At 46.7% G+C, this 253,333-nt stretch overlaps 1 protein-coding gene and 1 long non-coding RNA gene across 3 annotated transcripts; one reads left to right on the top strand and one right to left on the bottom strand.

Moving 5' to 3' along the window:
- The first annotated feature begins 14,225 nt into the window (after nucleotides 1-14,225).
- LOC134935700 (uncharacterized) lies at nucleotides 14,226-39,611 on the top strand. The gene is made up of 2 exons (XR_010180352.1): nucleotides 14,226-14,523; nucleotides 39,442-39,611. It is a non-coding gene; the product is annotated as an uncharacterized LOC134935700 (long non-coding RNA).
- Nucleotides 39,612-58,599: 18,988 nt separating this feature from the next.
- Nucleotides 58,600-214,738, bottom strand: SYNPO (synaptopodin). Of its 2 annotated transcripts, XM_063928656.1 has the most exons (4): nucleotides 214,637-214,738; nucleotides 159,791-160,754; nucleotides 95,744-97,608; nucleotides 58,600-65,915 (listed from the first exon to the last, which is right to left on the bottom strand). In XM_063928656.1, exons 2-4 carry the CDS (start codon nucleotides 160,206-160,208, stop codon nucleotides 65,376-65,378), a joined length of 2,823 nt encoding a protein of 940 aa, XP_063784726.1. In that variant the 5' UTR covers nucleotides 160,209-160,754; nucleotides 214,637-214,738; the 3' UTR covers nucleotides 58,600-65,375. The 2 variants fall into 2 exon arrangements, 1 of the variants encoding a protein (XP_063784726.1); XR_010179705.1 differs by lacking the exons at nucleotides 58,600-65,915; nucleotides 159,791-160,754; nucleotides 214,637-214,738 and adding an exon at nucleotides 141,517-142,073 and having other exon boundaries at nucleotides 97,521-97,608.
- Between the last annotated feature and the right edge of the window lie 38,595 nt (nucleotides 214,739-253,333).

The raw sequence follows: 253,333 nt of genomic DNA, 5'->3' as shown, positions 1-253,333 counted from the left end.
GACAGCCCGTGATAGCATCATTTGGGATCCCAGCGCCGGGATAGTGATGAACGCTGGTATACCGGTGACGGTATTCTGAGTAATGTCGGTATTCCAGCGTCGGTATTGTGGCTGCCAGGATCCCAACCAGATCATATATATTAAAGAAAAAAAAGGCACTGTACTCATATAATAATTGAATGAAGTATGGACATATACACAGAGCGGTACACGCACACACACACACTATAAGCCCTCTCACCTAGGTAATGAGAGAGCTAAGCTCACTCATTACCTTATATCAGCCGGGTACAGGGGCAAACGCAGGATTTACCTTGGGGGGTTCCTATATATATATATATATATATGGGGAGCTGTAGCTGGTTTGGTCTGAGAACCCCAGATGAATCGTGAGATACAAATTGTTATTGCTGGATTGCCAACTATGCTTATATTGCACATTGTCTTTTTAAAGCATTAAATAACTTTTCGGTTAAAGGAGTGCTGGTCTGGTCTACTGCATAAGCCCCTGCTGGAGCCTCACAGTGTGGACGGTTGGATATACTATTGGTTGACCTGGCACCCGACACTTTGGTACTTGGTGAAGTGCGGCTTTATCATCTTTATATCTACACACACACACATACACACACACACATGATTCACAGACACAGACTGCACACACAAACATATATAACACAACACACTGTGGCCCTCATTCCGAGTTGATCGGTCGGTATTTTTCATCGCATCGCAATGAAAATCCGCTTAGTACGCATGCGCAATATTCGCACTGCGACTGCGCCAAGTAATTTAACAATGAAGATAGTATTTTTACTCACGGCTTTTTCATCGCTCCGGCGATCGTAATGTGATTGACAGGAAATGGGTGTTACTGGGCGGAAACACGGCGTTTTATGGGCTTGTGGATGAAAACGCTACCGTTTCCGGAAAAAACGCAGGAGTGGCTGGAGAAACGGGGGAGTGTCTGGGCGAACGCTGGGTGTGTTTGTGACGTCAAACCAGGAACGACAAGCACTGAACTGATCGCACAGGCAGAGTAAGGTTGAAGTTACTCAGAAACCGCAAAGTAGTTTGTAATCGCAATATTGCGAATACATCGGTCGTAATTTTAAGAAGCTAAGATTCACTCCCAGTAGGCGTAGGCTTAGCGTGTGTAACTCTGCTAAATTCGCCTTGCGACCGATCAACTCGGAATGAGGGCCAGTATCTTTAAACAAAAAAATGCAGCGCACTGCACAGTGCACACATACCCGGAGGCTGCAAAGGACACACTGCCAGGGGCAAAAAGTGTAAAGCTGCATGAGGTCACACTGCCAATAGAAGAAACATATGATGTCACAAAGCCATAGAGGAGACACATGATGTCATATAGCCACCTATCTGCCCATTAAAGGCAGAAAACTACAATATAGGAATTAACCAGACTGAGAGGGGCTACTTTTCCTTACTAACACATACCTCCCAACTGTCCCGATTTTCGCGGGACAGTCCCGTTTTTTGGGGACTGTCCCGCTGTCCCACCCGCGGGCCACAGTGTCCCGCGTTGGGGGGGTCAGTTGGGAGGCTCTGTCAATCGCTGCTCTGCTTAGCAGAGCAGCGGTGAATAGACGCTGTGCGCATGCGCACAGCGTCTATTCAGTGGAGTCAGAGGGAGAGGGAGCATGCCAGCGGCTCACAGAGTGCTGGGCATGCCCCCTCAGTGACGAAAACGGGGGCATGGCTCGCGATCGCGGGTCCTCCCGCAAAGTCACGCCCCCTTTTCATAGACCACGCCACCTTTTCCGGAGGTATGCTAACATCATTGTTCAGGTGAAAGTTAAACTATTCAACAGTCATTTGAAACTAGCCACTAAATAATATTGGAAATAGAAAGAGCAGTTACTGCAACACGCCAGCTAAATATACATTAGATTTGAGGAGGGTGATTGAAATTTTTTTGGGGGTGCCTTGCGCCCAACGGAGCAATTCTATTGTTGCTCCGATCGGTCACGCATACCACAGGCATCCATTATTTCTGCTTGCCCCCTCATGAGGGGTCGAGCACAAATGTCTAAAAAGTCCGGATTTTCACACATTTCTTTTGTCTTTCCCAATAATTTAGTTTGGTTTAGCTGCTTTGGTGCTAATGGGTGTGATAAGTGTGAAAAATCCTGAGCACTCAGTGCCGGAACAAGCATCAGTATCAGTGCTGTAACTAGGCATTTTAGTGCTGTGTGTAAGAAACGGCATTGGCGCCATTTTTACACATTACGGCAGACAGCGTCCCCCTTTTTACACATTACGGCAGACAGCGTCCCCCTTTTTACACATTATGGCAGACAGCGTCCCCCTTTTTACACATTACGGCAGACAGCGTCCCCCTTTTTACACATTACGGAAGATAGCGTCCCTTTTTACACATTACGGAAGACAGCGTCCCCCTTTTTACACATTACGGCAGACAGCGTCCCCATTTTTACACATTACGGCAGAGTCCCCTTTTCACACATTACAGCAGCCAGTCCCCCTTTTTACACATTGTGGCAGGAGAGAGAGAGAGAGAGAGAGAGAGAGAGAGAGAGAGAGAGAGAGAGAGAGATACCATCTCTCCCCGCAGCAGGAGCAGACTGGACACTGGGGAGATTCAAATGTTCTATGGGTGCCCGTATTTGCACATACCCCATCACATTAGAAGTGGAGATATGGAAGGAGAGGGGACTGCTGCAGCGGCGCTACTACCAATGACATATCGCTGCTGCGGCTCCAGTCCCCCTCCCTCCTCCTCCTTCCCTGCCTCCGGCGCTGCTCTCTCCTCCAGCGCGGCGCACAGCAAAAAACTGGCAGCTTGTAATGAGTCAATTTGACTCATTACAAGCCGCTGGCCACGTGCCCTCAGGTAGTTACGGTGCTGATCAGTATATCTCCACTTCTAATGTGATGGGGTATGTGCAAATACGGGCACCCATAGAACATTTGAATCTCCCCAGTGTCCGGTCTGCTCCTGATAGGCAGACTTTGGTAATGAAGCTTTATTTATCCTCATAGCTATAAAACACAGATAATTAAGGTGGGAGAACATTTTAGGTGTTAAATCTTTACGTTTTTAAATTGACCTTCAAAGAGATGTAAAACAACATCTTTAAAGTAGTGCCCGAGTGGAGCATAATCTATGTTCCTGACAGCCGCGGAACAGGGAGGAGAACAATACTGTATGCAGGGCCGGATTAAAAATGGGGCGGATGAAGCTGCAGCTCCAGGCCCCCCATTGCAAACAGGCCCACAGGAGACTGACAGCCATGACAGGAAAATAACTTTTTCCTGTCACTGTCAGCGACTGTCCTCTCTCCCATGCCCCGACGCCAGCACTCTCACCAAGAGCCACAGAACGGTGCAGGCAGTGTGGTGGCCGCATCTCTCCCCCAGTCTCTCCTTCTCCGGGGTCCTGACTGATCCTGTCACTCACAAGCTCCGCCCCCTCAGACTACACGAGGAGCCGAGCTGCTGCTGCTGCATGAAGCCTGGTAATTGTAAGTTGTACAATGGCTTCTGGATAAGTAGCATCGACTGCTTTGTGTGTGTAGTGTTTGTGTGCATGTAGTGGTGTGTATGTATGTACATGTGATGGTGTGTACTGTATGTGTGTTTGTGTGTACTGTATGTCTGTGTAGTGTGTACTGTGTGTAGTGTATGTGTGTAGTGTGCACTATGCACTATGTGGTGATGTGTGTGTACTGTCTGTGTGTATATGTGGTGGTGTGTGTGCGTGTACTGTGCATGTGTATATGCAGTGGCGTGTGTGTGTGTGTGTGTGTGTGTGTGTATATATATATATATATATATATATATATATATATATGTGGTGGTGTGTGTACTGTGTGTAGTGATGTGTTTGTGTACTGTATGTGTATGTAGTGTATACTGTGCGTGTGTATATGCAGTGGTGGTGTGTGTACTGTATGTGTGTGTACGGTGTCTATATGTGGTGGTATACGTGTGTGTGTGTGTGTGTGTGTGTGTGTGTGTGTGTGTGTGCGTATATTTGGTTGTGGGTGTGTGCTTTATGTGTGGTGTGTGTACTGTGTGCGTGTGTATATGTCGTGGTGTGTGTACTGTGTCTATATGTGGTGGGGGTGTAGTATGGTAAGCCGGCGGCCGGGCTCCCGGCGACCAGCATACCGGCGACGGGAGCCCGACCGCTGGCATACCGACAGCGTGGTGAGAGCAAATGAGCCCCTTGCGCTGATACCGCTTCTCCCCCATATTGCCAGATCATACATTTACCCAAAAAAGAGCACGGCGCTATGCTCCACCTCCTAGATGTTACACTTATCCCCACAGCAATGATGTAACGGAATAACTTTTACGCTGACAAAAGGAGGTCGCCGGGGCTCTGTATGTAACGTACCAGCGATATGCTCCACCTTTGATGTTTGTAGTTACAGTACAAAGTTACTGTATATCCAAGATGCTATTAACCAACATTAGGAATGGAGAAGGCCAGCAGCTGTTAAAGTACTTTACACACAATGCTGTGGGGATAAGAGTAACATCTAGGAGGTGGAGCATAGCACCGCGCTCTTTTTGAACCGTACAGTCAGACGCCCTCTCTCCAGAGACTGACATTGCTGGAATAAATAAGCACAACTAACTTTAATGGAATACAACTATTGAAACTAAATTTCTATATGACACTTTTTAGGATTGGATACCATCGATTAAGGATTTCTGCCCATAAACCCTTATTGGGTAACCTTAATTATTTGAAGATAAAAGGAGTCTTGTTCAATTGTTCAGTTAATATATTTTTAATGATATATTGCTATTATGTGTGCATAATGTCTATGTAATATTCATTTTTTATAAATTTGTTATTGTGCTCCCTAGGTATTCCTGATACCTTTTTTTGTTAGGGGTTAAAGTGTATGAGAACGGGGCAGAACTGCGTTTCCGTCAGTTGTATGTGGAATAAGCGGCACTGCTACTGTGGGCATTTATTGTGTGTATAAGCGGCACTGATACCTTGTGGGCATTATGGGTATAAGCGGCACTGATACCTTGTGGGCATTATGGGTATAAGCGGCACTGATACCTTGTGGGCATTATGGGTATAAGCGGCATTGATACTGTGGACGTTAACATGTATGTAAGTGGCACTGCTACCACGGACATTTATTATGTGTATAAGAGGCACTGCTGCCACGGGGAATTATTATGTGTATAAGGGGCATTCCTACCGTGGGCATCATTATGTGTATAAGCGGCACTGCTATTTACAGGGGGTTTCCTTTTGTTTGTTGACTTTCACATTACACTGTTGATATAAGTGAAGTGGAGATGGCAATTAAGGTGACTGAAGGAAGGCCACACCCCCACACCACTGATCATTCCCCCAACACCACTAGCCACACCCCATGTGGCGGCGCACAATTAGGCCCTTTGTAAATTTCAGCTCCAGGCCCATGTGGACCTTAATCTGGCACTGACTGTATGGAGATGCTGTGTATGAGCAGCATCTCCCACTCACTCACAGGCGCTGTAGGGAGACTTTGCTGGCAAGAGCTCCCTGCAGGCTGCAGCGGTAGCTGCGATCGCGGTCGCGGCCTTTCTTAGAGACGGAGACACAGCTGCCTCCGTCTCTAAAAAGCAATTTCACTCCATGCGCTACTGAGGTACCTGCTGGTCACATTTCCTCCCCAACTTTTGCTGCCAGTGCTGTGGTAATCTCCTGTCCCTCGCCCGCTGGAATTATGAGCTGTCAAAGGAGAGACTGAGCTCGGTGTCTGCGGCGGTCCAGGGACTCGGGTCTGCGGCTGCGCCCCTCTCCTCCAGTATACGGCCAGGCTTCCTCCGGTAAGCGGGTCCCGGCGTTGCAGTGGCAGGGCGCTCACTATAACAGCGGGTCCGGGCTGCAGAAAATGGCCAGCCTCGGCCATTACGCTCCTAGCGCAGTGCTTCGGTCTCTCTCTTCCTGGATGGTCACATGACACATCCGAGGGGTCTCCAATCACCGCTCAAGCCACTGTGAGGCATGCCTCACTTGGCTCTATTTTAACAGGTGTGATTGGGCTTCTGTGTAACCCCGCCTCACTCTATAGGCAGCGCTGCAGCAGTCCCCATCTATGAGACGTGAGGCAGAGCTTTTGCTGCCTCACGTCTAGTTTCCCACTGCAGTTCCACAGAGATCCTAAAATCTGAAGAGTATTAACTATACAAATGATTACTTTAATACAAAGAAGATGATTATTTGTTATAAATATCTTCTTTGTATTATTTTAATCACTTTATAGTAAAAACTCTGGAGAATGACAGGGGAGGCACTGCCTCCCCTGACTGCACGTCCCTGATATATATATATATATATATATATATATATGTATATAAATGCGAAAGCCCTCACTCACTCACTCATCACTAATTCTCTTACTTCCCAATATGTTAGGAAGCTGAAATTCAACATAGGTATTCTTCAGGTGGGAAATAGGAAAACGACATAAATAGAATTTTAATAAACCTCTCCTAAGGGGATGAAAAGGGAGTTGACATAATGATGTCATTACCGATGCCGTGGCTTGCGCTGCGTGAATGATAATGCCCGAACGCACAATCAGATCAAAATTTTGATTGCACCACCAATGTGTAGAATTGAATAAACTACAAAAATGGTCTTGTCACTTCTTACTGTATCTTCTACAGGTGCTCCTCGGGTAATGCTAAGTACCATTGATTAATATTTACTTACATTAAGACGTCTCAAATTTACATCTCTAGAGATTTACTACATTTTTAACACTCATTTATATGTACAACCGTGAAAATCAGAAACTCCCGAGTGAAGAATGGGGAGAACAGCTAGTTTATACTATTCCTGGTTCTCAATGGCTGCAAATTGTAGGAGTTACTGTATATTAGCTGAAATGGTTTTTAGACTAATTTAAAAGTAGTGGAACTAACCAGGGGCGGATTTACCGCAAGGCGAACTAGGCGCCCGCTTAGGGCCTGGAGGGTCCCAAGGGGCCCCCCTGGCCAGGCCTCAGGAAATCTAGCTCATCCATCCTTTAGACAGAAAAATCTTTCTCTAACGTCCTAGTGGATGCTGGGAACTCCGAAAGGACCATGCGGAATAGCGGCTCCGCAGGAGACTGGGCACAACTAAAAGAAAGCTTTTAGACTACCTGGTGTGCACTGGCTCCTCCCACTATGACCCTCCTCCAAGCCTCAGTTAGATTTCTGTGCCCGGCCGAGCTGGATGCACACTAGGGGCTCTCCTGAGCTCCTAGAAAGAAAGTTTATTTTAGGTTTTTTATTTTACAGTGAGACCTGCTGGCAACAGGCTCACTGCATCGAGGGACTAAGACGGAGAAGAAGCGAACCTACCTGCTTGCAGCTAGCTTGGGCTTCTTAGGCTACTGGACACCATTAGCTCCAGAGGGATCGACCGCATGGACCTGGCCTTGGTGTTCGTTCCCGGAGCCGCGCCGCCGTCCCCCTTACAGAGCCAGAAGCAAGAAGAGGTCCGGAAAATCGGCGGCAGAAGACATCAGTCTTCACCAAGGTAGCGCACAGCACTGCAGCTGTGCGCCATTGCTCCTCATGCACACTTCACACTCCGGTCACTGAGGGTGCAGGGCGCTGGGGGGGGGGGCGCCCTGAGCAGCAATATAAGACACCTTGGCTGGCAAATATATCACAATATATAGCCCCAGAGGCTATATATGTGATAAATACCCCTGCCAGAATCCATAAAAAAGCGGGAGAAAAGTCCGCGAAAAAGGGGCACACTGGCGCCATTTTCTCTTCACAGTGCAGCTGGAAGACAGCTCCCCAGGCTCTCCCCTGTAGTTTGCAGGCTCAAAGGGTTAAAAAGAGAGGGGGGGCACTAAATTTAGGCGCAATATTGTATATACAAGCAGCTATTGGGAAAAATTCACTCAATATAGTGTTAATCCCTAAATTATATAGCGCTCTGGTGTGTGCTGGCATACTCTCTCTCTGTCTCCCCAAAGGGCTGTGTGGGGTCCTGTCCTCAGTCAGAGCATTCCCTGTGTGTGTGCGGTGTGTCGGTACGGCTGTGTCGACACGTTTGATGAGGAGGCTTATGTGATGGCAGAGCAGATGCCGATAAATGTGATGTCGCCCCCTGTGGGGCCGACACCAGAGTGGATGGATAGGTGGAAGGTATAAACCGACAGTGTCAACTCCTTACATAAAAGGCTGGATGACGTAACAGCTATGGGACAGCCGGCTTCTCAGCCCGCGCCTGCCCAGGCGTCTCAAAGGCCATCAGGGGCTCAAAAACGCCCGCTCCCTCAGATGGCAGACACAGATGTCGACACGGAGTCTGACTCCAGTGTCGATGAGGTTGAGACATATACACAATCCACTAGGAACATCCGTTACATGATCCCGGCAATAAAAAATGTGTTACACATTTCTGACATTAACCCAAGTACCACTAAAAAAGGGTTTTATGTTTGGGGAGAAAAAGCAGGCAGTGTTTTGTTCCCCCATCAAATGAGTGAATGAAGTGTGAAAAAGCGTGGGTTCCCCCGATAAGAAACTGGTAATTTCTAAAAAGTTACTGATGGCGTACCCTTTCCCGCCAGAGGATAAGTTACGCTGGGAGATATCCCCTAGGGTGGATAAGGCGCTCACACGTTTGTCAAAAAAGGTGGCACTGCCGTCTTAGGATACGGCCACTTTGAAGGTACCTGCTGATAAAAAGCAGGAGGCTATCCTGAAGTCTGTATTTACACACTCAGGTACTAGACTGAGACCTGCAGATAGTGCTGCTGCAGCGTGGTCTGTAACCCTGTCAAACAGGGATACTATTTTGCGAACATAAGACGTCGTCTTATATATGAGGGATGCACAGAGGGATATTTTGCCGGCTGGCATCCAGAATTAATGCAATGTCCATTCTGTCAGGAGGGTATTAGAGACCCGACACTGGACAGGTGATGCTGACTTTAAAAGGCACATAGAGCCTTATAAGGGTGAGGAATTGTTTGGGGATGGTCTCTGGGACCTCGTATCCACAGCAACAGCTGGGAAGAAATTTTTTTTACCTCAGGTTTCCTCACAGCCTAAGAAAGCACTGTATTATCTGGTACAGTCCTTTCGGCTTCAGAAAAGCAAGCGGGTAAAAGGCGCTTCCTTTCTGCACAGAGACGAGGGAGGAGGAAAAAAGCTGCACCAGTCAGCCAGTTCCCAGAATCAAAATTCTTCCCCCGCTTCCTCTGAGTCCACCGCGTGACGCGGGGGCTCCACAGGCGTAGCCAGGTACGGTGGGGGGCCGCCTCAAAAATTTCAGCGATCAGTGGGCTCGCTCACAGGTGGATCCCTGGATCCTTCAAGTAGTATCTCAGGGGTACAGGCTGGAATTCGAGGCGTCTTCCCCCCCCCCCCCCCCCCCCGCCGTTTCCTCAAATCTGCCTTGCCGACAACTCCCTCAGGCAGGGAGGCTGTACTAGAGGCAATTCACAAGCTGTATTCCCAGCAGGTGATAGTCAAGGTGCCCCTACTTCAACAAGGACGGGGTTACTATTCCACACTGTTTGTGGTACCGAAACCGGACGGTTCGGTGAGACCCATTTTAAATTTGAAATCCTTGAACACATACATAAAAAAATTCAAGTTCAAGATGGAATCGCTCAGGGCGGTTATTGCAAGCCTGGAGGAGGGGGATTACATGGTATCCCTGGACATCAAGGAGGCTTACCTACATGTCCCCATTTACCATCCTCACCAGGAGTACCTCAGATTTGTGGTACAGGATTGCCATTACCAATTCCAAACACTGCCGTTTGGACTGTCCACGGCACCGAGGGTCTTTACCAAGGTAATGGCAGAAATGATGATACTCCTTCGAAAAAGGGAGTTTTAATTATCCCGTACTTGGACGATCTCCTTATAAAGGCGAGGTCCAAGGAGCAGTTGTTGGTCGGAGTAGCACTATCTCGGGAAGTGCTACAACAGCACGGATGGATTCTATACATTCCAAAGTCACAGCTGGTTCCTACCACACGCCTACTGTTCCTGGGGATGGTTCTGGACACAGAACAGAAAAAAGTGTTTCTCCCGCAGGAGAAAGCCAAGGAGCTGTCATCTCTAGTCAGAGACCTCCTGAAACCAAAACAGGTATCTGTGCATCACTGCACACGAGTCCTGGGAAAAATGGTAGCTTCTTACGAAGCAAAATTCCATTCGGCAGGTTCCATGCAAGAACTTTTCAGTGGGACCTCTTGGACAAGTGGTCGGGATCGCATCTTCAGATGCATCGGCTGATAACCCTGTCTCCAAGGACCAGGGTATCTCTACTGTGGTGGCTGCAGAGTGCTCATCTTCAAGAGGGCCGCAGATTCGGCATACAGGACTGGGTCCTGGTAACCACGGATGCCAGCCTTCGAGGCTGGGGGGCAGTCACACAGGGAAGAAATTTCCAAGGACTTTGGTCAAGTCAGGAGTCGTCCCTACACATAAATATTCTGGAACTGAGGGCCATTTACAATGCCCTAAGTCTGGCAAGGCCTCTGCTTCAAAACCAGCCGGTACTGATCCAATCAGACAACATCACGGCAGTCGCCCATGTAAACCGACAGGGCGGCACAAGAAGCAGGATGGCGATGGCAGAAGCCTCAAGGATTCTCCGATGGGCGGAAAATCACGTCTTAGCACTGTCAGCAGTGTTCATTCCGGGAGTGGACAACTGGGAAGCAGACTTCCTCAGCAGACACGACCTACACCCGGGAGAGTGGGGACTTCATCCAGAAGTCTGCCAACTGTTGGTAAACCGTTGGGAAAGGCCACAGGTGGACATGATGGCGTCCCGCCTAAACAAAAACTAGATATTGCGCCAGGTCAAGGGACCCTCAGGCAATAGCTGTGGACGCTCTAGTGACACCGTGGGTGTACCAGTCGGTTTATGTATTCCCTCCTCTGCCTCTCATACCAAAGGTACTGAGAATAATAAGAACGATACTCGTGGTTCCGGATGGGCCAAGAAGAGCTTGGTACCCAGAACTTCAAGAAATGATATCAGAGGACCCATGGCCTCTACCGCTCAGACAGGATCTGCTACAGCAGGGGCCCTGTCTGTTCCAAGACTTACCGCGGCTGCGTTTGACGGCATGGCGGTTGAATTCCGGATCCTAAAGGAAAAGGGCATTCCGGAGGAAGTCATTCCTACGCTGATAAAAGCCAGGAAAGAAGTAACCGCAAACCATTATCACCGTATTTGGCGAAAATATGTTGCGTGGTGTGAGGCCAGGAAGGCCCCAACAGAGGACTTTCAGCTGGGTCGTTTTCTGCACTTCCTACAGTCAGGAGTGACTATGGGCCTAAACTTGGGTTCCATTTAGGTCAGATTTCGGCTCTGTCGATTTTCTTCCAGAAAGAACTGGCTTCACTGCCTGGAGTTCAGACATTTGTAAAGGGAGTGCTACATATTCAGCCCCCTTTTGTGCCTCCTGTGGCACCTTGGGATCTCAACGTGGTGTTGAGTTTCCTAAAATCACATTGGTTTGAGCCACTTGAAACTGTGGATTTGAAATATCTCACGTGGAAAGTGGTCATGTTATTGGCCTTGGGTTCGGCCAGGCGTGTGTCAGAATGGGCGGCTTTGTCATGTAAAAGCCCTTATCTGATTTTCCATATGGATAGGGCAGAATTGAGGACTCGTCCCCAGTTTCTCCCTAAGGTGGTATCAGCTTTTCACTTGAACCAACCTATTGTAGTGCCTGCGGCTACTAGGGACTTGGAAGATTCCAAGTTACTGGACGTAGTCAGGGCCTTAAAAAATTATATTTCCAGGACGGCTGGAGTCAGGAAAACTGACTCGCTTTTTGTCCTGTAGGCACCCAACAAAATAGGTGCTCCTGCTTCTAAGCAGACTATTGCTCGCTGAATTTGTAGCACAATTCAGCTGGAGCATTATGCGGCTGGATTGCCGCATCCTAAATCAGTAAAAGCCCATTCCACGAGGAAAGTGGGCTCATCTTGGGCGGCTGCCCGAGGGGTCTCGGCTTTACAACTTTGCCGAGCTGCAACTTGGTCAGGGGCAAACACGTTTGCTAAATTCTACAAATTTGATACCCTGGCTGAGGAGGACCTTGAGTTCTCTCATTCGGTGCTGCAGAGTCATCCGCACTCTCCCGCTCGTTTGGGAGCTTTGGTATAATCCCCATGGTCCTTTCGGAGTTCCCAGCATCCACTAGGACGTTAGAGAAAATAAGATTTTACTCACCGGTAAATCTATTTCTCGTAGTCCGTAGTGGATGCTGGGCGCCCATCCCAAGTGCGGATTGTCTGCAATACTTGTATATAGTTATTGTTAACTAAAGGGTTATTGTTATGAGCCATCTGTTGAGAGGCTCAGTTATGTTTCATACTGTTAACTGGGTATCATATCACGAGTTATACGGTGTGATTGGTGTGGCTGGTATGAGTCTTACCCGGGATTCAAAATCCTTCCTTATTGTGTACGCTCGTCCGGGCACGGTGTCCTAACTGAGGCTTGGAGGAGGGTCATAGTGGGAGGAGCCAGTGCACACCAGGTAGTCTAAAAGCTTTCTTTTAGTTGTGCCCAGTCTCCTGCGGAGCCGCTATTCCCCATGGTCCTTTCGGAGTTCCCAGCATCCACTACGGACTACGAGAAATAGATTTACTGGTGAGTAAAATCTTATTTTTTCCTGTTATACTAGTCTGCAGCCAGCTGCCGTCCCACTGAAGCCCTGCCCACTACCTCTCCCCTCACTGACCACCCACTCACATTTCAAACAAGGTGGGGTATACTGTCTCACCGTGACATGTGCAGACGCTGCTGCCCACTGGCTGGAGCTCCACCCGCACCCGCTTCAGATAACTCCTGCTTCCTGTGCTCCCTATCTCTCCCACCATCATCCTCCCCTTCATCAGCTCCCTTTTCTTCTTCTGTCTCTTCTCCCCTCAAGGCTCCTATGAGCCCCCCCCCCCATCGCGCCACCCCCCCCCCCCCCCAGGCACCCCCAACATTCATGAAAACCCCTAGCTCCCCCATCACAGCACCCCCGAAAATCATGGTAAGCCACAGGGCATACGCGCACGCACGGGGGGGGGGGGGGGGGGGGTCCCGAGTACTTGGAAACCCCCCTTGTGCTCCGATCTATTGGCGCAGGTGATCGAAGTCATTCTGGAGTAGGTGGAACTAGGGATGGACATCGATTCGCGATGGTTTTGTTCTGATGTTAGTGTTTTTACCATTCGATGGCGGCATTCCGATGTTTGCCGCCATTGAATGGTAAGAATTTGATGGTGTTCCCATGGTTAGCTTATTCAAATACTGGAGGCTGCGCTGCCTCTGCTCCTGTATTGCTGCCGTCCCTGCATCGGGGAAACATCTTGGTGACTTATTGGAGGTTGTCTCTGTGCCTCCAACGTGACGTGCTCGGTGCCTCCCCTCTCCCAGGCTGCTGCTAGGCAACAGAGCAGATTGCTTGCTGTAATTGGCTCTCTGACACTGTGAGAACCAATAAGAGCACAGCTCTTACCACTGCAGCAGCAGCAATGAGGAGCCTGGCTGTAATATCACGCTACTCAATGTTCAGATAACTGGCAGCGGCATCACTTAGGGCTGTAACACACTGGCCGGTTTCTCCCGGATGGCAAAAAGCCGGACAAACTTTGTCCGGCTTTTTGCCATCCGGGAGAAACCGGCAGAGTCTGTCACACAGGACGGCTTTGAGCCGTGTGTGATGCTGTGCGCATGCGCAGCATCAGACACGGCTTCAGAAAAAAACGTTGTGTGTGAAAGCTCCCCTTCACACACATGGTTTACTGGCTGCAAAGACGGCCCGGCGGCCGGACCTTCCAGTGGTGAGACCCGGCTGCAACCCGGCAGCTGGGCCGGGGCCATGCAGTGTGAAGGGACCCTACTCCTCACACTGTTAACTACAATGCCGGCACGGGAAAAAGCCGTCCGGCTTTTTCCCGGCCGGCAAAAGCCGGGTAGTGTGTTTTAGCCCTAATAGGTTACTGTAACGGTGGCTGTGTCCAGTGCTGAAGCCGCTCTGCCTCCTCTTGTAATAGCCTGTCTCTGGTCTGGGCCCCTCCCTCAGTCCCACCTCTAGCTCGCCCCCATTAAGCAACTGTGCGGCCTATTGCGCATGCGCGAACTAAGAAAATTGTGCATGCGCAAACATCGCGATGATTTTACCATCGAATGCTTTTAATGTGATGGTTAACTACCATCACATCGGAACATTCGATGTCAGAAAAACCTCCACCATTCGAAGATGGGCTTCTGATGTCCATCCCTTGGAAGAACTTCAGAGCTGCAGGGAAGGCTGTATCTGTAATGTGCACCTGCAGCACAGCCTAATTATACTTACATGGAGGCTGGGCTGACTGAACATAGAGGGAGCTGCAGAGTCTGTCCTCACCCAGCCAGCTCCTCTCAGGCGGTTCCCATGGGCCTTTGAGAGTTCAGCCAGAGCTGGTCGGGTGAGGAAGTGACTCTGCAGCAGGTTCGTGACTTGCATGCTAGAGGGGGGCTGGCCGGCTGATCGGGTGAGTACTCACTCACTGTCTTCCCTCTCTATGCTGGTTTTTCTTTCTTTCCGTGTCTGGCTCTCTCTCTATGTGTGGCTCTCTCTCTATGTGTTCCTCTTTCTGAGTCCCTTCCCACTCTCTCTCTCTCTCCCTGTGTCTGTCCCTCCCTGTCTCTCTCTCTCTCAGCATCTGTCTCTCTCCCTGTCTCTGTTTCTGTCTCTCTCTCCCTGTGTCATACTTGCCTACCTGACCCAGGGTCAGGTAGGCAAGTATGCCCTGTGTCTGTCTCTCCATGCCTCTCTTCCTCCATATGTCTGTCTCTCTCCATCTCTCTCCCCTCTACCAAAAAATACATGATGACACGGTGCTCAATAGAATAATATAATAACATAATAATCTAAAAGAGATGGTATGGCTAATATATTAAATCACTTTAATATGGCAAATATCCCATGTATATCACAGAAATAGTAAAGTGACAATCGGCTTGCAATTAGCACTAAAATCACATTTGTTTTGGGCCGTAACTAACCATTACGTATTAACGGGTTGGGGCTGGGAGATGGGCGCTGGGGTAGTAACAGCTGCTGTGGAAACGCTGCCCTTGTAGTGCCTTGAATAGGTTAAAGCACAGGTTCTCATACTCGGTTCTCAGTACCCCACACGGTTCAGGTTTTGCAGATTTTTAAAATGTGACAGTGGGTGACACACAGTGCAGCTGCCGGGTGACATGGAAAATGTGAACTGAGGACCGAGTTTGCGAACCATTGGGTTAACATACCGTTAACATACCGTTTTCCTCAGTCTCTCTCTCTCTCCCTGTGTCTATCTTTCCCCATCTCTGTCTCTTTCTCCCCATGTCTGTCTCTCTCTCCATGTCTCCTCCTACCTTCCCATGTCTGTGTGTCTCACTCTCTCCCTGTATCTCTCCCTCCCCATGTCTGTCTCTCTCTCCATGTCTCCTCCTACCTTCCCATGTCTGTGTGTCTCACTCTCTCCCTGTATCTCTCCCTCCCCATGTCTGTCTCTCTCTCCATGTCTCCTCCTACCTTCCCATGTCTGTGTGTCTCACTCTCTCCCTGTATCTCTCCCTCCCCATGTCTGTCTCTCTCTCCATGTCTCCTCCTACCTTCCCATGTCTGTGTGTCTCACTCTCTCCCTGTATCTCTCCCTCCCCATGTCTGTCTCTCTCTCCATGTCTCCTCCTACCTTCCCATGTCTGTGTGTCTCACTCTCTCCCTGTATCTCTCCCTCCCCATGTCTGTCTCTCTCTCCATGTCTGTCTGTCTGTTTCTCTCCATGTCTCTCTTTTCCCTGTGTCTCTCTCTCAGTGTGTGTCTCTATCCCGTCTGTGTCTGTCTCTCCCCATGTCACTCTCTCTTTCCATGTTTGTGTCTCTTTGTCCCTGTCTCTTTCTCCCACCCCATGTTACTTTCCATCCATAACTGTTTCTCTCCGCATGAATGTCTCTCTCTCTCTCTCTCCGCATGTCTGTCTCTCCATCTCTCCTCCATGTCCCCCTCCCTCTCCTTGTCTGTCTCTCCCTCTCCCTCCCCATGTCTCCTTGGCTCTGTGTGTATATATCTCTTACACACACACACACACACTCACTCATATTTGGAACCCCTCCCCCCTCTAAAAATCCTGCGTTTGCCCCTGCAGACCCCCATTGCAGGAACCCCCCACATCACGGCACCCTCCGATCACAGGACCCCCCCCCCCCCAACCCCTTTATTGCAGGAAACTCCCACCCACCCCATCACAGAAAACTCCAACCCCACCCCCCATCACGGGAACAGAGGAAACATCTTCATGTATTTGAATTATGATTAAATTATACAGTGCAGCTGTGTTACGTGGTGCTGGTAATCCATGCACTCTGCCATCTGGTTATAACAGTGCATCATGCAGGCCGGCAATATCTGGTGATTATTGTATTAGGTAGCGCTCAGTCATACTGTGCTGGGGCTAGTATTGCATGCGTAAGTCAGACAATTACATGTCTAGTACGGGATGCAGTCAATTTACCTCCAATCAAAATCGCGCCGGTCGAAATCCTGACAGCAATTGACCGACGGTCAAAATCCCGACATGGACAAAATACCGCCATTTAAAATACAGACAAGGTCAAAATACCGACATGTAAAATGCTGACAGGTCAAAATGCCGACATGAGTTTTTCATGATTTCTCTAACGTCCTAAGTGGATGCTGGGGACTCCGTAAGGACCATGGGGAATAGCGGCTCCGCAGGAGACTGGGCACATCTAAAGAAAGCTTTAGGACTAACTGGTGTGCACTGGCTCCTCCCCCTATGACCCTCCTCCAAGCCTCAGTTAGATTTCTGTGCCCGACGAGAAGGGTGCACACTAGGGGCTCTCCTGAGCTTCTTAGTGAAAGTTTTAGTTTAGGTTTGTTATTTTCAGTGAGACCTGCTGGCAACAGGCTCACTGCATCGAGGGACTAAGGGGAGAAGAAGCGAACTCACCTGCGTGCAGAGTGGATTGGGCTTCTTAGGCTACTGGACATTAGCTCCAGAGGGACGATCACAGGTTCAGCCTGGATGGGTCCCGGAGCCGCGCCGCCGACCCCCTTACAGAGCCAGAAGAGTGAAGAGGTCCGGAAAATCGGCGGCAGAAGACGTTCCTGTCTTCAATAAGGTAGCGCACAGCACTGCAGCTGTGCGCCATTGCTCTCAGCACACTTCACACTCCGGTCACTGAGGGTGCAGGGCGCTGGGGGGGGCGCCCTGAGACGCAATAAAACATGATAAAAATACCTTACATGGCAAAAAATACATCACATATAGCTCCTGGGCTATATGGATGCATTTAACCCCTGCCAGAATATACAGAAAAACGGGAGATAAGGCCGCCGAAAAGGGGGCGGAGCCTATCTCCTCAGCACACTGGCGCCATTTTCCCTCACAGCTCAGTTGGAGGGAAGCTCCCTGGCTCTTCCCTGCAGTCACTACACTACAGAAAGGGTTAAAAAAAAGAGAGGGGGGCACTAATTAGGCGCAGTATTAAAACATACAGCAGCTATAAGGGGAAAAACACTTATATAAGGTTATCCCTGTATATATATATAGCGCTCTGGTGTGTGCTGGCATACTCTCCCTCTGTCTCCCCAAAGGGCTAGTGGGGTCCTGTCCTCTATCAGAGCATTCCCTGTGTGTGTGCTGTGTGTCGGTACGTTTGTGTCGACATGTATGAGGAGAAAAATGATGTGGAGACGGAGCAGAGTGTCTGTAACAGTGATGTCACCACCTAGGGGGTCGACACCTGAGTGGATGTACTGTTGAAAATTACGTGACAGTGTCAGCTCTGTATAAAAAAACAGTGGTTGACATGAGACAGCCGGCTACTCAGCTTGTGCCTGTCCAGACGTCTCATAGGCCGTCAGGGGCTCTAAAGCGCCCGTTACCTCAGATGGCAGATACAGACGCCGACACGGATACTGACTCCTGTGTCGACGGTGAAGAGACAACCGTGATTTCCAGTAGGGCCACACGTTACATGATTGAGACAATGGAAAATGTTTTATACATTTCTGATAATACGAGTACCACCAAAAAGGGGTATTATGTTCGGTGAGGGAAAAACTACCTGTAGTTTTCCTGAATCTGAGAAATAAAATGAGGTGTGTGATGATGCGTGGGTTTCCCCCCGATAACAATTGATAATTTCTTAAAAAGTATTGGCTGTATACCCTTTCCCGCTAGAGGTTAGGGTGCGTTGGGAAACACCCCCTAGGGGGGATAAGGCGCTCACACGCTTGTAAGAACAAGGGCTCTACCCTCTCATGAGATGGCCGCCCTTAAGGATCCTGCTGATAGAAAGCAGGAGGGTATCCAAAAATGTATTCACACACATACTGGTGTTTATACTGCGACCAGCAATCGCCTCAGCCTGGAGGTGCAGTGCTGGGTTGGCATGGTCGGATTCCCTGACTGGAAATATTGATATCCTAGATAAGGATAGTATATTATTGCCTATAGAGCATTTAAAAGATGCATTTCTATATATGCATGATGCACAGCGGAATATTTGCCGACTGGCATCAAGTATAAGTGCGTTGTCCAATTCTACCAGTAAAATGGTCAGGTGATGCGGATTCCAAACGGCATTTGGAAGTATTGCCTTTGAAAAGGGGACATTTGGGGTCGGTCTTTTAGACCTGGTGGCCACGGCAACAACTGGGAAATCCACGTTTGTACCCCAGGTCGCCTCTCAAAATAAGACGCCGTATTATTAGGCGCAGTCCTTTGTTGTCAAGCGGACAAAAGGTTCCTCTTTTCTGCTCGTGACAGAGGGAGAGGAAAAAGGCTGAAGAGATTACCCAGTTCCCAGGAACAGAAATCCTTTCCCGCCTCTGCAAAGCCCTCAGTATGACGCTAGGGCCTTACAAGCTCAGGCACGGTGGGGGCCCGTTCTCAATGAATTTCAGTGCGCAGTGGGCTCACTCGCAAGTAGACCCCTGGATCCTTCAGGTAATATCTCAAGGGTACATATTGAAATTCGAGACGTCTCCCCCTCGCCGTTTCCAAAAGTCGGCTTTACCGACATCTCCCTCTGACAGGGAGGCAGTTTTGGAAGCCATTCACAAGCTGTATTCCCAGCAGGTGATAATCAAGGTACCCCTCCTGCAACAGGGAACGGGGTATTATTCCACACTATTGTGGTACCGAAGCCAGACGGCTCGGTGAGACCGATTCTAAATCTAAAATCTTTGAACACTTACATACAGAGGTTCAAATTCAAGATTGAGTCACTCAGAGCAGTGATTGCGAACCTGGAAGAAGGGGACTACATGATGTCTCGGGACATCAAGGATGCTTACCTTCATGTCAAAATTTACCCTTCTCACCAAGGGTACCTCAGGTTATGGTACAGAACTGTCACTATCAGTTCAGACGCTGCCGTAGGGATGGTCCACGGCACCCCGGGTCTTTACCAAGGTAATGGCCGAAATGATATCCCTTCGAAGGAAGGGAATTTTAGTTATCCCTTACTTGGACGATTCCCTGATAAGGGTAAGATCCAGGGAACAGTTGGAAGTCGGTGTAGCACTATCTCAGGTAGTGTTGCAGCAGCACGATTGGATTCTCAATATTCCAAAATCGCAGCTGGTTCCGACGACTTGTCTTCTGTTTCCTAGGGATGTTCCTGGACACAGTCCAGAAAAAAGGTGTTTCTCCCGGAAGAGAAAGCCAGGGAGTTATCCGAGCTAGTCAGGAACCTCCTAAAACCGAACCAAGTCTCAGTGCATCAATGCACAAGGGTTCTGGGTAAAAATGGTGGCTTCCTACGAAGAAATCCCATTAGTTAGATTCCACGCAAGAACTTTCCAGTGGAACCTACTGGACAAATGGTCCGGGTCGCATTTTCAGATGCATCAGCGGATAACCCTGTCACCAAGGACAAGGGTATCCATCATGTGGTGGTTGCAGAGTGCTCATCTTCTAGAGGGCCGCAGATTCGGCATTCAGGACTGGGTCCTGGTGACCACGGATGCCAGCCTGCGAGGCTGGGGAGCAGTCACACAGGGAAGGAATATCCAGGGCTTAGGGTCAAGCCTGGATACATCACTTCACATAAATATCCTGAAGCTAAGGGCCATTTACAATGCTCTAAGCTTAGCAAGACCTCTGCTTCAAGGTCAGCCGGTGTTGATCCAGTCGGACAACATCATGGCAGTCACCCACGTAAACAGACAGGGTGGCACAAGAAGCAGGAGGGCAATGGCAGAAGCTGCAGGGATTCTTCGCTGGGCGGAAAATCATGTGATAGCACTGTCAACAGTATTCATTCCGGGAGTGGACAACTGGGAAGCAGACTTCCTCAGCACGACCTCCACCCGGGAGAGTGGGGACTTCACCCAGAAGTCGTCCACATGATTAAAAAACTCGACAGGTATTGCGCCAGGTCAAGAGACCCTCAGGCAATAGTTGTAGACGCTCTGGTAACACCGTGGGTGTACCAGTCAGTGTATGTGTTCCCTCCTCTGCCTCTCATACCCAAGGTACTGAGATTGATAAGATGGAGAGGAGAAAGCACTATATTCGTGGCTCCGGATTGGCCAAGAAGGACTTGGTAACCGGAACTTCAAGAGATGCTCACGGAGGATCCGTGGCCTCTACCTCTAAGAAGGGACCTGCTCCAGCAAGGACCCTGTCTGTTCCAAGACTTACCGCGGCTGCGTTTGACGGCATGGCGGTTGAACGCCGGATCCTGAAGGAAAAAAGGCATTCCGGATGAAGTCATCCCTATCCTGATCAAAGCCAGGAAGGATGTAACCGCAAAAACATTATCACCGCAATTGGCGAAAATATGTTGCGTGGTGCGAGGCCAGTAAGGCCCGACGGAGGAAGTTCAACTGGGTCGATTCCTACATTTCCTGCAAACAGGAGTGTCTATGGGCCTGAAATTGGGGTCCATTAAGGTTCAAATTTCGGCCCTGTCAATTTTCTTCCAAAAAGAACTAGCTTCAGTCCCTGAAGTTCAGACGTTTGTAAAAGGGGTACTGCATATACAGCCTCCTTTTGTGCCTCCAGTGGCACTTTGGGATCTCAATGTAGTTTTGGGTTCCAAAAGTCACATTGGTTTGAACCACTTAAATCTGTGGAGTTAAAATATCTCACATGGAAAGTGGTCATGCTGTTGGCCCTGGCCTGGGCCAGGCGCATGTCAGAATTGGCGGCTTTATTCTGAAAAAGCCCTTATCTGATGTTCCATTCGGACAGGGCGGAATTGAGGACTCGTCCTCAGTTTCTCCCCAAGGTGGTTTCAGCGTCTCACCTGAACCAACCTATTGGTGGTGCCTGCGGCTACTAGGGACTTGGAGGCCTCCAAGTTGCTAGACGTTGTCAGTGCCCTGAAAATATATGTTTCCAGGACGGCTGGAGTCAGGAAATCTGACTCGCTGTTTATCCTGTGTGCACCCAACAAGCTGGGTGCTCCTGCTTCTAAGCAGACTATTGCTCGTTGGATTTGTAGTACAATTCAGCTTGCACATTCTGTGGCAGGCCTGCCACAGCCAAAAATCTGTAAATGCCCACTCCACAAGGAAGGTGGGCTCATCTTGGGCGGCTGCCCGAGGGGTCTCGGCTTTACAACTTTGCCGAGCAGCTACTTGGTCAGGAGCAAAGACGTTTGTAAAATTCTACAAAATTGATATCCTGGCTGAGGAGGACCTGGAGTTCTCTCATTTGGTGCTGCAGAGTCATCCGCACTCTCCCGCCCGTTTGGGAGCTTTGGTATAATCCCCATGGTCCTTACGGAGTCCCCAGCATCCACTTAGGACGTTAGAGAAAATAAGAATTTACTTACCGATAATTCTATTTCTCATAGTCCGTAGTGGATGCTGGGCGCCCATCCCAAGTGCGGATTGTCTGCAATACTTGTACATAGTTATTGTTACAAAAATCGGGTTATTATTGTTGTGAGCCATCTTTCAGAGGCTCCTCTGTTATCATGCTGTTAACTGGGTTCAGATCACAGGTTATACGGTGTGATTGGTGTGGCTGGTATGAGTCTTACCCGGGATTCAAAATCCTTCCTTATTGTGTACGCTCGTCCGGGCACAGTATCCTAACTGAGGCTTGGAGGAGGGTCATAGGGGGAGGAGCCAGTGCACACCAGTTAGTCCTAAAGCTTTCTTTAGATGTGCCCAGTCTCCTGCGGAGCCGCTATTCACCATGGTCCTTACGGAGTCCCAAGCATCCACTACGGACTATGAGAAATAGAATTATCGGTAAGTAAATTCTTATTTTTTTTCTCTGAAACCGACTTGTTCATACGTTACCATCCCAGTGGACCTGGAGGGGGAATATATTAGTGTGCCGAGCGCAGGGAGGCACCGTGCCCGAAGCGAGGGGACGCGGCACAATTATATGGTGTCCATGTTGACCTATGTCGACATACACACACAAAAACAATGAAAAATGCATGTCGGTATTTTGACCTGTCGGCATTTTACATGTCGGTATTTTGACCTTGTCTGTATTTTGCAAATGTCGGGATTTTGACCTTGTCAGGATTTTGACCGTCGGTCAGTTGCCCGTCTAGTACTTTATGTACTTTCTAACATATGCACATCAGTGTTCTCACTACACAAAATGATGACCATAAGTAACATTCTCTGTAGTGGAAAGAACCAATATCATACCTAGCCAGTATTGTCCTCTGCCACATTTTGGCATGAGAGAACTCCCAGAGAACCCCAAAGCAGGGCGAAGCTATCATAGCTGCAGGAGTGCAGCTGCTATGGGTTCCAGAGCTGAGAGAAGCCCAGCATCAATGTCAAAAGTCACGTGTTATATAAGATTTTTTAATGTATTTTTTTTACCAATGAGTGGTACAAGGGAGCCCTTACAAACTTTTGCCTTGGGGCCTACAATAGTTTTAGTTTCTCTAATGTCCTAGTGGATACTGGGGAACTGTACTTTAGTGCCATGGGGTATAGATTGGGTCCTCTGGAGCCTGGCATTTTAAAACCTTTAGTGTGTGTATGTGTGTGCTGGCTCCTCTCCTCCATGCCCCTCCTACCAGACTCTGTTTAGAAAAATGTGCCCAAGGAGCCGGGTGCATTTCTCTGGAGCTCCAGAGAGTTTCCTTTCATTTTTGTTTTAGCTATTTATTTTCAGGTAGTACTGGTTGGCAACCAGGCTACCTGCTTCGTGGGACTTAGAGGGGATACCGGACAAACCTCCTAAGGGTTAATGGTTCGTAATCCCAGCTGACAGGACACTGAGCTCCTGAGGTGCTGATCACACATCGTTAGTATGTGTGCCCACGCCAGCAGCTAGCCGCCACCCTCTAACAGATGCCGAAGATCGAGGTGTAGTGAGTGTTACACCGGGGTCCCAGTTAGCGGGTCCCCGGTGCAGTTTGGCAGCATGTCGCGCGGCGGTCACGGGCCTTGATCTGCGGTGCCCGCCACGGACAAAAGTGGCTCGGGGCGCATGCCCCGCAGTGCTCACTGCCCCTTAGGGCTTGTTGGTACTGCTATCTATATGTATTTTACACATGGCCAGTATAATAATGTGAGGGGCCGCGTACCATAGCAAGGTGCGGGGCTTCCAAAGCGGGACTAGAGGCGGGAAGGCGCCATTTCCTGCTGCTGCGGATCATCAAGGATGCATGCATGCTGCTCCTCCACGGAACCACGCTGTTACAGACTCTGTACTGGTACCAGGGGGTCATAGCAGGGGGAGCACACCAGCGGTAGCGCCGCTGCACTTTTCTCAGGTTATACACATTATTTCACACGCTGTGCTGGTCTCTGCTCCTCAGTGTCACTCCAGGGACTCTCTAGGGTCTGTGTGGGGGTGTTTTCCAGTGCGCTATATTACTGTTGTGTCAAGATGTCTGTTGACATGGTTATGTGTGCTGCTTGTAACTCTACCCCTTCATCAGCGGCATATGTGAGCAATGTTCCTTAACTCCTCAGGGACACGGTTCACAGACACCTGACTGACTAGATACCTTTAAAAATAAGAATTTACTCACCGGTAATTCTATTTCTCATAGTCCGTAGTGGATGCTGGGGACTCCGTAAGGACCATGGGATTAGCGGCTCCGCAGGAGACTGGGCACAACTATAAAGAAAGCTTTTAGACTACTGGTGTGCACTGGCTCCTCCCACTAAGACCCTCCTCCAGACCTCAGTTAGGATACTGTGCCCGGAAGAGCTGACACAATTAGGAAGGATTTTGAATCCCGGGTAAGACTCATACCAGCCACACCAATCACACCGTATAACTCGTGATACAATACCCAGTTAACAGCATGATAACAACTGAGCCTCTCAACAGATAGCTCAACAATAACCCTTTAGTTAGGCAATAACTATATACAAGTATTGCAGACAATCCGCACTTGGGATGGGCGCCCAGCATCCACTACGGACTATGAGAAATAGAATTACTGGTGAGTAAATTCTTATTTTCTCTAACGTCCTAAGTGGATGCTGGGGACTCCGTAAGGACCATGGGGATTATACCAAAGCTCCCAAACGGGCGGGAGAGTGCGGATGACTCTGCAGCACCGAATGAGAGAACTCAAGGTCCTCCTCAGCCAGGGTATCAAATTTGTAGAATTTTGCAAACGTGTTTGCCCCTGACCAAGTTGCAGCTCGGCAAAGTTGAAGAGCCGAGACCCCTCGGGCAGCCGCCCAAGAAGAGCCCACTTTCCTCGTGGAATGGGCTTTTACTGATTTAGGATGCGGTAGTCCAGCCGCAGAATGTGCAAGCTGAATCGTACTACAGATCCAGCGAGCAATAGTCTGCTTTGAAGCAGGTGCACCCAACTTGTTGGGCGCATACAGGATAAAGAGCGAGTCAGTCTTTCTGACTCCAGCTGTCCTGGAAACATAAATTTTCAGGGCCCTGACTACATCCAACAACTTGGAAGCCTTCAAGTCATTTGTAGCCGCAGGCACCACGATAGGTTGGTTCAGATGAAAAGCTGATACCACTTTGGGGAGAAACTGGGGACGAGTCCTCAATTCTGCCCTATCCATGTGGAATATCAGATAAGGGCTTTTACATGACAAAGCCGCCAATTCTGAAACACGCCTGGCCAAAGCCAATAACATGACCACTTTCCACCTGAGATATTTCAAATCCACGGTTTTCAGTGGCTCAAACCAATGTGACTTTAGGAAATCCAACACCACGTTGAGATCCCAAGGTGCCACTGGAGGCACAAAAGGGGGCTGAATATGCAGCACTCCCTTAACAAAAGTCTGAACTTCAGGTAGTGAAGCCAATTCTCTCTGGAAGAAAATCGATAGAGCCGAAATCTGGACCTTAATGGAACCCAATTTTAGGCCCATAGTCACCCCTGACTGTAGGAAGTGCAGGAACCGACCCAGCTGAAATTCTTCCGTTGGGGCCTTCCTGGCCTCACACCACGCAACATATTTTCGCCATATGCGGTGATAATGGTTTGCGGTTACTTCTTTCCTAGCTTTAATCAGCGTAGGAATGACTTCCTCCGGAATGCCCTTTTCCTTCAGGAACCGGTGTTCAACCGCCATGCCGTCAAACGCAGCCGTGGTAAGTCTTGGAACAGACAGGGCCCCTGCTGCAGCAGGTCTTGTCTGAACGGTAGAGGCCATGGGTCCTCTGACATCATTTCTTGAAGTTCCGGATACCACGCTCTTCTTGGCCAATCCGGAACAATGAGTATAGTTCTTACTCCTCTTCTCCTTATTATCCTCAGTACCTTTGGTATGAGAGGAAGAGGAGGGAACACATAAACCGATCGGTACACCCACGGTGTTACCAGAGCGTCTACAGCTATCGCCTGCGGGTCTCTCGACCTGGCGCAATATTTTTCTAGCTTTTTGTTTAGGCGGGACGCCATCATGTCCACCTGTGGTTTTTCCCACTGGTTTACAATCATTTGAAAGACTTCTGGATGAATACCTACTCTCCCGGGTGGAGGTCGTGCCTGCTGAGGAAGTCTGCTTCCCAGTTGTCCACTCCCGGAATGAACACTGCTGACAGTGCTAACACGTGATTTTCCGCCCATCGGAGAATCCTTGTGGCTTCTGCCATCGCCGTCCTGCTTCTCGTGCCGCCCTGTCGATTTACATGGGCGACCGCCGTGATGTTGTCTGACTGGATCAGTACCGGCTGGTTTTGAAGCAGGGGTTTTGCCTGACTTAGGGCATTGTAAATGGCCCTTAGTTCCAGAATATTTATGTGCAGGGAAGTCTCCTGACTTGACCATAGTCCTTGGAAGTTTCTTCCCTGTGTGACTGCTCCCCAGCCTCGAAGGCTGGCATCCGTGGTCACCAGGACCCAGTCCTGTATGCCGAATCTGCGGCCCTCTTGAAGATGAGCACTCTGCAGCCACCACAGCAGAGACACCCTTGTCCTTGGAGACAGGGTTATCAGACGATGCATCTGAAGATGCGATCCGGACCACTTGTCCAACAGGTCCCACTGAAAGGTTCTTGCATGAAACCTGCCGAATGGAATCGCTTCGTAGGAAGCTACCATTTTTCCCAGGATCCGCGTGCAGTGATGCACCGACACCTGTTTTGGTTTTAGGAGGCCTCTGACTAGAGATGATAGCTCCTTGGCCTTCTCCTCCGGGAGAAACACTTTTCTCTGTTCTGTGTCCAGAACCATCCCTAGGAACAGCAGGCGTGTCGTAGGGACCAGCTGTGACTTTGGAATGTTTAGAATCCAGCCGTGCTGTTGTAGCACTTCCCGAGATAGTGCTACCCCTACCAACAACTGCTCTCTGGACCTCGCCTTTATCAGGAGATCGTCCAAGTACGGGATAATTAAAACTCCCTTCCTTCGAAGGAGTATCATCATTTCCGCCATTACCTTGGTAAAGACCCTCGGAGCCGTGGAGAGACCGAACGGCAACGTCTGGAATTGGTAATGACAATCTTGTACCACAAACCTGAGGTACTCCTGGTGAGGATGGTAAATGGGGACATGTAGGTAAGCATCCTTGATGTCCAGCGATACCATGTAATCTCCCTCGTCCAGGCTTGCAATAACCGCCCTGAGCGATTCCATCTTGAACTTGAATTTTTTTATATATGTGTTCAAGGATTTCAAATTTAAAATGGGTCTCACCGAACCGTCCGGTTTCGGTACCACAAACATTGTGGAATAGTAACCCCTTCCTTGTTGAAGTAGGGGCACCTTTACTATCACTTGTTGTGAATACAGCTTTTGAATTGCCTGTAACACTGCCTCCCTGCCTGAGGGAGTGGTTGGTAAGGCAGATTTGAGGAAACGGCGGGGGGGGGGGAGACGTCTCGAATTCCAGTTTGTACCCCTGAGATACTACTTGAAGGATCCAGGGATCCACCCGTGAGCGAGCCCACTGATTGCTGAAATTTTTGAGACGGGCCCCCACCGTACCTGGCTCCGCCTGTGGAGCCCCAGCGTCATGCTGTGGACTTAGAGGAAGCGGGGGAGGACTTTTGCTCCTGGGAACTGGCTGTATGCTGCAGCTTTTTCCCCCTACCTCTGCCTCTGGGCAGAAAGGACGCGCCTTTAACCCGCTTGCCCCTATTGGGCCGAAAGGACTGTACCTGATAATACGGTGCTTTCTTTGGTTGTGAGGGAACATGGGGTAAAAATGTAGACTTCCCAGCTGTTGCTGTGGAAACGAGGTCCGAGAGACCATCCCCGAACAATTCCTCACCCTTATAAGGCAGAACTTCCATATGTCGTTTGGAATCTGCATCACCTGTCCACTGCCGAGTCCATAACCCTCTCCTGGCAGAAATGGACATTGCACTAATTTTGGATGCCAGCCGGCAAATATCCCTCTGTGCATCCCTCATGTATAAAAGTGCGTCTTTTATATGCTCTACGTTTAGCAATATAGTGTCCCTGTCTAGGGTATCTATATTATCTGACAGGGAATCTGACCACGCAGCAGCAGCACTGCACATCCAGGCTGAAGCTATAGCCGGTCTCAGTATAACACCTGTGTGTGTATATATAGATTTCAGGATAGCCTCCTGCTTTCTATCAGCAGATTCCTTCAGGGCGGCCGTATCCGGAGACGGTAGTGCCACCTTTTTTGACAAGCGTGTGAGCGCTTTATCCACCCTAGGGGATGTTTCCCAGCGTGACCTATCCTCCGGCGGGAAAGGGTACGCCATTAGTAACCTCTTAGAAATTACCAGCTTTTTATCAGGGGAAGCCCACGCTTCTTCACACACTTCATTTAACTCTTCAGATGGAGGAAAAGCTACTGGTAGTTTTTTCTCTCCAAACATTATACCCTTTTTTGTGGTACCGGGGGTAACGTCAGAAATGTGCAACACATTTTTCATTGCCTCAATCATGTAACGTGTGGCCCTACTGGAAGTTATATTAGTCTCTTCGTCGTCGACACTGGAGTCAGTATCCGTGTCGACATATGTGTCAACCATCTGAGGTAGCGGGCGTTTTAGAGCCCCTGATGGTTTTTGAGACGCCTGGGCAGACACAGGCTGAGAAGCCGGCTGTCCCACATTTGGTATGTCGTCAAACCTTTTATGTAAGGAGTCGACACTATCACGTAATTCCTTCCACAGCACCATCCACTCAGGTGTCGACCCCGCAGGGGGTGACATCACATTTACAGGCATCTGCTCCGCCTCCACATAAGCCTCCTCATCAAACATGTCGACACAGCCGTACCGACACACCGCAAACACACAGGGAATGCTCTGACAGAGGACAGGACCCCACAAAGCCCTTTGGAGAGACAGAGAGAGAGTATGCCAGCACACACCAGAGCGCTATATAACACTGGGATCCCACTATCAATGAGTGTTTTCCCTATAGCTGCTTTTTATATATATATTACATATATATCTTATCTATACTGCGCCTAAATTTAGTCCCCCCCCCCTCTCTTTTTTACCCTTCTGTCGTATTCAGACTGCAGGGGAGAGCCAGGGAGCTTCCTTCCAGCGGAACTGTGAGGGAAAAATGGCGCCAGTGTGCTGAGGGAGAAGCCCCGCCCCCTTTTCGGCGGACTTTCTCACGCTTTTTCTGTAATACTGGCAGGGGTAATTTTACATCTATATAGCCTCTAGGACTATATATGATGTATATTTGCCAGCCAAGGTGTTATTTATTGCCCTCAGGGCGCCCCCCCCCAGCGCCCTGCACCCATCAGTGACCGAAGTGTGAGGTGTACATGAGGAGCAATGGCGCACAGCTGCAGTGCTGTGCGCTACCTTGGTGAAGACCGAAGTCTTCTGCCGCCGATTTTCCGGACCTTCTTCGTGCTTCTGGCTCTGTAAGGGGGACGGCGGCGCAGCTCCGGGAACGAACAGCAAGGTCGGGTCCTGCGGTCGATCCCTCTGGAGCTAATGGTGTCCAGTAGCCTAAGAAGCCCAAACTACCACCTGTTAGGTAGGTTCGCTTCTTCTCCCCTTAGTCCCTCGCTGCAGTGAGTCTGTTGCCAGCAGATCTCACTGAAAATAAAAAAACCTAAATATACTTTCTTTCTAGGTGCTCAGGAGAGCCCCTAGTGTGCATCCAGCGCAGCCGGGCACAAGAATCTAACTGAGGTCTGGAGGAGGGTCTTAGTGGGAGGAGCCAGTGCACACCAGTAGTCTAAAAGCTTTCTTTATAGTTGTGCCCAGTCTCCTGCGGAGCCGCTAATCCCCATGGTCCTTACGGAGTCCCCAGCATCCACTTAGGACGTTAGAGAAAGCATGATTCAGAATGTTAATTCAGAATTAGCTGCATCTAAAAAGGGGAGACAGGTGTTAAAACAGTCTATTGATTGTATGGCAAAAGCAGCAGACACCAGAAAGGCTTCTCAGCCCCCTCTGTTGGTTTCACATAAACGCTCACTGCCACAGGTGCTCCAGTCTGATTCTGACCAGCCTGATGTGGATGATGATATGGATGAGGACAACTCTCTGTCCCCTGGGGTGGAGGCCCCCATTTTTGCTGTAAGAGAGGTTCTTCACATTCCGGATCAGGAGTCAGAACCAGATGAGGAGTTGTACTTTAATGTTAGACCAAAGACTTCAGCAACTTTTACTGTGTCTAAAGAGTTAAACTCCCTTGCCAGGGAAGCATGGTTAAACCCTGATAAGAAATTTACAATTCCTCAGAGGTTTTTTTAGCTACCTTTCCCCTCCCAGCTGAGGACAGAAAGGTATGGGAACCCCCCCATCAGAGGATACGTCTGTGTAAGGACTGTCTAAGAAATTGGTACTGCCGGTGCCAGGGGCTATATTCCTAAAAGAGCCAGCTGACCGTAAAATTGAGACCACTCTCAAGGCAATTTATACGGCAGCGGGCTTAGCACAACGCCCCACAATAGTTTGTGGGTGGATTTCCAGGGCAATGGTCAAGTGGTCCGATAATATTATTAATGGGTTAGACAATCTGCCCCAGGATGAGGTCGTTACTCTACTACAACACATACAGGATGCTGCAAATTTTATGAGCGAGGCTATAAAGGAATTGTGTAAGATAAATGACCGCACTACTGCTATGGCAGTTTTGGCACGCAGAGCTCTGTGGTTGCGTCAGTGGTCAGCGGATGCTGATTCCAAAAAGGGTGTAGAAAACCTTCCCTTTACAGGTGATGCCTTGTTTGGGGACAAATTAAATAAATGGATTTCCCAGGCAACGGCGGGTAAGTCTACCTATCTGCCATCGGCTGCGCCACCTGCTAGATGTTCTTACACAGGACCCTACATGCAGTCCTTTCGTGTGGCAAGGTTCAGAGGCAGGGGTCGGGGAGTCTCCACCACTCCGAGAGGATCTCGTGGTAAGTCCCGTAAACCTGCAAATGCTGCAACCCTGGATCAGACCACCGGATATCATGTCGCTAAGCCTTCCGCGTGACGGTTGGCCCCAGCAGCAAGGCGACTTGCAGGTGGGTGCTCGCCTTCAACACTTCACCCACGTGTGGGCAAAGTCCTGCCGGGATCCTTGGGTGAGGGATACAGGCTGGAATTTCAAGCATGTCCTCCTCACAGATTTTTCAAATCGGGCTTACCAGTTTTGCCCACTGCAAAACTTACCTTGCAAGAGGCAATTCAAAACCTTTTGCGGACAGGGGTGGTGGTTCCAGTACCTCCTCCATTACACAAATGGGGGTTTTACTCCAGTCTTTTTGTCATTCCAAATCCGGACGGTTCGATGCGACCCATCTCAAACCTGAAGTCTCTAAACCCGTATCTGCGGGTGTTCAAATTCAAGATGGAATCCCTGCGGGCAGTGGTGTCCGGTCTGGAGGAGTGGGAATTCTTGGTATCCCTAGATCTCAAGGATGCTTACCTATACATTCCCATGTAGCCCCCTCATCAGGCTTACCTCAGGTTCGCCATCTTGGACGACCATTTCCAGTTTCAGGCCTTGCCCTTTAGCCTGTCCACAGCTCCGAGGGTCTTCACCAAAGTCATGGCGGAGATGATGCTGCAACTGCGCAGGATGGGAGTCAACATAGTCCCCTACTTGGACGATCTTCTGATAAAGGTTACGTCCAGGGAGTGTCTATTGCACAGCATCGATCTGACGACTCACCTGCTTACGCATCATGGGTGGATCCTAAACTTCCAGAAATCTCACCTGGACCTGACCCACCGTCTCCAATTCCTGGGATTGATACTGGATACAGTGTCTCAAAAGGTGTTTCTTCCAATGGACAACGCCTTGGCTATCCAGGCTTTGGTCCGCTCAGTGCTCCGTCCTCGCAAGGTGTCCATACATCTTTGCATACATTTGCTGGGCAAGATGGTTGCTGCTTATGAGGCAATCCAATATGGCAGATTTCATGCCCGGCCATTTCAGTTGGATCTGCTGGACAAATGGTCGGGGTCTCACCTTCACATGCATCAGGAGGTGACCTTGTTTCCAAAAGCCTGGTATTATGGTGGCTAAAAGTTCCTCACCTTGTAGAAGGCAGGATTTTCAATATCCAGTCATGGATTCTACTGACAACGGATGCCAGCCTCCGGGGTTGGGGGGCTGTGACCCAAGGGGCCCAGTTCCAGGGGATATGTAAAGTCAGGAATCTACTCTGCCGATAAACGTCCTGGAACTCAGGGCAATTTACAGTGCCCTTCTGCAAGCTTCCCATCTCCTGAGGAATCTCCATCTGGGGGAATGGGGCCTACATGCCCAGGTGTTTCAACAGTTAATTCACCGGTGGGGCTGTCCGCAGATAGATCTGATGGCTTCTCATCTCAACAAGAAGCTATGTCGTTACTGTTCCGGAACGAGGGATCCGCAGGCTGTAGCAGTGGACTTACCAGTTTTTGTACCTGGTCCCTCCTCTACCGCTAATCCCAAGGCTTCGAAAAAGACTAAGAAGGGAAAGTGTTCAAGTAATTCTAATTGCCATGGATTGGCCTCGACCTGCGTGGTACTCTGACCTCCTATCCATGGCTCTAGAGGATCCCTGGCCTCTACCGCTCCAAAAGGATCTTCTTCAACAAGGTCTGTTCGTCTATCCAAACTTACAGCGGCTACGTTTGTCGGCTTGGAAGTTGAGAGGGAGATTCTAGCAAGAAAGGGTATTCCCTCCCGGGTTATTTCCACCATGGTCCAAGCCAGGAAGATGGTGACATCAAAACATTATCATCGTATCTGGAAAAAGTATGTTTCCTGGTGTGAAAGTAGAAAGGTGTCTCCCGTGGAATTTAGAATTGGTCGTTTTCTACTTTTCTTGCAAGCGGGAGTGGATATGGGCCTACGGTTAGGCTTTATCAAAGTCCAGATTTCGGCGCTCTCTATTTTCTTCCAGAAACAACTTGCCATGTTGCCGGAAGTACAAACTTTCCTAAAAGGAGTTCTTTATATGCAACCGCCCTTCGTACCTCCCACTGCTCCGTGGGATCTCAATGTGGTTCTGTCCTTTCTTCAATCGGATTGGTTTGAACCCTTACATAGGGTGGAGTTAAAATTTCTCACCTGGAAAATGGTGATGTTATTGGCGATGGCGTCTGCAAGACGTGTCTCTGAATTGGGGGCCTTATCCTGTAAGAGCCCTTATTTGGTTTTTCATGAAGACAGGGCAGAACTCAGGACCCGTCCTCAGTTTTTGCCAAAAGTGGTTTCAGCTTTTCATGTCAGTCAACCCATTGTGGTTCCAGTGTTGTCTGTCGCTTCCATTGGGCCAGAGTCCTTGGACGTGGTGAGGGCTCTGGAGATTTATGTCAAGAGGACGACTCGTCATCGGAAATCTGATTAGCTGTTTGTCCTTTATGATGCCACCAAGATTGGTCGTCTGGCTTCTAAGCAATCCATTGCTCGTTTGACCATTCAACAGGCCTATACTTCGGCGGCTCTGCCTTTGCTGACGTCTATTCAGGCCCACTCGAGAAGGTCTGTGGGCTCCTCCTGGGCATCTGCACGGGGTGTCTCGGCTTTGCAGTTGTGCCGAGCTGCTACTTGGTCTTGTTCGAACACTTTTGTGAAATTCTGTCAGTTCGACACCTTGGCCAGGGATGACCTTCAGTTTGGTCAGGCGGTTTTACAGGGGTCTCAGCACTCTCCCACCCGTTTGGGAGCTTTGGGACTTCCCCATGGTACTAAAGTACAGTTCCCCAGTATCCACTAGGACGTTAGAGAAAATAGGAATTTAATACCTACCGGTAATTCCTTTTCTCGTAGTCCGTAGTGGATACTGGGCGCCCGCCTCAGTGCTTCGATTCCTGCTTGAGTAAATATTTGGTTGGTCCCTTTCTGTTGTTGGGATAGCGGTGCTATCCTGGTTGGGTTGGTGTTGCTATCCTCCTGTTCTGGTTAGCGCCCTCCTTTTGGTTATGGTTGTGTGTTGGCTTGTTGTATTATTCCTTCTCTCGTGGTATGTCCGTCTCCTCGGGCACAGTTTTCCTAGACTGAGTCTGGTTGGAGGGGCATAGAGGGGAGGAGCCAGCACACACATACACACACTAAAGGTTTTAAAGTGCCAGGCTCCAGTGGACCCGATCTATACCCCATGGTACTAAAGTACAGTTCCCCAGTATCCACTATGGACTACGAGAAAAGGAATTACCAGTAGGTATTAAATTCCTATTTTTGCCCCTGGACCTGCTCTTTGAAATGTGTGAAATGTCCTGATCACGGGAAACACTTACCCCCCCCCCCCCCCCCACATCCCCCCCTCCTTCCCCCGCAAGCTGAAGCTGAGGGTGCCAGGAAGCACTGCGGGCTGAAGAAGAAGTGGGGTGCCCATACAATGGTGGGGACCTGAGCAGAGATGCAGGAGGCACAGTGATTTCTTTGCCTTCTCTTTCGATAGGTGATGGCTTTTGGGGGAACAAATTGTGTCAGCTTTACAAGTTGTTAAAGTGCCCAACATTGCCGCACTATGGGGGGAATATAATAAAGGGCCTAATTCAGACTTGATCGAAGCTGTGCAAAATTTTGCGCGGCTACGATCAATTACTCAGACATGCGGGGTGACACCCAGCACAGGACTAGTCCGCCCCGCATGTCTGGCTCTGCCCAGCTGCACAAGTACAAAAGCATCGCACAGCGGCAATGCTTTTGTAATTGACAAGTAGCTCCCTACCAGCGCAGCTCCTGCGCTCTGGCAGGGAGCTACTCGTCACCGCCCGGGTCGCAGCGGCTGCGTGTGATGTCACGCAGCCGCCGCGGCCTGCCTCCCGCAGGGTCCGGGCACACCTGCGTTGCCCGGACCGCGCCCCTAAAACAGCGACCAAACGCCGCCAGCCCGCCCCCTCCTGCCCAGAGACCGCCTGTGCCTGTCAATCAATCGCAAGGCTGAGATGGCCGTCGTCTGTCTGGCGTGCGCCGGCACACTACAGCACCGACGCATGCGCAGTTCAGACCTGATCGGCCGCACAGCAGCGATCAGGTCTGAATTAGACCCAATGTGTGAAAATCAGAAAGAGAGATAGAGTGAAAGTTTTCTGGGGGGTTTTTTAAACCAGCAATCATTTACACAGCAAAACCAAGTTGATTTTTTTTTTTTTTTTTTTTTTTTTACTATTTGTGGTTTATTACTTGTTTATGGAGAACTGTGGGCAGTTTGGGGATGGAAGGTGCATACAGTATATACCAAGGACGACGTAAGTATCTGTTTGAGGGAGGGGGGCCCCAAACCGGTATCTTGCCTAGGGCCCCATGAGGTCTAAATCCGCCTCTGGAACTAACCACTAACTCTCCTGGCGCTGATACACGTCAGTTAGTATCATTTAGTTAAATACCAAAATAGTATGTCAAATGTCACTAGCTGCACATGAGGCAGACCTGGCTAGGGTCCAATGCAATAAATGACTAGAAAAAGGAAAATTAATCACTGTGCTTATTGAAACTCAATTAGATGTCATTGAAATGATATAGAAAAAAGTCTATGGGGTATATTTACTAAGGTCCCGATTTTGACCGAGATGCAGTTTTTTCTTCAAAGTGTCATGTCGGGAATTTACTAAGCAAAAATCTCGGCAGTGATGAGGGCATTCGTAATATTTTGGAAGTCCTTTCCCCGAATGCCAGAAACCCCCTCTGACTTATGTCTAAGAGGGTTCCATCAGCCAATCAGGGAGCGCCACATTGTGGCACCCTCCTGATTGGCTGTGTGCTCCTGTACTGTATGACAGGCAGTACCCGACAGTGTTACAATGTAGCGCCTATGCGCTCCATTATAACCAATGGTGGGAACTTTGTGGTCAGCTGTGAGGTTACTTTCGGTCAACCGCTGACCACAAAGTTCCCACCATTGGTTACACAATGTGGCGCTCCCTGATTGGCTGATGGAACCCTCTTAGACATAAGTCAGAGGGGGTTCCTGGCATTCGGGGAAAGGGGTCCCATGTGAAAACATGGGGCCCCTTTCAGTGCGAGGTCGGGTGTCCGTTTTTTTTTTTTTGCCAAGTACCTGGATTACAAATGGATTACAAGAACAGCCTTCTACCCTGGATTTTGTGAGTATAATTTTTTCCACAGGTACACCATGGATTCTACATGGAGAAGAGGACCGACCCTCGTGTGAACATAGGTAAGTATGTGTATATGGAGGTGTGGATGTATGCATTAAAGTTTTACTTTCAAGGTGTGTGTCTTATGTTTTTATTGGGGTATTTTTTTAGTAGTAGTACTACAGGTACCAGCGGGCCCGGTGTTCCTCCGCATGCTGGTACTTGTGGTTCTCCAAGTACCAGCTTGCGGGGGAGGCTTGCTGGGACTTGTAGTACTGCTACTAAAAACAATATTCATTTTTTTACAAAACGGCTATCAGCCTCCCATCCGCAGCCCTTGGATGGGGGGGGACAGCCTCGGGCTTCACCCCTGGCCCTTGGGTGGCTGGAGGGGGGGGGGACCCCTTGATTGAAGGGGTCCCCACTCCTCCAGGGTACCCCGGCCAGTGGTGAATAGTTGGTTATGTAATGCCAGGGCCGCCGGGACCTATATAAAAGTGTCCCCCGGCTGTGGCATTATGTATCTGGCTAGTGGAGCCCGGTGCTGATTTCAGAAATACGGGGGACCCCTACGCTTTTTGTCCCCCGTATTTTTGGAACCAGGACCAGGCGCAGAGCCCGGTGCTGGTTGCTTAAATATGGGGGAACCTCTGACATTTTTTTCCCCATATTTTTGCAACCAGGACCGGCTCAAAGAGCCCGAGGCTGGTTTGGCTTAGGAGGGGGGACCCCACGCAATTTTTTTTGGGATTTTAACACTGATTTTAATTTTTAAAAAGGTGCACAATGAAGCCCAGCACGGATCTCTCAGATCCGGCCGAGATTCATTGTATTAAAGTCGGCAGTGTTTTACAAGTCACTCATGTAAAACACTGCTAAAAAAAAAGAATGACATCGGTAAATCCGAAAATGCAGAATACGGCAGCTTAGTAAATTAGTCGTACTAACTTCAAAAAGTTGCATATTTACACTTTCGATGTCATTCGTGATTGAACTTTGACCTCAAACGGGAAATTACGAATTTTAGTAAATATATCCCTATATGTCTGACTGTGGGGTCTATTTACTAAGCCTTGGATGGAGATAAAGTGGACGGAGATAAAGCACCAGCCAATCAGCTCCTAACTGTCATGTCACAGGCTGGGTTTGAAAAATGACAGTTAGGAGCCGACTGGCTGGTGCTTTATCTGTATCCACTTTATCTCCACCGGAGGCTTAGTAAATAGACCCCACATGTTTGCTAATTATATATCCCTGGCCATGCATATAGCTCTGCAGTTTCCTAAAGCAGAATACGCTATATGCATGGCCAGGAATATATAATTATTAAATATCGCAAGATATTGGGGGTCATTCCAAGTTGATAGCTAGCTGCCGTTGTTTATAGTCCAGTGGGTTCAACATGCGGCCCTCCAACTGCCGTTGAAGCACACATCCCAGCATGCCCTGCCACAGGGCATGCTGGGATGTGCAGGCCCACAACAGCCGGAGAGACGCACGTTGAACATCCCTGTTAGTCTATCAAATCCTCACCTCATGTACCTGAATGCCTGTACCTCACCTCATGTACCTGAATGCCTGTACCTCACCTCATGTACCTGAATGCCTGTACCCCACCTCATATACCTGAATGCCTGTACCTCACCTCATGTACCTGAATGCCTGTACCCCACCTCATATACCTGAATGCCTGTACCCCACCTCATATACCTGAATGCCTGTACCTCACCTCATGTACCTGAATGCCTGTACCCCACCTCATATACCTGAATGCCTGTACCCCACCTCATATACCTGAATGCCTGTACCTCACCTCATGTACCTGAATGCCTGTACCCCACCTCATATACCTGAATGCCTGTACCTCACCTCATGTACCTGAATGCCTGTACCCCACCTCATATACCTGAATGCCTGTACCCCACCTCATATACCTGAATGCCTGTACCTCACCTCATGTACCTGAATGCCTGTACCCCACCTCATATACCTGAATGCCTGTACCTCACCTCATGTACCTGAATGCCTGTACCCCACCTCATATACCTGAATGCCTGTACCCCACTTCATGTACCTGAATGCCTGTACCCCACCTCATGTACCTGAATGCCTGTACCCCACTTCATGTACCTGAATGCCTGTACCCCACCTCATGTACCTGAATGCCTGTACCCCACCTCATGTACCTGAATGCCTGTACCCCACCTCATGTACCTGAATGCCTGTACCTCACCTCATGTACCTGAATGCCTGTACCCCACCTCATATACCTGAATGCCTGTACCCCACTTCATGTACCTGAATGCCTGTACCCCACCTCATGTACCTGAATGCCTGTACCCCACCTCATGTACCTGAATGCCTGTACCCCACTTCATGTACCTGAATGCCTGTACCCCACCTCATGTACCTGAATGCCTGTACCCCACCTCATATACCTGAATGCCTGTACCCCACTTCATATACCTGAATGCCTGTACCCCACCTCATATACCTGAATGCCTGTACCCCACTTCATGTACCTGAATGCCTGTACCCCACCTCATGTACCTGAATGCCTGTACCCCACCTCATGTACCTGAATGCCTGTACCCCACTTCATGTACCTGAATGCCTGTACCCCACCTCATGTACCTGAATGCCTGTACCCCACCTCATATACCTGAAAGCCTGTACCCCACCTCATATACCTGAAAGCCTGTACCCCACCTCATGTATCTGAATGCCTGTACCCCACCTCATATACCTGAATGCCTGTACCCCACCTCATGTACCTGAATGCCTGTACCCCACCTCATATACCTGAATGCCTGTACCCCACCTCATGTATCTGAATGCCTGTACCCCACCTCATATACCTGAATGCCTGTACCCCACCTCATGTACCTGAATGCCTGTACCCCACCTCATATACCTGAATGCCTGTACCCCACCTCATGTACCTGAATGCCTGTACCCCACCTCATGTACCTGAATGCCTGTACCCCACCTCATGTACCTGAATGCCTGTACCCCACCCACCTCATGTACCTGAATGCCTGTACCCCACCTCATGTACCTGAATGCCTGTACCCCACCTCATGTACCTGAATGCCTGTACCCCACCTCATGTACCTGAATGCCTGTACCCCACCTCATATACCTGAATGCCTGTACCCCACCTCATATACCTGAATGCCTGTACCCCACCTCATATACCTGAATGCCTGTACTCCACCTCATATACCTGAATGCCTGTACCCCACCTCATATACCTGAATGCCTGTACCCCACTCCATGTGTATGCTCTTTAATACATTTGGGTGGTATAATCGCATCTTGCAATGCAATTTTGGACCAAACATCGTGACCACATTGCACTGCAAGTGCGTTTGTTGATAAATGGGCCCCTTATACATTGTTATAAGTAGATCATTGATCACTTCTTGTGAGGGCAGCCTCAGGAGATTGTAATGTTGGAAGCCTGACTAGAAGGGATGTTTGCATATAACTGAGCTTAATTATTTACCTAGAATTTCTATTTCATCTTCATTTAATTAAGGAGCGGCTGATGGAGAATGAAGTGCCCCCAACATAGCGGGAGATGCCGATCACCTACCAGACTCAAAGAGGCAGGAGCCCACACCACCCTCAGGGAGGGATGAGCCAAACCTACACCAGGCAAAACAGGTGCCCCCTTCAAGACTAGCACCCCCTGCACCTTGGGCAAGACTAGCACCTCCTGCACCGTGGGAAAGAAAAGTGCCCTCACCTCCTCGGGCAAGACAAGGACCCAAATCTCGACCAAGACAGGTGCCCCCACCACCTCGGGCATGGCAGACCCCTCCTCCACCCCGGGTAAGTCAGGCATCTCCGCCTCCCAGGGCTATCCAGGCACCCCTGCCATAGAGGCATGCGCCAACACCATAACCACCTAAGAGGCATGTCCTCACTACCATCAGAGGAATGCACCCTCACTACCATCAGAGGTATGCGCCCTCACTACCATCAGAGGTATGCATCCTCACCACTATCAGAGAGGCAAGCGCTCCCACCACCATCGGCGAGGCATTTGCCCCCACCTACACCATTGGTGAGACATTTGCCCCCACCACCACCACAATCGGTGAGACATTTGCCCCCCACCACCACCAACGGTGAGGCATTTGCCCCCACCACCACCATCAGAGAGGCATTTGCCCCCACCACCACCACTATCAGAGAGACATTTACCCGCACCACCACCATCGGAGAGGCATTTGCCACTACCACCACCACCATCGGAGAAGCATTTGCCACCACCACTGTCGGAGAGGCATTTGCCCTAACCACCACCTTCGGAGAGACGTGCACCCCCACCACCACCATCGGAGAAGTGTCACCCGAATAAATTGGAAAATGTTTTCATGCACACTTTAGGCTTAAGACATTAAAATGATCAGCGACAGCAAAACTTAAGTTGCTGCCCTGAACAAAAACCATTTCCTATTTTATGGAAAATAAAATAAACAGCCTAAAAACTGCTTTGTGTGTCTCACTTTACATTAAAAGATACAACGTTCTCCAACAGTGGATACACGCTACTCCCCCTTCCCTACCTATGGCTACCTCCAGATTGCTCTTTCTTTTTACCATGGATTGTCTGGAGACCTTTCTTGACAAAGAGACTCTCACCCCTGCACTGATCCACTGCTGGGGTAAATTTATTCATACACTGCCTACATCCACCAAATTAGCTATCCAACAAAGCTTCCACTGCACCACATGGTACTGTCACCAACTTCTAGATCATAGGCCCCCTATCTCTCTTTCATAACTCGGTCCAACTGATGTCCTCTCTATGCTCTCTGCACCATCGCTCTCTTTCTTATTCCCCCCCCCCCCCCCCCCCCCCCCCACACATCTCATTCCATTCCTCTTCCAATCTCTCTTTGAGCTCCGGTATTCGTATCCTTCTCTTCTCCTTGCTCTGATGTTCTCTCCATGGATGGGGAGATGGCCCCTGGCCTTGTTTATGTTTTTGTTGTTTTTATTTTAATTTTTTCTGTTTGTGTTAGATTTCTGTTAGGCGTCTTCCATGTTGTAGGACGCCTTGATATAACTACAGTATTAGTATTGTTTTAGACCTGTTGTGATTTTGTAGAAGTATATATTTACTTCTCTTTACATTGCTTCTTCGTGTTATGTTCTGGTCACCCTTTTAACACGTGTTTTATGTTTGAAAATGGAAAATGTGAGGTACGTTTGGGATTATACAGTTGCCGTTATATGTCTCCCAATTACATGTTCTCAGCTATGTCTCTTAGGCCCTGTACCTACTGTTTGTACTGCTTATTCTGGTTTGTACTTATGCCTCAATAAAATATATTTTGGAAAAAAAAAGAAAAAGATACAACGTGTCATGTTACTGTGATCCAATTCATCCCAAGTAACGCATATGTCAGGATACACACTGGTTATTTAGCACAGTCCTCTGCACATTTTACCCTGGCCGCTGGGGAAAATACCCTGCAGGTGCAAAGTCCGTACTTTCCTGTTTTATATGAGGACCACAGAGTAGAGGATTAATGGGGTAAGGATGGCCTACAGAATGAAAAGAAGATGAAACAAAGGAAATAGATGCTTCTTTATATCTGGAATTCCGGCATTGTCGGCTGTCGGGATTTCAGCGTCGGTATCATGAACATCAGGATCCTGACAGCCGGCAAATTTACTGCATCCCATCTAACATTCTATTGCAGGAAACTGAGGGATCTGAAATTAATTGATCTAAGGGGCCTATTTATCCAACAGTATTTGTGGCTATATGATTTCGGGGGTTAGATACTGTGTATCCCTACAATGTATGAAGGATGGATTGCAGCAGATATCTCCGATACCTGCTGCGATCCCTCCATAGCCGCCCGCAACCGCATCTCCCATGAGTTTCTACAGGGAAATGCAATGCTGCCTGATGTATCAATATTGGGAATGCGACGCATTCCCAATATTGGCCCCCGCAGCTACCGCCATCTCCTGATTGCGGCAGCACATTGTAGCCTATGAGCTACACTTCGCTGCATGAAGTTCCGGCAGCATTCCAGGTTGCCGGAAATGGCCGCTGCGCACGGCGGTGAGCAGACCGTGCATGCGCAGAAGGTCTGGACGCGCACTCTGCACAAGGCAATAATTATCGCAAACTCTGCAGCATAACAAAGTTGGGGGCATATGTACTAAGCAGTAAAAAAAGTGGAGTAGTGAGCCAGTGGAGAAGTTGCTATGGCAACCAATAAGTTTTGAAGTAGCATTTATAATTTGAATACTGTAAAATTATACAGAGCAGCTGGTAGGTTGCCATGGGCAACTTCTCCACTGGCTCAATTCTCCACTCTTATCACTGTTTAGTACATCTCCCCCTTAGTATTAGCTGTATCTATAGAAGGTGCTTGGTTGCATAGGGAGAGGAATCAGTAGCCGGAAAAGAGAAGTAATAATGCCACTGTATAGGTCATTGGTACGGCCTCATCTGGAATACTGTGTCCAGTTCTGGAGACCATATCTCCAGAAGGACATTAGAGACTGTACAAAGAAGGGCAACTGAAATGGTGCGTGGCCTACATCACAAAACTTACCCGGAAAGGCTAAAAGATCTTAACATGTATAGTATGGAGGAGAGAAGGGAAAGGGGACTGGGGAGACATGATAGAAACTTTCAAATATACCAAAGGTTTTAACAAAGTTCAGGAGGGAAACATTCTTCAAAGGAAGAGAAATATTAGAACTCGAGGACATACACTGAGACTGGAGGGGGGGGGGGTTCAGGGGAAATTTAAGGAAAACTTACTTCACAGAAAGGGTAGTGGATAAGTGGAATAGCCTCCCATCAGAGGTGGTAGAGGCTAAGACTAGAGCAATTTAAACATGCTTGGGATAGGCATATTATTATTTATTATCCTTTATTTATATGGCGCCACAAGGGTTCCGCAGCGCCCAATTACAGAGTACATAAACAAATAATCAAACAGGAAAATAGCAACTTACAGTATATGAATAGCCTTACAAAGATTAAGGTTCAAAAAGGGTTGAGATTACCTAAAGGATAAAAAAAAAGGGGCAGACTAGATGGGCCAAGTGGTTCTTATCTGCCGTCAAATTCTATGGTGGTCATTCCGAGTTGTTCACTCGCAAGCTGCTTTTAGCAGCATTGCACACGCTAAGCCGCCGCCTACTGGGAGTGAATCTTAGCTTAGCAAAATTGCGAACGAAAGATTCTCAAAATTGCGAATAGACAGTTCTTAGCAGTTTCTGAGTAGCTCGAGACTTACTCTGCCACTGCGATCAGTTCAGTCAGTTTCGTTCCTGGTTTGACGTCACAAACACACCCAGCGTTCGCCCAGACACTCCCCCGTTTCTTCAGACACTCCCGCGTTTTTCCCAGAAACGGCAGCGTTTTTTTGCACACACCCATAAAACGGACAGTTTCCGCCCAGAAACACCCACTTCCTGTCAATCACACTACGATCACCAGAACGAAGAAAAAACCTCGTAATGTCGTGAGTAAAATACCTAACTTACTAGCAAATTTACTTGGCGCACTCGCACTGCGGACATTGCGCATGCGCATTAGCGACTAATCGCTCCGTTGCGAAAAAAAAATAACGAGCGAACAACTCGGAATGACCACCTATGTTTCTATGTTTAAGGTAACTGCAACATTGCCATCTGCAGGCTAAAAGACTGTATTGCAGCCTATTTAAAATGAGCAAACAATAAATATACTTCAAACAATGCATTCTTTATTTAGTGAAAGCAGATAAAAAGATCAATAATTGACTTTCACACATATTACTACCTATTGGGCCTAATTCTGAGTTGATCGCAGCAGCAATTTTGTTAGCAATTAGGCAAAACCATGTGCACTGCAGGTGTGGCAGATATAACATTTGCAGAGAGAGTTAGATTTGGGTGGGTTATTTTGTTTCTGTGCAGGGTAAATACTGGCTGCTTTATTTTTACACTGCAATTTAGATTTCAGTTTGAATACACCACACCCAAATCTAACTCTCTGCACATGTTACATCTGCCCCCCCTGCAATGCACATGGTTTTGCCCAACTGCTAAAAAATTTCCTGCTGCGATCAACTTGGAATTACCCCCATTGCTCCTTTGTTCAAATACACTACAAGCAGAACTGCTACTGCTAAAAATATTAGATCCGCCCAGCACAATGCAGCTATTGCAGACGATGTCACCCGCCCACCACCGAAAACGGCCATGACACACCTGTGCTTCTCGCACCACTTCCCACCAACGTTGCGTCGCCACCCCCGAACGCCTTCCGGCTGTCAATCACTATGCGAACGCATCATACCGGGATGCAATTGCATTGTGAATGTCTGCGCATGCATCATGCAGCCGCAGATGGCCGACAATTGGCTTCTACATGTCTATCAATGATATCACTTTCTCTGCTGTTCTCTACTAAATGTGCTGATTTCACTGCAACCTGGATTCATTTCAAAACCACTCCTATGTGTCTATCCCCCTAACCCTTCACATGTGCTACTAAGGCTGGTCTAAGTCCTTGACCTTTGTAAATTCACAAGACATCCTACAAAATGGCTTTGATGGAAGCTTGGGGGTCTCATCTTGAATAGAACATTAAGGAAAATATATCTGGAGATGAATACATGGACTTATTATCTTTACAACCACTGTAATGTTTTTATCCAGAAGAATTATAGAATGATTCCCGGGAGGATTGAGAAGTCGCTCAGGTGATTTGGATTCAGTCTAGCAGAACTGGGGAAAAGAGGACATTTAAATACTCGCCTATTTTTGGGTACACCAAATATAATTTACTCCCAGTGCATCCTGAATGCGTTTGCCTGTTGGGTTGCATGCAGTGTTGGACTGGTGCATGAAGGGCCCACCGGGGGAATGCAGCTATAGGGGCCCATACTTAGGGGTGTGGCCAACCTCCACAGAGGCTTGAAATACACAATGGTTTAGTGCAGTGTAATGCAACATATCTACCATGTATAATACAAGTGCACAGTCTGGAACCTGATCCCTAGAGGAAGGAGTGGGCACTCAAGTAGTGGGGCCTACCGGTGGTTTCCCTGGTACCCCTGTGGGCCAGTCCGACCCTGGCTGCATGTATACAGTAAACATGGGCCCATGGCTTTCAGTGTGCGTTCCTGGGAGGTAACATGAGGGTGGTTAGGCAGACATGTCGCAGTAGCACAGATTCTGGACGCAATGTTCAGACAGAGAAATTATGCTGGACTGGCCCATCAGGTCATTGGCCCTTCCAGAAAAGCCAGATTGCCTGTCCAGCCCTGCTGCATACCCTTGTATTTGGGGGGCCCACTGGTGCCTACGTCACAACCAGGTGCACCCGGAGCTGTCACAGAGTGAGGGCTTTGTACTATGCTGGCAGCCCAGTGTTTCACTCAGTACCAGAGGAGTCACATTATACTGAGCTGACTTAGTACCACATACTGAAATAATGTGTCTGAAATAACGGAAACATTAGCAGCCGTGTTACTGAGAAATAACATTAGATTTATTACAGCCATGTCATTATTTTTAGAATTTAGTTACTATTTAATATGGGAAGAGGAAAGGCGATCTGTAGCAGACGGCTCTGTAAATGTGTATGGTGGGGAAGACACACAGCGAAGCTCTCTCCCCAGGCAGCTGCCACAGTCACATTCTCCCCAACTCACTGACGCGTCACTTGTAAAGCCTCACTCCAGCGCTTCCTGGGATTCTGCAGACAGGTAAGATGCGTGCCGGGGGCAAAGTCTCATTTATATTGTTCCACCAGTTATTGATAGTAACTAATAACCATATCAACCAAAAAAAACACATTGCTGCAATAAATTATTTTCTCTTACGTCCTAGAGGATGCTGGGGACTCCGTAAGGACCATGGGGTATAGACTGGCTCCGCAGGAGACATGGGCACTATAAAGAACTTTAGAATGGGTGTGCACTGGCTCCTCCCTCTATGCCCCTCCTCCAGACCTCAGTTAGTTCCTGTGCCCAGAGGAGACTAGGTGCATTACAGGGAGCTCTCCTGAGTTTCTCTGAAAAGAAAAAAAAGACTTTTGTTAGGTTTTTTATTTTCAGGGAGCACTGCTGGCAACAGGCTCCCTGCATCGTGGGACTGAGGAGAGAGAAGCAGACCTGCTTAAGTGATAGGCTCTGCTTCTTAGGCTACTGGACACCATTAGCTCCAGAGGGAGTCGGAACGCAGGTCTCCCCTCGCCGTTCGTCCCAGAGCTGCGCCGCCGTCCTCCTCGCAGAGCCGGAAGATAGAAGCCGGGTGAGTATAGAAAGACAGAAGACTTCAAAGGCGGCAGAAGACTTCAGATCTTCCCTTAGGTAAGCGCGCAGCGAGAAAGCTGCGCGCCATTGCTCCCACACACAACACACACTAGCAGGCACTGATGGGTGCAGGGCGCAGGGGGGGGGCGCCCTGGGCAGCAATATAAACCTCTAGGACTGGCATATAAGTATATATAGGCTGTGGAGGCAGTAGTTCTAAAAATCCCCCGCCAGTATTACAAAATTGAGCGGGACCGAAGCCCGCTGCTGGAGGGGGCGGAGCTTGGTCCCACAGCACTAACCAGCGCCATTTTCTCCACAGAGAACTGCAGAGAAGCTGGCTCCCCGGACTATCCCCTGCTGAACACGGTGACACAGGGCAGAAAAGAGGGGGGGTGGGGGCACTTGTAAGGTGCAGTGAGTGTATTATACAGATAATTATATATAAAAGCGCTATATTATCTGGGAATTTGTTTCCAGTGTCAGTTGGCGCTGGGTGTGTGCTGGCATACTCTCTCTCTGTCTCTCCAAAGGGCCTTATTGGGGAACTGTCTCCATATAAATATATCCCTGTGTGTGTGTGGGGGTGTCGGTACGAGTGTGTCGGCATGTCTGAAGCGGAAGGCTCATCTAAGGAGGAGGTGAAGCAGATGATTGTGGTGTCTCCGTCGGCAACGCCGACACCTGATTGGTTGGACATGTGGAATGTTTTAAATGCAAATGTGACCTTATTACATAAGAGGATGGACAAAGCAGAGTCCAGGGAAAAAGCAGGGAGTCAATCCATGGCTTTGACTGTGTCACAGGGCCCTTCAGGGTCTCAAAAACGTTCTCTATCCCAAATAGCAGACACTGATACCGACACAGATTCTGACTCCAGTGTCGACTACGATGATGCAAGGTTACACCCAAGGGTGGCCAAAAGTATTCATTATACGATTATTGCAATAAAAGATGTTTTGCATATCACTGAGGACCCCTCTGTCCCTGACACGAGGGTGCGCATGTATAAGGAAAAGAAACCTGAGGTAACCTTTCCCCCATCTCATGAGCTGAACGAGTTATTTGAAAAAGCTTGGGAAACTCCCAAGAGGATTCTTATGGTGTATCCTTCCCCTGCACAGGACAGGGTACGGTGGGAATCCTCGCCCAGGGTGGACAAGGCTTTAACGTGCTTGTCCAAGAAGGTGGCGCTACCGTCTCCAGCGGGTGCTTTACTCAGACCGGCAATAGCATCGGCATGGGTATGTAGCGCAGTTCCAGCTTGGACAGATACCTTGTCAGCTGACATTGATACCCTAGATAGGGAAACCATTTTATTGACCTTAGGTCACATTAAAGACGCAGTCTTATATATGAGAGATGCTCAAAGAGACGTTGGGCTGCTAGGTTCGAGAGCCAACGCCATGGCGATTTCTGCTAGGCGAGCGCTGTGGACCCGCAAATGGACGGGTGATGCCGACTCAAAGAGGCATATGGAGGTTTTACCTCACAAAGGTGAAGTTTTATTTGGGGAAGGTCTCGCGGACCTGGTTTCCACAGCTACCGCGGGTAAATCTACTTTTTTGCCTTTTGTTCCCCCACAGCAGAATAAAACTCCACAATATCAGATGCAGTCCTTTCGGTCGCAAAAGTCCAGAAGAGGTCGGGCTCATCCTTCCTCGCCAGAGGTAAGGGTAGAGGGAAAAGAATGCCTGCTTCGGCTAGTTCCCAGGAACAGAAGTCCTCCCCGGCTTCTACTAAATCCACCGCATGACGCTGGGGCTCCACTGAGGGAGTCCGCACCGGTGGGGGCACGTCTTCGACTCTTCAGCCAGGTCTGGGTTCTGTCAGACGTGGATCCTTGAGCGATGGAAATTATATCCCAAGGCTACAAACTGGAATTCGAAGAGGTGCCCCCTCGCTGATTTTTCAAGTCAGCCTTGCCAGCTTCTCCCCCAGAGAGGGAAGTAGTGTTAGCTGCAATTCAAAAGCTGTGTCAACAGCGAGTATCAAGGTTCCCCTAGTCCAACAGGGGAAAGGGTACTATTCAACCCTGTTTGTGGTGCCGAAGCCGGATGGCTCGGTCAGACCAATTTTAAATCTAAAATCCCTAAACTTGTACTTGAAAAAGTTCAAATTCAAGATGGAATCGCTCCGGGCAGTGATCTCCAGTCTGGAAGGGGGGGGGGATTTTATGGTGTCACTAGACATAAAGGATGCCTACCTTCATGTCCCCATATATCCTCCTCATCAGGAGTACCTGAGATTCGCTGTACAGGACTGTCATTACCAGTTTCAGTCATTGCCGTTTGGGCTTTCCACGGCCCCGAGGATTTTCACCAAGGTGATGGCGGAGATGATGGTGCTCCTGCGCAGGCAGGGAGTCACAATTATCCCGTACTTGGACGATCTCCTGATAAAAGCGAGATCGACAGATCAATTGTTTAAAAGCGTGTCGCTCTCCCTGAGAGTGCTACAACAGCACGGTTGGATTCTAAATCTGCCAAAGTCACAATTGATTCCAACGACTCGACTATCATTCCTAGGCATGATTCTGGACACGGAACAGAAGAGGGTTTTTCTCCCAATGGAAAAAGCCCAGGACCTCCAGAACATGGGGGGTGACTCCGAGTTGTTCGCTCGTTAGTTTTTTCCGCTACAGAGCGATTAGTCGCAAACTGCGCATGCGCAATGTTCGCAGTGCGCCTGCGCCAAGTAAATTAGCTCAAAAGTTTGGTATTTTACTCACGGCGTAACAAAGTTTTTTCATCGTTCTGGTGATCGTAGTGTGATTGACAGGAAGTGGGTGTTTCTGGGCGGAAACTGGCCGTTTTATGGGAGTGTGCGGAAAAACGCTTGCGTTTCTGGGAAAAACGCGGGAGTGTCTGAAGAAACGGGGGAGTGTCTGGGCGAACACTGGGTGTGTTTATGACGTCAAACCAGGAACAAAACTGATTGAACTGATCGCAGTGTAGGAGTAAGTCTCGAGCTACCCAGAAACTGCTAAGAAATTTCTATTCGCAATTCTGCTAATCTTTCGTTCGCAATTCTGCTAAGCTAAGATACACTCCCAGAGGGCGGCGGCTTAGCGTGTGCAATGCTGCTAAAAGCAGCTAGCGAGCGAACAACTCGGAATCACCCCCATAGTCAGAGACCTGCTAAAATCAAAAAGAGTGTCTGTTCATCAATGCACTCGAGTTCTGGGGGAAATGGTGGCAGCCTACGAGGCCATCCCCTTCGGCAGGTTTCATGCGAGGACATTTCAGTGGGACCTTCTGGACAAGTGGTCCGGGTCCCATCTACAAATACATCAGAAGATAAGCCTGTCCCCCAGGGCCAGGGTGTCTCTCCTGTGGTGGCTGCAGAGTGCTCACCTTCTAGAGGGTCACAGGTTCGGCATTCAAGACTGGGTTCTGATAACCACGGACGCGAGCCTCCGAGGATGGGGAGCAGTCACACAAGGAAGAAATTTTCAGGGACTATGGTCAAGCCAGGAGGCTTGTCTGCACATCAACGTACTGGAATTGAGGGCCATATACAACGCACTACGACAAGCGGAGAATCTTCTTCGCGACCTACCGGTTCTGGTTCAATCAGAACACGTCACAGCAGTGGCTCATGTAAACCGCCAAGGCGGGACAAGGAGCAGAGTGGCAATGGCGGAAGCCACCAGGATTCTTCGCTGGGCGGAAAATCACGTAAGCGCTTTGTCAGCAGTCTTCATTCCGGGAGTGAACAACTGGGAAGCAGACTTCCTCAGCAGGCACGATCTCCATCCAAGAGAGTGGGGACTTCATCAAGAAGTTTTTGCAGAGATAACAAGTCTTTGGGGAATTCCTCAAATAGACATGATGGCGTCACGCCTCAACAAGAAGCTTCGGAGGTATTGTGCCAGGTCAAGGGACCCTCAGGCAGTAGCGGTGGATGCCCTGGTGACACCATGGGTGTTTCAGTCGGTCTATGTGTTCCCTCCTCTTCCGCTCATCTCAAAAATATTGAGAATCATAAGACGAAAAAGAGTGCAGACAATACTCATTGTTCCAGGTTGGCCTCGAAGGGCCTGGTACTCAGATCTTCAGGAAATGCTCACAAAAGATCCGTGGCCTCTTCTTCTCAGGGAGGACCTGTTACAGCAGGGGCCCTGCGTGTTACAAGACTTACCGCGGTTATGTTTGACGGCATGGCGGTTGAACACCGAATCCTAGTTGGGAAAGGTATTCCGGAAGAAGTCATCCCTACGCTGATAAAAGCTAGGAAGGAGGTGACGGCGAAACATTATCACCGTATCTGGAGGAAGTATGTTTCTTGGTGTGAAGCCAAAAATGCTCCTACAGAGGATTTCCATCTGGGCCGTTTTCTCCACTTTCTACAGACAGGAGTGGATATGGGCCTGAAGTTAGGCTCCGTTAAGGTACAGATTTCGGCCCTATCTATATTCTTTCATAAGGAATTGGCTTCTCTCCCAGAAGTCCAGACTTTTGTAAAGGGGGTGCTGCACATCCAGCCTCCTTTTGTGCCCCCAGTGGCACCATGGGACCTTAACGTGGTATTACGGTTCCTAAACTCTCACTGGTTTGAACCGCTTCAGACGGTTGAATTAAAATTTCTCACTTGAAAGGTGGTCATGTTGTTGGCCTTGGCATCTGCGAGGCGGGTGTCCGAATTGGCGGCCTTGTCTCACAAGAGCCCCTATCTGATTTTCCATGTGGATAGAGCGGAGTTGAGGACTCGTCCTCAATTTTTGCCCAAGGTGGTTTCATCATTTCATATGAACCAACCTACTGTGGTGCCTGTGGCTACGGGTGACTTGGAGGACTCCAAGTCGATGGATGTAGTCAGGGCCTTAAAGATCTATGTAGCCAGGACGGCTCGGGTTAGGAAAACAGAAGCACTGTTTGTCCTGTATGCAGCCAACAAAGTTGGTGCTCCTGCTTCGAAGCAGACTATTGCTCGCTGGATCTGTAAGACGATTCAGCAGGCTCATTCTACGGCAGGATTGCCGTTACCAAATTCGGTAAAGGCCCATTCCACTAGGAAGGTGGGCTCTTCTTGGGCGGCTGCCCGAGGTGTCTCGGCTTTGCAGCTTTGCCGAGCTGCTACCTGGTCGGGTTCAAACACTTTTACAAAGTTCTATAAGTTTGATACCCTGGCTGATGAGGACCTTGCGTTTGCTCAGTCGGTGCTGCAGAGTCGTCCGCACTCTCCCGCCCGGTCTGGAGCTTTGGTATAAACCCCATGGTCCTTACGGAGTCCCCAGCATCCTCTAGGACGTAAGAGAAAATAAGATTTTAAACCTACCGGTAAATCTTTTTCTCCTAGTCCGTAGAGGATGCTGGGCGCCCGTCTCAGTGCGGACTACTTTCTGCAAGGCTTGTATATAGTTATTGCTTACATAAGGGTTATGTTACAGTTGAAATCAGTCTTTGCCTGATACTGTTTTGTTGCATACTGTTAACTGGTTGCGTATATTCCATGTTGTACGGTGTGGATGGTATGAATCTTGCCCTTGGATTACCAAAATCCTTTCCTCGTACTGTCCGTCTCCTCTGGGCACAGTTCTCTAACTGAGGTCTGGAGGAGGGGCATAGAGGGAGGAGCCAGTGCACACCCATTCTAAAGTTCTTTATAGTGCCCATGTCTCCTGCGGAGCCCGTCTATACCCCATGGTCCTTACGGAGTCCCCAGCATCCTCTAAGGACTAGGAGAAATAGATTTACCGGTAGGTTTAAAATCTTATTTTCTTCATCTTACTTACCCTTTGGGAATTTATAATATTATTATTATTATTATTATTATTATTATTATTATCTATTTATAAAGTGCCAATCATTCACTTTATTGGGCCCTGATTGGAGCTTACAGGATAAGGGCCCTATTTAGTAAACAAACATTTTTGCTGGAGAAAATAATTTTTCTCTTCTCCATTTGCATTGGAAGCCAGGGCGCACTCCCCAACGGCTCCCACTGCTAGGGAGACAGGACATAGGGGGTCATTCAGATCTGATCGCTGCTGTGCGTTTTCACACAGCGGGCGATCAGGTACTAACTGCGCATGCGTATGCACCGCAATGCACACGCACGAGTTGGACAGCAAAAAGGGCATCACCGGTCAGCGATGGGATGCTGCGAAAAATCCGATCGCACAGGCATTTGCAAAGTGATTGACAGGAGGAAGTCATTTCTGGGTGGTAACTGATCGTTTATTGGGAGTGCCCGGAAAAACGCAGGCGTGTCCAAGCGTTTTCAGTTAGGGTGTCTGACGTCAGCTCCGGCCCCGATCAGCCTGATGTGATCGCACTGGAGGAGTAAGTCCTGGGCTGCGCAGAGACTGCACAAAGTGAATTTTAGCAGCTCGGCGTACACATGGGATTGCACACCTGCATGGCGAATATACACTCCCCCTGGAGGCGGCGACTATCCGAACGCAGGACAGCAAAATTAGCAGCCCAGTGATCAGATCTGAATGATCCCCATAATTAGCTCCGAAGAAGTGTACGACTTGTCGTCCTGCTAGGAATACAGGTAAGTACTGCATGTGCGGGGTGGGGTGTGGATGGAGTTTAGATGACGGAGTGGGCGATCACACTGAGTCATATGCTGGGTCCCTCTACTAACATATACATATATATATATATATATATATATATATATATATATATATATAAAAAAGATTGTATTCAGTGGTTCATATTCTAACTCGGGCTTCTTGTCTCTTTTATGCCCTTTTGTACAGAAAATAGTCTATTTTCATCCACAATGGAGATGATACACGAGACACGCATGGGGAGAACATGGTTCCGGTATGAATGGTCGACCATGTTATGGTCGACAGTGTCCAGCATGATTTTAGAGAGAGAGAGAGACATAAGCATTGAGGGAATGGTATTGTATCGCTGGCCTGTAACTGTATGTAACTGTATGTATTAACTGCTTACTGTATGAGTTGTAACTATAGGTATACTGTACATTGTAATATTTTGAATCCATATCCTTTTAATAACAAATATATACATCAATGAGCTTTGGAACTCAGATAATGTGTGGGTATATTGCTTTCTCTTATGGGATGCAGTGTTTTGCGATGTATAGCGCACATTCAGGGCACATGGTAATAAGAGGTGCAGGAGTTTACAATATATATTAGAGCGGGCATTTTAAATATTTGTGAGAAAGCAATTTGGCATTCACAACAGTCATTATGTCGACCACTATTGGTCAACATTGACATGGTCGACACATGAAAATGGTCGACACATGAAAAGGTCAACATGTGTTTTTTAAACTTTTTTGGGTGTCGTTTTCTGCGTAAAGTGACGGGGAACCCCAATTAGTGCACCACATCCCCTCGCATGGCTCGATGCGCTCGGCACAGATTACCATTCCCAATTGTTGTCCACGTGGGTCGTAAAGTATGGAAAAGTTCCCCAAAATAATAAAAACAACCTCATGTTGAGATTTTCATGTGTCGACCTTTCACGTGTCGACCATTTTCATCTGTCGACCATGTCAATGTCGACCAATAGTGGTCGACCTAATGACTGTTGACCATAACATGGTCGACCATCCAAACGGATACCGGAGAACATACAGGGTCTGGTGCAGAGGGAATGCTATGTTAGATTGTATAGCATACAGAGGGCCTAGTTCACATGTGGTTGGAGTAGCTTCCTTGGAAGCAGCAGTGATAGCGCTGTATGTACAGTAGATGCAGCAGGAGGCGGCTAGTATAAGCAGACCCCTCCTGCTACAATAGTGATGCGAGTTGCGTCCTATGACGTTGCATAATAAGACAACATTACCAACATTGCTGAAATATTTTACCTACACTGAAACCACATCATCCAATCACACGGTTACTTTTACTCTCCAGCATGCAGTGAACAGCAGAAAGCTGATTGGTTACTGTGTTTTAATGGCGGTTTGAACCTCAGCAGTGACACTAAATTCCCCTCGATTGATGTTTTCTATAAATATTTAAAATCTTGAAACCCTGACGTTGATATTGGTGGAGGTAAAATGACATTTTATGATAAATGAATGCAATAATAAGTAGAATACTACTGGTTGTATTTTGGCAGGTGCACTTCATACCTGAATTGAGGGACATAAGATACCAATAGTAACGATAATACAGTAAAATGTGTTTATAAGAAGGGTGTTTTTGTAGTGTAACAATAAGGAAATAAAAAATACTTTTGCCAGTGATCCACTCATGCAGCGTCCCTCCAGCGCCCGCCGAGCTCCGCAAATGGCATTTTCTGTGCCACCTCCAGCTCTGTGACTATAAGTTACAGAACCAGTGAGCATACAATGGCAAATATTCTTATTTAATTCCCCTTCCTGGAAATGCCTCCATAGTGATATCATTGTGGGTGCATGCTCTGAGTGGGAGATCTGTCAAAGCTTGGAGAAAGATAAAGTATATAGAAATAAAGTCAACTGACATGCTGAGGAATATGAATCAAGCCTTGGAGAAAGATAAAGTGAATGTAAATACCAGCTCCCTTATAGTCAGCTCCTGTCATTTTTCAAAAACAGCATGTGACATGGCAGTTAGGAGCTGATTGGCTGGTACTTTATCTCTGTCCACTTTATCTCCAGCTAAAACTTAGTAAATAGACCCCTATGTCTTAGCATACCTCAGAGAAAAAGGGGTGTGGCCACAGATGGGAGGATGAGACCACGGTCGAGTGGGCGTGGCCACCCGCCGAGGACCCGTTTTCAGTCATTTTGGCGGCGTGCCCAGTGCTCCCTGAGCGTGCGCACAGCATCCATTCAGAGATCACTCGCTGCTTTGCAGACAGAGCAGCGGGTGATCAAAGCCTCCCCCAACTGCCCACCCGTCCGTGGGACAATGCTGCCCTTGGGAGGGACACCGGGACAGTGTCCGAATAGCGGGATTGTCCCGCTGTAATCGGGACAGTTGGGAGGTATGTCTTAGGGCGGGATGTACTAACTACTCCCACTGCGGTATCTGGCTTAACGCATCCTGTGCGTTCTCCTCGGTAATAGGATCGCCGCCCGCTGCCCGTAGTTTTCTCCTCACTGCACTTCCGCCTGATCACCGCCGCGGCCACTCAGTCCTGAACTCTCCGTAGCGGTTGATCAGCGCTGCCCTCCCTCTGTCAGTCACACATGCACACTTGTCTCGGCTGTGTGCCATAACCAGTGTGCGCATGTGCAGCTGACAGGGGGAGCGCAGCGCTGATCAACCGCTACGGAGAGTTCAGGACTGAGTGGCCGCGGCGGTAATGAGGTAGAAGCGCAATGAGGAGAAAACTACGGGCAGCGATCCTATTAACGAGGAGACAACACAGGATGCGATAAGCCAGATACCGCAGCGGGAGCGGTTAGTACATCCCGCCCTTAGTATGTCTTAGTATATATCCCCTTTAGTGGTCTCTGGGGGTCTATGTGCTAAACCTTGGAGAGAGACAAAGTGAAGAGAGCTAAAGTACCATCCAATCAGCTCCTGTCATGTTACAGGCTGTGTTTGAAAAATAACAGTCGGTAGCTGATTGACTAGTACATTGGTGGTCATTCCGAGTTGTTCACTCGTTGCCGTTTTTCGCAACGGAGCGATTAGGTAGAAAATGCGCATGCGCATGGTACGCAGCGCGCATGCGCTTAGTTATTTAACACAAAACTTAGTAGATTTACACAAGCTCGAGCGACGTTTTTTCAACGCTCGAGTGATCGTAGTGTGATTGACAGGAAGTGGGTGTTTCTGGGCGGCAACATGGCGTTTTCAGGGAGTGTGCTAAAAAAACGCAGGCGTGCCAGGTAAAAACGTAGAAGTGGCTGGAGAAATGGGGGAGTGGCTGGCCAACGCAGGGCGTGATTGTGACGTCAAACCAGGAACTAAACGGACCTAGGTGATCGCAGTCTAGGAGTAGGTCTGGAGCTACTCAGAAACTGCAAGGAATTATTTAGTAGCAGTTCTGCTAATCTTTCGTTCGCTATTCTGCTAAAATAACATACACTCCCAGAGGGCGGCGGCCTAGCGTGTGCAATGCTGCTAAAAGCAGCTAGCGGGCGAACAACTCGGAATGAGGGCCATTATCTCTCTCCGAGGCTTGATACGTATCCCCCCTATACAGTGAGCCTCGCAGAATGGCCCAGAGTAGAACAGTTGCCCTTAGCAACCAGATTCTATATTATTATTTTTTTAGAACGTACTAGATAAATGATAGAAGGTATGGGCAACTTCTCTACTTGATTTCTTTAGGTTTGATACATTTCCCCCCTTGGATCCTTCTTACCTTTGGGGAGCTGAGCATCATTCAGCTTGCCGCGATAGACGATTCCTATTGCCACGTATTGATAAATAGATGTCAAAGATTCCCCGGCAGGCCGCAGTTATGGGACATTTTAGAAGGAAACTATATGAATAAAAATATCTTACTTACATTGACTAGTCTTGTAAGGTGCAGGTTCCAAGGAAGGGGGTCCTGCACTGGCTGCTACCGGGAAATGTACATAGGGCGATGTAACGTCTACGTAACAGGGCGTCCCATTTATTTCATACACTACCCAAGTATACATAAGACTGTTTGAAAGACAGGGGCACAGGATGAGAACAAGCAGCCACTCTCCATACTGAGTGGGATTCAGATGTAACGTAAATATGGCGGCAGCTATTTGTGCCGTAGCTAAATGAGATAAATAATATATGCTGGACTCCTGCTCAGCAGACTGATGCTGGTAACGCTGTAGTCTGTGATATAATCAGACCTGACAACTCAGCCCAGCGGGTTGGTAATGTTTCACCCAGTCTCTCGCTGAAGTCATCGCTCTGAGAGGAACACTAATTGCAGTGACAGATGGCGGCCTAACTGGGAAACAACCTGTAATGGGTCCTTATCTCTGTAACCTCTGGCAGGTTTCGTTTTGCTCCCTGGTAGAGAGGACTTTGTGTTGTAGAGCTGCAGCAGCATTGTGGCCTTGTGGTGCTCCGTGCAGGGAGCTGTGTTATTATTGTGGCAGGACGGGGTGTTATGTACAGATGTGTCCCTTCTTCACCTAGTGTTTCTGCAGCATAAGGTGCGACAAACCGTAGTTTCTTTAAGGGGGTGTGGCAACACTGTCATGTTTAGGTAACGCCCCTGACTTTTCCGAGGCCCGGGCAATCTCTTTACAGCATTGCATCTTGTATACAACAGGCTATAAGTGTTCCATAACTCCAGTCATAAAGGACCCCGCCCTAACAGTGTATGTTTTCCAAATCTCCTACTTGGTGCCCAGGTGTATCCTGTATACTTGGTGCCCAGGTGTATCCTGTACTGGCTGACACATTTTAAAAGATGCACAGTTGGTGATAATTATTTCACTTGTGATACTGAGGAGATCTAGAAAACATGCACTGTTAGGGGTCCCTGAGGACTGGGGATGGAAACACTCCTCTGGATAGTAGGCTGGGAGATATACTTAGTGTGCTGGACAGTGGTGTTTATGTTAGACCAGTGGTTTCCCAATGCGTCCTCAAGGCACCTCAACAGTCCAGGTTTTAAGGATATCCATCCAGGCGACTTAATTAGTACATCAGTCAGCTGGATTATACCATCTGTGCACAAGCGGGGATATCCTGAAAACCTGGACTGTTGGAATGCCTGTAGGACTGCGTTTGGGAACCACTGTGTTAGAGAGTACTCCATTTTCTGTTGTCATACCATGCATACTAAGGGGGTCATTCCGAGTAGTTCGCTCGTTATTTTTTTTCGCTACGGAGCGATTAGTCGCAAACTGCGCATGCGCAATGTTCGCAATGCGCCTGCGCCAAGTAAATTAGCACAAAAGTTTGGTATTTTACTCACGGCGTTACAAAGTTTTTTCATCGTTCTGGTGATCGGAGTGTGATTGACAGGAAGTGGGTGTTTCTGGGCGGAAACTGGCCGTTTTCTGGGAGTGTGCGGAGAAACGCTGGCGTTTCTGGGAAAAACGCAGGAGTGTCTGAAGAAACGGGGGAGTGTCTGGCCGAACACTGGGTGCGTTTGTGATGTCAAACCAGGAGCGAAAGTGTAGGAGTAAGTCTCGAGCTACTCAGAAACTGCAGGGAATTATTTATTCGCAATTCTGCTAATCTTTCGTTCGCAATTCTGCTAAGCTAAGATACACTCCCAGAGGGCGGCGGCTTAGCGTGTGCAATGCTGCTAAAAGCAGCTAGCGAGCGAACAACTCGGAATGAGGGCCTAAGTTACTCTGTTCTTTCTTGATATGGGCAAGTCACACAAACTTTGACAAAAGGATAACGCTGAAAACGAGTCCAGTTGGCAGGTCTGCAAAGTGATTGTGTTCCTTCGACTTTGATAGATGCCCAGTTATGTGACCAGGATCTATCTGCAGCCAATCCCTTTTTGAGCTGCATTCCCCGTCGTTAGTGATGGATGCTGAATTGGAGAAATTATGACCTCAATACAAACAGCAGGTGAAGCATGAAATAATGTTGTTTATTTTGCAGCTGGATATACAAGGTAAACACATCAATGCAAGCGCATACATCACATCTAGCTAAATATAACAAGCAAATGGACGTGTAGACAGGAAGCGGACGAGAGGCCGGGCCCAGAATGCACCTCTGGGCCATTCAGCACATTAATACATGGTTTAGATTCCCCTTTCGCATACAATTACAAATACAATGAATTGTTGTGCTTTCATGCGGCAGTTTATTGAACTTTGGCAGATTATGTTTTCTCTGGTATCAACATGTTTAAATGATGCTCAACCTCATTAAAAGAAAAAAAACTCCTTCGCTTCCGGCAAGATATTTAAAAATAACCTGCAAATATGATATTGTTTTACATCTTAAGTCTGGTGTTAGTCACTGTTTGACATATTTTAGCTGGGACCCAAGTGTCTGTGTGCTACTGTTCTGGGACCTTGAGTATCAGGGTTCACTACGATATGCCGGCGGTCGGGCTCACGGCGACCAGCATACCGGCGCCGGGAGCCCGACCGCCGGCTTACCGACAGTGTGGCGAGCGCAAATGAGCCCCTTGCGGGCTCGCTACGCTCGCCACGCTACGGGCACGGTGGCGCGCTACACTATTTTATTCTCCCTCCAGGGGGGTCGTGGACCCCCACGAGGGAGAATAAGTGTCGGTATGCCGGCTGTCGGGATCCCGGCGCCGGTATACTGTGCGCCGGGATCCCGTCAGTCGGCATACAGAAGACCACCCGAGTATCATTGTGTGGTTATACTATAATCCTAGAGAACACTGTTGTCTATAGACATATCTGACAGATAATGCGGGCCATACATCTGCGACACATTTCCTTGATTCCCTGGCCAGCACGATCAATGAATGGCCGTGGAATCAAGGTTTTGTCCCAATCCCTGATGTATGGAGCCTATAAAACAAACAAAAGTTTTGGGAGCCCAGTTGAGGTCCAGCCCCACAGGTTGTATATCTTTGTCTACTTTAGAGCTGTTTTATCACCACAAAACCCACGCAAAATATTGTTTTATTTAATGAGCCAAAGCCAAAGCTTTAACATGTAAAAAATAAAGACAGACTAAAGCAGTACTATCTTTTCCCAGCAGAGGGCGCTGTGCTTTATTTCTTTCTTATCGCATACTATTTTCTCATCATTCTAGCTTGCAATGTATTTATAAGTCCTGGACTTTGGAAAACTAAAAGAAGACTACGTAGGCAGGGTACACACTTATACCCCTTTCACACCAAAAATGCAGGGACTTAACCCGGGAATTCCGTCCCAGGATCATGCAGGGACATTCCCGGGTTGGCCCCGTTTATACCAGCATTTGGAGCCGGGACGGCACCTTTCATACTGAACCCGGGATGGCCCTGCATTTACCTGCCTCCACGCTGCTGTGCTTCCTCTGCGCGTCTCAGAAAAATCACAAGACCAGGAAGTGCCCTGAATAGCCAATCAGCATCAGCAGAGGCAACCCGGGAAGGCAGGACATGACCCTGCACCGTTCACACTGACCAGGTTCCCGGGAAGATCCCGGGACCAACCCTGGTCGATTGCAGGGTTGAGATGCCGGGCAGGAATCCCGGGATTTTGTCCCTGTACCCTTTCACACTGAGAAATTTCCCGGGTTGATGCGCGTTCATGTGCAATAACATGGGAAATTTTGGTCTGTGTGAAAGGGGTATTAATGATGTGTATCCAGCCCGACATTGGCACTGACAGGACCCGGCATGCGGTTAGTGCCATGTTCGACGGGGGGGTCACGTGCATCCTGCACGATGTCACTGCTTGCGACATCCACCGTCGGCCCTGGGGGTGCAGGGGATGCGGTTGCTATGGGGTCCGAGTCGTCTCTGGGGTCCAGCCCTTAACCTGCACCTAGCTGCTAAGCCCCGCTGGCTGCTTTTTTTTACCTTAGAAATGCGCTGGTGTGCTGCTGCTCACCCGGCTGGCTCCACCTCTCCTGAGTCCTAACGCTGGGAGAAGGCGTGGCCGAGTCTGCAGGGACATCACTGGACCACGGGCACCACTCCTCCTCTCAGCGTCCACCTTCTCATCTAGATGGAGCCGCCCGGGAGAGCAGCAGATACGGGCACACTGCTAATTACTAAAACTGCAGAACACGGCGCCCCAATGGTGAGTGCCCACCCGCTGCAGTTAGTCCGAGGGGGGAAGGGGGGCGGCGGCGGCGGGCAGGCAGGCGGGAGGACCTCTGAGTAACCCTAACCCCCGGCCCCGACTGTCAGTCAGTAAAGCCGAGGGGGAGGGGCTGACTAACTGTGCTATGGGGCCCCAATGTGCATAGCTACACCCCTGCCTGAGGGTACACACTAGATGATGTACCCGATGTGTCACTCCAATTCGTGGGATCGGACGACATATCGTAGTGTGTATCAAACTTAACAGTGAGCTTGCTGACTAGTTCTATACTTTCCTTGCAGCTGCAGGATGCCATTTTTGCTATAATTTTGGAAATTCTTGTTCTGTGTCACCAGACTCCCTCCAGCCTCCAGTCTTTCAAGAGCTCTTTCAAAACCCACCGCTTCACTATAGCCTACCCTACTCCCTTCTAGATTACTGCCCAACATGGTCTACAGTTCATGTCCAAACTGCGGACCTCCAGCTGTTGTGAAACTACATATCCCAGCATGCCCTAACACAGTTTTGCTGTCAGTGAATCTAAAGCTGTGTCAGGGCATGCTGGGATGTGTAGTTTCTCAACAGCTCGAGGGCCGCAGTTTGGACATGCATGTCCTAGGTGGTCACAGCAAGAGTTGCCGTCTTTTCCGAGAGGCCAGAGGACTCCCACCAAATATGGGAGTGTCCCAGAAATGTCTGCACTATCTTTGTCTACCTTGAATATAAATGTGTAGACACAAAATTGAGACAAAATACACTCCAAAAAAACTCCATCCCAAACCCCGCCATGGTCGGCACCTGGGAAGTCAATTTCTTTTTTACTGAAAATCATTCCATGAACTTCATGATGAAGCACATACTTCCCAACTTTATCAGTTTGGCGAGGTTCATGAATCGTCCAAAGAAGGAGAGTTGGGAGTTACAGTATGTGTTTTATTTCAACTGTATCTGTGCAATTAATTTTTATGTCTAATACCTTGGAATTTGACTCGTTACTTGTAATTGTATTTGCGTGACTTGTAATTCTTACCCGTATGATCTGTTTTTATGTTTAATTGCCATTTGTGTTATGTATATGCCGACTGTGCAGTGCTGCAGAATTTGTGGCTCCTTACAAAAAAAACATTAATGATGATGAAGGTGGTGCCATTGTTATATTGTTTAACTTTGGAATAATCTCTTTCCAAAATGATCTGCCAACGACAATAAACACTATGCATACAGATGTGTCCTTATACAACTATGGTCTATACGCCATACGGTGCAAGACGCCTGACACAACTGAGATTATACTAGAGGAGCCTTTGGATTTATCTATTTGTGACATTGTACGCACGGTCATGCTATATAGGGGGCGTGGCTGAATCATATTGGGGTGGTCCGCACCCAACCTTTGGAAAGTTGGGAGATAAGTTCTGAATAAGTATGGAACTATATGAAAACCAGAGAAAGCTGCATCTGAGGTGTTTGGAGTAATACAGTACTAGCGGATGGAAGCAAATAGACTGAGATAACCTTCGGCTCGTCAGCTGTTGTTTAATTACAATCCCAATCATTACCATTCAGACAGATGAGAGTCACAGCCAAGAAACGGAGTGTCACCTCTTCCTACTCTGCAGCCATAACAACCAACGTACAACCGCAGCGCGTGTCTGCTTTAGCTAAGTGCTGACATACTGTATACTGGGCGTCATTTATTCAAAGTGACCCCGTTTCCTTTGTTTGAAAGTTCCAGCCCCCAAACCCAAATAGATGTTTTTTCAGATGCAGTAATGCACGTCGTCCAAACCTCTATGGCACGGGACGTGTTGCATGCTAAGCTCACTCTTTAAAGGTTACCAAGCTAAGAATAGCCTGTAGAAATTTCATCACCACTAGACTGCGACACCTGTAACTGTCCTACAGTCAATGGCCGGTCCCAGCGCAGCTAGAGCGGTGTTTACATGCCTGGAAAATTCTGCATCTGCCAGCAAACATGGACAAATAAACCCTTTCCTGCCTGGCCTGTTAGCTCTGCGCACACTTCCTCTCCGTCTCATCCACTCCGTGCTGTGACAACTGACTTTAATAACATTAATGTTACAGAGACGTCTTAGCAACCATCACCATTGTTACTGGCTTTGTATAACTATAGACTGTACAAATCCATAAAACCCAGTGATATGTGGAGATAAGGAATGTTAATGTTTGACGCTGCATCTGGATTTATAATAAATCACATATATTGTCCCCTGCTGCATGCAATTTGCAGTATCTATTCGTTATGTGCATGTTCCATAACTCCCAGCATTTATAAAGCCAAAAGCATAGCAAAATAAGCTCCGCCCATGCCATCCAAACACATAATCACGCCCACTTTTTTGGTGAAGCCCTGACTACTCCAGTGCAAGCTCCGCCCCTTCCGATATATTCTCTTCATTGTGTGAGCTCATGGATGATGCTGAAGATTATTATTTAAAGTACAATATAAATAGTTTGGCCCCATGACCATCAAAAGTGCACATTAAGGGGGAGATATATCAAGCATCAGAGAGAGATAATATGAAGCGGTTGCCCATAGCAACTATCAGCACCTGTCATTTCATAGACTGTGCTCGCTAAATGACAGTAGCTGACTGATTGCTTTGGCCAACTTTTCCATTTTATCTCTTTCCAAGACTTGATAGATCTCCCCTCCTACAGTAAGTCTTACATACATGCCCTGACTTTCATATTGACTAAAAGTCCCATGACTCTCATAAATCATTTGAACTTTCTGTAACCAGCCTATTCAGATAATTTTATAAACAAAATAAAAAAAAACCTAATGTTGAGCATCATTCAATCCTGCTTTACACACATTGGTAAGTCTGTGGCAGTATTACATACACATGTAATTCACAATCTGCTCAAAACTTTTATTATCAGGCAGATTAGTCATACAGCGTGGTGAAAACTGTGTGCAGTGCATTAAATTGCTACTCAGTACGTCCGTATAAGCCTACAGGTCATATCCCACAAGACGTCCATCTCACAGGAATTCTGCCTTTGTCAACATACACAATCTATATTTTGAAGACGTTTAAAGGACCATGGAAAACTAAAGTGCAAATTGCCTGATATGTACACAGCTGCTAGTAACATTCCCAAATATATATAGCAAAAATTTCACGCAGAAACTTTTATCCACAATACCAGCCTTTCCATTAGGAAACCAAGGAGAAGGAGATGCAATGCTAAAATAGACTTTTTTTGAGCCTGGCTTGTAGCAGAGAACAGTAGATTGCACAACACAGGGTTGGATACAACCTTAAAGCTGCATAACTATTTGGGGGAAAAAATCCCTAAACTGGCCACTCCTGCTTGCTTTAGTCTAGGGATAAAATTGTAGCACCGCCCATAAACTGGAGGAGGCGTGAGTGGAAAGAGATTGCAATTTGTTATTGGTCCTCCCACTAACTCCCCTTCCTCCCTTCCTTCCTCTCTGCAGCCATTTAAAAATGGAAATTTTTACATATACATTTGCAGATATTAGAAGATGCCTATTTATACTTGATGAATATATTTTTTCGGTTTTGTGGTCCTTTAAGCAGTGCGCTTCACTCCAGCTGTTCTTAAACTATGTCCTTCACAAGCCTTAAACGGCCAAGCAAGGAGATGATTGTAGATATGTGCCCGGTCCTAGAGTCAGTCAGTACCTTCACTTTCACAACACAAACTATTTTTCTTTGGCATTTTGCTACTTACGTCACTCACTCTTTATCGACGGAGCATTACTACAAAACTCTTTCCCATTTGTATCCTGAGGACCTGTGCACGTTCCCTGCCATGGAAAGTCAAAAGCATTTATAGTGCATTGATAAATGTGCAGTGTTGAAAGCATATGCGTAAAATACTGCAAGGTTTTTTTTTAGTCAGTGCAAAGCCAGAATCCGGACGAGCCCCCAATTTCTGGTCTGTTACCCCATGCCAAGATAGTCCTGTTATCAGATTCTGATTCAAAAGCACAAGAGGCCAACAGTCATCATCCCTCATAGGCAGACCAAGTCTTCCAAACAGTTTCATAGGAGAAAAATCAAGGCATCTGATGGTATTTGCACAAAATTGTACATAGATGATCTTGGGAAGTGTCCACAGTTTATAATAAAAAAAGTTGCAACTTTTTATACTTTTTCTACTGCAATCATTTTCCTGCCATCATTTGCAATGTTCCAAACCTCACAGTGACAGCAATATAATACGATTTTTCCATAGCATTCTTTTTTTTTTTTGCTTTCAGTCTTGCTATTTGTATATAAAAATGTTACCGCTGGATTAAAGATAATGTAAAAAAAAATTGGAGGCTGATTTAGAAGATAATTAATAAAATGTACAACTTTTTATTGTGTAACCAAAATTATTTAAAATAGTCCACATTCTTTACAAGGAAATTACTCTACTTATTGGGTAATTATTTTGTTTTCAATGAATACCCAGGCTTCTACAGAGCTTGGCTCTGCAAACTTGGAACTGATTATTTCAATTTAAAAAAAAAATAATTTTATTTTTTTCTTTTAAATATTTTGGCAGTATTGGGCATTGGTGAGTTGGTCGGACCCAACAGGTTGAGCTGAAGTTTACCAGAACTCATGATGGGCAGAATTGTTCATGGAGTGTAAGTGAAAGGTGAGCTCGAAGGTAGACTATCTCTCTTCAACCTCATGCTCCCATACCAGCCCCTGGGCGAGAATGGATAACTTCGGAATCCTGGAGATTTTGCCCCAGAATCTTCAGACTCTAGAGAAATGTCGGAACCTGTTGGGGACCTCCTTCCTCGAGGTGTTGCTGGCAGTGAGGATCCATTGCGAACAGTGGGGCTCCATGGGGTGTTGATATGAACAGGGGACTGAGGACTTGTAACTCCCCATGGTGAGGTGCTCTTGCGCTTTGCTGCGTTGATGATGTTACGGGCAATTAGAGCTTTCATCTGTTTCCCGGCTTTCGATTCAACTTCCATTCTGAAAGGTGATGGGGATTGGGACCTCTCACTCCAAGCAGGAGACATGGAGCGTGGTGGAGGACTTTGTATAACTGGACCTTCGTCATAACCCGGTGAGGATACAGAGGAGCTTCCCCACCCATCCAGTGATCCTTGATGTTGCAGAGTTCTGTAGTTTGAGGTTGCTGGCACAAATTCCCTGTTTTTCTGTTGATAAAAAATATATATTTTTGTTTATTTACAGAAACACTGTGGTTGCTTCGAACAACAATAGTATATAATTAAAAATAAATGAGAATCTGATAGTTATTTACGGCCATTTTCCAAATCTGTACAAAAAAAATATTAAATACCCTATCGTCTGATGTCAAACTTCTCCTGTGTTCTTGTAAACAAGATGACAGGGAGGAATATTTGTGGGGAAAGTAGGGGTCCACTTTATTTATAATTAAGTAATTAATAAGAGCGATAGAGGGCAGGTAAAGTAGGGTGGTGAAGAAAGAACGTCCCACTGAGCGATATCACCATCTGCTCACCAACTCCACATAGGCCTAAACGGAGGCCAGCCCATCACCACAGCTTTTTTTTAATTATTATTATTATTATTTTTTTTCCCATGAATATGGCAGTCACTGTGTGGGATAAGTGATGTCATCATTTTAAACCTGTGTTTAAATAACAGTATTAAAATAATACATTCGCTCCCGTGATGCCAAAATATTTACACTGTAAGTCCCACTTTGGTAATATAAGCCAGTGTTATATCTATTGGGTTATTATATAAATACATGAATAATGAATGTCATAATAATGGTAGATATTATAGGCCGTACAGTAGATATATGCTCCCTTACGAGTTTGTACAGTTATGTCTTAAACCTTAAAATGCAACACACATTTTAAAATACATAAAGACACTGTTAGCCACACTCAGTGTACATTTGTACATTATTAACAAATCTTAGTCTTGAAAATGTATTGCACAAAGCTTAATAATTTTACTGGTTTTATTCCTGGAATATACAGATGGGTCCTCCATTATCTAGGCTGTTTCTGCACCTAGACGGAGGTTTAGTCACGCCTAGGAGATAGCTTAGGTTGCTGAGTTTAATCACGGACAGGCGCGACTAGATACTCAGCATGCAATACACATCTCCACCACTGGGTGGCTAATGCTCCACTAATCCTGTACTTTAGATCGAATAGCGGCAGATTGATCTACAGTACAAGCTCTGGCAAATGGTCAGTGACGACTGTAATGTTAATATACAGTCCTGTACTGCATAGTGTACACACAGATGGTGACCAATGGTCAGACGGAGAGAGTTAAAAAAATAAATAGTTTATACAGACACAAACGAACATGTTAAAACACTTGTGTACGCAGATGCAACTAATGTGTGAAAGGAATAATGTAGCTCATTGACTTTAAAGTATGTACAGTGTACTAAATACCGTGCTTTTGCAATATGAGAGTCTGAGTCCCCTCTCCCTATGGGGTCTATTCATGAAGCAGTCAAAAGAGTGGATAGGTGAGCCTGTGGAGAAGTTGCCCATTGCAACCAATCAGCTGTTCCGTACAATTGTTTTGTATGCAAATGATAAATGTTACTTCAATGCTGATTGGTTCCCATGGGCAACTTCTCCACTGGAAAAATAGATTTTTCTTAAATGTCTCTCTAGTGTTTTCTACATATATTTATTAACTAAATTTCCTTGGAAATGATGCTGAATTTGCAGTTCTGCATAATTTAAGTAACAAGCCTATTTAACAAAGCCACAATTCAGGACAATACTAATGCTGCAGATCGCAGACCCATTATTCGCCTTGCGCACTGTGTTCTGGTGCAATTTACTAAACTCAGAAAAATGTAGCTAGGCCCCGAAGCTCTTGTCATTTGCGTTAGCCATTGTAGCCTATAGGCTACAGCAGTTTCCCATACTCTGCCATTACAGTCAAAGTTTTAAGGATATCCATGTTCGAGCACAGGTGACATAGGGGGTTTATTTACTAAGCCTTGGGTGGAGGTAAAGTGGACGGAGATAAAGTACCAGCCAATCAGCTCCTAACTGTCATGTTACAGGCTGTTTTTGAAAAATGACAGTTAGTGGCATTATCAGTAACAGTATGGCACCACAGTTTTTATAGGGGGTCTATTTACTAAGCTTTGGACGGAGATAAAGGGGGACATATACTAAGCAAAGATAAAAGTGGAGAAGTGAGCCAGTGGCTGCTCTGTGTACTTTTATAGTATGCAAATTATAAATGTTACGTCAATGCTGATTGGTTGCCATGGGCAACTTGTCCACTGGCTCACTCTCCACTTTTATCACTGCTTAGTACATCTCCTACAAAGTACCAGCCAATCAGCTCCTAACTTCCATGTCACAGGCTGTGTCCACTTTATCTCCATCCGAGGCTTAGTAAATAGACCCCTTAGATCAGTGGTTCCCAAACTTTTTTTGAATCACGGCGCCCTAGAGTATCAAAAAAAATTTCATGGCACCTCTAGGCCAAAAGTTTCTTATTGGAAAATGTGGAAATAAATATTCAAATAATTCAATTGTGTTTATATATATATATCATCTTTAGGTTCTATTGTGTGGTGAGGGACAAGGTTTACTTCTGTTTGGCCACATATTTTTATGACTGGCAGCCACCAGCACTGGTTTTGCCTATTATATTGACCATGAATAATTTGAATTGAACCTGGACCACCAACCCAGGGCACCCCTGCAAGTGTCCAGTTTGAGAACCACTGCCTTAGACTCAATAAATAACATGAAAAATCAATATTTGCACACAGTTTTAAGCACAGCAAAATAGTGCAAGTAACTTTGCACCTTGGTAAAACCATGTTGCACAGCCAGCGGGGAAGATTTCAAAGAGAGCGATTTACGCTGGGTACACACCTGAACGATCTTGCGGTGGGCTGATACGATGTTACATTTTATCGTGACTGCGTACGCGCTGCATGATCCGTTGTACAGTATCAATGTTAGCAAACCACATCATGCGCTGCACCCTCCCATTTGTTGTGTAGCACAACTCATCAAACAATGAATTGCGGGTACACAGTGGGGGTCATTCCGAGTTGTTCGCTCGCTAGCTGCTTTTAGCAGCATTGCACACGCTAGGCCGCCGCCCTCTGGGAGTGTATCTTAGCTTAGCAGAAGTGCGAACGAAAGATTCGCAGAATCGCGAATAGATAATTCTTAGCAGTTTCTGAGTAGCTCCAGACCTACTCACAGATTGCGATCAGCTCAGGCCGTTTAGTTCCTGGTTTGACGTCACACACACGCCCAGCGTTCGGCCAGCCACTCCCCCGTTTCTCCAGACACTCCCGCGTTTTTCCCTGACACGCCTGCGTTTTTCCGCACACTCACAGAAAATGGCCAGTTTCCGCCCAGAAACACCCACTACCTGTCAATCACACTCCGATCACTTCAACGATGAAAATTCTTCGTTCGGACGTGAGCAAATCAACTAAGTTTTGAGCAAAAATACTTTGCGCATGCGCACTGCATACCATGCGCATTTTTGCCTTAATCGCTCCGTTGCGAAAATCGGCAACGAGCGAACAACTTGGAATGACCCCCTGTATACGATGGTCGTTGCAATTCATTGTGTGTACCCAGATTTTTATTTGGAAGGGGCATGTCTGAGCTCAAATCTAAATGCAGTGTAAAAATATAGCTGCCCAGTATTTGTGGGCTACAGGCAAAGGCATGGCAACATGGTATGTTCCAGATACAATTGTTCAGATATTTAGTGGGCAAAAATAATTTTAGGGCATGAAGTTCAATTGTTCTATCAGTGCAATGTAAAGGCAGAGACTTGCGGAATGCGTGCACACCCTCACAGGCTGTGATATAATACTGTCACTCTGCACTACTGAATGACCCTATGGCGTAATCAGAATTTTTTTCTACACCCTCTTTTCAATTGTCTGGACGATTCAGGGAGTGCTACAGTATGTAATGGACGTAATATGCCTAAAGTACGATGTCATCTACAGACCCACCCTAACAATTAGACTCCAGCTGTTATGCTATTCACCTGATAGTCCACAGTCACACATCAGTGAATTACAGTCCCATCAGTGTAGTAAGGCAGACGTAACATTGATGATGACTGAGGGAAGGGCCAATGACCTAACCTGATTATGTGTACAGTGAACGAAATGTATGACTGTCATATTCACAGGCGTAGAATTATAACATACTGTACATAGAAGTATATACATCTTCTGAAGGTAAAAGAGATCTTAATACAGATTGTGTCTCCCATATCTGAAGTGCTTGTGACCAGAAGTATTTAATTTTTGGATTTTTCATACCATAATCAAATATCTAGGGTACAGGACCCAAATTCATATAGAAAATGCATTTATGTTTCATATACACCTTATACACTTAGCCTAAAGGTATATATATATATATATATATATATATATATACAGTATGTGTGTGTGTATATATATATATATATATGTGTGTGTATATACAGTGTATATGTATGTATATATATATTTTTTTTTTTTATTTTTTTTTTTTTAATCACTTTGTACATGGCTGGTATTCAATTAGCTACCCGAAGCATAATCCCCTATAATTGCCGGGTGTAGGGTCTAATTCAATAGCCCCCCAATGAATCATTTAGCTGCAGTAAATTACCCCCCCTTTGTGTACATTGAACCATCAGAAAGAAAAGGTATCAATTTCCTCAGTCCCACTCCACAGAATGTGCCCTGTACGGTACTGAGCAGCACCGATGGCTACCGCAGTATTTTACCTATCATTATGCTTTTAAAAAAACAATGCTTACATACTGTGAAATCCACCATCATGGCAGCTCCCATCTCCTATGAGATGTTAGTCTAGAGTAGACAGTGCAAGACTTTGTGCCATGGTGCCAAAGGAGCAAATCACCTTCAGGGTCATCTTTGAATTCAAACATAAAACCTGATATGTATGGAAGATCCCCAGTTTTAAAATTACATGTTGAAATCCAAAAATGTCCCCCTTTTTATTGTGAGTGCGTCCTGTGCCCACAGACAAGGTCATAGCGTGGGTGGAGCAGCTGGAGCTTGTGCTATGGGAACCAGCTGCCCTGCTAGATGATGCCATGGTGCCGGGCTGTTTCCTGCTCAGCTGTACTCTGACTGCAGTGATCTAAATGCTCTCATCTCCATGCTGAGCCCTGGCTGCATGTTATATAGCACCTCGTTCCTCTTCACTGCAGGACAGAGGGGAACTTGGGGGGCCATTTATCACACTCTCTACAGAGTACTAGTGGAGGCGTTGCCCATAGCAACCAATCTCATTCTTGCTGTCATTTTATAGAATACACTAACTAGATCCATGATAGCCACAATCTGATTGGATGCTTAGAAGGCGCCCTGTCCTGCTGTACAAGAAGCTCCACTTAGCTTACATAGCAGGCGGAGATGTATCATACACAGGAGGAGATGTATCAAAGCTTGGAGAGAGATAAAGTGGGCGGAGATAAAAGTACCAACCAATCAGCTCCTAATTGTCATTTTTCACACAGGTCTATTAATGAAGCAGTGAAAAGCGTGGAGAAGTGAGCCTGTGAAGAAGTTGCCCATGGCAACCAATCAGCTGCTGTGTACAATTGTACAGTATGCAAATTATAAATGTTACTTCAATGCTGATTGGTTGCCATGTTCAACTTCTCCACTATCTCACTTCTCCACACTTTTCACTGCTTCATGAATAGACCCCACAGCCTGTAACGGGTGTGGATCATTAGATCGACAGTGTCTAGGTCGACAATGTTTAGGTCGACAGTCACTAGGTTGACAGGGTCAGAAGGTCGACATGTTCTAGGTCGACAGGTCAAAAGGTCGACATGAGTTTTTTATGGGGTTTTTTGGTGTCGTTTTCTTCGTAGAGTGACCGGGAACCCCAATTAGTGCACCTCACATTCGGGCAAGGTGCCTCAGATTACCGTTCCAATCGTAGTCCACGTGAATCGTTAAGTATGAAAAAGTTTAAAAAAAAGATATATTTTTTTAAAACTCGTGTCGACCTTTTGACCTAGAACATGTCGACCTTCTGACCCTGTCGACCTAGTGACTGTCGACCTATAGTGGCCGACCTAGACACTGTCGATCTTCAGACCGGATCCCGCCTGTAACATGGCAGCTAGGGGCTGTGGCAGGATGGCACTAGTCTGCGCACAGTAGATGCATACATACGCATGCACCCGTCTTCTGCTCCTTTGCAGAATGATCTCACACAAGGTAGATAAATACTTGTGTACATCTCCTCGGGCTCAGACCCACTGTGACCTGCCATGCCTCCACACACGACAATGCAGCCACATTGCACGGCTCAGGGAGTACTGTGCATAACCAGATCAGCTACAGCAATACTGGATTACTAAGATGTGCACAGCTATTGCTGCTTGGCTATCTTCGTGAGAGGAGTTGTAATGGAGAATAGTAATAACGGCTAATGAAGTTAGTACATGGCATTGCCAAATGTCGTCTCAGCGAATAGAGACGTGTAAGAGACTTCAAAGGCAGTGGAAACTCCTGGCCGGACCGCAATATTTATCACAATTAGCTGAAGGACTTGGCAGCAGCATGGCGTACCTGGCTACAGAGGGCCTCACCGAACAGAATGTAAACCAATCAAGGGATACTGAAGCCCAATCCTGGGACGCTCACTTAAGCCACGTATTCTCCGCGGCTGCTGAAAAAAACATGGCCAGTCTCAATGACTATTATGCGGGTGCCAGAGATTTCTTTCCCTTTATCAAGAATATGGCAGCATGCAGTGAGCAACGTTTGAGACAGCAAGAAACAAAAAGTACAGATCAGCCATGGCCCATGGCATATCTAAACATATTACGGATTTCATATATTTTTTTACATTTATTAAGGAATCTATTTATTAAACCCCCAATGAGGAATATTTGAATCTTCTGACACCCCCTTTTCTCTGGAAAGGGGGATTTAATTCCAGATGTTTGCGAGGTGCCGTCAGAATGTTATTGGAGTGGTAATAATGCCAGCACCTCGCGTCCACCACCTTCGCCAAATTGTCTTGGGCAACAGCAATAGGAAAATAAGTAGGACAATCACAACCAGTTCATTTTTAGGGATGTAGTTAATTTAGCGAAGGACGGGATTCCGGCGGTCCAAATACTGACACCGGAATCCCGAAGGATGCCATAAGACCAGTGTCTAAATCCCAACGGAGGTCAGGATGCCGGCGTCAAATTATGACGGCCGGAATCCCGATCGTTCAGAAAGCGGATGGGTGGAGGTAAGGTTTAGGCACTAGAAGGGGGGTTAAGGTCAGGGTGTAGGGACAGGAATGTTATGGTTAGGTGTAGGGATGGGGGTTTAGGGTTAGGCACTAAGAAGGGGAGTTTAGGGTTAGTTACCAAGCGGGAAGGGTTAGGGTTAGGCAGCAGGGAAGGGAGGGTCAGGGTTAGGCAGCAGGGAAGGGAGGGTCAGGGTTAGGCAGCAGGGAAGGGAGGGTTAGGGTCAGGCCCCACCGGGAACAGTTAGGGTCAGGCCCCACCGGGGACGGTTAGGGTCAGGCACCCACAAGGGAGGGTTAAGGGCAGGCCCCACCGTGGACGGTTAGGGTCAGCCACTCACAAGGGAGGGTTAGGGTCAGGCCCCACCAGGGACGGTTAGGGTCAGACACCCACAAGGGAGGGTTAGGGTAGGGAACAGGTGAGGGTTACGGTAATTTCTGGGGGGCTGTCAGGATTCTGATCGCTGGCATTTCGTCAATCGGTATATCATACTGAATCACATTTTTAAACAGGTGAAACCTGATATGATGTAGTGACCTTATAAGATAAGCCATGCGTATCACCACAGAGGAAGTAAGCTAGTCTAAGTTCTGGCTCATTTTGTCAAATTTAAATATGCAGGAACAAGTTCAGTGATATATAGCATAACTGCCTACTTTATATACCTCCCCTCCGTTATCTTGGAATTCAAGGGGCAAGTGTGTAAGACGTGATCATGTGACAGGCGCCACCAGCTCCCCCTGCCAGCTCTGCATGAAGGTGCAAACTGCATCCTCATGCAGTAGAGGGGAGCCCTGATGATGCAAATCAGGCCATCAAGGCCACACCCACTGCACAGTTAACAGAAAAGAATTCGAGGGACAAATTAGGCCCGAGAATAAATAAGCGTCCTGGGTTTTTTAAAAGAAGGAGCCTGGGGCAGGGATTAAGGGAAAGGGGGAGGGGGAGGGGGGGGGGGGGATAGAGCAGGTAGCACAGTAGGGTCCTATAGGAAAAAGGGGAGGAGAGTTACCTGGGAGGTACAAAAGACCAGGAAGACCAGGCAGGCTCCCTCTTTCATTGCTGATCAAGGATCCAAGAAGGCACCAGTAATCCTAGGAAGGAATAAGTATCTTTTTTAATTCACCCCCTCCCTCCACCTCTCCTCACACACACGCAGATCAGCCTTGTACCCAAGGGCACATGGTACCTCTCTCCCCCCACCGCTGACCACTGCCGTTAGTCAGCTCCACATTCAACGGCACAGGGTATACACTCCAGCGGTGTCCCTGCTGCAGCATGCCCAGGCCAGTAAGCGAGGCCCCCCCCCCCCACGCACCTTATGCAGACCGATGTCCACCCTTTCTCGCCCGCCCACAATACATCCGCCCGCCTTACCAGCAACCCCCGCAGGATAGATGCGGCGGCAGCAGCGGGCGGCCCGGGCCTCGGTTCCCCCCGACAGCCATGGCTATCCCCCGACGTGAGACGCCCGTTCACTCCCCCGGCACCGGCAGTAGTGTTCCCCCCCCACCTGGTTACAGGCCATGTCCGCCCAAATAACCCCCGCCCTCGCCAGCTCTCCAGAGACGGGCCCCACAAGCAGCGGAGCAGCACCCACAAGCACCGCACGCCACTCGGCCTTAGCCATCCCCAGGCCGAAGCAGCACGCACGCACAGCCCCCCCCCCCCCCCCCCCGGCGCCCGAGACAGGCCGCCCCGGTTACCTCCGGCCGCTCGACACCCATGCTGCAGGCGCCAGGAGGGTTCGAGAGGTGTTCCCCCTTTCATTCCTGGCCCACGCAGGACGGACAGGGTGCCCAGCACAACGGAAGTCGCCCCGCCCCCCGCAGCATCACGTCCTCTCTGGCCGGTACTCTGAGTGCCGCGGGCAACCATCCCTCACCGCGCTGCAGGGCCCGGGTCAAGCCATCGGCGCTGGGCTCGCCCAACCCCCTCCCCCCTCCGGGCAACCCCTCTTCAGTCACGCTGGGCAGCCCAGCAGGGGGGCGCCCCAGCCTCCGGCTTCAGCGGGAATAGCCCCCCCCGCCGGGTCCCGGACACCCGCCATACCCCTGCACGCACGCCGGGCAATCGGGCAGTGGGACGCCGCGGCATCCAGCTCAGCTGGGAATAGTCCGCCCCCCCTCCCCCCCGCCAAGGCCCGGTCAAACCCCCCCCCCCCCCCCCTTCCCCACGCCGCCCGGCACGGGGCATATATATAGCGCTATAGCGCCAGCCCTTCCGCCCCCGCAGCTAGCGAACAGAGCCCAGTCCCCCAACGCACACATGGCGGTAGCCTTCGTAGCTCAGGGGGCTAGTAGCTGGTCTGGACTGATGATAATGGTGGGATCCCTGGTTCGGATCCCATGTGGATTTCCAGCCCCGACAGCCAGTTCCTGCTTCCCACATTAATCCAGATACAGTAGTACTTCCCCCCCCCCCCCAGCCCACAGGGGGCGAAACCTTTCTATTTATTTATTAATTTAATTTATCGGGTTGTTAATTAAGTATTTATTTCCATAATTTTTCCCCTTTTCTGTCATGTTACTTTGTAATATGGTATTTTTCCCTTTCACTTACGGTACTTACTTACAGACGATCAGACTACATGTCTCGTTTCTCCTTACGGCTTAGCTTTGGGCGGGGCCCACGTGAAACTTTGCAATCTAATGATTCCTTAGGAAGCACGCAGAGGGTTCTCCCAGATAAGTATCATGTATTTACAGGTTATGGGTATTGCTGCTGCGCTGTGGCTTAGTTGGTTACTTAATTACTGATAGCATGTCCAGCAGACGCTATCTGGCTGGGGGTTATCTTATCTCCCCTCCTCCAACAATGGTGGTGGTTCCCTTTCATCTTCTCCCCTGCACATAACCCCTCACAGCAGTATGACCAGTGTACGGTATACGAGGGAGGGGGGGGGGGAAATAAAAATACATAAATAAATGAAATAAAAGGGCAGGGGGGGATGGGTAGAATTACAGGGTGGGGGAGTTATTGCAGCGCATAGTGTGTAATGGTGTCATAGTAGACAGTATAACATGGGTCAGTGATTATATTGCAGAGCCAGCATTAAATTACAGCGTATAAAGTATGATAGGGTTATAATATGCGAGTGATGGAAGGATCGCAGAAGGGCAACGGCATGTATATATTGCAGGGTAGAATAGGTACTAGTAATGCTGCTTTCACATCGCAAAACCTGCTTTTGAAATGGTATTTGAAACGGTTCTTAAAACGGGTCTGAGCAGTTAAACCCCCTTCACATCTCACGTGGTAACCAGTATATTACCATTTCATTACCTTTTTGGTACCTTTCACACTGAACCCGTTTCACACATAGAAAACAGTGGTTGTCATTATAAAGGGACTTTTCTAGCCCGCACATTATTAATAAGTATTAAGTAATTAATTATTAATAATTTTGGATAGCAGTACGATGGAACCCAGCAGCTTGAAGCATTTTGCTATGTTTTTATATACGAGGGTATTCTTGACTGTCCCAGTAATTGGGCAGCAGATTTCCTCATCCCCTCTGATCCTAAAGCAGCTCCCTCACCGCTGCATCACTCCAATTAGACATCTTATAATGGCGTTGCAGTATAAAAATATAAAGCCACTCTCACATGTGTCTCCTGTGTCTTCCAAGCTGTTTCCTGGTTGTGGCTGCTGACATCACTCATGGAGACAGCCTATGACCTGCTGGGGCTTGCAAATACCGCTTCAGACCCTTTCACACTGCACAGTGAAATGGGACAGAAACGGGGAGGACCCTTCTGTTACCGTTTAAAAATACCTGTAGTTTGAAAGCGGTAAATTGAAGGGGACCCTTTCACATCGCAATTTGACCCGTTTAGGAAGCCAGTTAAAATGGCAAAATACCGGGTACGGTCTGCGGTGTGAAAGGGGAAGTATACGAGATAAAGCAAAGCAGCGATGTCATTGCCGCAGGGGTATATTACAGGGTACGGGTCGTACTAGGTATACAGCGTAATGATTACTGAGGGCATTGCGGCAAGAGGATATTTCAGCATCATAGGTATACTAGCGGGCTAATATAAAGCTTAATACCGGAGCGAATGGCCGGGGGGTATTTTGCGGATTATAGAGGGGAATAGCGATAAATTATATAATATAAGACAGAACAGTCATCGCATTGCCGTGAGCATGTATTTTTGCATGGATAGGAGGTATATAAGAACAGTATAATACAGATCAGTGTGGGACAGTCACGCACCATAACGTTCATATTAGCAAATCTTTCAGTATTACCCGTGGCCTTAGATCCATTATTATTGTATTACAGTTAGTAGGAAGGCGTCACAGGCGATTGGCAATGCCTTGCACAGTCCATACATTAGAAAATGCATGGGTACACAGAGCATAACGAGGCAGTAACAAAAACCAAAAATAATAATAATAATAATAATAATGAATAAATAAAAATAAATAAAAAATAGACAGGCCACGATTTGCATAGCGCGGTACAGCTCAGCGCTGCACAGTACAACTTCCACTGTGCTAAACGCATGGTTTAATCCCCTGGCATTGTATTATGTGGTATATAGTTATAATGATAACCGCTTGTTATATAACCTGAGTGTCATACGAAAGGCAGGCCTGGGAGACAAAGCAAGTAGCGATAGCGATCTCAATAGAAAAACCATCAAAGCGGCTTTGGGGAATACGCAGTATTATGTTCACTTAGGTAGCAGAATAGCAGAAACGCACCATTTATGGGGCAATGGTTAGCATTACGGCCTCGCAGCGCTGAGGTCATGGGTTCAATCCCAGTTCTTAATTCATATTACATTTACTAGCTATGCATTTAAGCGCTGAATAAGTTTGTTCCATAACCAAACGGTCATACAAAATGCAACAAGTAGCGGTAGCGATCACAGTAAAAACCCATCAAAGCTACTTTAGTGAACGTGCAATATGAGGGTCGCTTATGGTATCATAATAAGGTAGACAGGACAGAAGGAAAAGGAAAGCCAAAGGTCCAGGCGCAAAGCGAAGGTTTAAGGGCTGAATAGTACCTCATCTCTGCATAAAGTAGGGGTCAAGGCTGCATGTGCCTTAGCGGTATACGGGATAACGTAGGACAACTATAGTCTGGCGCAAGGCATGAATATCAAGTCAGCGTAAACGCACCAGTATGTGGCAATGGGTAGTATTACGGCCTCACAGTACTTAGGTCATGGGTTCAATCCAGTTAAGAGCATTCTTTGTGGAGTCTGTATGCACTCTCGGGTGTCTTATTTCATATGTCAGTTGCTAGGTATAGATCATAGGGCGCTATATGATGAGTATACCTAAACCGGATTGAACCCGTTAGGATGTAGAATTGTTGTTTTAATTTCGGCACCGTTAGGATGTAGAAATTTTTTATTTTCGGTGGTGGCACCGATAGGATGTAGAAAAATTTAATTTAATTTCGGTGGTGGCACCGTTAGGATGTAGAAATTTTTATTTTATTTTCGGTGGGGGCACCGATAGGATGTAGAAATTTTTATTTTATTTTCGGTGGTGGCACCGTTAGGATGTAGAAATTTTTATTTTATTTTCGGTGGTGGCACCGATAGGATGTAGAAATTTTTATTTTATTTTCGGTGGTGGCACCGATAGGATGTAGAAATTTTTATTTTATTTTCGGTGGTGGCACCGTTTAGGATGTAGGAATTTTTATTTTAATTTCGGTGGTGGCACCGTTTAGGATGTAGAAATTTTTAAATTTTATTTTCGGTGGTGGCACCGTTAGGATGTAGAAATTTTTTATTTTCGGTGGAGGCACCGTCAGGCCATTCGAAAGTGTAATTATCAACTGACAAGACATGGCAGTAGTGGCACGTAAGGGGTTGCCAGCGGCCGAGATCAAAAAGCTGGGCAGGTGGAAATCAGGAGCGTACAAGGTACACTTACGCGCGGAAAAGCAAGACTAGAAGGCAGCTCGGCGTCTTTCGCGAAACCCAAGGCCTTAAGCTGCCCGCCATAAATGGGGGAATGAAGGACTTTTTCCATTTTTGCCCTCAAACAAAAAGAGGTTTTGTGGTTTTCACCTTCATATGGGTCGCGCGAAAGTTCGCACCATAGGTCCGCATACAACAGGGGGTAACGATTAATTGTAATTCTATTTTTCAGGAGTGCAAAAGGTCTAGGGGGCAACGATCTGGGAAAAAGCAAGGGGAGCGAGCTGATTACAGCAATACAAGCTGACATTCAAGGGCTGAAGGGAAGGTGGCCCAATACAGGGATCACATGGTCCGATATAGTCCCAAGGGCGCAGGGGGGCCCGGGGTTAGAAAGGGTCAGAAGGAAGGTGAACAAAGCGGTAGCCCGCCTATTAACGGAAGAAGGCGATACAATCGCCAGGCACCCGTTGTTGAGGTTCGGAGAGGAAGGGCTGTTCAGGCAAGACGGAGTACACCTGACAGAGGAAGGTTTAGCTATATTCTTGAGCGACATAGCAGAAAGCGTCAGTGGGAGGCAGGAGGTAGCAGCGGGTGGCGGGCCTGGGTTCTAGGAACCAGGCTATGGCGGCAAGCAGTGCTCCTCGGCGGTCTGTAGTAGCGCAACGTCGGTTGGCCGGCACTTCCCCAGATACTCGGCGAATTTGTCGTGGCCTCAAGGGCCGACACGGTCGTCATCTTAAGGGTGGACCGGTGCTATGCCAATGGGGGGAAGTGGTACCGCTCAGCTAACTTGCGCAAGGGCGGGACTTAGGTTCCGCCCCGTTGTTTAATTTAGGAGAAATTAAAATGGAGGCTGTAGCCGGGGGTATGCACTGCTTTCTCGCCACCCACTTATAGAGTACCAATTCTAATTTGATCAATAAATTTGGCTGTGACCTTTTAAATCGCAATTCAGTTGTCCGAGTGGTTATTGGGGAGAAAAAGGGGGGTAAGGGGTGGACGGCGAGGCCGTTAATAAAATCAATGGACGGCTTAAAGAATTCGAGGGACAAATTAGGCCCGAGAATAAATAAGCGTCCTGGGTTTTTTAAAAGAAGGAGCCTGGGGCAGGGATTAAGGGAAAGGGGGAGGGGGAGGGGGGGGGGGGATAGAGCAGGTAGCACAGTAGGGTCCTATAGGAAAAAGGGGAGGAGAGTTACCTGGGAGGTACAAAAGACCAGGAAGACCAGGCAGGCTCCCTCTTTCATTGCTGATCAAGGATCCAAGAAGGCACCCACCCGCCCACCCAAATGTTAGGGCAATAGGCCCTCGTAATTGGAAAGTGAATTGTTTAATTAGTCATTTCGGTGGGGGCACCGATAGGCCAGTCCAGAGTTTCCAGCATCACCAGGGCGAGGGTGAGGTAACTGGAATTGAAATTAAGTACGCCCGGTGGAGGCACCGTCAGGCCAATTCTGGCTTTAAGCATGGTCTGGCAAAAGAGGTCCAGCAGGCGCGGCAAGCAGTGCTCCTCGGCGGTCTGTAGTAGCGCAACGTCGGTTGGCCGGCACTTCCCCAGATACTCGGCGAATTTGTCGTGGCCTCAAGGGCCGACACGGTCGTCATCTTAAGGGTGGACCGGTGCTATGCCAATGGGGGGAAGTGGTACCGCTCAGCTAACTTGCGCAAGGGCGGGACTTAGGTTCCGCCCCGTTGTTTAATTTAGGAGAAATTAAAATGGAGGCTGTAGCCGGGGGTATGCACTGCTTTCTCGCCACCCACTTATAGAGCACCAATTCTAATTTGATCAATAAATTTGGCTGTGACCTTTTAAATCGCAATTCAGTTGTCCGAGTGGTTATTGGGGAGAAAAAGGGGGGTAAGGGGTGGACGGCGAGGCCGTTAATAAAATCAATGGACGGCTTAACAAGTTCTAGAAGTGTCTTGGACAGTCTGGGAGAGTAGGGCGGATAGGATAGGATAGGATAGGAGGGCAGTGTAAGCCATGTGATCAGTACAGAAGTAACATGACTTTAACACAGTTTTCCGTCCCTTTTATCTCTCCCTGGATCCCGGCAATGTACTTGTAGGTTAATCACCAGTGGTGTGATGTTGGATTACACTGAATGGAATGTATCTTTGGACCTGTGATGACAAGTTAGAAATGGTGGCAAAAACACCTTCTGCAGGAGCACTGAAGTGGTAAAAGAAAATTAGCATCTAAAATAAAAGCACTGCCTTTTTATACCTATGTGGTTCTCCCTTATTATTAAATTATGCTTCAGAACACATACAGCATAAGCTTTACTTATGGTGCCCATACACTTGTGTGATAACCGTGACGCGACATCGCGTGGCATTGCACCGCCAGTTCAGGTGCGATGAAATCGCACCTGAACTGCCAAAGTGATTACCATGCGACCAATCGCATGGTAATCATGTGATGGGAACATCACCGCCGAGTGGGAGCAGCCTCCGTCCGCTCCCAGCGGGTGCCCATCGCAGTGCGATATATAGCACGTGTTTTTAAAAACACATGCGATCGCACTGCAATTCGATAAATATTAAGTGCAGCACATACTATATTGAGACGTGAGATTCGACCGGCGTGCCCGCGCATCGCATCAAAAGGTACCTAAAATGTGCAAACAATCCTTCGATTTCTCTTACAGATGCGGTCGAAATCAAAGGTTAGCACCGATTATCTCACAAGTGTATGGGCACCATTACATGCGGTGACGGCTATAATAGGGGTCCAGAGCAATAATGGGGTTGCCCCTCTCAGCCTGTGGGGTGGGGAGTTATCCGAGTGTGAGTTCCCCTTCTCCCACCGGACTCCCCTTCAGCTCATACCCACCCTACTGCTCCATGTGGGCAATCTGTGCAGGGAGACAGTGACATCAGTGAGAGGGGGAGGCATATAAAACCTTCTAAAGCGGATTGGTGGAGAAGTTGCCCATAGCAATCAATCCACCAATCAGCTTTTACCTATCATTTTATAGCATGTACTTGATAAATGATAGCTAGGTGCTGATTGGTTGTTATGGGCAAATTATGCACTTGTCGCCCGTTAGAAGGTTTGATAAATCTCCTCCAGAGTCAGCAGCGTTCTTCCCCACAGGGGAAAGTATTATGAGTTTCTATAAGGAAGGCTGCCACAGTGTTGGTGACATATGGCAACATGATGGCATTGAGAGATGGAGTGAGGTGAGTGAGGACTGGTAGGGTATATGGGAGAGGGGCTGGGTAGAATAAGTGACAATGGAGAAGTGGGGGCATCAGTCAGACATGGAGACAGCGGGATTCAGCACATGGTATAATTACAGCCCAAGGCCCCAGGTCATCTTAATACAACCTTGTGCATAAGACCCTTCTCCCACTGCTTGTATAATCTAGGGGTTCCACTTTTGCATTTTCCACAAAGGGGGAGATTTATCAAAGCTTGGAGAAAGATAAAAAGCCAACCATTCAGACCCTAACTGTTATTTTTCAAAACCCACCTGTAACATGGCAGTTAGGAGCTGATTGGCTGGTACTTTAGGGGTCTTTTCAAAAAGTGAGTCTGTGGAGAAGTAGCCCATGGCAACCAATCAGCTGCTCTGTACAATTACATAGTATGCAAACTTTAACTGTTACTCAAGGCTGATTGGTTAATATGGGCAACTTCTCCACTGGCTCACTTCTCCACTCTTTTCACTGCTTCATGAATAGACCCATCACCATGAAATGTATCATTGGCTGGCACTTTATTTCTCTCCACTTTACCTCTCTCCAAGCTTTGTAAATCTCCCCCTAGGTGACTATACTTATAGCACAAGTGATAGTTCATTATTTCATGTACAATGTCTTCGGGTTTAGTGACTCACCAGCAGGGCCGGCTCAGGGTCTTTTTGCGCCCCGGGAGGCCATAGGGGGCGTGGCTTCATACAGGGGGCATGGTCAGTTACGCCCCCTGTACAGTAGTACCACCGCTGAAATGATGTGCGGTGCGCGATGACGTCATCGCGCACCGCAAAGCAAAGGTCCTCTCCACGAAGGAAAACTAGACGCTACGCGTCTAGTTCCCTTCGTGGAGAGGACCTTTGCTGTGCGGTGCGCAATGACGTCAACGCACACCGCACATCATTACAGAAAAGGTCCTCTCCACGAAGGGAAACTAGACGCGTAGCATCTAGTTTCCCTTCACAGCGGGCAGCCCACGTAGGGAAACTAGACGTGTAGCGTCTAATTTCCCTTCACAGCGGGCAGCGGGACATCGGGCAGCGGGGGGCACAGCAGCAGCGGATCTTGCCGTGGTGCGGCGCCCTCCGGACGGCGGCGCCCCGGGCAAAAGTCCTGCTTGCCCGTTGCAAGATCCGCTACTGCTCACCAGAACACTGTTTCCAGTGACAGGACCATAACATTGCCTGTAGGTTATCAATAATTGGCGCCATCAATGGGTGATTGCCGGGACTGGAGTGCTGGGCCCAGATAGAGAGGGGGCCCGTCCAGCTCACACTGCTTGCTGGCCTAGGCTAATCCATAAGTCTGCTGGCTCAACAACAGCACTCCCAGGATTTGGATCGCATAACAGAAACTACTGTAAGGCTAGCAGGCTCTTCCAGGTGCCGTTAGCCAGGAGCGGAGCAGCAGCTAACGGCATAAATCAATTGCCCTGCCCCCCAGTTCCTGAGACATACAGACATAGACCAACCGGCAGTCCTGCAGTTTTGGAGAGTCCTGCCATATATCTGAACAAAAGTGAATTAAACTTTGGGTGATATTACTGTCTGTTGCCTATACAGTATGCAGCTTATATTTTGGCAGTAATGACCCCCATGATTTTAAAGGTGGGTGCTCATTCTAAGAATCAGTGGGAGATATACAGTTACAAATCAAGCCTGACTTTTATAATAACGGGCAGCATGGAAGGTGAAATGGTTAGCATTGTTGCCTCTCAGCACTGAGGTCTTGGCCTTGATTCCCACCCTGTCTCTGTCTGTGTGGAATTCTTTTTTTGGGTAGCAGTAAACAAAATGCAATGGCATGTCTTTGGCATAATAATAAAGCATATTGTGTATGCATTTGGTTATGTGCAATAATTATTTTATCTTAGACATATTCTATATTTGCTGCAGTTGCCAACTGTTCCTGGTTTTACATTTGTCATTGGAAAAGTGTCAAATTTCCCCCCAGCACATCAAAAAGTATTAGCAATAAGACTTGAAGACTACACGATAATGGAAAATTCAGAGATCTTAGTTGCATATATTTGCAAAGATTGATATATTCTGCTTGTGTATGTGCTATTATCTAGTAGCATAACAATATGCAATTATATGACCCAGAGTGGGTGCTATTCTCATGTAGCGTTAGGGACTGCCAGTATCAGAGAAGCCTTGCTGAGGCCTGGTAACCTAATCATATCTTTGCAAATATATACATTGTCATTGGTGATATTATGTAGTGTCTGATTACTGATACTTATCTCTTTATCGTGTGTAGAATAACTCCTCCCTTTCATACACCTGAAAAGTATTACTAAATTGATTGAGCAGCTACCGTTTTATATTGTCATTGGGAATATCCCTGCACTACTTCTCATTCATCAACTGTCCAGATCCACGTCTTATATTTTACATACAGAGGCAGTTTGGGGTAATACCAAATGATATATTACCTTGCCTGGGAAGCATATTATGAAGGTTACTTACTGCTGATTAAATAAAAAAAACTTCCGTTGTTAGTTAACACAGGGGTGTATTTACTTAACAACTGCTGCTTCTCAGCGGGTTTCTCCTCAAAATTTAAGGCAGAACTAATACTAGTGGCTGAATGTAAGACTCCTGAGTTCAGCGGCCGTGCGGCACATTTATTTTTATTTTTTAAAGGGGCAATCACTTACCAGGCATGATTTTGCGTTGTAAGTGATTGCCCCTTTAAAAAAAAAGTCCAAGTTCGGCCGGGTTCACTACGATATGCCGGCGGTCGGGCTCCCGGCGACCAGCATACCGGCGTCGGGAGCCCGACCGCCAGTTTACCGACAGTGTGGCGAGCGCAAATGAGCCCCTTGCGGGCTCGCTAAGCGCGCCACGCTATTTTATTCTCCCTCCAGGGGGGTCGTGGACCCCCACAAGGGAGAATAAGTGTCGGTATGCCGGCTGTCGGGATCCCGGCGCCGGTATACTGTGCGCCGGGATCCCTTCAGTCGGCATACTGAAGACCACCCGTTCGGCCAGCATCCTGCACGACCGCCGTCGGCGTCATTACATCCTGCCCTAAGGGGCAGATTTACTGAGTGATATTCTTGTTCTCACTCTTTACTTAACAAGCCAATCAGCTCCTAACTGTCATGTGTTTGAAGAATGACAGGAGCTGATTGGCTGGAGCACTATTTATCATTGGTAACCAGTGATAACAAGAACATCACTTGTTGATAAATGTGCTCTGAATGTTTTGCACTAAATATTAGTCCCGCTTTATAAATGTTGAGGCTAACCCTGCCAAGAATCTGCGGTTTGCAAACATTGCCACTTTCTAAATTTACCCATAGCATGTAAAAGCTAATATCTATTCTGTAAGTATTTTTTTATTATGGCATGCAGTAGGATCTTGTCATCTGCAGGTGGCCGCAAGTTAGCATTAGCTACAAGTATCATGCATTGGTTATGCTTTAAAGCTATACCTACCCAGATTAAGATAAAAGTCACTCAAAGGGCCGGATTCAAACCCCCCCCCCCCCCCTCCTGTCCGCAATCGCGCCCGCCAGCAGTATTTTAATGTTGCTTCCGACGGGTGCGACAAGTTCATTTCAGCTCGATTCCCCCAGGTGTAGCGGTGTGAAATGCGCGTAAACAGACCCGTTTGGGTCATCCACTGATCAGTCCACCCCCAGACCTGGGCATCACAATAGACATAAGTTCTGGTAGAGCAGACATAATATTTGTTCAGCAATGTCATAGCCAGACTAAAAATACCTCTCACATTATCCCAGCCCTAGTATTCTGTTTCATGTCTGTGCTAAGGTGTGGGAACTGAAGCGCTTGGATTGTTGACAAATGTATAACACTCTGATACCTCTAATTGCCTTTTGTGTTTTTCTATTCAAGAGCAAGAATGTTGTTAGTCGTGACTTCATCGCAGAAGAATTGCATTAATGCCACAACAAAGGCAGATGCAATGAGATGCTATAGGTATAGGATATCGATAGGAAAAAAATGTCCCTGATACTAGTTTTTCTGATTATCTCTGATAAAAGGACCTGCATATACCTGCAATTTAAAGTACCATATATGTAACAGGTTATCATTGCTCTGATGTATATAAAGTACAATGGGGCAGATGTATTAACCTGGAGAAGGTATAAAGCAGTGATAAGCGCAAGGTGATAACGCACCAGCCAATCATTGCGGATTTGAAAAATGACAGGAGCTGACGGGATGGTGCGTTATCACCCTGCGCTTATCACTGGTTTATCACTTCTTCATCCCTTCTCCAGGCTTAATACATCTGCCCCAACATACCCTTACGGCACATACAGTACTGTAATATATCACAATTCATTTTATATCAAAATAAGTGCAGGGTATGGGTTGTTGGGTCGAGCCAACTTAGGTCGACACTCATTAGGTCGACCACTGAAGGTCGACGTTGCCATTAGGTCGACATGGGCGTTTGGTCGACATGTACTAGGTCGACAGATCAAAAGGTCGACATGAGGTTTTTGACTGTTTTTGTTGTCGTTTTCTCCGTAAAGTGACGGGGAACCCAAATTAGTGCACTGTGTCCCCTCGCATAGCTCGCTTCGCTCATCATGCTTCGGGCAAGGTGCCTCGCTCCGCTACCGCTGCACTCGGCACAGATTACCGTTCCAATCGTAGTCCACGTGGATCATTAAGTATGAAAAAATCCCAAAAATGTATTTTTTTAAAAAACTCACGTCGACCCTTTGACCTGTCAATTTAGTACACGTCGACCTAATGCATGTCGACCTAATGGCATTGTCGACCTTCAGTGGTCGACCTAATGAATGTCTACCTAAGTTGTGTCGACCTAACGACCGTAACCCGTGTCAGGATGGGGAGATAATTCCAGGAATCACGGGTTCATAGAGAGGAGGCGGGGCTATCATGCTGTGAAATGTGTAGTTTTAGCCCCACCCCATTCCACAAGGACCCGCAATACTCAGCCTTTAGTCACAATGGGGACAGTACCTAATAACATGAGAACCCGTCCCACCCCTGGACTGGTCATTTGTGTCTCCTACCCGGCTTTTCCCGGAGAGGGGAAATGAAAAGTTGACAAGTATGTTCCATACGTGACTTGAATGTTTCTGCCTGTGAAATGGGTGGTAACTCGGCATAATGTGGCTCTGAACCCTATAGAGTAGGTGTAGGCTATGGGCTTGATAGTGAGATACTAAGATTCATCGATAAAACAGACTTATGTTTAACTCTGGGCAGTACGGATGGTGTAATGGTTAGCATTACTGCCTCACAGCACTGATGTCATGGGTTCGATTCCCACTATGGCCTAACTGTGTGGAGTTTGTATATTCTCCCCGTACTTGCGTGGGTTTCCTCTCACAATCCAAAAATATACTGGTAGGTTAATTGGCTTCCAACACAAATTAAGCCTAGTGAATGTGTGAGCGTGTACATGTGATAGGGAATATAGATTGTAAGCTCCACTGGGGGCAGGGACTGATGTGAATGGCCAAATATTCTCTGTAAAGCGCTGCGGAATATGTGTGTGCTATATAAATATCTGATAACAATAACTCTCAACTAGGTCCTTAAATAGCAATTATTACGGCTGCTACAGTATAATTTATGTTTATTGTGGTAAGGGGCACAATACATCAATCGGGCCCCTTACCACCCCCAATTCCCCAATGGCTGCTGCAATTTGCCAATTCTGAGATGATAACCAAAAAAAACGATGTATTAAAATTCCCTGGCTCGCCAATTCCGATCATATTTGAGGATTTCCAACATGTAGGATTTTGCTGGTTGTTTAACACAACCACCGGCACAATGCAGAATTGTTCCAAATGATTCTTGATGTATGGGCTACAATACCCAGGTCTGGAGATAGAGTAATCTGACTAATATACATGAAGCCTGAGTTATATTCACGATTCCTAGAATTAATATTATTAATATTACTAATATTGAATTTTAAACAGCCTCAAATTTTTTGTGGCATTGGATCACTTGCGACCGACTTGGATTGTGCCACGTTAGAATTTCCTTTTAAATATACAGGCTCAGCTACAGTGAACTACCGTAAAGAATATTTACGTTGGGGGTTGTTCATGGCTGTATGTAGACAGCTTTCAAGTGGGAGGGGCTAAGCCAATATGTAGCCAATATAGCATCTAAATGTTTTTTTGCACCCTGAGCAAGTAGGGAGCCTCCTCCACTGCCCACCAGGACCCGCCCCTGTTACTGTAAGAATACAACTCTCAGTTCTGCAAAATGTATATAGCACTTTAGTAAAGCTGTATATAAGCTTGCACATAGAGGTATAACCAATTGCTATGGATGGCAGGTGGCGTACTGGAAAACAAGCATAAATAGTAGTGAGCTAGTTCTGCAATTAACAGTATTATCTGACTGGGCTAATACGCAATCTGTGGCACTTAACCTCAACACATGGCCTGTAGCAGTTGCACCCCCTGCATCCAAAGTAATACAATTTTTAATACTATTGGGTCTATTAATGAATCCGTGAAAAGAGTGAGCCTGTGGAGAAGTTCCCCATGGCAACCAATGAGCTGCTCTGTACAATTGTATAGTATGCAAATTATAAATGTTACGTCAATGCTGATTGGTTGCCATGGGCAACTTCTCAACTGGCTCACTTCTCCACACTTTTCACTGCTCCATGAACAGAACCCTATATTGCCTTATGGGTGTGGTTCATCAAATCGACAGTATCTAGGTTGACAATGTTTAGGTCGACCACTATAGGTCGACAGTCACTAGGTCGACATTGATGGAAGGTCGACAGGGTTTCTAGGTCGACATGTGCTAGGTCGACAGGTCTAAAGGTCGACATTAGGATTTCTTTTTTTTGGTGTCGTTTTCTTTGTAGAGTGACCGGTATCCCAAATTAGTGCACCGCGTCCCCTCGCATGGCTCGCTTCGCTCGCCATGCTTCGGGCATGGTGCCTTCGCTCCGCTACCGCTTCGCTCGGCACAGATTACCGTTCCAATCGTAGTCCACGTGGATCGTTAAGTATGAAAAAATTCAAAAAAAGAATTTTTAAAAAAAAAACTCATGTCGACCTTTAGACCTGTCGACCTAGCACATGTCGACCTAGAAACCCTGTCTACCTTCCATCCGTGTCGACCTAGTGACTGTCGACCTAAACATTGTCGACCTAGATACTGTCGATCTTCAGACCGGATCCCTGCCTTATTACTGTATTTAATCCCAAATGTAAAGTGGTGAGCAGTATGCTGGTCCATAGTATATATTAATAATGCCTCTGGGGTAGAGGGGGGGATAGAATGCAACATCAACAGGAAACCATAGATGGTTTTGACCCATTGAAGGACATCCATGCTCTGTGACACAGCCAATCAGGGAAGAGGGTGGGACTGAGTGTTGTGATTGGGGTGGGGCTAGGCGTCATTCCCCCAGTGATAAAGCTGCCTCAGTGCCATTGATAGCAGAGAACCATCAGATCTCCATCAGCCATCGGTGACAAGCCATCAGTTGCTGCTACTCTTCGATGATTGATGGCCAACCCTGGCAGTGGATAAGATGCAGGAGGGTTGTCTACATGGCTGTAGCAAGTACAGTGATTTCTGGCTTCTATCAGACCGGACCCATACCTAGTATTAGGGACCCCCAGTGACGGAGACGCCTTGCCGAACAGCCTGGGGGCTTAACCCTATATCTGCAGATATACGCAACTAAGATCTCCGTATTATCTGATTATTTTGTAGTATTATTTCTCACTCAGTGTGCATTAGGGAACACAAATTGTTTTTTTCGTACACAGAATTACCCCTCCCTTTTAGCACCTGAGTGACATCACAATCTGATTGAGCAGCCTGCCATTTTGTGCATTGTATTTAGAGAGGCATGGATGGGTCAGCATTAGGAGGGATTGCTGACTCCAGAGTGCCATTGGAGAAGTTAGGGGTGTCTCCAGGTAAGCTGGCTCTCAGATTCTGTAGGAGCCATTATCATGTGGCCTTACACTGGGCATTCAGACCCAGACATATATGTAATTATTTATGGGGTGGGTGCGGGGTGCGCTGGCCTCTGTGTCGGTATGGCTGGGCGGCTTCAGGTCGGCACACCCTAACACTTTATTAACACTTATCCTTTTGTATATATTTTTGTATTATTTTAATCACACTTCACTTACATAGCACTTATGTGCTTCTTATTAACCCTTATTAACTTTCACCTGTGTGCTGCCCTGGGGTAGCCGACCTGTGCCGACGTGATGGGGTCCTGCACCTCGGACCCATACCTAGTATTAGGGACCCCCAGTGACGGAGACGCCTTGCCGAATGGCCTGGGGGCTTAACCCTATATCTGCAGATATACGCAACTAAGATCTCCGTATTATCTGATTATTATGTAGTATTATTTCACACTCAGTGTGCATTAGGGAGCACAAATTGTTTTTTCTTACACAGAATTACCCCTCCCTTTTAGCACCTGAGTGACATCACAATCTGATTAAGCAGCCTGCTATTTTGTGCATTCTGTCAGACTGGTGCAGGATGACTGTGGTGTCATATGCATCTCTCTATGGGGGTCATTCTGACCAGGTCGCACGCAGGCGGATTTTTGCACTGCTGCGACCAGGTAATCGCCGCCTACAGGGGAGAGGGTAAATGCTGTGCAGGGGTGCGATCGCTTGTGCAGAGAGCTGCACAAACAAAATGTTGTGCAGTCTCTGCACAGCTGAGGACTTACTCAGCCGCTGCGACGATCCTTGCTGTAGCTGATGTCAGGATCCCTCCCAGGAAATGGCTGAGCACTCCTGCGTTCGGCCGGACACTCCCAGGAAACGGTGAGTTGACATCCCCAGCCGGCCTCTTCCTGTCAATCTTCTTGCGTTCGCCGCTGCGAACGTTTTCTTCGTTGTTTTCGTTGCTGCCAAGCAACGGGCGTCGCCGGGCAGCGACACGCCTGCACATTGCGGCCTGCACGCATGCGCTGTTGAGACCCAATCGCACGGCTGCAAAAAACTGCAGCGTGCGAACGGTTCGGAATAACCCCCTATATAACAATGTCCATGTATCCAACAGTTATAGGAAAGAACACTGTAATTATTACAAGTCATATTTTCCTACCTAGAAATGGGAAAGATTAGTAATGGACAAATAACAAAGAAGTTACAGTACTTCCTGAGTAACTAAACTTGCACATTTTCCACTTCTGGTTTTGTTATTGAAATGTACATTATTAATCATTAGACTAGGGTAGATGCTAGAATCAAGTGGGCTAAGGGACCTTTTCCGTATGGGGGAGGAGTTACGACGCAAGGGGGAGGAGCTAGGCCAGCGGGATAGTTCCTCTACTATCCACGCCACCAACTATTACCTTTAGTAATTAGGTGGTGAGCGGAGCGGAGCGAGCCACCGTACCCGAAGCGTGGCGAGCGAAGCGAGCCCGCGAGGGTACTTTTCGGGTACCCTGTTCGCCCGTAGCTCCTCCCCCTGGTGACGTAGCTCCTCCCCTCAATACGTCACAAGGTCCCTTCAGCCCCTCCGATATAGAACCAACCATTAGACTAGTCCAAGGCTCATCAGAGAGGTAGCATATTGCATGTGAGTATCTAGGCTAAGCTACAATACTCATAATACTGACACTAACAGAGATTGGGGTCTATTCATGAAACAGTGAAAAGTGTGGAGAAGTGAGCCTGTGGAGAAGTTGCCCATGGCAACCAATCAGCATTGAAGTAACATTTATAGTTTGCATACTATACAATTGTATGGAGCAGCTGATTGGTTGCCATGGGCAACTTCTCCACAGGCTCACCTCACTCTTTTCACTAATTCATGAATAGACCCCATATACTGTATGTAAAATGCAACCAGGACCTCTGATGCTCCCGCTCTAGAACAGTCCAGAACGCTGCAATATATTTTCACTATCTGCACTCACTGAGTGGGTTTCTGTTTTTTATCTGCAGCCTATCACTGGGTACAAGGCAGGATTGCCATGCCTCAAGCTTCCTGCAGTCTGGGATGTGAGTATTGGGGAGATGCTGGTGGGTGGGATAGCAGAGGGCTGGGCGTGGAGGGTGACCAACTTCAGATCCCCCTTATCACCCCAGCCGCTCATAGGGCTGCCATCAGAAATTACGGGGCCCATCTCTGGCAAAATAGGCAGGGCCACCCCCCAAAATAATAATAATTAAATATAATATTATATATATATATATATATATATATATATATATATATATAAATCTGTTCCCCATAGTTTTGTCCCCAGCACCATATTATGCACCACAATGTAATGCCCCATACAGTAATGCCCCAGTACCTGCTTATTGGGGTACGCTTTGTTGTCAGGGGTTCTACTTGTCCTCCCCCCCTGCAGCCGCTGCCACCGCTGGAGCCGCAGCAGACTGTTCGGCAGCCTGTTTCAAGTAAAACTATAGAAAATGTCCCTTCCAAAATGGCCGCCGCCTCGTAGGACACAGTTATTAAAGATACTAGAGCCTCCTCTGAGAGTCTCCTCTGAGGCGGCGGCCATCTTGAGAGGGACTTTTCAATAGCCTGCAGGAGCCACTCAGCGGCGGTGGCAGGAGGACGGACATCGGCAGGAGGACGGCGGGCGGGAAGCGGCATGAACGGCCCGGGCCCTTCCCTTAGAGAGGCCGGGCCCGGGACAGCTGTGCCCGCAGCACCCCCCTGATGGCGGGCCTGGCCGCTCCCACAACCTGTCACCCATGGCTCATCTGCTGCCTGGTTTTCCTGTACATTATGGGTGGCAGTGAGAACTGTGAGTCAGGGACAGATATTTTAGTGCACTATATAATAGATTATTTAACCAAAAAATCAGCAGAAAGGAGCTGATTGGTTGGTACATTATCACCGTACAATTTATCACAGTGAATGTGTTTTTAATTATCAAAACAAATGGTAACAAGTTTCTTGTGCTAATGATGCGGTCAGATGTAAGCCTATCTGATGCCCAGATGTGTCATTATTCACTTGGCGGCTTGGGCTATGTGACGCGGGAAGCACGGTGTGACTTAGACATTGTGCCGTGGGTAGATATTTTGGGAATTTGGCCATACTTGCCTACCTGACCCTCTCCATGAGGGAGAAAATGCTCTGTTCCTGGACTTTCCTGGTAATGTATAATTGCCATCACCTGTGGTGAGCTAGGTAATTGATAAGAAAGGTGTTTCACCACAGGTGATGGCAATCATACATTACCAGGAAAGTCCAGGAACAGAGCATTTTCTCCCTCATGGAGAGGGTCAGGTAGGCAAGTATGAATTTGGCACTTTAGCGTCTATTTTGCACCGCACATGGGCCCTCATTCCGAGTTGATCGCTAGCTGCTTTCGGTCACAGCGCGGCGATTAGGTGAAGAAGCGGCATTTCTGCGCATGCATACGGGCCGCAGTACGCACACGCAAAGTACTTTCACACAAAACTATGCAGTTTTACACAAGGGCGAGCGACGCTTTTCTGTCGCTGTGTTGATCGGTGAGTGATTGACAGGAAGTGGGGGTTTCTGGGTGGTAACTGCCTGTTTTCAGGGAGTGTGCTAAAAAACGCAGGCGTGACAGGTAAAAACGCAGGAGTGTCTGGGGAAACGGGGGAGTGGCTGGCCGAACGCAGGGCGTGTTTGTGACGTCAAACCAGGAACTAAACTGACTGAGGTGATCGCAATCTAGGAGTAGGTCTGGAGCTACTCAGAAACTGCATGAAAAGATTTTCGAGCAGTTCTGCTAACCTTTCGTTCTCACTTCTGCTAAGCTAAGATACACTCCCAGAGGGCGGCGGCCTAGCGTGTGCACTGCTGCTAAAAGCAGCTAGCGAGCAATCAACTCGGAATGAGGGCCATGGTTGACTGCAGCCACACACATACAGCACTATAGTATACTGTTGGGGGCAGAATTTGTACTTGACAGTGTAAATTTGCGGCGTGGTGGGACAAATGGTGCTGCTCACATTGACTCCCGCTCTCTTTCCTTTTTATCAAGTATAGCGTCCGTGTCGCACCGCTATAGCGCACAAATCCACTAGTGGTGTACAGGATATACATTCTTTGTGCCTTTAACACATACTGAGCAATGGTCTGCCTTACCAGCACTGTAGCCCCTGGGAAAAGCAATGCACTGGGGCCCCTACCTACACATTTACGGGAACCAATTAAAAATAATAATAACATGCCTCTCCTGTGGTTCCACGCCATCTCTATACATGCTTCCATACAGTGAATGACTGTCAGCACTCTGATTGGTGGATTTCTCCTGCTATCCACCAGTCAGCAAGCTGATAGCCATTCACTGTCTGACTGCAAGTTGGGTGGCAGGTAGAGAATGCTTCTTCAATGCTCTGATTATTTGACCACCGTCAGCCCCTGCTCGAAGTGCCCTAGACAGCTGCCCAGTGTGCCAATACATTAAGATGGCCCGGGCGACGGTAGACATGGCACAGCTTAGTCTAATTTTTTGTGGCTAGGTGAATAAGGACACAACCGTACTCCTGATATAAACCTTATGCCTACGCTACTGGTGCAGATATGGATGCACATTGAAATGTCCCCATCTCATTCTCAGCAGACTGTATCGCTGTAAATACGCTATGTTTACATGTGGCTGTTTACAGTTTATTATTATAAATACATGTGTTTCTAATTCCTTGTGAGACCCTGGGCCGCAAATTTGTGCATTTTTGCGTATGTTCATACTATTCTGAGTCGTGCGGAATGACTCAGAATAGGATGAACATACGCCCTATTTCATGGATCTTCCTGGATCTGTCTATCCATGAAATAGGGCATTTCAGGATAATTGTTGGGCAGTAATAGTGCAAACACACGGCAACACCCTGTCTTGTGGGAGTGTCATGGGAAGTGTAATCATCCTGATTCTGAGTCATGCGTGTGGGGAAGTGCAGCCTGTTTCTCATTGATTTCTTGCACCTTTCGTGGGGCCGATTATGGCAGTTGCACCGGCTGGCATAAAATCAATGGGCAGCACAGGTTTCTGCTTGCAGATGCAAAAGCCCCCGAACTAGCCCTATGGATTCTCTAGTAGCATAAGGCAGTAAACCAAGACTCCCATTGTTGACCTTAACTACATCCACTTGGCATGCTTCTCTGAATCAGACCCCCTTATGTGTTACTGTTAAGCTTTGAAGAAAAAGAAAAAGATGACACAGAGGAAGAAGTAGATACAAACATATGCAGAAAAGACACAACATTACAGGAGGATACTTTTAACGTACTCATAGCCATAGTAAAATTGATCAATAAAGGCAAAGCAAAGAAAAAGAGAGTAACTAACAGAACTTCTCCAGAAAATTGCATAGAAGATGTGAAAGATGAAGAAGGCAGGATGTAGCAGGAGAACTTTAGAAGTCCAAGCAGGCGGCAGAAGGTTGACAGTCTTTAGGAGAAATGTTTGTATCAGCAATCTGATCTGTTCTGCTTTTCCTGGTAAAATTTATATGGCTCTTGTGATACACTTATAATTTTTCTTCACAGAGAAAAAAGTCTTACTAGATAAATTACATAATTAGTTTAAAGCATAATCTAACCTGGATTCGTCATGGTACCAAAGCCAAATACCAGCATTTTTCAGTAATCTTAAAATTCCCATAGTGGGCAAAAACAATATTGACATTATTATTTGTAATATGGAGATGGTTTCCACACCTGTGACTCCAATCCTGAGTTTCTGGCAGAAAATGTTGGCCGAGGAGCTTGCACTACAGTTTTATCTCGTGGAGATGTCACCTTGGTGTTTGAAAAGGGAACTGGAGATACTGGTGATACCTGGCTGGTCGGCGTCCTTCTTCCAAAGGTAGGAGGAGTGTTGAAGGCTTGAGGTGGTGACATAGTATATGAAGGTGATCGAATAGACTGGGAATAAGATGGAGAATATATTGTAGGTGAAGGAACCAGAGGGGAAGTTGGGCATGATGATTGTCTGGTAAACCGATGTGATTCAAGCACCATGGGCTTGGGTGGAGGTGCTGCTCTTGGAAGTGAGCTTACAGGATCTCTGGCCGGGGAGAGGATAAACAGAGACGACTGAAGTTGATATGGCTGTCGTCTAGATATCTCCAGCTCTTTCTTTTGCTGCATGTGCTCTGAGGCAGTATTATTCACGGGTGCATTGTAAGGAGATTTAGGAGAACTCTGGTTTCTGTTGGATTGGTGATTGAATAGTGATGGAGGTGATTTTGCATTTGCAACAAACTTCCAAGAGGGCGGCAGAGACATTGTAGGAGAAGGAGACCGGGCAGAGTCAGACGGTGTGGGAGACTCAACCACATAACGTTCCATTCTAGACTGCCTCCTTGCAAACAACTGTGCACCTTTCCCTTTATCCTCTGACAGAGTTTGTATTGGCATGGAAGGTGGCTTTGCAGTTACACCAGGGGACTTCAGGCTAGACGTCCAGCCAACAATTTTATCAGCTTGGTCAGCATTGTTGACTGCATTGGATGGCTTATTATTTTGGAAATTGGAAGCTTCTGCTCCAAGAGCAAATGGCTCATCTTCAGTTGCTATATCTCCATGTTCCTTTTGCTTCCTCTTCTCATCTGCATTTTGCACCATTGATAAGAGTTCAGGATTAGGTGCCAACTTTGGCTTTTCGATAAAGGTGAACATTGATTTCTTAGGTCCCCGGCGTACTCCGGTTGAATCTAAGATGCCAGTCTTTGGCTGTAGTGTAACTTTTGCTTCTTCATGGTTTATCACTGGGTGTAAAGGTGTAGTAGGAGCTGACTCTGTGGGATACAGAGTAGAATACGTTGGGGGAGACTGAACACGCGTAACCGGTGGAGGACTTGATAATGTCTCTGCATAAGTAGGCGGAGGAGGTAGCTCAACGGCAGGACTATTTTCTGAATAAGAAACATTTCTCTTAGCAGATAACTGACCTCCAAAGGGTTTAGCGGTTCTGTTGGACACAGATTTTGGTTTGGATAGAGTAAGTTGTACTTCACAGTATTGTGTGCTTTGTGTGCCATTTTGTTCTTTCTGAACAGGTGGTTCTGACTTTGGGCTAGTTTGGATAACCAAACCATTGGTGTTTGAATTAGACACCATCAAAGTTTCCTTCAGATAGGCACTTAAAGGACTTTGGTGGTCTTCCTCCGAGGCACTTGGTGAAGGTGCTCGTTTATCTATGGGAGGGAAATCAGTTTCCCTGACATCATCTGCCCACGAATCATCTGTTTCGGCAGCATTTCCTGGGTCAGTCGATGTCTCGTCCATGCTGTGAAAACGTGGCGGTCGTCTGTGGCCAAACTGAAACTCTGTATTTGTACAGTTAGAAGGTATCACACCATGTTGGACCTGCTTATTCTGTGTCTCATCTGTATGCTGAGCCGCAGATAGTCTTGCAAGTTTCTGTTCTTCAAAGGCTTTGAGTTTTTGACGACGGCGGTGAAAGAGCTGAGCTCCTCGTGAACACCTTCCCGAAGGGCTTAGCTGGGCAGCATTGTCATCGCTAAGTGACTGTGCTTCCCTCAACTCCTTCTCTGTGAGGCTGAGGCTCCTGGGGAAATCTATGGAAAAATAGAAGACAGTTTATTCCCTGAACAAAAAAAATTGTTCAAACATTTTAACATATGGTTTGTATTGTAAGTGGTGCAAGATGTCAATCAAGGCCAATTAGAAGCAAAATAATTCCTACTGTTGCAGAGAAGACCCAAAGTAATTGTGGGTAACAGAGAGCCAGGGGCTGTTTGCAGCCGTATGCGCCACATTCAGCCCCCTGACCAGAGTAATTTCCCATCTCCAGTTCTCTTTTTAGCAACTCTAATGTCACAGTGAGGACAGTGCCTTCACACAGTCTTTATAGTAGGCTAGTCTATGATGGAATGACAATGTCTTCTCACCACCTTGGCTAGCCATCCTTACATGTTACCACTGTGTGAACATTTCATGCTACTGCTGTTCTCAAAATGTGATATGATGATTCTCTACAAAGATAACATGAGGGGTAAAACTCTGGTCCACAAAAATGAACAAGACCTTCTATTATTAGATGCTCCAGATTAACACATGGCGGTGCTTCTCCACCTAGATTTGTGGAAAAAAAGGCCATGGGCTGCATGACTGGGTGCCAGGCTATACACTTTATGTTTATGTCTTTGTGTTGATGATGGACTTATTTTGGAACCGCATTAGAAAGTTTCCCGGCATATGTCTCCTATTTGTTTTAGTTATTGTATATTTTATTGGAATTACAAACTGAACCATATTGGGAGAACTTGATGCCAAGATAAATGAAGGTTAGGAACTACAGTAGGTACTGCAAATTGTAAATTCTAGTTTTACGGATTTGGGATTTGTCATTAAATTAACACACTCCCTGGCAAGAGCAGTGAGTGTGGCGATGTAACTGGCATCATCGTTCCCGATATAATTACGCGGCATCACGTTTCAAGTAAGAGGCCATGATTACGTGAGTGACAGCGAATCACATCATTAAACCCCCACCAACTTTACTAGGGAAGTGTTGGACATAGGGGAGGGTTCCCTGCTCTCCTGGGAGTCAGGGACAACTCTCCAGAATTCAGGAGTCATGTGGACATTCTGTGAGTAGGCAAGTTTGAGTGATGTTATAAGTACAGTATATCTGATGACTCTGTAGCATGCATCTACACATTTGTACTGTCACAGTGACTTATAACTGAGCCATAAATTGATGTCTTCTGTGCGTAGTGTGGGTTATAATCTGTTGGGGAGGTGGAGTAGTACAGGAGATGGTGGGTGGGATTAGAAGGTCCCAGGTCAGATGCACCAGGCATGAGGCATCTGTAGCTACGCCACTGGTTAAAAGTCTGTTAGGGAATGTTTAATATTTAATAATGTAGTCTGAATTTATATGTGACAGCAAAATAACGCAATTCACTGCTGAGTTATAAAATGTAATTCCTCTTACTGCTGATAAGGAATTAGCAACATGGAAAAACATTTCCAAAACACTGTCTTGATGGCTTGTCAAAGCAAGGGATGTACCTAAGGGTAGAGCAGGGCGAGAGGAGCCGCAGATCAGATTATACATATATTATGTTACATATTATATTTGTTTGCCTTTCAAACGCCCTAGGAGCTGATGACAGATTCTGCTCTAAATATATAAAGAATAACCATTAGACCTAACCACAGTATAAATACAATATATATATATATATATATATATATATATATATATATATATATATATATATATATCTGTATGTACAGTATGGACAGATAGATATATAATTGGACATCTTTAGTATTTAAATTAATTAGCATGGGGGACAAAGTCAGAGAGACCTGTCCAAGCTTTGGGGTTTATCGCCCGTTATACTTACTTCAGCCCTCTGTTATTTATCTGCTGTTTGTGTTTATCGTGTATGGCATATCAGACAGGTAAATAACACTGAACAGGTAGAGCATCAGAACCTTCGGGGCAGCCATACTCATGAAATGGCTTCATACCTGAAGCCTCTTCATTAAAACAATATATTTTGCAGTCTTTCCTCTAGAAGTATGCTGTTTAGTGGCTGTTTCTCTTTAATCATGTGGTAAAAAGGTTTATAAGCCATATCAACAATGGAGATATAAAGTATTTGACATTTGGTGGTAGACTCACTGTACTAAAACTTTTTAAAAAGGAAAAGTGGAGGCGTTGCCCATAGCAACCAATTAGATTCTAGCTGTCAATTATGTAGTACAGTCCACAATATGAAAACTAGAATCTGACTGGATGCTATGGGCAGGGTTGAACTGGCCCACAGGGGAACAGAGGAAACCACCGGTGGGCCTCACTGCCTGTGGGCCCTCCTCCTCCTCCTCTAGGGATCAGGTTCCAGACTATCCTAATGCACTTGAATTATGCATTATACATATCTTACATTATACTTTACAAGAATTTGGTTTATTATACATTTACCAAGGGGCACAGAACATACTCTGTAAAGGTTGGCCAAACCTCTGTGGTGGCTGGCCACGCTCCCACTGGAGCCTGGCCACACTCTTAAGCATGGGCCAAAACAACAGCATCCCCCCCGATGGGCCCTTCATGCCCCAGCCCGACACTGGCTATGGGCAACATCCGCCCGTCTCCTTTTTGAAGGTTTAGTCCATCCACCCCAATGGGCTTAATAATGGGGGAGTATTTTTTATTTTTTTAATCTAATGCACATCGCTGGCTGCGGTCAGGATGATGGCAGTTGGAATCCCAGCGCCAGAATCCTGAATCCTGACACCTGGCATCCCGATCATAAGTATGCGGAGACTGTCAGTGTTAGCCCGCGGGAGGAGGTGGGGGTTAGGTTTAGCACCACCATGGAGGGTTAGGGTTCGGCTGCGAAGAAGGGAAGTTTAGGGTTAGGCTTAGGCACCCCTGGGTAGGGTTAGGATTAGGCTGTGGGGGAGGGAGGGTTACATTTAGGCTGCAGGCAGGGGGTGTTAGGTTTAGGCACCACTGGGGAGGGTTAGGCTGCGCGGGGGTGGCGGTTAGGGCTTGGCTGCTGGAATGGAGGGTTAGGGGGGTATTGGGGGAGGGTAAGTATACTTACCTAGCCCCTGTCGGGATTCTCTCCTTCGGGATGCTGCACACGGTCTTCTGAGCGCCGGTAAATCATATCACACCCACACATCCTGCCAGTAAGGACTTTACACAATATTGCATTGAGCCAATGACAGTATTTCCTTTTATGTCGCGGTCTGATTGACGCAGACTTCTGAATGTTTAAGATTTCATCACTGATTTTAGTTTAGATTTAGTGGCCCCTTTAAGAAGGTTTCTGTAATGTGACCTTTGTTCTCTGCTGGAGTGCAAATGCATTACAACATCAAATACAATAAAACCGCACACAGTTCCATGGGAGTTTATGGCACAATCAGGGTGAATTATTGTTACGGATGGCGTGAGCCCGCTCATACAGCTCTAACTATCTCTTCCCTAATAACGTTCGCTTAGTAAAGACTTTGGGCTTCCAAACTGTTTTCCTCTATAGTGGTTAGAATTATAAAGTCATCTTATCAGCACACAGATAAGTATCACTCGCTCAACTGCGGCTCATTAAAAATATAATAGCACATGGCATAATGTATCCCTAATATATAATAATGTACAGTACAACGGACATTATTCCATAGACTCCATTGAAATGATCCCTTAGTTATGTTGCACAGAGCATATGTGGGCTGTAGGCCATAGAAAGTAGCGAGAAACTAGCGTGAGTCCACTGTATATTACAGCACAATAGTAACATTATACAGGTTGAGTATCCCATATCCAAATATTCCGAAATACGGAATATTCCGAAATACAGACTTTTTTGAATGAGAGTGAGATAGTGAAACCTTTGTTTTTTGATGGCTCAATGTACACAAACTTTGTTTAATACACAAAGTTATTAAAAAATATTGTATTAAATGACCTTCAGGCTGTGTGTATAAGGTGTGTATGACACATAAATGAATTGTGTGTATGTATACACACTTTGTTTAATGCACAAAGTTATAAAAAATATTGGCTAAAATTGCCTTCAGGCTGTGTGTATAAGGTGTATATGTAACATAAATGCATTCTGTGCTTAGATTTATGTCCCATCACTATGATTTCTCATTATGGTATGCATTTATTCCAAAATACGGAAAAATCCGATATCCAAAATACGTCTGGTCCCAAGCATTTTGGATAAGGGATACTCACCCTGTACCATATTATTATAAACTGCTGGTACTACACTGGTGAGACTGCAGCCTGTCACTGCAGTATGAACCAATGACATCACTGAGAGCGAGCTGACATGTAGGCAGTGAAAACGGTCGTTAATGTCACGCAGGTTGCTTGCGCTCAGTGTATGCGTATGGCTGGTGGAGAGTGATTACTCCATGATTGTGTTACGCAAGTCGGCCCTGTCGAAAAGGTTCCTACAGTGGGAGGCAGGCCAAGCGGGAAAGGGGAGGTGGGGCAGAGCGGGCACCTGGAGTAGACAAGGACATAAACATTGCCACCTGATCTACCATCGATAGCAGAGAACAATCAGCTCTCCACCTTGGGGCGGTATCCTATTAGCTGCGGAAACACAGCAATTTTCCCCACAAAAAAAATTCCCAAAAAGACTGTGAAAGTGGCTTTTTCGCCAAAATACGCGTTCTAATTTTTTTTTTACCTATCCTATTCCAAAATTGAGAAAATGGGATTCGCATGAAAATTTTTGGGCTCAAAACCCGTGAAAAGTGTAAGTGAAAAATGGGAAGATCGGCCTGTACCCAAAATATGACAAACTAACATAGGAGAACAGTACAGAAGTGTTAGAGGTCATAATAAAAATAATTTGGAGACTTGAATTGGGTGAAATGGCTGTTATGTGCATTTTTATTTAAATGTTAAAAAATTAGAAAAGGCAATTTTTTTGCTACAAAATATTTGCTCTCAATAAATTCTGGGTACATGAAAATGGGTATAGGTATATATTTGGGTCATTTTATGGTACAATAAAAAAAAAATTTAACCCCCCGATTACTCCCACCTGCAAGCATAAAAACTTTTGTTTAACTCATGAAGCACCCCAATATACCAGTCCCATACCTTCAACTCCAATTTCCATCCCTTTACATCCCCGCCCCACCTACCAAATAAAAAAATACAAAAATATTATTGGCCAATTAAAAATAATTAAATCTTCTGCTGCTTAATTAGTCATTCAGGGGGTTGTCCCAGGAGTTCTGAACCAATTCCCTACATTTTTACCATTTTGCACTACTTATCACTAGTGATGAGCGGATTCGGTTTTACTCGGTTCTCAAAACCGAATCTTATTGGCTATCCAAAACACGTGACATCAGTAAGCCAATAAGATTCGGTTTTGAGAACCGAGTAAAACCGAATCCGCTCATCACTACTTATCACCAGCTCAGAGTAGGTGAAATCAAATTTGCAATAAAGCTATGGAGGCTTTTCGCCGATAACTTTTCTCGGTTAATTGGATACCTGGTTTTCACAGTCACAATAAAAATCCCTGTTTTTATCTCAAAACTGCATTTTCGCGGCTAATAGGATAACCCCCTTTTATGGTAAAAGCATACACCATCGGTGGTTATTCATTGATGGTCATCAACCATGGATGATTATTCCTACTTCAGTCCATATTATCACGGGTGCTTTTAACACGATCATGTAGTTAGTTGATAATCAACAATTAAAGTAAACATATAATTAGAAAATAAGGGTTGTATTTGTGTAATTTTTCTGAACATGTTTCATATAATATACGGGTATCACTCATTCTGTAGAGCGAATCATACTTTCACTTACCAATATGACCTAAAGCAGCTTGCTTTAATAAAAGCGCACTTCAGTAATAGAACAGTGCCTCCTAGTGGCTACATTACTGGGCAATTTGAAAAATGCTTTCCCAAGCAATACGTTTTGATGATAACATACTGTAGGTAGAACATTATAACCTGATCTACTAATAATGTTTGTTTTCAAAGCTATTGCGGCCTTGATTTATCAACAATGCCCTGACAAAGCACGTCTCTATTGCCTTGGATTGCTTATACGTCCAATTATAATTCAGAGTACTAGGTTTTTATTTGGTTTGGCTGACAAGCACTGAGCCTGCATATATCTGGTCTGCTGTTTATTCACCGGCAGCTTTTATCTGCTCTATACATGAGTCGGAGATAAGATATGATAAACTTTATTCCCACTGGATTTATTTTAGCCTTAAAACTCCACACAAAGAGGAAATTTTTCTAATGTTACTTAGATTTATTTTATGTTGTTTATATGTTGCTGTACGTGTATTAAACAGAGTGTTATGCCTGGGTTTATCCTAGCAGCGCCGTTTCGGGCTTTCAAAAACCACAATATAAATGGCACAATACTTCTAGATTGTAAGCTCCTCAGAGCAGGACCCTCTTTCCTCTTGTTATCAAAACCCTCTTCTCGACACATTTCACTCACAGTTCTCTCCTACTCAGCGACCATCTATACCCGCTTTCTCTCCTGCTGGTAAAGGCTCCTCTATATCTATGGCCGCCAGCCCCAAGTAGTACAATGATTACTCCCTCGCTACTTACATCTTAGCTGTATTATGTTTTGAGAATTGTGGTGCTCTTTGTTACCTGTACTCTATTTTTGTTATTTATTTACTGTAATGTTAAGTTTTGTCTCCCTGTACTGTCCTTTGTACGGCGCTGCGAAACACTTGTGGTGCCCTATAAATAAAATGTAATATTAATAATAATAATACTTCCTAGCATTAAGGGCGGGATGTACTAAGTATCGCATTCACGATGCGGTACATCATCCCGCCACTTATCGGGTATATACCAGCAGAAATAACACAAGAGCCTGCCCGATGAGAGCTGTCCTTTGTGATAGAAGGGGCGTCCGGGTTTAGGATCCGGGAGTTCTTCTGCGCAAGCACAATGTTAGTGCCCGGCAGGGATGTAAGCCGTCTTGTCTAAATAGAGCAGCGAGCTGTAGGCGGTGTGGGCGCAGCCTCAGAGTGACAGAAGCCTCTCGCACACAGTGACTGTTCGTTGTGCGTGTGCATCCGCACTTCCGGATCCACCTCTGTTGCAGGCAGTTAAGGGACATGGCAGCAGCTCCGCTGGGCAAGATTCCCATGCCCTGCGCCGGCCTCTTTTTGTGGAATGTGAGGGTCACATGGTACCTGTTGTGCGGTGTTCAGGTCTGGATACTGGGGAGTGCAGCGCAGGTGAGTCTATCCATGGGGTAAGAGTGAATTAGTGAGGGGTTACAGGGTTTTGGGATGGGGTGGGGGAACTGGGAATGTTGCATGGAGTCATTGAGGAGAGACAGACTGTGGAGTGTGAGGGGATGAGATATATATCTATATATATATATATATGTAGATAGATAGATAAAATATATATTATGTTTATTTATATTAATTATTTATTTATTAACAGTTTCTTACATAGCGCAGCACATTCCGCTGTACTTTAAAATATTTATATATTAAATAATCTGAGGGTGCCCCAGAGGTATCACTGTTCCGGGTCCCAAGATTTCTGTTGCCGGCCCTGCATGGCGGCTGCGGGGTGTGCTGGGAGGGTTCTGATTGGCTCCCTCTCAGGGGGAGTTGCAAAGAGAAAGCCCATAGTCTTCTATTGGTTAATGCCATGGTACATATGGAAAATGCGGTAAAAAAACAGAAAACTGTATTTTCAGGGTTTTTATTGCATTTTAGGGTTTAGTACATCCCACCATAAATCATAAGCATTTACTGTAGTTACTAAAATTCAGCAATGTATTTACACAGCATGTTAGGCTAAAGAAAGAGCTGCAAAATTGAACCTTGGGCCCTGCTGCACCCTCCAACAGCACAAGGGGGAGATGTATCAAACCTTGGAGAGAGATAAAGCTGAGAGATAAAGTACTAACCAATCAGCTGTTGACATTTTATAGGCAGTGTTTGAAAAATGGCAGTTACTGCAGGTGCCGATCTGTTAGTACTTTATCTCTCTCCACTTTATCCCACTCCAAGGTTTGATACATTTCCCCCCACTACCTTATGATTCAAGGTTTCAAGAGTTCAAACTGGAGTCGGCAGCAAGTATTAATATCAGTGTTATTGTTATTCTGCATTTAACCACTTGCGTTGTTATGTTGCTTTCCATACCCATTAATCGCACTAGCCACTTATATATACCCCAGTAATTTGCTCACTGACAGACAGCACGCATTGTCCTGACATAGTAACTGAGACAGACACAATGTGCAGCTAATGGCTCTGGTGAAGACCCGCACAGCTCGGCATACCTCGGTCATTTTCACATAACATAATCCACTTTTGTTGACATAGCTATACTCGCATTCCAACCTAAATTGTTATCCGTCAGGAAACATCAGCCCTACTGTGTCGAGGTACAATAAAAGTTCTGCATAGGACTATTATCTATGCTCCGCTAGGCGTCTATACGTTTGAATAGAAACAGAACCTTCCTAATTGCACAGGAAGCCGCAAGCAGATTGTAAAAGTATGATAAAAGTAACGATTAAAGTGATGTTGAAAAAACAAAACAAAAATATTTAAAGTGATTCGTGTAAAAACACTATCGCCCAATATGTAACGCAACGGACTGTTAAAGAAATCGGCCTACACATTTTTAGCATATAATAATACAGAAGGAGTTATTTATAAACCACGCAGCGTTTCATTCTGTGCATGTTGCTCTGCCTGGCTTACCGTCGGTAAACGCCAATATTCTGGTTTTGGGAATCGCTCTTAGAAAAGTCACTCTGGAGTCGACACCATATGGTCGACACGCATTAGGCCAAATTTGACAAAAGGTCGACAGGTTCAAATGGTTGACATGTCAATGGTCGACACACATATGGTCAACACGTTTTTTATTGTTGTTGTTCATGTTTTTGGACTTGTTCCATCCTTGACTACCCATGTCACAAATTATAACCTTTAGTAACCTTGTGGCGAGCGAAGCGGAGCGAGACACTGCCCCCCAAAGCGCGATGAGCTAAGCGAGCCCGCGAGGGGACGCATTTCTACAAATGGTGGTCCCAGATGGAAAAACAATACAGACTAACCCCAAAAATGAAAAAAAAAGTGAATAATTTTTGTGTCGACCATTGTCATCTTGACATTCTGACCCTGTCAAAATGTTGTCCACGTCAGCCTTTTCCAGTGTTGACCTTTCGTAGGTCTACGTTTTGTCCATGTCGACCTTTTGTTAATGTCGACCTAATGCATGTCAACCATATGGGGTCTACCTAATGACTGCCGACCTAGACATTGTAGATCTTCTATACCACACCTGTGCTGTTTGGGTTTCCTGAAATATGATCACACTCGAAACATAGGGGTTCCGAGTCGAATCGGGTCCCAGTTCAAAATCATTTTGGGTTTCCGTGTGGATTCTTGCACCAGCTTAGGTCTGTTGTCAGTTCAGTACTCGGATTTAAAAAACGAACTCCGTCCAAATGACATGATTTTAGCTGTTTTTATAGATTTTTATCAATTTTATTATTATTATTATTATTATTATTATTATTATTACAATCTTTATCGATTAAAACCAAACCAAAACACTTGAAGGTGGTTTTGCCAAAACCAAAACACAATTATGAATTAGAACCAAAACTAAAACATGGGGGTAAATTTACTAAGATGGGAGTTCTACTTAAGATGGGATGTTGGCCATAGCATCCAATCAGATTCCAGGTACTATCTTCTAGAAGGTGCTAGATAAATGAGAAGCAGAATCTGATTGGTTGCTACGGGCAACATCCCATCTTTAATAGAACTCCCATCTTAGTAAATTTACCCCACCTCTCTAGAAAATATACATGAAGGACAGGTGATTATATGCCAAATAAGCAGGGGGGACACATCTGTACATTTAGTTCTGCCCTTAATCATGCGGAAACAGCAGTTTCTGCATATTGTATGGGCAGAAATGATTAATAAATAGACCTCTTTGTCTTAATCATTAGGCATATTAGGGCTGTCTTTATGACGTGTCACTATTGTGCATTTGATTCAATATTGCATTGATAGAACTGAAGAATCAGGTCCATTTACCATGAAAGAAGAGTCTTTCTGAGCCCTCCCGCTCCATACAGTACAATACAGTATGATCTTACGAATGTTAGGAATTCGCTGGTAAGCTGCATCTCAAATAATAAATAAAAAATGCTGTTCCTGCACCAGATTATTCACTGTTACCAACTTTCCTGTAACGCCTGTATAAGGGATTATAACATATGTACAACCCCAGCACAACGCTTTTCAAAAGCTAAATGTATAAAGGGACGCTTTTGTCATTTTAGTCTTTTGCTAATGTTATTTCCAGCTGTCTATAAAACTGTATTACTGAGAATATGCAGCTATTTTCAGGCCAGTTTATTTTGCTTATTTTTAATAGGCGCCATGTGTGAGCGCCTGCGGAGGGAATACCGGATAACGACGATCACTGTACAACCTGCAACCTTCTTACTGTGCAGTGGACTCTATAGTGTAATGTTACAACTAAATAGAAATGCTGCTTATTGCTGCTATTATTTCTGTGTTCTGGCTAGGGCCCTCATTCCGAGTTGTTCGCTCGCTAGCTGCTTTTAGCAGCATTGCACACGCTAGGCCGCCGCCCTCTGGGAGTGTATCTTAGCTTAGCAGAAGTGCGACCGAAAGATTAGCAGAATTGCTACTAAAAAATGTCATGCCGTTTCTGAGCAGCTCCAGACCTACTCCTATCTTGCGATGAATGCAGTCAGTTTAGTTCCTGGTTTGACGTCACAAACACGCCCTGCGTTCGGCCAGCCACTCCCCCGTTTCTCCAGCCACTTCTGTGTTTTTGCCTGGCATGCCTGCGGTTTTTAGCACACTCTCTGAAAACGCTGAGTTGCCGCCCAGGAACACCCACTTCCTGTCAATCATACTACGATCACTCGAGCGACTGAAAAACGTCGCTCGAGCTTGGGTAAAAGTACAAAGTTTTGTGTGAAAGTACTTTGCGCATAATTGCCGTTTTTTTCACTTGATCGCTGCGCTGCGAAAAACGTTGGCGAGCGAACAACTCGGAATGACCACCTATATTTGTTGCTGGTGCATACCAGTGGGATCATTGATCCTGTCTCCGCTCTGACATTTTCTTTTTTACAGTTTTGTTTTAGCTGGGATGGATCTCTTTAAAGATATACAGTAGTTGCTGATATTTCAAATTATGCCAGTTTGGATGGCATGGTGCAGTGAATAACCACACACCGCAAATCACAATATCAAGGGCATCCACTTCTCTTGGAAAGTAAGCGAATCTGGAGGCTGGATTACTCCCGGAATACTGGGAGAGCTAACCTGAAATTTGTGAGTCTCCGGGACATTCAAGGAGAGTCAGTCGGCAAGCATGTATAAAGGATGGCTTAAGGATCTCCAGGGGCGCATAATCTAAAATACAGTTATGCCTCTAATAAGAGCTACTAATAATATTGAGGACTATATACGATCTATAATGCCCTTTATATGGTTTTACATATTATTTATTCAGTGCTGTGAGGCAGTAATGCTACCCACTCTGCCACTGTGCTCTACATTGTATGATCATTTGGTCTGCGACTGAATACATACTATTGTATTCTATTGTTCTCTCAACAGGTTTTTTTGTGCTAAAAGAAGTGATAAAAAATGTATATGGCGCCATAAGGGTTCCACAGCACCTAACAAAGGGGCAGATGTATTAAACTGGAGAATGCATAAGAAAGTGATAAACCAGTGATAAGTGCAAGGTGATAAACGCACCAGCCAATCAGCTCTTAACTGTTAATTTACATATTGGAGCTGATTGGCTGATGCGTTTATCACCTCGCACTTATCACTGCTTTATCACTTCCTTATGCCTTCTCCAGGTTAATACATCTGCCCAAAAGTACATAAAACACTAGCAGAACAAGAAAACAGCGACTTACAGTTAGAGATTTGCGCTGACCCCCGTGTTTTGGTTTCTGGATTCATCTTTGTGTTTTGGTTTTTGGGTTAGCAAAACCACCCTCATGTGTTTTGGTTCAGATTCAGACTTCAGTTCAGTTTAAAATCAATAGAGAAATCAATACTCATTGATTGATAAAAATCAATAAAAAAAACCCCAATAAAAACAGCTAAAAGCATGTAATTTTTGCAATCCAAAACCTGAGATTTGGATTTAAAATCCAGATTCCGAACTGCAGGAAGAGTTGAACCTGGACCTTTTTCGGACTGGATCTCTACCAGCAATTCAGATCTAAAATTAGAATTCTGAAATGCGGGAAGATCTGAACCGGAACTCGACTCGGACCGGTCTTTCTTTGGGAGTTCCGAACCGGGTTTTGGTTCAGTTTAGATCCACAACATTTGAGTGGATTCAGATTTCTGGAGTACCGAACCGCACATCTCTATGTACAGTACAAGGCAATGCAGGACAAGTATGTTTATAAACTTTGTTGCATCAGCGGCCATAACACTCAAACAAGCAGCAGGGTGGCAGAAACCGAGGGTTAGGTGCCATTGTAGGGAGTATAAGCAGTGTAAGGGAAGGCAAAGCATTTGAGGGAAGAGGGCCCTGCTCGTAAGAGCTTACATGCTAAAGACCCTCAGTCTTCCTGGATTGGCCGTTCTGACCTTACCACTGCCAGCCAGTAACGTGTCACAATAAAACTTCTTACCCTAAGCAACCAATCAGCTTCTACCTATCTTTTATCAGGTACAGTCTAGAAAAATAAGATTTTACTTACCGATAAATCTATTTCTCGGAGTCCGTAGTGGATGCTGGGGTTCCTGAAAGGACCATGGGGAATAGCGGCTCCGCAGGAGACAGGGCACAAAAAGTAAAGCTTTTTCCGATCAGGTGGTGTGCACTGGCCCCTCCCCCTATGACCCTCCTCCAGACTCCAGTTAGGTACTGTGCCCGGACGAGCGTACACAATAAGGGAGGATTTTGAATCCCGGGTAAGACTCATACCAGCCACACCAATCACACCGTACAACTTGTGATCTAAACCCAGTTAACAGTATGATAACAGCGGAGCCTCTGAAAGATGGCTTCCTTCAACAATAACCCGAATTAGTTAACAATAACTATGTACAATTTATGCAGATAATCCGCACTTGGGATGGGCGCCCAGCATCCACTACGGACTCCGAGAAATAGATTTATCGGTAAGTAAAATCTTATTTTCTCTATCGTCCTAGTGGATGCTGGGGTTCCTGAAAGGACCATGGGGATTATACCAAAGCTCCCAAACGGGCGGGAGAGTGCGGATGACTCTGCAGCACCGAATGAGAGAACTCCAGGTCCTCCTTAGCCAGAGTATCAAATTTGTAAAATTTTACAAACGTGTTCTCCCCTGACCACGTAGCTGCTCGGCAAAGTTGTAATGCCGAGACCCCTCGGGCAGCCGCCCAAGATGAGCCCACCTTCCTTGTGGAGTGGGCCTTTACAGATTTAGGCTGTGGCAGGCCTGCCACAGAATGTGCAAGTTGGATTGTGCTACAGATCCAACGAGCAATCGTCTGCTTAGACGCAGGAGCACCCATCTTGTTGGGTGCATACAATATAAACAACGAGTCAGATTTTCTGACTCCAGCTGTCCTTGCAATATATATTTTTAATGCTCTGACAACGTCCAGTAACTTGGAGTCCTCCAAGTCACTTGTAGCCGCAGGCACTACAATAGGCTGGTTCAGATGAAATGCTGACACCACCTTAGGGAGAAAATGCGGACGAGTCCGCAGTTCTGCCCTGTCCGAATGGAAAATCAGATATGGGCTTTTGTAAGATAAAGCTGCCAGTTCTGACACTCTCCTGGCCGAAGCCAGGGCTAGTAACATGGTCACTTTCCATGTGAGATATTTTAAATCCACCTTTTTTAGTGGTTCAAACCAATGAGATTTTAGAAATTCCAAAACCACATTGAGATCCCACGGTGCCACTGGAGGCACCACAGGAGGCTGTATATGCAGCACTCCCTTAACAAAGGTCTGGACTTCAGGGACTGAAGCCAATTCTTTTTGAAAGAAAATCGACAGGGCCGAAATTTGAACCTTAATAGATCCCAATTTGAGACCCATAGACAATCCTGATTGCAGGAAATGTAGGAATCGACCCAGTTGAAATTCCTCCGTCGGAGCACTCCGATCTTCGCACCACGCAACATATTTTCGCCAAATTCGGTGATAATGTTGCACGGTTACTTCCTTCCTAGCTTTAATCAAAGTAGGAATGACTTCTTCCGGCATGCCTTTTTCCTTTAGGATCCGGCGTTCAACCGCCATGCCGTCAAACGCAGCCGCGGTAAGTCTTGAAACAGACAGGGACCCTGCTGAAGCAAGTCCCTCCTTAGAGGTAGAGGCCACGGATCTTCCGTGATCATCTCTTGAAGTTCCGGGTACCAAGTCCTTCTTGGCCAATCCGGAACCACTAGTATCGTTCTTACGCCTCTTTGCCGTATAATTCTCAATACTTTTGGTATGAGGCAGAGGAGGAAACACATACACCGACTGGTACACCCAAGGCGTTACCAGCGCGTCCACAGCTATTGCCTGCGGATCTCTTGACCTGGCGCAATACCTGTCCAGTTTTTTGTTGAGGCGAGACGCCATCATGTCCACCATTGGTCTTTCCCAACGGGTTACCAGCATGTGGAAGACTTCTGGATGAAGTCCCCACTCTCCCGGGTGAAGATCGTGTCTGCTGAGGAAGTCTGCTTCCCAGTTGTCCACTCCCGGGATGAACACTGCTGACAGTGCTATCACATGATTCTCTGCCCAGCGAAGAATCCTTGCAGCTTCTGCCATTGCACTCCTGCTTCTTGTGCCGCCCTGTCTGTTCACATGGGCGACTGCCGTGATGTTGTCCGACTGGATCAACACCGGTTTTCCCTGAAGCAGAGGTTCTGCCTGGCTTAGAGCATTGTATATTGCTCTTAGTTCCAGAATGTTTATGTGAAGAGACGTTTCCAGGCTCGTCCATACTCCCTGGAAGTTTCTTCCTTGTGTGACTGCTCCCCAGCCTCTCAGGCTGGCGTCCGTGGTCACCAGGATCCAATCCTGTATGCCGAATCTGCGGCCCTCCAATAGATGAGCACTCTGCAACCACCACAGAAGAGACACCCTTGTCCTTGGAGACAGGGTTATCCGCAGGTGCATCTGAAGATGCGACCCTGACCATTTGTCCAACAGATCCCTTTGGAAAATTCTTGCGTGGAATCTGCCGAATGGAATTGCTTCGTAAGAAGCCACCATTTTTCCCAGGACTCTTGTGCATTGATGTACAGACACCTTTCCTGGTTTTAGGAGGTTCCTGACAAGCTCGGATAACTCCTTGGCTTTTTCCTCCGGGAGAAAAACCTTTTTCTGAACCGTGTCCAGAATCATCCCTAGGAACAGCAGACGAGTTGTCGGCATTAACTGGGATTTTGGAATATTCAGAATCCACCCGTGCTGTTTTAGCACTTCTTGAGACAGTGCTAATCCCATCTCTAGCTGTTCTCTGGACCTCGCCCTTATTAGGAGATCGTCCAAGTATGGGATAATTAATACGCCTTTTCTTCGAAGAAGAATCATCATCTCGGCCATTACCTTTGTAAAGATCCGAGGTGCCGTGGACAATCCGAACGGCAGCGTCTGAAACTGATAGTGACAGTTTTGTACAACGAACCTGAGGTACCCCTGGTGTGAGGGGTAAATTGGAACGTGGAGATACGCATCCTTGATGTCCAAGGATACCATAAAGTCCCCCTCTTCCAGGTTCGCTATCACTGCTCTGAGTGACTCCATTTTGAACTTGAACTTCTTTATGTACAGGTTCAAGGACTTCAGATTTAGAATAGGCCTTACCGAGCCATCCGGCTTCGGTACCACAAAAAGAGTGGAATAATACCCCTTCCCTTGTTGCAGAAGAGGTACCTTGACTATCACCTGCTGAGAGTACAGCTTGTGAATGGCTTCCAAAACCGTCTCCCTTTCGGAGGGGGACGTTGGTAAAGCAGACTTCAGGAAACGGCGAGGTGGATCTGTCTCTAATTCCAACCTGTATCCCTGAGATATTATCTGCAGGATCCAGGGATCTACTTGCGAGTGAGCCCACTGCGCGCTGTAATTTTTGAGACGACCCCCCACCGTCCCCGAGTCCGCTTGAGAAGCCCCAGCGTCATGCTGAGGCTTTTGTAGAAGCCGGGGAGGGCTTCTGATCCTGGGAAGGAGCTGCGTGTTGCTGTCTCTTCCCTCGACCTTTGCCTCGTGGCAGATATGAATAGCCCTTTGCTCTCCTCTTATTTTTAAAGGAACGAAAGGGCTGCGGTTGAAAAGTCGGTGCCTTTTTCTGTTGGGGAGTGACTTGAGGTAGAAAGGTGGATTTCCCGGCTGTAGCCGTGGCCACCAAATCTGATAGACCGACTCCAAATAACTCCTCCCCTTTATACGGCAAAACTTCCATATGCCGTTTTGAATCCGCATCGCCTGTCCACTGTCGCGTCCATAAAGCTCTTCTGGCCGAAATGGACATAGCACTTACCCGTGATGCCAGTGTGCATATATCCCTCTGTGCATCACGCATATAAAGAAATGCATCCTTTATTTGTTCTAACGACAGTAAAATATTGTCCCTGTCCAGGGTATCAATATTTTCAATCAGGGACTCTGACCAAACTACCCCCGCACTGCCCATCCAGGCAGTCGCTACAGCTGGTCGTAGTATAACACCTGCATGTGTGTATATACTTTTTTGGATATTTTCCATCCTCCTATCTGATGGATCTTTAAGTGCGGCCGTCTCAGGAGAGGGTAACGCCACTTGTTTAGATAAGCGTGTTAGCGCCTTGTCCACCCTAGGAGGTGTTTCCCAGTGCTCCCTAACCTCTGGCGGGAAAGGGTATAATGCCAATAATTTCTTTGAAATTATCAGCTTTTTATCAGGGGCAACCCACGCTTCATTACACACGTCATTTAGTTCTTCTGATTCAGGAAAAACTATAGGTAGTTTTTTCATACCCCACATAATACCCTGTTTAGTGGTACCTGTAGTATCAGCTAAATGTAACGCCTCCTTCATTGCCAAAATCATATAACGTGTGGCCCTACTGGAAAATACGGTTGATTCGTCACCGTCACCACTGGAGTCATCGCCTGTGTCTGGGTCTGTGTCGACCGACTGAGGCAAAGGGCGTTTCACAGCCCCTGACGGTGTTTGAGTCGCCTGGACAGGCACTAATTGATTGTCCGGCCGTCTCATGTCGTCAAACGACTGCTTTAGCGTGTTGACACTATCCCGTAGTTCCATAAATAAAGGCATCCATTCTGGTGTCGACTCCCTAGGGGGTGACATCCTCATATTTGGCAATTGCTCCGCCTCCACACCAATATCGTCCTCATACATGTCGACACACACGTACCGACACACAGCAGACACACAGGGAATGCTCCTAACGAAGACAGGACCCACTAGCCCTTTGGGGAGACAGAGGGAGAGTTTGCCAGCACACACCAAAAGCGCTATATATATATCAGGGATAGCCTTATAATAAGTGCTCCCTTATAGCTGCTTTGTTATATCAAAATATCGCCATAAATGTGCCCCCCCCTCTCTGTTTTACCCTGTTTCTGTAGTGCAGTGCAGGGGAGAGACTTGGGAGCCGTCCTGACCAGCGGAGCTGTGAGAGGAAATGGCGCCGTGTGCTGAGGAGATAGGCCCCGCCCCTTTTCTGGCGGGCTCGTCTCCCGCTATTTAGAAAAATTAGGCAGGGGTTAAATATCTCCATATAGCCTCTAGGGCTATATGTGAGGTATTTTTAGCCTTTATAGGTAATCATTTGCCTCCCAGGGCGCCCCCCTCCCAGCGCCCTGCACCCTCAGTGACTGCCGTGTGAAGTGTGCTGAGAGGAAAATGGCGCACAGCTGCAGTGCTGTGCGCTACCTTTAGAAGACTGCAGGAGTCTTCAGCCGCCGATTCTGGACCTCTTCTGATTTCAGCATCTGCAAGGGGGCCGGCGGCGTGGCTCCGGTGACCATCCAGGCTGTACCTGTGATCGTCCCTCTGGAGCTTGATGTCCAGTAGCCAAGAAACCAATCCATCCTGCACGCAGGTGAGTTGACTCCTTCTCCCCTCAGTCCCTCGCTGCAGTGATCCTGTTGCCAGCAGGAATCACTGTAAAATAAAAAACCTAGCTAAACTTTTTCTAAGCAGCTCTTTAGGAGAGCCACCTAGATTGCACCCTTCTCGGCCGGGCACAAAAATCTAACTGGAGTCTGGAGGAGGGTCATAGGGGGAGGGGCCAGTGCACACCACCTGATCGGAAAAAGCTTTACTTTTTGTGCCCTGTCTCCTGCGGAGCCGCTATTCCCCATGGTCCTTTCAGGAACCCCAGCATCCACTAGGACGATAGAGAAATGAAAGCTAAATTCTGATTGGTTGTTAAGGGCAACACTTTTCCTGTTAGAGGCTTTAGTAACACAGGGGCAGATGTATTAACCTGGAGACAGCAACAGGAAGTGATAAACCAGTGATATGTGCAAGGTGATAAAGGCAGCAGCCAATCAGGTCCTAACTGTTAATTTACATATTGGAGCTGATTGGCTGCTGCCTTTATCACCTTGCACATATCACTGGTTTATCACTTCCTTATACCTTCTCCAGGTTAATACATCTGCCCCTCTACCCCGATGACCCCCAACAGTGACAGTTTTCTCATGATAGTCCAAAGTGTCTGATGGGCAGATGTATTAACCTGGAGAAGGCATAAGGAAGTGATAAACCAGTGATAAGTGCAAGGTGATACAGACACCAGCCAATCAGCTCCAATATGAAAATTAACAGTTAGGATCTGATTGGCTGGTGCCTTTATCACCTTGCACATATCACTGGTTTATCACTTCCTTATGCCTTCTCCAGGTTAACACATCTGCCCCACAGTATGAAAAGGGCATGGCCTTTAAGGAAAGGAATGGTAAGGGATGTTACATGGGGCGGAGGTTTGGGCGCACGCACACATGGCTTCATGCAGTATAGCCTGATTTTGCAGTCGGGCTGTTGTGAGATTTCGGATCCTCCCTTAGTTTATTCTTTGGGGACCATGAAATGTAAAACGGAGCAAGCACTGCCAAAATAGAGAGGCCATTGCTTTTCCTCTACATACTGTATGTCTCAGGCAGCGATTTGGCTGCAATGAAAAATTTCTTGTTTCCTTTTTTATAAATAGGGTGAACTTTATGCTCCTACATGTGTTTTGCAAAACATATGGGTATAAATCAAATCTGTACAGAGAGCCCCATTTTGTATTGAAAGCTGCCAGACTGCTTGCACAGCCAAGGTTAACATGAAATATCAGACTGGCTTCAATGGAACAGCGCTCTCATGTGGCCAAATGTGTCTTGGAAACTTGTACAATACATTCTGAAGGGCCCCATACACTAGAGCGATAATGCCTGATTTCAGCCCAATTCGGGCATTCGGGCCGAAATATTGGATGAAATCGGGCATTTTTTAGGTGTCTCTGGGCCGATCCGATGCGCGTTCCCGTGAGAATCGGATCGGATCCTCCAGATTGAATGTGCTGCACATTCAATCTGGTCCGACCTGGGGGCATGGCTGGGATCGCCCAGGATACATCGGATGCAAAAGGACAGCATCCGATGTATCCTGGGCGATCCTGCCCCCCGGGAGGCTGCCAGGGTGATCGCCTGCGATCGCCTCCGACATGAGGTCGGACAAGTGTATGGGGCCCTTTAAAGCCCCTCGGAGTGACCCTCAATCCATTGTGAATGGAGAAAGAGATACAATGGTTCAATGGTCACACATATGGTTCATGCCTAATGGCCCACTGAGCTTAATCGGTGGCCCCTGCTCTTATTCAGTTAGAGCTGGAGACATGGGCAAAGCTCAGCGGTAAATAACATAATAATAGCTGGGGCCGGCCCGTGGCCATAATGCAAAAGGGCAAACAGGGCATAAAAGAGGAGGGAGCCACAGGACACGCCCTCACTGTTCTAGGGGAAACCTCTGAGGATGCTCAGCCAGGGTGACTGATTGTAGCCAGCCCACTGTACCCCATACTGGATGACTTCAGCAAGTCCCTCTAAAGGTCTATCAAGGTGGAGGGTGGGGGAAGGGAGGGAGTCGAGAGGCGCAGGGCATAACAAATTGCGTTTGTGGGGTATCACATAAAACCTCCCTCACATTAGATAATAATAAGAATTTGGGCTTTATGGATAACACAGTACAAGGCTGTGTAGTAACACATTATTATTATTATTATTATCCTTTATATGGCGCCACAAGGGTTCCGCAGCGCCCAATTACAGAGTACATAAACAAATAATCAAAACAGGGAAACAGCAACTAAAGGTGCATACACACTTGCTGAGAAAATGAGTGACGTCGCTCATGTTCACCCTTCCTGAGCGACGTCGCTCATTTTCTCTGGAAGTGTGTATGCCGTCGGCGAGTATCGATGCGCTGCCCTGCGGGTCGTTAACGACCCTCGCTGACGCCCATGCAGGCAGCTCAATCTGGACGGTTGTCCAAGAGCTGCCTGCACTGCCCGGCCGCTGCGTGACTTCACTGAGCAATATGAACGTCATATCACTCAATGTGTATGGTCGACTGCCGACTGCCCGGCCCAGGAGGGGGAAACACTAGACGACGTCGCTCATAGAGCACATGGCCTACTGTGTACCCACCTTAACAGCTGAAGACAATATAGAACAAGTACAGGGTAAATAAACCTAGCTACATCATCAGATGACAGTGACATAAGTATCAGGTGGCAGAAAACCGCGGGATTTGGTGCAGTTGAAGATTATGAAAGTAAGAAAAGGATAAACACGTGAGGGAAGAGGGCCCTGCTCGTGAGAGCTTACATTCTAAATATCAGCCAATCACATTTCATGCTTTACAATTCTACTGTAGAATTCTATGTGTTACAGCACACCTTCTGCTAAGTAAATACAATAACTAACTAACTAACTGGTGTTTTTACTTAGAGCAATTAAACATAGAATGTTCTATGGTTCTGTTTTGTTTTTAAATAGTAATTTAATTACCAGTTAAGTGTGCATCAGTCATTTTAATTGTTCTCCTACAAACCAAGAGAAATTGTCAGAATCAAGATTCTTAATATCGCCTGCCACAGTGGATTAATGAAATAAAAGGGGGCCCATTTATCATTGATTGGATATTAAATGCAATCTGGGCGGCATATTACCACCCAGGATCGTATTGCAATATGCGACATCTTCATCTGGATGTACCATCCAGCAGCGACAGTGACTCGTCCCCACGATGTGCTCAGACGGCTGCCGGGGAATCTGCGCATGCATGGTTGCCACTTCTGGGGAGGGGTTCCAGGGGAACCCTCCACCCGGCCACAAGTGCGGTGAGTGCGGTGAGACCAATATTGGGAATGCTTTGCATTCTGGATATTGGTAAATTTGGCAGCATCACATACCCCATAGAAACCTATGAGGGATGTGACTGCCGGCGGTAATGAAGGGATCCCTCCCAGAGGCGTAACTCTGGGAGGCAACGGAGTCATCTGCCGCCGGGCTCCTGCTTTGAAGGGGGGCACCTCTCCTCCCATTCTGTGACACCGATCGGTTAAGTTAATTGATAGCCGCCACTATCTCTTCAGTGGCCGACTACCTCACTGCTCCCTGCACCCTACAAGTCACACATTTTACAAGTGTCATACCCAGGACTAGAGCCCACGACCTATTACACTGGAAGCAGGCACCTTACTGATGAAGCTATTTGCTCCTGTATAGGAAGCATGAGAATTCTAACTATATAAAGTTACTTTTCTGACAATCACACGTAACTTCATATAGTTAGAATTCTCATGCTACATATACAGAAGCAAATATCTCCATCAGTAAGGTGTCTGCAGTCAGTGTAACAGGTCATGGGTTCTAATCTTGGGTATGAGTGCTAATAAATGTGTGATTTAAAATAAAAGACAATGAAATGTATATTATATACAGTATATAATATATTTTTTTTTTTAGAACACTCCATATACACACACACACACACACACACACACACACACACACACACTGTATATATAAATATAGGTGGCGCACTAATGTTTATCTTGCCTCCGGGCAACTGAGACGAACTTACGCCACTGACCCCTTCTACGTACATTCAAGAGATACCTTATATTTGCGGCTAACCCCCGAAAACGGGTGTTTTCGGTGATATAGCCGCAAATATACTTTGATGAATGGGCCCCTAGGTCTCTCTCGTTCTCTCTCTCTCTCTCTCTCTCTCCCTCTCAGTACTGTTCTAGCGTATATTTTTAAAAGCTGGCCGTAAGCAATGGATATACTAAAATTGCTGTCAGTACTAACTGCTTTAAAACTTTTACTTCCCTTACAAGATGCAACCGCCAAAAAGCCTGTTGTTTAATGATTAGAATTAAAATCCTCTCATTTCCCATTGGCATAAAGTCAGTTTAGCCATTTTTTTGCAATTGTCTCTGCAGCCCAAACCTAAACTAAAGGGAATAAACCGAAACTTCCCTTTTAACTTAACAATCCTGTGATTTAGCAAAGCCAAGAGCTATAGAATATCAGAAGACTTCATGCTATGCTAAATACTAGCTGAAAATAAAATAAAACCACAAACAATGTAAAATACGGTTGTTTTATGTTTCTTTTGGAGACCAGCAATTTAAACTTGAAATATTTTCCCCTTCCTTTCCGTCGTGGCCAAAACCTCTGTATTTGTATTGGCTGCAGGTATAGGCACTGAGAGTTAGTACAACACAGTTCGTTGCAAATCTTGGTTGTTACAAGTACTGCCAACCTCTTAATCCAAATCCTGCAATTCTCTGGATGATAAAGGCTGTTTGTAGACATTGATAATCAGACTAATTTATAATAATACGCAGGTATTAGGAGGTTTAACAGCTGACGTTTTTAATTATAGTGCTTTAATCATTAATGTGTATAATGTATGTTACCCACACTGGCTTATTTTGTAGACCTTCCCTTATGGATATGCAAGAGGTGTGGCCACTTCTTTCGCTTTATTATAGGACCTTCCCCCCTCTTTGCAGACTTTTCATTCACTTGACCGCTTAGTGGTTATTATGGGCCAATGGTTATGTGATTTTTAGAATCTGGGAGGGTCCCTTCTCTCCTGGGAGTACCCCCTGAGTCTTTGATATCCAGGGAAAATAGGTCAGTAAATCAGCTCCCAACTGTCATGTGTTCAACTCCTAATGCTGGCCATACACCTTAGATGAGAGCCGTCCTACGATCCCCGCCACCTCCCTGCATGCAGTAGAGAGTACCTGCATAACTGCCCACTGCCGGGATCGACTGATTTTATGTGTAGCACATATGATCAATTGATGCGACGTGCGACCAGCGGGGCTACGCATCGCATCATATTCGCACCCAAAACATGTACAATGAACATGCGATGTGTTAAATAATGCATCGATATTGTGTACCGATGGCCAGCTTTACTGTCATGTGTTCAGCTTCCAACTGTCATGTGTTCAGCTCCTAACTGTCATGTGTTCAGCTCCTATCTGTCATGTGTTCAGCTTCCAATTGTCATGTGTTCAGCTCCTATCTGTCATGTGTTCAGCTTCCAACTGTCATGTGTTCAGCTCCTATCTGTCATGTGTTCAGCTCCTGTCATGTGTTCAGCTCCCAACTGTCATGTCTTCAGCTCCTAAATGTCATGTGTTCAGATCCCAACTGTCATGTCTTCAGATCCTACAGTAACTGTCATGTGTTCAGCTTCCAACTGTCATGTGTTCAGCTCCTGTCATGTGTTCAGCTTCCAACTGTCATATGTTCAGCTCCTATCTGTCATGTGTTCAGCTCCTGTCACGTGTTCAGCTCCCAACTGCCATGTCTTCAGCTCCTGTCATGTGTTCAGCTTCCAACTGTCATATGTTCAGCTCCTATCTGTCATGTGTTCAGCTCCTGTCACGTGTTCAGCTCCCAACTGTCATGTGTTCAGCTGCTAAATGTCATATGTTTGAAAAATGACAGTTGGGAGCTGATTGGCTGGAGAAACATTTATCATACGCAACGAGTTTTATCATTCACAATGAGTTTTATTAGTCATTGATAAATGGGCACCATATCTCTGAACCATCCTATTCAGCGCTGTCCCACCCACAGGCCACAGTTTTCCACAGCAGCTGAGTGTTGGGCTCACCCCGAGCATGCTGAAAACTGGGGCGTGGCCTATCAGGATCCACAACACCGCCCCCTTTTCCAACTAAAGTTTTTTTGAAAGTTGGGAGGTATGAGTTACCTACTCAGAGTGGAGGTAGCCGTTTTGTGGGCTGTACCAATGCTAATGAGAATGCAGCCTGATAAATCATGCAGAGTCGGACATCACGGGAACAAAAAGTGTCCCACGCCTCAGTGATGTCTCTAGTTCCTAGTGATTTGATAGGCTGCATATTGGTCTTGACCACAATATGGCTGCTTCGGCCAATTGTCGGTAACAGGTACACTTTAAAGGAGTGAAGTTATGTAGCTGAAGCTACTACACCCTGTGCTATGTTTGTTTTCTGACATGCAAACAGTGCTGCTTTTAAAGGAGAATCTAAGTTTGTTTTTCTCAACATAAAAATCAGCCTTGGTATTCAGAGAGTTACATTCCACACCCTGCTGAGCATTCCACAAATGTATTGGTTTCAGCATTTGTTTGAATTGCTATAACTGCAGGAAATGGGTTAAATGCAGGTTTATTCAGAGGGTGACTAGTCAATGACTCCTAGTCTTGGTCAAACAATATTTATTTTCTGTTGGGGAAAAAACGTGATGGGCAACCTGATATACTTCAGCTGCTGCAATTGGCGGTAACCTAGAAAAGGAACGCACACTGCCCCTAATCTCAGTAATGAGTTTAAATAATACATCAATGAGACACCTATCTGTAAAAATATACCAGCAGGCATTTTAAACAAGCATTACAATTTATAACAAAACATCCCTGATAACTGTCATTTTTTTTCAAACTAAGGGGTTCATTTGTTAACGAGTGATAAAACTCGTTGTAAATGATAAAACTAGTTGCGTATCATACAACATGCCCCAACTGTCATGTGTTCAGCTCCTAACTGTCATGTGTTCAGCTCCACACTGTCATGTCTTCAGCTTCACACTATCATGGCTCAGCTCCTAACTGTCATGTGTTCAGCTCCCAACTGCCATGTCTTCAGCTCCTGTCATGTGTTCAGCTCCTAACTGTCATGTGTTCAGCTCCACACTGTCATGTCTTCAGCTCCACACTATCATGGCTCAGCTCCTAACTGTCATGTCTTCAGCTCCTGTCATGTCTTCAGCTTCCAAATGTCATGTGTTCAGCTCCCAACTGCTATGTCTTCAGCTCCTAACTGTCATGTGTTCAGCTCTTAACTGTTATGTGTGCACCTCCACACTGTCATGTCTTCAGCTCCACACTATCATGGCTCAGCTCCTTACTGTCATGTGTTCAGCTCCTGTCATGTGTCCAGCTCCTTACTGTCATTTGTTCAGCGCCCAACTGTCATGTCTTCAGCTCCACACTGTCATGTGTTAAGCTCCCAACTGTCATGTCTTCAGCTCCACACTGTCATGTGTTAAGCTCCACACTGTCATGTGTTAAGCTCCACACTGTCATGTGTTAAGCTCCACACTGTCATGTGTTCAACTCCCAACTGTCATGTCTTCAGCTCCCAACTGTCATGTCTTCAGCTTTCAACTGTCATGTCTTCAGCTCCACACTGTCATGTGTTCAGCTTCCAACTGTCATGTGCGCAGCTCCCAACTGTCATGTGTTCAGCTTCCAACTGTCATGTGCTCAGCTCCCAACTGTGACGTTTCAGCCCATAACTGACATGTATTCAGCTCCTAACTGTCATGTGTTTGGAAAATGACAGTTGGGAGCTGATAGGCTGGAGCACCATTAATCATAAGCAAGTTTTATCATTCACAATGAGGTTTAACACTCGTTGATAAATGGGCCCTATAGCCTGTAAAATGACAGGAGCTAATTGGTTGGTATTATATCTCTCTCCATTTTAGCTCTCTCCGTGCTCTCTGATACATCTCCTCCTTAGGGCTGTATTTATTAAATGGTAACAAAAAAAAACATCTCTGAGGAAAATATTTTTCTCTCACCCTACTGACCATATTGATGAAGGGGTTACCACCAGCAATACATACTTGCCTACTCTCTGGGAATGGATAGAGTGGGACAGTCTCCAGTCCCAGACATCCCCCCGCAGCCAACACCACCCCAGAATCACACGAAATCGCGTCACCGTGGCCCGTCCCTGGCACCACAATGTCGGTAATATCAGAAGTGTAGCAGGTGGGGCCACAATGACGTGATCACGCTGTCACGACCCCAGTTCTTGCCCCTATTCGGCTTCATGTGCCCCACCATGCACCCCACTAAGCACCCCCACGCCCCCTGCTGTGCCGACCTGGGTGGCAGCCAGGATGTCGGCATGTATGCAGCAATAGCACTGATGATGTAAAGTGATGTAAAGCATCACAACTACTTGGATCTCCCTTCTGGGAAAAATAGGCAAGTCCACTTTTACTAAGTGTGTGTGCATTATGAATATTCCGTTTTCCAGAACTGCATGAGGTACACACTTTAAAACAAATATTAAACACGTCTAAATGAAAAATGAATAAAGCAGAGAAACACTGTGACTCAATGAGCCACAATATTTTTCTTTGCATTTGTGTCAACATCAGCATCGGGAATGGACTATTCCTTGTGCAACGCTATGGTAGCACATTTCTGACATTCCCAGAAGGGCTTGGCATTAGTTTGTTTGAGGCCTGGTTAATCTCTCTCCCAAATCGTATGATAATCAGAAAATATGGCTGTTTTATATGTTGCTGATGGAAAGGGGTTAACTGAGCTTGAAAACAGGAGTCTGCAGCTCGGCTCCCTCCCAAAGACGCGGCTTTCCGAAAATATGCGCCAGGCCTGGCTGTTTCTCTGCGACCTGGCAGTCAGGCGGGGAAGAGGCGGGCAAAGACGGAGGCTCCACAATTCAACTGCATTCATTCACTTTCTCTGTTGCAAAGACTTATCAATAAATAATGAAGTCTGCTGTTACACCGTCTAACCGCAGCCATAACCAATGTAAGCAAGCGGAATTGCTAATGTGTCAAGAGGGACTCATAAAAGTTATTACAAAAAGTAACTTTTTCAAGCATTTAAAGACATGCTCTCACTTCGGTAGGGGCAGTTTTCCACAAATCACCCGCAGGGGTCTGTTTATTACAATCTCTCTGAAGAGAAGATTTTCTATCACTGCTCATCTCAGAAACGCTAATCTACCGCAATTTATCAAAATGAGAGATTTATCAAGCAGTGAAAAGGGTATTCAGTCTTTAGGTAAAAATGCATTAGGTCGACATGGTAATTTAGGTCAACATGGTCACTAGGTCGACGTGGCAAAGGTCGACACATGAAAAGGTCAACATGAGTTTTTCACATAATTTTCCTTTTTTTTTTTGAACTTTTTCATACTTTACGATCCACATAGACTACGATTGGGAATAGGAACCTGAAGGGGATACGGTGCACTAGTTGGGGTTCCCGGTCACTTTAGGAAGAAAACAACACCAATTTTGTTTTAAAAACTCATATCGACCATTTTCCATGTCGACCTTTCTATGTCGACCTAATGACCGTGTTGACCCATTCCAGGTGTCGACTTAGTCACTGTCAACCTAATGACTGTCGACCTAGTTGCTGTCGACCCAACGATCGGCACCCGTGAAAAAAATGAAGTGCCCATAGAAATCAATCAGCGTCTACCAATCATATTATAGAATGTACTTGATAAATGCTTCCTCACAGCGGATTGGCTGCCCTTGTACACTTCTCCACTCTTTTCCCTGCTTCATCAACCCCAGCTGGGTCATGCTCCGCTCCCCAGCTACACTGGCCGGCAGTGGGTAGACGAGCAAACTTATCGCTTGCCAGGCCAGTTACTTGTCAAGGAGTGCATGACTCAATTCTAAATGTAAATGTTAGAAAAGTAATAAATGACCTTATTAGTGCCTGGAACTGGAATCCTGGAAAAGGAAAATAAAAATGTATTTATTTATTACCTGTTATTTATATAGTGCACACATATTCCGCAGCGCTTTACAGAGAATATTTCACCATTCACCTCAGTCCCTGCCTCAGTGAAGCTTACAATGTAAGAGCCTAATTCAGACCTGATCTCTGCTGTGCGACAAGCGGACGATTATTGATCGACTGCGCATGCGTACGGATCGTAGTACGCATGCGTACGCAAGTTGATTGACAGGAATCGGACGTTTGTGGGTGGTAACTGGCCATTTTCTGGGAGTGTCAGGAAAAACGCAGGCGTTCCCAAGCGTTTTCAGGGAGGGTGTGTGATGTCAGCTCCGGCCCGATCAGCCTGATTCTATGGCACTGTAGGAGTAATGGTGTGTACACACGGTGAGATTTTTTTCTTTCGATTTTGACTATATAGTCAAAATCGCAAGAAAAGTTAGTGCAAATCGCAAGGTGTTATGCCACTTGCGATCCCGATTCGATCCCGATGCGCGGTCCCGCCAGGTCGGTATCGCAAGAGAAAGATAGACTGTGCAGGCAAGTCAATCCTTGCTAGATCGGTGTACTACAGTATCTAGTTCATCTCACATGTCAATGACATCTCACATAAGCCAAAATCGTAAGCACACATAGTCCATATCTCAAGAAAAGTTAGTCAAAATCGGTGGTGCTGGGCTCCGGGAAGTTCAAGGGAAATCGCAAAGTGAATATCGGGCATAGCAAGGATCTCACCGTGTGTACACACCTTTAGTCCTGGGCTACGCAGAGAATGCACAGACTAAAAAATATTCGATGGTGAGTTTCAAACGGGTTTTCAGCTCATCAGCGTTTGCAAAGCTTTTAGCATGGCATGTGCAGACTTGCACGGGGCAGGTATTCACTCTGTCTTGGCGGCGACTATCTGATCGCAAACTGCTGCAAATTCGCAGAGGAGCGATCAGGACTGAATTAGGCCCTATATTTCCTATAACACGTACACGTATTCACACTATGGTTATTTTTGTTGATAGCTAATTAACCTACCACTATATTTTTGGATTTTTCCGGAGTACCCAAAGGAAACCCACGCAAACACAGGGAGAACATACAAACTCCACACAGTTAGGGCCATGGGGGGTAATTCCGAGTTGATCGCAGCATCAAATTTGTTAGCAGTTGGGTAAAACCATGTGCACTGCAGGGGGGGGGGGGGGGGGGCACATATAACATTTGCAGAGAGAGTTTGATTTGGGTGGGTTATTTTGTTTCTGTGCAGGGTAAATACTGGCTGCTTTATTTTTACACTGCAATTTAGATTTCAGTTTGAACACACCCCACCCAAATCTAACTCTCTCTGCACATGTTATATCTGCCCCCCCTGCAGTGCACATGGTTTAGCCCAACTGCTAACTAATTTGATGCTGCGATCAACTCGAAATTACCCCCATGGTGGGAATCTAACCCAGTGCTGTGAGGCAGTATTGCTAACAAATACACCATCCCTGCTGCATAGAAAAATTTGGGGGGAAAAATTGTATAAAATGTTTAAAAAATATATAGAAAGTTTTATTTTAATAAAAAATTAGTGGGCACCCACAGCTGTTAATAATAAATAGGCTACCTGATTCATTTAATGGAGAAGCATTGTAGAATGCCCCCGGTGAAGGGTATCACTTGCGTTCCGTTTTGTCGCAGGATTTCGGACTCTGGTCCCTTGATGAATAAATATATTACTACATGCAAGTTTTACTGAGCTGAATAAGATTGATGAAACATCTCGTTTAATATCAACATGCCTATTTATCTCTGAAGATAAGGCTTTCCATAAATCATTTATCATTGCAATTCATGAATAAAATCTCGCCATGGCAGCTGAACAATACTCAGCTGCCTCAGGGTTACTGGCTGGGAATAGCTTGACAAATATGGTGAATCTGTATCTCCGGCAACAACATCCATTATCGATGAGTAAACTGAGCACTAAGCAGAGCTTATGGCATAGAAATGTGCAGTTATCCCTCTCTTCCTCTCTCCAAAACTCCAGCAGATAAGATCATCCATTTATACGCCTGAGGAGTTATAGGTCTACGTACTAATGGTAGCCATACACCAGGACGATATCTTTCCAACCAGCCAACTTTTTGGCTGGTTGGAAAGATAATCTGGCAGTGTGTGGGAGCAAACGATTATCAGCCGTTTGCTCTCACACGCTTAGAAACGGCCAGAAACGGTCTGTCCAACTAGTTGGGAAAATCAAACCTGTTTGATTTTCCCAACTAATCGTTCAGGTGTAGGGAGAACTGTCCCCACAACTGAACGATAAGTAGGCGGACACTGCCTGCTAGTGTCCGCCTACTTCTGTCTCTGGACTGCAGAGGACCCTCTCTGCTCCATACCTCTCCGGCCACCTTACCCGCCTCAGCCACAGTGACCCGCCACTGCCCAGCCGCCAGCCCCACCGCACCGTCCGTCCGTGTCTGCACTGGCCGCCAGACTCAATCCTCCTCCGGCCGCCAGCCTCTGTCCCACCGCCGTCACCGCCGCCTCTGTCTCACAGCCGTCACCGCCGCCTCGTCCATCGCGTTCCGCTGCCAAGCTCCATCCCTCCAGCCTCCCTCAACGCACCGTCCGCCAGCCTCTATCCCTCCAGCCTCCCGCACAGTTCATTTTCCCCCCTCCGGTCACCAGCCTCTGTCCTGCTTCGGGATCTCCTCACCGCCGCCTCGTCCATCCCGCCGCTGCGTTCAGTTGCTGGGACTGGCTCCAGCTACAGTGCTGCCAGCCTCCAGCCTCCATCGGCCGCAGAGAGGGCACAGCCTCCATCCTCCTGTGATATGCACACACACACACATACACTGATACACACACATATATACACTGACACACACGTATATACTGTCACATACATATACACTGTGATATACACACATATACTGACACACACATATATGACACACATATACACTGTGATATACACACATATACTGACACACACATATATGACACACATGTACACTGTGATACAAACATACACTGTGATAGACACATATATACACATGGTGATACTTAGACACACACTGTGACATGCACACACACTGGCATGCACGCACAGACACACTGACATGCACGCACACACACTGACACGCACACACACTGTGACACGCACACACACTGACATGCACGCACACACTGACACGCACGTGCACACATACTGTGACACGCACGCACACACACTGTGACATGCACGCACACTGTGACAAGCACACACACACTGTGACACGCACGCACACACTGACACGCACGCACACACACTGTGACATGCACACACACACACTGTGACACGCACGTACACATACACAGTGACTCGCACGCACACACACATGCACACTGTGATGCAAACACACACTGACACGCACATGTATACACACTGTGACACGCACATGTATACACACTGTGACACGCACATGAATACACACTGTGACACGCACATGTATACACACTGTGACACGCATACACACTGACACACATATATACACTGACACACACATATATATACACACACTGACACATATATGTACACTGATATACACACACATATATATATATATATATACACTGACACATATGTACACTGATACACACATATATACAGTGTGATAGACACACATATATACACTGTGATAGACACACATATATACACTGATAGACACGTACTGTATAGACACTGTGACACACTCATACACTGTGAGATACACACACATACTGACATATACATATATACACACTGTCACACACACACACACTGAGACACACCTATATACACGGACACACTCACGTATACTGTCACACACATATATAACTGATACACACATATGTAAACTGTGATACACACACATATACACTTTGATACACATGTATGTACACTGTGACACACTCATATACACTGGTATACACACATACTGTCACACCCACATACACTGACACACACACGCACATATTCAATGGTGGGAACTGTCCGGTCAGCGGTAAGGTCACCCACGGTCAGCGGCTGACCGCGGGTAACCCCACCGCTGACCGGAAAGTTCCCACCATTGAAACTAATGGAGGGAGCTGTGCGATGCGCTTCTGTCACTTCAGACGCGCACAGAGCCAATCAGGTGAGTGCCACGGAGTGGCGCTTCCTGATTGGCTGAAGAGACACTTCTGTGACAGCCTTGGATAAAGTGGATGGAGATAATGTACCAACCAACCAACCAACCAGCTCCTAACTGTCATTTTTCAAACACAGCCTGTAACATGGCAGTTAGGAGCTGATTGGCTGGTACTTTATCCCCTTTATCTCCGTCCAAGGCTTACAAAATATGTATCAAACCTTTGAGAGAGATAAAGTGGAGATGTTACCCAATTAGCTTTAAACTGTCATTTTATTGATACATCTCCCCTTCGAATATGAAAAGTGACCCATCACAGCCGTCTGAAAGCTTACTGACAGTTTTGCAGAGTCTGTTACTGACCTGCAGTGTTGGACTGGGGCATGTAGGGCCCACCGGGGAAATGCAGTGGTAAAGGCCCATGTTAGGGGTGTGGCCAGTCTGCAGAGGGGGTGTGGCCTGCCACCTCATTGGTTTGACTAACCATTAGAGAGTGCAATGTCTGGGCCCCTTCATAAATATATACAGTAAATTCAGCTGCCGCATGCATAATAATGAACCAGATTAATAACAGCAATGCACTGTAGAAAATACACCATAGTCCAGTATAAGGTAACATATGTATAATGTATAATTCAAGTGCACAGTCTGGAACCTGATCCTTAGAGCAGGAGGCGGGCCCCCAGGCAGTGGGGCCTACAGATGGTTACCCCTGTGGGCCAGTCCAAGCCTGCTGACCTGTCATCTGACCTGAGAGATGTCACTGCAATTGTCATTTAAATGTATGTCCTAACTGTAGTGAACGTACTGGGAAATACAGCTATGCACTGTCAGTATGGGGACAGTGGCTTGCAGACTCCATGACGCTATGCTGTCTGACCATAAACCTTTTATAAATGTGCCCATGCTGCACTGTGAGTGCCAGGTGGCATCAGGGAGATCAGAGGGAGCTGACTAAGCAGACAGCTAGCTGTCCCTGTCAGGCTCGTCCCCTCCATCCAATCTACACTCTCAGAGGTCAGCTGTTAGAGCCGTGAGATGATGGGACAGTGACTGTAGGTAACATTACATAGCAACCCATATTGCAGCTCCTGCACCTTACACTGTTACATAACTGATGTGAGGCACTCAGTGCTGTGGGTGACGGGATAGCAGGGTCTGCGTGCTGTACACATCTGCGACACTGACTGCTGCAAGTCGTTTATGAGAAAACGTTTTCCCTTCCCCTCTGGCCACTTCATAGTCACCGCCCAGAAATGTCTATGAGTGTGCGTCGCCAGTTCTAATCCCGGAGACTCTGTACGCAACAGCGGTCTCTGTGTACACTCAGGGGAACGCATGCGCCACAGGATATTGTGTGTATGCGCAGTACCAAATACTCGCTCAACTGCGCAAGCCGCTATTGCGTCAACCTCTATATCAGGCCCAAAGCGGAGATGATGCTTATATTAACCATTTGGGTTCTTATTGTCATTTACCTAGTGCAGTCTCTAAAACGACAGAAGATGATTGGTTCATTTATGCAGCATCTTCACTTCATCTCTTTCATAGGTTTGTCACCTCTCCCCTTCAGTGTGATTTACTAATGAAGTATATAAGTGCAGTAACCACGTACATGCCTACACTCTGGAATATCTGGGACACTATACAATTTCAGCAATCCTCCTGCAGCCTCCTGGATCCACCAATCGCACCATTGCACGGCAGGAGGTGGGGACACGATGATGCAGGTTGTAGCCAGCCCCTCCCACTTCTACATCACCTCTCCTGGAGGGGAGTAATGAACAGCAGACACGTATGTGTTACTGTAAATAACCAAAGAGATATCAACTGTCATGAGCAGAGCCGCGCCCTCCCTACCCATCTGTCGTGTCTGCACTTTATCCTTCGACCTTGTATGTCCTTGTGTTTCTATGGGGCATATTTATTAATAATTGCAGTCTGCCTATCCGAAAAATGCAGATTCCTTAAAGCCGCAATTCCCAGCAGTAAGGAATCTTTGTTCGCCTAAACGTATTATGTCACCAGGATGGGGTCTCCAATAAGAGTCTGTCCCGGCAATCAGTAAGAAGTATCGTGCTATTGCACATTCGCCAACATCCGTCGGCACAAGTGCAAGCGGACAGCACTGGGGAGGGATCCTTTAGATCCTATTCCTGAAACAAAATAGCATTATGTATCCCACAGGCTACAATGACGTAAGCTGGGGGCTGGGGCCAAACTCCGGGAAAATCTTCACATACTGCAGCTTGGTACAGTTCACATCTTAACAGCCCCTATAGAAAGCTGTGCAGGCTGCTTTTGCAAATGAAAATGAAGGAGAGATCTTTTGCCCCCCTTCCCCCCTTATATATCGGTAATGTTTAATTTATGCTGGAATCTCCCGAAAAATGGCTGTTGCGGAAATCCCCCGAAAATAGTTATTGTCTCTTTGCACTTTACTAATAACTAATCCACTTGTCCATTTAAATAAAGGGCGAGTTCAGAGGTCGTGCGGGATGACGGGCAAATTCTGACTTTTTTTAAAATCATTTACAAGGCATGGTTTTGCCCAACCTGGGCATCCTCACATTCGGGCCCAAAGTCTCAGATGCTTGGAGCGCCACCTCCAGGAGAGGGCATTATCTCATGTTACACTGGGTTTTTGTATCATTCACGACACAGGGGGTCATTCAGATCTGAGCGCTGATGTGCGTTTTCGCACCGCGGGTGATCAGATCCAAACTGCACATGCGTATGCACCGCAATGCGACGGCGCTCCGGATGGCTACAACGCGCTTCGCCGGTCAGCGACGGGATGGTGCGAAGGATCCATTCGCACGGGCGTTCGCAAGCTGATTGACAGGAAGAGGGCATTTGTGGGTGGTAACTGACCGTTTTCAGGGAGTGTCCGGAAAACGCAGGCGGACTCAAGCGTTTTCAGGGAGGGTGTCTGACGTCAGCTCCGGCCCCGAACAGCAGGATACAATCGCACTGGATAAGTAAGTTAGTCCTGGGCTGCGCAGAGACTGCACAAACTGATTTTTATGCAGCTCTGCAACACATGCGATCACGCATCGCTTTTACCGTTCCCCTGTAGGCGGCGACTGTCTGATCGCAAGGCAGCAAAAAACGCAGGCAAGCAATTAGATCTGAAATAGGCCCTCAGTGATAATCTCAGGGGTCGGAGGCAGTAGCGGATCTTGCTACGGGCACACAGGATTTTTGCCTGCGGCGCCGCCTTCCGGAGGATGCCGGTGCCGTCCAGAGGGTGCCGCACCATGGCAAGATCCGCTACTGTTTGTCAGTGCCCCCCACTGCTGTGCGGCGCTGTGAAGGAAACTAGACAGGTAGACGCTACCCGTCTAGTTTCCCTTCGTGTAGAGGACCTTTGCTGTGCGGTGCGCGAGGACGTCATTGCGGTACCGCACAGCATTGTGGGACTGGCACATAGATGCTAGGGGTCATAATTGACCTCTTGTGTCTATGCTGTACTATGGGAGAGACGTCATGACGGCGGCGGAGGCCAGCAGCGGTCGGGACTCAGGAGCGGGGATAAGGAGCGGGGATAGTAAGTATTAATTATTATTATTTTTATTTTTTGTATTTTTTTTTAAGCGGCGCTACTCTACAGGGGGCACAAATAGGGGCACAACTCTACAGGGGGCACAAATGGGGGCACAACTCTACAGGGGGCGTAACTGACCACGCCCCTGTATGAAGCCACGTCCCTTTTTTCGGGGCGCCACAAGGGCTAGAACCGGCTCTGGTCGGAGGTACAGATGGAATAGGTTGATCTATAGTAGGGCAAATAACACATTACTTAGCAGGCATCTCTCCTCTTCCCCAGCTGTCTTTCCCAGCACGTGTAATGTATGCAATCTCCTGAGTCACAGACATCCTTCTCCCAATGTCCACATGGGGAACTGATAAGCAGAACAAAGCCAGCACCACTGGAACCGCTTACATGGAAAAAGTAAAAAAATAAAAATAAAATGTATTGACATTTCTTAAACATGAAAGCGATAGCAGCTTTACATGTCAGGCGGCACCTGTCTTACTCTACGCTGTGATGTCAATGAAATAAAGAACATACGTTTCCCCAGCGACGCGGTACCTGGGTGGATGGATTCCCCTCTAGTGTGAGCTGGTAAGTGCAGTCACAGACACACATCAAAGTCCTGCTTATGATCTGGACTGGAATCCTCATTTAAGGGTCTATCCATGAAGCAGTGAAAAGAGCGGAGAAGTGATCCAGTGGAGAAGTTGCCCATGGCAACCAATCAGTGTTAAGATAACATTTCTAAAGTGCATTCTATAAAATAATACAGAGCAGCTGATTGGTTACTGTGGGCAACTTCTCCACTGGCTCACTTCTCCACACTTTTCACTGCTTCGTGAATAGACCCCTGATACTGGCACAAAGTTCAACGCAACTCGGCCGCAGATGCTGCTGGTTGGAGACGTCAGGAAAAAAACATGTGTGCAGAGCTATTGTACTGTATGTGCATGATCTGCGGCCAGACCAGACCTTATCCATACGCTGAGTTTCATAGCTGTCATTCTCATCATCTTCATCAATATCATCATCATCAAGGCACACCTGCACGGACTGTAGTTTCCCCAGTATTTAATAATGGAGAACTGCAGCAGATATCTCCCAAGCAAAACACCTGTTTTACACAGATAAAAGGCTTTTCTCCCTTAATAAATCGATCCATTACAATGTCACAGTCTTCCATTTAAGCTTTTGCTCTGTCATACTGCAGGAAGACATCTGTAGTCTATGTATAGATGATAATTCACAGTATGCCAGGCCTGGAATAGCTGTGGCTCTCCATGTGTAGTGAAACTACAAGTCCCAGCAACACTACAACTACAAGACAGCTACACCAGGAGAGCCACATGTTGTCCAGGACTTAAACTCAACAATACTTCAGTGTGATTTGGTTACAGCTATTCAGGAAATTATTAATTCTTCTCTGGAGGTCGCTGCATCATTGCAGCTGATATCTACACGGTATCCGGTTGATAGATAGACAGTGTCTAGTTAGACAGTTAATAGATAGACACCATATGTTAGACAGACATTAGGTCGACATGAAAATGGAGCTAACTGCGATAATGACAAGGGATAACAAGGATTTTGTGGCAATTACAGAGTCATGGTGCAATGAGAATCATGACTGGGACATAGCTATACCAGGATACAATTTATTTAGGAAGGATAGAATAGGAAGAATAGGAGGAGGGGTAGCAATGTATGTGAAAAAAAGCATAAGTGCTACTTTAATACAAAATACTGAAGACAAAACTGAGGCTCTTTGGGTCACCATCGAAACCGGGGAGAAGGACTTTATTCGCATTGGGGTGATCTATAGACCACCAGGCCAGGGGCAGGATTTGGACAGGAACCTTTTGTTGGACATTACTAAAATGGCTTTAAAGGGAGACGTCATAATCATGGGAGACTTTAATTTACCTGATGTAAATTGGGAGGGGTCTTTGCAAGTTCAGCTACAAGTGGCAAATTTCTACATTCCTTACAGGGAGCATCTCTCAAGCAATTGGTGAGAGAGCCCACTCGCAAAGACTCAATATTAGATTTAATTCTTACAAATGGTGACAGGATGTCCGACATATATGTGGGTGAGCACCTGGGATCCAGTGATCATCAAGCAGTATGGTTTAGTATAAAGACAGGATCCAACTCCTGTCACACAAAAACAAAGGTGTTGGATTTTAGTAATGCTGACTTTGCAAAAATGGGGAGATGTTTAAGTAATTCATTGGTGGACTGGAGGAACTTGGAAGGAGTGCAGGAGAGGTGGGAAATACTGAAAAGTGCAATACTAAGTGCAACAGACCTTTGAATCAAAAGGGTTGGGAAAAGCACGAGGAAAAGGAAGCCAGTGTGGTTCACAAAAGAAGTATCAACTAGTGTGAAAGCAAAAAAGATGGCTTTTAGGAAATACAAACAGACTCAAAATAATAACGACAAAGAGGTGTATCTTGACAGACGGAAGGATGCTAAGAAAGTGATCAGACGTGCAAAGGCAGAAGCTGAGGAGAAAATGGCCCAGTCAGTAGATAAAGGAGGCAAAACTTTTTTAAGTATATAAGTGAAAGGAGAAAATCAAATGGAGGAATAATAAGACTTAAGACAAAGAGTGAGCATTTGGTGGAGGGAGACAAGGCAATAGCAGATCACCTAAATAATTATTTTTGCTCAGTATTTACTACAGAAGAAGGGATGGGGCCACAGTTAAGTTGCAAGGACATTCATAAAAATAAGGCAGATGAAAGTACATTTACAGAGGAGAAGGTCCTAACGGAACTTTCAAAACTAAAAGTGGATAAATCAATGGAACCAGATGGGATACACCCAAGGATACTCAAAGAGCTAAAAGATGTGCTGGTTACACCTTTAACAGAATTATTTATCCAGTCACTAAATACAGGTGCTATTCCAGAGGACTGGAAAAGAGCAAATGTAGTTCCACTGCACAAAAGTGGAAGCAAGGAAGAAGCAAGTAACTACAGACCAGTAAGCCTTACATCAATAGTAGGGAAAGTAATGGAAAAACTATTAAAATAAAGAGTTGTGGAATATCTTAAATCAAACAACTTACAGGATCCAAAACAGCATGGATTTACTGGTGGGAGATCATGCCAAACAAATCTTATTGACTTTTTTGACTCTGTGATGAAAATAATAGATCAAGGGGGAGCTGTAGATGTAGCATATCTAGACTTTAGTAAGGCATTTGACACTGTCCCACATCGCAGACTGCTAAATAACCTTGAAAGCGTGGGGGTGGATTATAAAACAGTTAAATGGATAAGAACCTGGTTGCAGGATAGGAAACAGACAGTTGTAGTTAATGGAGTGCAATCTATGGAGGGAAATGTTACCAGTGGAGTACCTCAGGGATCTGTATTTGGTCCAGTTCTCTTTAATATCTTTGTTGGTGACATTGCAGATGGTATTGAATTGAAGGTATGCCTTTTTGCAGATGATACAAAGATATGCAACAGGGTAGACACACCGGGAGGGGTAAAACAAATGATTGATGACCTAGGTAGGCTTGAGAAATGGTCAAGAACGTGGCAACTACAGTTTAATGCTAAAAAATGCAAAACCATGCACTTGGGTCTCAAAAACCCAAAGGCTAAATATAGTATCAAGGGTACTATAATGGAAACTACTGAGGAGGAAAGGGATTTAGGAGTCACGATTTCAAGTGACTTGAAGGCAAGAAAGCAATGCAACAAAGCAATGAGAAAGGCAAGTCAGATGCTTGGTTGCATAGGGAGAGGAATCAGTAGCAGGAAAAAATAACTGATAATGCCACTGTATAGGTCATTGGTTCGGCCCCATTTGGAATACTGTGTCCAGTTCTAGAGACCATATCTCCAGAAGGATATAAATGCATTAGAGAGTGTACAAAGAAGGGCTAAAAAATCTTAACATGTATAGTTTGGAGGAGAGAAGGGAAAGGGGGGACATTATAGAAAACTTTCAAATATATCAAGGGTCTTAACAAAGTTCAGGAGGGAAACATTCTTCAAAGGAAGAGAAGTATTAGAACTTGAGGACATACACTGAGACTTGAGGGGGGGGAGGTTCAGGGGAAATTTAAGGAAAAATTACTTCACAGAAAGGGTAGTGGATAAGTGGAATAATCTCCCATCAGAGGTGGTAGATGCTAAGACTGTAGAGCAATTTAAACATGCTTGGGATAGGCATATGAATATCCGTACAAAGAAATAAGGTTTAAAAAGGGTTGAGACTGCCTAAAGGATAAAGAAAAGGGGCAGACTAGATGGGCCAAGTGGTTCTTATCTGCCGTCAAATTCTATGTTTCTATAAAAAAGATAGACACAAGTTTTTATTTTATTTTACATGTTTTTGGACTTTTTTTATACCTTCTCTAGCCATGTTGGCATAGAGTTGGTTATAAATCTTGCAGCGAGCCACCGAGCCCCGCGAGGGTATGCCTTTCTACATGTGGGGGTCCGAGATGACAAAACTATCCACACAAACCACAAAAATACAAAACATATGGTATCTACCTTTTTTGTGTCGACCTTTTTCTTGTCAACCTTTTGATCTTGTCGACCTAATGTCTGTCTAACATATGGTGTCTATCTATTGACTGTCTAACTAGACACTGTCTATCTATCAACCCACACCCATCTACAGTAAAGCATCGCAGGATTGGGTCATTAAGAAAGATCTAAGACACCATCTTCTTATCTCATTCAAAAATTTACACTCTGCAAAATAAATCTTGTCTTTGCATAGAGCGGCTGCGCATTTTGCTCTGTACATCTCTAGGTACACCTTTAGACTGACACCACCTGAGGAAACCCCACCACCTGAGGAAACCTCTGCTTCGCAAATGTGGTTCCACAGCCCTAAACATCCCGGAGAAAATCTGGATATATGTGCGTGAGACCTGAACTGCATTTGTACTGCACATCTGCTATGCTGTGATTTATAAATGGCCTTCTCCATATTTTAAGTTGGCCAAACAAGGGAGGGGACATGCTGGTGTGTGCCACTTGTCCACACTTTTGGGTGATGAAATAAGACCGAAATGGCTCAGGCTGAGCAATCAGGCCACATGGACCCCAGTTAGTAGCATCAGCCAAGAAGGGCACTTAATGGTAGGTCACAGTCATGGCCAGACTGGATTTTCATGCAGCCCTAATTAACATTTGATTGATCTCATACAGATGTTGTTATTTGGGTTTTTGTTTCAGTGAAACGCGCAGGAAGAATGGACCATTATTATGTTATATATAATGAAATTAGCCCTCCAAACAGTATACAGTATGGGTGACTTAATTACACAAAATAAAATGGAACAAAGAAAACACAGATGCACACTCTATAGTACTAAGCACTGCTAATCAGAATATTATAATAAACTCTGCAATCTAACATAGAGCAAATTGAGGTGCAAAGCATAATTTTTGGCCAAAAATATATGTGCCCTCAGACAGCGACCAGGTGACCTCATCTGGTGGTTCCCTAATGCTAAGGTACAAGTGCAGGGCACTGGACCCCCCAAGTCAGCACAGGCCAACCTCACCAAGGCTTTACACTAGTGAGAGGTTATAATGTTAGTGTTATATAAGTAATCAGAAGCTACAGGTTAGGAGTTTTACATTGGTGAGAAGTAAAATGGAACAGCAAAATAAATGGGATCTACAAGTAAACAGGCTTAATTGTTATGAAATAAAGCAGGAGCAAAGGTGATGTATTCCAGGCAGGTGTATGGAATGTCCATGAGATTACAAATATTTGGGGAGGTCTCTTTGCACTCCCAGCTCAGCATAAATGTATCAGCATATTCTGTATATATACTGTATATATGCATATTCAGGGTTGAAGCCTCCCTGCGAATGTGCAAAAGAGATGCCCCTGAGCGTTTGCTGACCAGGATATACAGGCGGAGCGCCTTTTTTGATACAAGTGGCACAATACCTGTCGTACAGTGCACTGGCCGTGATACCTGTCTTAAGCCACTCCGTATGCTGATGACTGCAGAGTATCTGCTTAGCCGTGCCATGTGCCAGATCATACCTCTTGTCTACACGATAGGCCCTCAATCCGTAGTGTCCCTCACAAGCATTATTCTAGTCCAGTGGTTCTCAAACTCGGTCCTCAGGACCCCACACAGTGCATGTTTTGCAGGTAATCCAGCAGGTGCACAGGTGTATTAATTACTCACTGACACATTTTAAAAGGTCCACAGGTGGAGCTAATTATTTCACTTGCGATTCTCTGAGGAGACCTGTAAAACATGCACTGTGTGGGGTCCTGAGGACCGAGTTTGAGAACCTGTGTTCTAGTCTATCCAGAACTACACATGTACTACAATTGGAATTTACTGAAGGGAAAATACTGACGTGCATTTTATCCTTGCAATAAAATCCAGCCGGTGAAAACAGATGTTTAGTCTGTGTAACGAGCCGAAGCTTCAGCAAGAGGAAGATTGAGTAACACAGAGTACTGAGTACTAGTACTCAGACTGCACTCCCACCTCTATACATAGACAGCGACATTAGAGGGTAATTCTCTAAAGAGTTTCTTCTGCGACTCTAATCTGCAACAAACAGCTGAGAGCAATGTGTAAGAGGAACAAAGAGGTTTGCATCATACAAAACCCTGGGACTGGCACGTTTGCCACTGTGCCCACACCTCTCGGAGATTCTGGGGCTCCCAACAGTACAACCACAGCAGCTGTTATTTTTCCTGAGCCATGCCCGATTTCCATTGCCTGAGACGCAACCGTGCATATCCTGGTATCATCTTACCAAAGGCACAAACAGGCACAAAAAAATTTATTATTGTCAACAATAGCAAAGCAAAAACACACGGAGAAACAGATGCACAAATAGTAAAACTTGAATAAAGCCCAATATTGCGACAAGCTCTCCCAGGGAACACTCCAAAGACTGGGAAGATATAAAAAGTCACGTTCATCAAAAATGCTGATTTGGCCCAAATCCTTATTTAGCATCCCGCTGCATTGTCAAATGCACATTTACCATTACATTGGAATATTTACCTGTTGCAGCAAACGTGCAAGGTCAACAAGGCATATATTTATACAAGCACATTTAAGCACCTATGAAAAGGCTCACAGGTAGACACAATAACCTAGAAACACAATAGATAGTAAAGATCAGCCACAAGACAAAATAAATACAATCTGAAGGCCAATTGTTAGAAAGTTCATAGAAAATACAAATAAAACTAAACTGTTGACTACTTATCCCCCCACACTTTGCTCTTCCCTATTTGTAATCAAGGTAAAGAGCTTTAAGACAGATTAAAATATTAGCAAGGAATGATATTAGAGAGTGAAGAGGAGGAGAAGACGGACGCATTCTCAGACATCATGCAAACATTATATATAGTAATCATCATCATTATAGATAATATTACTAAAGCCCTATTATTAGTTTGCGCACTAGTGAGTACTGAATGAAATGATACCACCCCCTTGATTGTGTCACAATTGTTATAATCAGTAAAACACAGTATAATAATAATTCAAGATAGAAAAGAAATTTCAAAACTTCAAAACAAAAACTTCCATCACGCAAACTGGAAACATCTGTTATCTAGAATGTATGAAGACGTATCCAACTGATAAACAATATTATAGCAAATTAGCTACAAAGCAACTGCTTTCTCTGAAAACTGCTTGGCCATGCGTGTTAGCTCAGACATACGTGTAAAAAACATATAGAACAATAAACGTATTTTTAGCATGCAGAGAAGCATCTGGTTCATTTTTGGAGGCTGTTAACGGAACCCCTGGCACTATTGCAACCCAAATCCTGACTTTTCAAAGTGTTTTTGTTTTTTTTTAGTGACGGAGAGGAAAAAAAACACATAAACCTGAATGTAAAAATGCTATACTTCCCCGTTACCCGTATACAGACAAGTATTATATTTAGATGTCATATGGTTTTTGTTATTACAAGTCGAGCTTCCAGAATTATTTGTTAACTTGTTATTGCACATTTTGTGCCGACAAGAGATGCAGTTTTAGGTGGTAGGTTAATAGGTTTAAACAAACATTCTAAACTATGTCGGTGCCTGCTGGCAGTTGTTGTTCATCAACGGCAGGAGGATCGCAGATTGCCTAACCCCTGAGCCACGAATAGATCTTTGGAGGCAAAAAGTGGTTAAGTAATTTCAGGACATTGTCGCAGAAGGCATCTCTCAGTTGTGTCCCTACTCACCTGTTGCATCTGCACACAGCACCGCTCTCGCCTCCTGTAGCTGTCTCTGAGGTCTGACACTGTGTGTCTGTCAGCCTGTGCTAGCCAGCACTAGAGTTGGTTCATTTACCAGCACTCCCCTCCTTTGCTAAGTGTAGACGGATTGGATGTCTCATAGCTGCTCTGCAACTGGCTGTGTCTGTCAAAATACCTCTTCTCACCACACTGACCAGAGGCAGAGGCTGCTGACGCAGTCTTCCTGCTCTCTCTACCTCTCTCTCTCTCTCTCTCTCTCTGCCCCTCTCTCTCTGTCTCTCTGTCTCCTGCAGAGTCTCTCCGCTCTTTCTCGTTCCATATAGGTCTCCCTTCTATAATACTGTCTTGAAATTATATTGATATTACTTTATTTTATTTGTTTTTATCTTTAATTGTTGCATTATGCATCTACCTATGTTGCTTCCATTGCTGTACAGTGGCTTGGGGGTCTATGGAGGATCTACAGCTCAGCTAGTTCCTGATGTGCGTGTAGTGGGTATTGTCTGCGTACTCTCCTGGTCGCCTGTCTCGTTCCATCTTCCCTTCTCTGTTCTGTGGCTATGACACACCTATGAACACCTCTGCTTCCTCTCCTCTCCCTCGCACACAAAAAGCCTCTCACATTCCAGGTAGAATGTTGCAAACATGAGATAATGGCTGGATACTTGTCGCTAGCTGCCAAAATCAGCTTTTTTGAGGTACTGTATAAGGGATTAAGTGGTAAGGTGAATTTACGGGCATTGTCTACAGTATGTACACATTGGAAACTCCCTCCATGCCAGTGTGCCACAGAGCAAACCTCCGCGAGCTTATACAGTAGTACGGTGTATTACAACAGTGCAGTTCAAGCCCAGAGGGGTCTACTGTATGTACTAAGCTTTGGAGAGAGATAAAGTGGATGGAGATAAAGTAGCAGCTAATCAGCTCCTGTCATGTTACAAGTTGGGTTTGAAAAATGACAGGAGCTGGTTGTTTGGTACTTATTTATTATTATTATTTAGCAAATTCCGTTGCGCTTTACATCTGGAAACAACAGTGATAAAACAATACTGGGTAATAACACACAGTAATAGAGGTAGGAGGGCCCTGCTCGCGAGCTTACAATCTATAGGGAAATAGGCACTGATACACAAGGATAGGTGCTATCTATTGCACAATGGTCCACCAGATTGCAAAGGTTCTTGGTGGGTTGTATGATATGGTCACACAGTGATGTTGGCCTGGGGTCAGGAGGATGGGAAAGTGAAGAAAGAGAAATTATGTGAGGATATGTGTGGACTGTACAGTGGGGATGTAACTAGATAGGGAGGCATTGAAGGTTATGTGGGCCGTTACGGAATTTGATAAGCTTTCCTGAAGAGGTGAGTTTTCAGGGAACGCTTGAAGGTTTGGAGACTAGAGGAGAATCTTATTGTGCGTGGTAGGGCATGCCACAGAGTGGGTGCAGCCCGAAGGAAGTCCTGAAATCGTCAATGAGAGCGAATAATGAGTGTGGATAAGAGACGTAGATCTTGTGAAGATCGAAAAGGTTGAGTAGGGAAATATTTGAGATAAGCGAAGAGATGTGCGTTGGTGTAGTTTGGTTGATGGCCTTGTGTGTGAGTAAAAGTATTTTATATTGAATACGGTAGAATGCAGGTAACCAATGGAGGGATCCAATCTTATCAATCTTGTCCTTGAAGTAGGAAGCAAGATCTTGCACACTGATAGTGCCTGGTGGGTTGGGTGAGGGAGGATTGAGAAGTGATTTAAATGTATTAAAAAATATTGTATTGGATAAATGTATTGTTTTGTTTTAATACTTCATTTAGTACTTAGGGGGTCATTCAGACCCGTCCGCATCAGCGGCCCGCAGTGCAGTTTGCCGATGGCATCGCGGCTTCGCGGGCACACACATTGCGGTCGCATTCCCAATGGATGCGACTGCAATGTGACTGACAGCGGCGGGCGTTTGCAGGGCAGCGATGCGGCATTGGGCGGCTGTTTCTGTCTCTAGTATGGACAGACAGCCAGACAGAGAGATGAGTATGGCTTTGCTTTTGGCAAAACGCCGGTGAGGTTTCTCATCCGGTGGTATATGTACCTCATGGGACACGTTGAACGGGTAATGGGGTTGTGGCCACATCGCAATGATGGTATGGCCTTAACACTAGGCTGCCCTTTACCCCTCTCCTCTGGACACACCCATTCACCTGGAACAGCGGCATGCGGTAGGGATCGGAGATTATAAGAGACCTATGGGGTCTATTCATAAAGCAGAGAAAAGCCCTGTTTTGCGGAAAACAGGGCTTTTCTCTGCTTCAAGCCATTCATGGACCAGGTTACCGTGGAGAATTCCATGACTTCTCGAGCGGCCCCCCTGCTCCACGGCTCAATCACATCACCATACTTTAGCTCTGCTTTTCGCTTCTCCATGGAGTTCAGGATGGCGAAACCTGAACCGTGGTGCGGTAACTGCAGGGAAGCTCAATGCTTCCCTGCTCTCTGTCCGCACTCGGCGCTAGCTCCGGCCCCCAGACCTCCTATCAGCCTCTGCGGCCTTACGGGAGGTCAGCCAGTGGCGCATGCGCAGAAGGACCCGCCGGCTGACTTCAAGCACCACAGAGGGGGACCGTCGGAGAAGAGAGCATTGCTGGAGCCTGGGACACCACATTGCTTCACCGGAAGGGTGAGTATACATGATTTGCTACTTATAACAGCTATATATCGCATCGGACCGATGCGATAATTAGTGATTTTTTTATTTTTATGAATAGACCCCTATATGTAGGAGGGGGTGCGGTCAATTTACCTACAATCAAAATCCAGACGGTCAAAATACCGACAACTATTAACCGATGGTCAAAAACCCGACATGGTCAAAATACCAACATTTAGAATACCAACAAGGACATAATACCGACATTTAAAATGTTGACAGGTCAAAAAGTCGACAAGAGGTTTTCATGATTTTTTTCATTGAAATCGACTTTTTCATACTTTACCACCCAGTGGGCCCGGAGGGGGAATATAAGGAGACGTACTAAGCCTTGTAGAGAGATGAAGTGGAAAGAGATAAAGTACCAGCCAATCAGCTCCTAACTGTCATGTCTCAGACTGTGTTTGAAAAATGACAGTTAGAAGCTGGTTGGTTGGACCTCAATCTCTCTCCACTTTATCTCCATCCAAGGCTTAGCACATCTGCCCCATCAATAGAACTGATATTTTTAACATCGGTCACAAAACATTGATTGGGCTCAAACACTGGTTAAAAGCCATTGTTTCAGAGCAGCCGCGGAACAAAGCAGGCTCCCACAAGCAGCCTAGTATGGGCTTGGTGTCTGGATGGTATTGGGGCAACCACAATGTGACTGGCAGCTGTGATCTCGCTGATCCTTGGACTTCTAGGTAACATTTATAAAATGATAGGTAATGCTGTGTTGGTTGCTATTGGTAACTTCTACAATTGTCATATTCTCCACTCTTTAGAAGGCTTGAAACATTTCCCTAGAGATATCTTGGCTAGGGCTGTCATCTCTACATGATGGGGAAGTAGGATCTGGCTGTTGTCTGCACTTCGAAGAAAAAAAAAAAAGAAGAAGCGAACTCACCATCGATGTTAAAAACATCAAACAACAGAACCAAACCATCGATGGTTCCAATGTCACAGCACTTGCTTCTCATTACCGCTACCTTGCTATGCAGAGCAGTGTTGAATGGGACACACCTTCCAATTTTCCATTCACATTTGGGATGTTATGACAAATCCGTAAAAAATAAGAATTTACTTACCGATAATTCTATTTCTCGTAGTCCGTAGTGGATGCTGGGGACTCCGTCAGGACCATGGGGTTTAGCGGCTCCGCAGGAGACAGGGCACAATAATAAAAGCTTTAGGATCAGGTGGTGTGCACTGGCTCCTCCCCCTATGACCCTCCTCCAAGCCTCAGTTAGGATACTGTGCCCGGACGAGCGTGCATAATAAGGAAGGATATTGAATCCCGGGTAAGACTCATACCAGCCACACCAATCACACCGTACAACCTGTGATCTGAACCCAGTTAACAGTATGATAACAACGAAGGAGCCTCTGAAAAGATGGCTCACAACAAGAATAACCCGATTTTTGTAACAATAACTATGTACAAGTATTGCAGACAATCCGCACTTGGGATGGGCGCCCAGCATCCACTACGGACTACGAGAAATAGAATTATCGGTAAGTAAATTCTTATTTTCTCTAACGTCCTAAGTGGATGCTGGGGACTCCGTCAGGACCATGGGGATTATACCAAAGCTCCCAAACGGGCGGGAGAGTGCGGATGACTCTGCAGCACCGAATGAGAGAACTCCAGGTCCTCCTCAGTCAGGGTGTGCCCCTGACCAAGTAGCAGCTCGGCAAAGTTGTAAAGCCGAGACCCCTCGGGCAGCCGCCCAAGATGAGCCCACTTCCTTGTGGAATGGGCTTTTACTGATTTTGGCTGTGGCAAGCCTGCCACAGAATGTGCAAGCTGAATTGTACCACAAATCCAGCGATCAATCGTCTGCTTAGAAGCAGGAACACCCATCTTGTTGGGTGCATACAGGCTTAAACAGCGAGTCAGATTTTCTGACTCCAGTCGTCCTGGAAACATATATTTTCAGGGCCCTGACAACGTCAAGTAACTTGGAGTCCTCCAAGTCCCTAGTAGCCGCAGGTACCACAATAGGTTGGTTCATGTAAAAAACAGAAAACACCTTAAGGAGAAATTGAGGACGAGTCCTCAATTCTGCCCTGTCAGAATGAAAAATTAAGTAAGGGCTTTTATATGATAAAGCCGCCCATTCTGACACACGCCTGGCTGAAGCCAGGGCTAATAGAATCTTCACCTTCCATGTGAAATATTTTAATTCCACAGTGGTGAGTGGATCACCAATGTGACTTTAGGAAACTCAAAACAACATTGAGATCCCAAGGTGCCACTGGGGGCACAAAAGGAGGCTGTATATGCAGTACCCCTTTTACAAACGTCTGAACTTCAGGCACTGAAGCCAGTTCTTTCTGGAAGAAATATGACAGGGTCGAAATTTGAACCTTAATGGACCCTAATTTTAGGCCCATAGACAGTCCTGTTTTCAGGAAATGTAGGAAACGACCCAGTTGGAATTCCTCTGTAGGGACCTTCTTGGCCTCACACCACGCAACATATTTTCGCCAAATGCGGTGAAAATGTTTTGCGGTTACATCCTTCCTGGCTTCGACCAGGGTAGGGATGACTTCATCTGGAATGCCCTTTCAGGATCCGGCGTTCAACTGCCATGCCGTCAAACGCAGCCGCGGTAAGTCTTGGAACAGACAAGGCCCCTGCTGGAGCAGGTCCTTTCTTAAAGGTAGAGGCCACGGTTCTTCCGTGAGCATCTCTTGAAGTTCCGGGTACCAAGTCCTTCTTGACCCATCCGGAACCACGAGTATCGTTCTTACTCATCTCCTTCTTATGATTTTCAGCACTTTTGGTATGAGATGCATAGGAGGGAACACATACCCTGACTGGTACACCCACAGTGTTACCAGAGCGTCCACCGCTATTGCCTGAGGGTCCCTTGACCTGGCGCAATATTTGTCTAGTTTTTTTTTTTTTTTTTGTTTAGGCGGGACGCCATCATGTCCACCTTTGGTTTTTCCCAACGGTTTACAATCATGTGGAAGACTTCCCGCTGAAGTCCCCACTCTCCCGGGTGGAGGTTATGCCTGCTGAGGAAGTTTGCTTCCCAGTTTTCCGCTCCCGGAATTAACATTGCTGAGAGTGTTATCACATGATTTTTCGCCCAGCGAAGAATCCTTGCAGTTTCTGCCATTTCCCTCCTGCTTCATGTGCCGCCCTGTCTGTTTACGTGGGCGACTGCCGTGATGTTGTCCCACTGGATCAATACCGGCTAACCTTGAAGCAGAGGTCTTGCTAAGCTTAGAGCCTTGTAAATTGCCCTTAGCTCCAGTATATTTATGTGGAGAGAAGTCTCCAGACTTGATCACACTCCCTGGAAATTTTTTCCTTGTGTGACTGCTCCCCAGCCACTCAGGCTGGCATCCGTGGTCACCAGGACCCAGTCCTGAATGTCGAATCTGCGGCCCTTTCATAGATGAGCACTCTGCAGCCACCGCAGAAGAAAACACCCTTGTCCTTGGAGACAGGGTTGTCCGCTGATGCATCTGAAGATGCGATCCGGAACATTTTCCCAGCAGATTCCACTGAAAGGTTCTTGCGTGAAATCTACCGAATGGGATCGCTTTGTAAGAAACCACCATTTTTCACAGGACCCTTGTGCAATGATGCACTGATACTTTTCCTGGTTTTAGGAGGTTCCTGACTAGCTCGGATAACTCCCTGGTCTTCTTCTCCGGGAGAAAACATCCTTTTCTGGACTGTGTCCAGATTCATTCCTAGGAACATTAGACGTGTCGTCGGAAAAAGCTGCGATTTTGGAATATTTAGAATCCACTCGTGCTGTCGTAGAACTACTTGAGATAGTGCTACTCCGACCGCCAACTGTTCTCTGGACCTTGCCCTTATCAGGAAAGCGTCCATATTTCTTTTAGGAAGAATCATCATTTCGGCCATTACCATGGTAAAGACCCGGGGTGCCGTGGACAATCCAAACGGCAGCGTCTGAACTGATAGTGACAGTTCTGTACCACGAACCTGAGATACCCTTGGTGAGAAGGGCAAAATTTGGACATGTAGGTAAGCGTCCCTGATATCCAGTGACACCATATCGTCCTGGTTCGCTATCACTGCTCTGAGTGACTCCATCTTGATTTGAACCCTTGTATGTAATTGTTCAAATCTTTTAGATCTCACCGAGCCGTTTGGCTTCAGTACCACAATATAGTGTGGAATAATACCCCTTCCCTTGTTGTAAGAGGGGTACTTTGATTATCACCTGCTGGGAATACAGCCTGTGAATTTTTTTCCAATACTGCCTCCCTGTCGGAGGGAGACGTTGGTAAAGCAGACTTCAGGAACTTGTGAGGGGAAGACGTCTCGAATTTCCAATGTACACCTGGGATACTACGTGTAGGATCCAGGAGTCCACTTGCGAGTGAGCCCACTGCGTGCTGAAACTCTTGAGATGACCCCCCACCGCACCTGAGTCCGCTTGTATGGCCCCAGCGTCATGCTGCGGACTTGGCAGAAGCTGTGGAGGACTTCTGTTCCTGGGAATGGGCTGCCTGCTGCAGTCTTCTTCCCTTTCCTCTAACCCTGGGCAGATATGACTGGCCTTTTGCCCGCCTGCCTTTATGGGTACGAAAGGACTGAGACTGAAAAGACTGTGTCCTTTTCTGCTGAGATGTGACTTGGGGTAACAAAAGTGGATTTTCCAGCTGTTGCCATGGCCACCAGGTCCGATGGACCGCCCCTTTATACGGCAATACTTCCATGTGCCGTCTGGAATCTGCATCACCTGACCACTGTCGTGTCTATAAACATCGTCTGGCAGATATGGACATCACATCTACTCTTGATGCCAGAATGCAAATATCCCTCTGCGCATCTCGCATATATAGAAATGCATCCTTAAAATGCTCTATAGTCAATAAAATATTGTTCCTGTCAAGGGTATCAATATTTTCAGTCAGGAAATCCGACCAAGCCCCCCCAGCGCTGCACATCCAGGCTGAGGCGATTGCTGGTCGTAGTATAACACCAGTATGTGTGTATATACTTTTTAGGATATTTTTCAGCTTCCTAACAGCTGGCTCTTTGAGGGCGGCCGTATCTGGAGACGGTAACGCCACTTGTTTTTATAAGCGTGTGAGCGCCTTATCCACCCTAAGGTGTGTTTCCCAACTCGCCCTCACTTCTGGCGGGAAAAGGTATACCTCCAATAATTTTCTATCGGAGGAAACCCACGTATCATCACACACTTTAATTTATCTGATTCAGGAAAAACTACAAGTAGATTATTCCCACCCTACATAATACCCTTATTTGTGGTACTTGTAGTATCAGAAATATGTAACACCTCCTTCATTGCCCTTAACATGTAACGTGTGGCCCTAAAGGAAAATACGTTTGTTTCTTCACCGTCGACACTGAAGTCAGTGTCCGTGTCTGTGTCGACCAACTGAGGTAAATGGGCGTTTTTACAAGCCCCTGACGGTGTCTGAGACGCCTGGACAGGTACTAATTTGTTTGCCGACCGTCTCATGTCGTCAACCGACCTTGCATCGTGTTGACATTATCACGTAATTCCTAAATAAGCCATCCATTCCGGTGTCGACTCCCTAGAGAGTGACATCACCAATACAGGCAATTTGCTCCGCCTCCTCACCAACATCGTCCTCCTACATGTCGACACACACGTACCGACACACAGCACACACACAGGGAATGCTCTGATAGAGGACAGGACCCCACTAGCCCTTTGGGAAGACAGAGGGAGAGTTTGCCAGCACACACCAAAAACGCTATAATTATACAGGGACAACCCCTTATACAAGTGTTTTCCCTTATAGCATTTTCACATATGTAATCATATCGCCAAATAAGTGCCCCCCCTCTCTGTTTTAACCCTGTTTCTGTAGTGCAGTGCAGGGGAGAGCCTGGGAGCCTTCCTCACAGCAGAGCTGAGCAGGAAAATGGCGCCGTGTGCTGAGGAGAATAGGCCCCGCCCCCTAAAATGGCGGGCTCTTCTCCCGGAGTTTGTGAGATCTGGCAGGGGTTAAATACATCCATATAGCCTCAAGGGCTATATGTGATGTATTTTAGCCATAAAAAAGGTATAATACATTGCTGCCCAGGGCGCCCCCCCCAGCGCCCTGCACCCTCAGTGACCGCTGGTATGAAGTGTGCTGACAACAATGGCGCACTGAAAGTCTTCTGCCGCCTGTTTCTGGACCTCTGGACCTCTTCAACTTCGGCATCTGCAAGGGGGGTCGGCGGCACGGCTCCGGGACGAACCCCAGGGTGAGACCTGTGTTCCGACTCCCTCTGGAGCTAATGGTGTCCAGTAGCCTAAGAAGCAAATCCATCCTGCACGCAGGTGAGTTTACTTCTCTCCCCTAAGTCCCTCGTAGCAGTGAGCCTGTTGCCAGCAGGACTCACTGAAAATAAAAAACCTAACTTAAACTTTTATTCTAAGCAGCTCAGGAGAGCCACCTAGATTGCACCCTTCTCGGCCGGGCACAAAGATCTAACTGAGGCTTGGAGGAGGGTCATAGGGGGAGGAGCCAGTGCACACCACCTGATCCTAAAGCTTTTATTATTGTGCCCTGTCTCCTGCGGAGCCGCTAAACCCCATGGTCCTGACGGAGTCCCCAGCATCCACTTAGGACGTTAGAGAAAAAAGTCATAACCCATTAAATGAAAAAAAGTTTAGTGTAGGTGCAGAGTGTTCCTTTGAGTGCCCATGTGTTTTAGCCATAGGAATCTGGTTTCCCAGCCACCACTTACCTGCACATATCATGCCGGGTAAGCACTGAGTCCCTGGATCAGGTTTCATGGGAATCTTATACAGATAGAGCAAGAGTCTGCATACTGACACTGACATGCATTATCTAGCATCATCTGTCTGTTCACAGGCTCTCTCGTCTTACGCCTGCTCCATTGATGTCTTGCTTCAGTTATCCTTCTGTTCATTCAAAGCTGAGCATCTAAATGATTCATGTTAATAGTACAGTGCAGCTGCCTGCTGAGCTACCTGAGATCCTAGAGGTCATTGCACCCAGACCCATGACTGGATTCTCGTTTCGCACATTACCTCACTGAGCCGCTGTGCAAAGTACTAACTGATGCACAGATAATGAACACACAGAGGGAGACTTTGGTGTATATTATGTTAGTTAAAAATGAGAAACCAATGGGAGCTGTATCAGAGCCATCTTACCATATATGGGCACACTGGGCAAATGCCCAAGGCCTCACGATTCTAGGGGCCTTCGAGCCTCGGAAGTGTCTGTGTAGAGCATGCTGATTGGTGGAGGCTGGAGATATCCACTAATCAGTGTGCAGCATTCCCTACCTGCCTCATAGTCAGCAGCCAGACAGTGAATGGCTGTCAGCGTGCTGATTGGTGGACCGAGTGCTGACAGCTGTTCACTGTAAGGAGAGCAGGCACATGAATCAGAATGCACACAATAAAGGTGCTGCCACCATCAGGACAGACGGTATTTGGAATGGGACGGCAAAGTGATGGGCGTTTCTGGCAGCGACAATGTGGTGGCCTGAAGTGAACGCCAAAAAATGTCTTTCTCATGGGCGTGTAATGGGAGCGTGGCAGGAATGTCAGTGCAAGCGGCGGATTCCCTGACACACAGAGGCAATGGCAAGATGGAGACACTGCACCTGCCATAGGCCTGGTGATAGTGCTGATGGTGTGCCGATGGCTGCGTGTCAAGAATCACCGGCGGTGTTACAGCGTGCAGAGACGCTGACAGTGGGAGTCTTATGGCTGGCTCATGCAGGCGCGCTCTAGTACACAAAGGGAATGGCTGCAACTAGCATTTGCATATTATCGCAGCCGCTACCACGGCAACAGATGCAGTGTGAGTGGCCCTAATACTTGCCAGTGCAGCCAGATTCCTGGACACAAAAGGGGCACTGCAACCGGGCACTGCCCTCACCAGGAGGTCTTTGATAAAATAGGCAGAAGTCTTAAGGTGGGTACACACTAATAGATATATCTGCAGATCAATTGATCTGCAGATATATCTATGGACGGATCGGTCAGTGTGCTGTGCATACACACTGCCCGATCCGTCGGGGACTGACGTCATGAACTGGGCGGGCGTGTACACACGCCCGCCCAGTTCAGCTGTCAATCACCGCCGGCCACCGCAGCATGTGTACGGGCGGTCGGCCGACCGCCCCGTACACACACAGCGACGCGCCAATATATCGGTAGATATATTGGCCGTCGGCTGTGCTGCGCAGCCGACGCGATACGTCTGTGAACGACGGAGTTCACAGACGTATCGGCCGTACACACTGGCCGACGGACCCGCGATATATCGGCCGTTCAAGAGAACACCCGATATATCGACCAGTGTGTACGGGCCTTTATATATAGGATTTAAGGCTTATTGGCCTATGAGAAGCAGACACTTAAGACTTGTAAAATGTTTGAAAAGAGAAGATAGCCTACCTTAGCTATATAGCAAGATTAGAGCGTAACTAGACATTTTGCTGCAATGGGCCAACAAAAACATGGGTGGTCATTCCGAGTTGATCGCTAGCTGAAAATGTTCGCTGCGCAGCGATGAAGCAAAAAAACGGCACTTCTGCGCATGCGTATGTGGCACAATGTGCATGCGCGACGTACTTTCACAACGAACGATGTAGATTTACACAAGGTCTAGCGAAGCTTTTCAGTCGCACTGCTGGCCGCAGAGTGATTGACAGAAAGAGGGCGTTTCTGGGTGTCAACTGACCGTTTTCAGGGAGTGTTCGAAAAAATGCAGGTGTGCCAGGGAAAACGCAGGCGTGGCTGGGCGACCCCAGGGCGTGTTCATGACGTCAAAATAGGAACTGAACAGTCTTAAGTGATCGCAAGCGCTGAGTAGTTCTGAAGCTACTCTGAAACTGCACAATTTTTTTTTGTAGCCGCTCTGCAATGTTTTCGTTCGCACTTCTGCTAAGCTAAAATACACTCCCAGTGGGCGGCGGCATAGTGTTTGCACGGCTGCTAAAAACTGCTAGCGAGCGATTAACTCGGAATGACCACCATTGCCCCATCCTACATATTTTTAAAACAGGGACATATGGCGAGCTCTGGAGCCAGGTGAAAGCACTTGCTATGGTGCTCCTTGCCATATGAGATATATATACATTTATAGAACACCTATTCTAATACTCCCAAGAAAATGGATTTATGCACTTCACTGAGAGCTTTTTGTCATTTAGTTACATTATCCTTTATTTAAAATCAAATATTTCTTAGCACTCATATCCAGGACCTTCAGTCACATCCTCCTTTATTTAAAGCACACATTTCTAAACAGTCATACCCAAGACCTTTAGTCACATCCTCCTTTATGTAAAGCACACATTTCTAAGCAGTCATACCCAAGACCTTTAGTCACATCCTCCTTTATGTAAAGCACACATTTCAAAATACTGTCATACCCAGAATCTGAACCTGTGACCTTCCATATTGCAGTCAGACACCTTACTCATGGAGCTATTTGCTCCTATATGAGAAGTATGAAAGTATTTTGAAATGTGTGCCTTAAATAAAGGAGTACAGTATTACCGCATTCAGATCGCAAATGCCGGATCCCACCCGGTAAAAGAAACGTGTCCTTATTGGGTGGGATACGGCGTTTGCGCACCTTTGCTGGCTTTCCGACCCGGCAATATACCGGGTCGGTTGCCATAGCAGCGGGGGGGTGGGGGGGGCGCAGCAGCAGCAGGGGCTCCTGCGCCGCCTCTCCCTATGCTGTGAATGGGAACCGTGTCGCATCGACGCGGCTCCCATTCACACTGCACCTGACCCGGTATTCAACCCGGGTATAATCCTTCTTTTATACCGAGTTGAATTACGGGTCAGACGACCCGCTAATTCTTGGAAAGTGCTTTCACATCGCACACTGACCCGTGTCGACACGGCAATATGCCGTGTCGATACCGGGTTATTTGTGCGATGTGAAAGGGGTATAAGTGGCTAAAGGTGCTTAGGGACATGCAGAGATGGGAGTGGGCAGGTAATCCCGGGGATTAAAGAGGAGGAAGTTGCAAGTGAAATTGATGAAAGACAGAAAATTGACAGGTGATGCAGAACAGCGCTCCCTGCCTTGCGGTGCCCTGTACGGTGGCACATGCTGCACCGCCCTAGTTACGGCCCTGGCAAGATGGCAGTGTTTGCAGTTGAACAGACATGTGTAATGGTCAATGAGAAGTGTGGGGGTGGAGTATATTAATCATGAGCTCTGGTAGAGGTTGTCAGGCTGATTCGGAATTAGAAGCAAAGCAAAAAAGAGCAATTAAAATTTGCACCTTGACAAAACCACGTTACACTGCATGTGGGGCAGATGTCAAATGTACAGAGAGATTTAGATTTTTGGAGCTTCTTGTACAAACTCAAAAGTACATTGCAGTGTAAGATTTCCAGCATACAGTATGTGGGCTACGTGCTAAAGCAGCCAGTATTTACCCTGCATGCAATAAATAAATAAATGTACAGGTATTTGCACACCTTGCACTGCAACACGATTTGTTCCAGGTACAAAATGACTTGTTCTGTCTCACAATCTGCCCCTGTGCCTCATCCTACGCACAGTTTGCACCTTACATCTCAGTGCAAGTCATTCTGGATAAACTGAGCAGTGAAAAAAATACAGAAACGTTTAGCTAAAACGAAGGTGCCTATTTAATTAATTGGAGGAAATATGTTCGAGATCAGATGGCATTGCACTGGGCCTCCATATATATAAGATGCTTTACTATTAAAATATTTTTTTCCCATTTCCATTTATATTATTTATTAATAAAAAAAAAATATTTTTTTTTTTTTTTTTTTTTTTTTTTTTTTGCTTGAATCTGCTCTGGACGCCCGAGACCCAGCTTCCAGTGTGCCCCGGCAATGAAGGGTCCCTATGGATCGCTTATCGACTTACCACTGCTGGACAGTGTCAAGATGAATATTTTATATCTTGTTAAATAGTCCCCAAAAAAGATAGAAAACCCATTTTTGGTGGGGCCTGTTTCAAAAATAAGACCCTGAGGCAAATGTTTATTGACTAAGCCCTGAACACCGCGGGATCCGGTCTCTAGGTCGACAGTAACTAGGTCAACACTATCTAGGTCGAAAACTATTGGTCGACAGTAACTAGGTCGACAGGGTTTCTAGGTTGATAGGGTCTCTGGGTTGACATGTTCTATGTCGACAGGTCAAAAGTTCGACATGAGTTTTTCACAATTTTTTTTCTTTTTTTGAACTTTTTCATACTTAACGATCCACATGGACTACAATTTGGAACGGTAACCTTGCCCGAAGCATGGCCTGCGAAGCGAGCCATGCAAGGGGACACGGTGCACTAATTGGGGTTCCCGGTCACTCTACGAAGAAAACGACACAACCCCCCCCATTAAAAACTCATGTCGACCTTTTGACCTGTCGACCTAGACCATGTCGACCTAAATAACCTGTCGACCTAGAGACCCTGTCGACCTAGTTACTGTCAACCAATAGTGGTCAACCTAGACACTGTCGACCTAGTTACTATCTACCTTCCATACCACACCCGAACACCGCACCATACTTTGTAGATATAACTGAGCTGGCTTGGTACTTTCACTTGTTAAAAGTAAATAAAGTTCAAAAAATTCAAATGAATGAAAAAAAATATATTTTGATATCTAAAAAGTCAATGATTCAAATAATAAAGCATTTTCTTTAGTGATCTGGATCTGCTATCACCATTGACACCACTGACAGGGGTTATTACCAGCCATAATCGCTACCGTTATATTGTTATGATAAAACTCGTTGCGTATGATAAAATGCGTTGATAAATCATCCCCCTTGTATGTATTGCATTCGCTGCGACCCATGATAGATGCTTCGCTGCAAATCAAGTGACAATGGGGGTCATTCCGAGTTGTTTGCTCGTTATTTTTTTCCCGCAACGGAGCGATTAGTCGCGAATGTGCATGCGCAATGTCCGCAGTGCGACTGCGCCAAGTAAATTTGCTATGCAGTTAGGAATTTTACTCACGGTTTTTTCTTCGTTCTGGTGATCGTAATGTGATTGACAGGAAGTGGGTGTTTCTGGGCGGAAACTGGCCGTTTTATGGGTGTGTGCGAAAAAACGCTACCGTTTCTGTGAAAAACGCGGGAGTGGCTGAAGAAACAGAGGAGTGTCTGGGCGAACGCTGGGTGTGTTTGTGATGTCAAACCAGGAACGACAAGCACTGAACTGATCGCAGATGCCGAGTAAGGTTGAAGCTACTCAGAAACTGCTAAGAGGTGTGTAATAGCAATTGTGAGAATCTTTCGTTTGCAATTTTACTATGCTAAGATTCACTCCCAGTAGGCGGCGGCTTAGCGTGTGTAAAGCTGCTAAAAGCAGCTTGCGAGCGAACAACTCGGAATGAGGGCCCATGATTGGTCTTTGCACAGAATACACCAGACCAGCTGACCCATGGGCCTGTGGCCCGACCGCCCTCTAAAACTGCTGACTGAAGCTGGGACCTCAAGTGCAGTGATTAATCTTCACAAACAGAAGGGGGCTGACATCTAGCTGCAAGTCTAAGCTGGAGAGCAACTGTCTGCTTCAACTATTCCAGTGCTGGGGGCATGCGGAGCGCTGGCACACCCCTTTGGCAATAAAATAGGAGAAAAGTCCACTACTGAGCCAAAGCATTCTGAACCTGCAGTTATGGATAAAAGACAATTCGCTTTAACTGTAACGTAATTACATAGATAATTACCAAGGAATTCCCCCTGATGGTTAGTCATGTGAATAAATGAAATGGCGTCAGGCAATCATAACAGAAGAAAACACAGAAAAACATGTAACACACGGGAGGGCGGAGGAGCGGCCCACCCAGGGACAGAGAGCGCAGGTCCAGCTGTGTCAGGGATCCCGCACTGAGATCACATGTTCCATACACTTTGATCATTAGAGGCAGACGTTAATGCCTGAGTTGTAGCAATGTGCCGTGGTACATGTGCTCCCTGAAAGCACTGGTCATACCAGAGGTATAAATGCCTGCCACAAAAATATCAGATTTAAATTATTAATAAAAAAAAAAAATATATATATATATTATATATATATATATGAAATACATCTAGTGAAACTCACCTGAATGCAGACATTAGTTATTTACTGTAAAGGTGTGTACACAAGGGGCGGGATGTACTAAGCGGAAAATGCGGTAAACCCCGTTTACCGCATTTTCCTGATGTACTATCCCCCGGCCGCCAGGTCAGCGCCGCGGTGGGGTTCACCAGCTTTAGCTGGCGATAGTCTATAGAAGCCTATGGGCTTCTCTCCGCGGCGCTGTGTGAGGGATCCGATCGGATCCCTCCCAGCATGCCCTGCGGCCGCCCCCGTCACCCCGCGCATGTGCAGACTGACTTCTGGGGCCGAATCCCGGAAGTCAGGCTGCCGCTGCGCATCGCGGAGGACAACTCTTATCGGAAGAGCTGTCCTCCGCAATGCTGATCGCATATGTTAGTACATATTCGATCAGCATCGTGGCGCAGGGCAGCGATGGGCGGCGATGTACATTAGTACATCCCGCCCACGGTGAGATAAATCTGTAAGATTTTGACTATATAGTCAAAATCTTAAGAAAAGTTAGTGCAGATCCCAAAGTGTTAAGGCCAGTACTCACTGGCCCATGCGGGAGAGATTTGTGCTGAGCGTGCGGGGGGGAGACGCTCATTTCACCCAGCGGGTGAAATGAGCGATCCGCCTGATTGGCCTGCACGGCAGGCCAATCTAGCACCAGCGATAGCAATGTGCGGGGCTGCGCATCGCTATCGCTATAGGGGGTACACACGGAGCGATCAGGCTTAAAATCTAAGCAATCTAGTCAGATTGCTTAGATTTTAAGCAGCGATCGCTCCGTGAGTACCCCCTTTAGGCAGCTTGCAATACAGATTCGATCCCGATACGTGCTACCGTAGGGTCGGTATCGTGAGGCTAGGTAGACTGTGCAGGTAAGTCAATCTTGACTATCTAGTGTACTATCTAGCACAAAGTATAGTCAAAATTGGTACTTAGCCAAAATCGTACATAGACACCCCCCTGCCTCACGCCGTGAACATCTCTGCTTTGCTTGCATACTGCCATCAGGCTACCTCCCGCTTGCTTGCACCTCTTGTCATCTGTCTGTCGCCCCTCCCCACTAGATTGTTAGCTCTTCAGAGCAGGACCCTCTTTCCTCTTGTTATCAAAACCCTCTTCTCAACACATTTCACTCACAGCTCACTCCTACTCAGCGACCATCTTTAACCGCTTTTTCTCCTGCTGGTAAAGGCTCATCTCTATCTATGGCCGCCAGCCCCAAGTAGTACAATGATCACTCCCTCACTACTTACATCTTAGCTGTATTATGTCTTGAGAATTGTGGTGCTCTTTGTTACCTGTCCTCTATTTCTGTTATTTATTTACTGTAATGTTAAGTTTTGTCTCCCTGTACTGTCCTTTGTACGGCGCTGCGAAACACTTGTGGCGCCTAATAAATAAAATGTAATAATAATAATAATAGTCAAAATCTGTGCTATCTAGATTCTAGGGGAGTTCAAGAGAAATCGTATAGTCAAAAGCGGGCGTAGCAAGGATCTCCCAGTGTGTATACACCAATAATTTTTATATACTTACTATTGGGGACATTTATTACATATTTACAGTAATTACTATTGGGTCATTAAATATATACTTATTACCGGGGATATTCATTATATTGACTTACTGCCGGGGTATTCATGATATATTTACTTACTATCGGGAGCATTCATTATATAGGATGTAACAGGCTAATTTGTCAGTGCATCTGATAAGAGGCTATTTATTTAAAAAAAGTTTTAAAAGTTTTCTTAGAAATACCCTATCACATGGCCCTGATTCAGATGTGGTTGCAACTGAGCAATTATCGGCACACTGCGCATTCGCCGCGACTGCTGTGCGCACGCACCACGGTAAGTTTGCGATGCCGCTCCTAGCGAGGAATCAGTCACAGAGTGATTGACAGGAAGAGGCCCTTTGGGGGAGGAAACGGGGAGTATCTGCAAAGACGCAGGTGTTTTTTGGGGCGTGTCTAAGCGTGCAACTGCAATCTCGTATGCATAAAACATGGCGCCAGTGTCGCTGCTTCTGAGACTATTCTGAGCGTCTATGGAGGCATGATGTTCCTCGCATCTGCGTTGCCGATGCACCGGAGTATGCAGTTGCTGAGTGTGTGTCGATGGCTTTGGTGGGTGATTCTGACCACTTGGGGGCGTCTGCTACACTTGCGATGCCTCACAGTTCCAACAGTAAAACAGATCATTGCTGCATCAGCATTTCAACCTCAACTGAATCAGGCCCTACAGTATATGTAATTTTTTTTTACTATACTGTGTAGTACCGGAGATACAGCATTTTCTTCAGCATGGTATAGCCTGTAGGCAGGATCCTCTGGGCTGCACCATTGTGAGGTAAACAGGAAGTTATAGTAGGAGCCACCATAGAACACTCTGACCTTTCAACCCAGAAACTAATACTATACAAACCCTGAAAGCCCCAATATTTGACATCATTTGTGACTCTCAGAGGGTGAGTGCATATTAGTGTGACAGTGACAGAACTTACAGGTCTTCCTTGGCTGTTGAACAGCAGACACTACATTGGTGCTTCGCTCAATTTTCCATTCAAGGTTGTTTTGTTCTGTCTTGATAGGAATAGGATCCAGCTTCAAAGACTCCTCGGCTAGTCTGGTCCCCTCTTCAGCTGTGGCATCCCCATCATTGGTGAACCCATTGATAGGCTCATCCGGTTCCTCCTCAACTATAGCCCAATGGGCTGTTCTTATTTCCGAGATTTCATCACCGTTATTCTCATTTGGGCTCTCATCGTTGCTATTTTCCACCCTCAGGTACTTGTCTGAGGTAGTATTCCAAGATTCATGCCCAACACCGGCATTCTGAGCCATGTATTCATGGGGAAGTCCACGCACCAGTATGGATCCACCTAATGTACTCTGTGAAAATGGACTGGATTTCAGCATCATGGCTTCTTCCACAAAAAAATGTTCTTCAATTAAAACATTTACAAAACAAATTCCTCAACAGGAACTGTAACGTTGAGTTGTTGATGATTAGGTAAATATCAGCAAAATATGGAGTGACACCAGTCCACTCTGTGTCTATCTAGGTATTGAAGAAAATGCTTCTCTCAAGAAAACCACTGGGGGCAGTGACGCGTTTCACGTTTCCCTTATTAAAAAGTGATGTGTATTATAACGTAGTTCCAGTAATCTGACGCATCACGTATGAACTGAATTTTTGTGTGTCTGTATTTGTCACCTGACTTGGTTACTTCATTTTTGTCCGTTGAAAATTAATAGGTTCTGTGGTTTGTAAATGTATTGTTCTGGAGGGAGGTCAGTTGGAATTAAATTTAATTTAATAGGCAGTCCTCCAAAGGAAACATTGGGCAAAAAAAGAAAAATAACACGCATATGTACATGCAGGTCTGTCACTAATGGACCATTGTTTCCTTATTTTCAATGCTGATTGGTCTCCTCCTTCCTCTTCGGGTTTTCCTCTCCTGTCTCCTAAAACAAAACAAAAATTAATGGTTTGCAAAAAAATTAAAAAAAATAAAGGCAAAAACATTTCTAAAACAGAAAAATAACAACGTAAACCTGTCTACGATGTCTAGATTGTTTACATTCCACAGAGAGACATTTGTTAAATTCCAAGACAAAAAGGAAAAACTAGGGGTAGCTCTAGAGTTATTTAAGGAAATATTATTCTACTGGAACAGTAATAGGTGTTGGGAAGTAATCTCCAATAGCAGTGGCAGTGGTATATTTATAATGGGTGCATAGTGTGGTGCACACCGACCCCCTGGGGGTCCAGGGGGGCCCACACCACACACCCTGCATCCATTAATTTAAATACCCTCCGGCATCCCATGGCGCATCAGCAGCGCTGTAGAGATCATTGGAAAAATGGCACGCCGCTATTTTCCCGGTGATTCGCACATGGACAGTAGGAAAATCACTGGGAAAATGGCCGCCACCATTTTCCCAGTGATTTGCCCATGCGCTCTAGGCTTTGGGACAGTGTTAGGGTCCCCTAGTGCCCAGGGATGCACAGTGCTGCCGGCTAGAGAGGAGGGGGCCCAGACAGATCCTGCACACGGGCCTTCTCCTCTCTAGAAATGCCTCTGAACAGTGGCTTTATCATGAGAGTTAAATAAATCATTATGGGCCTGATTGAAGGGGGGGTGCTGCTGTGTATGCTCTTACTGTACATCTGTTGCCAGGGTCACAGGTGCAATAATATGCAAATGTTAGTTTCACTATTCAAGCTTGGACATGAATGTGCATGTACTTTAATGCCAACATTCTGCGTCTCTCCGTGCTGTGATAACACTTGTGATTCTTGACACGCCACCATCAGCGCGTCATCACATGCACCATCGACACTTGCACCTGACTTACGGCAACAAAACCTTTGTGCGTACCCTCAGGGTAATGCATCATGGGGGTCATTCCGAGTTGATCGCAGCTGTGCTAAATTTAGCACAGCTATGATCATTCACACTGACATGCGGGGGGACGCCCAGCACAGGGCTATCCCGCCCCACATGTCAGTGCGGCCCCCCTCCCGCAGAAGTGCAAAGGCATCGCACAGCGGCGATGCCTTTGCACTTCAAGAGTAGCTCCTGACCAGCGCAGCTTTAGCGTGATGTCACGCAGCTGCCGCGGCCCACCCCCCCACCCCAACGGTCCGCACCCCCTAAATGGCAATCGCTAGGCGCAGTTCCGACCCGATCGCTGCGACAAACTGCAGCGAGCGATCGGGTCGGAATGACCCCCCATGTGCGGTAGGAGTTTGTTCATTACCAGTTATAAAAAAAATGCTAAACTGCAGAACATGAGCAATGTATCAGTGTCTAAAGGTATTTACAGACTGTTGTGTTAAGGCAGAGTCACTCCAAAGATCGTGAGCAAAAGATGTTGATGTATCTGTGCTAGAGGCCTAATTCAGCATGCCATGTGAAGTGTGTGCACACGGCCTAGCCGCACACAGTGAGATGCGGCAGCATCTCACATGTGTGAACGCCTCTGTCTGATTGACAGGCAGAGGCGCTCGCGGGTTGACTCAACGTCACAGCTGCTGCGACCTGAAAGATGGCGTGTAGTCGCCCGTATAGGCTAAGGGCTACCCAAAAAAAACATGCGATAGCATCACCACCATGCGATGCTTTCGCATGTTTGGGCGGGGGGAGGGGGGGGAAGGTCAAGACCCGGCATGCGGTGCAGACTTGCCCTGTGCTGGGCTTCCCCCCGCATGTCAGTCTAATGAGTCGTAGATGAACGATTTTTCGCACATCTACGATGCATGCTGAATTAGGCCCTAAGCCTTGAAGAATTCATCATCAAAAAAATGGTAGAATGTGTGATTGTAATGATCAATTCTGAGCATTTAAATGAAGCTCCTCTATAACTGCAATTCCTTTATCTTATGTTTTATAAACAGTCATTTTCTCCATATCATCCTTTAAGGTACTTTCATGCCTCAACCTCTGGACTCGTTCTCTGGCGCCTGTTTAATTGGCTGTGAGAGGTACGATAGGCAGCTTTGATGCTTGATCATTCCACCGCCTACTGATTAAATGTGTTTGAAAATCAGAATGTTCTTGTGATGTTTAGATGAGCAAGAACTTAATTTCAGACAAGGAGTCTCCACTGAAAGGCATTTTCTGAATTCCCCTTAACGGATGAAGTGGAGGCAACGCTTCATGTACATTATTTCATTTGTGTGTTTGCTCTTTACCTGGTTTTAGGCGTCACAGTGGGGGAAGCTAACGAGGAATTAAAAACCACATACAACAAAGGAACAGAAGTTGCTCTTAGAATCACACGGATAATCACATATTTTCAGGGTAGACTTCAGGTTGTCCACAGTTATTTTTAAGTGTGCTTAGTCATTTCAATATACTGTATGCTCCCAGGACTCACAGGCCCTCTATGCTTCCAGAGGTCATTGTCCACCCACCACTACACCTGATCTCCAGCTGGCAATCACATCCTGGGCAATCAGGAGATTTTTGGCCCTGGTAGTGGGGCTGTGGCAAAGTGTGTGTGGGCGAGGCACCCCTCATTGTGAAACCAGAGAACCACCTTACATGCTGCATTACATACTTCAAGGGTGTGGCTTCTACCACATGCGGTCCTGGGCCCAGGAACCTGCCCCAAAGCCCCCTCTTGCCGCCCCTGGCACCTGCAATCTCTGATCTCTCCACGACACCTAATATCAGTTATTACATTCCATACTTATGGGTCTACTTAACTATTTATCGGCCCCTCTGTGACTTCACATGGAGCTCTGTTCCCTACAATCTACGCAGTTAGGGGGACATTTACTAAGCAGTGATAAGAGCGGAGAAGTGAGCCAGTGGAGAAGTTGCCCCATCAACCAATCAGCAGCTCTATAATTTTATAGTATGCAAATTATAGATGTTACTTCAGTGCTGATTGCTTGCCATGGACACTTCTCCACAGGCTCACTTCTCTGCTCTTATCACTGCTTAGTAAATGTCCCCATTGGTGATCTATGGGATAGTCAGTTTGGACATCAAAGTCAAATAAAAGTATATTTTCGAGGATGGTGTCCAGCCTCCCGTTAACACACTCACAGCAGATGTGTCTACTCAAATAATCGTAGCTCTCCCTGGGGAAGATGTACTAAACCTTGGAAAGTGATAAAGTAGAGAGGAGTCTATTCATGAAGCAGTGAAAAGTGTGGAGAAGTGAGCCAGTGGGGAAGTTGCCCATGGCAACCAATCAGCTTTGAAGTAACATTTGTAATTTGCATACTATACAATTGTACGGAGCAGCTGATTGGTTGCCATGGGCAACTTCTCCACAGGATCATTTCTCCACTCTTTTCACGGCTTAATGAATAGACCCCAGAGAGAGATAAACTATCAAATAATCAGCTTCTGTCATTTTTCGAACACAGCCTGTAACATGTCAGTTAGGAGTTAATTGGCTGGTACTTTATCTCTCTCAACTTTATCACTGTCCAGGGCTTAATACATCTCACCCCCTGACTCCTAAGAGAGTAGACCACTTCCCCAGAGAAGTGGGGGGTCTTGGGGCTCTATGACTTGAGTCATGGCATCGTACAGATATAGCAGTGGGATTGTGATCAGTGCATTGAGAGGGGGAGCGACCTGGGCACGGGTAAGCTGCTATGTTGCATCGCTGCTGAGGGGGACAAATGTTTCCCTGTGCAACCGCCGCCGCTGTTTGGTGGTATGTTGCCACAACTACCAGGATATGGTCACACCCCGTTCAGTACCCGGACCCACTGCCATTCTCGGTGGCCCTGGTCACGATGACACGATTCACGTTCGGGAGAAGCCCAGGTGGGGACACCCTCCCAGGTGGGCATCTGGGCGGCAGTCACCAAGATCTTGCCTACGTAAATTAACACCATCTTCAGATGGCGTTAGCCAATTATCTGCAATTGGGCTGCCATGCCTGAGACAGATCTTGCAATCTCTCTCCGGTGGGCTGCAAGATGTCCCGACCGGGATCCGGTCTGAAGATCGACAGTATCTAGGTCGACAATGTTTAGGTCGACCACTATAGGTCGACAGTCACTAGGTCGACATGGATGGAAGGTCGACAGTGTTTCTAGGTCGACATGTGCTAGGTCAACAGGTCTAAAGGTCGACATGAGTTTTAATTTTTTTTCTTTTTTTCATACTTAACGATCCACGTGGACTACGATTGGAACGGTAAAGTGTGCCGAGCGAAGCGGTAGCGGAGCGAAGGCACCATGCCCGAAGCCGCCATGCGAGGGGACGCGGTGCACTAATTTGGGATCCCGGTCACTCTACGAAGAAAACGACACCAAAAAAAAACAAAACCTCATGTCGACCTTTAGACCTGTCGACCTAGCACATGTCGACCTAGAAACCCTGTCGACCTTCCATCCATGTCGACCTAGTGACTGTCGACCTATAGCGGTCGACCTAAACATTGTCGACCTAGATACTGTCGATTTGATGAACCACACCCGTCCCGACCTGCTTTGCGGCTTTTGCTGCATAAACTTCAAGGTGGTCTGTAGGTAGAATAAAGTCATCACATTCTTAATCACTTTACTTCTTCCTCCTCTTATCGGAGCCCTTGTACCGGTGATTAAAATTGGTACATTTGAATGAAAGAAGAGTTCTTATTGCTACGGCCTGCGGCCATAGGGAGTCTTCATTTTCAGGGACAGACTGCATATTTTAATAACTATACCCCCAAATGATACCAGGTTACCAATGCAGCCAGTAAGGTAATTTTCCCCTGTAACGCTGACCTCCCACACACAATACCCATGTGTTACTTATTCGCTGCTTGGGGCACCAGTATAAATTCAGACAAGAAAACGTTATACTGTAGAATTGAATGTTGTTTACAAAGTTTGCCATCTGGCTTCAGTTTACGTGAACACATCGAGCCAGGGGCAGGGCTTGGAAATTAGGTTGGCAGAAATGGTCCTGTGCTGGATAAAAGTTGATTTCAGCAACGAATAACTCCGTGGCTTCTGTTCAACAATCCATGAAGTCATCTCTTCACATACATGGAAAAAAACCCGTCTACAGGCGATTTGTACAGTTCATTTACCCAGATTACAGAAAAAATATGCCCTGTTTTTATAAATAGGCTTTATTTTCTTATAATTGTGTAGTATAGTAACAACCGTAGGACTGTAGCGAACGGGTGATGTTAGATATCTGCTTTGGAACGTTGAATTTGTTATTCCCTTGTCACAGAGTGGGGCTGCATTGGAAATAAATCTATGGCTATAACTCAAAGGAAACTTGCATGGGAAAAATAGGTGCAGGCTGAACGCACTTCCCAAGATCCACCTCTTTGGTAGGAATATTTGAGAGTGCAAATTGTATATGACATGGCATAGATGCAATCCGTGCATTCATTTTCTGTGTAAATTGATGCAAAATAGGCAAAACAGATGGGTGTATGTTCAATTCTGTCCCCATCTCCAATAACTGATAAAGTGATATAGGAATACATGGAAACTGCGCTTACCACTGAGTACACTGCTGCAGCTTTAGAGGAAACTGCGCTTACCACTGAGTACACTGCTGCAGCTGTAGGAAACTGCGCTTACCACTGAGTACACTGCTGCAGCTGTAGAGGAAACTGCGCTTACCACTGAGTACACTGCTGCAGCTGTAGAGGAAACTGCGCTTACCACTGAGTACACTGCTGCAGCTGTAGAGGAAACTGAGCATACCACTGAGTACACTGCTGCAGCTGTAGAGGAAACTGCGCTTACCACTGAGTACACTGCTGCAGCTTTAGAGGAAACTGCGCTTACCACTGAGTACACTGCTGCAGCTGTAGAGGAAACTGCGCTTACCACTGAGTACACTGCTGCAGCTGTAGAGGAAACTGAGCTTACCACTGAGTACACTGTTGCAGCTGTAGAGGAAACTGAGCTTACCACTGAGTACACTGTTGCAGCTGTAGAAGAAACTGAGCTTACCACTGAGTACACTGCTGCAGCTGTAGAGGAAACTGCACTTTCCACTTTATATAATGGAATGTTCCAGGAGTCTCTCAAATGTGTAGAGTCCCTAGTGATAACTCAGCTCACGCTGGGGGAGAAGTTCTAAGCCTTGAAAAGTGATAAAGTGGAGGGAGATAAAGTACCAGCCAATCAGCTCCTAACTGCCATATTACAGGCTGTGTTTGAAACATGACAGTTAGGAGCTGGTTGGTCGGTAGTAGGGTGGCCAATCTCGGTACCTTTTTTCAATCTGGTGAGTATGAGCGGCAGGAGACGGCTGCGGTCATTCTGGGACTGCGGCAAGGCTTGCGCTGTGCTGCGCAGCTTGACCTCTAACACCATGTCACGCTGCGCTGGGGGTAGGGGGAGCTGGGCTGCATCTGAGCTGTATACTTAACTGACTCAGACGTTGCCCAGCATTCAAAAAAAGCATTGGCCCGAATCCCGGTATTGGAAGCTCCAATCCCAGCCAATTTTTGGCCAAGAAATCCTGGGATCCCACCAATCCCGATCCCAAGATTGGCCACCGTAGTTGGTAGTTTACCGCTTTTTAAGGCTTAGTACATCTGGCCCACTGGATCAATCATCATAACCTCACCTGCTCTGGGTGATGCCACTATTGATGTAGTGTTGAGAAGGAGGGCAAATCCCAGAATTTGGTTACCCCCCACATGGCTCGTCACAGAGGCTGCCTGCATCACTGCCCCACGATGTCTCCCGACGGGGGCTTAATATATGTTGCAAAGTATGCTCTGCTCAATATAGATCCTAACCTTACTTTTATAAGCTGTGATAACACATTTGCCTAGTCTCCCGTTATGGTCACCTGCCTGAATTCCACCGTTACCATAGCTGTTCCCAACCGCTGCTGCCCAATACCATGAATCATGTCATCAAGCAGTAGGGGCATGAACCGCTATGACACAAACTGCAGTGCCACTCCAGCCCACCCCACACACACTTGCCACGTGGACCTCTATAAACAGTACTATGGTTTGACTAGGGTGGGGACATGTGTTGAAGATGAACTGCAGAGGATTAGCCAGAAAACCCTCACAGAGCATCAAAATGTTAACAGCAGCACAGAGCATTAAAGCTCTGCTAACTCCCGTGTGTTCTCCTGCATACAAATCTGAGGCTACTGTGTGGCCATTCCGGGCACCAGAAGCCTAACTCACTCACCTGCCACCACTACAAGGGTCCTATACTCTGCTCTTTTGACAGTGGTGAAGAAAGCTCAAAGGCAGTTCCACTCAACATGCCCCAGCAGGGTTGGTCTGGCCCATAGGGGTGTCGGAGAAACTCCCGGTGGGCCCCACTGTCCGGGTCACCACCCACTCCTCTAGGGATTAGGTTCTAGATTGTGCACTTGAATTATACATATGTTACATTGTACTGCACAGGACTATGGTATTTTTCTACAGTATACTGCTGTTATTAATCTGGTACATTATAATGCATGCACTAGCAGTATTTACATTATATATTTATCAAGGGGCCCTGATCAGGTACTAATGATTAGCCAAGCCTCTAAGCTTGGGCCCCTACCACTGCATTCCCCCCGGTGGGCCCTTCATACCTCAGTCTGACACTGAACCCCAGTCCCCTAGACTGGGTTGTGTTTTTTGCCCTGGCTCAACACTTGATGCCGAAAGGAGATGCCCAAGTGGGAGGTGCAATTTGGGGCACTGTGGAGCAGGGTGCTACACCACGATGATGTGACTCACAGAGAATTGCTTCCCCGAGCCTCCGGACAACCCACTTTTTTGGTGTTTGTAGATGGATCCGGGAGGCCGGTATACTCTCTTGGGAATCTGGTTGAGCACCCTAAATCTGTGAGTCTCCTGGGCATTGTGGGAGACTGGGCAAGTACTGGCCTCTGTCAGACTGGTACGGGAACCTTCTTGTGCTAAAAGCAAAATAATGCCATAAATGATAATATATATTGTGACTTGATTTCTCAGGAACACAATATGGCCTTTGTACCCTTGTTGTTTATCTGTGTGACAAAGTCATAAACATTCATTTAGAAAATAAAAAACAGGATAGTCTAATTTTCGACTATTTCCTGGGCACAGAATCACCCACAGGCAATGACGATCTTACGCAGGACACATAACCCTTTGCCTTTGATTTCTCGCCAGATCACATGGGGGAGAAAAATAATATCACAACACTGCTAAAACGTTACAGAACCGTATTTATTTATTTATTTAGTATCAGTCATTTATATAGCGCACACATATTCTGCAGCGCTTCACAGAGAATATTTGCCCATTCACGTCAGTCCCTGCCCTAGTGGAGTTTACAATCTGTATTATACTGAATTTCGGTTTGGTACAGATGGGACGTCAATGTTAATATCGGAAGGAAAATTGCTCCATTGAAATATACAGTATACTCCACGGAATACATAGGAAATACCGGGGATTGGGATGCCGGCGGTCACATGACTGACAGCGGCATCCTGACACTGAAGATCCCGTCAGCTGAAGGGGTAAGTATTTTTCCCTCCCCTGTCCCTCGGGAGGGGGGTGGCGACTACGGCTAACACACGGGTGGTGGTGGCTATGGCTACCCCCCCTCCCTACCCCTTCCTAAGGTCTAACCCTAACCCTCAACCTCCCGGTCCCTAGCCCTGATACTCACCTTCGGGACGTCGGCTGTCATGATCCAGCGCCGGTCTTCTGAGTGGTGTTGGTATTCCGGCAACGGTCACATGACCACAGGCATCCCGATTGCCAGGCTGCTGATTGGACTATTTATGCTCATGACCTTACATTTTAAATATATTTTGCATCTGTGTGAACTGACTTTGTGGCATTTTGATAGCAACCAATGTCCCCTTCAGCTGTGGAGTATGCATGCATTCTAAAACTGAAGTATAGTAACTTAATAAAAAAAAAATAATAAAAAAAAAAAATAATAATAATAATAATAATAATAATAAAATAAATAAATAATAATAATAATGTATAGACCCCAAGCAGAAACATCTATAATGCACTAATGCATTATAAAATTCTCGAATTCTCTTGTTTTTATTAATATGTTTTCTTTTCAAAACTAGCCGTATAGTATTACCCTAAGAAAAATGGGGCTATTGTCACAATTTCCGTTGTAATCATATAAATGTATACTATTAAAGTGATACATGTGCATCTGGCCATCTGTCTACTCTCAGTTGATTGCATCCCACCAATGTAGTCATTCACTTTTTTTTTTTTTGCTTGTCAAAACATGTGCTCCTCCTGGCCCCAGGAAATGATAATTGGTGCAGGTCAAGATACTTGCATTGATTGAATCATGCATACTCAACTTTATTTGCCTAACTTGAAAGAAAGCATTTGAGAATGCACATATATTTAAACAGATGGCAAACTGTGTTGATTAGACACACGGGACACCTCGTTCAGATTCCATTTTTTTTTCTTTTAATTGTCCCTAAGGAATGTAAAATATGCCAAGTTTGTTTGCTCCTATTTTCTGCACAGAATATTTTCATTTACTCGCAGCTGCACCCCCTTGGTTACCACTAACGATAAACTACGCAGGAAGAGAATTTCACACTAAAGGTGAGTCTGGAACTTGCGTCATTATACAAGAAAGTGATGTCAGGTGATAATATTGGAACATCCTCGGGAATGATTGTGCAATATTTTATTTAGTAGAGAAGTTATTCGATCCAACTATTCAAGCCAGTTCAAGATTCGATCAAACCAGCTTGGTCTGGCTGTGATGGATTGTGGCCGGCGCTGTATCACTTTGATGAGTATTTCTATATAATGCTATGTTGGACCATGCTGCTATATTTGTGTGCCTAGTCTCCCCTTTTTGCGCTTTCTGTGAATATGCACTTTATTATTGGATGCAATAGATTTTTGTCTGGATCGCATTTTCACTATTGTATAGCTTAGTAACCTAGCAAAAAAACTGAGGTATTTATGATCTCGAAGTGACATCAGGGAGAGGAACAATAAAGGAAAAACCACACTTGACACACATGCAGTGTGCCGGCTCCTCAAGTCCAAAGTGACTAAGGGGGTCATTCCGAAAAACAGCTACGATCTTCTTCCCTGACATGCGGAGGACGCCCAGCACAGGGCTAGCCCGCCCCGCATGTCAGTTCGGCCCCCCCTCGCAGAAGTGCAAAGGCATCGCACAGTGGCGATGCCTTTGCACTTAAAGAGTAACTCCCGGCCAGTGCAGCTTTAGCGTGCTGGCCGGGAGCTACTCATCGCTCCCTGGCCCGCAGCGGCTGCGTGTGACGTCACGCAGCCGCTGCGGCCTGCCTCCCGCGCTGGCCGGACCAAACCCACGAAACGGCGGCCAAACGCCGCCGTTCCGCCCTCCTCCCGCCCAGCGATCGCCTCTGCCTGCAATCGCAATCAGGCAGAGGCGATCGCATCCCTGCTACGGTTTTCGGGTGTCTGGCATGCGCCGGCGCACTACGGCGCTGGCGCATGCGCAGCAGGGAACCGTTCGCTCTGCTGCGTTAAAACGCAGCGAGCGAACGGGTCAGAATGACCCCCTAAGGCCCTCATTCCAAGTTGATCGCTCGCTCACTGTTTTTAGCAGCCATGCAAATTCATAGTCGCCGCCCACAGGGGAGTGTATTTTCGCTTTGCAGGAGTGCGAACGCTTGTGCAGCAGAGCGCCTGCAAACACATTTTGTGCAGAACAAGACCAGCCCTGTAGTTACTTATTCTGTGCGATGATTGCTGCGATGAATGACACGGTAATGGTGTCAGATACCCGCCCAGCAAACAGCCGGCCACGCCTACGTTTTCCCAAACACTCCCAGAAAACGGTCAGTTGCCACCCAGAAACTCCCACTTCCAGTCAATCTCCTTGCGACTGCCAGTGCGACTGAGAACCTGTGCAAAACCACAATGCTCTTTGTACCCGTATGCCGCGCGTGCACATTGCAGTGCATACGCATGCGCAGTTTAGCCATTTTTTTAAATGATCGCTATGCAGCGAACAACGGCAGCTAGCGATCAACTCGGAATGAGGGCCTATATGTATATAAATATACAGTATATCTACAATATATCTACATATATTGCACACCCTGAAAAATGATCAGGGTTGCAGTTGTAGATCTCAGGACCAGCTGCTTCTCCCATGGCTTAGTTTAAATTGCTGCGTTTTAAAGTATACAATTCAGTTAGCAGCACAGGGCGTGAGGTATCGGCATTCTGACTGTTTCTCTGACACCCAACAGCTACCACCATCACAAAGTGCACAGGGAAATCTGTGCACAGGGAAAACGGTGGACATCGCAACGGGTGGTCTTCAGTATGCCGACTGACGGGATCCCGGCGCACAGTATAACGGCGCCGGGATCCCGACAGCCGGCATACCGACACTTATTCTCCCTCGTTGGGGTCCACGACCCCCCTGCAGGGAGAAGGCGAGCGCAGCGAGCCCGCAAGGGGCTCATTTGCGCTCGCCACACTGTCGGTAAGCCGGCGGTTGGGCTCCCGGCGCCGGTATGCTGGTCGCCGGGAGCCCGACCGCCGGCATACCATAGTGAACCCATCGCAACAGCTCATTTTCCTTAATTGAATTGCCCTGAAGGAATAAAGTCAGGTCGATATGCTTTGATGCATTTTCCCATGTTTCAAAACAGATGGTTTGCCGGACCTGATTATAAAATGTGCACCGTGAGTGATTAATGGGGGACATGTGAAAACAGTTAAACTGAAAATGACATGTATAACGTCAAGTATGATTAAGAAGGCGGTGATGACGTGGGTTCAACTTCAAACTTTATTTATTGTAGCTGGGCGATCAGTGAGTTTCTTGCTGTATGGGGACTAGTTGCTACACCGTGCACTATACTGCATTCATATACAAAACGGAGACTTCTTTTTGATGGACAATATTGTGCATTTACAGACGTGTCTTTCGGCACCGCATGGGGCAACTTAGACGTTCCACCATGGGTAGTGATTTACGGATTTCAACACTTTTTTCCTACATTTACTGTCTTATCATAGACACATACATAGTCGCTTACTGTAACCTAGGCATTTAGGGGTAAATTTACTAAGGTGTGAGTTTTTTTAGACCTGGTGATGTTGCCCATAGCGATTCTATTATCTTCTAGAAGCAGCTAGATAAATGTTCAGTAGAATATGATTGGTTGCTATGAGCAAAATCACCAGTTCTAATAAACTCCCACCTTAGTAAATTTACCCCTTAGGATTAGTGTTTTTGCACAAAGGAACTGGTAGAAATGTATCAAACCTTCTAATGATCACAAGTGGAGATCAGATTCTATTGTTCTATGTAACGTGCTAGATAAATGGTAGCTAGAATCTAGTTGGTGCTATGGGTAGCAACTGATCATGTCCTCTTCAGAAGGTCTGATTGACACATCTCTTCCTAAATCATGTATTTTACTTCGCCTCAATGAGCTTTTCACCTCAGGTTACGTGCAGTCGCCGGTATGGTCACACAAATGGCCACTTATCATGCACCAGTGTGCTGTCTGCCCAGTGTGGCTGCGAAAGGGTTAAACATCACTAACTAACGCTGCTGTTTTAAACAAGTCTCGCTGTCTTCTCCATGATCCCTTTCCTGTTTCCCAACACTGGTGACTTAGCCTGAGGCAGGAATAAAATGGCTGAGTAAGAGTTCACCGATTCAAAGCATGCGTCAACTTGAATTCAGCTGCAGGATTTGGCGGAAGCCCATGGAACGGAATCACACAGGAGATGTGCAATGTCATCACACTCGTTGCTATGTTTGTGTTGCATAATCTATAGGCGGACATGAGCTTATAATCAATGCCCTCTTTCTCTTTCCAAGTCACATGAATGGAAAGATGAAGAGGCCCCGTTGCAGTAATTTATACAGCTGCATTCACATTTAAATGGAGTCTTATATAGCTAAACATTGTGTTTAATTATCATTAGGTTTCATATTGTCCTGCAGTTATTTGTTGTTATTTTCCCTGACATGGTGAAAAAAAAACCTCAGGGTCTCTACTGTAGCAGCAAAGACATTTCTCTGGGCTTAACCCATATACCAGCACGGCTGTCACTGTACACCTCTATGGCGGCAGCAGAATTAGGCAATTTATCTAGCGGTAAAAAGCTTCTGATGGCATTTCTATAGCCAGCGATGTGGGCCAACGAAGCCCAAGAGGCTTGGTGGGATATATGCTGGGTTAAGCGATTATGAGCACAAGAGGATCTCTGCGCATTTGCTGTTAATCTTTCGCTGGTAGCGCTAGTCTGCCAACATCTGAGAAGCGGAGATTGGCGTAGAGGGAGATGCCACCGATTATCACCACCAAAGGCAAGCAATGATGAATGAGGTACCGGCCGATTGTGGCCCCTAAGGATAAATGATAAATACAGCCCTTAGAGTGACTTCTCTTTGTGTAGAGAATATTTGGTGTTTTTCTGAGCATAATTGTCAACTTTAGAACAGAATTTTCAGGAACAGTTTCCCGCTGGGTAGCTGCACCAAGGGCATAATTCAGATCCAATCGCAGCAGTAAATTTGTTAGCTAATGGGCAAAACCATGTGCACTGCAGGGGGGGGCAAATATAACATGTGCAGAGAGAGTTAAGGCCCATATAGACGGGCCGATGCACGAGAGATGTGTGCTGAGCGAACCGCTCAGCACACATCTCCCCCGCCGCTCAGCACAGTGCGATCTGTGCTGAGCGTGCGGGGGGAGACGGGGGGCCGCTCACTTCACCCAGCGGGTGAATGCAGGCCAATCTAGCAGCAGCGATAGTGATGTGCGGGGCCGCGCATCGCTATCGCTGAGGGGGCTACACACGGAGCGATCATGCTGAAATTCTAAGCAATCTAGTCAGATTGCTTACAATATCGCTCCGTGAATACCCCCCTTTAGATTTGGGTGGGGTGTGTTCAAACTGAAATCTAAATTGCAGTGTAAAAATAAAGCAGCCAGTATTTACCCTGCACAGAAACAAAATAACCCACCCAAATCTAACTCTCTCTGCACATGTTACATCTGCCCCACCTGCAGTGCACATGGTTTTCCCCATTAGCTAACAAATTTGCTGCTGCAATCGGATCTGAATTAGACCCTAAGTACATCAGTCTCGGCCGAACACCCGCACTACGATTCCCATCATAACATGCAAACTGAAACATGGATAGAATGCCATTTTGAGAGGCCCAATGGTTTCCTTGCTTTGTGTCCAAGAACCCCTTAGTCAGTCACGTCATCACCCCTCAATGTATAGTTTCTGGGAAATATCAAATGTTTTGCATCTTTTACAGTTTTGTATAAAAAAAAAACAATATCTCTGCTTGGAATAAATGGAATCTTGATCTTGTTTTCACTGATTATTATAACAGCAGTGTGATCACAAGCATACTTGTGGATAGGCTGGGGACCTTGGGAAGGTGTTTCAGCGTTGGTTGAGCACCTACCTACCAGGCCCTGTTTCTGCCACTGATTGGGGTCATTGGCGTGTATAAAAAGAATAATAAAACTTGTAGGAAGCAGGAAATGAGGCCCTGAGTTTGCTCAGGTCCTGCACAGAGAGACAACCCATAACTACATTATGTCTCTCATATACAGTCCTCTGTGCTAGCCAGGCACACTTAAGCAAGATATTGTAGTTTCTTGTAGTTTACAGCCCCTTCAATATAAATATATTAAACATGAATGAGACAACGGCCCTATAATCCAATGTCATATCTATCTATATATGGAAGAATACATGAATCCTTGAGTGAGGTTAAATTGTTTCATGCCATATACTTTTATTGTTGTGATGTTGCCACAGTATATCTTGAGATAAAGGTCAAGTAGGTCACATGACAGGATAAATCACGTTCCTTGATCACTATGAATCTGTCAAATATTACACAGAACTATCCACCCCAAACTTGTAATTCCAGCGGATATTACCAGGGGATATATTGCACAGCATCAAAACCTGCCCAGGTTCAAATCTCCGTGTTGGCTTCTTGTCACCGTGGACAAGTTAATTTCTTTCCCCTCGTTCCAGGCCACAAAAATAGTGGATGAAATAAAACTTGATGAGTTTAATGCTCTTCCTACAGAACTGTGGGAGGAGACAAGTTGATCATTCCTCACGTGTTCTTCCCGCATTTTTAGCCCGACTTACCCTGGGCGGGATGTATTAAGATACATCGCCGCCCCTCGCAGCGATGTTGTATGTACTAACATATGCGATCAATATCGCAATGCGGTGATGGAGGCCCCCCGCAATACCTGTGAGGTGGTCTGCAGGGGGTCTCCGTCACCTCCCAGGGGTCTCCACACTGCCTACACGCCGGGAAGCAGCAGCAGGCTGCCCCCGACGCCTCCTCCTCCCCCCTGCAGCCAAAAGGACCTCCGGCTGCGTTGCTAGAGGGAGTAGGAGACTAACTTCCGGGACCAGGGCAGCCTGGGGGAAGGTATGCCAGGGGGAGGGGAGTCGGTGTCTGCGGCGGGTTGCGGTGGTCGGCGATAAGAAGCCCATAGGCTTCTATAGGGTATCGCCATCCAGAGATGGTGATACCTTGGACGGCGAAAAACCGGCGGCGGGGTCTTAGTACATTTGAAAATGCAGTAAAACCCCCGAAAACGGGGGTTTTACCGCATTTTTCCTTTAGTACATCCCGCCCCCTAACTTTAATACTATCACACATGGGATGACATAGCTACACTGAATCCATGATTAAAGTGAAGGAAAAAGTGGTGATGTTGCCATAGCGAGCAATCAGATTGTAGCTATCATATCTTGCACATTCTAGGAAATGACAGACAGAATCTTATTGGTTACTATGGGAACACCTCCTCTTTTCCTTTATAGAAGTTATGATAACCCTACCCCTACACACTGATCCAGGGTAGAATCTGCACCAAACTCTGAGCTACTCCTCTTCTTTCTATACTTACATTGCATGCAGTCCATACTTGTCTACTTTTGAAAAAGCATTTCAGGGAGATTGTGTAAGTAACAGCTATCAGTGCGGGCGTGTACTGCTACATCTGAGAGGCGTGTCATAAAAATGACTTACATCCAAATGTACATGAGCCCCAAAGTTTGTAAGATCTACTTGTTGAAGAAAAGACACTGATATTTTTCAGAAATTGTTCGTGTAAAGTGTTTTAGAAGAGCTTCCATATACTGTAAGTGGCCAAGAGAATCCTTATTTAAAATGCATGTAGCCATAGGGATCATTGTGCCTTATAACAATGCAGGGAAATGGCATAATACAAATGAATGTATGTATCTCTGATTTATTTTTTTACCCCAAGAATGTAAAGTAAAATCAGGGAGATTGCTGGTCTATTCAGGGAGTGAGGGAGATTGCTACTATTTCAGGGAGTCTCCTGCAGAATGAGGGAGGGTAGGCAACTCTGATTGCAGTCCAGTATTCAGAGTCAAATGTGATATCAGGGATGTGTTTTCCCAATAAACAGGAGGCAGACGAGAACACAGCTCTCTGAACGCAATGTAATCTCAGTCAGGAAGTAATTCAGCTCTGGAGAACATCACATTTCCACTTACTATAAAATGTCTGCTTGCCTTGACCTTGTTTCTCCTTTTTTCAATTTGTGTCAGGATAGAGCGTTAACTCCAATGGCTAACAGTCTAAGGGGGAGGTGTACTAATGAGTCTATTCATAAAGCAGTGAAAAGAGTGGAGAAGTGAGCCTGTGGAGAGGTTGCCCATGTCAACCAATCAGCTGCTCCGTACAATTGTATAGTATGCAAACTATAACTGTTACTTCAATGCTGATTGGTTGACATGGGCATCTTCTCCACTGGCTCACTTCTCCACTCTTTTCACTGCTTCATGAATAGACACGGTGATAAAGTACCAGCTAATCAGCTCCTAACTGCCATGTTACAGGCTGGGTTTGAAAAATTACAACTAGAAGCTGATTGTTTGGTACTTTATCCCTGTGCAATTTAGCACTTTTCAAGGCTTAGTACATCTGTTCCTAACACAGTGATGGGCAGCCAGAGCCGGCCCTAACCAATATGATGCCCTAAGCAAGATTTTGGCTGGTGCCCCCTAGCACTGCCGCTAGTTCTGCAGGAGATGCCTGGCATGAGTCAGCTGGCAGCTCTGCTAACGTTGGGCGCCTTTTTTGTACGAAAATGCATCACATTATTTGCATTACTATGTGGCTAGGATGCACAAGCAGTTTCTGCTGATTAAAATGATATGCAGCATGCCTATATTCTGTGTGCAACTGTGACTGTATCTGTATACGAAATGCTACATTACAGTGATTTCCAGGAATACACTGTAATGTAGCATTTCGTATGCAGATACAGCCGCAGTCACACACAGAATATAAGCATGCGGCATATCATTTAAATCAGCAGAAGCTGCTGGTGCCCCTAAGCATACCAAATGCCCTAGGCATTTGCTTAGTTAGCCTATGCCTATGGCCGGCTCTGTGGGCAGCAGGTGGTCCTGGGATCTTGTGTTGCCCCCTAAGCTTTCTCTTAGAGCCCCCAGCTCCTTTCCTGCTTTGTTGTCATTTGTGTATCATAGCTTGCTTATTCCTGCTGATATCTAATTACTAATAGGTGTCGCCAGCACATTAAATGTATTCATTTAACTTACTACTGATATTACAAGCAATGGGTCTGATTAAGGTTGGGTTGGATATGCGAGGATCCTGTCCTGAGCATGTGTAGTAAGGGTCCTGCATCCTCGCACGCAGTGAGGCTGCAGACGTCAGGCGATTGACAGTCTGCAGTTGCTTGGGTGTGGGGAGGGTGCGGCAATGGCAGCCGTTTCACAAAACAGAGGCGTGTCTCCTCCGTTTTGTGGGAGCGCCAAGGCCAGGGTTTCCGTCTTCCAATTTCCTTATACCAGACTCCTCCTGCTGCATTACCATATGCAAGCATCGCTACTGCTTCCATGGAAGCAGCAGCTGTATGCCAACTGTGACAGGACCTGATTCAGGCCCAATGCTAGAATATTAAAGGGCCACCCATTTAGGTTGCCAATCACTGATCTAACACCTTCTACCATAACTTGCTCAGCACCGACTGGAGCATCTAACTCGCTTTCAACAGATGAAATACGGAGGTTTGATGCGGTGTTCGCATCATCAAGTCCCATCCACTAGTATAGACTCTGGGGGGGAAATATATCAAGCCTTGGAGAGTGTAAGATGGAGAAGTTGCCTAAACCAACCAATCAGGTTCTTTCGTTTATCTAGCACAGACTTTAAAATAACAAACTGGTTGGTTGCTCTGGCCAACTACTCCACTTTATCTCTCTCCAAGGCTCTCCAAGGCTTGATACACCTCCCCCCCTGTGTACATGCCTGTGTCTAGGAAACAACAACATTTTAATTCGCCATACAGTTGACTTCACAAGCTGGGTTTTCTCTAGGAGAATAGAAACACGCCTTGCAAATGTTTCCACCTCCACAAATATTTCCAGGACTTCCTCTGCCAATTTGGAAACTGGATACTCCAAGTAGTCCAGGGTTCTCTTAACCCCTATCATGCCTGGGGAATTAAATGTATCTTTTTTTTTCTTTTTCTTTTTTTAATCAGATATAAATCTTTTCCGCATTCACAGCGGCCACTAAATAAAAGTTATACATGTTGTCTTAACGGTCTACAGCCCTTGAGTAATATAAAAAAGGAGTTTTAGCTTTGTGGAGTGAAAACAGAATCAGGAATTAACATTTACTCAGTGATAAATAAGAGCAGTCTGTATGGATCAGTGTTTGACTAAGCTCCAGAAGTACTCTTACCAGTTATCCTACAGGATTTCATTGTAAATTGTCCTACCTATACGGACTCACCACAATAAGCTCCACCCTTCCATGGCAGGCCACACCCAGGCTGATTTATTCCCTCAGTGTAGGGAAGGACATCGGAAGCCCAGCATCAAATGATGGATGGACATCGGAAGCCCAGCATCAAATTATGGCAGGGCTCCCACCATCGAAACTTTCAATGTGATGGCAAGTAACCATCGAATCAAAAGTATTTGATGGAAAAAAATAGTCAAATGATTTGCACATGCGCAATACCCCTGTAGCGTGGATGGCAGGGGACGGAACTGAGGGCGGGGCTCGGAGCAGTCACAGATGTAACCTGTTCTGTCCCTACACCCATCTTGATCGTTGGAGGCAGACCGAGGCAGCCTTCAATGATCAAGATGCCCTATGCCTTACGCCCAATTTTTATGACTTCTAATATTCCTTTAATTGTAAGTACTGTTTATAACACACATTGGGCGGGATGTACTAAAGGAAAAATGCGGTAAAACCCCCGAAAACGGGGGTTTTACCGCATTTTCAAATGTACTAAGACCCTACCGCCAGTTTTTCGCCATCCAGGGTATCACCATCTCTGGATGGCGATGCCCAGTAGAAGCCTATGGGCTTCTTATCGCCGACCGCCGCAACCTGCCGCCCCCCCCCCCCCCCCCTGCTGCAGACACCTCCCCCCCCCCCCCCCGGCATACCTTCCTCCAGGCAGCCCTGGTACCGGAAGGCAATCTCCTCCTCCCCCTAGCAAGGCAGCCGGAGGTCTTTCCGGCTGCAGTGGGGAGGAGGAGGCACCGGGGGCAGCCTGCTGCTGCTTCCCGGTGTGTAGGTAGTGTGGAGACCCCTGGGAGGTGACGGAGACCCCCCCGCAGACCACCTCACAGGTATCGCGGGGGGGCCTCCGTCACCGCATTGCGATATTGATCGCATATGTTAGTACATATGCGATCAACATCGCTGCGAAAAGCGGCGAGGGGCGGCGATGTATCTTAATACATCCCGCCCATTTTGCTTTAATCATGAAAACACATCTTGTGGTGAAGGTCCTACAGATGCCTTCACCAACAGTACCATGCCAAGACAGACGCACAGAATAACACAGGCACATAGCCCAAAACAGTTCATTTACGAACCTGGCCAAGGTGAGTTGAGGCATTACTGGCCCGACAGGGCATTTTTGTGGCCAGAAGCTGTGCCCATTGTTGTATTGGCACAGATATGTTGTGATGTGTTCAGATAAACACTGGTTCCTATAAGTGATTTACTATATTGGATACTCAAAAGGACATAAACAGTGGGTTTATACAGTAACTTCAGTGAACTTCTGGCCATATGGCTGAATTGTTACAGACATACACTGACCCAGACACCCAAACACAATCTATCTCAGACAGCAATACATACAGCCAATGTCAGACTGGCCCAGCGTGATAAGGAGGAAATACGTGGTGGGCTGCATGTCACATAACTCCTGCGGACTGCCTGGAGGTGTCAGCACCCCCACTGGCTGAGCATGCCCCCTCCAGCGACATGCTATTATGTGGGCTACTGAATTCCCTGGTGGGAAGAACTCTGAGTGTCAGATCACTGCTAAGTAGGACTATATCAATTATGGATTATGAGAAACAGACGTAAAAGTGGAATGTATACTCTCGTGTTAGGGCCCGGGTTCCTTGCCTGACAAGTAATGTCATTTCAGACGATCTGCAGGCATAGACTATACAAACTCTTAGAATCATAATGGAAGAAGGAAACCCAAAGCAATCAGTTCCAAATCAAAACTGGTCGGTTTAAACATCAATATATTAATATACTCAGGCAACTCCTTTATCCAAACGATAAGCAAAGGAAGTCACTGGTATTAGTCAAAGACAATTCATTGTATGGGAATAAAATAGTGATTAATACCATCACATTTATAGCTGTTTGATAAAGTACAGTACTTTATATGCAGTAGTAACCTGGTCTTGGATATCCAGTCATCCAATGCAGCAGAAAGACCAACCCAACAGTGAGATATTGAATATTGCGCCAGCTCACTGAAGTCACTGACGCACTTCTCCGCAGAATCAGCGTTGTTTCAACATATGCTAAAGAGGCCTGTTTCTTAATGGGTGGAATTCTCTAACTCTGGGTATTTTTGCTATAGCACTGTGCTCTATACGTCAAGGTGCCAGCATAGGGTCGTCTATCCAACAAAGGTGGTCATTCCGAGTTGATCGCAGCCAGCAACTTTTTGCTGCTGCTGCGCTCAACTAGTACACGCCTATGGGGGAGTGTATTTTAGCTTAGCAGGGCTGCGATCGCTTGTGCAGCCCTGCTAAGCGAAAAAAATTTCAAGCAGAACAAGACTAGCCCTGGACATACTTACCCTGTGCAATGATCTCCGCGATGCTGGGGGCGGCTTTGACCTCAGACATCCGTCCTCCGTTCTCCTGGACACGCCTGCGTTTTCCTTACCACTCCCCGAAAACAGCAGCCAACGGTCCGGATCCGCCCAGGAACGCCTTCTTGTCAATCTTCTTGCGGTCGGCTCTGCGACCACTTTCTTCGTAGGACGTGACGTAACCCGGCGACAGGGCGTCGTGCACGAGCATTGCGGCCGACACGCATGCGCATTCCGGACCCGTTCACACCGCAGCGATAAACAGCTGCGTGCGAACGGGTCGGAATGACCCCCAAAGATCCTTGTATTCTCTCTCTCTCTCCATATATACTGTATATTCTCAGACTGGTCCAAAGAAGAGTTAAGTTAACCATAGTTGCTGACATTTGTAATCTCCTCTCCGGGAGATGCCCGGGAAGGAGAAGCAGGTGGGCGGTGATGAGGGCGGGGCTTAGCTAATAGCGTCATTAGGCCTCGTCCACCGAGAAAAGTTACGATTGGACAATATTTGCATAGAGGCGGAGCCAAATGACACCATTAGCATATAAAGCTTTGTTAGGCTCCGCCCCCTCCGCTTTTTCACCTTCTTATTCTCCCCATTCTGCCCACTTCACTAGGAATTGGGCAGTATGCGGGAGGGGTGCCCACTCTTCCGGGGCTGCGGGGGACTACCCGAGAAACCGTGTGTCTCCCGCAGAAATCGGCAGAGTAGGTAAGTATGAAGTTAACCCTAACAGGGCCAGTATCTCAGAGACAACTGGGTATCCCCCACCTGCTTGACAGGACATTAATGGTAAATTTGGCGATTTTCGAAACTGTTATTGGCCCATTTTAATAACTAGACCCCAAAGTCCATTTAAAGTGTATAGAATTGTTAGCAGTGATAGATTTCACATATATTTCCCAAAGTTTTTATTGTGAATATGTCAATAGATGACATCAGCATTACTATTTATAGTAATATAGGATCGGAATATGATAAACGAAGGACAGGAATTCCTACAAAGAAATTCAGTGTTGATAATCCCAAGATTAATGAGGATGAAATTTAAGCAGCGGTGATATCGGTAAATTTACCCAATATCTCCAGATGTGTAAACCCTATAAGATCTTGCACAAATATGAGTCAATCAAAATAATTAATAAAATAAATAATAAAAATTAATAAATAACAAAATGAAATTGACAATATTGTAAATACTACCCTGCTACAGTCCAAATGTCTAATACAGACATAGAGGTCTATTTAGCGGCAGTGGTTCAATAGCTGCGTTAATTCTGAATATGGGGCATATTTATTACAATCTGTATTTTTAAAGCGAATGGATAAATAACTTTGCGTAAATTATAATCATAACAAATGAATATTTCACGAATTTGTAATAATGCTCTTGTTGGGAGACAGTCTCTGTTAAGAGCCCATCCTGGCGAAGAGCGGACTCGGTGCAGACTGCGCATGTACAGCCATTGGCTGGCGCACTGTGGCGCAGAGAGGAGGGGTGGGGGTGGCTACAATTAATCTGGGCCCGGGCTGCTGTAGAGGCCAAGCCAGTGCATGGGTCCACTAATCCCCCCCCCCCCTCGAGTACACCGTCCTGTGCTGTGGCTGGCGGCGACACCATCTTCCCGTTGATATCTTCGGGAATATGGTGCCGCACATAGAAAGCAAAGACTCAAGTGGCCAGCGTGATCTCCTCAAATATAATATAAGCTACACCCACTTTATTAAGCCACACCCCACCCCTTTACCGGGGCCCAGCGTGGCTCTTTACGCCCCTGCTGACACATGTGTCAGTGAGGGGTCAGTGAGAGGGATCCTATGGTCAGGGTCAGACTGCCCCACAGGGGTAGAGGGCATTAAGTAATGTGGCACATTACCTTTGTTGGGGCTGGCCACACACCCTCTGGAGGCTGGCCACACCCCTAATCATGGGCCCCTAACATAGCAATTTCTGGGGCGGGCCCTTCATGCCCCAGTCTGACACTGCCTGCTCTAGACTAACGCCATATTTGGATTGTATTAGCTACTGGGTCCATGCTCTGGAAGGCTTCAATTCCTGAGCATGATAAATCTAACTGTATAGCAGCCCCTATAGAAACTATGGGGCCTGCTACACAGTGATCTGCTGTGGTACCTCCGGGTACCCCCCAAAAACAGGTGTTTTCGGCGGATATCCCGCAATCATTAATTGATAAATAGGTTTCCATGTATATTAAATGGAGGTTTTCTCCCTCTCAGTAGCAGCCTAATGCTGCCGGAACACTGTTACAGTGATATGCACATGTGCACCTAAAGTACTCTATGTTTGTGCATGTTTCTGTGTGACTCCAGAACAAATACTCTCTGGTTACCGCTTCTTAAATTATCTCCACTTCATAAATAATAAATCCCTCAGCTTAGTCACTGACTACTTCTCTCGTAAACTGAACCTCCTCAACCACATTAACTTTCAATGGAGCATAACACAAAGATTATGACTAATATCAAATAGCTACATATTATAGAAAACTAAATGATGTCCCATGGATAATCTAACCTCAAATGTGGCCTATTATTATTATTTATTATTATTATCTATTATTTATATGGCGCCACAAGGGATCCGCAGAGCCCATTACAGAGTACATATATTGTTTGAGACAATATAGGACAAGTACAAGGTACAGTATATACAAAAGACCAGGGGTCAGGTGCCATCAAAGGGCGTATGGAGTATAAGATAGTGTGAGGGAAAGAAAGGCACATGAGGGGAGAAGGCTCTGATCTTGTGAGCTTACATTCTAAAAGATGAAGGGCTTACAGACCGGGGTGACACAGAAGGGGTAGACCGGCGTGAGCATGGACAAGAGGGTTAGGAGGACAGTTGGCTGGGTTTGGGGAAGCCGTACGTCTTGAAAACTCATACCATAAGTACATACAATAATACCTGTGTTCAATGCTAGCCAGAAACCGATACTTGACACGCTCGTATTTATCTAGATGACAGATTTATGATGGGCAGTCATGATTTTTACTGGGATGACCAACGTAAACTGGTTATTACAGATGCATGTGGCCAGATGTGACCCAGAAAGTAAACAATGAGAGATAATTCATGCCCTACCTTGGAAAGATCAGCAAATTGGTTTGAGGTTATTTATGAACATTGTGCAAAGTACAGACCTGCACTAACCCATAGCGGCCAATCAGACTTAAGCTTACACTAGACAGATAAAAGCTAACACTTCATTGGTGGTGTTGGTTCACTGCACATTTCGGCCTTGTGGGCCCAGCACAGAGCCCCTATATTATATGATTTTCCTTTTTCTCTCTCTGTTTGCCCAACTCCTTGAGCTGAAGTATCTCAGAAAATAAATACTATTGTAAGTAATGTCGGTTTTTAGCCACGGACAGAGTGGAAAGTCAGGACTTCAAAGGGAAAGCAATACGATCTGAGAACATCACTTAGAGTCAACACAGACAAGGGATTTAGATGGTGTAATGTGTAATTGTTACAATTAGCACTTTCATCTCACCTATTGCTTGCCTGATGTCACTCACGCTAAACCAGTATGATCTCATCTCCAGGCATCTGCATGAAACACCTCATTCTTCTGATGTTACACTCTCACTGTCCCTATTATTCCTATTGCGGACGTGTTTATTTTTCTAGGTTACCTGTAAGAACGTAATCCTGCAGTTGGGTCCAGATGCAAGCTTCACTCGCACTATCCCAGACTCCAGGCACTGTGCCAGTCTTCTGCACATGTTCTCAGGGCCAGATTAACAATGGGGCGGATGGAGCTCCAGCTCCAGGCCTTCACAAAAAAATAGGCCCATCAAAATGGTAGCAGGATGATAACCAGCCATCCAGTTGGCCATACAGTCAATCATAAATCATAAGTATTTAAATATTTGTTCTAGTTTTCTCAAGTTATGCAATTTTTGTATTATTATGTACTTAAGAAACAGTGGAACTGATAGTGTAGGAGGTGTACACACCCACGTAGCTCTGGCCCCACCCACACATACACTGATCACAGCTCCTCCGCAACTCACAGTAGGCCCTTGAACATTTTTAGCTCCAGGCCCATGTGGCCCTTAATCCGGCCCTGCATGTTCTTACCTCAGCGCTGGCAGCCATAGCATTGGCAGAAGGTCAGTGTATATGGAGTGGGTGCAGGATGTACGGTGGGGCTACATTACGTGAATCGTGTCATTTTAGCCCCGCCCCTTCCATGCGGAGCATGTTGGTGCTAAATAAACATATTACAATGTGCTATACAAGGGTGGTACAATAAGTAAGGTAACTAGACCTCTCACGTGGGTAATGTTCCCTACTTCATTCTAATGTCCCGCCAGGCCAGAGCAGGTAGACCGCTGCTTCTCCTCACGGACATTAGACTGTGCCTCATATCGGTCATACTGTCCCAACATCAGGTGTAAGATGGCAAGGGCTGACGGAAACATGGTCACACAATAAGGCGTGTAGTGTGATCAGATGTCAGCATCTAAAGGTAACATCAGCAGCTGAGATTCATCGCCAACTTGTGGCGGTGTACAGTGGTAACGTCATGTCTCAGAAACAGGTTTGGGTTTGGTGCACTGCCTTTGATAATAGCAGGACAGGCGTTCAAGATGCGCAGCGATGCGGCCGGCCAAACGCGTCCACCACAGGAGACAATTTGTGCCCCAATGAAGGTCTGATTCAGGAGGTCAGACAACTGAAGAAGCCCCTGGGAGGAAGGCGATTTGCAACCGACGTTGAAGTTCAGCAAAACATCATGTCCTGGCTTCAGGCACTTGACACTAATTTCTTCTATGCCAGGATAGATGCATTGGTGTACTGTTGGAACAAATGCTTAGACAAGTATGGGGACTATGTGGAAAATAAGCTGTATAAAGGCCATATTATTGATTATACATGTACAGTATAACTGTCACTGTACCATAGAAACCTATTACAGGGGTTATACAGCTTCAGATAACTTTTAAATGATTGCCTTTTTCTGCCCTCATGCGACTTTTACTAAAGACATATCCTTTCTACAGTATCTTCCTTCATGCATTTGTGACGGGTCTTTATATGAGCAGAGAGCTATTTTTGAGAGCAGCTTTGTGTTGTATCATTGAGAGACAAAAATAAATAAGCAGGCCTAATAATATCTGGGAAACCAGTGTAACTGTCTTGCACACGTTCGTGACAGGAAACTGGATGGAGAATACTGACGCATGGCTGCTCGGGATTCTCCCAGTAGCTAGACTTTCGGGCAGGGAAAGTGCTGAAGGAGATGTCTCAGTCCTGCAGGTTAGGTTCTGGTTGCATTGTCAGGCTACACCCAGCACTTTTCCTGCGCTGTAGACAGATTCCCAGACTAGGGTGGCATACTGTAGCTCACCTCGCATTTGGGGTATTGCACACAAAACAACACAACCCATTTACCTGTAAATATAGGCCATATAGGTGTCACATCTCTTGCATCTACTCTCCTCATGCTGTGAGGATCTGGCCCAACCCAGTGTAATTCTAGAACCAGATAGTTCAGCCGAACGCGGTTACTCAACACATGGTTCCTCATACACAATTACGTAATTATAACAAAGTTATGATCAAATACCGAGCTGCCTCTGTAGCAATAAATCACATGTTTAATCATATTAAACTAGTAACTGAATTAGTTTACTACATAATTATATAGAGGGAATAATGTCAGCCTATAAATCATATTTGGACAACCGCAAATGCTATATGATTAGTTGTGTATAGAACTATAATGGAATATCACATGCATTGGCGTTTCTATCATGGGTGCAATATGTGCGGTGCACTCGGGGGGGGGCACACTGCACACACTGCACCCATGTTGTTCATACTTACCTCCCTGGAGTCCCACAATTAGCGCTACAGCCGCTGCATTTGCGGCAAAAATCCATCCAAGTATGGCCGCCGCGCATGCACAGTTCAAAATTGATCTCCAGACCATGACAGGTGCCATGTATCCGTAGACCTACGCATTCGCAGTATACTCCGGCTTGATACTGGAGCCTGCAGCATTGTGGAGAGGAGGGGGCCCACCCGAAGTCTGCCTCTCTTAAAATGCCCCTGATCACATGGATAACAGAATGTTATGTAGACTGGCTGTAACTCTAAAACACACTTGCAAGGCCCTTACTAGGGGTTAAGCAGCATGACGGTGCAGTGGTTAGCTTGCCATCTCAAAGCACTGCAGTCCTACAGTAGGTTAGATCCCCGCCAAGCCAGTATATGTGGGGAGTTTGTATGTTCTCCGCGTGTTTGCGTGGGTTTCCTGCAAGTGTACGAGTTTCTTCCCACAGTGCAAAAATATACTGATAGGATACATGGCTTCTGACAAAAAAAATCAACCCTGTGGGGTATGTGTACATATGAGAGGGAATATAGATTATATAGGGGGGGCTGGATAGATTTATAAGCTCCACTGGGGCACTGCCCGGGACTGATGTGAATGACTCTGTATTCTCTGTGTACATTATATAAAATAAGAATTTACTTACCGATAATTCTATTTCTCATAGTCCGTAGTGGATGCTGGGGACTCCGAAAGGACCATGGGGAATAGCGGCTCCACAGGAGACTGGGCACAAAGTAAAAGCTTTAGGACTAGCTGGTGTGCACTGGCTCCTCCCCCTATGACCCTCCTCCAAGCCTCAGTTAGGATACTGTGCCCGGACGAGCGTACACAATAAGGAAGGATTTTGAATCCCGGGTAAGACTCATTACCAGCCACACCAATCACACCGTACAACTTGTGATCTGAACCCAGTTAACAGCATGATAACAGAAGGAGCCTCTGAAAAGATGGCTCACAACAACAATAACCCGATTTTTGTAACAATAACTATGTACAAGTAATGCAGACAATCCGCACTTGGGATGGGCGCCCAGCATCCACTACGGACTATGAGAAATAGAATTATCGGTAAGTAAATTCTTATTTTCTCTAACGTCCTAGTGGATGCTGGGGACTCCGAAAAGACCATGGGGATTATACCAAAGCTCCCAAACGGGCGGGAGAGTGCGGATGACTCTGCAGCACCGAATGAGAGAACTCCAGGTCCTCCTCAGCCAGGGTATCAAATCTGTAGAATTTAGCAAACGTGTTTGCCCCTGACCAAGTAGCTGCTCGGCAAAGTTGTAAAGCCGAGACCCCTCGGGCAGCCGCCCAAGATGAGCCCACTTTCCGTGTGGAATGGGCTTTTACAGATTTTGGCTGTGGCAGGCCTGCCACAGAATGTGCAAGCTGAATTGTACTGCAAATCCAACGAGCAATCGTCTGCTTAGAAGCAGGAGCACCCAGCTTGTTGGGTGCATACAGGATAAACAGCGAGTCAGATTTTCTGACTCCAGCCGTCCTGGAAACATATATTTTCAGGGCCCTGACTACGTCCAGCAACTTGGAATCCTCCAAGTCCCTAGTAGCTGCAGGCACCACAATAGGTTGGTTTAAGTGAAATGCTGAAAACACCTTAGGGAGAAATTGAGGACGAGTCCTCAATTCCGCCCTGTCCGAATGGAAAATCAGATAAGGGCTTTTACAGGATAAAGCCGCCAATTCTGACACGCGCCTGGCCCAGGCCAGGGCCAACAGCATGACCACTTTCCATGTGAGATATTTTAACTCCACAGATTTAAGTGGTTCAAACCAATGTGACTTTTGGAATCCAAAAAAAAAAACTACATTGAGATCCCAAGTGCCACTGGAGGCACAAAAGGAGGCTGTATATGCAGTACCCCTTTTACAAACGTCTGAACTTCAGGGACTGAAGCTAGTTCTTTTTGGAAGAAAATTTGACAGGGCCGAAATTTGAACCTTAATGGACCCCAATTTCAGGCCCATAGACACTCCTGTTTGCAGGAAATGTAGGAATCGACCCAGTCGAATTTCCACCGTCAGGTCTTACTGGCCTCGCACCACGCAACATATTTTCGCCAATTGCGGTGATAATGTTTTTGCGGTTACATCCTTCCTGGCTTTGATCAGGATAGGGATGACTTCATCCGGAATGCCCTTTTTCCTTCAGGATCCGGCGTTCAACCGCCATGCCGTCACACGCAGCCGCGGTAAGTCTTGGAACAGACAGGGTCCTTGCTGGAGCAGGTCCCTTCTTAGAGGTAGAGGCCACGGATCCTCCGTGAGCATCTCTTGAAGTTCCGGTTACCAAGTCCTTCTTGGCCAATCCGGAGCCACGAATATAGTGCTTACTCCTCACCATCTTATCAATCTCAGTACCTTGGGTATGAGAGGCAGAGGAGGAAACACATACCCTGACTGGTACACCCACGGTGTTACCAGAGCGTCTACAGCTATTGCATGAGGGTCCCTGGACCTGGCGCAATACCTGTCGAGTTTTTCCCAACGGTTTATAATCCTGTGGAAGACTTCTGGGTGAAGTCCCCACTCTCCCCGGGTGGAGGTCGTGCTGAGGAAGTCTGCTTCCCAGTTGTCCACTCCCGGAATGAATACTGCTGACAGTGCTATCCCATGATTTTCCGCCCAGCGAAGAATCGTTGCAGCTTCTGTCATTGCCCTTCTGCTTCTTGTGCCACCCTGTCTGTTTACGTGGGTGACTGCCGTGATGTTGTCCGACTGGATCAACACCGGCTGTCCTTGAAGCAAAGGTCTTGCTAAGCTTAGAGCATTGTAAATGTCCCTTAGCTTCAGGATATTTATGTGAAGTGATGTCTCCAGGCTTGACCATAAGTCCTGGATATTCCTTCCCTGTGTGACTGCTCCCCAGCCTCGCAGGCTGGCATCCGTGGTTACCAGGACCCAGTCCTGAATGCCGAATCTGCGGCCCTCTAGAAGATGAGCACTCTGCAACCACCACAGGAGGGACACCCTTGTCCTTGGTGACAGGGTTATCCGCTGATGCATCTGAAGATGCGACCCGGACCATTTGTCCAGCAGGTCCCACTGGAAAGTTCTTGCGTGGAATCTGCCAAATGGGATTGCTTCGTAGGAATCCCCCATTTTACCCAGAACCCTTGTGCATTGATGCACTGAGACTTGGCTCGGTTTGAGGAGGTTCCTGACTAGCTCGGATAACTCCCTGGCTTTCTCCTCCGGGAGAAACACCTTTTTCTGGACTGTGTCCAGGATCATCCCTAGGAACAGAAGACACGTCGACGGAACCAGCTGCGATTTTGGAATATTGAGAATCCAATCGTGCTGCCGCAACACTATCTGAGATAGTGCTACACCGACCTCCAACTGTTCCCTGGATCTTACCCTTATCAGGGAATCGTCCAAGTAAGGGATAACTAAAATTCCCTTCCTTCGAAGGAACATCATCATTTCGGCCATTACCTTGGTAAAGACCCGGGGTGCCGTGGACCATCCCTACGGCAGCGTCTGAACTGATAGTGACAGTTCTGTACCATAAACCTGAGGTACCCTCGGTGAGAAGGGTAAATTTTGACATGAAGGTAAGCATCCTTGATGTCCCGAGACATCATGTAGTCCCCTTCTTCCAGGTTCGCAATCACTGCTCTGAGTGACTCAATCTTGAATTTGAACCTCTGTATGTAAGTGTTCAAAGATTTTAGATTTTAGAATCGGTCTCACCGAGCCGTCTGGCTTCGGTACCACAATAGTGTGGAATAATACCCCGTTCCCTGTTGCAGGAGGGGTACCTTGATTATCACCTGCTGGGAATACAGCTTGTGAATGGCTTCCAAAACTGCCTCCCTGTCCGAGGGAGACGTCGGTAAAGTCGACTTTTGGAAACGGCGAGGGGGAGACGTCTCGAATTCCAATATGTACCCCTGAGATATTACCTGAAGGATCCAGGGGTCTACTTGCGAGTGAGCCCACTGCGCACTGAAATTCATTGAGAACGGGCCCCCACCGTGCCTGAGCTTGTAAAGCCCTAGCGTCATACTGAGGGCTTGGCAGAGGCTGGAAAGGGTTTCTGTTCCTGGGAACTGGCTGATCTCTGCAGCCTTTTTCCTCTCCCTCTGTCACGAGCAGAAAAGAGGAACCTTTTGTCCGCTTGCCAACAAAGGACTGCGCCTGATAATACGGCGTCTTATTTTGAGAGGCGACCTGGGGTACAAACGTGGATTTCTCAGCTGTTGCCGTGGCCACCAGGTCTAAAAGACCGACCCCAAATGTCCCCTTTCAAAGGCAATACTTCCAAATGACGTTTGGAATCCGCATCACCTGACCATTTTACTGGTAGAATTGGACAACGCACTTATACTTGATGCCAGTCGGCAATTATTCCGCTGTGCATCATGCATATATAGAAATGCATCTTTTAAATGCTCTATAGGCAATAATATACTATCCTTATCTAGGATATCAATATTTCCAGTCAGGGAATCCGACCATGCCAACCCAGCACTGCACCTCCAGGCTGAGGCGATAGCTGGTCGCAGTATAACACCAGTATGTGTGTAAATACCTTTTCTCTAACGTCCTAGTGGATGCTGGGGACTCCGAAAGGACCATGGGGAATAGCGGCTCCGCAGGAAACTGGGCACAAAGTAAAAGCTTTAGGACTAGCTGGTGTGCACTGGCTCCTCCCCCCATGACCCTCCTCCAAGCCTCAGTTAAGATTTTGTGCCTGAACGAGAAGGGTGCAATCTAGGTGGCTCTCCTGAGCTGCTTAGAGTAAAAGTTTAAATAGGTTTTTTTATTTTCAGTGAGACCTGCTGGCAACAGGCTCACTGCATCGAGGGACTAAGGGGAGAAGAAGCGAACTCACCTGCGTGCAGAGTGGATTGGGCTTCTTAGGCTACTGGACATTAGCTCCAGAGGGACGATCACAGGCCCAGCCATGGATGGGTCCCGGAGCCGCGCCGCCGGCCCCCTTACAGAGCCAGAAGAGTGAAGAGGTCCGGAAAATCGGCGGCAGAAGACGTCCTGTCTTCAATAAGGTAGCGCACAGCACCGCAGCTGTGCGCCATTGCTCTCAGCACACTTCACTCTCCGGTCACTGAGGGTGCAGGGCGCTGGGGGGGGCGCCCTGGGACGCAATGAAAATACCTTAAATGGCTAAAAATACATCACATATAGCTCCTGGGCTATATGGATGTATTTAACCCCTGCCAGTTTTCCACAAAAAAGCGGGAGAAAGGCCGCCGAAAAAGGGGCGGAGCCTATCTCCTCAGCACACAAGCGCCATTTTTTCCTCACAGCTCCGTTGGAGGAAGGCTCCCTGACTCTCCCCTGCAGTCCTGCACTACAGAAACAGGGTAAAACAAGAGAGGGGGGGCACTAACTTGGCATATTAATATATACAGCAGCTATATTAGGGAAAAACACTTATATAAGGTTATCCCTATATATATATAGCGCTCTGGTGTGTGCTGGCAAACTCTCCCTCTGTCTCCCCAAAGGGCTAGTGGGGTCCTGTCCTCTGTCAGAGCATTCCCTGTGTGTGTGCTGTGTGTCGGTACGCTGTGTCGACATGTATGAGGAGGAAAATGGTGTGGAGGCGGAGCAATTGCCTGTGGTAGTGATGTCACCCCCTAGGGAGTCGACACCTGACTGGATGGTCTTATGGAAAGAATTACGTGATAGTGTCGGCACTTTACAAAAGACTGTTGACGACATGAGACAGCCGGCAAATCAGTTAATACCTGTACAGGCGTCTCAAACACCGTCAGGGGCTATAAAACGCCCGTTACCTCAGGTCGATACTGACACGGACACTGACTCCAGTGTCGACGGTGAGGAAACAAACGTATTTTCCAGTAGGGCCACACGTTACATGATCACGGCAATGAAGGAGGTTTTGAACATTTCTGATACTACAAGTACCACAAAAAAGGGTATTATGTGGGGTGTGAAAAAACTACCCGTAGTTTTTCCTGAATCAGATGAATTAAATGAGGTGTGTGATGAAGCGTGGGTTTCCCCCGATAAAAAACTGCTAATTTCTAAAAAATTATTGGCATTATACCCTTTCCCGCCAGAGGTTAGGGCGCGTTGGGAAACACCCCCTAGCGTAGATAAGGCGCTCACACGCTTATCAAAACAAGGGGCGTTACCGTCTCCTGATACGGCCGCCCTCAAGGAACCAGCTGATAGGAAGCTGGAAAATATCCTTAAAAAGTATATACACACATACTGGTATTATACTGCGACCAGCAATCGCCTCAGCCTGGATGTGCAGTGCTGGGGTGGCTTGGTCGGATTCCCTGACTGAAAATATTGATACCCTGGACAGGGACAATATATTATTGACTATAGAACATTTAAAGGATGCATTTCTATATATGCGAGATGCACAGAGGGATATTTGCACTCTGGCATCAAGAGTAAGTGCGATGTCCATTTCCGCCAGAAGAGGATTATGGACGCGACAGTGGTCAGGGGATGCGGATTCCAAACGGCATATGGAAGTATTGCCGTATAAAGGGGAGGAGTTATTTGGGGTCGGTCTATCGGACCTGGTGGCCACGGCAACGGCTGGAAAATCCACCTTTTTACCCCAAGTCACCTCACAGCAGAAAAAGATACCGTCTTTTCAGGCTCAGTCCTTTCGTCCCCATAAGGGCAAGCGGGCAAAAGGCCACTCATATCTGCCCCGGGGCAGAGGAAGGGGAAAAAGACTCCAGCAAACAGCCTCTTCCCACGAACAGAAGCCCTCCCCCGCTTCTGCCAAGTCCTCAGCATGACGCTGGGGCCTTACAAGCGGACTCAGGCACGGTGGGGGCCCGTCTCAAGAATTTCAGCGCGCAGTGGGCTCACTCGCAAGTGGACCCCTGGATCCTGCAGGTAGTATCTCAGGGGTACAAATTGGAATTCGAGACGTCTCCCCCTCGCCGGTTCCTGAAGTCTGCTTTACCAACGTCTCCCCCCGACAGGGAGGCGGTATTGGAAGCCATTCACAAGCTGTATTCCCAGCAGGTGATAATCAAGGTACCCCTCCTACAACAGGGAAAGGGGTATTATTCCACGCTGTTTGTGGTACCGAAGCCGGACGGCTCGGTGAGACCCATTTTAAATCTGAAATCCTTGAACACTTACATAAAAAGGTTCAAGTTTAAGATGGAGTCACTCAGAGCAGTGATAGCGAACCTGGAAGAAGGGGACTATATGGTGTCTCTGGACATCAAGGATGCTTACCTCCATGTCCCAATTTGCCCTTCTCACCAAGGGTACCTCAGGTTTGTGGTACAGAACTGTCACTATCAGTTTCAGACGCTGCCGTTTGGATTGTCCACGGCACCCCGGGTCTTTACCAAGGTAATGGCCGAAATGATGATTCTTCTTCGAAGAAAAGGCGTCTTAATTATCCCTTACTTGGACGATCTCTTGATAAGGGCAAGGTCCAGAGAACAGTTAGAGGTCGGAGTAGCACTATCTCAAGTAGTACTACGACAGCACGGATGGATTCTAAATATTCCAAAATCGCAGCTGATTCCGACGACACGTCTGCTGTTCCTAGGGATGATTCTGGACACAGTACAGAAAAAGGTGTTTCTCCCGGAGGAGAAAGCCAAGGAGTTATCCGACCTAGTCAGGAACCTCCTAAGACCAGACCAAGTGTCAGTACATCAATGCACAAGGGTCCTGGGAAAGATGGTGGCTTCTTACGAAGCGATTCCATTCGTCAGATTCCACGCAAGAACTTTTCAGTGGGATCTGCTGGACAAATGGTCCGGATCGCATCTTCAAATGCATCAGCGGATAACCCTGTCTCCAAGGACAAGGGTGTCTCTCCTGTGGTGGTTACAGAGTGCTCATCTCCTAGAGGGCCGCAGATTCGGCATTCAGGATTGGGTCCTGGTGACCACGGATGCCAGCCTGAGAGGCTGGGGAGCAGTCACACAGGGAAGAAATTTCCAGGGCTTGTGGTCAAGCATGGAAACGTCACTTCACATAAATATCCTGGAACTAAGGGCCATTTACAATGCCCTAAGTCAGGCAAGAACTCTGCTTCAGGGTCAGCCGGTGTTGATCCAGTCGGACAACATCACGGCAGTCGCCCACGTAAACAGACAGGGCGGCACAAGAAGCAGGAGGGCAATGATGGAAGTGGCAAGGATTCTTCGCTGGGCGGAGAATCATGTGATAGCACTGTCAGCAGTGTTCATTCCGGGAGTGGACAACTGGGAAGCAGACTTCCTCAGCAGACACGATCTTCACCCGGGGGAGTGGGGACTTCACCCAGAAGTCTTCCACATGATTGTGAACCGTTGGGAAAAACCAAAGGTGGACATGATGGCGTCCCGCCTCAACAAAAAACTGGACAGATATTGCGCCAGGTCAAGGGACCCTCAGGCAATAGCTGTGGACGCTCTGGTAACACCGTGGGTGTACCAGTCAGTGTATGTGTTCCCTCCTCTTCCTCTCATACCAAAAGTACTGAGAATCATAAGAAGGAGAGGAGTAAAGACTATACTCGTGGCTCCGGATTGGCCAAGAAGGACTTGGTACCCGGAAATTCAAGAGATGCTCACGGAAGACCCGTGGCCTCTACCTCTAAGAAAGGACCTGCTCCAGCAGGGACCATGTCTGTTCCAAGACTTACCGCGGCTGCGTTTGACGGCATGGCGGTTGAACGCCGGATCCTGAAGGAAAAAGGCATTCCGGATGAAGTCATCCCTACCCTGATCAAAGCCAGGAAGGATGTAACCATACAACATTATCACCGTATTTGGCGAAAATATGTTGCGTGGTGCGAGGCCAGGAAGGCCCCTACAGAGGAATTTCAACTGGGTCGTTTCCTGCATTTCCTGCAAACAGGACTGTCTATGGGCCTCAAATTAGGGTCCATTAAGGTTCAAATTTCGGCCCTGTCAATATTCTTCCAAAAAGAACTGGCTTCTGTTCCTGAAGTTCAGACGTTTGTCAAGGGAGTACTGCATATACAGCCTCCTTTTGTGCCTCCAGTGGCACCTTGGGATCTCAATGTAGTTTTGGGATTCCTAAAATCACATTGGTTTGAACCACTCACCACTGTGGACTTAAAATATCTCACATGGAAAGTGGTAATGCTGTTAGCCCTGGTTACAGCCAGGCGTGTCTCAGAATTGGCGGCTTTATCCTATAAAAGCCCTTACCTAATTTTTCATACGGACAGGGCAGAATTGAGGACTCGTCCTCAATTTCTCCCTAAGGTGGTTTCAGCATTTCACTTAAACCAGCCTATTGTGGTGCCTGCGGCTACTAGGGACTTGGAGGATTCCAAGTTGCTGGACGTAGTCAGGGCCCTGAAAATATATGTTTCCAGGACGGCTGGAGTCAGGAAATCTGATTCGCTGTTTATCCTGTATGCACCCAACAAGCTGGGTGCTCCTGCTTCTAAGCAGACGATTGCTCGTTGGATTTGTAGTACAATTCAGCTTGCACATTCTGTGGCAGGCCTGCCACAGCCAAAATCTGTAAAAGCCCATTCCACACGGAAAGTGGGCTCATCTTGGGCGGCTGCCCGAGGGGTCTCGGCTTTACAACTTTGCCGAGCAGCTACTTGGTCAGGGGCAAACAGTGAACACGTTTGCTAAATTCTACAAATTTGATACCCTGGCTGTGGAGGACCTGGAGTTCTCTCATTCGGTGCTGCAGAGTCATCCGCACTCTCCCGCCCGTTTGGGAGCTTTGGTATAATCCCCATGGTCCTTTCGGAGTCCCCAGCATCCACTAGGACGTTAGAGAAAATAAGAATTTACTTACCGATAATTCTATTTCTCGTAGTCCGTAGTGGATGCTGGGCGCCCATCCCAAGTGCGGATTGTCTGCATTACTTGTACATAGTTATTGTTACAAAAATCGGGTTATTGCTGTAGTGAGCCATCTTTTCTAGAGGCTCCTCTGTTATCATGCTGTTAACTGGGTTCAGATCACAAGTTGTACGGTGTGATTGGTGTGGCTGGTATGAGTCTTACCCGGGATTCAAAATCCTTCCTTATTGTGTACGCTCGTCCGGGCACAGTATCCTAACTGAGGCTTGGAGGAGGGTCATGGGGGGAGGAGCCAGTGCACACCAGCTAGTCCTAAAGCTTTTACTTTGTGCCCAGTCTCCTGCGGAGCCGCTATTCCCCATGGTCCTTTCGGAGTCCCCAGCATCCACTACGGACTACGAGAAATAGAATTATCGGTAAGTAAATTCTTATTTTTTTGGATACCCTCCTGCTTTCTATCAGCAGGATCCTTAAGGGCGGCCATCTCATGAGAGGGTAGAGCCCTTGTTCTTACAAGCGTGTGAGCGCCTTATCCCCCCCCGGGGGTGTTTCCCAATGCATCCTAACCTCTGGCGGGAAAGGGTATGCAGCCAATACTTTTTAAGAAATTATTAATTGTTATCGGGGGGAAACCCACGCATCATCACACATTTTATTTCTCAGATTCAGGAAAACTACAGGTAGTTTTTCCCTCACCGAACATAATACCCCTTTTTTGGTGGTACTCGTATTATCAGAAATGTATAAAACATTTTCCATTGTCTCAATCATGTAACGTGTGGCCCTACTGGAAATCACGGTTGTCTCTTCACCGTCGACACAGGAGTCAGTATCCGTGTCGGCGTCTGTATCTGCCATCTGCCTGACGGCCTATGAGACGTCTGGACAGGCACAAGCTGAGTAGCCGGCTGTCTCATGTCAACCACTGTTTTTTTATATAGAGCTGACACGGTCACGTAATTTTCAACAGTACATCCACTCAGGTGTCGACCCCCTAGGGGGTGACATCACTGTTACAGACACTCTGCTCCGACTCCACATCATTTTCCTCCTCATACATGTCGACACACACGTACCGACACCCAGCACACACACAGGGAATGCTCTGATAGAGGACAGGACCCACTTAGCCCTTTGGGGAGACAGAGGGAGAGTTTGCCAGCACACACCAGAGCGCTATATATGTATAGGGACAACCTTACAATAAGTGTCTATCCCTTATAGCTGCTTATATCTGTTATTTTGCCAAATAAGTGCCCCCCTCTCTTTTTTACCCTGTTTCTGTAGTTGCAGGATGCAGGGGAGATTCTGGGAGCCTTCCTACCAGCGGAGCTGTGTGGGGAAAATGGCGCTGTGTGCTGAGGAGATAGGCCCCGCCCCCTTCACGGCGGGCTCTTCTCCCGCTTTTTACTGGAAAACTGGCAGGGGTTAAATACATCCATATAGCCCAGGAGCTATATGTGATGTATTTTTCGCCAACTAAGGTAAATTCATTGCTTCCCAGGGCGCCCCCCCCAGCGTCCTGCACCCTCAGTGACCGGAGTGTGAAGTGTGCTGAGAGCAATGGCGCACAGCTGCAGTGCTATGCGCTACCTTATGAAGACAGGAAAGTCTTCTGCCGCCGATTTATGGACCTCTTCTTGCTTCAGCATCTGTAAGGGGGCCGGCGGCGCGGCTCCGGGACCCATCCATGGCTGGGCCTGTGATCGTCCCTCTGGAGCTAATGTCCAGTAGCCTAAGAAACCCAATCCACTCTGCACGCAGGTGAGTTCACTTCTTCTCCCCTTAGTCCCTCGATGCAGTGAGCCTGTTGCCAGCAGGTCTCACTGAAAATAAAAAACCTATTTAAACTTTTACTCTAAGCAGCTCAGGAGAGCCACCTAGATTGCACCCTTCTCGTTCGGGCACAAAATCTAACTGAGGCTTGGAGGAGGGTCATAGGGGGAGGAGCCAGTGCACACCAGCTAGTCCTAAAGCTTTTACTTTGTGCCCAGTCTCCTGCGGAGCTGCTATTCCCCATGGTCCTTTCGGAGTCCCCAGCATCCACTAGGACGTTAGAGAAATAACTCTTAATAATAGTAATAATTTGAGGTTACAAAATCTACCTGTTCGGATTCCTTACAATATAGACATGCATGCTAGTACTTATAGTTCCACAGCAGCAGGTGAACCACATGTCTCAGCCTGACTGTACTGTAGCTACAGTTCTATACCTTGTGCCTGTAAATAATATTCTGTGATGCCCTATATCATCCTATGATATACAGTACTACCCATTAGGACGGGTTGTGGTTGCGTGGCCGGCACACGAGATCCCGTCAGCAGAATGCCGGTGGAGTGCGCAACAAAGCCCCTAACGGGTTCGCTGCACTCGCCACAGGTTCTATTCCCACTCTACGGATGACCTTTTCGTGCGTCAACCTTTGCCACGTCGACCTAATGCATGTCGACCAATACTGGTCGACCTAATGAGTGTCGATCTAAAGACCAGATACTGTGTAATTATATTGCTTCATTACACGTTACACAGTGCTGTAATCTTTGCCAGTATATAGTTTTTTTGTAATACCATTTATTATTAACATATATAGTGCCAGTATATTCTGCTGTGCTTTACAATTGGGAACTAAACAGTAATGAAATGAGACTGGGTAATAACAGACAGTCAGAGAGGTAAGAGGGCCCTGCTCGCTCGTAAGCTTGCACTCTATATGATAAAAGGAATACATGAGTATAAGTGCCACCCAGAGTATTGCATGGAAGACTGCAGGGGTATATAAAGTGCATTGCTTTGCCACATCTTATACAACCTATGCTCCTACCTAGGGCTCAATGTGCACAAACATATTTTTGTTTTGTTTCGTTTGTTTCAACAAATGGAGGTCGCACAAATAATATATTGCCTAGGAGCCTATGGGGGTCATTCCGACCCGTTCGCACGCAGCGGTTCTTCGCTGCGGAGCGAACCGGTCGGAAATGCGCTGGTGCGGTGGTCACTTTGCGCTCACGCGTCGTTGCCTGGCAACGTCGCTGCCAATGGCAAATGTGATCGCAGCGGCGATCGCAAGAAGATGGACAAGCGGGAGGCGTTCCGGGGCGGATACTTACCGTTTCCAGCTGTTTTCGGGGAGTGGTATGAGAAGCGCAGGCATGTCCAGGAGAACGGAGGGCGGATGTCTGACGTCACAGCCGGGACCTTCATCGCTGGATCCGTCGCACAGGGTAAGTATGTCCAGGGCTGGTCTTGTTTTGAGTGAAACTTTTTTAGCATAGCAGAACTACACAAGCGATCGCAGCCCTGCTATGCTAAAATACACTCCCCCATAGGTGGAGATTAGTTGATCGCACCAGCAGCAAAAAGTTGCTTGGTGCGATCAACTCGGAATAACCCCCTATGAGCAGGGTGTTATACCGGCTCTGCTAGCTATAACTCTGTTACCCTATTTTCTGATATGGCAGTATAGCTCCCTGGCAAGTAACATCCACCCCGAGCCATACCCTTATATGTGCCCCCGACCAAGCAAACCATGCTCCTACTTGCCCGCCAGAAAACATGACTCTTGCTGTGTGCCATCTCATCTAATACTCTATGCCACCCTACCAAACCTACCAACACTCGAGGGCAAACATTTGGCACATAAGAGGCCAATGCCCAGCTCAAACACCCCGTGCCGTTCTTTGGTAAAACGACATGCACAAAAATGGCCATCATAAAAACAGGGTATTGTTGCTACATGCAGGTGTTTTGATGGGTGATCCCTGAGAGAAAAGGACAACGACACCATTAAATAATTCACACTACTACTGATCTAAAAACTTTCATTTTGTTTAGATTCTCTTCATGGTCCTCAAGTTCACTCTTGTGTTGCACCAAACAGTCGTTTCAAGAGCATCCTACACTATACAGTCCATCTAGTTCAATCTATGGGGGAGATGTACTAAGCCTTCAAGAATGATAAACTGGAGAGAGATAAAGGGGGAGATTTATTAAAGCTTGGAGAGAGATAAGTGCAGAGAGATAAAATGGGCCATTCTTAGTTGATCGTAGCAATTTAGCACAGTTACGATCATCTTCCCAGACATGCGGGGTACGCCCAGCACAGGGCTAGTCCACCCCGCATGTCAGTCGTCGTCCCCCTTCCCCCGCATGAGTACAAAAGCTGAAGAGTAACTCCCGGCCAGCGCAGCTCCTGCGGCTGGCCGGGAGTTACTCGTCGCTACCCCGGGTCGCAGCGGCTGCATGTGATGTCACACAGTCGCTGTGGCCCACCCCGAAAACGGTGGCCAAATGCCTCCGTGCCGCCCCCTCCCACCCAGCGACCGCCTCTGCCTGTCAATCAGGCAGAGGCAATCGCTAGGTAGCGACGGACTTCGGCCGTCTGGCATTCGCGGGCGCACTGCGGCGCCGGCGCATGCGCAGTTCCGACTTGATCGCTGCGCTGCGAACAACTGCAGCGTGCGATCGGCTCGGAATGACCCCCAAAGTAAACAACCCATCAGCTCCTGTCATGTTACAGGCTGTGTGTTTGAAAAATGACAGTTAGGAGCTGATTGGTTGATACTTTATCTCTCTCCAATTTATCAGTCTCCAAATTTTGATAAATCTTCCCCTTTGTACCAACCAATCAGCTCCGCACTGCCATGTTACAGGATGTGTTTGAAAAATGACAGTTAGGAGCTGGTTGGTTGGTACTTTATCTCCGTCCCCTTAATCCCGCCCCAAGGCTTAGTACATATACCTCTCTTCTATCTCTTTTCACTTTATCACTCTCCAAGGCTTAGTAAATCTGCCCCTAAATCTAGATGCCGATTTGCCCTCATGGTTTATGCAAAAGTGTCCTTCCTGACCCGATCATTTGTGTTTATAGTTGAGACTTACATAACTGACCCTCTATTACAATGCCATCATTTATGGGCTAGTGCCTTTTGAATGCATTAACATAGGCACATATTTATATAGTGTTGTATACTGTTGTTTGTGTTGTTGCTAGGTTACCTGAGTTTCCGATAAGTGCATGAGGGAGTAGTTGGAGAATTTAGCAAATCTGCCTCCATTTATCTAGATTATGACTGTTCATAATGTCAGTATTCTCCTATACCAATGATAAGGGAACACGGAACACAGGAGCGGTAATATCTATTTATGATCGTTCTGCAAGTGTGAAGAGAAGCAGGAAAATATTCAGCGGCAGGACAGGTGCAGCAGGATAGCAGGGTATTTGGCTGTACAGTAGGTATTACATCTTCCAATAGAACCAAAATTAATATAATAGGATAATAAGGATATCAGTCTAAAAATGGTATACACATACACATTCAGACAAAAGGGTTGGCTGGTAACTGGACTGCAGCAATGACAGGATATTGTCTACAGTGAGTGCAATAGGGACGTGCGGTGAGGTAAATTTCTCAGGAGGCACTGGTTAGTACCAGAGCCGGATTTACACACAATATATGAGCCAAATGGTGCATGTGGGCATTATACACAGGTGCAGAGGTATAAACTCCTGGAAATTCTTTTTACTCCAGAGATTTGACTATAAAAATGATTAGAATAATACAAAGAAGATATTTTTAACATATTCTTTGTATTTTTCATATACTTTATACAGTAAAAACTCTAGCACAGACGTTAGTATGACAGGAAAGGCTCTGCCTCACCTGCCTCACCCCACCGCACGTCACTGGAGTGCAATCCACCTTTGTTGCCATGGTAGCGTGTCACCATCTGCTCAATATGGCAGTGTCACCTGTCTGAAACGTGAGATAAGAACCATCCAGCTTTTAATTTAACAAATAAATGGAGATCTCAAATTTCAACGGCCATTGGGGCCAATGTATTAAGCTTTGGAGAGTGATAATGTGGAGAGTACCAACCAACCAGCTCTTAACTCATTTTTCAAACACTTCCTTTAACATGGCAGTTAGGAGCTGACTGGTTGCTAGTTTATCTCTCTTTGCTTTATTACTCACCAAGGCTTAGTACATCTGCCCCTAGTAAAGCAACAGAAGTTCCAGGGGTGCTGTGTCTTTAATTTAGGAAAACTAAAGCAAGGTACACATCAGAACAAGGTTGTATCCCAGCTGATGGCACGAGTGATGGAATGAGATGTTGGTCGCCTGTACACACTGAACGAATTAGCGCGCAACTGAGCGCTATATAATTTATGGCCACATTCATGGCTGCATTTCAGCAAATGGTGTTGGAGATTTGGTCAAGATTACTGGTGTCCATCATGCAATACCATGAGGGAGGTGTCTGATTGGCTCCAAATTTATTCTGCTGTAATACAACAACCCAAAACATACAGCCAATGTAATTAAGAACTATCTTCAGCGTAAAGAAGAAAAAGGAGTCCTGGAAGAGGTGATATGGCCTCACAGAGCCCTGATCTCAACATCATCGAGTCTGTCTGGGATTACATGAAGAGACAGAAGCATTTGAGCAAGCCTACATCCACAGAAGATCTGTGGTTAGTTCTCCAAGATGTTTGGAACAACCTCCCTGTCAAGTTCCTTCAAAAACTGTGCGCAAGTGTACCTAGAAGAGTTGATGAGGTTTTGAAGGCTAAGGGTGGTTACACCAAATATCGATTTGATTTAGATTTCTCTTCTGTTCATTTACCTTGGAGTTTGTTATTTGCTAAAAATAAACTATTAACACTTCTGATTTTGAAAGCATTCTTACCTTGCAGCATTTTTTCCACACCTGCCTAAAACTGTTGCACAGTACCGTATATATATATATATATATATATATATACATACAGGGTCCAGTCATATTATTATTATGACCGCCAGTTAATAGCCAGAGTAGCCACCGTGTGTAGCACGGACAGCAGCTAGATGTTTGCTGAACATCCCCAGGTTCCTTTTGACAGTGAGCTGCTCCACTGCTGTAGCATGTCGGTCGGCCCTCACGCACCTTCGTAGCTGACGTTCAAATCTCACATCAATGGCACGTGGTGCTCCGCAGTTTCCATGTCTGTTAGTCACAATGGTGCCATTTGACCAGTCACGATACACCTTCACAGGGCCGAAACTAGGATTTCTGTCACCCGGGGCAAGGTAGTCATTTGACACCCCCCCCCCCCCCCCCCCGCCCCCGCAAAAAATAAATAAAATTATTTTACAATAAATAAATAAAAATAATAAAATAAAAAATAAATAAATAAATAAATGAATAAAAATATTATATATATATATATATATATATCTCTTTCAGAACTTTTTAACCTGAAAAACTGCCTTTTCTAACATAAATTTCATATCCAGGAAAAAGTGTCCCCATTTTACACATTGCGGCAGGAAAAAGTGTCCCCATTTTACACATTGCGGCAGGAAAAAGTGTCCCCATTTTACACATTGCGGCAGGCACGTGTCCCCATTTTACACAGTAAGCTGGCAAGTGTCCCCATTTTACACAGTACGCTGGCAAGTGTCCCCATTTTACACATTGCGGCAGGCACAGGTCCCCATTTTACACAGTACGCAGGCACAGGTCCCCATTTTACACAGTACACTGGCAAGTGTCCCCATTTTACACAGTACGCTGGCACAGGTCCCCATTTTACACAGTACGCTGGCACAGGTCCCCATTTTACACAGTACGCTGGCACAGGTCCCCATTTTACACATTACGCTGGCACAGGTCCCCATTTTACACAGTACGCTGGCACAGGTCCCCATTTTACACAGTACGCTGGCACAGGTCCCCATTTTACACAGTACGCAGGCACAGGTCCCCATTTTACACAGTACGCAGGCACAGGTCCCCATTTTACACAGTACGCAGGCACAGGTCCCCATTTTACACAGTACGCTGGCACAGGTCCCCATTTTACACAGTACGCTGGCACAGGTCCCCATTTTACACAGTACGCTGGCACAGGTCCCCATTTTACACAGTACGCTGGCACAGGTCCCCATTTTACACAGTACGCTGGCACAGGTCCCCATTTTACACATTACGCTGGCACAGGTCCCCATTTTACACAGTACGCAGGCACAGGTCCCCATTTTACACAGTACGCTGGCACAGGTCCCCATTTTACACAGTACGCTGGCACAGGTCCCCATTTTACACAGTACGCTGGCACAGGTCCCCATTTTACACAGTACGCTGGCACAGGTCCCCATTTTACACAGTACGCTGGCACAGGTCCCCATTTTACACAGTATGCTGGCACAGGTCCCCATTTTACACAGTACGCTGGCACAGGTCCCCATTTTACACAGTACGCTGGCACAGGTCCCCATTTTACACAGTACGCTGGCACAGGTCCCCATTTTACACAGTACGCAGGCACAGGTCCCCATTTTACACAGTACGCAGGCACAGGTCCCCATTTTAAACATTACGGCAGGTGGTGGGGAGAGGGAGGGAGAGAGAGAGAGAGAGAGAGGAAGGGAGAGGGGCTGACTTACATTTGAAGCGGTTCTCGCCGCTCTTCAGCCGCCTCTCCCTCCTCGTCTGCGCGGCTCCGGGCTCCCCCTTCAGTTCTCCCTCCTCCGGCGGGGTTTCGTTGAATGACGCGTTTGCGCCGTGACGTCACGACGCAATCGCGTCATTCCGCGAAACCCCGCCCCCCGAGCTGGGCACTCGGGAGAAGGGGGTTTAAAAGTGCCGCGGCGGTGTTTGGGGGTCTCGGCGCCCCCTCCAATCCGGCGCCCAGGTCGCCTGCCCCCCTAGCCCCCCCCTAGTTTCGGCCCTGACCTTCACCACAGCAGCACGCGGACAGGTCACACACTGCGCTGTGTCAGAAATACTACCACCCTTGGCCCGAAAGGCAAAAATCATCCCTCATTGCAACTCAGATAAAACTGCCCTTTTACCCTTGACTGCAATGAGTGATATGTGTGCAGATGGCCTATCGCACACCCTATATACCCACCATGCCAACGCATGACTATGTGTAATCCGGCACAACCACTTACCCATAAATACCTGAACTAGGTGCCTTCACCGTAGGTAACAGCAAGCAATGCCAGGAGGTGCGGCATAGTTTCAGTGCTATAATCAAAGCTCACTGTCATCAGGGATGTAAATAAATAAAGCCACTGGTTAGGTCAACGTTTCAGGGACACCTCCCTTTTATCAAGACACAGTGTCAGTGTCTTGATAAAAGGGAGGTGACCCTGAAACGTCGACCTAACCAGCGGCTGTGTTGTCTAAATCATTTCTGAGTGCCACCATTTTTTCCATTTTGTATGCTCATGTGAGGGGTTGCGCACCGGACCAAGTTGCTTTGTTTGTTCAAAGTGTGAGTGCCGGACATATTGTGTATCTATATATACAGTATATATATATATATATATATATATATATATATATTATTGAACATTTCCAGGTTAATGCTCACACTCTCAATGTCATTGAAGTAATATGACAATGTTTTTGTTGTTACATGGTTGCCAGGTTAAAAACATATTTCTGTGTCATAAATGTACAAGTGACACATACGCCCTTAGTATGATTGGACTAACAGTAAAGGCTAAATATAAACTGTATACTGTATATAATTGTGACATGAAATAAATGTGAAATTGGTTTGTGCCTCTGCGATGTCCCAGGCTCCTACTCACACAGTATTGTAGGTCACATTCTCATATATATGTAAGGGGAGCCCATACAATCAACAGCCACAAACAAACTCTACAACTCTGGGGCTCCATAACAGCCTGGGATATCACAGAATGAGATAAATGGGTATAAAGTAAACCACACTTATTATGCAGTGCGGGATCTGATCTGGATCCCGGCTGTCGGAATCCCGTCAGTCGAAATGATGACGCCCGAATACTGACACTGATCAGATTGCCGGCGCCAGTATCACGACAAGGTTTACAATTTTTGGGATCTATTTAATAAGCCTTGGATGGAGGTAAAGTCCACGGAGATAAAGTACCAGCCAATCACATTGTATCTGCCATGTTACAGGCTGGGTTTGAAAAAATAAGAATTTACTTACCGATAATTCTATTTCTCGTAGTCCGTAGTGGATGCTGGGACTCCGTAAGGACCATGGGGAATAGCGGCTCCGCAGGAGACAGGGCACAAAAGTAAAGCTTTAGGATCAGGTGGTGTGCACTGGCTCCTCCCCCTATGACCCTCCTCCAAGCCTCAGTTAGGATACTGTGCCCGGACGAGCGTACATAATAAGGAAGGATTTTGAATCCCGGGTAAGACTCATACCAGCCACACCAATCACACCGTACAACTTGTGATCTGAACCCAGTTAACAGTATGATAAAACGTAGGAGCCTCTGAAAAGATGGCTCACAACAATAAACAACCCGATGTTATTGTAACAATAACTATATACAAGTATTGCAGACAATCCGCACTTGGGATGGGCGCCCAGCATCCACTACGGACTACGAGAAATAGAATTATCGGTAAGTAAATTCTTATTTTCTCTGACGTCCTAAGTGGATGCTGGGACTCCGTAAGGACCATGGGGATTATACCAAAGCTCCCAAACGGGCGGGAGAGTGCGGATGACTCTGCAGCACCGAATGAGAGAACTCCAGGTCCTCCTAAGCCAGGGTATCAAATTTGTAGAATTTAGCAAACGTGTTTGCCCCTGACCAAGTAGCTGCTCGGCAAAGTTGTAAAGCCGAGACCCCTCGGGCAGCCGCCCAAGATGAGCCCACTTTCCTTGTGGAATGGGCTTTAACAGATTTTGTCTGTGGCAGGCCTGCCACAGAGTGTGCAAGCTGAATTGTACTACAAATCCAACGAGCAATCGTCTGCTTAGAAGCAGGAGCACCCAGCTTGTTGGGTGCATACAGGATGAACAGCGAGTCAGATTTTCTGACTCCAGCCGTCCTGGAAACATATATTTTCCGGCCTTGACAACGTCTAGCAACTTGGAGTCCTCCAAGTCCCTAGTAGCCGCAGGCACCACAATAGGTTGGTTCAGGTGGACGCTGAAACCACCTTAGGGAGAAACTGAGGACGAGTCCTCAATTCCGCCCTGTCCGAATGGAAAATCAGATAAGGGCTTTTACAGGATAAAGCCGCCAATTCTGACACGCGCCTGGCCCAGGCCAGAGCCAACAGCATGACCACTTTTCCTGTGAGATATTTTAACTCCATAGATTTAAGTGGGTCAAACCAATGTGACTTTTGGGACCCAAAAACTACATTGAGATCCCAAGGTGCCACTGAAGGCACCAAAGGAGACTGTATATGCAGTACCCCTTTTACAAACGTCTGAACTTCAGGGACTGAAGCTAGTTCTTTTTGGAAGAAAATTGACAGAGCCGAAATTTGAACCTTAATGGACCCCAATTTCAGGCCCATAGACACTCCTGTTTGCAGGAAATGTAGGAATTGTCGAATTTCCTCCGTCGGGCCTTACTGGCCTCGCACCACGCAACATATTTTCGCCAAATGCGGTGATAATGTTTTGCGGTTACATCCTTCCTGGCTTTGATCAGGATAGGGATGACTTCATCCGGAATGCCTTTTTCCTTCAGGATCCGGCGTTCAACCGCCATGCCGTCAAACGCAGCCGCGGTAAGTCTTGGAACAGACAGGGTCCTTGCTGGAGCAGGTCCCTTCTTAGAGGTAGAGGCTACGGATCCTCCGTGAGCATCTCTTGAAGTTCCGGTTACCAAGTCCTTATTGGCCAATCCGGAGCCACGAATATAGTGCTTACTCCTCTCCATCTTATCAATCTCAGTACCTTGGGTATGAGAGGCAGAGGAGGGAACCCATACACTGATTGGTACACCCACGGTGTTACAAGAGCCTTTACAGCTATTGACTGAGGGTCCCTTGACCTGGCGCAATACCTGTCGAGTTTTTCCCAACGGTTTATAATCATGTGGAGGACTTCTGGGTGAAGTTCCCACTCTCCCGGGTGGAGGTCGTGCTGAGGAAATCTGCTTCCCAGTTGTCCACTCCCGGAATGAATACTGCTGACAGTGCTATCACATGGTTTTCCGCCCAGCGAAGAATCCTTGCAGCTTCTGCCATTGCCCTCCTGCTTCTTGTGGCACCCTGTCTGTTTACGTGGGTGACTGCCGTAATGTTGTCCGACTGGATCAACACCGGCTGACCTTGAAGCAGAGGTCTTGCTAAGCTTAGAGCATTGTAAATGGCCCTTAGCTTCAGATATTTATGTGAAGTGATGTCTCCAGGCTTGACCATAAGCCCTGGATATTCCTTCCCTGTGTGACTGCTCCCCAGCCTCGCAGGCTGGCCTCCGTGGTCACCAGGACCCAGTCCTGAATGCCGAATCTGCGGCCCTCTAGAAGATGAGCACTCTGCAACCACCACAGGAGGGATACCCCTGTCCTTGGTGACACGGTTATCCGCTGATGCATCTGAAGATGCGACCCGGACCATTTTTCCAGTAGGTCCCACTGGAAAGTCCTTGCGTGGAATCTGCCAAATGGGATTGCTTCGTAGGAAGCCACCATTTTTACACAGAACCCTTGTGCATTGATGCACTGAGACTTGGCTCGGTTTGAGGAGGTTCCTGACTGGCTCGGATAACTCCCTGGCTTTCTCCTCCGGGAGAAACACCTTCTTTCTGGACTGTGTCCAGGATCATCCCTAGGAACAGAAGACAAGTCGTCGGAACCAGCTGCGATTTTGGAATATTGAGAATCCAATCGTGCTGCCGCAACACTACCTGAGATAGTGCTACACTGACCTCCAACTGTTCCCTGGATCTTACCCTTATCAGGGAATCGTCCAAGTAAAGAATAACTAAAATTCCCTTCCTTCGAAGGAATATCATCATTTCGGTCCTTACTTTAGTAAAGACCCGGGGTGCCGTGGACCATCCCTACGGCAGCGTCTGAACTGATAGTGACAGTTCTGTACCATAACCTGAGGTACCCTTGGTGAGAAGGGTAAATTTTTTGACATGAAGGTAAGCATCCTTGATGTCCCGAGACATCATGTAGTCCCCTTCTTCCAGGTTCGCAATCACTGCTCTGAGTGACTCAATCTTGAATTTGAACCTCTGTATTCAAAGATTTTAGATTTAGAATCGGTCTCACCGAGCCGTCTGGCTTCGGTACCACAATAGTGTGGAATAATACCCCGTTTCCTTTTGCAGGAGGGGTACCTTGATTATCACCTGCTGGGAATACAGCTTGTGAATGGCTTCCAAAACTGCCTCCCTGTCAGAGGGAGACGTCGGTAAAACCGACTTTTGGAAACGGCGAGGGGGAGACGTCTCGAATTCCAATTTGTACCCCTGAAATATTACCTGAAGGATCCAGGGGTCTACTTGCGAGTGAGCCCACTGCGCACTGAAATTCATTGAGAACGGGCCCCCACCGTGCCTGAGCTTGTAAAGCCCTAGCATCATACTGAGGGCTTGGCAGAGGCGGGAAAGGGTTTCTGTTCCTGGGAACTGGCTCATCTCTGTAGCCTTTTTCCTCTCCCTCTGTCACGAGCAGAAAAGAGGAACCTTTTGTCCGCTTGCCAACAAAGGACTGCGCCTGATAATACCGCGTCTTATTTTGAGAGGCGACCTGGGGTACAAACGTGGATATCCCAGCTGTTGCCGTGGCCACCAGGTCTGAAAGACCGACCCCAAATGCCTTTTTTAAGGCAATACTTCCAAATGCCGTTTGGAATCCGCCTCACCTGACCACTTTACTGGTAGAATTGGACAACGCACTTATACTTGATGCCAGTCGGCAATATTCCGCTGTGCATCTCGCATATATTTTAAATGCTCTATAGGCAATAATATACTGTCCTTATCTAGGATATCAATATTTCCAGTCAGGGAATCCGACCACGCCAACCCAGCACTGCACATACAGGCTGAGGCGATTGCTGGTCGCAGTATAACACCAGTATGTGTGTAAATACATTTTAGGATACCCTCCTGCTTTCTATCAGCAGGATCCTTAAGGGCGGCCATCTCAGGAGAGGGTAGAGCCCTTGTTCTTACAAGCGTGTGAGCGCCTTATCCCCCCTAGGGGGTGTTTCCCAACGCACCCTAACCTCTGGCGGGAAAAGGTATACTGCCAATAACTTTTTAGAAATTATCAATTGTTATCGGGGGGAAACCCACGCATCATCACACACCTCATTTTATTTCTCAGATTCAGGAAAACTACAGGTAGTTTTTCCTCACCAAACATAATACCCCTTTTTGGTGGTACTCATAATATCAGAAATGTGTAAACATTTTCCCTTGCCTCAATCATGTAACGTGTGGCCCTATTGAAAATCACGGTTGTCTCTTCACCGTCGACACAGGAGTCAGTATCCGTGTCGGCGTCTGTATCTGCCATCTGAGGTAACGGGCGCTTTAGAGCCCCTGACGGCCTATGAGACGTTTGGACAGGCACAAGCTGAGTAGCCGGCTGTCTCATGTCAACCACTGTCTTTATACAGAGCTGACACTGTCACGTAATTTTCAACAGTACATCCACTCAGGTGTCGACCCCCTAGGGGGTGACATCACGATTACAGACAATCTGCTCCGTCTCCACATCATTTTTCTCCTCATACATGTCGACACAAACGTACCGACACACAGCACACACACAGGGAATGCTCTGATAGAGGACAGGACCCCACTAGCCCTTTGGGGAGACAGAGGGAGAGTTTGCCAGCACACACCAAAGCGCTATAAACTGTATAGGGACAACCTTATAATAAGTGTCTATCCCTTATAGCTGCTTATATATATTTTTAGCCAAATAAGTGCCCCCCCTCTCTGTTGTACCCTGTTTCTGTAGTGCAGTGCAGGGGAGAGTCTGGGAGCCTTCCTACCAGCGGAGCTGTGTGGGAAAATGGCGCCGTGTGCTGAGGAGATAGGCCCCGCCTCCTTCTCGGCGGGCTCTTCTCCCGCTTTTATCTGGAAAACTGGCAGGGGTTAAATACATCCATATAGCCCAGGGGCTATATGTGATGTATTTTTTGCCATAGGAGGTATTTACATTGCTGCCCAGGGCGCCCCCCCCCAGCGCCCTGCACCCTCAGTGACCGCAGTGTGAAGTGTGCTGGGAGCAATGGCGCACAGCTGCAGTGCTGTGCGCTACCTTAATGAAGACAGGAACGTCTTCTGCCGCCGATTTCTGGACCTCTTCACTCTTCAGCATCTGTAAGGGGGCCGGCGGCGCGGCTCCGGGACCCATCCAGGCTGTACCTGTGATCGTCCCTCTGGAGCTAATGTCCAGTAGCCAAGAAGCCCAATCCACTCTGCACGCAGGTGAGTTCGCTTCTTCTCCCCTTAGTCCCTCGATGCAGTGAGCCTGTTGCCAGCAGGTCTCACTGAAAATAAAAAACCTATTTAAACTTTACTTCTAAGCAGCTCAGGAGAGCCACCTAGCCTGCACCCTTCTCGTTCGGGCACAAAAATCTAACTGAGGCTTGGAGGAGGGTCATAGGGGGAGGAGCCAGTGCACACCACCTGATCCTAAAGCTTTACTTTTGTGCCCTGTCTCCTGCGGAGCCGCTATTCCCCATGGTCCTTACGGAGTCCCAGCATCCACTTAGGACGTCAGAGAAATGACAGTTGGGAGCTGATTGGCTGGTACTTTATCTCCATCCCAGGCTTAGTAAATAGATCCCTTGAGACAGCATCAGAATAATTTGGTTTTCAATATTTTATGTCCATCCTCTAACTTCAGCTTACTTTCCACAGTAATACTGGAGGTGGGTGTGTTGGATATAGAGGCACGGCCATGTGCAGGACACAATCTGTAATTTACGGTACATTATTTCACAATGTCTTCTACTGAGACTATTAATACAACCATGGACAACGTAGTCTAGGTAAGAGGGAAGTTCTGAAAGTGTAACCTATCACTAATCATTTCATACACCTTGATGTAATCGTTTGATATTTCTTCTATGTCACTCCACTTCCAGAACAGCGAGACAAAGAGAGTGAATAAGAACACAAACAGCACACCACCTAAGCACACACAGGTAGCTATTTACAGTATATCACTGATTGGGAGCTGTACAGTCCGGGGAGTGAGATTCCACTGCATGGGAAAACGTTCTCAGAGGCTGGGATATCTGTATGTTACAATACGTCCTCTTATAATAACTCTCATGCACCAGAATAGAACTGTATCTGCTGTATATAATCCATGCACATATATCAATCACAATCATCTGCTTACACTGTATCATTTACATACACACCTAGGTTTACCGTTCTGTGCTTAAATATTTGGGACAAGACATTACATTATTGCACGTAGATAGATAGATAGATAGATAGATAGATAGATAGATAGATAGATAGATAAATAGATAGATAAACAATAGAAGAGTTGTTCACACATTCATTTGTTTATATATAGAGAGGGAAAGAGGAAAAGGTACATATATATATATACACACACACATAAATAAAAAGAAGAAAAGGTATATGTATATATATATATATATATATATATATATATATACACCCACACACATAAATAAAAAAAAAGGGAAAGGTAATAAGGTACAGTATATATATATATATATATATATATATATATATATATATATATATACACACCTGTATGGTGCACGCGCGTATACTTGGAAATTTGAAGAGGATAGGATATCTTCTCTCTATCTATCTATCTATCTATCTATCTATCTATCTATCTATCTATCTATCTATCTATCTATCTATCTATCTATCTCCATCATACACATTTCCATTCAGCGATAGCCTCCCCCTAATACAAGGTACACCTTGGGTCTCTGCACACACTGACCAGTACTGGTGGAATATGGAGATCATTGAAGAATTGACATTATCACTAGACAATGAAGTTACTTCCTAACTCTTTCACACAAGACAACTGACAGCGATGTGCACAGTACAACAGTAGTATTCATGATACTGATGACAGAGAAAGCCATTTACATTTCTATTTATTGAAACATCTGTTTCATCACTGACCTGTGTCACCATGTGAAAATGTCACACTTCATTACAAAAGTTACACAAAGTGATAGTGTTGCACAAAGTGTAGTCAGTGCTGTGTCCTGTACACTCCGTGTATTCCTGTCATGCATGGATCCCACCAGTCTATGTTGTCACTGCATCACTGTGATGTATCTCTCCCCCCCTCAGGGACTTACCTTCTCTGCTGAATCCTGCACAAGGCAATCCACTGTCCCTGCACCTATCCACATTGAGCTGGGTCCTGCTGCTGCTGCCTCCCAGCCCTGCACTCTCTCCCTCTCTGTCACTCTGCAGTGCAGCCCCAGGCTCAGGAAGAAGGCAGGAAGAGGGTGCACTGAGGAGGAGAGAAGGAGGTGTGGAGAGGGGAGTTTATTAAACAGAGCACCTATTGTCTGCAAACCCCAGCATATGGTATATTTCATACATATTGAAGGCATTAGGCTGCTATATGTTTCCAGAAGTCAGTGGGCTTGGATGCAGAAGCAGAATATGGGGATCAGTGGGAAAAAAGTTCAGACTTTTTGCTAAGATGATCCCCCAGTTCCAGGCAGCAGTGTGCTGTTACTGTAATGTCTAATATAATGGTGTAATATAGAATATAACGCATCCTTAGTGGGGATAGTGATTATTACAAATAACTAAAAGACAAAACAATTTTACTTACAGATTGTAGCCGCAAAAGTGAAAGGAATTGCGCAGTGTACAGCTTACACACCCATTGTACTTTTACTAGCACTGACACTGCCAGGATAATCACAGCTGCAGGGCAGAGACTCTGATCTCTTATTGCTGTGGGTCAGAGGCCAGCAGAGGCAGACACCACACTCACAGATCCCATAGATAAGAAGGAGATATACTGTATACACTTATAGACCTATAGCTACACTGCATTTGGTTAAATTGCAAGCTCCAGGGAGCAAAAACACCATGACCTTTGTGCTAACTGGGGATAGTAATACAAAGTGCACATAACATGAAGTAGAACATATAGGAGACAGTATAGCTTCCAGCGGTGATGGACTTGGGGGATTGCAGAGGCCACGCAGAATGTCCCAGTGTAGAACTGCATGTACAGTAGATATGTTATGCAGAACACACAGCTACTCACCCATGTACACATGGAAAATGCTCGCTGCCCAGGTGCAGGTATAAACAAAGGTGTAGCCTAATAAGTAGGTGGCAGTCACAGGCTTCTGAATCAGAGACTGTTTAATGAATTGTTGCTGATCTGGTCTGTAGCAGGGAACCACAGAGTGACACTACAGGTGTAGTGTCTTCACCAAAGGTGAGCGTGCTTTTATTTCGATAGTACTCAGCGGCACACAGTATCTGGTTATCCTGTCCTCATTGTCAGTTTTCACACACAACCTGTGACATGACAGTTAGGAGCTGATTGGCTGGTACTTTATATCTCTCCAACCTTTGATCCATATGATATATATGCACCTTCATATCTCACAACTTTATCTCTTCCCCCTATTATTCTTATATCAACTTATAACAGTACAAGTTTCATAACCAAATGCGCTCTCGCTCTCTCTCTCTCTCTCTCTCTCTCTCTCTCTCTCTCTCTCTCTTTCCCTCTTTCTGTCTCTTCCTTTCTCGTGCCTATTCATTATCAGGATCTGGGCGATTTTATTTTATACGTAAGGACCACTTGGGTGGAAATCCCAATGATTCCAGGAGTCCCAATCCTGTTCATTGTCCCAGTGTCTACAACCCACGGAGAACGGGATCCGGTCTGAAGATCGACAGTGTCTAGGTCGACAATGTTTAGGTCGACTGCTATAGGTTGACAGTCACTAGGTCGACAGGGTTTGAAGGTCGACAGGGTTTCTAGGTCGACAGGTTCTAAGTCGACAGGTTAAAAAGGTCGACATGAGTTTTTCCATTTTTTCTTCTATTTTTGAACTTTTTCATACTTACCGATCCACGTGGACCATGATTGGGAATAGTAACCTGTGCCGAGCGCAGCGGTAGCGGAGCGAGGCACCTTGCCCGAAGCATGGCGAGTGAAGCAAGCCATTCGAGGGGACACAGTGCACTAATTGGGCTTCCCGGTCACTGTACGGAGAAAACGACACCCAAAAAAATTAAAAACTCATGTCGACCTTTTGACCTGTCAACCTAGAACATGTCGACCTAGAAACCCTGTCGGCCTTCAAACCCTGACGACCTAGTGACTGTCAACCTATAGTGGTCGACCTAAACATTGTCGACCTAGACACTGTCGATGTAATGATCCACACCCCGGAGAACATGGGTTCTTTTCAATAAAGGGTTGGTAGACGCTGGGAGGTGGCTTGCTTTTTAACACCCCGAAGTGGTACCAACCTCATGCTGATGAGCCTCAATCTAGTTTTCATTATGATTGGGTGACTCCATGCTTATCCCTTGGGTTGGATGAAGGTATTGTGGTAGGGTGAGCACGTGTATCAGTTTACAGCAGAACGGAGTGGGAATGCAAGGAACACAAATCTGCCACTTACTTCAGGTACAACAGTTGTACTCTGACCACTTTTGCAATTAATGAGGGTCATACAGATCCCGTCGGATCTGCTACTTCATGCACAAAGTACTGATGTTTGGTACTTTTCACATGCGGAGGGCCAGTTCTGCGCAGTGCGAACGGGTCTTGCGAAAAAGGAAGCAGGACAAACCAAAAGAGATAAAAGCCGGAACCACAATCTCTTGGTTAAGATGGAAAGATGACACCACCTTAGGGAGATAACCAGGGCGAGCTCTAAGAACTGCACGCCCACAGTGAAAAAATAGAAAGGGTGAACGACAGGACAAAGCACCTAAGTCCGACACCCTTCTAACAGAGGCAATAGCCAACAGAAAAACGACCTTAAGCGTAAGGCATTTAAGGTCCACAGACTCAAGAGGTTCAAATGGGGACTCTTGTAGGGCATTCAGAACAACAGACAGATCCCATGGAGCCACAGGAGGGACATAGGGAGGCTGAATCCGTAAAACACCCTGAGTGAAAGTATGAACGTCAGGAATAGATGCAATTTTTCTCTGAAAACATATCGACAAGGCAGAAATATGAACCTTGAGGGAGGCCAGACGAAGCCCTAAATCTAGGCCTTGTTGCAGACAAGCCAAAAGCTTGGATGTTCTGAACGAATAGGCATCATAATTCTTAGCAGCGCACCATGTGTAGTAAGAGTTCCAGACCCCGTAATAAATCCGTGCAGAAGCCGGTTTGCAGGCCTTCAACGTAGTTTGAATAGCCGCCTCAGAGAATCCCTTGGCCCTCAGGATTGAAACTTCAAGGGCCACGCCGTCAATGCTAGTCTGGCCAGGTCCGGATAGACACAAGGGCCCTGAACGAGGAGGTCTGGGCGTTGAGGAAGTAGAAGAGGATGCTCTATCGAGAGACCCTGCAGGTCTGAGAACCAATGCCGTCGGGGCCACGCTGGAGCGACTAGAAGTAGTATTCCTCTTTCTTGCTTGAACCTCAGCAGTACCCTGGGCAGGAGTGACACAGGAGGGAACACGTAGGGCAGTCAAAAGTTCCATGGAATTGCCAGTGCATCCTCAAACGCTGCTTGAGGATCCCTTGTCCGTGATCTGAAGACCAAAACCTTGTGATTGTGTCAAGACACCCTCAGGTCTACATCTGGTAGGCCCCACTTGTCCACTAGGAGTTGAAAGACTTCCGGATGAAGATTCCACTCTCCGGCGTGAATGTCCTGACGACTGAGGAAATCCGCTTCTCAGTTGAGGACCCCGGGAATGAACACTGCCGATATTGCTGGCAGATGGCGTTCTGCCCAACGGAGGATTTTTGACACTTCCAGCAGAGTGCCGCCTTGATGATTTATGTGCGCCACCATGGTGGCGTTCTCTGATTGTACTTGAACAGTCCTGTTCTGTACTAGAGGCAGGGCCAGTGTCAATGCATTGAACACTGCCCGCAATTCCAGAATGTTTGTCGGGAGGAGAGATTCCTCCCTGGTCCACCGACCCTGGAGAGAGTGTTGCTCCAACACTGCGCACCAATGCCGCAGACTGGCATCCGTCGTTAGGAGGACCCAGTTGGAAATCCAGAAGGGACGGCCCCTGCTCAACTGTTGTTCCTGTAGCCACTAGCTCTGGGACAGACAAACCTCCGGAGTCAAGGAGATCATTTGAGACCTGATCTGATGAGGCAGGCCATCCCACTTGGAAAGAATTAACCTCTGCAGAGGGCGGGAATGAAATTCAGCATACTCTACCATGTCAAAAGCCGAGGCCTAGGACTTGCATCGCCGAGTGTATCGACACTCGTGGGCGAGAGAAGAAGTATCTGATCCAGTCCTGAAGCTTCAGGACTTTCTCTGGAGACAAAAACAATCGTTGGTTGTTTGTGTCCAGCAGTGCCCCCAGGTGCACCATGCTTCGAGCAGGGACCAGCGAGGACTTCTTCCAGTTGATGAGCCACCCATGGGCTTTTAGGAATTGGACCGTCAGTTCCAGATGACTGAGGAGAACCTCTTGGGAGTTCGCCAGGATAAACAAGTCGTCCAGATACGGCAGGATCCTGATTTCCTGACAGCGGAGAAGGGCTTTCACTGCAGCCATGTTCTTGGTGAAGATCTGAGGGGCCGTGGTCAATCCAAAAGGCAAGGCCTGGAATTGTTAATGTAGGTTGCCAATAGCAAACCGCAGATATTGCTGATGTGATATGGCAATAGGTATGTGCAGGTAAGCATCCTGTATGTCCAGGGACACCATATAGTCTTTGGGCTCCATGGCCAGCACATTGGAGCTCAGAGTTTCCATACGGAATTTGGATACTCTCACAAATTTGTTCAAAGATTTGAGGTTGAGTATAGGCCGGAAGGACCCATTTGGCTTCAGAACTAGAAACAGGGTTGAATAGTAACCCTTGCCTCTCTGAGACAGAGGTACTGGCACTACCACTCCTGTGTCCAGGAGGGATCGTACAAACAAGTGAAGGGCTTGCACTTTTAACGGATCCGAAGGGATAATCATCATGCAAAACTGGCGAGGGGAACGTCTCTTGAAAGAGACTGCGTACCCGTGAGAGACAACTTCCCTCACCCAGGCATCCGAAGTAGTCCTTAACCAGGCTTGGGCGAACTGCAGAAGTCGGCCTCCCACCCTGGGGTCCCCCAGGGGGAGGCCCGTCCCATCATGCAGCATGCTTGTCTTGTTTGGAAGCATGCTGACGGGCGACCCAAGATTGTTCAGACTTGGGCTTAGTGGTTTTGGAAGCACCAGCCTGTCTCGGGTACGCCTGACCTTTTGCTTTCCCTGGAGGATGAAAGCAACAAAAAGTGGTACTCTTAGCCTTCGGAGCAGAAGGATTAGTACTTGGGAGAAATGCGGTCTTGGCAGTCGCCAAGTCAGTCACAATCTTGTTCAGATCCTCCCCAAATAGTATGTCTCCCGTAAAAGGGAGCACCTCCAAGGTCTTTCTGGCGTCCAGGTCCACCTTCCAGGACTTCAACCACAGAATCCGGCGAGCCAGGATAGACGTAGTAGACGCTTTGGCCGCCATTACGCCTGCATCAGAGGCCGCCTCCTGAATATAGTGGGAGGCTGGCTGTGGTAATATAGGACAGATATTGTCTGGCAGTGTCAGAAAAATCCTGAGGCAGCTCATCCTCAATTGCCCGAACCCATGCTTCAATTAGTTTCGCAGCCCAGGAGGCTGCTATAGCGGGTCTATGTACAGCAATGGTAAGAGAGTAAATAGACTTCAGCCAATCCTCCACACGCTTATCCGTCGGTTCCTTCAGTGAGGTGACGGTGGTGACAGGCAGAGTAGATGACACCACGAGACAGGCGACATGAGAGTCCACCGGTGGTGGAGTTTCCCACTTGCTACTCAACTCTGCAGGGATAGGATAACGAGCTAGCATCTTTTCAGACAGGGAAAACATCTTTCCTGGAGACGACCAAGATTCCTACCGTATGTCAATTAAATGGTCAGAATGTGATAAAACTACTTTAGCAACCTTCTGACTTTTGAACTTATCAGGCTTCTTAGACGTAGCAGTAGGCTCAATCTCATCCTCAATCTGAAGAATCAGCTTGATAGCCTCCACTAGGTCAGGAACATCAACCTGTGTTGGAGATTCCTCATCAGAAGCAACTGTATCAGTGTCTGATGGATTAGTATATTCCCCATCCTCATCGGAAGAATTATCCGAAATATTAGTGGATTGTGAGGAAGAAATGGCCCGCTTAGATGACCCCTTGGCCCCAGATGGGCATGGGGTAGACTTTTGTCTAACCAAAGATTGAATTAATTGTTGTGACTGGGTAGACAGAGTATCCGCCCAGGGCGGATTAACTACAGGGACAATATGTGGCTGTAATGGCACAGGAGGTCCCACAAGGGGAGTAAGATGTGTTACAAGCGTAGTCAGCATACTTGAAAACACTACCCAAGATGGGTCCTGATTGGCCACAGGTGCCGCAGGTAGACTGGGAGATGTATAGCACCCAGCGCCTGAACCAGCAGCTAACACTTCCCCCACCGGTAAATCCGTGGTGACAGCACTGCAGGATGCAGAAGCATCCACAGATTTCCCGCCCTGTGTGGCAGACATTATAGGGAATGTAGCCTTAGAGCGTAACAGTACAATATAGCCAAGTACAATACCTGTAAATAACCCCCTGTGTTATGTGACAGTAAATACAGGGCACAAACAGAGAATTTAAGCAATATGAGGTGACTGAAATATACAGTAAAAAATACAAAAACACTATATACTGTGTAGCACTATATACTGTATACATGAGACCCTGACGCACCTAGCCCCTCAGGGTACAGAATATAGTGATAGCAATACGTGTGATACAGGAGATGAAATCCACACAGCAGCTACAAGCACACTCAGTCACAGGTACAATGCAGAAGTTATTACATATAAACAATAAAACTGCACTGGACTAGTAAAACTACATATAAATATGTATGAATATAGATATAACAATACGCAGTAAATACTGAATGTATATCACAGAATACTTGTACTAAATATTCAGGTAGCAGTACACTTGTTCTTAAGTAACACTGTCTAAAATGACATGTAGAATACTTAAGTGCCTGTAAATGCACAGTGCTGATGAGACAGGCGGCTGAGTTTACAGAGGATACAGAACCCTGCAGTCCCAGTGATCAGCCCAGCTAGTAGTGAAGATGGCGCCAATTTCTCTGTCAGGGTGTGAGGGAGAGAGAAATGCAGCTCCAGGGTAGATGGTGCCCGGAGCTGGGGGAGGGGCTACAGGTCAGCGCCTTATCCCCTATGCTGGACTTCACCACTGGGTACTACGGAGCATATTGTAAATGGATTTTAGTAAATACAACCTGTGCTCCCTGCCCTGGTGGATATAGTGGGGTCCCTGTGCAGTACAGTGTCCACGCCAGTGGCGCAGTCCATCTCCTGGGACTGCGATTTACCGGTGGGGCCCACCTGGGGGACCCTCTTACCTCCTCCCTGAAGTGCAGCCACGCAATCCAGAGGAGCGTCAGCGGTGTGTGCCTGAAGTCCGGTGCGCCTCTGCTGCAAGTACCCGGGAACCAGGCCGCGGGAGTATGCAGCGCTGCTGGGGAGGCGATGGAGCCACAGCACAGCATGTCAGAATGACATCCACAGTGCTGCGGCCCTTGAACTATTATTAAAAGCTCTTTCTGCTGCGGGGTACACTGGGCTCCACAAGGATGGACAATGGGGTGTAGAGTAGGATCTTGATCCGAGGCACCAACAGGCTCAAAGCTTTGACTGTTCCCAGAATGCACAGCGCCGCCTCCTCTATAACCCCGCCTCTCTGCACAGGCGCTCAGTTTTGTAGTTGGTGCAGCAGTGGCGTGCGGTGAGGTTAGTGGCTGGTGAGGCATGCCCACTACCGCCGCTGCCAGTGCCTACTACTGTACCGTCATCCCCACCAGCTGCCAATGCCTGCTAATGTTGCTGCCAGGTACTGTCCTTACTGCTAATTACCAATCTGATGCTGCCGCCAATGTCCGCAAATTCTGAGGAGCAGCGGCAGCCAAGGCCTGGGCAGCAGAGGTGGCCAGGGTTTAGGAGAACAGCAGAGGGTCTGTCTGGAGGCATGGAAGTAGGATTAGAGCTGCAGGGTGGTTGATTGAGATGGCGGCATTAATCACTCCCGCTACCCTTATACCCCAGCACACATGCAGTAATCTCCACCCCTCCCCTTACATCTGCGCGCACACACAGTAATCACTCCCCCTCCCCTTACACCCATACACTAATCACTCCCTTTATACCCCGGCACATATGCACTATTCACTCCCCCCTCCCCTTATACCAAGCACATATGCAGTAATCACCCCCCCCCCCCCACACACACACACACACACACACACACATATCCCAGCACACATGCAGTAATCACCCCCCACCACCACCACCACACACACACACATTTCCCATCACACGTTTAATAATCACACATCTGCACACATGCAGTAATCACACACACCCTACACTTATAACCGGCACAAACGCACTAATCACCCCCCTCCCCCCTTATACTCTGGCACAGTGTGTACAAATCGCTGGCAGAGCCCACATGGCTGTAAGGAAACTATGAAAGCAGGACAGCAGCGCTCAGCATGGAGACCAGGAGATGGCGGGATATGCACACCGCACACACACACCAGCCGGCTCTCCGCGCTGCTGACCAGAGTGACGGGGACACTGACCTGTGCATGCCGCGGAGCACTTCAATCACAAGTATGAGGCTCCTGCAGGGAAGCGGGCGGGGGGGCTGTGCGCCAGTCTCTGATAGTGCCCGGGACCGGGTGACAGCTGAAGACTATGTCGGGCTGCGGTGCGATATGGTGCCTTACCTGGAGTAATGAAACGGCCAGCCCTGGCGGTAGAGTGTGCAGCTACTCCCAGCTTACAGTGATGATGGATGAAAGAGAGGAGTAATGCCCAATCATATCTCCCTCAGAGACAGGGGCGTGCTTTCATATGGACTGAAAGCACGCCCCTGTCACTGAGGCACGTCTACTAGTGCCACTTATCCTGCTTTTTTAAATGGGCTTTTTACTGCCCATAGCTTGGCCCTACCCCTCACTTCCAGCCCTTTATCATTGGACGCAGGAGGCACCGCTCTCGGTGCCTCCGAAACGAATTGAAACCTATTTTTACAGGGTACAAATGATTACAATAATATAAAGCATATACTTATGACACATAATGTGTGTCATAAGTATCTTCTTTGCATTACTGTAATCATTAATGACAGGAGAGGCACTGCCTCCCCTGCCTCCCCTGACTGCACGTCCCTGGTAAGCAGGCACATAACAGAGGGGCTGCTCCAGGCAGCCCTAAGAAGAGCTTTTTTTGAAGAAAAAAGTTAAGACTTCAAGGGCAGCAACGGTGGTAAATGTCAGAAGACATTCACTGCTGCAGCTCCAGCTCTCCCCAGCGGCGTTGTACACTCCCGAGCCCTGGTTGCCGGGTAACTACAGCAGGAGGCTCCGGTTTTCTTCACGTCAGGCACACACGACGGGGGCTCTCCGGGATCGCGTGGCTGCGCTTCGGGAGGTGGTGAGTGGGTCCCGGCGGGACCCGGTCTTTATCACGATCCGGCGCGGTCAGTGGGAGGCAGGCCGTGCGCACTGGCGGTAGACACTGTGGCAGTACAGGCGATCCCACTAGATCACCAGGGCATGAGTGCAGGTCAGGTTTTCTCTCTAAACCATTTTCAGTAGCCCACAGTACCCGGTGGTTTTGCTAGCAGGGGGATAAGGCTTAGACCTGAAGCCCCTCCCCCAGCCCCAGGGCGCTATTTCCCGCAAATGTTCCCGCCCTGGAGCTGCATATCTGTCTCTTCCTCACTCCCTGTCAGTGTCTGGGCGCCATTATTCCTCAGCTTCACTGTTCCTGGGACTGCTTGGGCAAATCCTCCTGTGTAAAGCCGCCTGGTTGTGCTGTGACTTTACATGACACTTAAGTATTCTACCTGCCTTTTTAGACAGTGCTAGTTAAGAAAGAGTGCATTTAGTCAGGGTTTTCTAGTACAATTACCCTGTGATATACATCCAGTTCTTACTGTGCAGTGTTATATCTATTGACTATGTCAAAGTCGAAAAATATTGTAATACATGCCCCATGTACTAACCCCATGCACATGCCGGCTGCTCGTGCACTCAGTCCTCCGTTCGTGCACATATCCGCAATTTGCGTAGGATCGCTCCGGCGATCATGCGCGTGATATGGGTATTTACGGCGGAGTTTGTGAGCGTGTAGAGGGTTATTAGAACATTACATATTTAACCCAAATAGTGCACATTGTACACATAGCCCCCTGCACCACAACAGAAAGAAATAGCTGTTTAAAATGATAACAGAACAAAGGGATTCACCTTTACAGGATAGGAGGGGACAGAACAAGGTTACAAGGTGGTGTTTGGTATCCAGTTGTAGGGTATTTTAAGGGAAACATTCTGGTGTTGGTTTGAGGAAAATGGCATGTTCCTGAGGATAGTTAGATGCAGAAGCAGAATATAGGTTTAAACTTTATTTGCTGTGTATTGTGTATGCGGGGGGAATCCAGAGGAGACCACCCACAGGAGCAGTTGAGAAAGACATAGCCCACCTTTTCAAATCAACCTATGACCCCTCCCGTAATGAAAGGTACATCTCTGTGTCCAATAGACAAAGGGATTACAGTGACCATTGTATTGTTTTGGATGAAGTGAATAAAGAGAGCTTGCAGCAGGCTTGGGGACACAAGACTCTGAATGCTATCTGTATGACCAGCAGGGGACCGACTCGGGTTGCGCTTGCGAAACATTCTCACGTATGTACATTCTCTGTAGCCATTATTCTGTTTAGAATTTCTTGTTAGCCTGTAGTGTATAAATTGTATTGTTTACCTTTTTGGAATCAATCCACAGTGGCCTTAGAACCCTGTGGTTTCAACTACAAATCGGTGTGGTGTCTTCAATTTCCTGCAAAGGAGTTTAAAGTGTATTTATCTGTATAAGGTGTATAAGTATTGATAAGGTGTACGCACTGCGGGTACTTTATACCGTCAGCGCTACTTAAGGTTTAAGGTATAATATCATTGCAGAGCTTTGCTGCATAAGGTTTAAAGTGTAATCATATCATTGTATTGTATAACTGTATAAGGTTTTAAGGTGTATTAATTGTGTGTGCGCACGCTGTGTGTGCTTTGTACCCACAGTGCGGCGTTTGTACGCTGAGTGCGTATACGGTATGGGACTCTGTGCGCAAATAGCGTACGAAGTATGTCGCGTGAGCTAGCGACCGCAGCAGCTCCATGGTAAAGGTGTGTTTAAAGGTATAGCTTTATGGTTTAAGATAATATCAACATTATCAATTGGGGGGCTACGACCTGGTTTTCCTCATACCCACAGCCTAGCAGGTTAAAGCAGACTCTATCTATCAGCAAAAGGGCGGACAGGTATCCTACGTAAGCTTTTTTTTTGGCTGTAGAATACACTGGTAAACCCTATTTCATTGCTGATAAGATGGTGTCTGCTCTGCAAGGTTTGTTGGGATGCTGGTGGGATCGGGAAGGTAAGAACGCAAAGCTATTTTAAAATCTGTAAATTTCTGTTTGGCGCCAAATGCGCACACAATACAAGCATACACCTATACTCTGCATATCTGATCATATTGTTGCAAAACAAGGTTCAAATGAGTCATGTTGTGTTTGATTCAGATTGGATTGCTTATCTGTTAAGTAGGGTAAAAGTACATTTAAAAGTTGCTGCAAAAGCCTTGATATAGTGTTTTTTTTTTTTATTAACTCAGGCCTAAAATAACTTCAGGGGCTTGCATGGTGTGTGATTTCTTTGTGACAAAGGAAGCCGCATGGTTTGTCCTCCATTTTGGACTAACCACATGGCCTGTCCACCATTTTGTGTAACCCTCATGGATGTGGAAGGGGGAGGAGCAGCGGCCATGTTGGGAAGGTCATTTTTCTAAATGGCTGATTTTCAGTCTGCTCAAGAATCATCAGCCATCCTTGGTCAAAAAGAAATCACCATTTATGAGTTACCAATGCATTTATTTAACCCATGCCATAGTCAATTACAAATAGTTTCAGATGGGGCCTAGTGAAAGTTAATAGTGAGATGGATACTTGATGTAAGAACGACACACAGATATAAACAAAGTTTTTTTTTCCTTCTACCTCTAGGATTCAGTTAACTCTGCTTGCTGTAAGATAGCCATTGAAATGCAAATTAACCTGTGTAACTGCTTTTTCCTAGCAGTGGAAAAAAAACCACCTTTACAGGCAGCCAATAGCACATAGCATTCATATGCAAATTAGAAGCACTTAATGGGTAAATGAGTCTCAGGAGACCAGTGAATGGTACATATATATATAATATTATAATTATGTGTGTGTTTATATCAATGTATGTTCTGCAAGATAGCTATCCAATCTGAATCATACCATTTGAATTATTAAGGATTACTAGATTCATTTTGACCTGTACTGAGAAAATTTGTTGCTATTTAGTTAAAATATAGAGTTAATAGTTAAGGAAATAAGTGTAAGACACACACGCAGCCTGGCCTAGTAAAGGTTTATACAGTAGAAACTGTGTGTAGTGTTAAGTAAGCGATTATAATTAAATATCGCTTACATTTATAGAAGTGTGGGATTTGTAGTACTGCGGATGTACGGCCTTTGTACACGTGTCTCGGACAGCGTGCGGGACTGCGTACGCAACGTAAAGGCCTACGCACGTGGCGTGTTTACGCAACATGCGTAAAAGTACGCCCACTAAATACAAATCACACAATAGCATTGTTTTAGTTTAAGCGCGAGACGGTAACCACGCGATAATAGCACAAATTTGTTCAGTTTCCAATATTTAGTTTAAAAGAACCTTCTCTTACTGTGTCACCTCTGGGACTAGGCTGTTTTATCTGAATGAACGTTAATTTTCTGTACAGAAAACCAAAGTGTATATGAGTGAACGAGCGTGAGTGTGCAAATAAAGGTTTTGTGAACCCAGAATTCGTGATCTCGTAGGAGACCACATCAGGTGAGTGGACACTTGGTGGCGTGGGAGTGGCTTTCTCACATTAACATAGATTAAGGTATAAAGGAGCAATTAGTATAACAGCAGACCAAGAGGTCAGCGAAGTCAGAAATCCGCTGACTAAGTCAAGCGAAGCTCTGAATACCGTGGCCTGAAAAAGGTCAGCGGTGAGAGCGCAGCCCGGGGGTTAGCGTAGTACCCATATAGGCCTGTTCTGGAAAAGCTCCGGTTGAGGTTTCGCAGCCTGAAAAAAAAACTATTCCATTGGTCGTACAGCGGATAAGTAACAGTTACTTATACGCCGTGCGATTGTACAGCGCGTTAGTGTGTGCAATAGTTAGTTCAACTTGATACCCATTACGCCATTTGCGTAAAATCGCGGGATCATAGATGCTAATTGTACACGCAACGTGATTTGTGTAACAGTTTTTTTATTTTAAGGAAGTTTCGCTGGTCACTCAGGAAATCTCCAACGACTAATATTTACTGGGAAGGGTAAGTCACTCCCACACACTCTCAGTAAATAGAGGTTACATAGGGCCCTAGGTTGGGTACGACCAGTGCTGCGGACAGTACTCAGGTGTATTGGCCAACGTGGGCGTGAGTGGGTGAGAGCGCTCTGAGAACTTTCACCGTCGCCTTACCTCTGAGTAATTTGGTTTTTGCAGGGATTAGCTGAGAAGGCAATACCTGCAAAGAATGGGGGCCAGTTGCTCAAGTAAGGGACGATCAACCAGGGTTCAGGTTGATATTCCGCGGCCCAAAGGGTCGGCGAGGTACATAATGTGTGAGAAATATGGATCACACGCAGAGGTCTTATGCAATGAATGGGAACGTATGACTGCGGAAGATAGGGAACCATTCCCTAAGGTAGGCAGTTTTAGTCCTGAGGAGTTGCAAAATTTAAGGAGAAGGATATGTCTAATAAAATCCAGAAAACAAAGGATTAGACATACAGATTGTTTACATTTATGGCAACAGGCGGGTGATATGCAAAGGGAATTAGCTCAAACAGCTGGTTCCAACCCTAGCAGGAAACTGATAGCAACTGCACCACCACCACCGTACATTACAGGAGAGAAAATGGCTACAGAGAATGGCATACTAATATATGATAAGAGTGAACTTAATAAATGTATTAATACTAACCCGTGCAAGTTGTATCCCATCTTAAACTTCCCTCAGGACTGTGACCAAGAAGATGAGCCCACCACGATATCGGCACTCTCTCTAGCAGCCACCATACAAGACACACAAGTGGGCACGGCCCAACCAGTAAGAGCAGTAGCAAAGGCCCCTAGCGGAGGGACAGGTGAGGTCGTGTCCACAGGTAAGTACGGTACAGTACATTATGCAGAGACAATTGCACCTCACATCGTAGAAGCAACCAAGAATGATGTAATTGAACTGAATCCTGTCAGGGTGATCGCAGTCCCCAATGGGAAGACTGACGCTCTGGGAATCACTCCCGTCAGGAACATTGCTATGCATTGCCCCTGGTCCCAGACAGAATTGAGGACAATTATGTCTGAATTTCCCGATCCCAGGAAGGATCTAGCCGCATGTCAGAGGTTTATTAGAGAACTAGGTAACGCCACCGAACCCAATAACAAAGATTGTCGGACAGTGCTACGGGCATGTTTGCCCTCTAATATTGATCCTGTGAAATTAATTGCGGACTGTAAATTAGATGCAGAGGTACCTCTTACTGATGAATACAATCAGGAGAACGTAAAACAGATCAATCTGCAACTAGGAGTATATTTCCCACTGTTGTCAAGTGGAATAAAATCTTCTCCATTAGACAAAAAGAAGGTGAAACTGCTTCTGAATATTTCCATCGAGCACTGCAGGAAATGGCTAGATACACTGGGGTCGCGGATATTAAGGAAAATGTACATCATAGAGAGGTAGCGGTGTCCGTATTAATGGACGGTTTAAAGGAAACGTTGAGAACAAGGGTACAAACCACTCAACCAAATTGGAGAGGTATCTCGGTGGCTGCATTAAGAGAGTCCGCTATTGAGCATGATCGGAACATCATTAGGCACAGGGAGTCACAGGGGGATAAGCTGATGACAGTAAGTATAAAAGCCCTGACAACGAAGCCACATCAGCCTAAACCCCAGACCCCTGATGGTAAGTCGTATGTGGTAAAATGTTTTAAATGTCAGAGGGAAGGACATTACGCACGAAACTGTAATTTTAGAGACCCACATAAGGTATATCGACCCCCTAGACCAGAACATGACCCACATTATGACACACGTAATTGGGATCAGGGATAACATATGAAAAAACTTTTTGGGCCGAACCTGTAGTCTGCAGCCAGTGAAGTTGATTGCTAGCCTTGGTAGTAAACCTGAGGTCACAGTTGATGTAGTTGGTAGATCATTTCTTGTAGATACAGGGGCGGCCAGGTAAACTCTGTGATTTATCTTTAAAGTTTCCTTTTCATCTCTGACGTTCACTGACAGAACTACAGCTCAAACGTCACATGTCTACTCGGTCTTTTCAGAGGTCTGCCCAACCCCAGTATATCTCACCAGCATCATTGTGCCTGGCCATGCACAGAGGGTGGAGAGTGGAAATACTGGTGGAGGGAGACTGTGCAGAGATACCAATAGACATGTTGGTGTGACAGCCTGATGGTGAACGCAAATCTGACAAATTTTCTTTTTATTATTCTCTCTCTCTTTTTTCATTTTTCACGGATGGTTTATTTCACACAACAGTTAGACACCTTGTAATGCAGGATTTATGCTCCCTACAGAAAGGTCGCTGACTCGGAAAGAATATCGTATCACTGGAGTGTCTGTTCCGGGAAGACTGAGAGGCAGCACTGTTGAGACGGCATCTGAGCAAGGAGAACAACAAGACTAGAGGCGGTTGTCGTACCAGTTTTCTTTTTCCTTTTTATTATTTTCTCCATCTCCCATTACCCTCCTTTCCTCCCCCTTTCCTTGCTCCTTCTTCTCTCCCCTTAACAAGATGGACTTACCCCAAGAGACTGCATTCCGGATTTTCCTGTTGACCCTGTTGTTGACCAGAGCAGTCTGTTTCGGTGAGAGTACCAGAGAGGTCGAGAAAGGATCTGGAATGGGTTCTGATGGCAAGGACGGATTTGTAGAATTCCAAGAGCAACACATTCACCGAGCAAAGGCGAGTGTCAGAAAACGATCTAGTAGTCAAGAAACTAGGAGACATTGTGAAGGGTTATTGGCTGAAGAGAATTGTATCTGTAGAAATTGTGAAAACATAGTTGAGGACGGGTGCATCCAGAGATGTCAGTCCAGCCTTAATATCAACATGGACCGTCATCCATTGAGTGACTATCACTCATTAGTGGGTAAGGTTTTAAACCAAACAGAATGCTGGGTGTGCTCACAAGTACCTCAAGGTCAGAGCAAGTCAGGACTAGTACCGTATCCCTTAACAATAGATGAGGTACTTGAATGAAGGGGTGGGAGACCGGTGGACAAGAAATTTTATATTTCTAGGCCCCCTAGTTTGAAGCTCCACCAATATCATGTGGATAGGTCCTTAGTATGTTTCAACATTTCCAATCCCCGAAAGCCGGGAAATTGGGAAGTGACATGGAATAACCAAACCATGGCATTTTCACACAGAGCCAATAGAATGCCCGTAGACTCAGAACTTATACGCCAAATAGCCGACGGTGGGAGATATTTTCGGTACAGGTATACTCTAGGAAGTAGGACCATGCGGGTTGGAGAAGTATCTCCAGGGTACTGTGCGCATATCATACAGCCTGATACGTGTACTGAACAGATGAGAGAGTTAGGGGTAGGATTTTTCACTTGGAAGGTTTGCAATATGGTAATGTCATATTCTGTCCCATATGTTCTCCCCGATGATGCATATTTCATATGCGGGAGGAAGGCGTATAAGTGGCTTGCCCCAAACTCAGAGGGATTGTGTTACATTGGAAGAGTGTTGCCAGAAGTAATGACCATAACCCATAATAAGATGAAAGACGTTCACCGCAATGCTCAAGCTCCTTACACTCACACTCATTATGAACACATCGTTAAGAGACACCTTATAGATAGGACAGAGCACGCAGCCTCTGATTTGATCCACGAATCCACCGGGATTCAATTCCTACTCGCGTTAGATATCACCCGTACAGCCAGAGGAATTATAAATTTTAGGTATATTCATGCGCTAGCGAAGCTGATAGATAATATCACCGAAATGTATGATGACACCTTCAGGTATACAGGGAGGGAATTGCAAGCTTACAAAACGGAACTGATCCAGCACAGGATGGTTCTAAATTATATCACAGCGGTGACAGGCGGGTATTGTGTCACCCTAGCAACTCAGTATGGTGTGAAGTGCTGTACATATATCACAAACAGCACTGATGACCCAACCGAGGTCATAGATCAAAAGATGGATGATATCTTGCAATTGAAATGGGAGTTCCGAAGGAGACACAACCTTACCCTTACTGCTGTGAGTAATGAACTGACCGGCTGGGTCTCATGGTTGAACCCACGCAATTGGTTCTCAGGTTTAGGAGAATGGGCTCAAAATGTTATCGTGAATGTAGGAAATATTCTCCTTTGTATCCTGGGAGTTGTTGTAATGATTGGTTTGATATTTAGATGTGTTCGAGTTTTAATGCGGCGCAAGCATAGTACCAAAGTGATGAGTTTGAGGAGCGGGGGCATTGTTACAACAACTGATTTAATTTATGACCCTTCAATAGAGACAATGTTGTGATAAGACGTGATTCCACGGTCCGTTTCTTTCACCCGTTTCTCCTTTGTTTTCCCTCAGCGAAAATACATCCATCCAGACAAGACTTTTGATGAACACGTAAACCAAAGATACATCCATCCGGAAAAGACTTTAATGGACACCCTAAAGACTTTAATGGACACTCTAAAGACTTTAATGGACACTCACAGCAAAGATACACCCACACGGACAAGACTTCAATCAAAACCCAAGAACGATTGCACAAATGTTATGTGAATGTATTTGTGATACGTTTCTTATCTTCATCTCTACAACCTTCAGGTAGTGTCACACATAGTCGATAGGTAATATCCATATATATATTAGCATTCACATGTGTCCCCCCTTCATGTATCATCAACTAAATTTGCACCCCATTTGTTGAAACAAAAAGCCGAAAAGAGCTCGGTAGTGTTTGTTGGCCCACTTACAGACCCTTAATACGGGATAAGAAGGATTTAATGTATACTTCGCAATAACTCGAAGCTTATCTAGAACATGTACGGCACGATGATACATGCCCCTCAGATGGATTTCATACATACATGCTTTTACTATCCCACTACGTCATACATTTCCCACCTACACCTCTCCTCCTACCATTCAATCCTATGTAGATATTGTATTGTATATTTTTCTGTTTAATGTTTAGATAGTGGCAGTTATTGTTGACTGCCAAAGGGTGGACTGTCAAAGTCGAAAAATATTGTAATACATGCCCCATGTACTAACCCCATGCACATGCCCGCTGCTCGTGCACTCAGTCCTCCGTTCGTGCACATATCCACAATTTGCGTAGGATCGCTCCGGCGATCATGCGCGTGATATGGGTATTTACGGCGGAGTTTGTGAGCGCGTAGAGGGTTATTAGAACATTACATATTTAACCCAAATAGTGCACATTGTACACATAGCCCCCTGCACCACATCAGAAAGAAATAGCTGTTTAAAATGATAACAGAACAAAGGGATTCACCTTTACAGGATAGGAGGGGACAGAACAAGGTTACAAGGTGGTGTTTGGTATCCAGCTGTAGGGTATTTTAAGGGAAACATTCTGGTGTTGGTTTGAGGAAAATCGCATGTTCCTGAGGATAGTTAGATGCAGAAGCAGAATATAGGTTTAAACTTTATTTGCTGTGTATTGTGTATGCGGGGGGAATCCAGAGGAGACCACCCACAGGAGCAGTTGAGAAAGACATAGCCCACCTTTTCAAATCAACCTATGACCCCTCCCGTAATGAAAAGGTACATCTCTGTGTCCAATAGACAAAGGGATTACAGTGACCATTGTATTGTTTTGGATGAAGTGAATAAAGAGAGCTTGCAGCAGGCTTGGGGACACAAGACTCTGAATGCTATCTGTATGACCAGCGGAGGACCGACTCGGGTTGCGCTTGCGAAACATTCTCACGTATGTGCATTCTCTGTAGCCATTATTCTGTTTAGAATTTCTTGTTAGCCTGTAGTGTATAAATTGTATTGTTTACCTTTTTGGAATCAATCCACAGTGGCCTTAGAACCCTGTGGTTTCAACTACAAATCGGTGTGGTGTCTTCAATTTCCTGCAAGGGAGTTTAAAGTGTATTTATCTGTATAAGGTGTATAAGTATTGATAAGGTGTACGCACTGCGGGTACTTTATACCGTCAGCGCTACTTAAGGTTTAAGGTATAACATCATTGCAGAGCTTTGCTGCATAAGGTTTAAAGTGTAATCATATCATTGCATTGTATAACTGTATAAGGTTTTAAGGTGTATTAATTGTGTGTGCGCACGCTGTGTGTGCTTTGTACCCACAGTGCGGCGTTTGTACGCTGAGTGCGTATACGGTACGGGACTCTGTGCGCAAATAGCGTACGAAGTACGTAGCGTGAGCTAGCAACCGCATCAGCTCCCTGGTAAAGGTGTGTTTAAAGGTATAGCTTTATGGTTTAAGATAATATCAACATTATCAACTATATAGCTATATATATAAGCTAGTCCAGTGCAGTATTATTGTTTGTAATAACCTCTGCATTGTACAAACTGTGACTATCTGTGTGTGCATTAGATAGCTGAGTGGTGCCCATTTCGTGTCTTTCACTCAACTTGCTATCCCTATATTCTATAACCTGAGGGGGCTTGGTGCGTCAGGTTTTATATTGATATAGGATTTTCCACAAAGATATACTTTAATACGTATTTTTCTCTGTGATTTAGTCACCATATCTCTCCTTTATATCTGCTAGTGCTGACTACACTGCGCAGGGGTTTGGGTAAGAGGTATTGTGCTGCTGCCAATTGTACTGTGTTACCTGATACTGCAAGTTATATTATGTCTGCTTCTGAGGGTAACGGTTCTGGGGCTGAACACACTGCCGGTGTTGCTGAAGCCACAGATCACTATGGGGAGATTATAGCAGCTGTGGGCTCTGGTTCTGGGGGCTTCTTGCCCCCCGGTGGGACTGTGGCAACGGAGGTACCTAATGACCCGCCGTGGGCCGCTTTTTCCACGCTTCTACATACGCTAGTTAATAAACTAACACCCCCTATGGGACCCCCAATGCCGGTACAACCGTATGTGGTCCCTGCAGCTAACCCGCCGTGGGCGGATGATTTATCTGCTCAATTGAAGAAGTTGAACCAGTCCCTGACTACTAAAAAGTCTGACCATCGCTCGCCTAAGTCCAAGGGGTCCTCTAAGCAAGCGCTTGTCTCCTCACAATCCACTGCTGTCACTGACACCTCGTCTGATGAAGACGGCACTTACACTGACCCCACAGGTTCTGACTCAGATACGGCTGATGGGGAGGGTAGTTCACATGTGGATGTTCCTGATCTTTTGGAGGCTATTAAGTTAATTCTACAGATTACGGATGATCCCGAGCCATCCGTCCCTCCCAAGAAACCAGATAGGTTCAAGCGTCAGAAGGTGGTTAAACAAGTTTTACCTCACTCTGATCACCTAGTGGATATACGTTAGGAACACTGGGAAAACCCGGGTACGAAGTTTGTGCCTCAAAAGAAGATGCTGGCTCGCTATCCCCTCGCACCAGAGCTGTCTAAGAATTGGGAAACGCCTCCTCCAGTAGACTCACATGTGGCTAGGATGGTGGTTTCCTCAACTCTACCTGTCATTACTGTCACGTCTCTAAAAGAGCCTACGGATAAACGTGTGGAGGGTTGTCTTACGGCGATTTACACCCTCACGGGTGCTGCACAAAGGCCCACTATTGCAGCAACTTGGGCTGCAGAGGCTATTGAAGCATGGGCCTTGGAGTTAGAAGCTGAAATCTCTTCTGACCATGCTAGACAATGCTTGTCATATATTGTCACAGCTTCTCGTTATATTAAAGAGGCGGCTTCTGATGCCGGTATCCTAGCAGCCATGGCCTCTACTACGTCAGTCCTGGCTCGCCGGATATTGTGGCTGAGATCCTGGTCTGTGGATCTGGACTCTAGAAAAACCCTGTAGGTACTCCTTTTCAAGGGAGATATTCTGTTTGGGGAGGACTTAAATAAGATAGTGGCTGACTTGGCTACTGCCAAAACTGCCTGTCTGCCAAGTACCGCTCCTTCTGTGTCGAAGGCTAAAGGTACTTCCTTTCGCCCCTTTCATCCTTCAGGTTAAGCAAAAGGTCAGGCGTACAACAAACAGGCCCGCACTTCCAAACCTGGTAAGCCAAAGCCAAAAAAAGCCTGGGCAGCCCGTCAGCCAGCTTCCAAGGCCGATAAGCCTGCCGCATGACGGGGCGGGCCTCCCTTTGGGGGATCCCAGGGTGGGGGGCCGGCTTCTACGGTATTCCCAGGAATGGTTGAAGACCACTTCAGATGCCTGGGTACGGGAAGTCGTCACTCGGGGTTAAGCCTTCAAAAACCGACCCCCTCATCGATTTTGCCAGACAGACGTCCCGTTGGACCAGACAAAGGCAAACACTCTGCATTCGGTGGTACAGACCCTCCTAGATACAGGAGTCGTAGTACAGGTGCCTCCTGCGCAGAGGGGCCGGGGGGAACTATTCTCCGCTGTTTCTAGTCCCGAAACCGAATGGGTCCTCCCGGCCCATTCTCAACCTCAGGGCATTGAACAGGTTTGTGAAGGTTTCCAAGTTCCGTATGGAAACTCTTTGCTCTATAGTTCTGGACTTGGAACCTGGGGACTACATGGTCTCCCTGGATATACAGGATGCTTACCTGCATATTCCTATAGCAGCGTCACATCAGCAATACCTGAGGTTTGCTATTGACAACCTGCATTACCAGTTTCGGGCGTTACCTTTTGGTTTAACAACGGCTCTGCGAGTCTTCACCAAAGTAATGGCGGTGATGACGGTGGTACTCCGCCGTCAAGGGGTCAGGATACTGCCGTATCTGGACGACTTGTTAATCCTGGCAAATTCCCAAGAACTTCTCCTACGTCATCTAGATATGACGGTCCGGTTTCTACAAGCCCACGGGTGGCTCATCAACTGGAAGAAATCCTCCCTGATCCCTGCTCAGAGCATGGTGCATCTGGGAGCGCTATTGGACACTCACAACCAGAGGTTGTTTGTGTCAGGAGAAAGTCCTGAAGCTTCAGGACAGGATTCGTTGCTTCCTTTCTCATCCGCAAGTGTCGATACATTCGGCGATGCTGGGCCTCATGGTATCAGCATTCGACATGGTGGAGTATGCTCAATTCCATTCTCGCCCCCTCCAGAGGCTGATTCTAGCCAAGTGGGATGGCCTGCCTCATCGGATCAGGTCTCAAATGATCTAATTGACTCCGGAGGTCCGTCTGTCGCTGCTCTGGTGGCTCCAAGACCAACAGTTGTGCAGGGGCCGTCCCTTCTGGATATCCAACTGGGTCCTGTTGACGACAGATGCCAGTCTAAGAGGTTGGGGCGTGGTGCTGGAGCAACACTCCCTTCAGGGTCGGTGGTCCAAGGAGGAGTCCCTCCTCTCAATCAACATTCTGGAATTGCGGGCGGTCTTCAATGCATTGAACCTAGCACAGCATTTAATTCAGAACCGTCCTGTTCAAGTGCATTCGGACAACGCCACCACAGTGGCTTACATAAATCATCAAGGCGGCACTCGAAGCCGTCTGGCAACGAAGGAAGTCTCACGGATTATACATTGGGTGGAACGCCATCTACCGGCCATATCGGCAATCTTCATTCCAGGAGTCCTGAATTGGGAAGAGGACTTTCTCAGTCGTCAGGACGTGCATGCTGGCGAGTGGGGCCTCCATCCAGAAGTGTTTCAACTCCTAGTAGATCTGATGGCGTCTCGACACAATCACAAGGTTCCGGTCTTCGGAGCATGGACAAGGGATCCTCAAGCAGCATTCGTGGATGCGCTGGCGGTGCCGTGGAGGTTTCGGCTGCCGTACGTGTTCCCTCCGGTGTCACTTCTGCCCAGGGTAATTCGGAAGTTCAAGCAAGAAAAAGGAATTCTGCTTCTCATAGCTCTAACGTGGCCCAGACGGCACTGGTTCTCAGACCTGCAGGGCCTATCGTCGGAGCGCCCAGTTCTACTTCCACAATGCCCAGACCTCCTTGTTCAGGGCCCCTGTGTCTACCAGGACCTAGCCCGGCTGTATTTGACAGCATGGCTCTTGAAGCTTCCGTCTTGAGGGCTAAGGGTTTTTCTGAGGAGGTCATTAAAACTATATTGCGGGCCTGGAAATCGGCTTCTGCCCGGAATTACCATAGGGCAGAGCTTCCCAAACTGTGTGCCGTGGCTCCCTGGTGTGCCTAGGGACACTTGCAGGGGTGACCTGTGTTGGTGGTCCAGGACCAATTCAAATTATTCATGGTCAATATAATAGGCAAAACCAGTGCTGGTGTCTGCCAGTCATAAAATATGTGGCCAAACAGAAGCACATCTTGTCCCTCACCACACAACTGACACTAAGGATGACATATAAACGCTATCTACTTAATGTAATATTTCTTTCTAAATTTCTCAATAAGAAATTTTTGGCCTAGGGGTGCTGTGAAAAAAATTCTGATATTCTAGGGTGCCGTGATTCAAAAAAGTTTGGAAACCACTGCCATAGGGTCTGGCATTCCTACTTTGTTTTGTGCGCATCTAACAATTATGACGCTTCCAAGTTTAGTACAGCCAAACTTTGGGCTTTTCTGCAGCAGGGCCTGGATTTGGGCCTGCGTCTGGCCTCCCTCAAGGTTCATATTTCTGCCTTGTCGGTGTGATTTCAGAGAAAGATTGCGACTTTACCTGATGTTCATACTTTCACTCAGGGTGTGTTGCGTATCCAACCTCCCTATGTCCCGCCTGTGGCTCCTTGGGACTTGTCGGTGGTTTTGGAGGCGTTGCAGGAGCCTCCGTTTGAACCCCTTGGTTCAGCTGATCTTAAGTGGCTTTCCCTTAAGGTGGTGTTCTTGCTGGCTATTGCCTCTGCTAGAAGAGTGTCGGATTTGGGTGCCCTTTCCTGTAGTTCCCCATATCTGATTTTTCACCGTGACCGGGCGGTACTTCGGACTCATCCCGGTTATTTACCTAAGGTGGTTTCCTCGTTCCACCTTAATCAGGAGATTGTGGTTCCGGCCTTTGTCTCTCCTGAATTGTCTTCCAAAGAGCGGTCTTTGGATGTGGTACGGGCTCTCCGTATTTATGTGAAGAGAACTGCTTCTATTCAAAAATGTGATTCTCTCTTTGTTTTGTTTGGATTTCACAAACGTGGCTAGCCTGCTCACAAGCAGACTCTGGCCAGGTGGATTAGAATGGTGATTGCACATGCTTATGTGAAGGCTGGTCTGTCAGCTCCTGCTCACATTACGGCCCATTCTACTCGGTCTGTTGGACCTTCTTGGGCGGCCCAATGTGGTGCGACCCTTGTCCAATTGTGCAAGGCGGCTACGTAGTCCTCCGTGAACACGTTCATAAGGTTTTATGCCTTCGATACTGCCGCTTCCCAGGATGCTTCCTTTGGACGCCGGGTTCTTGTGCCCGCTACAGTGCGTCCCCACCCCATAAGGAACTGCTTTAGGACATCCCCATTGTCCATCCTTGTGGAGCCCAGTGTTACCCGCAGCAGAAAACGAGTTTTATGGTAAGAACTTACCGTTGTTAAAACTCTTTCTGCGAGGTACACTGGGCTTCACAAGGCGCCCACCCTGACGAACTTAGCATCTTCGGGTTGGTATGGCATTAGCCGCTGACACTTCTCCTGTCGTGAGCGTGTGGTGTATGTGGCTACTAACCGTTGTCGTCTCTTTTCCTGCTACTGCATTGGGCTGGTTAACTAAAAACTGAGCTCCTGTGCAGGGAGGCGGGGTTATAGAGGAGGCGGCGCTGTGCATTCTGGGAACAGTCAAAGCTTTGAGCCTGTTGGTGCCACGGATCAAGATCCTACTCTACTCCCCATTGTCCATCCTTGTGGAGCCCAGTGTATCTCGCAGAAAGAGTTTTAACAACGGTAAGTTCTTACCATAAAACTCGTTTTTCAGAGCTGCCTAGCGCAGCCGCACCTGTTAGTGGCCTGCACTGTAGGCACCAACTTACAAACTGAACTCCAGTGCCTGAAGGTGGGGCTATAGAGGAGGCAGTCCAATGCATTCTGGGAACAGTCAAAGCTTTAGCCTGTTGGTGCCTCAGATCAAGATCCAACTCTACACCCCCCCGATGTATTCCTTGTGGAATCCCAGTGTACCCTGCTGCAGAAATGTAGTGCTCTGATTTCAACAGATTGACCACCCTTGAATCCTGGTTAAGCGAATGAAGGGCTCCATCCACAAGTCCCACATACTTAGCGGAATCGCTCCGTCTTAGCTCCTCCTTCAATTTCTCCAGTTGCTTCTGCAAAAGCCTGATGAGGGGAATGACATGACTCAAGCTGGCAGTGTCTGAACTGACTTCACGTGTGGCAAGTTCAAAGGATTGGAGAACCTTGCACAACACGGAAATCATTCTCCACTGCACTTTAGTCAGAGGCATTCCCCCTCCTTTCCTATATCGTAGGTTGATGTATAGGCTTGAATGGCCTTTTACTGCTCCTCCATCCTCTGAAGCATATAGAGTGTTGAATTCTACCTCGTTACCATCTCTTGCTTTAGTTGATGGCAGGGCATGTTCAGGAGTGTTTGCTGGCGCTCCAGTCTTCGGCACGCGGTGACTGATTGTCGAAAGTGGCCCGACAGCATCTCCTGCACACCCCTGTCATTTAAAAAATAATTCTGCACCACTAAATTCATTGTATGTGCAAAACATGGGACATGCTGGAATTTGCCCAGATGTAATGCACGCACAATATTGGTGGAGTTGTCCGATATCACAAATCCCCAGGAGAGTCTAAATGGGGTAAGCCATTGTGCGATGATGTCCCTCAGTTTCTGTAAGAGGTTGTCAGTGGTGTGCCTTTTACGGAAACCGGTGATACACAGCGTAGCCTGCCTAGGAACAAGCTGGCGTTTGTGAGATGCTGCTATTTGCCCTGCTCCAGTTGTCCACATGTCCATGGTTAAGTGGACACTGGGTACAACTGCATTTTTCAGGACACTGAGGACACTTTACTTAATGTCCTTGTACAGTCCAGGAATCGCTTTCCTAGTGAAGTGGAATCTAGACAGGATTTGGTACCAGGGACACAGTACATCCATCAACTGTCTAAATCCCACTGCACTAATGGCCGATACCGGATGCACGTCTAACACCAGCATAGTTCAGTAATCCGCTTTGTAACAGGGTGACTGCTGTCATATTTTATCTTCTTTGCAATGGACTGTTGGACAGTCAATTGCTTAGCTGAAGTAGTACAAGTGGTCTTCCGACTTCCCCTCTGGGATGACAATCGACTCCCAGCAGCAACAGTGGCAGCAGCACTAGGCGTACCACTCAAGGATCCTCTGGAGGAATCCTGGTTAGGAGAGGATTCGTCAGTCATGCCAGTGACATGGCCTGCAGGACTACTGACGTTCCTGACTGAGAAGGAAATTGACGTTGAAGGAGTTGGTGGTGTGGCTTGCAGGAGCTTTGGTACAACAGGCAGAAGGGATTTAGGTGTCAGTGGGCTGCTGACGCTCTTACCCAAAGTTTCTGAACTTGACAATGACTTCTGATGAATGCGCTGCAGGTGACGTATAAGGGAGGATGTTCCTAGGTGGTTAACGTCCTTACCCCTACTTATTACGTATTGACAAAGGGAACACATGGCTTGACACCTGTTGTCCGGATTTGTAAATAAATAATTCCTTACCGAAGAGGTGGCTTTTTTGGAATTTTGCCCAGGCATGACAATGGACTTTCTCATCCCACGGACATCAACTGTCTCCACTGGTGCCTTATTCAAATAAACCACATCACCATCAGAATCCTCATTGTCAACTTCCTCCTCTGCGCCAGCTACACCTATATACTCCTCATCCTGGTGTACGTCTACAGTGACATGCTCAATCTCAATATCAGCAACTGGACTGGCAGTGCTCTTCCCAGCACTTGCAGGGGGCGTGTAAATGGTGGTAGGAGCCTCCTCTTTCCATACAGTCTTGGAAAGGTCAGGCCTAGACATTTTTCGAGAGGGAGGAGGGCTTCCATCTTCATGAGCTGAGCCACCAGTCATGAACATAGGCCAAGGCCTTAGCCTTTCCTTACCACTTTGTGTCGTGAATGGCATATTGCCAATTTTACTTTTCTCTTTAGATAATTTCTTTTTTTTCTGATTATTCATTTTTGCTTCTTGGATTTTACATGCCTTCTGTGACATTGGGCATCGGCCTTAGCAGACGACGTTGATGGAATTGCATCGTCAATGTCATGACTGGTGGCAGCAGCAGCTTCAGCACTAGTACTAGGAACTGGAAGTGGTTCCTGATCTTCCACTATATTTTCCTCCAAATTGTTGTTCTCCATTTCACAGGACAGCACCCCTTTATTATTACAGCACACAGAACAGTGCCCCTTTATTTTCACAACACTCCTGTATACTTACAGCATACAGGGCCAGTGTAATGTTATTTGAACAGCAACACCCGTATATTTTACAGCATACAAGAGCAGTGTGTTTAAATTTTTAACAACGGCACCTCTGAATTTTTACAACATACAGGGCCAGCAGCGCCCCTATATTGTACAGCATACAGCAGTGTGCTTTTAATTTTTAACTGCACCCCTGAATTTTTACAACATACAGGGCCAGTGGCACCACAGTATTTTACAGCATACAGAAGCAGTGTGCTTTTAATTTTTAGCAACTGCACCTCTGAATTTTTACAACATACAGGGTCAGTGTGATGTAATTTGAACAGCAACACCCCTATATTTTACAGCATACAAGAGTAGTATGCTTTTAATTTTTAGCAACTGCACCTCTGAATTTTTACAACATACAGAGCCAGTGTAATGTTATTTGAACAGCAGCACCCCTATATTTTACAGCATACAGCAGTGTGCTTTTAATTTTTAACTGCACCCCTGAATTTTTACCACAAACAGGGTCAGTGTAATGTTATTTGAACAGCAACACCCCTATATTTTATAGCATACAGCAGTGTGCTTTTACTTTTTAACTGCACCCCTGAATTTTTGCAACATATGGGGCCAGTACCACCCCAATATTTTACAGCATACAGGAGCAGTGTGCTTTTAATTTTTAACAACTGCACCTCTGAATTTTTACAACATACAGGCAGGGCCGGTTCTAGCCCTTGTGGCGCCCTGGGCCATGTAGAGTTATGCCCCCATTTGTGCCCCCACTAGTATTGCCCCCAGTACAGTTGTGGCCCCGTTTGTGCCCCCAGTAGAGATGTGCCACTTATAAAAAATAAAATAAAAAATTAATTAATTAATACTCACCATCCCATCTCCTAAGTCCCGACCGCTGCTGACCTCCGTCTCCGGCCGCCGGCGCCGCTCCTTGGATCAATGGGAGAGATGTCATGACGTCTCTCCCATAGCACAGCATAGACACTAGAGGTCAATTATGACCCCTAGTGTCTATGTGCCGGTCCCACAATGCCATGCGGTGCGCGATGACGTCTTCGTGCACCGCACAGCAGTGACAGCACAGCACTGGGGGGAACCACCAGTAGCGGATCTTACCACGGCGGTGGCGCCCTCCGGAAGGCGGCGCCCCGGGCAAAAATCCTGTGTGCCCGTAGCAAAATCCGCTACTGCATACAGGGCCAGCAGCACCCCTATATTTTAAAGCATAGAGGAGCAGTGTGCTTTTAATTTTTAACAACTGCACCCCTGAATTTTTACAACATACAGGGCCAGCAGCACCCCTATATTTTCCAGCATACAGGAGGACAGTGCCCCTGCACCCTGTACAACACAGTGACAGCCAGGAGAGCAACACCCATGTACAGCTGCAGCACTCGGCCGTAACAGCACATGAAACACCAGTGACAGCCAGGACAGCACCCATAACACAGCACAGGTACACCTCAGTGACTGCAGCAGCACCCCTACAGAGCACACACTAACCCCATCCAACGCCACCACCCACAGAGGGAGACAGAGGTCTGTCTCCCTCACTCTCCAAGTATGGAGCAAAAATGGTGGCAACGCACAGCTGTTTATATGGGATCCAAAACCAGCGAGAATCCAACAGCGGGATGATGACGTTTTGCCTCATTCTGGATCCGGGCTCGGGACAGGATGTTCGGCGGGGTTCGGTTCTCAGGGAACCGAACCCGCTCATCTCTACCACAAATCTGATCACAGGGGCTGGCTCCCAGCTCTGCTATGCCTGTCGGGAACCAGGAGGGGGGAATCCTGCTTAATGCCATCTCCAGATAGCGGCATTGTTATTGCAGGGCTTGACCCATGTTTTTTTTCACAATTGCCCTGAGTAAATTCAGGCAGACCGCATTTCCTATTACTTGAATGGGAAATGCGATCTTCTTACTTCAAACATGCGAATTAAAGGGTTGGGAGTAATTTTTCACACACTGCTCCAAAATCCTTAGAATACATTCAGTGATACTAAAATAATGTGAAAAGGGTGTGAAAACAAAACACCTGTTTTCACATTATTTTAGTAAAAAATTTTTTATAAATAGGACCGTAAGGGTCTTACTAGTCATTATATTAAAGAATATTTTATGGCAGAAATATAGGGGGTCATTCCGAGTTGTTCGCTCGCAAGCTGCTTTTAGCAGCTTTACACACGCTAAGCCGCCGCCTACTGGGAGTGAATCTTAGCTTCTTAAAATAGCGAACGAAAGATTCGCAATATTGCGAAAAGACATCTCTGTGCAGTTTCTGAGTAGCTCGAGACTTACTCTGCCAGTGCGATCAGTTCAGTGCTTGTCGTTCCTGGTTTGACGTCACAAACACACCCAGCGTTCGCCCAGACACTCCTCCGTTTCTCCAGCCACTCCCGCGTTTTTCCCAGAAACGGTAGCGTTTTTTCCCACACGCCCATAAAACGGCCTGTTTCCGCCCAGAAACACCCACTTCCTGTCAATCACATTACGATCACCAGAACGAAGAAAAAGTCGTGAGTAAAATTCCTAACTGCATAGCAAATTTACTTGGCGCAGTCGCAGTGCGAACATTGCGCATGCGCACTAAGCGGAAAATCGCTGCGATGCGAAGAAATTTACCGAGCGAACAACTCGGAATGACCACCATAGCTTTTAATTGTGTACAATATATAAGACTTACCCACCTCCAGGCTAACCCTTTCCATTCCATTGAGGGATCTGTGATGATTTCAGTCTCCACAGAGAGGACTAAAGAACGCGCATGGTGATTCAGTCCCACCATGCTGCTGATTCAGCCGGCAATGTAATTATATTTGTCTCGGCATAGTAAATATTGGTGTTGGGAATTTCAAGGTTTCACTGACATGCTAAAGTTAATGATGGAACAGAGGTATCCTTGTGAAGCCCAATTTGACCACTTCTGGCATCTCAATTGAGGTACCCCCACCAATCCCGTACATGGGATGTTCGATTTAGAAACACTCTACTAGAGCTGCTGCTGTTCTTTAAATATAGTAGACATTTTTTTTATATAATACAGTGAAACTTATGCTGTAGTTAGGGTTAGGGGGCGGGATGTACTAAAGGGAAAATGCGGTAAAACACCCGTTTTGGGGGGTTTTACAGCATTTTCATATGTACTAACCTCCGGCCGCTGGGTTTTCACCGCCGAGGATAACGCCATCTTTTCATGGCGATACCCAATAGAAGCCTATGGGGTATGCACAGGGTGATAAAGAGCGGCTACTAGTACACCACTGCGGTGCAGCAAAGGAAAAACTGCCAAGTCTGTGAGTAACAGCTATTTCACAAATCCTAAATATTTGCACCACTCATATATTTACCAAATCTGGAGGTCGATGAACTTTTTCCATATTGGAATTGAATTCATATCACCTTGAGGACACCCATATGCACGGCTGTGCTAAATATTCTTGTGTCTTTTACATTTGGGCGAGTAATTGATTGCAGATAAAAGCTATTAGAGATTCATCTCTTAACTTAGGTATTGTGACTACCTTCTGAGTACTTATGATTAGTTCTTACCATTGTTCATGCTAGAGGTTTCCGGAACCTCAGTTTTATATGATTATTGTAGTGTGGTCCTGTTTATTTTAATGTGGTATATGTTGTCAGTTTTTGTAATAAATTAGTTTATTTTTAATGCTGTGTCCATCATTGGCATTGAGCGCTCACCTGGTAACTCTTTACAATTGTTCACCGCCAACATTGTAGGGGGGCTAGTATACGGCATTGCGATTAGCATTGCTGCGAGGGGCGGCGATGTATTTTAATACATCCCGCCCAGAATGTGGATAGGCTGTGGTTAAGATTAGGGTTAGGCTATGGTTAGGGTAGGGGTACAGCTTAAATCAGCTAAAAACGCTATGCCGTCATGCCAACACTCGACATTCACAGTGTCTCTGTTGCGGCAATGTCAAAATTATGTCAATATCGACTTTGTGAATGTGGGCATTTCACATGTCAACATAACGTCTGTGACAACATTCTGAATAGTGACATATTGCACCACACCCAGTAATAATAATGCAAACATAATTGTTCATATATAAAAATACCAACCACAGGCTACATCTACACAACACACTCAGATCTTGATTCAGTGATGCAGGTAAGTCAGCCACAGATGAGGTCATTCCTCGTACTTGGAAATAAATGCAGATCATCATTCGTATTCTACCGCACTGCCGCGTTTGTGAAAGTAGCTCTCATCACTATAGGCATGGATTTGCACCAGCCATGTCCTCAAAACACTTCCTGTAGCTTACGTGCCAACGCTCAGTCGCCACCCATTAACAGCCATTTAGCCTTAAGTGGATATTTGCCACGCACATGTCATACCAAGTTACCAGAACTGCCTGCTAAGCAACTGGGTGACAGATTTATTAAGCTCAGTGAAGTGATAAAGTGGAAGGTGATAAAAGACCAGCCAATCAGATCCTTACTGCCATGTCACAGGCTGGGTTTGAAAAATGACAGTTAGGAGCTGCCCGGCTGGTCCTTTATCACCTTCCACTTTATCACTTCACTGAGCTTCGTAAATCTGCCCTTGGGTCTGACCCGTTGCCAGGACTAAATGGGGTGACCTTCCGTTTTCAGCAAATGATGTCTGTAGATGCTGTTATAATGGTAAATAGTAAGGTAAGGAACCGTGATCTGAATTGGGCACTGTAATGTGGTATAATATGAACTGGAGGCACTATAGTATGGCATAATCTGAACTGGGCACTGAATGTGGTATAGTATGATCTGGGGGCACTGCAATGTGGTATAATATAAATTGGGGGCACTATAATGTTGCACTGTAAGAACAGTTGGCATTACAGTGTGGCATCATATGAAGTGGGGCCATTATAATGTGGCATAATGTGAACCTGGGACATTATAATGTAGAATGTGGCATTATTAACTGAGGACACTTCAATGGGACATAATATGTACATGAACAATGTATGGCATAATATGAATTGGGGGCGCTGTGTGGCATAATGTGCACTACAGTGTGGTTTATTGTGAACTAGGGCACTGCTAAGGGACATTATGTGAACTAGGGCTACTATGGGGCATAACATTAACCAGGGCATTACTATGGGGCATGGAATAAACTAGGGCACTACTATGGAGCACACAATGAATTAGGGCACAACTATGGGGCAGACAATTAATTAGGGCACTACTATGGGGCATACAATGAACTAGGCACTACTATGGTGCATACAATGTACTAGGGCAGGGATGGGGAACCTGCAGCCCTCCAACTGTTGTTGAACTACACATACCAGCATGCCTTGCTACAGTTTTGCTATTTGGCCATGCTAAAACTGTTGCAGGGCATGCTGGGATGTGTAGTTCAACAACAGCTGGATGGCCGAAGGTTCCCCATCCCTGTACTAGGGCAATACTATGGGACATTGGGGGTCATTCCAAGTTGTTCGCTCGTTGCCGATTTTCGCTATATTGCGATTAGTCGCTTACTGTGCATGCGCATGGTTCGCAGAGCGCATGCGCTTAGTTATTTTACACAAAAGTTAGGTATTTTACTCACGGCATAACGAGGATTTTTCATCGTTGAAGTGATCGTAGTGTGATTGACAGGAAGTGGGTGTTTCTGGGCGGAAACTGGCCGTTTTCTGGGAGTGTGCGAAAAAACGCTGGCGTTTCTGGGAAAAACGCGGGAGTGTCTGAAGAAACGGGGGAGTGTCTGGCCGAACGCTGGGTGTGTTTGTGACGTCAAACCAGGAACGAAACTGACTGAACTGATCGCAATGTCGGAGTAAGTCTCGAGCTACTCAGAAACTGCTAAGAAATTTCTATTCGCAATTCTGCTAATCTTTCGTTCACAATTCTGCTAAACTAAGATACACTCCCAGAGGGCGGCGGCTTAGCGTGTGCAATGCTGCTAAAAGCAGCTAGCGAGCGAACAACTCGGAATGAGGGCCATTATGTGAACTAGCGATACTATGGGTCATAACATTAATCAGGGCATTACTAATATTAGAGATGAGCGGGTTCGGTTTCTCTGAATCCGAACCCGCCAGAACTTCATGTTTTTTTTCACGGGTCCGAGCGACTCGGATCTTCCCGCCTTGCTCGGTTAACCCGAGCGCGCCCGAACGTCATCATGACGCTGTCGGATTCTCGCGAGGCTCGGATTCTATCGCGAGACTCGGATTCTATATAAGGAGCCGCGCGTCGCCGCCATTTTCACACGTGCATTGAGATTGATAGGGAGAGGACGTGGCTGGCGTCCTCTCCGTTTAGAATAGATTAGAGAGACACTTGATTTACTAATTTTGGGGAGCATTAGGAGTACTCAGTACAGTGCAGAGTTTTGCTGATAGTGACCACCAGTTTTATTTATAATCCGTTCTCTGCCTGAAAAAAGCGATACACAGCACACAGTGACTCAGTCACATACCATATCTGTGTGCACTGCTCAGGCTCAGGCCAGTGTGCTGCATCATCTATTATCTATATATAATATTATATATATCTGTCTGACTGCTCAGCTCACACAGCTTATAATTGTGGGGGAGACTGGGGAGCACTACTGCAGTGCCAGTTATAGGTTATAGCAGGAGCCAGGAGTACATAATATATTATATAGTGAGTGACCACCAGACACACAGTGCAGTTTATTTAATATATCCGTTCTCTGCCTGAAAAAAGCGATACACACAGTGACTCAGTCAGTCACATACCATATCTGTGTGCACTGCTCAGGCTCAGGCCAGTGTGCTGCATCATCTATATATATTATATATCTGTCTGACTGCTCAGCTCACACAGCTTATAATTGTGGGGGAGACTGGGGAGCACTACTGCAGTGCCAGTTATAGGTTATAGCAGGAGCCAGGAGTACATAATATTATATTAAAATTAAACAGTGCACACTTTTGCTGCAGGAGTGCCACTGCCAGTGTGACTAGTGACCAGTGACCTGACCACCAGTATATATAATATTAGTAGTATACTATCTCTTTATCAACCAGTCTATATTAGCAGCAGACACAGTACAGTGCGGTAGTTCACGGCTGTGGCTACCTCTGTGTCGGCACTCGGCAGCCCGTCCATAATTGTATATACCACCTAACCGTGGTTTTTTTTTCTTTCTTTATACATACATACTAGTTACGAGTATACTATCTCTTTATCAACCAGTCTATATTAGCAGCAGACACAGTACAGTGCGGTAGTTCACGGCTGTGGCTACCTCTGTGTCGGCACTCGGCAGCCCGTCCATAATTGTATATACCACCTAACCGTGGTTTTTTTTTCTTTCTTTATACATACATACTAGTTACGAGTATACTATCTCTTTATCAACCAGTCTATATATTAGCAGCAGACACAGTACAGTGCGGTAGTTCACGGCTGTGGCTACCTCTGTGTCGGCACTCGGCAGCCCGTCCATAATTGTATATACCACCTAACCGTGGTTTTTTTTTCTTTCTTTATACATACATACTAGTTACGAGTATACTATCTCTTTATCAACCAGTCTATATATTAGCAGCAGACACAGTACAGTGCGGTAGTTCACGGCTGTGGCTACCTCTGTGTCGGCACTCGGCAGCCCGTCCATAATTGTATATACCACCTAACCGTGTTTTTTTTTTCTTTCTTTATACATACATACTAGTTACGAGTATACTATCTCTTTATCAACCAGTCTATATATTAGCAGCAGACACAGTACAGTGCGGTAGTTCACGGCTGTGGCTACCTCTGTGTCGGCACTCGGCAGCCCGTCCATAATTGTATATACCACCTAACCGTGGTTTTTTTTTCTTTCTTTATACATACATACTAGTTACGAGTATACTATCTCTTTATCAACCAGTCTATATTAGCAGCAGACACAGTACAGTGCGGTAGTTCACGGCTGTGGCTACCTCTGTGTCGGCACTCGGCAGCCCGTCCATAATTGTATATACCACCTAACCGTGGTTTTTTTTTCTTTCTTTATACATACATACTAGTTACGAGTATACTATCTCTTTATCAACCAGTCTATATATTAGCAGCAGACACAGTACAGTGCGGTAGTTCACGGCTGTGGCTACCTCTGTGTCGGCACTCGGCAGCCCGTCCATAATTGTATATACCACCTAACCGTGGTTTTTTTTTCTTTCTTTATACATACATACTAGTTACGAGTATACTATCTCTTTATCAACCAGTCTATATATTAGCAGCAGACACAGTACAGTGCGGTAGTTCACGGCTGTGGCTACCTCAGTGTCGGCACTCGGCAGCCCGTCCATAATTGTATACTAGTATCCAATCCATCCATCTCCATTGTTTACCTGAGGTGCCTTTTAGTTGTGCCTATTAAAATATGGAGAACAAAAATGTTGAGGTTCCAAAATTAGGGAAAGATCAAGATCCACTTCCACCTCGTGCTGAAGCTGCTGCCACTAGTCATGGCCGAGACGATGAAATGCCAGCAACGTCGTCTGCCAAGGCCGATGCCCAATGTCATAGTACAGAGCATGTCAAATCCAAAACACCAAATATCAGTAAAAAAAGGACTCCAAAACCTAAAATAAAATTGTCGGAGGAGAAGCGTAAACTTGCCAATATGCCATTTACCACACGGAGTGGCAAGGAACGGCTGAGGCCCTGGCCTATGTTCATGGCTAGTGGTTCAGCTTCACATGAGGATGGAAGCACTCAGCCTCTCGCTAGAAAAATGAAAAGACTCAAGCTGGCAAAAGCAGCACAGCAAAGAACTGTGCATTCTTCGAAATCCCAAATCCACAAGGAGAGTCCAATTGTGTCGGTTGCGATGCCTGACCTTCCCAACACTGGACGTGAAGAGCATGCGCCTTCCACCATTTGCACGCCCCCTGCAAGTGCTGGAAGGAGCACCCGCAGTCCAGTTCCTGATAGTCAGATTGAAGATGTCAGTGTTGAAGTACACCAGGATGAGGAGGATATGGGTGTTGCTGGCGCTGGGGAGGAAATTGACCAGGAGGATTCTGATGGTGAGGTGGTTTGTTTAAGTCAGGCACCCGGGGAGACACCTGTTGTCCGTGGGAGGAATATGGCCGTTGACATGCCAGGTGAAAATACCAAAAAAATCAGCTCTTCGGTGTGGAGGTATTTCACCAGAAATGCGGACAACAGGTGTCAAGCCGTGTGTTCCCTTTGTCAAGCTGTAATAAGTAGGGGTAAGGACGTTAACCACCTCGGAACATCCTCCCTTATACGTCACCTGCAGCGCATTCATAATAAGTCAGTGACAAGTTCAAAAACTTTGGGTGACAGCGGAAGCAGTCCACTGACCAGTAAATCCCTTCCTCTTGTAACCAAGCTCACGCAAACCACCCCACCAACTCCCTCAGTGTCAATTTCCTCCTTCCCCAGGAATGCCAATAGTCCTGCAGGCCATGTCACTGGCAATTCTGACGAGTCCTCTCCTGCCTGGGATTCCTCCGATGCATCCTTGCGTGTAACGCCTACTGCTGCTGGCGCTGCTGTTGTTGCCGCTGGGAGTCGATGGTCATCCCAGAGGGGAAGTCGTAAGCCCACTTGTACTACTTCCAGTAAGCAATTGACTGTTCAACAGTCCTTTGCGAGGAAGATGAAATATCACAGCAGTCATCCTACTGCAAAGCGGATAACTGAGTCCTTGACAACTATGTTGGTGTTAGACGTGCGTCCGGTATCCGCCGTTAGTTCACAGGGAACTAGACAATTTATTGAGGCAGTGTGCCCCCGTTACCAAATACCATCTAGGTTCCACTTCTCTAGGCAGGCGATACCGAGAATGTACACGGACGTCAGAAAAAGACTCACCAGTGTCCTAAAAAATGCAGTTGTACCCAATGTCCACTTAACCACGGACATGTGGACAAGTGGAGCAGGGCAGGGTCAGGACTATATGACTGTGACAGCCCACTGGGTAGATGTATGGACTCCCGCCGCAAGAACAGCAGCGGCGGCACCAGTAGCAGCATCTCGCAAACGCCAACTCTTTCCTAGGCAGGCTACGCTTTGTATCACCGCTTTCCAGAATACGCACACAGCTGAAAACCTCTTACGGCAACTGAGGAAGATCATCGCGGAATGGCTTACCCCAATTGGACTCTCCTGTGGATTTGTGGCATCGGACAACGCCAGCAATATTGTGTGTGCATTAAATATGGGCAAATTCCAGCACGTCCCATGTTTTGCACATACCTTGAATTTGGTGGTGCAGAATTTTTTAAAAAACGACAGGGGCGTGCAAGAGATGCTGTCGGTGGCCAGAAAAATTGCGGGACACTTTCGGCGTACAGGCACCACGTACAGAAGACTGGAGCACCACCAAAAACTACTGAACCTGCCCTGCCATCATCTGAAGCAAGAAGTGGTAACGAGGTGGAATTCAACCCTCTATATGCTTCAGAGGTTGGAGGAGCAGCAAAAGGCCATTCAAGCCTATACAATTGAGCACGATATAGTAGGTGGAATGCACCTGTCTCAAGTGCAGTGGAGAATGATTTCAACGTTGTGCAAGGTTCTGATGCCCTTTGAACTTGCCACACGTGAAGTCAGTTCAGACACTGCCAGCCTGAGTCAGGTCATTCCCCTCATCAGGCTTTTGCAGAAGAAGCTGGAGGCATTGAAGAAGGAGCTAAAAGGGAGCGATTCCGCTAGGCATGTGGGACTTGTGGATGCAGCCCTTAATTCGCTTAACAAGGATTCACGGGTGGTCAATCTGTTGAAATCAGAGCACTACATTTTGGCCACCGTGCTCGATCCTAGATTTAAAGCCTACCTTGGATCTCTCTTTCCGGCAGACACAGGTCTGCTGGGGTTGAAAGACCTGCTGGTGACAAAATTGTCAAGTCAAGCGGAACGCGACCTGTCAACATCTCCTCCTTCACATTCTCCCGCAACTGGAGGTGCGAGGAAAAGGCTCAGAATTCCGAGCCCACCCGCTGGCGGTGATGCAGGGCAGTCTGGAGCGACTGCTGATGCTGACATCTGGTCCGGACTGAAGGACCTGACAACGATTACGGACATGTCGTCTACTGTCACTGCATATGATTCTCTCAACATTGATAGAATGGTGGAGGATTATATGAGTGACCGCATCCAAGTAGGCACGTCACACAGTCCGTACTTATACTGGCAGGAAAAAGAGGC

Source organism: Pseudophryne corroboree, chromosome 6 (genome assembly GCF_028390025.1).
Source record: "Pseudophryne corroboree isolate aPseCor3 chromosome 6, aPseCor3.hap2, whole genome shotgun sequence".
Lineage (NCBI taxonomy): Eukaryota > Metazoa > Chordata > Amphibia > Anura > Myobatrachidae > Pseudophryne > Pseudophryne corroboree.
This window is presented reverse-complemented; position numbering and strand designations above follow the sequence as displayed.

Coding starts and splice junctions, on each gene's coding strand:
- SYNPO (XM_063928656.1), bottom strand. CDS start 160,208: ATGATGCTGAAATCCAGTCCATTTTCACAGAGTACATTAGGTGGATCC. Junction 97,609..159,790: donor TCAACAGCCAAGGAAGACCT/GTAAGTTCTGTC, acceptor ATTTTTCCATAG/ATTTCCCCAGGAGCCTCAGC. Junction 65,916..95,743: donor ACTCAGGATTGGAGTCACAG/GTGTGGAAACCA, acceptor TTTTATCAACAG/AAAAACAGGGAATTTGTGCC.